This window comes from Grampus griseus (assembly GCF_964374135.1).
Source record: "Grampus griseus genome assembly, chromosome: 6".
Classification (NCBI taxonomy): Eukaryota; Metazoa; Chordata; class Mammalia; order Artiodactyla; family Delphinidae; genus Grampus; species Grampus griseus.
The window spans coordinates 91486910-91775267 of NC_139000.1; positions in this window are offsets into that span (position 1 = coordinate 91486910).

Here is a 288358-nt window from a genome sequence, read left to right on the forward strand (position 1 = left end):
TTTATCCCATTCTGAGGGTTGTCTTTTCATCTTGTTTATGGTTTCCTTTGCTGTGCAAAAGCTTTGAAGTTTCATTAGGTCCCATTTGTTTATTTTTGTTTTTATTTCCATTTCTCTAGGAGGTGGGTCAAAAAGGATCTTGCTGTGATTTATGTCAAAGAGTGTTCTGCTTATGTTTTCCTCTAACAGTTCTATAGTGTCTGACCTTAAAGATTTAGGTCTTTAATCCATTTTGAGTTTATTTTTGTGTATGGTGTTAGGGAATGTTCTAATTTCATTCTTTTACATGTAGCTGTCTGGTTTTCCCAGCACCACTTATTGAAGAGGCTCCTCTATCAAAGATAAGGTGACCATACGTGCGTGCATTTATCTCTGGGCTTTCTATCCTGTTCCATTGATCTATATTTCTGTTTTTATGCCATTACCATACCATCTTGATTACTGTAGCTTTGTAGTGTAGTCTGAAGTCAGGGAGCCTGATCCCTCCAGCTCTGTTTTTCTTTCTCAAGATTGCTTCGGCTATTCGGGGTCTTTTGTGTTTCCATACAAATTGTGAAATTTTTTGTTCTAGTTCTGTGAAAAATGCCAGTGGTAGTTTGATAGGGATTGCATTGAAGCTGTAGATTGCTTTGGGTAGTAGAGTCGTTTTCACAATGTTGAATCTTCCAATCCAAGAACATGGTATATCTCTCCACCTATTTGTATCATCTTTAATTTCTTTCATCAGTGTCTTATAATTTTCTGCCTACAGGTATTTTGTCCTCTTAGGTAGGTTTATTCCTAGATATTTTATTCTTTTTGTTGCAATGGTAAATGGGGGTGTTTTCTTAATTTCACTTTCAGATTTTTCATCATTAGTGTATAAGAATGCAAGAGATTTCTGTGCATTAATTTTGTATCCTGCTACTTTACCAAATTCATTGATTAGCTCTAGTAGTTTTCTGGTAGCATTTTTAGGATTCTCTATGTTTAGTATCATGTCATCTGCAAACAGTGACAGCTTTACTTCTTCTTTTCTGATTTGGATTCCTTTTATTTCTTTTTCTTCTCTGATTGCTGTGGCTAAATCTTCCAAAATTATGTTGAATAATAGTGGTGAGAGTGGGCAACCTTGTCTTGTTCCTGATCTTAGTGGAAATGCTTTCAGTTTTTCACCATTAAGGATGATGTTGGCTGTGGGTTTGTCATATATGGCCTTTATTATGTTGAGGAAAGTTCCCTCTATGCCTACTTTCTGCAGGGTTTTTATCATAAATGGGTGTTGAATTTTGTTGAAAGCTTTCTCTTCATCTATTGAGATGATCATATGGTTTTTCTCCTTCAACTTGTTAATATGGTGTATCACGTTGATTGATTTGCGTATATTGAGAATCCTTGCATTCCTGGGATAAACCCCACTTGATCATGGTGTATGATCCTTTTAATGTGCTGTTGGATTCTATTTGCTAATATTTTGTTGAGGATTTTTGCATCAGTTCATCAGTGATATTGGCCTGTAGTTTTCTTTCTTTGTGACATCTTTTTCTGGTTTTGGTAACAGAGTGATGGTGGCCTCTTAGAATGAGTTTGGGATTGTTCCTCCCTCTGCTATATTTTGGAAGAGTTTGAGAAGGATAAGTGTTAGCTCTTCTCTAAATGTTTGATAGAATTCGCCTGTGAAGCCATCTGGTGCTTGGCATTTTTTTTGTTGGAAGATTTTTAATCACAGTTTCAATTTCAGTGCTTGTGATTGGTCTGTTCATATTTTCTGGTTCAGTCTTGGCAGTTGTGCATTTCTAAGAATTTGTCCATTTCTTCCAGATTGTCCATTTTATTGGCATAGAGTTCCTTGTAGTAATCTCTCATGATCTTTTGTATTTCTGCAGTGTCAGTTGTTACTTCTCCTTTTTCATTTCTAATTCTATTGATTTGAGTCTTCTCCATTTTTTTCTTGATAAGTCTGGTTAATGGTTTATCAATTTTGTTTATCTTCTCAAAGAACCAGCTTTTAGTTTTATTTTTCTTTGCTCTTGTTTCCTTCATTTCTTTTTCACTTATTTCTGATCTGATATTTATGATTTCTTTCCTTCTGCTAACTTTGGGGTTCTTTTGTTCTTCTTTCTCTAATTGCTTTAGGTGTAAGACTAGGCTGTTTATTTGAGATGTTTCTTGTTTCTTAAGGTAGGCTTGTACAGCTATAAACTTCCCTCTTAGAAATGCTTTTGCTGCATCCCATAGGTTTTGGATCATCGTGTCTCCATTGTCATTTGTTTCTAGGCATTTTTTGATTTCCTCTTTGATTTCTTCAGTGATCTCTTGGTTATTTAGTAGTGTGTTCTTTAGCCTCCATGTGTTTGTATTTCTTACAGATTTTTTCCTGTAATTGATATCTAGTCTCATAGCGTTGTGGTCGGAAAAGATACTTGATACAATTTCAATTTCCTTAAATTTACCAAGGCTTGATTTGTGACCCAAGATATGATCTATCCTGGAGAATATTCCATGAGCACTTGAGAAGAATGTGTACTCTGTTGTTTTTGGATGGAGTGTCCTATAAATATCAGTTAAGTCCATCTTGTTTAATGTATCATTTAAAGCTTGTGTTTCCTTATTTATTTTCATTTTGGATGCTCTGTCCATTGGTGAAAGTGGGGTGTTAAAGTCCCCTACTATGACTGTGAAAAGTAACACAACTTTAAATGAAACAAACTGGTAATGAGCAAAGCAGTAATGAACTGTAAGACATTATTGAACACAGGACCTCTTTGTGCCAATGTGATCAACATATGGCAAAATGGAGCAGAGGAATATGAAAGGGTCTTTGCTTTCTTGTTCTTACATTTTGTCTGCCAAAGTCAACACAGGATCCATTTACTTATGAAATTAGTTTCCTAAACATGTGTCATCCTTCATCTTAACTCTTATTTTTTTGCACAGTGCAATGTGAGATATTTCTATTTAAACTATGCTTGCAGCTGACAGCAAGATTAGCACAAGGGTTTACATGATTCAGCTAGGTTAATCGAAGAAAATGTTTACTATTTTGGGAGAAGAGAAGCTAATTAAATATGTAACAAATTATATATATATATATATATATATAAGAGAAAACTAATATGATGAAACAGTAATTTTGAGTGGTATAAGTCAGTGAGATAATTAAAAGCAGGAGTCATGAATAAATAAAAATGTATTAACTACTGGAGACCACATAATTGAAGTCTTCAAAAAGTTTGTGATGGGCCTGGTTATATGTATACCCTGTGAATTTTTGTCCAGGAATCTCAAATGTTCAGTGCAAGTTATATAATTATGTTGTAAATTGTATCTATGATTTCTAGCAGTTTTCCAAATGATATGGAGAAAGCAATTATCAAGAATACACTTTTGGCGAAAAGTGTAAAGCAAATTCTACTAGAGGAAATAAAAGGCATGAGGAGAAATGTCAAATTATTTTGATACAGGCAGATTTCTGAACACTTGATTAACAAAGAGTGTCTGGACTGCACATTCTAAAGAGAGCAGGTGTGGATGGACTGTTGCCCAGCATGGGATAACAAACATTTTGCATCTTAATTCACAGGATCACATAGCACTTCTGCCTGAAAACGCAGGGGCACATGCTTCTCAAAGAAGCAGGGAGTTGAAATGGCATAGGGTGCACAGCTGACATTCACAGAATATCCTGCCTCTGAGTAGTCCCCATTGCAGGACTGCCAAAGAGATGCAGAAATATCATCACATCAGGAGGGCCTTTGTGGCAACAATTCTCACAGTGCATCCATAGACCAGCAGCATCAGCATCACCTAGAAACATGTTGGAAATGCAGATACTTGGGCCTTACCTCCACTGAATCAGGAACTCTGAACATGGGGCCTGGCAATCAGTGTTTAAACAGGCCCTCAAGGTAAGGTTGCCAGAATAGAGCAGAAGTGCCTTTGGAGGAGGGAGTTCAATATGGTGGCATAGGAAGGCCCTGAACTCACCTCCTCCAATGGACACAACAATTTTACAGCTGCACATGGAATAATTTTGCTCTGAAAAGGACCTGAGAACAAGATGAGCGCTTTCATAAAAAATGATAAAAGAGACACATTGAGACAGGTAAGAGAGGCAGAGACTCAGCTTCGCCAGGTGTGGTGTCCCACAATCTGAAAGGGATCTCCAAAATATGGAACTTTTTTCTGCGGGAGTGAAGGGACTGTGCCCCACATCAGGTGCCCAAACCCCTGGGTGTGGTACTGGAAAGATGAGCCCGCAAAACTTCTGGTTTTGAAAATCAACAGAGATTAAGTCCAGGAAAACCATAGAAACGAGGGGATGGAGAACCCACTCTTAAAGGGCTCAAGCGCAGACAGACTTGTCTTGTGATTTAGCCAAAAGCACCTGGAGAATGCTTTTTGGGAGGAAGACCCACTTACCAATCCTAAAGTGCTGCCAGAGAAGCAGAACCTGCAGTGACTCTCTCCAAGGGCTGAAATGCTGGCTGGCGTCATTTTGTCATGTCGTTCTCACTTGCTGGTGACAGAACTGGCAGACACCATTTTTGGTGCCCTCCCTCTAGCCTGCTAACACCGGTGGGTGTGCTCTGCAGCCTGACTTTCCTGAACATCATCTGAGGCCCTGTCACAGCTGGCAAGGGTGTGCAGTCCACACACAGGATACCCACACATATATGGTCAGTTAATGTAGGACAAAGGAGGCAAGAATATACAATGGAGAAAAGACAGTGTCTCCAATAAATGGTGCTGGGAAAACTGAACATGCAAAAGAATGAAACTGCACCACTTTCTTATACCATACACAAAAATAAACTCAAAATGGATTAAAGACTTAAATATAAGACCTGAAACCATAAAACTCCTATAAGAAAACAGAGGCAGTAAAATCTTTGACATTGGTCTTAGCAATGTTTTCTGGATTTGTCTTTTTAGGTAAGGTCAACAAAAGCAAAAATAAACAAATGGGACTACATCAAACTAAAACCTTTTGCACAGAGAAAGAAATCATTAACAAGATGAAAAGGCAACATATTGAATGGAAGAAGACATTTTCAAATGATATAGTTGATAAGGGATGGATATCCAAGATATATCAATATCAAAACCCCCCAAACAATCCTATTAAAAAATAGGCAGGGGCTTCCCTGGTGGCGCAGTGGTTGAGTCCGCCTGCCAATGCAAGGGACACGGGTTCGTGCCCCGGTCCGGGAAGATCCCACATGCTGCGGAGTGGCTGGGTCCGTGAGCCATGGCCGCTGAGCCTGCGCGGCCGGAGCCTGTGTTCTGCAATGGGAGAGGCCACAACAGTGAGAAGCCCGCGTACTGCAAAAAAAAAAAAGGCAGAAGACCTGAACAGACATTTTCCCAAACAAGACATACAAATGGCCAACAAGCACATAAAAAGAGCTCAACATCACTAATCATCAGGGAAATACAAATCAAAACCACAATGAGATACCACCTCATACCTTTCAGAATGGCTGTTATCAAAAAGACAAGAAATAACAAGCGTTGGTGAAGATGTGGAGAAAAGGGAACCCTGTGCACTGTTGATGGGAATGTAAATTGGTGCAGCCACTGTGGAAAACAGTATGATATTCCTTTAAAAATTAAAGAGAACTACCATATAATCCAGAAATACAATTCTGGGTATTCATGTAAAGAAATAAAACAGTAATTGGAAAAGTTATATGTGCCTCTATGTTCATTGCAGCTTTATTCACAATAGCCAAGATTCGGAAACAACTTGTGTCCCTCAATAGATGAATAAAGAAGATGTGAGATATATCTATATCTATCTATTTATATATATATATATAGTGGAATATCACTCGGCAATAAAAAAAAGAATGAAATGTTGCCATTTGTAACGTGGATGGACCTAGAGTATATTATGCTAAGTGAAATAAGTCAGGCAGAGAAAGACAAATACCATGTGATTTCACTTATTTGTGAAATCTAAAAAACAAAATGAATAAACAAAAAAAAACTGAAACAGACTCATAGGTACAGAGGACAAACTGGTGGTCTCTAGAGGGGAGGGTTTTGGAGGGGATGGGTGAGATAGGTGAAAGGAATTAAGAGGTACAAACTTCCAATTATAAAATAAAGAAGTCACAGGGATGTAATGTACAGCATAGGTAATACAGTCAATTATATTGTAATAACTTTGTATGGCAACAGATGGTAACTAGACTTGTGGTAATCCTTTTGTAATGTATACAAGTATCAAACCACTATGTTCTACACCTGAAACTAATATAATATTGTAGATCAATTTTAATTCAATTAAAAATGCAGGACACACAGTTAAATTTGAATTTTAGATGAGCAATGAATCATTTGATTATAAGTATGTCCCAGTTTTTGTATGGGACATAATTACATTAAAATGATTCACTGTTTATCTGAAAATCAGATTTAACAGGGGTTCTATATGCACGCCAGAGGATTCCAGTGCACGCCAAAGTTTGGGAAGCAGTGGCATAGAGACTAGGGTGGCATAAGGTCTAGGTCAAAAGCCCTGTTTGGGCTTTTTCAAAGCCCTTTTCTGGCTTTTTCAATGATGAACTCCAAAAGTCCTATTTCTTTAGATTCCTCTCACTTTTATCTCTCTGGTTCTTTTATAACCAGTGACTCCATGTTCTACAGACTTCTTTTCCTGAATCTGAGTGCTAGCTTATCCAATCAAACAGTTGCTTAGAATGTGGTTGTATTTTCATCTTGTACCTACTGAAGGGGATTTGTAACATAGACATTATTGGGAAGAAGGACGATGGTCTCATCAGAATTTGCAAGCTAAACTGCTCTCTCTTCCTCCTCATCTCTGTCCTTATGCAGCTCTGACAGGTTGACTTAAGATTTGTTCTGATATTTGCACTGTTACCTGAAAGTATTACTATTTGTTCCCATGGAAGCAGACTTGAGAGGGTCACTGTGGCCTCCTCTCCAGCCCCCCAAAAGTTCTCCAAAAAGAGCAGGAATGTTGGGCACACAGCCATCTCCCAGATTGCTCCTGTTATCAAAACTCAGCACAGTCCACGAAACAGCACATTTGTGGAATGACAGAAATTGAGAGATTGCAGCCAAGCATTAAACTATAATTTATTTTACTATCAAAGTGACATATCGTTATGGAGGGACAGAGGTCTCAGATGTGCTGATGTGAACCTTGGACAGCAGTCCAACGCAAGGAGTGTGCTGATCGTCCTGGCCCCTTCACAGGGGTTTAGAAGGTCCAGGAAGGGGGCTACATCGTCTATTTGTGGGATTCTTAAAGGCAAAAACAGTACAGCTATTGACCATAAAAGCTTTGATTTCTTTTTTTATGATTCCTCCTCATCTTGTGTGAAGATTATAGGAGTTAAGCTATGTTTAGTAGTTCAAAATGGAGTCACCATGGCTAATGTGACTTCCATGTTGGTTGTTTTGAAATGTCTGGTTTAGGACTGCAAGTATTTTAGAGTGAGAAGGAGCAACTGATAGAGACAAGACCCCTGTGGTGTAACCATTACACCTTACTGGCAGACTTTTTAAAAGGAGACCACTGAGCCCAGAGACTTGAAGGCTCTTTGCTAGAGGACCCGACTCCACGCTGCTGAGAACTATTCTAGATGGGCCTGCTGGAGACTCTGTTGGAGCAGAAGCGACTTCCCACTCACGCTTGTCAAGAGACCCATTGCTGGACCAGAGACTCTGCTGGTGCTGAGACACCTCCTTCCTGGACTTCTCCCTGGAGTGGTTCATTACCCCCTTGCCTGTTTTATCCCTACTTTGACTAAGCTGTGTTGTGTGCTGATTGTGTGCAATAAACCATGTGACTTGTGAATTGAATATTGGCTACATTTTGTGCATCTCTAATCTCATGTGACACCTCTGGGCCTCACCACTGTGCCCTGCGACAAAGTTTCCAAGTCCAGTTGGCAATTTGGGCAGAAGGAAGTCTTTGATCCTCCCATTCATCTCCCTGCGTACATTTTTCTCTTCCCTTCTTGTCTGAGTCTCTCTGTCTGCTCTCTCATTTACATTTCCTCTGCATTTTCACATCAGTGGCTTCTTATTTCCATCAGGGATTAAAGATGTCCTCTAAATAAAAATTTCATGGAGGTAATATATATTCATTTATTGTTTGTGGCTAACTCAGAAGGGGTGAGATTGGGCATATTCTGACCAGGACACCAGCTTGCCCAGGTTGTTCTGCATCTGGCTCCATGCCTCCACATGCACATATCAAATAGCTCTAGTCATCAAGAGCCATCCGAATCAAAGGAAAGGAGTCCTCCAGGCTTAAAAATTTTTGCAGAATGTGCTCTTGCTTTGATTCTGAGCCAGACACTGGGCTGCACAGAGCTCCTTGATGGTTAAAAGACAAAACCTTAAATACAAGGGGCACAGAACTGGTGTGTCATATTGTTTATGATAGACAATAACTAGCAAACCAAGCCTGGTTGAATTATTGATTCAAGGTATTTGTCGGCCTAAAGCCTAGGAGGGTCACATAATATTTAGCAAATATATTATACAGAGAAATGGAGGTAGATATGTTCTACTCCTTGTGGTGGCACATCTGATGATAGACAGAATGTCATAGCCCCCATTGTTGATGGAAGATTTTAAGCATTGTGTTTTCTTTTTCTTGATCAGAATCTGGTCAAAGATTCAATATAGTGAGGAAACGGTGTGTTTTATGCTTAAGAAGAAGAGTATGCAGCTATCAAGACATGCAGGTTGTTGACATATTTATATCAGGCATGTTTGAATTGAGACAGTGATGCTTGGTCTGGACAACCTCAGGCAGTGATTGCCTGTATGGCCTTGACATTGATTAGGGTAATACTCATAAAAGATCATTCCAGGATTCTGACAACCGAGTTTCAGCACGGTTGCAAAATAGGGAAAACTAGCTCACTGTCATGATATGGACACTCTAACATGCCTGCACTTGGAAACTACTTCACTTGTGTTTATAAAGACCCCTTCTTAGATAGTCAATATGCAATTGCTGTGTGTTGATTTTCATTGTGTAGACTCGGCACTTAGACAAAAACACAGATGACCCAATGTGGTTCTAGAATAGCGTGTCCGTGGGCTAACCTCAGCAATGCCAAAATCCAAGCACTGCTGGAGGGCAAGCAGTGGGCACTGAGTCTCATAGAGAGGCAAGTTAAGTCACCAAAACAGGGACAGAGGCTTAAAGACATTGTTTAAAGGTATAAAGATAAGCAATAAGAGAATCAAAATGAATTGAGAGCTTATAGTATAATAATAAGTAGAAAAGCATGGTGGAAGATTCTGAAGAAGGGTAACAGAGTTAACCATCAGAAAAGTGTTAAAATATGGGTTCCAATTGTGGGAGGAAAACTTTTCCTTTTCAGAGTAGGTCCAGGTGGCCAGAGGCCTCCTTAACAGGAGACAAGTTTATTTCACATGCATGCAAAAGCTCTCAAAAATGAGCAGCTCCTCGAAAAGATGGGGTAGGGGGTATACATCACTATAAGTAGAGGGGTGTTTGGGCCCCAGCAGAAAGTATTGAAGGTTTTCACAGGGCTCGATACCAATGAGTAATCACAGTTATTTATGATGTTCTAATGTTGTAATTATTAATGAATTAATGAGTTACTAGCTAATTGTTATTAATGAGACACTCTCTAATTCTAGTTCTTGGAGTCCCCTGTTCAAGTTTCTAAAAATAACAAAGTGGGAGTTAACTTCCAGATATTATTATACTTTAAAATTGTATTGATCCAACCCCATAATTACTTTAAAGAAGATATGCAATTAAAATGAGTAAAATACGTGCCAACCACTGTCCATTCAACAGGTGTTCTGTGCTTGCACTGAGGGCCATGCTATGAGAGCCCACCAAGACACCTGGCCTCACAGAGGCCTCTGTGCTCCTGCTCAGAGCCCTCAGGCCTTGAGCCAGCTGGGGAGAAAGTGCACAGTAACCTAGTTTGTGGAAATACCCAAGAGGGACATCAAGAAAGCCACTGTGTCAGCCTCTGTCTTTAGATGAGGTGGTTAAGAAAAGCTAGCTGAGGGCTTCCCTGGTGGCACAGTGGTTGAGAGTCCGCCTGCCAATGCAGGGGACATGGGTTCATGTCCCAGTCTGGGAGGATCCCACATGCCACAGAGCGGCTGGGCCCGTGAGCTGTGGCTGCTGGGCCTGTGCGTCCGGGGCCTGTGCTCCGCAATGGGAGAGGCCACAGCAGTGAGAGGCCTGCGTACCGCAAAAAAAAAAAAAAAAAGAAAAAAGAAAAGCTAGCTGACTGTATTAGTCAGGGTTCTCCATAGAAACAGAACTGATAGCATGTGGGTATATATATATATATATATATATATATATATATATATATATGATGGTGGGAGGCAGGGGGAGAAAGATTGACTTTGAGGAATTGGCTCATACGATTTTGGAGGCTGGCAAGTCTGAGATCTGTAGGGCAGGTTGGCAGGCTGGAGACCCAGGGAAGGTTGATGCTGCAGCTTGAGTCCAAAGGCTGTCTGGAGTGAGAATTTCCTCTCCCTTGGGAGACATCAGTCTTTTTTTGAAGACCTTCAACTGATTGGATGAGGCCCACCCACATTATGGAAGGCAATCTGCTTTACTCAAAGTCTACTGAGTTAAATGGTAATTTCATCTACTAAATACCTTCACAGAAACATCTATAATAATGTTTGGCCAAATATCTGAACACGGTGGCCCAGTCACGTCAACACATGAAATTAACCATCACACTGACCAAGTGAAAATACTGAAGCATGGTCGAGCCCTGGGTGGAACATTCCAGAAAGGAGGACAAGCAGCCCTGGCCTGGAGGGGGAGGAGGCCTGTGCAGGGCTGTGTGCACCGTAGTGTTGCAAGAAAGAGAAGTGTGAGAGACGCTGCGAACCTCAGGCTGAGGCCATACCATGCAGAGCTCTGAAGAGCAAGGCAGGGGGTTGGAATTTATTCTGAGAGCAATGGAGAGAAAAATTCCAAAGGAACAAATATGTGCAGTGATAAGTGTCAGGGCTACTTCTGAAAAGATCTTCCAGTTCCATGTGGCAAGTGGGAAACAGGGTGCCTTGCAGACAAAATATTTGCCTTGCTGAATAATGAATACCAGATACTAGCTGAAAAGGAGAAGAATGATATTAAATATGTAGAGTAGCCTTTTCCTTACACTTTCACTCTTAAAGGATACTTTAACAGTCACTGATACCCTAACTACCACTTTCCAACATTTTAATATTATATATGTATATTTCTATTTTACATTTTAAATGACATTGTATTGTATTGTATTACAGTCCCCTAAAAATGCTGAGACTAATAAAGACAAATTTTCATCTAGAACACAACTAGAGTGTATTTTTTTGGTGACTGGGAAGTCAGTTTCTCTTTCATAGCGACAATTACTGCAAACATTCCTGGGAACTTTTACAATGTTTTCTTTGGAATGCAACAGTTACCCAATTTCAAAGCAGTCACCATTTAGCACTTTGAACAGAGTGTGAAATAATTGAACTTTGGCTATCACAAAAGGCATGCAGCTTAGTAATGAGAGGCCAAATCTTAAATACTGATTGAGAATCTCCTCAAAGGGCTATAAAGCGACACTTTAAGAGCCCTTTAGAGAAACAAGCCACAGGAAGGGGGGCAGACTGTGAGAACCAGGCCCATCTGCTGGTGTATGTAGGGTTTGCAGTCAGACAGAGCCTCCTTCATCAGGACTCCAGCGGGTTTTCTAAGAGGTTTCTATTTCTAGCTCCTTTTACAGAATGCATCTCAATGCAGCTTGATTAGCAGGGAAGTACTTGAGAAAACAAAAGGAAATGGTTCAGTAAGTGGATGAGAGCCTGAGGCTAGTGCTCTCTGGTGCATCTCTCCTGACCTACAACAGTTCCTGAAGCTTAAATGCCCAACAACTCCTTGCTGTGGGGGAGGGTGGGGCCTCTTTGCCTGGAATTGCTAAGTGGCTAAAGCGGCCAGCTGGGCTGCACTGAGAGTACCAGGCACAGCGCAAGAACATCTTCCCAGAAACTCCCGGCTTCAACCTCTTCTTTCTTCTCTGCTTGTGGAGATGCGTGCCCAACTCTGGCAACGACAGGTGACCTTCAGAAAACAAAAACAAAACAGGACAAAACAGGACACCAACTTGTTTCGCAGGCGGTTTTGACAGCATTCCTGTTCATTTCACCCAAGTTCTCCTCCTCGCTGTGACTAAAGCACCTGAGGGGATTGATCTTGGAGAGGCAGCAGTGAGCAGTGGCAGGAAGACGGATCTTAGTTCCCTGCCCAGGAATGGAACCTGGGTAGCCTGGATGAAAACCAGGTATCCTAGCCACCACACCCCCTGGCTCTTGCTCCCAGTGAAAAATGCATTTCTCACGGAGGCAAAAACTGTAAAAACAGGTACAAGGTTTATTATTACAGACATAGCACAACAAGTGGGAGAGCACACAGAGAAACAGTTTGTTTAGTTACGACAGAAGCAAGGCAGAGATACACACCCAGAGAGCAAGGGTGTGGGTGTCCTCCCTAATGAGGAGGAGTGCAGTAAAGAGGATGTTAAGTCATTTATATAGGGCAGTTCTTCCGGGTCTTTGTGTACCTTTGCCCAGTTATCTGGTTTCTTCTTCTACACCTGACCTGCCCTAGAACCCTCCCCAACATGAGTGTGCAACTTTTTTCCAAGATGGATTTCAGCCCAGAGGCCTATAGGACAGCCTTAGCATCACATATTATGGGGTGGTGCCCCCATCTTTTTGACTCCCAAGGAGGCTTTCTGTGCATGTTCAATGTTTCCCTTGCCCCAAGGATGGGAAGTGTATGACCTGTTGATGCTTTACTCAAACCAGTGTTAGCCCCTCTCTGTTCCTGACATGACTGTTATCTTAAGGTGTCCACAGGAGACAAAGCCTGGCTATTTACCCTGTTTCTGTCGTTACCTCCATTTCGGAGAGCAAACAGGAGGCTGATTGTAAATGCCTAAACTGGAGCCTACCTATCTCCTGTCTCAGGAAATGCAAACAGGAGGCTAGTTTTAAGTGTCTAGCCTGAAGCCCACGTTTTTCTTGCCTCAGGCTGATTTTTCACTTTTCTGAGTCCTTCAAAAGAGGGCACATGAGAAAGATGACTCAGTCAGGGGCTAAATCAGGCCCCATTACACTTGTGGTCTCCGTGGTTTCTACAAAAGTCTGAGGATCATTTCTCAGGACTGTTCTTAAAATCGATAAAAGAAATTTTCACATATTAAGATACAGGGAAGTCATTCTGGCTTATACTTGAGTTAACTTGCACTTTATGCTAACTAAAATAACCTGTTTGTGGCCTATCAAACATACATTGTACTTCTGCTTTAATTATTAAGAAAAGGGCACACTGATCAGAAATAAAAAATGTCCATGTTAAAAATGAAGATGAAATGCCTCTCCTCCCAGGGCACCAATGTCGCAATGCTTGTACTCCTCCTTTGATTGTAAGACTCCCTTCCCGGGTGCCAAGGCCACGCTGACTTGCTGTATATGTGCTGATCTGTGTTGTTATTGTTTTTGTTTTGGGAACCTTGAAGAAATGTATCCTTGACTTGTTTAATGTTCTTTGTTCTGACAAGCTAAAAAACTATGCTGGAAACCATGCTTCTCCAGAACAGCTTCTCAGAGTAATCTGGGAAGCTGGCTTCTGGGCTAGTCCTCAGTTTGGCTCGAATAAAACTCTTATTATAGATTGTTTACTGATTATTTTCATTGACAAAATTCAGGAGCTTTTTTTTCTCTATGAGCAGACATTTTCTAGCAGAGGCTAACTGTGTAGGTGGAAAATTGAGGTACATCTCAGAATTTTCTTCTTTTTCAGGGCATAAGAAGAAAGATAATTGAAATTAAGAAATTTAGAGACAGGAGCCCACATCCTTCAACCAGATGTAATCTCATTGTGGGCTTAGTGGAGATAAAGAAATGTTTTTGTTTCTACAAGTTTACTTTCCATAGAAATTTGCTTCTGTGGAAGAGCCGAGCTCGTCTGCTACAGGTAATGGTAGCACCGGTTCTGGGTGTGAGCTTGGCGGGGGAGGCAGGAAGACAGTTCAGGGCCTTGAAGCGCGAGGGTGGGGAGCATGGCACAGGTGGGACCACTGCTTGTGTCCAGGCCAGTCTTGTATTCTCAGCCTGTCTCTGCAGTTAGGGTCTCAGTGTGTGAAAGCAGGTGAGGGACAAACCAGAGGCCAGAGTAGTCCCTGTGTAGCAGAGGCTGTGGGCACTGCCAAGCAAAAATCGCAGTGGAAGAAACCAAACAGGGAAGGACGACTTTACTCAAGGCTATTGCAGTAGGGAGAGAGCGGCCAGATTCCATCTGAACTCAACTCCTCTGACACAAATGGCAGCAGGGGATGGCTGAAGGGGAGATGCTAGGCATCTGTTTGTTAATTGGCTTTAAAAAGGAAAAGTGACCTTCTCTTGTCTTTATGGCAGGAGGTAGCTGGACAACTTGGAGACTGGGCTCCTACCCTCTCACAGTAACTGGGATATAGGGGCACCATTTCCTATGATGTTACATTTCAGAGAGATGGCTCCCAGGTCCTTGAGAAAGACATTTCTGGGTTGTAAACTGGCAAGAGTCTTCAAAAAAGATTTACATACGTCTCGAAGGGTCAGAGAAAGAATTTTACAACTATTAGTTTTCTAAAGAAAATGCTTGTATTAGTCCAAAGAAACAGAACCAATAGGTACACATATAGAAAGAGATTTATTAAAGGAATAAGCTCACACAGTTGTGGAGGCTGACAAGTTCCAACATCTGCAGTCGGCAAGCTGGAGTCCCAGGAAAGCTGATGGTGTAAGTCCCAGTCCAAAGTAAGTCCTAGCCCTGGTGCAGGTGAAGATTTGTGTCCCAGCTCAAAGACAGCCAGAAAGAGAGGGAATTCTCCCTTTCTCCAACTTTTTGTTCTATTCAGAACTCCAGTGGGTTAGATGAGGCTGGTCCACAGTGGGGAGGATGATCTGCTTTACTCAGTCCACCAATTCAAATGCTAATCTTGGGACTTCCCTGGCGGTCCAGTGGTTAAGACTTCGTGCTTCCACTGCAGGGGCACGGGTTCGATCCCTGGTCAGGGAAATAAAATCCCACGTGTGGCCAAACAAACAAGCAAACAAACAAAAACCAAATACTAACTCATCCAGACACACCCAGAATAATGTTTAATAATATTCACCAGGATACGAATGGCCCAGTCAAGTCGACACATAAAATTAACCATCACAGTGGGTCAGGGGCCGAGACACAGGAGCAGAGGCAGGTACCAGCTCCACTGCCAGCTGACAGCAGAGCTGCAGGCTCTCAGGCCTCTGGAGCCCTCCCTGCCTGGGTGCATGGCTGGCCACAGGGGCTGGCCTTCAAGCATTACCGATGAAGCCCAGTCGGGGGAAGACACTGACCCCAGTGCGGTGGAGCCCAGTTGCCCTCAGAAGTAGCCTGCTTGATGATGCACCCTGCCTGCCACCCACCAGCTCTGCTTTCTGGAATCCTCTCCCAAATAAAGTACTGCTCTGAGAGAGCTCAACTTGACATAGGATGTGTGCCCTGCCTTCAAAGCCCCTGACCTCCGTAGATGTACTGAGCCAGAAATGGAGGAAAGACCCACGTGCTAGGGGAGGGGATGCAGTCACCAAGAGGGGTGGTGGTTCCCACTCATTTTGTTCAGGAGAGAAGACAATGATTGGGCTGGTAACTGGCCTTTAGCACAGAGAGCCTAATGCTGTACAGAGCACGAAATAAATATTTTAGGTTCCAGACATAATAAGAAGATTGACTTTGAACCCAATTGCTTTTATCCAATGAATAATCCCAGAGCCATGACTACTGTGCCTGGTTGGGCTGGCACAGATCTGTGTGCCCTGGGTGGGGAAGGTGCCATTTCCCCGGCACATGGGTCCTCTGGGCTCGTGTCCTGCCTGCAGAGACTCATTGGGGGCAGATCTCCTCTTTTTTGTTTGAACTGGATTCAATAACAACCCTAATGTTAACAGCGACATCTGTAACCACAGTGCCCCTGGTGATGGTGCTCGGGTCCCAGGGCTTAGGCAGTGCAGGAGAGGTCTGGGAGTAAACGCGTCACTTTTTATGTTATACATACAAAACAAAGGTGAGTTGTCTTGGTGCTGTGCCTCCTTGAGCCTCAGTTTCCTCACCTTTAAGTGAGTGGTAGCCCAGATGAATGGGGGTCTGCTTGCTTGCTTTGATGGAGCCCACCCTCATGTCTCTGGGTTTGGTTCCAAGTGCAGAGCGCACCCCCTTCCCCCTCTTCCTCTTTCTCCTCCCCAGCTGCCAGAGAGTCACCACCACTCTGGTCTATGCTGAGCTTGAACAGAATGCAATTGGAGGGCCCCAGGTAAAGGCCATCCTATCAAATGTGTTGGCTGTCTGCAGGTAGACAGCAATGGGGCAGGAGGGTAGCCTCTGGGCAGGAAAGTCAAGAGATCCTAGATCCAGGTACATGGGGAAAAAAAAGGTGCAGGAAGGAGGAAGCCTGTCATACAAAGTCAGTAGCACATCCTAGAGCTGGGCCATGCATGTATAAAGTGAGGTTTTTGGGGAAAATGCTATAAGAAGAGAAGTAGCATAGGGCACACAATCCTGGAGATCGTCCATCTGCAGGAACATTGTACAACTTGGGACACACCAGGAGAGCATTCTTGGAGAGAGTGACTGTGTCCACATGTTTCTGACATTAAGGTTCAGGGGACCGGAAACCTCCATGGGAGACTGGCAGGGTAGTGCCAGAGAAGTAAGTGGCCTGATCCTGGGGCTTCAGTTGACTAAGTCAGTCCTCCCTGTCCAGCTTCTTGCAATCTATATTTGCACCTCCCCAGAATCCCTACTAATCTCCAAGTTTTCCCAGTATTAATCAGCTAGGGCTGCTGTAGCAAAGTACGACAGCCTGGGAAGTGTAAGAAGTAGAAATTGATTTTCTCCCAGTCTTGAAGGCTGGAAGTCCAAGATCAAGGTGTTGGCAGGGCTAGTTTCTTCTGAGATCTCTCTCTTTGGCTTGTACATGGCTGTCTTCTCATGAGGTCATGTCCTCACATGGTCTTCCCTTTGTGCATGTCTGTGTCCTAATCTCCTTTTCTTATAAGGACGTCAGTCAGATTTGATTAGGGCCCACACTAAATGACCTCATTTTACCTTAATCATCTCTTTAAAGGCCCTATCTCCAAATACAGTTACATTCTGAAGTACTGAGGGTTAAGGGTTTGGAATTTGGGGAGACAACATTCAGCCCATGGCACCCAGTACTCAAATGCATTAGGAACTTGCTGTGTGCTGGGGCTCCCACATCACTTTTCACAGCTCTCACAATCATATGATATAGGTGGTATTTACATTTTAAAATAAAGGAACTGAGGCATAGACAAAGTAACTCACCCAAGGCTGCCAAGTCAACCAGCAACGGCCAGCACCTGGATTCAGTCTGAGGCTTAGTGGATTTTCAAGCCCAGCTGTGTCCACTTCACAAGGAAGAAGAATGGGCATTGGCCAACTTCAACTCCAAGGTAAGGCGTCACCAGTGCTCAGAATTCATTGGCAGGAATATGTGGTGAAGTTCCCAGGATATATTCCCAATTTTATGACCTTCAAAGTTTCAAAATACCCCTAAAAGATCTGCTGCTGATACAGCTGAAGATGCATATGGATTTGTCTCACAGGCTGGGAGGAATGTTGACATCAGTCACATCTATGAGCCCTTCACTTAGAAATCATGAGGAATTATGACACTGAATCTTCTCTTAACAAGCTGGTATCTTGTGGCTCTTCCCCATAAACAGCTTGAGGTGAGGCCAGTTCTCCACACATGATGTCTCAGGCTGGTGTTTATACCTGAGGACACCCAGGGCTTTCCCCAGGGTTTGCCTGTGATATGTGGGCTGAACTGACATCCTTGCAATGTTAAGTTACCCCATCCATGGACATGGTCTGTCTCTCTATTAACTAACTTTTTGTCACCTTTCTAGACTTTTAAAATCATCTCCATAAATCTCACATGCTTTCTTAGGTAGGTTGATTCCTACCATGCTTTAGCTAAAATACATGCTAAAAATACTAAAAATACAACAAAAATACTACTGTGTATTTGTGAAGAGGAACACTCATGATTTTACAACTTAATACTTTGCCAGAAGCCTTTATAAACTCTTCTAATAGTTTTGATAAGCTTATAAACAGAACTTTGATAAGTTCTGTTGAGATTTATATGTAAACTATCATATCACCTGCAAGTAATGAGAGTTTTATCTTTTTTATTCCAATCTCTATTTGGATTGCAATTTTAATTTCTTTTAAATGTCTTATAACATGGATTAATACTGCAAGAATTATGTTAAACAATAGCACTAATAATAGGCATAATTGTCTATTTCTTATCTGAAGTAAATTTACTTAAAACATCCAAATTAATTACATATTTTTTGCTGTGTTTTAAAAAATTTAGTCTTTATCAAGTTAAGAATGGCCCTAGTATTTTTATTTCCTGATGTGGTGGTGCTAGGTGGCCAGCTATGGCATCACTGAAGGTCTGGTTGGTGACATTTCTGGCATGACCTTGACTGATTCCCTCTGTCTGGCCTCCCTTCTTTCCTGACCACTTGCAGAGCCTCGTTTCTCTGGCCTTCCCATTGACTTTGCTTGCTCACCAACATCCTTCAGTACATTTATTTAAGATGGCCAGGGCCATTTTCTATTACTTGCACCAAAAACTTGACTACTGCAAGGAGTGAGTTGCAGAAAACAAACTATTAAGGGAAATGAGAGGAATGTGAGATTAGCTACCTGATTTAGTAATCATGAAAGGTAATAAACATTTACTTAGTATTTAGGGAGACAACACTGATGACATTGAACAGCTTGAAGAAAGATAACAAGAAACTTAAATGCCTTACATTCCAAGATTAAGGCATAAAGTGTACCCCAGGGTCCTTCTAAAACCATGGTACAGTTTGATGCTACAGCATGCCGAGTTGCAAAGTCAGTTGAATTCACAAATCACCTTGTCACTCTGTCAAAGTGAGCATATTGTTTGGAACTCTAAGAATTAGAATGGGAATATATGAGAGAATTCAAAATATCTGGACTACTCTGAACCCTGACTTCTCCTTCCCTCTGGGCCTTCCTTACTTGCCCAAGTCCTTCCTTGTGTGAAGACCCTGAAACTCTCTTGCCTGAATGAATTCCACTGCAAGGGGAACTTCTCCTTGCACCCCAGTCCTTGCATGCTATTCTGACTGTCTGATGGCCTTTAAGTAGGCTCAGAGCTCCACATGTCCAGGAAATCAACTACAAAGAAATAAGAAAACAAACTGTTTTTTAAACAGCAAAATCATCAGAATATGAGTGTGAACAGATTCTGATGGTCTAAGACCAAGGAGAAAGAGAATATATTTTTAGGTTGGGCTGAAGTGTCTATATGAGTGAACTATTTGGAGATTGGATTCTGAGTTGCTGTGCTACCTGCAGGAGCCCTAAGACTTTGCTCAGTGTTAGGCTGAGGGTAGCGTGGATTAAAGCTTTGGTTTATATGGACTCCTTGATTTCAATGTTGGTTCTGCAGAGGTGGGAGCCACATAGCACAAGTAAATCAGGGTTGGTCACCATAATAAGCTCCAGGTCAGTTTGCTAAACCAGGTGTTTTCACTGATGAGGCCCCAGGAATGAGATCGACAAGCAGTTCATTGAGGCCCTGTTTGATTTTTAAAATGGAAATATTTCAGCTCTGGGGAATAGAGGCCTGAATTAAGCCATCATGATGAGGAGTCAAAGCCTCCCTATGTCTAGATTTGAATTGTTCCGCAGGCTATGATCTCCTGAATAAACAGGAGGTCTTCCAAGGAGGATTACATGATATTCTCACAAAATATGCTATGAGTCTGCTTCCTCATCCTCCCCTAAAGCCTATGGCCACTTACCAAAATAACCCTTCATGGGAAAACACTCAGACACAGGGAATGCTCTCTGAGGTAAGGCTAATCTCCATAGACCAACAAAGTTACTGTGGTCCATAGGCCAGTCTGGGGGTGTATGGTAGGCTTATTAATATGACAAATGGGATAGGATCCAAGTCTACTTCGTGGCAATCCAACTATCCTGTAGTTATTTCCTGTATATATCTACAATTCCTGTATTTACTTTCCCAGTTCCTGAATGGAGCATTGGTTAGATGACCTCAGCAACTGGTAAAATTCTACCACTGGTTCCCTGGTCCAGAGGGTAAAGTTGTTATGGTAGAAAGCCTCAGATAGCTTTCCTCACTGTTGACAAAAAAGCCAAAAGCAATGGCAAATATCTGAGGGAAATTCAGAGGATGTTGGCACTGTTAATGACCAAAGATTCAGGGATGTTGATTCCCATCATGGTCCCATTTAGCTCCCTAACGTAGGCAGTGCAAAAGGTAGATGAAAGCTGGATAATGACAGTGGATTTTTATTCACTTATCCAGATGATGTCTCTAATTGAAGTTGCTTTTCCAGATGTAGCCTCCTTAGGAGCAAATCAAAAGACCTCCAGTCATCAAGGGTGCAGCTAAAGATAAGGAATTTTTTCCCCTTAATTCCAAATAACAGAAAGTAATTGAGTTTTATTTGGCCAAGAAGAACATCTTCAGTGTCTTGACTCAGGGGTATTTCAATGCTCTGGCTCCTTCCCACACTTTTTCCATTTCACCACCCTGCAGGACAACATTCTGAGTCACTGCATTGATGACATCTTGATGACAGGACTCCAAGAGTGGATGGTGGGACACATGTTTTGATGAGACACATAGGATGGGAGATGAACATACTCCAGTCAATACACCAAAGTCTATCTCCTTGGTGGAGTTTCTAGAGTCCAGTGTCCTGGGATATTTGGGATTATTTTTTTCTAATATGAAAGAATGTTGCTGTGCATTGCATTCTTTACTGCCCAGAAAGATACACAATGTTTGTTGGGCTCCTTTGGGGTTTGGAGGTAACCTACAACAGAGCTGAGTATGCTGCTCTGAGTTACCTGAAAGGCCTCCAGTTTTGCATAGAGTACAATGCATGAGAAGGCAGTAGAGCTGATGATCCACATTGCCCAGAAGGAGAGCAGGCCTGAGGTGAAGATCTGTACTGATTTACGGGCAGTGCCTAATGTCAGGGACTGGGAAGGATGGGTGACAAGGAGTGAGTAAGTAGTGTGACAAGACACTGAGTGCCCAGCAAAAGTAGTATTTTTATCACTGACATTGCTTAGGACATCTAGAACATGGTGATAATAAAATGTAGACTTTCCGTTAGCTTTATTCTTATCTTGAAAGTGCACCCCCTTACTACCTTCACAATCCCCACCACCCTGCCCTTGGTATATCAGTGCAAGTAAGTTTGTGCAAGATAAATGTGGATCATCCCACAGTTTGAGAACATTCTGGGTGTAAAGAAATAAATAAAGAAATAAATAAATACGCTTGTGATGCCCCACTGTGGATGGAGCTTTTAAGAATCTTGTAGACAAGATAGCCCACATGCTGCAATGAGTCAGCCTTTCCCACTCCACCGGTGCTTGCCTACTGAACTCGCAAATAGAGTGACAAGGACGGCACTGTTCATCTGTGGGTGTTAGCTGTGATTAACCCTATAACTGGACTGGGGATCACAGAGTCTGAGGAAGAATCATAGCAAAACTAGAAGGAGAATGGACTTCAACCTGATGTCTGGATGTGGGTGCAATAACTGATGAAGCATTGGCTACTAGGTGATTGGAGTTCATGTGTATTTACCTAAATAAGGGGTAAATAGCAGCTTTTATTTTATTTCATTTCACTTTGGGGGGACAGATGTGAAGCGAGTACTGTCGTCATTGTCATCTTCCCCACCTCCCTCCGGTGCACTGCAGACACTGCCTGTCTCCCCACCCCAGCCCTGTGGGTTCCGCCTACCTCTTCTAACCCATATACCGGCATCCATCCACCTTCTATCTTCTAGCAATCTGTCAAAGTTTTCAAAGTCTGTTGGTCTCCATCCTCCACTCTGCTCCCTTTCCTTGGTTTCCACAGATTTACTCCCACTTGGATTTCCCTTGGATGATTTTAGTGAGGGAGAGGAGGAAAGCAGAGTCTCATTCTGCCATCTTGAGCCAGATGACTGGGCTTTTAAATAAGGTCTCCCTTTGGTTTAATTATCACAGACGTCTGTAGAAGTGCAGGGGAAACACCACATGCTTGTAATAGTAGTATTCCTCCTTCCCCTTGGGATGGGGAAAGCCCTGCTTTTCTACTTAGAATTAGGAGGAAATGGGCTGGAGAGTGATGAGTGGCCATAGAAGGAGGATATCAGTGTGAAATTCCACAAATAATATTTTACAAAACTCATGTAGAATGATTATTTCTGTTCATCTTGAAAACAACACCAGAGTCCTATATATGCTCCCTGGAGCATTTCCAGAATAAAACCAAGGCAGAGAATTAACCCGAGAGCATTGCATTTTCAGTATCAATCAATACAGTGAAATTATACCCCTCAGTTGCAGTCTGTTGGTCTCACAATGTGTTGTGTGATGGCCACGAGGAGATGCCAGGGGGAAAAATGTTTAGAAAGAAATGTTTGGCTAAATTCCTCTGAGAACAGCAAGGGAGAGCAGCAGCTCCCAGCCTGCAGGACCACAAATGTGCCACTTGGAGGAAAATGAAGCTCTAATCACTTACCTTCTTCTTTCTCCAGATACCATCAATGGCTCTTTAATTCAGGAGTTGTGTCACATCAAAGCAGACATCTGCTGGGTGTCTCTGCGGATTTGTTTTTGTGAAGTGGAGCTGCTTCAACAACTTGGGTTTCAGTGCTTGCAGCGAGGGACTCCGCATACCCAGAGCGGCTTCTCCATTCTCCTCCCCATGAGTGCAGCACATTCTGGGGCCGCTTCGCTTTTTCATCCTCCCTCCCAGTTCCCTCCCTCCCTGCCTTGAAGCACTGTGCATGTTGGAGGTGTGAGAAGAACCAATTGCAGTAACTAGACTCTCTCCTGTTTACTTTGCAGCTTGGTGCTTGGTGCTCATATGAGCGCCGGGGTTTTCATTTCTACCCCTGGGCCAAGCTGGAGAGAGACCTGCTCGTTTTGGCTCTGAGAATTTCTGGCCCACCCCAGCCCCTGCAGCCCCTGCAGCCCCTGCAGGCATCCTCTGAGCCTCCCAGTTATCAGCCAGCCCACGCATCCTCCTCTGGTCCTGATGAGCCTCCCCGCTGCTTCCTGGGAGGTACTGCTTGTTATCTGTCCCTTGCCCTTTTGCACCTAGAGGGTGGGGTCCTCTCCCCACCCCCAGCCCCTCAAGTGCTCCGCCTCCAGGAGCAGGTGGTTCCTGTAAACGTAGATGAGCATGTCCTGTTCTCCTCAAAACCTGCCTGCAACCTCCAGTCTAGGAATAAAAGCCAAAGTCATGGCATTGCTACGAGGACCACATGACCACGGCCTTTCTGACCACATCTCTTGCTCCCTGTGGCTCTCCCTGAAGAGCCTCAAACCTCAGGGCCTTTGCACGGGTCACTCCCAAGTCATCTTGGGCTACTATAATAAAATACAACAGGCTGGGCGGCTTAAACAACAAACATTTCTTTCGCACAGTTCTGGAGGCTGGAAGTCTGAGATCAGGGTGCCAGCATGGCCCTGGTGTGAGCCCTCTTCCTGGCTTGCAGACAGTCACCTTTTGCTGTGTTTTCACATGGCAGAGAGAGCGCTGGTGTCTCTTCCTCTTCTTCTAATGCACTAGTCCTCTCATATCAGGGCTCCATCCTTATGATCTCAGTTAACCTTAATTACCTCCTTAAAGGCTCTATCTCCAAATAGAGTCACAAGGGGATTCAGGGCTTTAATGTATGAAATTGGGTGGGACACAATTCAGTCCATAACAGTCCCTCTGCCTGGAATGCTCTCCCTTGGATATCTGCAAAGCCAAAACCTTTACTCCTTAGACCAAGTCGTGTGCTGAATTCCTCTGTGGAGTGGTCTTTTCTGGAAACACCTGGACTGATTTGGGGAAATACTCATCACCAATGCAAAATTAGGCTGCTATTTTCACAGGAATAGGTGGCAGATGCTGGGTGGTATAAAGCAAAGGTACAACAAACAACAACCTCCAAACAAAAGCCCAGACAGCCACAGTACAGTTGCCATTTATAACAGAAGGCCAACTTTGTTTCACATGCAGGTTCCCACGGAGCTGCATCCCTAAGTGAGTTTCCAATACAAATTTACAGAGAGCACTACGGTGGGATCAGTGGGGGAGAAGACGGTTGCAGAGTCTGGAGAGACAGACTACACGTGCCATGAGCCCCTCACCCTCCCGCCTCAGACCTAGTGAGGGCCAGCTCTGCTGAGCCTCTGGAGCATGGAGACACAGTGGGCTGGGGGATACTCCTACCCCTGGAAGCATGGAGGGCAGAGCAAACGGCAAGAAAACAGGAGGGAGATGTTTCTAGAGCACTGTCATGAGCCAGTGTGAGTCAGCGATCTCTCATGCCCCTTCCCATTGTCCCTCCATGTGCTCCAACCCAGAGGGCCATGGGCACAGCTGGCAGAGAAGGAGCTGGAAAGAGAAGGACCACCCCTTAGCCCGTTAGAAATTACCTTCACTGAGAATCTCTCATGTACAAGGAATGGCACCTCTTCTAAGTTTTGACAAACGTGTGCCCTCCTGTCATCAACACCACAGGCAAGATTTGGGGTGTTTCCATCATCCCAGAAAGTTCCCTGGTCCTCTGCGGTATGTGCTGTTACTAAGTCAAGCAAAATGCTATCGCTTCCTTCCAATTTCAGTGTATGCACTTTGTTTTATTTTACCAAAGGCTAAAAAAGTAGTGGGCCAAGCTAAGAGCTCTGTATCTCAACCTCTGAGCAACTGGAGGCTGGTGAGAAGCAAATTTGGGTTTTTATGATTATCCAGGTTGCAGGATGGAGAATAGATTGTGGCTGAGCAGAGCATGAGAGTGTGTGCCGGGAAATAGTGAGAGGGATATCCAGGTCATCTAGGTGAGAGATGATGGTCTGGAACAGAGTGGTGGGGAGAAGAAAAGAACTAGGGGTCCAAAAGTGTGCAGGAGGTCAAACCCAGAGCCAGCATGAGATACAAATTGCCACAAATTCTTTGTAGCTCTTTCCATCCAGCAGCGGGTTCTGTGTCCCTCTCTTTGTAGCTGTGCAGGCTTGTGACTTCTTTGACTAATACAGTTTAGTGGAAGAGACCGTGTGTGACTTCTGATTCTGGGCCATAGAAGGCCATGCATCTTCTGACTCCGTTACTAGACACTCTTGGGGCCCACATGTAAGAAGCCTGCTCCACCCGAAGCGGCTTTGCTGTGAGGAAGCCCTGCTTCACGGAGAAGCCACGTGCAGGAGCTCCAGGCTCGGGGGAGCCCAGCCTTCGAGTCATCCTAGTCCAGGTAGCTGATGAGTGAGTAAAGAAGACTTCAGGTGATGCCAGCACCTGCCTTTTGAGTCCTCTGAGCTGGTATCCCAGACTCCACAGAGCAGACAAGCCATTGTCTCAGGGCCTGTCTAAATTCCTGACCACAGAATCCAAAGGCATAATAAAGTGGATGTTTTATAGCACTGATTTTGGGGTTTGTTTTACAGTAATCTATAACTTGGACAAGGAGAGAGGGGAGGTGTTGGGATGACTCACAGAGAAGATGGTGCATGTTTACTACCTTGTTTCTTGTCAGCTAAAATTGTTTCCTGGAGGAAGTGGGATGTCAAGAATTAATGTGAGAAACCAGGACTCATTCCTGGTATATTTCATTAAACAGCAAATAATTCGAGTATTAACTGAAGCTGTGAGTGGAGTAACTTTGTCGAGCTAGTGATAAGAGAGGATGATGGCTGTGGTACAGAGGTGGGGGAGACCATCCCAGAGCAGCAGTGGGGCCTGGGGGTCTGAGGCTGCTGACAACTGTCCACACAACCCTGGGGTAGAAGTCAAGTCTGCTCCAAGAGTGTAATAATTTTGGTTTCTAGATCAGAAAGTGCTCTGAGCTCAGGACAACTTTACAGAAAACTTGATTATTTTTTCTGGAATATTTATCCTTCATTTGTCTTTCCAAATGAGTAATGAAAAATTCTAAAGAATATTTATTGGTTTTAATAATTTTGCTTTTTGGAAATTCAGTGCTGAGTTTCTAGGGGAATGAAAGTTACATGCCTGAAAGGGCTTTTCTCCTGTTAAAAAGTGTGATTAGAGGATTACCCAGAGTGCTCTGTTTTACATTTTTCTGTGGCTTTCATTACAACTGTTCCTTCCTTTCTCAGCAGGTTCCATAATTATACAAATGTCACCTTTCAAGTCTTTCATTATTCATTTGTTACTCACTCAGAGCTCCCAAGACCTGTTCAGCTGCAGAGGTAGCTTGCTCAATGTACTGGCTATGGATTAATTTTTGACTTGGGTCTTTTGTGTTTCATAGGAAAGATGAAGTGGAAGATAGCATTTTATGTTATGATTCTCTTTGCTTGCAGACCTGGCTCTTATTATTATTTTTTTGGCCATGCCACGTGGCATACGGTATCTTAGTTCCCTGACCAGGGATCGAACTTGTGCCCCCTGCACTGGAAGCGCCGAGTCTTACCCACTGGACCACCAGGGAAGTCCCCTGGCTCTTATTCTTTATTGTCTGTATGTGTGAGCCTACTGACTGTTCGATCCTTGATTCCTTAGTTGCACTTACTTGCAAATTATAGGTACCATCATTGAAAGCAATCTTGCCTACTTGAAATATTTCATTTACTGTCGTTTCTTCATTTAGGCAACAGTCTCTTTCCCAACCTCTGGGTTTCATTGCCCATGGAACCATCTACTTCTACTTAGTCATTCAATAATAAAAGGGTCAGCAAAACCATTTCAGAATCCCAATTTCTAATCATGTATTTTACTTATATATAACTTTAGAAAAGATTATATAGAACTTCAAGCTGTATATCCTCAGTGATATGTATAAGAGGGAATAATTCAGTGATATGGAATGGATAGAAATCATAAACTCTTTTGACAAACAGCAACTAATAACAACTTTTATATGGTTAATTATTTGGCCATTTAATTGTCATTTAGAAAAGTTCAGAGATTCAAAAGCTTATAGGGGTAACTAAATAGTATAAATGTTGGGGGTGGTGTGGGGCTGGGTTATGTAAAACAATAGGAATGAAGCATAACACATCTATAACTATACCATATTTTATTAAATTAACCTTTTATTTAGAAAAAAAATTTACCTTCACATGCAGTTGTAAGGAATAATACAGCAAGATTCTGAGGACCCTTCACCCAGCTTCCACCGATGGTAACATCTTACAAAACTATAGGATGATATCACAACCAGGATGTTGACATGGACACAGCCAAGATACAGAACATTTCCATCAGTGCAAGGCCCCCCTTGTGTAGCCCCATCCTCCCTACCCCAGCCCTAGCCCTGGGCAATCATTCATCTTCACTAATCTGTTCTCCATCTCTATAATTTTGCCATCTCAAGAATTATGTATAAATAGAAGCATACTGTAATGTAACCTTTGGGCACTGGCTTTTTTTCACTTAGTAAAACTCCCTTGTAACTGTTGCATAAGTTAACAATTATCTTAATTGCTGAGTAGTATTCTGTGGCATGGAGATACAAGAGTTTGTGTGACTGTTCACCCACTGAAGGGTATCTGGGTTGTTTCTAGTTTTAGCTATTATGAATAAAGCTGCTCTGAACATTTGCATACAGATTTTGTGTGAACATAAGTCTCCATTTCTCTAGGATAAATATCCAATGTTTACTTGCTTGGTTGTACACTAATTGCACATTTAGTTTTGTAAAAACTGCCAAACTTTTTCCAGTGTGAATATATGAATTTACATTCTTACCAGCACGTAAGAGTGATTCAGTTTCTCTGTATCTCCACCAGCATTTGATGTTGTCAATATTTATTATTTCAGCCATTCTGTTAGGTCTGTAGTGATACCCCATTGTGGTTTTAATTTACATTTCCCTCACAACTAATCATGTTGAGTCTCTTTTCATGTGCTTATTTGCCATCTGTATACCATCCTCAGGGAATGTCTGCTCATGTCTTTCCCATGTTCTAATTACACCCTATTTTAAAACACAGGACAGAGAAAGGCAGCACATGCTAGTTCATAGAGGGTCTGCTACATAGATGACAATCTCATAGAAACTAAAATCCACTAAATCTTTTCCCTTTTAAGAATTTTAAAAATACTAATGAATTTCCAATGCATTCAGTTTAATAATCACTGACGTAGGTCCAGAGAGAAAAGAAGTATTTGTTTGCCATCAACAAAAGGACTCTGAAATCTGGGATTGGGATCTCTCATAGCTAAGAAACAGAAAACACATCTGCCTTTACCAAGATCTCCTCATGTCCTCCTTACTATAAACAGGCAGGGAGACAGCTAGGAGCTTCAAGAGGCAGAGCGAGATGGGGTGGGTTGGAGCACATAGAACCCCAAATTCCTTCTTTTCCTCCTTGTCCTTGATACTGAAAATTTCACTTCAATCCAGAGTGATTGCTCAAGTGAGGTTCCCCTGGTTTGAGCCCCAAATCTGTATTTTCAGTAAGCATCAAGATCATTCTTATCCTTTTCTAAGTTTGGGAAACAGTGCCTTCTATTGTTTCTGTGCATCCATCACTCCTCTGTAACAAAGTAGGTTCTCAGGGTGATGGACTTTTAGGCCTTGAGAGTGTTACTTAGAGTCATTTAGTGCACACACCATGGCCTTGCAAGTCTGAGATTAATGGCAGCCACCAACGTGTTCATCAGTATCCCCATGAAAACTATCTGGCATTCACAGAAGAGGGTTTTGTGCATGTGTTCTTAAATTGCACAGGTCCTATTTGTCTCATAGAATCTAACTTCATGCTTCTTGCTTCCTTACCATGTTATGAACATTTTGTAAGCACAGATTCTTTGGGGGAGGGATATAACAGGTTTTGTTAATACTAGAAATTACAGGTTATCTAAGAAAGCATTTCTAAAATAATTTGTGTAAGACATTCCCAAATATCCTAATCAGGGATCCCTCTGCCCCATGCCTTAAGAAGTAGATTCCCAAAAGAAAAGTGAATGGTTTCTTGAAGTCCCAACTGGCCAAAAGCACCAATAAAGCCTACTTCACCTAGATTACTGCTACACTGTGGTCAATTTTAATCAGAGACAGTTTTAATTATGTCTTCCCTGGAAGGGACCCCAGAAACATCACCGATATCACACCACCTCATGTTTTCACAGAGCCTGGATAAGAGATATCACACCCTCATGTTTTCACAGAGCCTGGATAAGAGAAGCAGCCTGTCTAAGATCCCAGTTGTGGCAGGGCCAAACTGAGGACCCAGTTCTCCTAATATTAAGCCTTGAGAGATTTTGAGTTGCTTTCTCTCTCTCTTAATTGTACAAACATTCAGATAAGGATTTGCTAGAATATAGAACTCAATCAATCCATAGGGTGAAATTGTCCAAAATTTTGTGTGTGTCATGGAGGGACGTGGACCTGTGTCAACAGGACCATCTCCAAACAAATTCTTCAGTCCTTGGGAATAAAGGTCCTCCTGTCCAGGTGCATGCCCTCATGCCTCAGGAGGAAAGAAAGAAGCATTCAACAGTTTTGTTTCTGGTGATGAGACTGTGGATTTCCCCTCCATATTCCATTACACTCAGATCATACAAAATGTACATGCTTTTATAAAAGCTTCAACAACAAAAGGCACATATACAAGGACTCCAGGGCCCATCAGAACCCCTTGCCTGAGTTTCCAGTCAGTAGGCAGCATATCTGGCCTGGTGTGGGGTGGCCCATGTGAGGGCCTAGCCTGGAGGTGGCATCCACCTCTGAAGCTGGCCCCCGTCCTGCACATGTGGCTGGCTGACTTTGAGATGTGCTGTAAGAGCAAAATACAAACTGGAGTTTGATGTATTTTTATGGAAAAAAAAGTAAAGTATCTCATTAAAATGTTTTATGTCAATTACATGTCAAAATAATACTATTTTGGTATATATTGGGTTAAATAAATTAAATTTGTTTCTTTTCAGTTTCATAGTATGGTGATTAGAAAATTTAAAATCACAGATGCGTTTTTGTTCTACTTCTCTTGGACATGCTGCCGAGATAGTTGCACAACTCCCTTCGCTCCTCACTCAGCCCTCAGGAGGTCATCTCCACTGATAACTCCCCCTGATCCCTCTGTCTCCTTACCCTGCTGTATTTTGGTTCATAGCTCTCACCTTACCTGACTTCACATTTGTTATTTTTTTGTCTCTCCCACCAGAATGAAAGGCAGGGACTTTGAGGGACTTTGTATTCACAGAACTGACAATAACGTGTGGCCCCAGCAGATGCCCAATAAACATTTGTTGAATGAGTGAATTTATACACTAGTATGACTGTGTAAGGGAAAGTTGCAGTTGAATTGATGACCCAGGGCTATATTTTATTAACAATTAATTAAACATATTAATTTTGGAATTAAAATATTTTTCTTCTTTTTTTCACACTTTAGATGTTTTCACAGGCCCTAGAAAGACTTATAGCTCCTGGCACAGGCCCTTGTGACTAATGATCCACTGGAATCTATTTCCATTTTAATGATCATTTTCCTTCTTTGGTTCTTTGTGCCCAATGGATATAAGCGATCTGAACATTGGTCATGGATGGAAATTCTATATTTAAAATATATATTTAAAACCAAAAGATGGCAGGGGAGAGCTTGATGGGGACATGGGATGGTTGCCATCGAACTCTGCACCTTGGTGTCACTTAATGCATGATTAGGAGGTGAATCCACCAGTGAGTTAACAGGAGAGGTTGCCTCAACTCCTCTTCATCGCTTAGATGTGCTTGGTTAATTTGGCATCTCTACTCTCCTATCCTGGGGTTAAAATGCTAAGAAATGACAGTTTCCCAGGGAGAGACCCAGAGGCATGGGGTCCTGGGGAAGAACCAGGCTTCTACTTTAGTAGAAAGGGTTAAAGAAAAGTCGGTGGGAAGACCAGGGATCCTACAGTGCCTTTGACTTCTGTCTGCCAGCACCCTGACCTGCTGTGTGAGGCCAGGACATGAAACATCTGGACCTCAACACCCATCATGAAAATCCATTGAGTGTCATTGTTTTTTCCTTGTCTGCATTTAAAGCCCATCAATCCCCATCAAACTAGTGTTCAGGGCAACCCGTTTGCCAAGAGGAATACTCACAGTGTGATGTCAACATTCTCTTAAGCACTGTGTGTTTAAAGTTTTACTCTTCTGCATTGATTCCTCTGTTGGTTGGAGCTTTTTTTTAAAAAAAAAAAAAAAACAACTAACCCTTTAAAAAAAATCCAAGAAATAAATGAGCAGTGTGATACAAAGATGGGTCAGTAACTCTAAGTCAATCCTTCTGAGATGACACATGCCACGTACTCAGAAGGATGTCTGGGTTGCATTCAGCGTGCAGTGCATGTCAGCTGTGACAACTAAGTTTTCACATTATGAGTATGTCCACTAAAATGTCCACATTTGCCATTAGATGTTGTCACTCTGAGCCTCACACCACTCTCAGGAAAACATTGCTTAGTGGTCGGCCAAGTGGACAATCCCAACTGCATTAACGTGATATGAATTGAAACCTTTCCATTAACATTTTTTCCAGTTTTATTGAGATATAATTATATATAGCACTGTACAAGTTTGTGTACAGCATAATGACTTGAATTACATATATTGTTAAATGATTACCCACGATAAGTTAGTTAACATCCGTCTCATATAGATACAAAAAAGAAAAAGAAAAAAATGTTTTTTTCCTTGTGATGAGAACTTTTCTTAACAACTTTCCTATATAACATACAGCAGAGTTAGCTATAGTGATCATGTTGTACATTATACCCCTAGTACTTATTTATCTTATAACTGGAAGTTTTGTACCTTTTGATTATCTTCATCCAATTTCCCCCTGCTCCACCTCCCTCTGGTAACCACATATCTGATCTCTTTTTCTATAAATTTGGTGTATTTTATCTTTTCCTTTTTAGATTCCATATATAAGTGAGATCATACACTATTTGTCTATCTCTGTCTGCTTATTTCACTTAGCATAATGCCCTCAAGGTCCTTTCATGTTGTCACAAATGGTAGGATTTCCTTCTTTTTTATAGCTGAGTAATATTCCATTTTATACATATATATGGTATATATATGTGATATATATACATACATACATACACACACATGACATCTTCTTTATCCATTCATCCATCAATGGACACTTAGGTTGTTTCCATCTCTTGGCTATTGTAAATAGTGCTGCAATGAACATGGGGCACAGATATCTTTGTCATAGTGTTTTTGAAACCTTTCCATTTTAATTGCCATTTTTACTCTCCTGTCCAGTTTTTGTATTTTAAGTATAATATAAATATGAGTCCATTCTCTAAATCACAGAGCATGTCTAAAACTGGCATGTCTTTGAAGGATGTTAGATTCTAATCAGCCTTGGAAATTTGCTCTTGTTATTTATTTGACAAATACCCACTTCATGTAGTTCTGATTTCTCTCCCTTTTTCTTTCTTTCTTTCTTTCTTTCTTTTTTTTTTTTTTTACCACACTGCGTGGCATTTGGGATCTTAATTACCCAACCAGGGATTGAACCTGCACTCCCTGCATTGGAAGCGCAGCATCTTAACCACTGGACCTCTAGGGAAGTCCCCTCTCTCCCTTTTTCCAAATGTCTTTCATAAACTTAAGCATGTTTTTATAGTCAGTCATATCAAATATTATGACAATAAACAAGGGATGACTTAAAGAAAAAACAAATACTTTGTTCTCTCCATCACAGGTCAGCACACTTTTTCCATGAAAGGCCAGATGATAAATATCTTAGGCTATGCAAGCCTCTGTTGTGGCCACTCAGCTCTCCCCTTGGAGCAGGAAAGAAGCTGTAGACCATTTATAAATAAGTAAGCATGGCTGTGCTCCAATAAAACTTTATTTGGACATTTATTATGAACACTGAAATTTGAATTTTCACATCACTAAATAGTCATCTTCTTTTTTCCCCCTAACCATTTAAAAATGTAAATCTATTCTTAGCTCACAGGCCACAGGAAAAGAGGTGGAAGGCTGCAATTTGCTGCTTCCTGCTCTAAAGTGCCAATGATTATGACCAATAATTAGTGGAATAGTTTTGATGCTGTTGTTAGCCATTACCACATGTCCACAGGGGCTAAATGACAGGGAAAGGGCCTCAACTCTGAGAAAATTTCTTCTAAACAATGCTAGACAAATGGAAAATTATAAATTTTGCTTAAAAATCTATTTCTGCCTGTTCCAATTATATCTGTTTGCTCTCCTGTTTTGCTTCCACTCAGCAGCTCAGAGCGAGGTGCTGGAATGTGAACTCCCGGAAAATCAAATACCATGTTCCCCTCTGTGTCCCTTGTGTGGTGTGTGCTCCCCTCTTACTCGATAGCACCAACCCCACTTACACCTGCCCACAGTCCACCTTTGCTCAGCTGGCTGGTACCTCTGGCCCGGCCCAGGTCTCTGTCGGCTCCCACCTATGCATAGCCTTGTGTCCCCTGGTTTCCTGGCTGCCAACTTCTCCTTTCTCTCTGTCCTATTGTCCACTCCAAAGGGAGTATCTGAGGAGGAACCCGATTTACCCTTGACTCCCCTGTGGGTTGGGGACTCAATTTCCTCTTCTTGGGAGATGATGCCTGTTGTTCAGTGTCCAGGTGACTAACTTGTAGCCCATAGAAGGTGAATCCTTTTTTTTTTTTTAACATCTTTATTGGAGTATAATTGCTTTACAATGGTGCATTAATTTCTGCTTTATAACAAAGTGAATCAGCTATACATATACATATACCCCATATCTCCTCCCTCTTGCATCTCCCTCCCATCTTCCCTATCCCACCCCTCTAGGTGGTCTAAAAGCACCGAGCTGATCTCCCTGTGCTATGCAGCTGCTTCCCACTAGCTATGTATTTTACATCTGATAGTGTATATATGTCAATGCTACTTTCTCACTTCCTCCCAGCTTACACTTGCCCCTCCCCGAGTCCTCAAGTCCATTTTCTACGTCTGCATCTTTATTTCTGTCCTGCCTCTAGGTTCTTCAGAATCTTTTTTTTTTTATTCCATATATATGTGTTAGCATATGGTATTGGTTTTTTTCTTTCTGACTTACTTCACTCTGTATGACAGATGCTAGGTCCATCCACCTCACTACAAATAACTGAATGTCATTTCCTTTTGTGGCTGAGTAATGTTCCATTGTATATATGTGCCATATCTTCTTTATCCATTCATCGGTCGATGGACACTTAGGTTGCTTCCATGTCCTGGCTATTGTAAATAGAGCTGCAATGAACATTCTGGTACATGACTCTTTTTGAGTTATGGTTTTCTCAGGGTATATGCCCAGTAGTGGGAATGCTAGGTCATATGGTAGTTCTATTTTTAGTTTCTAAAGTAACCTCCAAACTGTTCTCCATAGTGGCTGTATCAATTTATATTTCCACCAACAGTACAAGGGTGTTCCTCTTCTCCACACCCTCTACAACATTTATTGTTTGTAGATTTTTATATGATAGCCATTCAGACTGGTGTGAGGTGACACCTCATTGTAATTTTGATTTGCATTTCTCTATTGAATGTTGAGCAGTCTTTCATGTGTTTGTTGGCAATCTGTATATCTTCTTTGGAGAAATGTCTATTTAGGTCTTCTGCCCATTTTTGGATTGGGTAGTTTGTTTTCTTGATATTGAGCTGCATGAGCTGCTTGTATATTTTGGAGATTAATCCTTTGTCAGTTGCTTCTTTTGCAAATATTTTCTCCCATTCTGAGGACTGTCTTCTTGTCTTGTTTATGGTTTCTTTGCAGTGCAAAAGCTTTTAAGTTTCATTAGGTCCCATTTGTTTATTTTTGTTTTTATTTCCATTTCTCTAGGAGGTGGGTCAAAAAGGATCTTGCTGTGATTTATGTCATAGAGTGTTCTGCCTATGTTTTCCTCTAAGACTTCGATAGTGTCTGACCTTACATTTAGGTCTTTAATCCATTTTGAGTTTATTTTTGTGTATGATGTTAGGGAGTGTTCTAATTTCATTCTTTTACATGTAGCTGTCCAGTTTTCAAAGCACCACTTATTGAACAGGCTGTCTTTTCTCCATTGTATATTCTTGTCTACTTTATCAAATATAAGGTGACCATACGTGTGTGGGTTTATCTCTATGCTTTCTATCCTGTTTCATTGATCTATATTTCTGTTTCTGTGCCAATACCATGCCGTCTTGATTACTGTCACTTTGTAGTATAGTCTGAAATCCAGGAGCCTGATTCCTCCAGTTCTGTTTTTCTTTCTCAAGATTGCTTTGGCTATTCAGGGTCTTTTGTGTTTCCATATATATGTGCAATTTTCTATCCTATTTCTGTGAAAAATGCCATTGGTAGTTTGATAGGGATTGCATTGAATCTGTAGTTTCCTTTGAGTAGTATAGTCATTTTCACAGTGTTGATTCTTCCAATCGAAGAACATGGTATGTCTCTTTATCTGTTTGTATCATCTTTAATCTCTTCCATCATTGTCTTATAGTTTTCTGCATACAGGTCTTTTGTCTCCTTAGGTAGGCTTATTCTAGGTATTTTATTATTTTTGTCACAATGGTAAATGGGAGTGTTTCCTTAATTTCTCTTCCTGATTTTTCATCATTAGTGTATAGGAATGCAAGAGACTTCTGTGCATTAATTTTGTATCCTGCTAATTTAGCAAATTCATTGATTAGCTCTAATAGTTTTCTGACGGCATCTTTAAGATTCTCTATGTATAGTATCATGTCATCTGCAAACACTGACAGCTTTACTTCTTCTTTTCCGATTTGGATTCTTTTTATTTCTTTTTCTTCTCTGGCTGCTATGGCTAAAACTTCCAAAACTATGTTGAATAATAGTGGTGAGAGCAGACATACTTGTCTTGTTACTGATCTTAGAGGAAATGGTTTCAGTTTTTCACCATTGAGAATGATATTGGCTGTGGGTTTGTCATATATGGCCTTTATTATGTTGAAGTAGGTTCCCTCTATGCCTACTCTGGAGAGTTTTTATCATAAATTGGTGCTGAATTTTGTCAAAAGCTTTTTCTGCATCTATTGAGATGATCATATGGTTTTTATTCCATAGTCTGTTTATGTGGTGTATCACATTGATTGATTTTCATATATTGGAGAATCCTTGCATTCCTCGGTAAATCGCACTTGATCATGGTGTATGATCCTTTAACGTGCTGTTGGATTCTGTTTGCTAGTATTTTGTTGAGGATTTTTGCATCTATGTTCATCAGCGATATTGGCCAGTAGTTTTCTTTCTTTGTGACATTTTGTCTGGTTTTGGTATTAAGGTGATGGTGGTCTCATAGAATGAGTTTGGGAGTGTTCATCCCTCTGCTATATTTTGGAAGAGTTTGAGAAGGGTAGGTGTTAGCTCTTCTCTAAATGTTTGATAGAATTTGCCTGTGAAGCCATCTGGTCCTGGGCTTTTGTTTGTTGGAAGATTTTTAGTCACAGTCTCAATTTCAGTGCTTGTGATTGTTCTGTTTATATTTTCTATTTCTTCCTGGTTCAGTCTCGGAAAGCTGTGCTTTTCTAAGAACTTGTCCATTTCTTCCAGGTTGTCCATTTTATTGGCATATATTGCTTGTAGTAATCTCTCATGATCCTTTGTATTTCTGCAGTGTCAGTTGTTACTTCTCCTTTTTCATTTCTAATTCTATTGATTTGAGTCTTCTCCCTTTTCTTCTTGATGTGTGTGGATAATAGTTTATCAATTTTGTTTATCTTCTCAAAGAACCAGATTTTAGTTTTATTTTGTCTTTGCTATTGCTTCCTTCATTTATTTCTGATCTGAATTTTTACTTCTTTCCTTCTGCCAACTTTAGGGGATTTTTTTTGTTGTTGTTGTTCTTCTTTCTCTTATTGCTTTAGGTGTAAGATAGGCTGGTTATTTGAGATGTTTCTTGTTTCTTGAGGTAGGTTTGTATTGCTATAAACTTCCCTCTTAGAACTGCTTTTGTTGCATCCCATAGGTTTTGTGTCATCATGTTTTCAGTGTCACTTGTTTCTACATTTTTTAAAATTTCCTCTTTGATTTCTTCAGTGATCTCTTGATTATTTAGTGATGTATTGTTTAGCCTCCATGTGTTTGTATATTTTACAGATTTTTTCCTGTAACTGATATGCAGTCTCATAGCATTGTGATTGGAAAAGATACTTGATATGATTTCAATATTCTTAAATTTACCCAGGCTTGATTTGTGACCCAAGATATGATCTATCCTGGGGAATGTTCCATGAACACTTGAGATGAAAGTGTATTCTGTTGTTTTGGAATAGAATGTCCTATAAATATCAGTTAAGTCCATCTTGTTTAATGTATCCTTTAGAGCTTGCATTTCCTTATTTAGTTTCATTTTGGATGACCTGTCCATTTGTGAAAGTGGGGTGTTAATGTCCCCTACTATTACTGTGTTACTGTAGATTTGCCCTCTTATGGCTATTAGCATTTGCCTTATGTATCGAGGTGCTCCTATGCTGAGTGCAGAAATATTTACAATTGTTATATCTTCTTCTTGAATTGATCCCTTGATCACTATGTAGTGTCCTTCTTTGTCGTTTCTAATCATCTTTATTTTAAAGTCTATTTTGTCTGATATGAGAATTGCTACTCCAGCTTTCTTTTGATTTCCATTTGTATGGAACATCTTTTTCCATCCTCTCACTTTTAGTCTGTATGTGTTCCTAGGTCTGAATTGAGTCCCTTGTAGACAGCTTATATACAGGTCTTGTTTTTGTATCCATTCTGCCAGTCTATGTCTTTTGGTTGGAGCATTTGTTCTATTTACATTTAAGGTAGTTATCAATATGTATGTTCCTATTACTATTTTCTTAATTGTTTTGGGCTTGTTTTTGTAGGTTTTTCCTTCTCTTTTGTTTCCTGCCTAGAGAAGTTTGTTTAGCATTTGTTGTAAAGCTGATTTGGTGGTGCTGAATTCTCTTACATTTTCCTTGTATGTAAAGGTTTTAATTTCTCCGTTGTATCTGAATGAGATCTTTTCTGGGTAGAGTAATATTGGTTGTAGGTTTTTCCCTTTCATCACTTTAAGTTTGTCCTTCCACTCCCTTCTGGCTTTCAGAGTTTCTGCTGAAAGATGAGCTGTTAGCCTTATGGGGATTCCCTTGTTTGTTATTTGTTGTTTTTCCCTTGCTGCTTTTAATATTTTTCCTTTGTATTTAATTTTTGATAGTTTTATTAACATGTGTCTTGGCATTTTTCTCCTTGGATTTATCCTGTATGGGACTCTCTGTGCTTCCTGGACTTGACTGTTTCCTTTCCCATATCAGGGAAGTTTTCAACTATAATCTCTTCAAATATCTTCTCAGTCCCTTTCTTTTTCTCTTCTTCTTCTTCTGGAACCCCTATAATTCAAATTTTATTGCATTTAATGTTGTCCCTGTGGTCTCTGAAACTGTCCTCAATTCTTTTCACTCTTTTATCTTTACTCTGTTCTGCAGTTGTTATTTCCAGTATTTAATCTTCCAGGTCACCTATCCATTCTTCTGCTTCAGTTATTCTGTTATTTATTCCTTCTAGATAATTTTTTATTTCATTTATTGTGTTGTTTATTATTGTTTGTTTGCTCTTTAGTTCTTCTAGGTCCTTGTTAAACATTTGTTGTATTTTCTCCATTCTATTTCCAAGATTTGGGGTCAACTTTACTATCATTACTCTGAATTCTTTTTCAGGTAGATTGCCTATTTCCTCTTCATTTGTTTGGTCTGGTGGATTTTTACCTTGCTCCTTCATCCGCTGTGTGTTTCCTGTCTTCTCATTTTGCTTAACTTACTGTGTTTGGGGTCTCCTTTTTACAGGCTGCAGGTTTGTAGTTCCCATTGTTTTTGGTGTCTGCCCCCAGTGGGTAAGGATATTTCAGTGGGTTGTGTAGGCTTCCTGGTGGAGTGGACTGCTGCCTGTGTTCTGGTGGATGAGGCTGGATCTTGTATTTCTGGTGGGCAAGACCACACCCAGTGGTGTGTTTTGGGGTGTCTGTGACCTTATGATGATTTTAGGCAGCCTCTCTGCTAATGGGTGGGGTTGTGTTCTTGTCTTGCTAGTTGTTTGGCTTAGGGTGTCCAGCACTGTAGCTTGCTGGTCATTGAGTGGAGTTGGGTCTTAGCATTGAGATCGAGATTTCTGGGAGATCTTTTGCTGTTTCATATCACGTGGAGCCGAGAGGTCTCTGGTGGACTAATGTCCTGAACTCAGCTCTCCCACCTCAGAGGCACAGGCCTGACACCTGGTCGGAGTACCAAGACCTTGTCAGCCACACAACTCAGAAGAAAAGGGAGAAAAAAAGAAAGAAAGAAAGAAAATAAATAAAATAAAATAAAGGTATTAAAATAAAAAAAAATTAATTATAAAAAAATTAAAAAGTAATAATATAAAAAAGATAGAAGAGAGCAACTAAACCAAATAACAAATCCATCAAAGATAAGAAGCCCTAAAAACTATATTAAAAAAAAAAAAAAAAAGGACAGAGAGAACCCTAGGACAAATGGTAAAAGCAAAGCTATATAGAAAAAAACCACACAAACACACAAAGAAGCATACATGTACACACTCACAAAAAGAGAAAAAGGAAAAATATATATGTAGATATATATAAAAAATATTTAAAAAAAGAAGAGAGCAACCAAATCAATAAACAAATGTACCAATGATAATAAGCTCTAAATACCATATTAAGATAAATATAAAACTGGAAACAAATTAGATTCAGAAAGCAAACCCCAAGTCTCCAGTTGCTCCCAAAGTCCACTGCCTCAATTTTGGGATGAATCATCGTCTATTCAGGTATTCCAGAGATGCAGGGTACATCAAGTTGATTGTGGAGATTTAATCTTTCTGCTCCTGAGGCTGCTGGGAGAGATTTCCCTTGCTCTTCCTTGCTCGCATAGCTCCTGGGGTTCAACTTTGGATTTGGCCCCCCCTCTGTGTGTAGGTCACCTGAGGGGGTCTGTTCTTTGCTCAGACAGGAAGGGGTTAAAGTAGCAGCTGATTAGGGGACTCTGGCTCACTCAGGCCAGGGGGAGGGAGCGGTATGGAATGTGGGGCGAGCCTGCGGCAGCAGAGGCCAATATGACATTGCAACAGCCTGAGGGGTGCCATGGGTTCTCCTGGGGAAGTTGTCCCTGGATCATGGGACCCTGGCAGTGGTGTCCCAGGAGGGGAATTGCTTGCACAGGGGCTTCTTAGTGGCTGAAGCAGCAGGCTTAGTATTTCATGCCCGTCTCTCACGTCCGCGCTGGTAGCCTCAGCTCGTGCCCGTCTCTGGAGCTCATTTAGGCAGTGCTCTGAATTGCCTCTCCTCGCGCAGCCCAAAACAATGGGCTCTTGCCTCTTAGGCAGATCCAGAGTTTTTCCCGGACTCCCTCCCGGCTAGCTGTGGAGCACTAGCTCCCTTCAGGCTGTGTTCACGCAGTCAACCCCAGTCCTCTCCCTGGGATCTGAACTCCGAAGCCCAAGCCTCAGCTCCCAGCCGCTACCCACCCTGGTGGGTGAGCAGACATGCCTCTTGGGCTGGTGAGTGTTGGTCGGCACCGATCCTCTGTGCAGGAATCTCTCCACTTTGCCCTCCGCACCCTGGTGGCTGCGCTCTCCTCTGTGGCTTCAGAGCCCACTCCGCCACCTGCAGTCTCCACCCGTGAAGGGGCTTCCTAGTGTGTGGAAACTTTTCCTCCTTCACAGCTCCTTCCCAGTGGTGCAGATCCTGTCCCTATTCTTTTGTCTCTGTTTTTTCTTTTTTCCTTTGCCCTGTCCAGGTACATGGGGAGTTTCTTGCCTTTTGGGAAGTCTGAGGTCTTCTGCCAGCATTCAGTAGGTGTTCTATAGTTGTTCCACATGTAGATGTATTACTCATGTATTTGTGGGGAGGAAAGTGATCTCCATATCTTACTCCTCTGCCATCTTGAAGTTGTCTCAGAAGGTGAATTCTTAATCTTTCTGTGCCTCACTTCCCATGTCTGTAAAATGGGGATAAATGTGTGTGTGTGTGTGTGTGTGTGTGTGTGTGCGAGTGGGTTTGCTGAGAAACCCTTGCAGGTACAACTGAGATGTGTAGGAATGTTAGTTCCTTTCTCCCATCTCTGTTCATTGGTTTCATCCTGAGCCTGAGAATTCCAGAAGACCATTAGCTCCCCTGTGACTAGTCCTCAAATAATCGAAAGCAAATATGTAACTCTTATTTTCTTTTTGGTCACACCTCAGACCCAGTCATGGCCCCAGGTTCCCGTGCTGTGGGTGCCCTCTGCTCAGGGTGTGCCCCTCTGTCTCTCTTAGGCAACTTATCTTCTCCCTTCATGCAACTTAATTTTCTAATAAAACTTTCAATATTACATATTTAGAATGGAGAGATCTATGGTTTGTCAGTTTGGCATGTTTTAAAAGAACTAAATGTGTAATAAAATCACTTTGAAAGAAAAATGTGTAGAAGAACTGTTTTGTAGCCAATGTTAAAAAGTCAATGAAAAAAGCTTTTTAGACAAATAAAAGGTGGGGAGATTTCCAGGAGCTGTCATCATTATTTAAGTTTTTTATTCCCTGCATTATTAATGACACTGACGTTTACATTTAAAAAGGTTTATGGGAGATGAATCCACACTTTATGTATATTCATTCACATAGAATAGTTTTCAGTATTGCCACTGGCAACTTGAAATGAATGAAATTATAATTTTGATAATTTTGAATGAAATATGTAACATCTTCTTTCAAAGGTAATGAAGGTCTTTGTGCTATAAGATACCTAATTCTTTTTGATATCTAATTTTGAAGGAGATGCTTGTGTTGGAATTTGACACCCAGGAGAGAGGCAGCATGGAGAATACAGTCTCCTCCAACCTCACATTTCCAGTGAGGAATGGACGGAGGTCAGATGCTGGGCTACGGTCTTGCTTCCCAGTGAAGTGAGTGTCCAGCAGTCCAGTGTGGTGGCTTCACAGGTGTGAACCTGTCCCTCTGTAAGGTTTTCATCCAAGGCCTACGGACCTGCCCTTTTCCTTTCAGGAGTGGGGCTGCCCTGGTTGTTGGTGGTCTGTGGAGATAAGCCTGCACAGTCTGCTGCTCTCGACACACCAACGTCAAGACTGGCTTGACCCAAATCGTACCATAACCTAGAAAATCACCACTGTGAGATCTGAGCTGAGATTTCTCATGACAAGGTGCTGGTACAACCCCAGTACAGATCCAGGTGTTGAGGAACAGAGGTGAAAAATCTGGTGAGATGCCAGCCTTCAGATGCACTGAAGGCCCAGCATTAAACACCCATCAGAACTTTTGAGTCAAGTAACTTTGGGTTAAAAGTGAAATTTTATGGCCTAAATTAAAGCACATTATTTTTCTTTTTTTTAATAGAAAGCACTGAAACTTTCATGAAATATCTGTCTAATTAGGGGAAGGTTTTAGGGAAAGGTGAGACAAAAACATTTAGGAAGTTTCCTCCTTGAAGAAAATGTTTTCCAATGGAAAATGATATATAGAGAGGGTCTTAGGTGTATTGCTTGAGGGCTGATCCCAGAATTTTCTGTCATTTTGATCAAGCGTCAGTGCTGAAGGCTTGACCCCACTGTGATGCCAAAGAGGGTCCCTGCTGACTACTCAGACAGTGTTCTCCTTGGAACTGGCTCCCTGATAGTCTTTACTCCAGGGTGGTGTCCGCAGTTATTTTCCATGTACCCATAGCTGTAAACTCTCAAGAGACTGATGTATAAATCAAAAAAGCCAATCTATTACTTTCCAATGAGTGAAGGATAAAAGCTCAGCTCTTGCTCTTCAGCACATGCTCCCCACAATATAAGAAACTGACTATCCTTAGGAGGCTGTTTAGGGTGGACAAGAGGTGTGCGTGATACACCTGAATGGCATCTTGCTTGGTGGCAGTCTTAGGAAGCAGCTGTGAATTGGCAGCTGAGTTGTGTCCTGTGGTGGCTGATGCATCCATCATTCCTATATGTGGACCTCAAGTGCCGGTTGACAGAATTGCTTCCTTCTGCACATGGTTGAAACACTGTAGGATCCTTTGGTCTACTCACAGATGGTTTCTCTTTAATTAATACTGATGCTTCAGACAAGATGCAACATACATGTGATTTCAGCTTCCCTGAGCTGAACCACATTTTAGTCCTAACCATTTGTTTCTCCTCCACAGAATTCACACCCTTTGATGATACGTGGATATTCCAAAATCTCTCTAGCTATGCAGTTATAGACAAGGTTTTACAGTAGTTAAAAACTCACATTAAGGGGGTCATCTCATTCCTAGCTTGTGTGGAAAATTGATCTAATTTAGCTGTATCTTTACATATATTTTGGATGTTGATTCTTAGAAAATTTGTTGATTTATTCTTGCTAAATTTTTGCTTTTCTTTCAGTTTTTTGTTTGTTTGTTTGTTTTGTTTTTGTTGGGGGGTATGCGGGCCTCTCACTGTTGTGGCCTCTCCTGTTGCGGAGCACAGGCTCCGGACGCGCAGGCTCAGCGGCCATGGCTCACGGGCCCAGCCACTCCGCGGCATGTGGGATCTTCTCGGACCGGGTCATGAACCCGTGTCCCCTGTATCAGCAGGCGGACTCTTAACCACTGCGCCACCAGGGAAGCCCCTTTTCTCTCAGTTTTGTTATTGGGGACATAATATCAGTTTAAAAATAAATTCTAGGAGGGAATGTTTGTATTCAGTTGGGGCTAAATTAAGGAGAGGACAAATGTGAAAGGAGGGGAGGGAAGGAAAGAGAAAGAAAAAAAAATCAGCATTGTAATCACAAACTTCTACTTGCCAGCAAACTTATTTATGTAAAGTGTATCATATACAATTGAAAACATTTCTGTTCCAACCTACAGAATATTCAGTGTACACACTTAAGCTTATGTCCTGGGGCCTAGGTTCAGTGATAGTAATGCTGTGCCAGCTCTCTGCAATTTTTGCACATTTTGGATTCCCATTAAGTGTCCATCTTGATTATCTCCAACCTACCAGTGAAGTCTCCCTTTAATACTTCTTGTATTATTCTGAGGGATAATTTTAGTACTAATTCTTTTTTTTATGTGCTATATTATTTTTTTAACATCTTTATTGGAGTATAATTGCTTTACAATGTTGTGTTAGTTTCTGCTGTATAACAAAGTGAATTAGTTATATGTAGTACTAATTCTTGATCTCATCATCTGGATAGTACAATAGGTATTATCACTATTCAGCTGTCTATTTATGATTTTGTGGCCACAGAAATTCAGTATTCTTTCAAGTATTTAAACCCTTTGCATCATCATATGTGAACCTTGCCTCTCAGTGACTTTTATAAGAAATATGCGTTACCTGGTACTTTCCATCAGCACCAGCAGGATAGATCTTACTTTCTAATACATTTATGTATTTTTATTTCAAGTATGCTTCCTGTAAGGGGTAAAGAACTGGATTAATAAAAGAACTACTGGAAATGACCTCTCTCTCTCTTTCTTTCTCTCTTTCTCTTTCTTCCTTCTTCCTTCTTCCTTCTTCCCTCTCTCTCTCTCTTCTTTCTCTTTCTCCCTTCCTTTCTTTCTTTTTTTCTTTCTCCCTCCCTACCTCCGTTTCTTTTTAAATAGAGAAGTTCTGCCTACTTGCATTTGTTGACATATGGACCGATTCCACCATTGTTGTTGGTGCATTTTTTGCTTTCTGCCACATGGCTCCTTTTGCATAGTATGAGCTGGTCACGTGGCTCTCACTGACTTGATGGTAATTTTCTTCAAATGAGTTATGAGGTAAAGAAATGCACAGGTCTGTGCCACATTCTTCAAGGATCTACGTATCTTATTGGAAAAAACTTACTGTTGGCATGCATCCCTTTATTTACACTAGTGGTTGTTAGAAAAGCATTGGTCTGGAGAAGTGCCTTTCAAACTGGTGGTGCCAATCGCTTTTGCCTTTCATTCAGCTGGTGCAGCTCCAAGAATGGGAGGGGGCCCCACCCTGAGGCCAGAATTTCTCAGGGCCCTGGGGACACAGCTTGGCAAAGGTGGGGCAGCTGTGGGGACTGAGGGATGAAAGAAAAGATACAGAAAATGCATCTTCTTCGCCAACCACTCTCAACTTGGACTCATTCCCTCATCTAGTCTTTGGATCATCAGTGATATTACTTTGAAGTAGATTCTTAATGCCACCTGGAGGACACTATCAGGTGTGGATGATGGGGAAGAGACTGTTTCTTCATCTGTCTCTCACCTCACTCCTTGCCCGCACTGCTCAGATGTGTCCAGGATGTGTTGCCTCTCAAATCAACTGAAAAGTAATGTCTTTCTTTCAATTTTTGGCTGAAAATTCTTAAAACATAGACTAATTTTGACAAGAGCAACTCAGTGTGTTTGAAGGTAAGATTTCTCTTCACTGAGGCTGTTCAAAGCACAATGGAAAGGGAAGTGATGTTACTGATAGCACACTTGAATTCTTTCTTTTTAAATTAATTAATTAATTTATTTTTGGCTGCATTGGATCTTCGTTGCTGCGTGCAGGCTTTCTTTAGTTGCAGTGAGTCAGGGCTACTCTTCACTGCAGTGCATGGACTTCTCATTGCAGTGGCTTCTCTTGTTGCAGAGCACGGGCTCTAGGCGTGTGGGCTTCAGTAGTTGTGGCTCGCGGGCTCTAGAGCGCAGGCTCAGTAGTTGTGGCTCACAGGCTTAGTTGCTCCATGGCATGTGGGATATTCCTGGACCACTGCTCAAACCCATGTCCCCTGCTTTGGCAGGTGGATTCTTAACCATTGTGCTACTAGGGAAGCCCCACATGACAATTTTTTAACTGTTGGATTATTTTGACATTTTTGCAGCACCCTTTTAAAAAATGAAGTGACAGAAGCCACTATAGTTGGGATTCCTTAGAAAACAGAGTCTGCAGGGAGTTTTGAGGTACCTTGTTGGGAACCATATGATGAAGGACTGAGGGCAGAAGGACTGGGCAGGGTGGAGCTGGGCTGTGATGTGGCTGTGACAGCAGCTTCAGTGGACCATGAGGAGTTTTGAGCTGGGATGGCATTGCTGAGCTGCCCCTCCATGAGTCAAGGGGTCCTGGTCTTGTGCTCTCTAGTGAGGGGATGTGACCTTGGGTAAGGTTGCATCCTATGCTGAGGGCAGTTCCAGAAGAGGGACTCAGCCAGGGAATGAGCTCCTTGGTCCTGAGGGGAGATCTGGGTGGCATACCAGTGTCCACCATGGCAGTTATTAAATCACTGATTTTCTCTTCTTCTTGAATATTGATCATAACAAAAGGAAAGGGAAGACTGGAAGCCTCACCAGACAAGGAGCCTCAAAGGGACAGGTCCATATGAGGTTCTGGCAGAGCCTGTCTTCCCAGTGAGGACTTGAGAAGGGTTCAGGGTAGCCACTAGATTTCTATGACCATCCCTGCCCCCTCCAGTTCCAGTGACAGAGAAACTCTTTTGTATTATAACTAATATCTACGTTGTTTCACTTGGACAGATCCTTTTCCACATTTTAAAAACAACAGTTTTATATGTAGTCTCACTGAATCCAGAATAAGAAACTATGATTTTAGCAGTTTATTACAATCTTGCTTTGATATGCTCTGGGAGAGACTTGAGTGCTTTTTTTCTCTAGGCAATATACTTCTGACATATCAAGTTATATCTCTTCAAAATAGACTCTGGAGGAGAGAAAGCAAGTGAAAAAAAATGTTGTTGATTTGGAACTTCAGCAGATAGTATTGCTACAATCTTACATAAAGGTAGGTATTTGGCAGGAACTTAATTACCTTTTGATGCTTTGTGATTTTCTGGTTCTCAGAGGGTTATTTTGAAGAAAAAAATTGATTTCAGTTTTATTGAGGTATAATTGACATTTAAAATTGTAAGATAAAGTGTGCATCATGGTGATTTGATATATGTATACATTGTGAAAGGATTCTCCCCATCTAGTTCATTAATACATCCATCACTTCACATAATTAACATTTTTTTTTTGGTAAGAACATTTAGGTTCTACTCCCATAGCAAGTTTCAGTTATACAATACAGTGTTATCAACTATAGTCACCATGTTATACATTAGATCCTCAGATCTTATAGCTGGAAGGTTGGACCATTTTACCATCCTCTCCCTATTTCCTCCACCCCCCAGCCCCTGGCAACCACCACTGTACTTTTTGTTTCTCTGAGCTTTTCTTTTTAATATTCCACATATAAATGATACCATGCAGTATTTGTCTTTCTCTGACTTATTTCACTTAGAATAAGCCCTCAAGTATCATCTCTGTTGTTGCAAATGGCAGGATTTTCTTTTCCCTCATGGCTGAATAATACTCCATTGTATATGTATACCACGTCTTTTTAACCCATTCATCCAATGAGGGACACTTAGGTTGTTTTCATATCTTGGTTATTGTGAATAATGCTGCAATAAACATGGGGGTGCAGATATCTCTTCAAAATAGTGATTTCTTTTCCTTCAGATAAATACCTGGAAGTGGGATTGCTGGATCATATGGTACTTCTATGTTTAATATTTTGAGGAATCTCCATACTGTTTTTCATAGTCGAGGTGCCAATTTACATTGCCACCAGCAGTGCACAAGGGTTTCCTTTTCTCTACATCCTTGTCAGCACTTGTTATCTCTTGTCTTTTTTATAATAGCCATCCTAACAGGTGTGAGGTGATATCTCATTGTGGATTTGATATTTGCATTTCCCTGATGATTAGTGATATTGAGGATCTTTTCTTGTACAGTTGGCCATCTGTACGTCTTTTTTGGAAAAATGTCTATTCAGGTCCTCTATCCGTTTCTAAATCAGATTTTTTTTTGCTGTTGAGTTGCATGAGTTCTTTTTGTTTTTGTTTTTGTTTTTTTGCAGTACGCGGGCCTCTCACTGCTGTGGCCTCTCCTGTTGCGGAGCACAGGCTCCGGACGCGCAGGCTCAGCGGCCATGGCTCACGGGCCCAGCTGCTCCGCGGCATGTGGCATCTTCCCAGACCAGGGCACGAACCCGTGTCCCCTGCATTGGCAGGCGGACTCTCAACCACTGCACCACCAGGGAAGCCCGCATGAGTTCTTTTATATATCTTATCAGAGCTATCATTTGCAAATATTTTCTCCCATTTGGTAGGTTGTTTTTTGATTTTGTTGATGATTTCCTGTGCTGTGCAGAAGCTTTGTAGTTTGAGGTAATCTCACTTGATAATTTTTGCTTTTGTTGCCTTTGCTTCTGGTGTAATGGAGAAAAAAAATTATTTAAGAACAAAACCGATCCAGTTTAAAAAGTGAATTGCTGGGACTTCCCTGGTGGTGCAGTGGTTAAGAATCCACCTGCCAATGCAGGGGACACAGGTTTGACCCCTGGTCCGGGAAGATCCCACACACCGTGGAGCAACTAAGCCCGTGTGCCACAACTACCGAGCCCACATGCCACAACTACTGAAGCCCGTGTGCCTGGAGCCTGTTCTCCGCAACAAGAGAAGCCACTGCAATGAGAAGCATGTGCAACATAATGAAGAGTAGCCCCTGCTTGCCACAACTAGAGAAAGCCCACGCTCAGCAACGAGGACCCAACACAGCCAAAAATAAATAAATAAATTAATTAATTAAAAAAAAATTTTTTTAAGTGAATTGCTATTAACACTTGTCTTCTCTCTTTATGTCAACAGCAAAGAACACATATTGGTCTTTCAAAACCTTTAATATGATAAATAAAACCTATAAAATATCATAATTAAATCAATTCATTTAATGCTTCTTTTAATAGTCATCATTTATATTACTTTGCACATAAAGAATAACTTTAATCCAAAATTCTCAAAATATTCAAGTAAGTTTCTCAATAAAAGAATATTTTGCAAGAAACTATACATTTCTTACTTTCCCTCATGCTTAGCTGAAATGGTGTGAGTCATTAATTTGCTCTGCATATGCATGTCCCAATCACTTATCGGAGAACTTTCTAGAAGCTGACATCTCTTACCTGAGACAGCATGAATCCAGTCTTGCTGTGTCTCGTGTACCAGGGCCCCTACCACCTCTTTTGTTGCCCTGTATCCTTGGCAGTCCGATGTCAGAACCTTGCCTGGACTTGCTTCAGGGGGAAGTTTCTACAACAACTTTGTAAATTAAAAGAATAATGAGTCAAAGGCTCTGTCCATGGACCTAGGAGAATCATGGAGGAGTGAGAGTGCATCCTCGGGCAGTACAGTGTTGCAGGTCCTCCCTGAGACTCCAGCCTTCCTCCGAGGCTGAGGATATCACCATTCCTCTAGAGCAGGGCGGCCATCCCAACTGCCTCCCAGGTCCCAGGGGCTGCAAGTGAGTGGATGGGCCTGGAAGGGCCTGGGTGAACAGAGAGCTCATGTCCATCCGGGAAGGTGTCCTTTCCTGGACCTATGTAGTCCCTGCCATGCTGGAGGCTTGGAGCTGCTGATTTTTCTGGAGAAGCCAGAATCTAGACGTTTTTAATGTGAAACCTCTCAAATTTTACATGTTGACAACTATTTACATTTTTCTCAAAAGCACAGTGTGAGCCAAAGAAAATAGGTGTGAGGGTCCATGAGCCTACAGCATGCATTCTCCTCTAACCTCCTGTTGTCACTGTAGCTGAAGTGGGACAGAAAGAAGAGTGGCCCCTGCTTGGGAAGGGTTTCCCATCAACTGTGTGTCAGTAAGCACATGGGACAGACACCCAACCTCAGCTCTGCTGGGAAACTGATGCAGAGATGAAGATTCTAGCCATCCTGCTGGCCAGACTTGTAACAGAATTAATTTTCTTTCTGTAATTTCAGATCATCAACTTAAAGTTGAGTCTCAATGAGAGTTTTTTGGAGTGGTTCATAAAATGCCTTGAAAATGTAAAGTATGGAAGGTCCTACAGTGGCCCTCAGAGAATCTACGGTCCAGATAGACTCACATTAGAATGCAGGCCAGGGCAGGCAACTCCACTGCCGGCACCAACAGCCGCTGGATTAGTGGATCCCTCCTGCATTTACCTGCTCTTTCCTTGTATTTCTACAGGCATTGGAGTTTCTTGTTATGTAGTTCCACCAGGGACAGAAGAAAATCAGGAAACATGTGGATGACCTTCTGTTCGCACGTGTAGAGAAAAGGAAAGATTTTCATCATCTTTCTGGCTCCAGCTCTGCATGCTGTTGAGGACCTTCACAAATGCACAGAGACGGTCCCAGCAGGACTCTCTCTATCTGCAACCACCCTGTTTGTTGTGGTGTAAAGTGATTGTCTCCTGTTCCCATATGACCGGTCCCTTTCCCAGTGTCACACAAGGTGCTTTTGCCATAGATCTGTCTTCCAATTATCTTCCAAGTAGAAACCAGTGAGCCAAGAGGGCCTACTAAGCAGATGTACTTTCCAAAATGACGCCTGCTGGCTGCCACGGTGTGGTGAAAATCAGAAGACGAGAAAAAAGACTAAGGAAGGCTTATTCTCATCTCCTTACATTCAGCAAAATCCATTGTTAATTTCTCAGCATTTCTATGAACTGGAAAACTCCTAATAATTCTAAGTGTAACCTATTAGAATGATGGCAAAAAGATTTGAAATGTGTCAAGGCTATCTTACATCTTTTATCCTTGATAAAAACTTTCTTACTTGTCAAACATGTGACTTAATCTTATTTCTATCTAGAAGAGTTGCCACACACCACCACCACAGAAGCTCTGATTACATCATCTTTGCAACGTTGAAATGGTGGAAGGTTTGCCTCGGTGAGAATCACATAGCCTGTCAGGAAATGAGCACATTCATACTTAACTGCCGTACAAGTGCTTTCAGCTCTTTGCTCTTGGTATAAATTGACTCCAGAGTAATAGAGCAAATACCCTCCAATAAGACTAACTCCACACCACATTGCCATGAAGACTGGCAAGTGAGGATGCCATATGTGTTTCGGAGCCTCCTGTTACAAAGGGTGTGCAACATAATTTGGCACCTGCCACTGAATCTAATATATGAATCTGTATCCCTTCAGATAAAGCTGGGTTATTTGCTGGAAGAGCCAGAAATAGGCAGAAAACTCTTACCTTCACATTACCAAGCAAACTAGGAGCAGATGAATTGTGAAGTCCTGTTAGGGAAATTTATTTTAAAAGACCATGTAAGTTTAAATAGTCAAGGCATTTTAAATAATTAAAATCCTTATTTTCTTCATCTCTTTAAAATATCTTGAGGCACTACTACTAATGATTTTCTGCTCAAGTCTATATATCAAGATTATATTTCTGTGCACAGTAAGTTAACATGGGCATTATCCAAAGGGCATTTTCATTCCTGGGCCTGGGAATTTCAAAAACCAGGCACACAGATTGTACTGGAGTGTTTTAATAAATACTCTTAATGGGTCACAATAGAACAGGAACTGTTTTCAAAACCAATGTATAGGGACTTCCCTGGTGGTCCAGTGGTTAAAGTCTCCATGCTCCCAATACAGGGGGCCTGGGTTCCATCCCTGGTCGGGGAACTAGATCCCTGAATGCCGTAACTAACAGCCCACATACCACAACTAAAAAGATCTCGCGTGCCGCAACAAAGAGCCCAAGTGCTGCAACTAAGACCAGGTACAGCCAAATAAATAAATAAATAAAAACAGAAAAACAACAACAAAAAACCCAATGTAGGGCTTCCCTGGTGGCGCAGTGGTTGAGAGTCCGCCTGCCGATGCAGGGTACATGGGTTCGTGCCTCAGTCTGGGAAGATCCCACATGCCGCGGAGCGGCTAGGCCCATGAGCCATGGCCGCTGAGCCTGCGTGTCCGGAGCCTGTGCTCCACAACGGGAGAGGCCACAACAGTGAGAGGCTCACGTACCACAAAAAAAAAAAAAAAAACAACCCAATGTATAACGTGATCCAGATGATTCTCAGAGACAGGCTTCTGAGGACAATGTACCTCCTATTGCTGTAGTGGAAAGTGTATAAATTATGCATTTTTTATTGGAATATTTGAATGTCAGTTAATAGAATCAAAGAAGAACCAACAGATGTAACAGGTGTAGACAATTTCAAGAAATCATTCAAAAGAGTACAGCCTGGTTTCTTCTGCTTCCATGAGCTCTTCAAAATAGATCCTTTGGAAGGAGATTTCCTATTATAGTAATTTCTTACTAAATTTGGCTTGTTTTTGATAAAAATATAAAAAACTTTTTTCTCTAGATTTCCTACTTGAATGCATGTACTAGTTTTCTTACTGAAATCATTGCAACCAATTTTTAACCTCCAAAAGACACATTTGGATAACTTTTACGTCACTTTTCTGTCTACAAACTTGTAAACATGTAAACTCGTATTTGGTTTTTCAAATGTCTGTATAGAGGCTGCTTGATTTTTTTAAAAGCTGGGAATATTATGAATATTAATAGTCTTTTAGAGGGGTGTGAATTTCTAGAACTACATTTCTACTTTGCCTCAATTTCAAAGGGATGCAAGGGCAGGCATGTCTGGGGCTCTGGCCACCACTCACCCTGCCTGGGAGAGCAAATGCCAGAAAGCATCATCTACTATCCTTACCTCTGGGGCCTCACCTTCCTAATGACTTGTTAGCTTCAAATTGTCTCCTACACATTGCCCAAAGGCCATTTGCATTGTAATTTACAGAATTCCAAGCAGGTGCCTCATGAAAATGTAACTAATTTCCCCCCAAGAAAATGTCCTCTTTTTTTTTTTTTTTTTTTTTTTGCGGTACTCGAGCCTCTTACTGTTGTGGCCTCTCCTGTTGCGGACCACAGGCTCCGAACACTCAGGCTCAGCGGCCACGGCTCACGGGCCCAGCCACTCCACGGCATGGGGGATCTTCCCAGACCGGGGCACGAACCCGTGTCCCCTGCATCGGCAGGTGGACTCACAACCACTGCGCCACCAGGGAAGCCCGAAAATGTCCATATTTAAATATACAATTAATAAAATATAGAGAGTCCCATTTTTGTGAATAATAGCATTTCCCTAGCTCTCATTCCATAATGAAGAGGAAGCTGGTTTTCTGAGGCTGTGAAATATCAGAGTGACAGTTCAAAGAATGTTTCATCTGACTGTAAGAATGAAATAGCAGAGAAATAAGCATGACAGATCTGCAAGTAAGGATTTGGAATTTAGGTTGTATTAAGAGACTGAAATTTTATGATGACCATCCCAAACACCTAATGATTCCAGATGTTTGCCTTTAGACTTTATTTTTCAGTTTAGTTCTAATTCATCATTGTTTTGTTGTGTGTTGTGTTTTTTTGTGGCATGAGGAGAGAAGAATCTTTCTGAACAGGGTCCATGGTAGCACCAGCAGGGTAGAAGCTGCCATGTAGAGTTGTATGTCAAGCCAATCAGAGCAGGAGTTGACCTAGTGGAACATTTTTCTGCTCTATTCTTAACGACCATTGGGAGCATCTTACTTTATTTCATATTAGCATAGGTTCTGAGAAGTCCTGCAAAAATAAATCAGTATAATCATTTTTATCCTGTTGTTTCCTAAAGTTAGTTCCCTACAGTCTCACCCCTTTTTTATAGAACACTTTTGAACATCTCTTAGGACACTCATTTAAGAAAAATTAACCAGTATTATAAAGTATAATTTACATAAATGAAATATATCCCTTTTAAGGGTACCATTCAATGCATTTTGACAAACGCACACAGTTGCGATGCATTGTCCCAGTCCAGAGAGAGAACACTGCCATCACCACCAAAGTTTCCTTGTGTCCCTAGCAGTCCATCTCCACATACCCTCCCCCAGCACCGGACAACTACTAATCTGATCTCCATCACTGTGGAGCAATTTTCCCTGTCTTAGAACATTATATAAATGGAATCACACACACATGCTTCTTTGTGTCTGGCTTCTTTCCTACTGCATAATGTTTTTGAGATCTATTCATGTTGTTGTGTATCAGTAGTTGATCATTTCTACTGCTGAGTAGCATTGCATTATATCAATATTCCACTTTTGCTTTATCCATTTTCCTGTTGGTGGACTTTTGTGGATGCTTTTTTCAATATTTCTCTGTACTCTTGTACAAGAGTGGTCTGGAACTATTTTCATTAAAAATTTTAAATTATAATAATTATTTAAAATTTTAATTATAACAATTTAAATTTAGTGATCAGTAACCTAGAGAGAGATTTTATGTGGAAGAGTAGATATTCTTATGGCAAAATCTCAAAGGTGTATAGTTTATCCATCCAATTTATTTGGTTATTTTCCCTGAAAAAGAATGAAAAATTTGTTTTCATATAGGCTTTTAAAAACACATAGCTGGTTTTATGAAAACATATGCTGGATAAGATAGTAAATTTTCAAAATATAAAATCAAAAGCCAAGTACAGGAGTATGCAAATATGCCAACAATAAAGGCCAAAGTAGTTATTGGGATTGAGCTTAAAGTTTGACTGGATTCTTCCTGGTAAGGATTCACACCAGAAACTTTATAAGCCACATGACTCTTGTTATGGTACACAAACGTTATCAATGAGCATGTATTATAAGGTTTCAGAACTGTGTGGATTTTTAATTCTTACATTTCTTTGCGAATTTTAACTAGAGCTCTGTTTGCTTTCTTGGAGACCACAAGGTTTTTACACGTGTGTGGGCAGCAAAAAATTCTGAGGTAATAAGAGACGTGGAAGTGATTTTCTTCTTGCAAAAACTGACCTATTGACAGGCCAAGAGCTTGAAGGATTGGCACGTGGCCACTCCACTCTTAATTTTTCCCCACAATTAACCAAAAAATGTTTTGTTTTGTTTTTGTTTTTTCAGGTTAAGCATTCAGAAAAAAAGACTATAGAAAAATGAGAATTTAAATTTTATTTTTTATTCGTTTTTCACTTCAGACTGGTGGAAACATCACTGAAAATGTCTTTCACCTGCAGACTCAAAGGTTTCTTTTTATTATTTCTTCTTTTTTTCCTCCTGAGGATCCTGGGGCAATTTACATGGACTGTGACATTTCATAAGTAACACCCCTTATAACTAGCTTATAAATTGTACCTTAAGTAACCAAAACATACTATGGAGTAGAATTTAATGGTCATGACAGAATATGGTCACCCTTAATGGAAAAGATACTAAATGAATAAGATCACTATTATTAAATAAACATCTCACATAATTATTGATTTTAAAAATTACGTTTAGTAATTTATCAACAAATGTAACAAATGCCCTCATGTTCTATCTTTCTTAATTAAAATGCTAATATTTTTATTAAAATATATCCGAACTCTCCTAATCACAAGTGACAGAAACTTCAGTCCTACTGGGAGTGGCAATGCCTCAAGCGGTTGAGAAGTGGTTGATTCAGCGGTAGGTGGCGCCCCCGAGTCGGGGTACCCAGCCTCCTAGCAGGTCCTTGCTTTTGCTACCAGAATACAACTCCTTTTAGGTTCCAGGTAATACGAGATTCTTCTTAGGCTCTTGCCAGATGGAGAGAGGGAGTTCTGCTTGTCCTGCAGGGCTAACCCATGTCCTCCTAGACCTCTCTCTGTGATCAAGGCAGTGGATGTACAGGGGCTTAACATAGCCAGAGCCTGGGCCTGGGGCTGGAAGCAGGGCCAGTGCCACTTGGTCACATGCCTGAGAGCAGAGGGCAGTCATCCCCCAAAGGGAGTCCTGCGGCCCTGCTCCTGGAAGGAGGAGAAAGGAGTACTGACCAGCAAATGAAAAATTCTCCTAAAATCAACCCAGAAATTTTGCGGCATTCTTAAGCTAAAATGTTCTTTGCACTGCCTTCCACAGTCCTGAGGTCATTCCAGCGGTCCTCCTGTTTCTCAGGATGACTTTGTCATGGCTGAGCTCTTACTTAATTTTTTTCTTTTTAAAATTATTTTTAAAATCAATTTAATTTAATTTTTTTTATTTTGTTTATTGTGATAAGAACACTTTACTTCGTGAGATCTACCCTCTGAACAAATTTTTAAGTGCATAATACAATATTGTTATCTATAGGCACAACATGGTACAGCAAATCTCCAGAACTTATTCACCCTGCATAACTAACTCCTTATACTTTCTGAATGGTAACTCCCCATATCCCCCTCCCCCCAGCTCCTGGCAACACTATTCCGCTCTCTGCTTCTAAAATCTGACAACTCTAGGGACCTCATATAAGTGGACTCATACAATATTTGTCTTTCTGTGACTGGCTAACTTCATGTAACATAATGTCCCCAAGATTCATCCGTGCTGTAGCATATGGACAGATTTCCTTCTTTTTAAGGCAGAATAATATTCTATTTTATAGATACACAACATCTTCTTTGTCCATTTATCTGTCAATGGACTTTAAGGTGGTTTCCACATCTTGGCTCTTGTGGCCACACTTTCTTTTCTTCTCTACAGATGGATGAGCTGTAGTCCAGGCAGGTGTAACCACTTCTTGGTTGCTTGTAGCAACAATTTAGTAAATATTTGAATGTTCGTGGATCTCAGCATTTCTGAATCCTTCCTCCCCTGCAAAGCTCTTTCCAACGAAGCTGGGCTCAGATGTGTCCCAAATATGCCCCATCCCATGTAGCACTCTGACTTGAGGCTTCGCGCAGACGTGGACACACCTCTCATTTTAGAGTCTCCAAGGCGTGGCTGAATATGCCCACCCAGACTTTCTGAACTGGGAAACCTGATAGCTTTGCAGCTTCAGAGAAATGGAATGTAAATATTTTCTCTTGCCTCCTGAGAGGATAAGAAAATAAAGCCTTCACCATTATCAAGGAAAAGAGCACTGGATTTAATAGGTCGTAAAAAGATCTTTGAGGATTAGGGACATTTACAGTTTCAGAATGTGGGGTAGAGGACGTCCCTGTGGGAGACAAGAAGAAAGAAGCATTTTCCTGAAATGGAGGAACAGTCAGAGGAGGGATGTGGACGGAGAGCGACAAGGCTTTGCTCTGGCAGTGCGGCCTCGCCCCTCCCAGACCTCAGAACCCCATGTTCCACCTGACTATCCCACATGGTACCCCACGTGGTGAATGTCCCAGGACACCCACAAACCCAAGAAAAGAGAAGTACAGGATATGCAGTGCTGTGATGGTGGGGAAACCCCATGTTTCCGGTCCCACTTAGAATAAAGCTGGGAGCCTCACTGTGGTCCACACAGTGCTCCATGAACTGGCTTCCACCTGGTCTCCCATCACCCAGACCTCACACACTTACTGATCTCTTGTACTTCTACCTCAGGACCTTTGCATTTGCTGTTCCCTTGGATCTTTCACCAGGATCTCTGCATTTGCTGTATCCACACGACCCAGTGCCTACACTATCTTCAGAAATAAACTAACAGAGAGAGGCCCTTCATAACTATCTGATATAAAAGAATACCCGCATCACTCTCTATCACTTTATTTTGCTCAATTTTTCTTTGATATCATACCCTGATATTATATATGTTATTAAATAAGAATATAGGGTTCAGAAAATAAAGGATTTTTCTGTTTAAGTTTGTTATTTCTGCAATGTCTTAAAAGGTGCCTGATGTTCAGTGGAACATCATACTTAATTAATAGTAAACTGAGGGAAGAGCTTTTTCCTCCCATCCATTACCCCAGGCCAGGTGTGAACTGAGCAAATGGGAGAGAATGCAATGGTCTGAGGCAGCAGCAGATGGCACTATAAAGACAATATGTGTGAACCTAAAACTGCTCTAAAATTTTTTTATTAAAAAATCAAAAAGAAAGGCTGAGTACTAAATTTTGGACAAAATCAAGGAGTCTGTAGGGACTACTGGTTTTGTAAAAAGAGGGTGACACTTGCTATATGACTTAACCACCATCACCCTCTTCTGCCTCTCACCACTAAAGTGCAGGAAATCCTAGTGTGAAAAGGTTAGTGCCAGTGACCAGGAAAGCTGAGCCACCTGATTTCCCACACTCGCTTCAAAGGGGGAGGATGTCTCATAACGTTGTCAGCCTCTTGCCTGGATACTCCATGAGGAAAAATCTAACACATTTGAAAGGGGTCATCTTAAAGAGATCTTGTTCTAAGAACAAGCCATTGGGAATGTGGATGGCACAGGACCTTAGTGTCCTTCTAATGACAAAGATGTTTCTATCTTGATTCAGTTTTTTAAACTTTTCTTTTTATGGCTAGTCCCCTTTGGGGATACAGTGAGGGAATGTGTGTTTGGGACTAGGCTATTTTCTTCTGTAAATTTTTTTTTTTTTTTTTTTTTACAAAAACAAAGTTTTTTACATTGTTTTATAGTATCTCGAAATAACTTTGTGTGCTTTTTTTCCAAATGGAGAATGATGCAGGTGTGTATTAGTCAGTGTTCTCCAGAGAAACAGAACCAATAGGATGTGTATATGGAGAGAAAGTGATTTATTGTAAGGAATTGGCTCATGTGATTATGGAGAATGACAAGTTCAAATCTTCAGTGGGGGCTGGCAGGCTGGAGATCTAGGAGAGCTGATGTTGCAGATGAAGTCTGAAGATCATCTTCTGGAGAATCTCCTCTTTCTTGGGGGAAGCTGGACTTTTTATTCTATTCAGGTCCTCAACTGATTGGACACGGCCCACCCACATTAGGGAGGCCAATCTGTTTTACTTAGCCTATTGATTTAAATGTTAAACTCATCCAAAAACACCCTGAGACACACATCCAGAATAATGTTCAACCAAATATTTGGGCTCCTCTTGGCCCAGCCAAGTTTACACATAAAATTAAGCATCACAAAGTGGGAGCAAGGGACACACAGACTCATCTTTTGATTAAAAAATCTCACCTCGAGTGCATCACTTCTCTGAAAGCCTCTGGATGGTTTGCTCCCAAAAAGTAAATGTGTAAAGCAACAAAAATAAATATACAGGATCTTGAAAACAAGGAACTGAAAGAGAGTCAAATCCTTTTCACCAGTAAGACAAGGTAAGTGATATCTGGAGTGGAAAAATCAAGAAATAGCAATACAGGCATATTATTTGGCAATATGGAAGTAAATACGAAAAGAATGAGCAAATAGAGCTAAAATGACCTGCCTCTGCAAGGGTGACCAGTGATACAGATTCACCCAGGGCTCTCCCAATTTTAGCACCCATTCAAGCCCATGAGACTGGCAAAATATTTTAAAGGAATTTAAAATATCAAGTGATGTTACCAAATGTAAAATAGATAGCTAGTGGGAAGCAGCTGCATAGCACAGGGAGATCAGCTCGGTGTTTTGTGACCACCTAGAGGGGTGGGATAGGGAGGTTGGGAGGGAGACTCAAGAGCGAGGAGATATGGGGATATATGTATATGTATAGCTGATTCACTTTGTTATAAAGCAGAAACTAACACACAATTGTAAAGCAATTATATTCCAATAAAGATGTAAAAAAATATATATATCAAGTGATGACTAGGCCCCAAAGAAGCAGAAATTCTTATCTTGCTAGTGGAAGAATAAATTGGCAGAGCCACACTAGAGTAGTTGGGCAATATCTGGAAGAATTAGAAATGTCCTTCCTTACGACCAAAAAACCCCCCAAAAAACCCAAAACCCCCCAAACTCTTTCACACATATGCAGCAAAGTACAAAAATATATTCACAACATAGCACTATTCATAAGGGGAAAATAAAACCCTGGAAACATCCAGAAATGTCTAGAATGAGGAATAAATGAATAAATTATACAATAGAATATTACAATGGATAAGATAAATGACCTAGAGCCATATGTATCAATGTGTATACATCTTTAAAAAATAAAATTGATAACAAATGCAGTTTCAAAGTGAAACATAAGCTGGAATACCATTTATGTAAATTTTAAAGTAAACTTTTTATTGAAGTATGTGTAACTATATGTGTAACTATTAAACCATGCAAAATAATGTTTTGCAAACAAACAAGATTAGGCTAGAAGAAAACATACCAAATGCAGGGTAATGACTACTTATTACTCTGATAATGGGACTGGGGGGGGAATGGGACTCAGGAAACCAAAAAGGGTGATTTCAACTTTATCTCCAGTGCTTTCATGTTAAAGAGAAAAAGACCTAAAATAAAATGTCTAGATTGGTTTTTCTGTGTAATGGGTACAAAGGTGTTTATGGTATTATTCTCTGTAACCCCCTGTAATTTTTAATGTCTCAAAATTTAAAAAATTGAATATGAAATATTTACTATGAGATCCCTCAAAAAGGTGAGACTATAAAAAGTTAGTAAGCTTTTTTGTTTGGACAAGTTTTCTCTCTGGAGAGAAAGGATGAGTTAATTAATCCCAAATCAAACAATGTTAAATAACTAGTCTTTAAGGGCTGAGAAAATAATATATTCTGATGCTGAGCACATTAGGCTGGATTCCCCAGAAGCAATGCCTGAGTCAATGGTGAGTAGGTAAGTTATTTTGAGAAATGATTCCAGAGAGCAGAAGTGGAGGACTGTGGAGACTGACACAGGAAAGGAAGGAAAGACAACACGAGGGTGAATTCTCAAGCCACTCGTCGCGGTGGGCGAGGACCAGGTTCCGCCACGACTTTCTGTGGAGCAGTGGGAAATGACTCCGGGAAGTGTCTCCATCAGCACCTGTTGCTCAGTGACCAAAGGCTGTCCCAAGAGATGACAGCACCCTCACATTCCATGGGTGCCAGGGGGGTGCCCACGGTGTCCAAGAGGTCCTGGTCAGAAGCTAGAGATAAACCATGAGGTGGAGCAGAGTGCTGTCAGGTGTTCCGTGCGTGGAGCTTGTTGCTGCATCAGTTACTGGAGGAAAATGCAGGCGGAGTGTATATGAGAGAGGCAGGCACGTCGAGTGCCTGATCCGGGGAGAACATTTTCATTTGCGCAAGGTAGCAACCAGCCTACACTTATATAGTAAGGATGGAAGTCAGACATTGGAAAATACTCCCAGGCTTAAAGGATATGAGCTCCAACAAGAATTAGTAAGGAAGGAAGGATGGCTGACTTCCCTGGAGACTTTATTGGAAAGGTACCAGAAGGATCTCTCCACAGTGATAGACCTGAATGGAAGAAGGAGGATGTCTGAGACAATTTCTTGACAAGCCAATCATTTTGAGACTTTTAGTTCTAATTGTAGATTCTCTTTTCCTTCTCTCCCTTCCCCTCTCTCCCTCTCTTCCTTCCTTCTTTCCTTCCTTTTCATCCCCACAAATCTCTTCAGTCCATTTATATCATAGTCATCTTTTCTAAGTTGTATTTTGAATCCTATTCAATTTAAACTCATATTTATAACAGAAAGTAGGTTGATATCTAGATATTCTTAATAAATAATTTGAGACAGGGAAGGCAGATATTTAATCTGATTCCTTCACCAAGTGGTACTAAAAAAATTGAGTTTTCCTTATTTTCAGCACTGACATGCTTTAATGGGAAATCCATTCCTTTCATAATTATAAACAATGCGATTTTGGTCCCTTTATTTACCAAAGTTAAATAAACATTTTTAATATCTATGATGTAGTGTTTTTCTTTTAAAAATAAGTTTATTTTTTAGGCATTTAAAAAAGTTATACAAATTTACATTGTAAGCTTCTCCTTTCCCTTTCCTCTGCTCTCCCTTCACTGCCCCAAGTAAAATCTGTGTCTTTGGCTTTTCTTTCTTTATCCCCACCAACATAATATAACATCATTAAAATATTTTTAATTGCAGTATAGTTAATGTACAATATTATATAAGTTACAAGTGTACAATACAGTGATTCACAATTTTTAAAGGTTATATTCCATTTACAGTTATAATATATTGGCTATATTCCCTGTGTTGTACAATATATCCTTGTAGCTTATTTATTTTGTACATAATACTTTATACCTCTTAACTACCTACCAGTATCTTGTCCCTCCCCCTTTCTTTTCCCTACTGGTAAACACTAGTTTGTTCTCTATATCTGTGAGTCTGTTTCTTTTGTGCTGTATTCACTCATTTATTTTTTAGATTCCACATATAAGTGATATCATACAGTTTTTGTCTTTCTCTGATTTATTTCACTCAGCACAATGCCCTCCAAGTCCATCTATGTTGCTGCAAATGGCAAAATTTCATTCCTTTTTTTATGGCTGGGTAATATTCCATTGTATGTACATACCACATCTTCTTTACCCATTTGTCTGTTGATGGACACAGGTTACTTCCATACCTTCATTATTGTAAATAGTGCTGCTATGAACATTGGGGTCCATGTATCTTTTCAAGTTAGTGTTTTGGTTTTTTTTGGATGAATAAGTAGAAGTGGAATTGCTGAGTCATATGGTAGTTCTATTTTTAGTTTTTTGAGAAACCTCCATACTATTTTCCATAGAGGCTACACTAATTTACATTCTCACCAACAGTGTATGAGTGTTCCCTTTTCTCCACATCTTCGCTCTCATTTGTTCTTTGTCTTCTTTTTGATGATAGCCATTCTGACAGAAGTGAGGTGTTATCTCATTGTGGTTTTCATTTGCAGTTCTCTGATGATTAATGATATTGAGCACCTTTTCATGTGCCTGTTGGCCACCTGTATGTCTTCTCTAGAAAAAATGTCTATTTAGGTCTTCTGCCTATTTTAAAAATTGGGTTGTTTGTTTTTTTGATGTTGAGTTGTATGAGCTCTTTACATATTTTTGATATTAACCCCTTCTTGGTCATATCATTTGAAAATATTTTCCCCCATTCAGTAGGTTGTCTTTTCATTTTGTCAGTAGTTTCCTTTGTTGTGCAAAAGCTTTTAAGTTTGATTAGGTCCCATTAGTTTATTTTTGCTTTTATTTCCTTTGCTTTAGGAGACTGAGTGAAAAAAATACTGCTAAATTTATGTCAAAGACTGTTCGGCCTATGTTTTTTTCCAGGAGTTTTATGGTTTCTGGTTTTACATTTAGGTCTTTAATCCATTTCGAGTTTAGTTTTGTATATGAAGTTAAAGAACATCCTAATTTCATTATTTTATATGTAGCTGTTCAGTTTTCCCTGCACCACTCATTGAAGACACTGTCTTTTCTCCACTGTATATTCTTGCCTCCTTTGTCATAGATTAATTGACCAAAGTGCGTGGGTTTATTTCTGAGGTCTCTATTCTGTTCTGTGTTTTTGTGCCAGTACCATACTGTTTTGATATTGCAGCTTTGTAGTATAGTCTGAAGACAGGGGGAAAGATTCCTTCAGCTCTGTTCTTCTTTCTCAAGATTGTTTTGGCTATTTGGGGTCCTTTGTGTTTCCATACAAATTTTAAAATTATTAGTTTTAGTTCTGTGAAAAATGCCATTGATATTTTGAGAGGGATTGCATTGAATCTGTAGATTGCCTTGGGTAGTATGGTCATTTTAACAACAATAATTTCTTCCAGTCCAAGAATACTGTATATCTTTCCATCTGTTTGTGTTGTCTTCAATTTCTTTCATCAGTGTCTTATAGTTTTCATGTCTTTTACCTCCTTAGGTAGGTTTATTCTTTTTGATGTGATGGTAAGTGGGATTGTTTCCTTGATTTCTTTGTTAGTTTGTTGTTAGTGTATAGAAATGTAACAGATTTCTGTATATTAATTTTGTATCCTACAGCTTTACTGAATTCATTTATGAGCTCTAGTAATATTCTGGTGTCATCTTTAGGATTTTCTATGTGTAGTAGCATGTCAACTGCAAACACTGACAGTTTTATTTCTTCCTTTCCAATTTGGATTCCTTTTATTTCTTTTTCTTGTCTGATTGCTATGACTAGGACTTCTGATACTATGTTGAATAAAGTTGGGTTAGTGCTGGCCTACTGGCTGGCAGAGCTGGGTCCAGGAGTCTGCTTGCAGGCCCCAGGGATCCTAGAGCTGGTGTTGGATCTTTGGCAAGGGGGAGGGGGTGTTGCTCCTGACACAGCTGGGAATGGGGTCTGGGGTGTCCTGAAGCTTGTATTGACCTGTTAACAGGTGCAGCTGGGGCCCAATCCCAGGGCAGGGTTTAGCCTGCTAGTGGACAGGCCAGGTCCTCAGGCTGTGGGATTGTGATTTTTCTTGGGTGTGGTGTCTTCCCCCTCATAAGTGAAGCTGGTCCTGAGACTAGAGCAGGATCCCTAGAGGTCAGGGCCAGAGCCCAGGAGATTGGGGCTAATACCTGGCCACTGGTGGGTGGAGCTGGGTCCTGGGCCCTCTGGTGGGCAGGGCTGTGTATAGAGGCAGCTGTGGACTCAGGGAGTCTTAAGGCAGCCTGTTTGCTGGTGGGTGGGGCTGTGTCCCCACCCAGTTAGTTGCTTGGCTTTAGACATCTCAGCTCTGATGCCTTCAGGCCAGAGTGGGAGTGGGTCCTGGGGCCAGTAAGCTAGATGGAGGATTCCAAATTGGGGCTTGCCAGCACCAGTGTCCATGTGGTAGAAGGAGCTCCCCAAATGGCTGCCACCAGTATCCATGTCCCCAGGGTGACCTCCAGTTGCCTCCTGGCTTTCACAGAGACTCTTCAAAAGTCTCTTAGCATGTAGGTCTGACCCAGGATCCTATCAAATTACTGCTTCTTTCCTGAGTACTGGAGCATGTGAAACTTTGTGTGCTCCCTTAAGAGTAAAGTCCCTCTGGGACTCCTGAAGGTAATCCCCATTGGCCTTCAAAGTCAAACACTCTGGGGGCGGCTCATCGTCCCAGTGCAATACCCCTGGGCTGGGAACCTGGACATGGGGCTCAGATCACTCACTCCTTGGGGAGAACTTCTGCAATTATAATTATTCTCTGGTTTGTGGGTTGCCCACACTGGCGTATGGGACTTGACTATATCACATCTCTGCCTGTCCTACTTGTTTCATTGTGGTTCCTTCTTTATAACTTTAGTTGTAGAAGGTCTTTTCTGGTAGGTTTCAGTCTTTTTCTTAGATGTCTGTTCTGCAAATAGTAGTGATTTTGGTGTGCCCACGAGAGGAGGTGAGCTCAGGGTCTATCTACTCTGCCATCTTCTCTCTGGTGTAGTTTTTAATCATACATGATTTCACATTTTCCACATGCTAAACTGTCTCAACTTATCTAATTTAGGTACATTTGGGAACTTGCCATATAAAATGTCACACATGAATTTTATTTATGAATATGTATATATTATTTAAATATCATCATAATCTACAGCGTTTGAAATGGTATGTGAGCGTAAGGGCTGTGGTGATAGTCTATGGTCATAAACGTATACACATTCAAACTCATTAAAAAAGCATTCTGCATAGCAAAACAAACAACAATAAAATTCCCAAACAAAACTTACACACACACACACACACACACACACACACATACACACAGAGACATCTGCTAACTTTCATACGCTATACTTGGGAATTGGCCAAGGCAGGATAGGAGACACACACTTAAATGCCTTTGTCATCCACACAAATAATCTAAATAGATTAAGCATTAATAGGTAGCTATGGAGACTGCAGTGAGCTTTAGGGTGGACACTGCACCCAAAGAAACTTATCAATTTTAACTTTCCTTCTTCAGTGGGAAGAGGTGTCAGCATAAACTGTATGAGGACAGGCCACATGTGTAAAATTGAATGTACTTTGGAGTGAGGTGATGCATAGGAGGGAATTATAAAAAGTATAAAGAATTTTAAAGACAAATGCTACCACTATTACACAAAACCAGGTGACCACTTCATTTTAAGAGGCATCTGGTTGTCTCAGAAGCTTTAGATGTTTCATAATCTAGTCAACAGCAAGTAGCAGATGAATAAAAAATATATTTGCATTAAGTTCTTAGCTAAGACATAAAGCTAGGATGTACTGATTATCTCCAGCAATGCTGGAAGGGACTGAGCTTTTCAAATCCATGACTTTGGCTTTTTGCTCTGACCAAAGGTCAACATCTTCTCCCATCATTCTGACCCACTCTCCCAGGTACAATGGGTCCTCTCTCTCAGAGCACACGTTAGCAGATATAAAATCTGTCATTCTGGCTTCCATTAATTTATTTTCAGAAAAGTCCAGACACGATTTTATCTGCAAAATGGGGAGGAGCGGAGAAAGCATCATATGTCTTATATTATTCACAGAAAACAGACAGTTTTTATTTCAGGCTGTAATTCATTTGAGAACACAAAGAGAACTTTGACCTTAGTCCATTTGGTGTGGTTTTAAAAAGGAGCATCATTTGCTTACTTTGAAGGTGTTTTTAACTTCAGGCTTGGTCAAACGTAAAGTTTTGCTCCAGAGAAAAACTCATTTTGGAAGGCAGCATGGAATAGGTTATAAAACATCTCTGGATCTCAATTCAGCCATTTACTACCTCTATAACCTTGAGTTAGTTACTTCTCACTAAGCTTAAGTTTTTCATCAACATCCCTATTCAGTTACCTTAACATTGCCTATACTTCTATTGTACTAGTAGTTATTTCATTAATATATGGTTTCTCAACTTCACCAGCCATTGGAATAGCCCAAGAAGCCTGGGTCCTATACCCAAGCATGGAGAATTTGAAAGTTCCCAGGCAATTCTAATGGGTGGCCATGGTTGAGAGCCACTGTGTTAAAGTCTCTCAGTTTGAAACATCTGACGTGAATTCTATTTTCTGCTTGGATCCTGGATACAGTTATTACTTGCATTTTACATTTATTCCTGCTAAATACTCATTGAGACTCAGATAGGCTGTAGGGATAGATTAATTTTTTTAAATTTCCTGTTTTTAAGAATGTTAACTAATGTGTAGAAGGTGCATTTAGAATTCAAATAGCATAGACCTCGGCTTAAAGGATACACATTGTTATTTTAATTATATTTGTCATCATATATTGCTGCATAGCACAGAGGGATCAGCTTGGTGCTTTGTGACCACCTAGAGGGGTGGGAGGGAGGCTCAAGAGGAAGGGGATATGGGGATATATGTATACATATAGCTGACTCACTTTGTTGTACAGCAGAGACTAACACACCATTGTAAAGCAACTATACTCCAATAAAGATAGTAAGAAGAAAAGACAGAATATTGAGGAAACTTAAATGCATATTGCTAAGTGAAAGAAGCCAATCTGAATTATACATCATACATAATATATGATTGCAACTATGTGACATTCTGGAAAAGACAGAACTATAGAGACCGTGAAAAGATTAGTTGTTGCAAAGGGTTGGGGATGGGGGAGGAAGGGATCAATAGGTGGAGCGCAGGATTTTTAAGGCATTAAAATTATTCTGTGATACTATACTGGTAGATACATGACATTATGCATTTGGCAAAACCCAAGGAACTGTACAACACGAAGAGTGAACCCTAATGTAAGCTATGGACTTTAGCTAATAATAATGTACCAATATTAGTTCACCAGTTGTAACAAATGTACCACAACAATGCAAGAGGTTAATAACAGGAAAACTGACGACCAAGGGTGAAGGGAATATGTACGAACTCTCTTTACTTTCTGCTTATTTTTTCTGTAAACCTAAAACTTCCCTAAAAAATAATGTCCATTAATTTAAAAAAATACACTACAGAAATATCACAGGCCCCACTTAATGAAATTATTTCTCATAAGCATCTAAAATTCTGGAAAAAAATTTATTAATAAAAATCTGATTGATTAGAAATAGTTGAATGTCCAAATGAAGGTGGGGTGGGGGAGCATTGGTGGTCATTTGTGTCGCTGGAGTAGGAAGCCATTACACGCTAGTGGGGAGAACATTAAGAGGCACAGCCTTACTAGGTTTGGCTGTATCTTGTCTTTCCCACTAATAACAGACATCCAGTCCAGATGCATTAATGGAAATGTTGCCCTGCATTTATTTAAAATTTATTATTTATTTATTTATTTGGCTGCATCGTGTCTTAGTTGTAGCATGTGGGATCTTTCCTTGAGGCGCACGGGCTTCTCTAGTTATGGTGCATGAGCTTCTCTAGTTGCGGTGTGTGGGCTTCTCTCTAGTTGTGGCACGCAGGCTCCAGAGCAAGTGGGCTCAGTGGTTGCGGTGCCTGGGCTCAGTAGTTTTGGTGCGTGGGCTTAGTTGCCACGTGGCATGTGGGATCTTAGTTCCCTGACCAGGGATTGAACCCACATCCCCTGCATTTGAAGGCGGATTCTTAACCACTGGACCGAAAGGGAAGTCCCTGCCCTGCATGTAGATTTTGGAGTTACTGTTAAGACTAATTCTTGCAGACTTGAAGTTGGACAAAAAATAGGTAAAGATAAAATTTGGGGGTGTGGTCTCATGGAAGTCTCCCCACATAGACTTTATTTTCCCCTGCTGCAAACAAGGGCAAGTGAATGGATGATTTGGAAGGTTCCTCTCAATTCAAATGATAGGAATCTTTGATGTTTTGGGTACAGTAGGAAAAATGATTAAAAACATGTTTAGGAGATAATGAGTCTTGGAGTCATCATTCAGGAATGGAATATAAAATTTCTCAACTAATCCCTTAAAGTCAGGGGCAGACAAACTTGTTCTATAAGAGGTTAGACTGTAGCTGCTTTTGACTTCATGGGCCATGCAGTATGTCACAACTATTCAACTCTGCTGTTATTGTAGAAAGAAATTACAGACCCCTACCATTTGCTAAGAAGAGAGAAGAAGCTTGATATTCATTGGTCAGCAGGAGAAGGATGAATTACTCTTAACTAGGGAGATCCCAGACTTTCTCAAGAGCAGTGGGCTGACATGTAAATTAGCTCAAGCCCTTTCTTTAAATATAAACATAAGCTTATCAGTTGAGATTTATTAAAATATAACAGAAAGGTGCTGCCTTAGAAAATATTTTTTTTAATTCATGGAGCTAAAATGAAGCAGAAATCCATAGTTATTTGGGTGAGGTTAAAATGAACACCTACCCTCACCTGAATGACCCATAGGGACAATTTCCAATGTGGTACCAGATGCATTAGGTTAATCACTAAACTCCCATCCCATACTCCTTTTTGCTTTAATTTTCTGTTTTTAGCTTAAATGTCTCCCTCTGAGGAGACCAATATGGCATTGGGGAGATTAAAACTGAAATGATAAATGCTTGGGATTTGAGACTTGTTCTCAGAAGAGAAATGGGCTCAAGCCAACTTGCCCAGGAAGGATACAAATTTCAGCATCTCTTTTAACACCTGCTCTTGTGTGCAATATATAAAGAAAGCTGTGCCTACCATAACATGATTCTTCGTCCATTCCCTGCCTCCTCCCAAGGGACATTAAAAGATTCTAGAAAATACAAAAGGGGGGAGGCGAACACAAACTTGGCTCCAAGCCAGGACAGAGAAGCTCACACAGAGAGGGAGAAAACCTGCAAACAAGCTAAAGTGCATCAACACCCACCACACCATCTTTAAGCCAAGTACAGAGATACAGCAATGTGCTAAAAACATTATGATAACATTAATAAGTAATCAGAAAATTATGGAAAAGATATTTCCTCTGCTTGGAATATGGGACCACGAAAAACCAAGGTGAAACTTGGGGTTGTATAAGTGCCTGGGGGCACTCATGAGTCACAGCAGATGGTTCTTGGTCCTGTAGTTAATTGCTCTACATGAATATGAGTGTTTTGTCCTTTAAATTTTTAAATTCTGTCTTGTAACCACCATATGGTCCCCTGTCATCTGCATAGTTTTCTGTCACTTAAGCAGTGACTTATTTATTATACTCCAAAAAATATTTGCAGAGTGAATAATGGATTGGTACGAGTAAAAATATTCATGAGAAACCTGTTTCTGAAAGTGATTGCTGAGTGTCTTGGAGCATCACCTCATGTCCCTGGAACTTAAAACTCACAAAATAAATATTTGCCACAGAGCAAAGCATGGAGCAAAGCTACTCTTATTTTCAACATCAGATTTATTGTGATACTCCGTGTTAACTAATTTTTCCTAATTTTGCACACATTGAAGAGAAGCTTAGCATAATTATTAAAATGTACGTGATCTCCTCACCTCCAGCACTGTTACCATGGGCAAACATTTGATTATTGTTCAGCTTATTCACCTCAGCTCACGGAGGGGTGTGGTGGCTCAGATCCAGAAAAGTATTCCTGTGCTTATCATTCCATAACCACAGGTCTACACCCTGGGCTTGTTTTTGTATTATGTTTCTTTCTCATTGTGATGGGTTTGTGAAGATCAGAGGTCTTTTTTTTTAATTTTTAAATTTTATTTACTTTTTTATACACCAGGTTCTTATTAGTCATCCATTTTATACACAACGGTGTATACATGTCAATCCCAATCTACCAATTCATCACACCACCAACTCGACCCGCCACCACTTTCCCCCCTAGGGGTCCATACGTTAGTTCTCTGCATCTGTGTCTCTATTTTTGCCCTGCAAACCGGTTCAACTGTACCATTTTTCTAGGTTCCACATATATGCATTAACATACGATATTTGATTTTCTCTTTCTGACTTACTTCACTCTGTATGACAGTCTCTAGATCCATCTATGTCTCTACAAATGACCCAGTTTTGTTCTTTTTTATGGCTGAGTAATATTCCATTGTATATATGGACCACATCTTTATCCATTCATCTGTCAATGGGCATTTAGGTTGCTTCCATGACCTGGCTATTGTAAATAGTGCTGCAATGAACATTGGTGTGCATGTGCCATTTTGATTTATGGTTTCTTCTGGGTATATGCCAGGTAGTGGGATTGCTGGGTCATATGGTAATTCTAGTTTTAGTTTTTTAAGGAACCTCCATACTGTTCTCCATAGTGGCTATATCAATTTACATTCTGACCAACAGTGCAAGAGTGTTCCCTTTTCTCCACACCCTCTCCAGCATTTGGTGTTTGTAGATTTTCTGATGATGGCCAATCTAACTGGTGTGAGGTGATACCTCACTGTAGTTTTTTTTTTTTTTTTTTTTTGTGGTACACGGGCCTCTCTCTGTTGTGGCCTCTCCTGCTGTGGAGCACAGGCTCCAGACGCGCAGGCTCAGTGTCCATGGCTCACGGGGCCTAGCCGCTCCGTGGCATGTGGGATCTTCCCACACCCGGGCACGAACTCGTGTCCCCTGCATTGGCAGGCGGACTCTCAACCACCGCGCCACCAGGGAAGCCCCCTCACTGTAGTTTTGATTTGCATTTCTCTAATACTTAGTGACGTTGAGGAGCTTTTCAAGTGCTTCTTGGCCATTTGTATGTCTTCTTTGGAGAAATGTCTATTTAGGTCTTCTGCCCATTTTTTGATTGGGTAGTTTGCTTTTTTAATATTGAGCTGCATGAGCGGTTTATATATTTTGGAGATAAATCCTTTGTTGATTCATATCCAAATATATTCTCCGATTCTGAGGGTTGTCTTTTTGTCTTGTTTGTAGTTTCCTTTGCTTTGCAAAAGATTTTAAGTTTCATTAGGTCCCATTTGTTTATTTTGTTTTAATTTCCATTACTCTAGGAAGTGGATAAGAAAAGATCTTGCTGTGATATATGTCAAAGAGTGTTCTTCCTATGTTTTCCTCTAAGACTTTTATAGTGTCTGGCCTTACATTTAGGTCTCTAATCCATTTTGAGTTTATTTTTGTGTATGGTGCTAGGGAGTGTTCTAATTTCATTCTTTTACATGTAGCTGTACAGTTTCCCAGCACCACTTATTGAGGAGACTGTCTTTTCTCCATTGTATATCCTCGCCTCCTTTGTCATACATTAGTTGACCATAGGTGCATGGGTTTAACTCTGGGCTTTCTATCCTATTCCATTGATCTCTATTTCTGTTTTTGTGAAAGAACAATACTGTCTTGATTACTGTAGCTTTGCAGTATAGTCTGAAATCAGAAAGTCTGATTTCTCCAGCTCTGCTTTTTTCCCTCAAGACTTCTTTGACTATTTGGAGTCTTTTGTGTCTCCATACAAATTTTAAGATTTTTTGTTCCAGTTCTGTAAAAAATGCCATTCATAATTTGATAGGCATTGCATTAAATCTGTAGATTGCTTTGGGTAGTATAGTAATTTTCAAAATATTAATTCTTCCAATCCAAGAACATGGTGTATCTCTCCATCTGTTTGTGTCATCTTTGATTTCTTTCACCAGTGTCTTATAGTTTTCTGCATACAGGTCTTTTGTCTCCCTAGGTAGGTTTATTCCTAGGTATTTTATTCTTTTTGTTGCAATGGTAAATGGGAGTGTTTCCTTAATTTCTCTTTCAGATTTTTCATCATTAGTGTATAGGAATGCCAGAGATTTCTGTGCATTAACTTTGTATCCTGCTAATTTACCAAATTCATTGATTAGCTGTAGTAGTTTTCTGGTAGCAACGTTAGGATTCTCCATATATATGATCATGTCATCTGCAAACAGAGAAAGTTTTACTTCTTCTTTTCCAATTCATATTCCTTTTATTTCTTTTTCTTCTCTGATTACCATGGCTAGGACTTCCAAAACTATGTTGAATAATAGTGGTGAGAGTGGGCAACCTTGTCTTGTTCCTGATCTTTGAAGAAATGCTTTCAGTTTTTCACCATTGAGAATGATGTTTGCTGTGGGTTTGTCATATATGGCCTTTATTATGTTGAGGTAGGTTCCCTTTATGCCCACTTTCTGGAGAGTTTTTTACATAAATAGGTGTGGAATTTTGTCAAAAGATTTTTCTGCATCTATTGAGATGATCATATGCTTTTTATTCTTCAATTTGTTAATATGGTGTATCACATTGATTGATTTGCATATATTGAAGAATCCCTGGATTCCTGGGATAAACCCCACTTGATCATGGTAGATGATCCTTTTAATGTGTTGTGGGGTTCTGCTTGCTAGTACTTTGTTGAGGATTTTTGCATCTATATTAATCAGTGATATTGGTCTATAATTTTCTTTTTTTGTAGTATCTTTGTCTGGTTTTGGTACCAGGGTGATGGTGGCCTCATAGCATGAGTTTGGGAGTGCTCCTTTCTCTGCGATTTTTTGGAAAAGTTTGAGAAGGATGGGTGTTAGCTCTTCTCTGAATGTTTGATAGCATTCACCTGTGAAGCCATCTGGTACTGGACTTTTGTTTGCTGGAAGATTTTTTGGAGCACAGGCTCTGGATGCACAGGTTCAGCAGCCATGGCTCACGGGCCCAGCCGCTCTGCAGCATGTGGGATTTTCCCGGACCGGGGCATGAATTCCCCTGCATTGGCAGGCGGACTCTCAACCACTGCGCCACCAGGGAAGCCCTGCTGAAAGATTTTTAATCACAGTTTCAATTTCATTACTTGTGATTGGTTTGTTCATATTTTCTGTTTCTTCCTGTTTCAGTCTTAGAAGGTTATACCTTTCTAACAAGTTGTCCATTTCTTCCAGCTTGTCCATTTTATTGACAGAGAGTTGCTTGTAATAGTCTCTTAGGTTGCTTTGTATTTCTGTGGTGTCTGCTGTAACTTCTCCTTTTTCATTTCTAATTTTATTGATTTGAGTCCTCTCCCTCTTTTTATTTATCAGTCTGGCTAATGGTTTATCAATTTTGTTTATCTTCTCAAAGAACCAGCTTTTAGTTTTATTGATTTTTCTATTGCTTTCTTTGTTTCTATTTCATTTATTTCTGCTCTGATCTTTATGATTTCCTTCCTTCTACTAACTTTGTGTTTTGTTTGTTCTTCCTTCTCTAGTTCCGTTAGGTGTAAGGTTAGATTGTTTATTTGTGAATTTTCTTGTTTTTTGAGGTAGGCTGGTATTGCTATAAACTTCCCTCTTAGAACTGCTCTTGTTGCATCCCATAGGTTTTGGATCATTGTATTTTCATTGTCAAGGTATTTTTTGATTTCCTCTTTGATTTCTTCAAGTGATATCTTGGTTATTTAGTAATGTATTGTTTAGCCAACATGTGTTTGTGTTTTTTACATTTTTTTGCCTGTAATTGATTTCTAATCTCATAGCATTGTTGTCAGAATGGATACTTGATATGATTTCAATTTTCTTAAATTTACTGAAGCTTGATTTGTGACCCAAGATATGAACTATCCTGAAGAATGTTCTGTGTGCACTTGAGAAGAAAGTTTAACCTGCTGTTTTGGGATCGAATGTCCTATAAATATCAATTAAATCTATCTGGTCTATTGTGTCATTTAAAGCTTGTGTTTCCTTATTAATTTTCTGTTTGGATGATCTGTCCATTGGTGTAAGTGAGGTGTTAACGTCCCCCACTATTATTGTGTTATGGTCAATTTCCACTTTTATAGCTGTTAGCAGTTGCCTTATATATTGAGGTGCTCCTATGTTGGGTGCATATATATTTATAATTGTTATATCTTCTTCTTGGATTGATCCCTTGACCATTATGGAGTGTCCTTCCTTGTCTCTTGTAGCAATCTTTATTTTAAAGTCTATTTTATCTGATATGAGTATTGCTACTCCAGATCTCTTTTGATTTTCATTTGCATGGAATATCTTTTTCCATCCCTTCACTCTCAGTCTGTATGTGTGCCTAGGTCTGAAGTGGGTCTCTTGTAGACAGCATATATATGGGTCTTTTTTTATTTTTTTTTTTTGCGGTACATGGGCCTCTCACTATTATGGCCTCTCCTGTTGCGGAGCACAGGCTCCAGACGTGCAGGCTCAGCGGCCATGGTTCACAGGCCCACCCGCTCCGCGGCATGTGGGGTCTTCCCAGACCGGGGCACGAACCCGTGCCCCTGCATCGACAGGCGGACTCTCAACCACTGCGCCACTGGGGAAGCCCTATATGGGTCTTTTTTTTGTATCCATTCAGCAAGCCTGTGTCTTTTGTGTGGAGCATTTAATCCATTTACATTTAAGGTAATTATCGATATGTATGTTCCTATTACCATTTTATTAATTGTTTCGGGTTTGTTTTGGCAGGTCCTTTTATTCTCTTCTGTTTCCCACTTAGAGAGTTCTTTTAACATTTCTTGTAGAGCTGGTTTGGTGATGTTGAATTCTCTTAGCTTTCGCTTGTTTGTAAAGCTTTTGATTTCTGCATCCAATCTGAGTGAGATCCTTGCCGGGTAGAGTAATCTTGGTTGTAGGTTCTTCCCTTTCATCACTTTAAATGTGTTATGCCACTCCCTTCTGGCTTATAGAGTTTCTGCTAAGAAATCAGCTGTTAACCTTATGGGAGTTTCCTTGGATGTTATTTGTCATTTTTCCCTTGTTGCTTTTAATAATTTTTCTTTATCTTTAATTTTTGCCGATTTGATTACTATGTGTCTTGGTGTGTTTCTCCTTGGGTTTATCCTGCCTGGGACTCTCTGTACTTCCTCGACTTGGGTGGGTATTTCCTTTCCCATGTTAGGGAAGTTTTCAACTATACTCTCTTCAAATATATTCTCGGGTCCTTTCTCTCTCTCTTCTCATTCTGGGACCCCTATAATGTGAATGTTGTTGCGTTTAGTGTTGTCCCAGAGTTCTCTTAGGCTGTCTTCACTTCTTTTTATTCTTTTTTCTTTATTCTGTTCTGCAGCAGTGAATTCCACCATTCTGTCTTCCAGGTCACTTATCCGTTCTTCTGCCTCAGTTTTTCTGCTATTGATTCCTTCTAGTGTATTTTTCATTTCAGTTATTGTATTGTTCATCCCTGTTTGTTTGTTCTTTAATTCTTCCAGGTGTTTGTTCTTTAATTCTTCTAGTTCTTTGTTAAACATTTCTTGCATCTTCTCAATATTTGCCTCCATTCTTTTCTGAGGTCCTGGATCATCTTCACTATCATTATTCTGAATTCTTTTTCTGGAAGGTTGCCTACCTCCACTTCATTTAGTTGTTTTTCTGGGGTTTTATCTTATTCCTTCATCTGGTGAATATCTCTCTGCCTTTTCATCTTGTCTGTCTTTTCATGAATGTGTTTTTTGTTCCACAGACTGCAGGATTGTAGTTCTTCTTGCTTCTACTGTCTGCCCTCTGGTGGATGAGTCTATCTAAGAGGCTTGTGCAAGTTTTCTGATGGGAGGGACTGGTGGTGGGTAGAGATGGGTGTTGATCTTGTGGGCAGAACTCAGTAAAACTTTAATCTGTTTGTCTGCTGATGGGTGGGGCTGGATTCCCTATTTGTTGTTTGGCCTGAGGCGACTCAACACTGGAACCTACCTGGCTCTTTAATGGGGCTAATGGTGGACTTTGGGAGGGCTCAGGCCAAGGAGTACTTCCCAAACCTTCTGCTGCCAGTGTCCTTGTCCTCATGGTGAGCCACAGCCACCCCCTGCCTCTGCAGGAAACCCTCCAACACTAGCAGGTAGGTCTGGTTCAGTCTCCTATGGGGTCACCGCTCCTTCCTCTGGGTTCCGATGCACACACTACTTTGTGTGTCCTCTCCAAGAGTGGAGTCTCTGTTTCTCCCAGTCCTGTCAAAGTCCTTCAATTAAATCTCACTAGTCTTCAATGTCTGATTCTCTAGGAATTCCTCCTCCTGTTGCCAGACCCCCAGGTCGGAAGCCTGATGTGTGGCTCAGAACCTTCACTCCAGTGGGTCGGCTTCTGTGTTATAAGTGTTCTCCAGTTTGTGAGTCACCCACCCAACAGTTATGGGATTTGACTTTATTGTGATTGCACCCCTCCTACCACCTCATTGTGGCTTCTCAATTGTCTTTGGATGTTGGGTATGTTTTTTGGTGAGTTCCAGTGTCTTCCTGTCGATGACTGTTCAGCAGTTAGTTGTGATTCCTGTGCTCTCGCAAGAGGGAGTCAGAGGTCTTTCTTTCTAAGACCCACAGCAAGGCTGTGGCTGTCCCCATGGGTCACCACATTGCAATTTGTAAAGTGAGCCCTGGGTCACCTGAAGAAGCAAATACAATCTGACCTCGTTTTGACAAGATGTGACATAGTTGTTCACAAAAGTGACCCAGGCAATTCCTTTGCTTCTTGTGTTGAGTACAGGGGCAACCACAGCTTATTTTCCTCTGGGAAGTTCTTCCCTAGGACTGTCTTTTCTCCCTGTGGTAATGTAAACTGAATTTCGCTATAGCTTCATTCTGTGTTGCGCTTACTGCATAATTGAGTTTCTCCATTTTCCTTTGAGGAAAAGGGTAAGGAAGATGGAAGAACAGAGGAAGAAGAAGAAAGCACACAAGTGCTGTATCTTTCTCAACTTGGACATGAGAAAAGTCCTTCCAAGGACACAGCTACTTTTAACTCATGCCACTACCATGTGGCTGGTACAATGAACCTCTTCCATTGGCTAGGTCGAGACCATGGCACTTCTGGAGAAGAGAATAAATAACACTTTGAAAATATTATCTAGAAAACAATATTTAGAACTTGCAGGAAAAGATGTTTGGGTCACCCCTACCAATAGTCAATGAGAAGAACATGAGAAACACAAACACAACTGATCATCAGGCAGCCAATGAGGAGAAAGGTTAATTAATAGCCACAGTAAGAAACAGAACAGCTGGCTTGGTTTGGAGAAGCTTCTGGACCTGGTTTGGAGAGTTTCTATTCTTAGAACACTCCACGAATTAAGGGAGAAGTGGGTGAAAAAATCCTGAGGATTCTCACAAATGCCCATCTTCCTATCACTTGCTACCAAGAAAAGGAGGTAAATGGGGAAAAGGTACAAAGAAGTCCCTCAGGCTGGCTGCAGGAGCAGGGTGGACTGGGACATCCAGGGCTTCCAAACTCACCGTTTGTGTTTCTTCAAGCTGGGAGGAAAGAAGAGAAAATGCAAAATTATTATACTTGCAAAGAGCTAATAATCCTCATGAATAAATAAACACCCAGGGGAAGGGGAAAAAAAGGAAAAAAACCCATCCACTCCCTGAAGAAAGAGAGATGGAGGAGGATGAAGAGATTCTAGGAGTGATGTTTCAGGCCGAGCCCAGGAGGGAGAGACCCACAGGAGCCAACAAAAACACAGGTGGAGGCTCCCCAGGTGGTGAAAGGTGGCCATTTCCCAAACCCAAGGATCAGTCCACAGCAGTCAATGGCTCTGGCAGACAGTTTAGCCAAATTACAGAAGCAGTAGGAGCTAGAGGAGTCTCAGCCAGCTGAGCTGCCCTATCCTGAAGTGGCCACTCCCTAGGAAGGCAGAGGACACAGGGGTGGCCACGATCTGTCCTAGTGCCCATTAGGAGTGGGTGCAGGCAGCTTTTGCATGGGGGACACTGGAACACATTTCAGAGATTAGAGCTGCCTCAGGTAAGCAAGACTTTAAGATGGCAAAGTAAAGACTTCACAGAACTCTCTTTTATCTTAAACCTTAAGAAACAACAAGGAAATTAAGAACAGAAACAGAAATTCCAGCTTAGATAACATAAGAGAACACCTGTAATGCCAACCCTCAGTATATTTGAAGTGGGGCAGCTGAAGGCAGTGGGAAATCATGAAAACACAGTGTAAGCATGCCTCACATGCAGCTGGGATAGCAAAAAAGAAATGGGTCAAAAAAGCTGGTGCTCCCGGCCGTGTGTCAATTGACAACTTGTGTCAAGTTTGGCAGAAAAATTTGATGAGAAAACATTAGAGGAAAAGCTCTTTGAGAATTCAAGTACTGTGATGGCTACTATGACCAACAACAGAAATGAAGAAGAGTGGGTTGCCATGGGAGCACAAGGAACAGAGAGCAATGTGGGGGGAGGGGGAGGCTGGGCTCATGTACCATTTAATTACAGTCTTCCATGTTTGCAAGATCTCCTATGTTAGTGGCTTTCAACCTATTTTGTTCTGGAACATGAGTAAGAAATACATTTTCTATTACACACACACGTTTGTATTAGTAGCAAAGTTTTCATTTAAAAATACATACTCTTACTACATATGATGCATTCTGATAATATATAATTCTATTCTATTTTTTTAAATGCAGCTGTGGTGATAAGACCTCAAGATGATCCTCAATGCTCTTCATCTCCTAGTGTTCCCACCTTTGTATAGTCTGATTATTAGTATTAAAATTTGCTAGAAAGGGGAAAAGGTAGGAAAATGCACAAAGAAAATGATTTGAGTGAACAAAGAAACAAGATTGGCTTGGGGTTCTTATATTTAGCTTTGGGGCCCAGGTGCAAGCTCCTGCATGTGGGCAGGGGCTTGTGTGGTTTGAATAACCCCCTTTTGGCCACACACAGGGGAAGGGAAAAGGGCGGGGCTTAAATGCTATCAGCAGTCAGATATCAAAGATGGGATCAAACTCTATTATATCTCTAAGGCCAAGAATTTGATTTTTCCTCAAACCTTAAAATGATCTCTCATCAGACAAGTAAGTGGATAACATGATTGGGAAGTTTAAAAAACCATATTCAAAAGCTTCCATAAAGTGTGGATACATTTCCAGAACAAAGAGCAGCCAAAGTGTAATTATTAGGAGCTCAGTCATCATTATCTCATATCAAAACAGTCAGCCTTCCTGCCTCAGTGAGTTTGTCACCTGGGATCAGATGAAGCTCAATATAGTATGTAGTAAAAAATAAGAAATCTCTTTGAATTATGGGTCTAAGTGCAATAAGAACATTCTGAATTGTCTGACAAAGCCAACAAGTTCTTACTGTTATTATTACAATTTATCTCTGAGGGTTGTTATTTTAGAATTTATAAAATAAAGGGGAGGGGCTTCCCTGGTGGTACAGTGGTTAAGAATCCACCTGCCAATGCAGGGAACATGGGTTCAAGCCCTGATCCGGGAAGATTCCACGGGCTGTGGAGCAACTAAGCCCGTGCGCCACAACTACTGAGCCTGCTCTCTAGAGCCCACAAGCCACAACTACTGAAGCCCCTGTGCCTAGAGCCCGTGCTCCACAACAAGAGAAGCTACAGCAATGAGGAGCCTGCACACCATAACAAAGAATAGCCCCCACTCGCCACAACTAGAGAAAGCCTGCCTGCAGCAATGAAGACCCAACACAGCCAAAAATAAATAAATAAATAAAATTATAAAAAATAAAGAAAATAAAGGGGAGGAAAACAGTAACCAGGCAGCCAGCTCACTTCCTTTGGAGAGCCAGGTCTAGACCCATTGTCTGTTGAATAATCATTACCAATTTCAAATGTCTTATTTCAGACCTCTGTTATGTGTATGCAGAATAAAGATGTTTCTGTCCCCTTCTCCCCTTGTTAATTGCAAAGAAGAGAATAAGAGAAAACGAAAAACAAGCAAAAATTATTTAATGAAACCAAGAGATATCTTCTGCCCAAATCACCACACATGAAAAAAGGACTTAAAACTGCTTTAGCAGAATGTGTAGAGTGACACTTAAATGCCTACTGAAGAACTGATTCATTCTGCAAAACTTGGAAATGCTCAGGAATTGAAGACATGCGTACCTTGAAGGCACAAGTCAGAAGTGGATAGCCAAACGATAGGAAAGAATGAAAGTCTGTGTAAAAAACTGCCAGGATCCCTGGACCTCCATTCACACCTGAAAGAGGCCACACAACTTCCCTTTTGTGGTAGGTTGTTTTCCAAAAGGCTATAATTATTTCCCAAGCCTGAGTTGGCTTTGAGGCTTGCTTTAACTGATAGTATGTGGTAGAAATGTCATGGTGCCAACTCTGATCTCAGGACTTGAGGCCCCCTTTAGCATCCACTCACTCTTTGAGAACCCCACTGGGCTGCCATGTAAACAAGCCTGGGATAGTCCCTTGGATGAGGGAGACAGAGGGCCCCTCCTTGCCCAACATTGAGAATAAGGTAGCCTAACCCACCAGTAACTGACCATAGGTTTATGAAAGAGCTGGATAAACCACCCAGCAGAACCTATCCTAGATTGCTAACCCACAGGATCTTAAGCTAGATAAATGGTTGCATTTCTTTAAAACACCCCATTTAGGGGCAGTATTCTTTTTTAATGCAGCAAAATATAACACATTTACCTTCGTGGAAAACTGTAAGATTCTTCTCTGAAGAAATGGAACCAGAAAGCTTCCTGACTCAGGGTCACCAGTTAAAGCAGAAGGTAGGGGTGAGGTTTGGACTTGAAAACAAGGAGATTTATGACGAGAGGTACACACCTCTACCTAGTTCTCTGGCATTTATCACCCAGGAAGATTAGAGCAGCATTCCTGGAGAAACCCAGGGAACACAGAGGGCCCTAAAATGAGGACCTCATCAACTTGCTCCCTGTGGGGTACTGCGTTATCAGACCTGAGGTGATCTTTCAGTTATAGCAAGAAAAATCATAGATTTTAGATAATCCAACTTTCTCCCTAGCCATGCCACCTCTTCACCACTCCCATCGCAGGAATGTCAAGCAACTTTTAGGTGCATTACTCACAAATATTAAGGATCAGTCAAATGTAGGAGAGGAAAATTTTTTTCCTCTACCCTCTTAGGTTCAGTGATTGTGGCTCAAAAATCAAACTGATAAAAGACATCAACAAGAGGAAGAAAAAAAACCCAGTTTATTTACACATGTCGTGTGCATACACATAGGAAAATTCGGTGATGAGTAACTCAAAGGGGTGGTTAGAACTGAGGGCTTATATGCCCTCTTAACAAAGGGTGATAAATTTATGGAGAAGTGCTAAGATTAAGGAAAAGGGATATGGGCTTCTAAAGGTGGTAAAATGTGAGATGGTAAATATACGAAGAAATTAATGAAATTAGGGAATATTTTAGTAAGTTGTGTTTGTGCAGGCCCAACGTGGTGTCAACTTTCTGTCTCCAGTGATAATGGTGGTTTGGTTGTGATAATGGTCCTCTCCTGGTATGGGAGAAGAGATGGGTAACATCTTCAAAGAAAAATTTATATCCTTCCTTTCAGCAGAAAGCAGAGGATAGAGGGCTTTTCATGAATCTGCTGCTTCTCAATTGCCTTCTGCTGAAAATAATTCTTATGCCAAAGGGCATATTTTGGGATGACGTATTCTGATCCCCTTCACAAGGATAACAAGATATTTGAAAATAGCCTATAACATAAAAAGCAAAAAAGAAAACCATTATGCAGAAAAGAGAAAGGAACACATCAGCGATGTGGACAGTAAAAGACAACTTCAGAAAACCTGCAATTAATATGTTTAGGGATATAAGAGACAATATTTAATCTATAAAACAGGAACATGATACTGTGAAAAGAAAACTTAAAGAGTAAGAAAATGCTAAGAAATTAAATATGATAGTGAAAATTAAAATTTCACAAGAAGCATTGGATAATAGTGTCAAATCAGTCATTGAGAAAGTAAAATAAATAAAATAAATAAAAACTTATGGATTCATGGAAAGAAAATAAAATGAGTGCATCAATCTGGGTTTGACTGATAGGTATTTGCCTAATAGGTATTTGAGAAAATGAGACTAGAGAAGGCAGTAGGAGAAACTTACCAAAGAATCATACACATGAATTTCCCCAGAAGGGAAGGACTTGACTTTTCAAACTGAGAGAGCCACCAAGTCCTTCCATCAAGTGAAAAAACCCAAGGCATGACTCATAAACATGGATGATAAGGAAGATTACAAAACATTCTAGAGGGATTACTGCACAAAAGAGTGGGGGATAACATATTATCAGACATCTCAACATTATTAAAAATAGAAGAAAATATGGGGTATGCCCTCAAAACACGGAAGAAAAATTATGTTCAGCATATATATATATATTTTTTAATTTATTTATTTATCTTATTTACTTATTTTTGGCTGTGTTGGGTCTTTCTTGCTGCGTGTATGCTTTCTCTAGTTGCACTGAGCGGGGGCTACTCTTCATTGAAGTGCGTGGGCTTCTCATTGCGGTGGCTTCTCTTGTTGCGGAGCACGGGCTCTAGTTATGTGGGCTTCCGTAGTTGTGGCTCGTGGGCTCGAGAGCGCAGGCTCAGTAGTTGTGGTGCATGGGCTTCGTTGCTCCGCGGCATGTGGGAACGTCCCCGACCAGGGCTCGAACCCATGTTCCCTGCATTGGCAGGTGGATTCTTAACCACTGCGCCACCAGGGAAACCCACAACTTATATTTCTATACTGAGTGAAACTATTAATCAAGCATGAGAGTAAAATAAGGTCATTGTTAGAGATCCAACAACTTAAAAATTTATCACCCAGGCACAAATTTTCAGGAAACTAGTAGAAGAGGTCTTCTGTACAACTGAGAGATAATGTTAAGAATGACACGGGATTCAAAATCAGGGACTCCAATCAGGGTTGAGAGCAGGGGTCCCCAACCCCCTGGCCTGTTATGGGCCACACTGCAGGAGGTGAGCAGTGGGCAAGCGAACAAAGTTTCATCTGTATTTACAGCTGCTCCCCATCACTCACATTACCGCCCGAATTCTGCCTCCTGTCAGATCAGTGACAGCATTAGATTCTCACAGAAGCCCAAACCCTACTGTGAACTGCGGGATCACATGTGAGGGATCTAGGTTGCATGCTCCTTATGAGAATCTAATGCCTGATGATCTGAGGTGGAGCTGAGGAGGTGATGCTAGCTCTGGGGAGCGACTATAAGTACAGATTATCATTAACAGAGAGGTTTGACTGCACAGAGCCTGTAATAAATCAATTGCTTGCAGACTCATATCAAAACCCTATCAGTGAGTGGCAAGTGACAAGCTGCATCTGGTGGCAAGCTTTATAGTGGCAAGTGAGTTGATATACTTCAATTGTACAGCTGCATCTAGTGGCAGGATTTAAGTCAGAATACTACACTTATTTTAGTCTGCGTGTGGCCTGCCCATTATTTTACTTACTACTTCCACCTGCACCTCTTTCCCCGCACTACACACTTGTCTCAGTCACAGTTTTGGTAAGACCACAAGCTAACCCTAACTAAAATGAATAAAAAAACAAATGGCTGGAGAGCTTCTTTGAAAAGGGGGAAAGACCCAATGATGAGACAGAAGAAGACTCTAAGACTGCCACCTAAAAGAAAGCTGCATTTAAAAGAAAATACCACGAGTCCTACTTAAATTACAGGTTCATTGCAACAGGTGATTCACATTCCTCAAGCCTGCTTTGTATAATATGTGGTGTCCGGCTATCCAACAAAGCCATGAAAGTTTCAAAACTGCTTCGCCACATGGAGACCAAGAACCCTGCATCAAAAGACAAGCCTTTGGAACTTTTAAAAAGAAAAAAAAATGTGAACACGAAGAACAGAAGCAATTATTGAAGGCCACAACTTCAACAAATGTGTCTGAACTGAGAGCATCATTCTTAGCGGCTAACTGCATTGCTAAAGCTAAGAAGCCCTTTACTATTGGTGAAGAGTTGATCCTGCCGGCTGCTAAGGACATTTGTCGTGAACTTTTAGGAGAGGCTACAGTTCAAAAGGTGGCACATATTCCTCTTTCGGCTAGCACCATAACAAGACAAATTGTTAAAATAGCAGAGGATACGGAAGCACAATTTTTAGAGAGGATTAATGAGTCACCATGGTATGCAATCCAGGTTGACGAGTCTACTGATGTTGACAACAATGCTTGTTTTTGTGTGATATATTTTTCAGGAAGTTGGGCATGAGGATATGTTATGTGCACTTTTGTTGCCAACCAACACCACAACTGCAGAACTATTCAAGTCTTTGAATGATTACATATCAGGAAAACTGAATTGGTCATTTTGCGTTGGTATATGTATGGACAGAGTGGCTGCCATGACTGGGCAGCTTTCTGGTTTCACTACCCAGGTCAAAGAGGTCACTTCTGAATGTGAGTCTACACACTGTGTCATCCATAGAGAAATGCTGGCTAGTCAAAAAATGTCCCCTAGAACTTAGCAACATTTTGCAAGATGTGATTAAAATTATCAACCACATTAAAGTACATTCCCTTAACTCACATCTGTTCCCGCAGCTCTGTGAAGAGATGGACGCAGAGCACACATGTCTTCCCTTATACACAGAAGTGAGACGGCTTTCTGAAGGTAGATCACTGGCCAGAGTTTCTGAGTTACAAGAGCCACTCTAGAGATTTCTTTTAGAAAAACAGTCACCATTGGCAGTGCATTTCAGTGACACAGAATTGGTCTCAAAACTTGTTTACTTGTGTGACATATTCAACCTGCTCAAAGAACTCAATCTGTCACTTCAGGGAAGAATGACAACTGTGTTCAAGTTGGCAGATAAAGTGGCTGTATTCAAAGCCAAACTGGAATTATGGGGGCAACGAGTAAACGATGGGATTTTTGACATGTTTCAAACATTAGCAGAAATTTTGAAAGAGACTGAGCCAGGGCCTTCTTTCTCCCAGATGGTGCATGATCACATATCTTAGCTTTCAAAAGAGTTTGAGCATTACTTCCCAACCACAAAAGACCCCCAAACTGGGAAGGAATGGATCCACAACCCATATGTGAATAAGCCAAGTGAATCGACTTTGTCCATGCTAGAAGGGGATCAACTGCTTGAGATCGCAAAAGATGGTCGCCTTAAAATTATGTTTGAGACAACTTTATCTCCATACATTCTGGATTAAAGTCAAGGTGGAATATCCTGAGATTGCAATAAAAGCACTGAAAAGCCTGCTTCCATTTCCAACATCCTATCTTTGTGAAGCAAGGTCTTCTGCAGTGACAGCAACCAAAACGAGATTACGGAGTATACTGGACATAAACAGCACACTTCGGGTGTCACTGTTTCCCATCACCCCCAGGTGGGAACATCTAGTTGTAGGAAAACAAGCTAAGGGCTCCCACTGATCCTGCATTATGGTGAGTGGTATAATTATTTCATTATATATTACAATGTAATAATAACAGAAATTAAGTGCACAATAAATGTAATGTGCTTGAATCATCCCCAAATAATCCCCCCTCCCCGGTCCATGGGAAAATTGTCTTCCACAAAACCAGTCCCTGGTGCCAGAAAGGTTGGGGACCACTGGTTAAGAGCATCCCCAAGATAGTCTTAAAGGCAAGTACCAGGACCACTGACGGACAGCAGTGGAGAGGAGAACAAATGCAGAATCCAGGAGAAAGAGCATGAGGAGAGAAGGGGGGAAATGGAGCTGGCATATAATCTGATAAAACAATCAGATTATACGAAGTGTAGACAATTGCACTGAAGAGGTTAGAGGGTGAGATAAAGATAAGGATAAAGAAAAGCAAAGAAATGAAAAAGATGAGGAAATTATTAACTACAAACAAAAAATTTTGTGATAATGGATGATACATAACTTGACTCATGGAGAATAGTATTTACATGGCTACAAGTATGAAAGCATCACAAACTAATTTAACCCAAAAGATGTTTAACTTATTGGGAGAGTGAGGGAGAGGAAAAGTGTGGGGGAAGAAATTGGATACCCACGTCCTCATTTCTCGTAATAGGTCAATAGATAGAGGAGATTTTGATGAGTCAAGACACAGTGGACCTGATAAGTAAGAAGAATTTACTGTTTAGAACAGGGAATTATATTCAATATCTTGTAATAACATATAATGAAATATAATCTTAAAATGTATAATGGAATCCCTTTGCTGTACACCTGAAACTAACACAATATTGTAGTCAACTATACTTAAAAAAAAAAAGACAGAGTGGACCCACTATAGAGTCTGCCAAAGTTGAGTGTTTAAAAAACCGTTCACCTCAAAATTCCTAAAGACAGAGAACTTCAAGACGGTGGAGGAGTAAGATGTGGAAATCACCTACACCCCACAAATACAACAGAAATACATCTACATGTGGAACAACTCCTACAGAACACCTACTGAATGCTGGCAGAAGATCTCAGACTTCCCAAAAGTAAAGAAACTCCCCACGTACCTGGAAAGAGCAAAGGAAAAAAGAAAAAAACAGAGACAAAAGAATAGGAACAGAACCTGCACCTCCGGGAGGGAGCTGTGAAGGAGGAAAAGTCTCCACACACTAGGAAGCCCCTTCTTTGGTGGAGACAGGGGGTGGCAGGGAGGAAGCTTTGCGGCCATGGAGGAGAGTGCAGCAACAGGGGTGCAGAAGGCAAAGCAGAGAGATTCCCGCACAGAAGATCGGTGCTGACCAGCACTCACCAGACTGAGAGGCTTGTCTGCTCACGCACCAGGGCGGGTGGGTGCTGGGAGCTGAGGCACGGGCTTCAGAGGTCAGATCCCAGGGAGAAGACTGGGGTTGGCTGCATGAACACAGCCTGAAGGGGGCTAGTGCACCACAGCTAGACAGGAGGGAGTCCAGGAAAAAGTCTGCAACTGCCTAAGAGGCAAGAGACAATTGTTTCGGGGTGCGTGAGAAGAGGGGATTCAGAGCACCGCCTAAATGAGCTCCAGAGATGGGCGCGAGCCACAGCTATCAGCACAGACATCAGAGATGGGCATGAAACACTAAGGCTGCTGCTGCTGCCACCAAGAAGCTTCTGTGCAGGCACAGGTCACTATCCATGCCTCCCCTCCCAGGAACCTGTGCAGCCCGCCACTGCCAGGGTCCAGTGATCCAGGGACAACTTCTCTGGGAGAACACATGGTGTGCCTGAGACTAGTGCAATATCATGATGGCCTCTGCCAATGCAGGCTCGCCCCACATTCCATAACCCTCCTACCCCTGGCCTGAGTAAGCCAGAGTCCCCTAATCAGCTGCTACTTTAACCTCGTCCTGTCTGAGCAAAGAACAGACGCCCTCAGGCGACCTACACGCAGAGATGGGGCCAAATCCAAAGCTGAACCCCAGGAGCTGTGCGAACAAAGAAAAGAAAGGGAAATTTCTCCTAGCATCCTCAGGAGCAGCAGATTAAATCTCCACAGTAAACCTGAAGTACTCGGCATCTATGGAATACCTGAATAGACAACAAATCATCCCAAAATTGAGGCGGTGTAGTTTGGGAGCAGCTGTAGACTTGGGGTTTGCTTTCTGCATCTAATTTGTTTATTGTTTTATGTTTATCTTAGTTCAGTATTTAGAGTTTATTATTATTGGTAGATTTTTTTATTGATTTGGTTGCTCTCTACCATTTTTTTTAATATATATATATATTTTTTTCCTTTTTCTCTTTTTGTAAGTGTGTATCTGTATGCTTCTTTCTGTGATTTTGTCTGTATATCTTTGCTTTCACCATTTGTCCTAGGGTTCTGTCTGACCACTATTTTTTTTCTTTTTTTTAATTATACTTTTTAGCACTTGATGTCATTGGTAGATTTGCTTTTTGGTTTGGTTGCTCTCTTCTTTCTTTCTTTTTTTATTTTTAATAATTTAAAAACAGTTTTTATGAAAATAATTTTCTTTTCTTTCCATCTTTCTTTCTCTCTTTCTTTCTCTCTTTATCTCTCTTTCTCTTTCTCCCTATCTTTCTTTCTCTTTCTTTCTTTCTCTCTCTTTCTTTCTCCCTTTCTTTCTTTCTTTCTTTCTTTCTTTCTTTCTTTCTTTCTTTCTTTCTTTCTTTCTTTCTTTCTTTCTTTCTTTCTTTTTCTTTTCTTCTCCCTTTTCTTCTGAGCCATGTGGCTGACAGGGTCTTGGTGCTTCGGCCAGGTGTCAGGCCTGTGTCTCTGAGATGGGAGAGCCGAATTCAGCACAGTGGTCCACCACAGACTTCCCAGCTCCATGTAATATCAAATGGTCAAGGCTCTCCCAGAGATCTCCATCTCAATGCTAAAGCCCTGCTCCACTCAACGACCAGCAAGCTACAGTGCTGGACACCCTATGCCAAACAACTAGCAAGACAGGAACACAATCCCATCCATTAGCAGAGAGCCTGCCTAAAATAATAAGGACACAGATATGCCAAAACACACCACCAGGTGCACTCCGGCCTAACAGAAAGAAAAGATCCAGCCTCATCCACCAGAACACAGGCAGCAGTCCCCTCCACCAGGAAGCCTACACAACCAACTGAACCAACCTTTCCCACTGGGGGCAGACACCAAAAACAATCGGAACTACAAACCTGCAGCCTGCAAAAAGGATACCCCAAGCACAATACATTAAGCAAAATGAAATGACAGAGAAACAAACAACAGATGAAGGAGCAAGGTAAAAACCCACCAGACCAAACAAATGAAGAAGAAATAGGCAGTCTACCTGAAAAAGAACTCAGAGTAATGACAGTAAAGATGATCCAAAATCTCGGAAGTAGAATGGAGAAAATACAAGAAACGTTTAACAAGGACCTACAATAACTAAAGAACAAACAATGATGAACAACACAATAAATACAATTAAAAGTTCTCTAGAAGGGATCAAGAGCAGAATAACTGGGGCAGAAGAATGGATAAGTGGCTTGTAAGATAAAATAGTGGAAATAACTACCACAGAGCAGAATAAAGAAGAAAGAATGAAAAAAAATTGAGGACAGTCTCAGAGACCTCTGGGACAACATTAAACACAACAAAATTCAAATTATAGGGGTCCCAGAAGAAGAAAAGAAAAATAAAGGAACTGAGAAAATATTTGAAGAGATTATAGTTGAAAAATTCTGTAATATGGGAGAGGAAATGGTTAATCAAGTCCAGGAAGTGCGGAGAGTCCCATACAGGATAAATCTGAGAAGAAACACGTCAAGACACATATTAATCAAACTATCAAAAATTAAATACAGAGAAAAAATATAGAAAACAAGAAGGGAAAAACAACAAATAACATACAAGGGAATTCCCATAAGGTTAACAGCTGATCTTTCAGCAGAAACTCTGTAAGCCAGAAGGGACTGGCAGGACATATTTAAAGTGATGAAAGGGGAAAACCTACAACTAAGATTACTCTACCCAGCAAGGATCTCATTCAGATTTGTTAGAGAAATTAAAACCTTTACAGACAAGCAAAACCTGAGAGAGTTCAGCACCACCAAACCAGCTTTACAACAAATGTTAAAGGAACTTCTCCAGGTAGTACACACAAGAGAAGGAAAAGACCTACAATACCAAACCCAAAACAACTAAGAAAATGGTAATAGGAACATACATATTGATAAGTACCTTAAATGTAAATGGATTGAATGCTCCAACCAAAAGACAAACTGGCTGAATGGATAGAAAAGCAAGACCCATATATATGCTGTCTACAGGAGATCCACTTCAGACCTAGGCACACATACAGACTGAAAGTGAAGGAATGGAAAAAGATATTCCATGCAAATGGAAATCAAAAGAAAGCTGAAGCAGCAATTCTCATATCAGACAAAATAGACTTTAAAATAAAGACCATTACAAGAGAGAAAGAAAGACACTACATAAGGATCAAGGGATCAATCCAAGAAGAAGGTATAACAATTGTAAATATTTATACACCCAACATAGGAGCACCTCAATACATAAGGCAAATAATAACAGCTATAAAAGGGGAAATCGAAAGTGACACAGTCATAGTAGGGCACTTTAGCAACCCACTTTCACCAATGGACAGATCATCCAAAATGAAAATAAATTAGGAAATACAAGCTTTAAATGATACATTAAACAAGATGGACTTAATTGATATTTATAGGACATTCCATCCAAAAACAACAGAATACACTTTCTTCTCAAGTGCTCATGGAATATTCTCCAGGATAGATCATATCTTGGGTCACAAATCAAGCCTTGGTAAATTTAAGAAAATTGAAATCACATCAGGCATCTTTTCCAAACACAACGCTATGAGACTAGATATCAATTACAGGAAAATATCTGTAAAAATACAAACAAATGGAGGCTAACAATACACTACTAAATAAGCAAGAGATCACTGAAGAAATTAAAAAGGAAATCGAAAAATACCAGAAACAAATGACGTTGAAAACACAATGACCCCAAACCTACTGGATGCAGCAAAAGCAGTTCTAAGAGGGAAGATTATAGCAATAAAATCCTACCTCAAGAAACAAGAAACATGTCAAATAAACAACCTAAACTTACACCTAAAGCAATTAGAGAAAGAAGAACAAAAACCCCTAAAATTAGCAGAAGGAAAGAAATCATAAAGAGCAGATCAGAAATAAATGAAGGAAACAATAGCAAAGATCAAAAAAACTAAAAGCTGATTCTTTAAGAAGATAAACAAAATTGATAAATGATTATCCAGACTCATCAAGAAAAAATGAAGATTCAAATCAATAGAATTAGAAATGAAAAAGAAGTAACAACTGACACTGCAGAAATACAAAGGATCAAGGGAGATTACTACATACAACTATATGCCAATAAAATGGACAACCTGGAAGAAATGGACAAATTCTTAGAAAAGCACAACCTTCTGAGACTGAACCAGGAAGAAATAGAAAATATAAACAGAACAATCACAAGCACTGAAATTGAGACTGTGATTAAAAATCCTCCAACAAACAAAAGCCCAGGACCAGATGGCTTCACAGGCGAATTCTATCAAACATTGAGAGAAGAGCTAACACCTGTCCTTCTCAAACTCTTCCAATGTATAGCAGAGGGAGGAACACTCCCAAGCTCATTCTATGAGGCCACCATCACCCTGATACCAAAACCAGAAAAATATATCACAAAGAATAAAAACTACAGGCCAATATCACTGATGAACATAGATGCAAAAATCCTCAACAAAATAGTAGCAAACAGAATCCAACAGCACATTAAAAGGATCATACACCATGATCAAGTGGGGTTTATCCCAGCAATACAAGGATTCCTCAGTATATGCAAATCCATCAATGTGATATACCATATTAATAAACTGAAAGATAAAAACCATATGATAATCTCAATAGATGCAGAAAAAGCTTTCGACAAAATTCAACACCCATTTATGATAAAAACTCTCCAGAAAGTAGGCATAGAGGGAACTTACCTCAACATAATAAAGGCCACGTATGACACACCAACAGCCAACATGGTTCTCAATGGTGAAAAATTGAAACCATTTCCTCTAAGATCAGGCAGAAGACAAGGTTGTCCACTCTCACCACTATTATTCAACATAGTTTTGGAAGTTTTAGTCACAGCAATCAGAGAAGAAAAAGACTTAAAAGGAATCCAAATCAGAAAACAAGAAATAAAGCTGTCACATTTTGCAGAGTACATGATACTATACATAGAAAATCCTAAAGATGCTAGCAGAAAACTACTAGAGCTAATCAATTAATTTTGTAAAGTAGCAGGATACAAGATTAATGCACAGAAATCTCTTGCATTCCTATACACTAATGGTGAAAAATCTGAAAGAGAAATTAAGGAAACACTTCCATTTACCATTGCAACAAAAAGAATAGAATACCTAGGAATAAACCTATCTAAGGAGACAAAAGACCTTTATGCAGAAAATTATAAGACACTGATGAAAGAAATTAAAGATGATACAAACAGATGGAGAGATATGCCATGTTCTTGGATTGGAAGAATCAACATTGTGAAGATGACTATACTACCCAAAGCAATCTGCAGATTCAATGCAATCCTTATCAAACTACCAGTGACATTTTTTACAGAGGAAAACATAGGCAGAACACTCTATGACATAAATCACAGCAAGATTCTTTTTTCACCCACCTCCTAGAGTAATGGAAATAAAAACAAAAATAAACGAATGGGACCTAATGAAACTTAAAAGCTTTTGCACAGCAAAGGAAACCATAAACAAGACAAAAAGACAACCCTCAGAATCGGAGAAAATATTTGCAAATGAAGCAATTGACAAAGGATTAACCTCCAAAATTTACAAGCAGCCTATACAGCTCAATATCAAAAAACCAAGCAACCCAATCCAAAAATGGGCAGAAGACCTAAATAGACATTTCTCCAAAGAAGATATACAGAGTGCCAACAAACACATGAAACGATGCTCAGCATCACTAATCATTAGAGAAATGCAAATCAAAACTACAATGAGGTATCTCTTCACACTAGTTACCCCTCATACACTCACACCCTAGCCCCTGGAATCCACTAATCAACTTTGTCTTTACCGATTTTCCTTTTCTGGTCATGTTATGTGAATAGAATCATACAATATGTGTCTTTTGTAGGCTTCTTAGCATATTATTTTCAAGATTCATCCATGTAGTAGTATGTACCAGTACTTCATTGCTTTTTAAGGCTCAATAATATTCTCTTATATGAATATGTCACATTTTGTTTATCCAATCATCATTTCATGAACATTTGAATTGTTATCACTTTCATGGCAATTAGAGATAATGTGTTATAAACATTTGTGTACAAGTTTTTGTATGGACATATGGTTTTAGGTCTCTTGGGTGTTTAGCTAAGAGTGGAATTGATGGGTGAAGTTAGAGACTGTTAATCCTTTGACTTTGTCTTTCTTTCATACAATCAACCCTTGGTATCTGTAGGGAATTGATTCCAGGACTCCTGTGGATACCAAAATCTGAGGACACTCAAGTCCCTTATATACAATGGCATAGTACACTGGGCTTCCCTATCCAGGGGTTTTGCATCAGAGGATTCAACCAACTGCAGATCAAATTAGATCCAACTATGGATATGAAAGGTTGACTGTATACTGTTGGCTTTCCTGGGTCTTTTCCTTCCCATATAATTTACTTGTGTATGTTGAGCCAACCTTACTTTCCCGGGATAAATCCCATTTGATCATGACACATAATCCTTTTTACGTATTGCTAGATTCAGGTTGCTAGTATTTCATTGAGGATTGCTGCATCTATATTCTTAAGGGATATTAAAATACAGCTCTCTTTCCTTGTGATGTCTTTATCTAGCTTTGGGATCACCTTGGTACTGGGTCATAGGGTGAATTAGGAAGTATTCTGCACTGTTCCATTTTTTTTGAAAAGTTTGTGAAGGAGTAGTATTAATTCTTTAGATCTCTGATAGAATTCACCAGTAAAGCCCTCTAGGCCTGGGCTTTTCTTTTGTGGGAAGGTTTTTAGTACTAGATTAATCTCTTTACATTTTATGGATCTATTCAGATTTTCTATTTCTTATTGAGTCAGTTTTGGTAGTTGGTGTCTTTCGAGGCATTTGTCCATTTCATCTAGGTTATCTAATTTATTAGTGTATTAGTTTTCCATTTTTGCCAAAACAAATTAATGCCAATTTATGACTTAAAACAACAGAAATATATTAAATTTATTATTTTACAGTGTTGTAGATTAGAAGTCTGACATAGGTCTCATTGGGCTGTAATCAATGTGTTGACAGTGCTATATTTCTTTCTGGAGACTGGAGGGGAGAATCTAATAACTTTCTCTTATAGCTTGCTATGGACTCCTGCACTTCTTGACTCAAATCCCTCTTCCTTCATCTTCAAAGCCTGTAACGGTTAGCCATTTCCTTCTCATTTTGCCATATCTCTGGTTCTGTTTCCAGCCTTGGAAAGGTCCACCACATTTAAAGACTTATGTGATTAGATTGGCCCACATGCATCATCCAGGATAATCTCCCCATCTTAAAGTTCTTAACCTTAGTCACATTTAAAAATTCCCTTTTGCCATGTAATATTACATATTTATGGATCCCTGTGATTAAGGAAAAACATCTTTGGGGAGAAAGGGAGTCATTATTCTGCCTGACATAACTGGCATACAATTGTTCATAGAATTCCTTTATAATCCTTTTTATTTCTGTATTATCAGTAATGTCACCTCATTCTTTCCTGATTTTAGTAATTTTAATTCTACTCTCTTTTTTCTTTTGTATATCTAGCTAAAGTTTGTCCATTTTATTAAATTTTTCAAAAGAGCCAATTTTAGTTTTCTAATTTTTTTCTATTGTTTTTCTAGTCTTTCATTTATTTCTGCTCTAGTCTTTATTATTTCCTTCTTTGTGCTTGCTTTGGGTTTAGTTTGTTGTTCTTTTGGTAGTATCTTAAGGTGAAATTTTATGTTACTGATTTGAAATCTTTCTTCTTTTTCAGTATATGCTTTTATGGCTATAAGTTTAATTCTCAGAACAGCTTTAGTGGCCTGTCATAAATTTTTGTATGTTGCAATATTTAAATTCATCTTAAAGTATTTTTTAAGTGTGATTTCTTCTTCAACTAATTGGTTATTTAAGAGTATATTGTTTAATTTGTACCTGTTGTAAACAATTCAAATTTCCTTCTATTACTGATTTCTAATTTCATTTTATTGTGCTCAGAGACCATACTTTATGTGATTTTCATCCTTTTAAATTTCTTTAGACTTGTTTTATGGCCTAACATATCCTGGAAAATTTTCCATGTTACATAAGAAAGCATGTGTATTCTTTCATTATTGGGAGGAGTATTCTATAGAAATCTGTTAGGTCTTGTTGATTTATAGTGTTAAGTCTTCCATTTCCTGGTTGACCATCTGTGTAGTTGTTCTGTCCATTATAGGGTATTGAATTCTCCAACTGTTATTATTGAACTGTTTCTCCCTTCAATTCTGTAAGCTTTTGTTTGTGTAGTTTAGGGCTCTGTTACCAGGTGCATATATACTTATAATTGTTATATATTTTTCATGGACTAACCCCTTTATTATTATATGTCCTTCTTCATCTTTAGTAACAATTTTTGCCTTAAAGTTTATTTTATCCCATATTGCAGTATAATCACATTAACTCTCCTTTGGTTATTATTTGCATGAAAAGATGACTTTTTTCATCCTTTTGCTTTCAACCTATTTGTGTCTTTGAATCTAAATTGTGTCTCTTGTAGATTGTATATAGCTGAATCATTTTTTAAAAATTCATTCTGCTCATCTCTGTCCTCTGTTGGATTTTTTAATCCATTTACAATTAATGTAATAACAGATAAGATAGGATTTACATCTGCCATTTTACTGTTAGTTTTCTATATATCTTATGTCTTCTTTTGTTCCTGTATTCCTCCATTACTGCCTTCTTTTGTGTTAAATAGATATTTTCTAGTGTGCCATTTTACTTCCTGTTTCCTTTATTATATTTTTTGAGTTGTTTTTAAAGTGTTTTTTCTGGGGATTACAGTTAGCATTTTAATTTATGACAATCTAGTGTTTGTTAATACCAACTTAATCTAAATAGTGCACAAAAACTTTGCTCCTATATGTCTATTTCCTGGCTTAGTTTTTTGTGTGTGTGCTGTTACTGTCATACAAATTACATATTTATACATTATATGCCTTCCAACACAGTGTAATTGTTGCTTTATGTAGCTGTCTCTTAAATAATATAGGAGGAAAAAATAATTACAACCCCCTCAAATACATTTACACTCTCTTTTATATTCACATATGTCATTATCTTTACTAGTGCTGTTTATTTCTTTATATGGATGTGAGTTACTGTCTAGTTCTTTCATTTCAGTCTGATGGATTTACTTTAGCATTTCTTGTGGAGCAGATCTGCTAGCAATGAATTCTCTGTTTAATGGGTTTGTTCTAATTGATCTTTCATTTTTTTTTAAGGATAGTTTTGTTGGATATATAATTTTTGGTTGGCAATCTTTCTTTAAGCATTGTGAATATGCCATCCTGCTACCTTCAAATATCCATGGTTTCTGTTGAGAAATCAGTTCATCTTTTTGAAGATCACTTGTACATGATGAGTTGCTTCTCTCTAGATGCTTTGAAGATTCTCTCTTTGTCTTTTGACAGTTTGATTATGATGTTTCTAGATGTGGATCTCTTTAAGTTTATCTTACTTGAAGTTTTTTAGTTTCCTGGATATGTTGATTAATACACTTTCCACCCAATTTGAGAAGCTTTGGTTATTTTTCTTCAAATATTCTTTCTTCCCCTTTCCTCTCCCCCCTCTTCTTCTTCTGGAACTCCCATTATGTGCATGTTGATACATCTAATGCTGTCCCACAGGTTTCTGAGGTTCTATTCATTTTTTTTCCTATTTCTCAGACAGGATAATCTCAATTGACCTGTCTCCAAGTTTGCTGATTCTTTCTTCTGGCTGTTCAAATTATTTGTTGGGATCCTATAAATAATTTTTCACTTCAGTTATTATAATTTCAGCTCCAGAAATTTTATTTGTTCTTTTTCTTAGCATTAAATTTTTTAAAATTTATGTTCTATATTTGGTGACAGATTGTTCTCAATCTCCTTTAGTTCTTCAGATATGGTTTCCTTTAGTCTTTGAACATGTTTATAATAGGTAACAAAGTTTTTGTCCAGTAAGCCCAACATCTGGAATTTCTCATGGATAGGTTCTACTGGCTGCTTTATTTCCAATGTATGGGCTATATTCACCTAGCTCTTTGCATGTCACCTAATATTTGTTGAAAACTTGACATTTTAATAATATAACATGGTAAGTCTGGTAATCAGACACCCTTCCCTTTGTTTTTGTTGTTTTCGTCAGACTTTATTATTGTTGCTATTTCTTTAGTGACTTACTTGAAATAATTCTCTAAAGTGTGTATTCTTTGGCATGTGTGGTCATAGAATTCTCTGCTCAGTTAGCCTAATGGTCAGCTAACAACTGGACAAAGAGTTTCTTAAATGTCTTGAACCAATTAATCTCCCAGCCTTTTCTGAGAGGCCCTGTGTGCATTGGGGCATCCCTTAAATGCCCCAGCTGGGAGTTTAAAACTCTGCTTTGGCTTTCACTTCTTGTTTACACAGTGTCTTGAAGTCAGTCAGAGGTGAGAGATTAGGGCCTTTCCAGGTCTTTCCTGGGCTTGTGAATGACCCTGGGCATGTGTGTGACCTTCTATAATTCCTGGAATGTGTTGGAGTTTCTCAAATCTCCCTATGGACATCTCATTAATCAGCTTTTCCTTTTAAGTTTTTTGGCCAGCTTCTTGTTTGCTTCAACTTTTATTGCCACTTCAGGAAGCGACGATGTTAAATATTTGTTGTTGATTGTTTCCGACAAATTTCCCGGAAAAGAAAGGTGTTTGCAGTGAGCAAGTTCTGTTTCAGATCAAATAAAGTCAAATCCTATGAGTGGGGGTTTCCATGGAATTGACAGGCCAAATAATGTCAGTTATCTGGGGATGGGGCATTTGGAGGAATGCCAAACCACTTCTACCTCTTCCGATGTCTGTTAGTGTGCTGGTTTTCACAGCTACAAGGCTATAACAGTTTTACAGTTTTTGCAAGGCTGTTTTTTTTTTTTTAACATCTTTATTAGAGTATAATTGCTTTACAATGGTGTGCTAGTTTCTGCTTTATAACAAAATGAATCAGTTATACATATACATATGTCACTATATCTCTTCCCTCTTGCATCTCCCTCCCTCCCACCGTCCCTATCCCACCCCTCTAGGTGGTCACAAAGCACTGAGCTGATCTCCCTGTGCTATGCGGCTGCTTCCCACTAGCTACCTATTTTACGTTTGGTAATGTATATATGTCCATGCCACTCTCTCACTTTGTCCCAGCTTACCCTTCCCCTCCCCATATCCTCAAGTCCATTCTCTAGTAGGTCTGCATCTTTATTCCCGTCTTGCCCCTAGGTTCTTCTGACCATTTTCTTTCTTTCTTTTATTTTTAGATTCCATATATATATGTTAATATATGTATTTTTTTTTCTCTTTCTGACTTACTTTACTTTGTATGACAGTCTCTAGGTCCATCCACCTCACTACAAATAACTCAGTTTCGTTCTTTTTCATGGCTGAGTAATATTCCATTGTATATATGTGTCACATCTTCTTTATCCATTCATCTGTTGAGGGACACTTTGGTTGCTTCCATTTCCTGGCTATTGTAAATAGAGCTGCAATGAACATTGTGGTATATGACTCTTTTTGAATTATGGTTTTCTCAGGGTATATGCCCAGTAGTGGGATAGCTGCGTCATACGGTAGTTCTATTTTTAGTTTTTTAAGGAACCTCCATACTGTTCTCCAGAGTGGCTGTATCAATTTACATTCCCACCAGCAGTGCAAGAGTGTTCCCTTTTCTCCACACCCTCTCCAGCATTTATTGTTTGTAGATTTTTTGATGATGGCCATTCTGACCAGTGTGAGATGATACCTCATTGTAGTTTCAATTTTCATTTCTCTAATGATTAATGATGTTGAGCATTCTTTCATGTGTTTGTTGACCATCTGTCTGTCTTCTTTGGAGAATTGTCTATTTAGGTCTTCTGCCCATTTTTGGATTGGGTTGTTTGTTTTTTTGATATTGAGCTGCATGTGTTGCTTGTATGTGTTGGAGATTAATCCTTTGTCAGTTGCTTCATTTGCAAATATTTTCTCCCATTCTGAGGGTTGTCTTTTCACCTTGTTTATAGTTTTCTTTGTTGTGCAAAAGCTTTGAAGTTTCATTAGGTCCCATTTGTTTATTTTTGTTTTTATTTCCATTTCTCTAGGAGGTGGGTCAAAAAGGATCTTACTGTGATTTATGTCAAAAAGTGTTCTGCCTATGTTTTCCTCTAAGAGTTCTATAGTGTCTGATCTTACATTTAGGTATTTAATCCATTTTGAGTTTATTTTTGTGTATGGTGTTAGGGAGTGTTCTAATTTCATTCTTTTACATGTACCTGTCCAGTTTTCCCAGCACCACTTATTGAAGAGGCTGTCTTTTCTCCACTGTATATTCTTGCCTCCTTTATCAAAGATAAGGTGACCATATATGCATGGGTTTATCTCTGGGCTTTCTCTCCTGTTCCATTGATCTATATATCTGTTTTTGTGCCAGTACCATACTGTCTTGATTACTGTAGCTTTGTAGTATAGTCTGAAGTCAGGGATGGGCTGTTGTTTTTTACAGCTACTGCAGAGTTGCAGAGAGGATGACGGGGATGGGAGAAGTTAAAATGCCCCAAAGCTCACTATTCTTATTGTGATTCAGTCATTTTTTTCTTGAATAAAAGGTCCTCAAATTGTTGAATGTCCTTGGTTAATTCCAAGAGTTATGGAAAATGTTTATTTTGACCAGTTTTGCCAATGTTCTCATTGCTTTCATAGAGAAACAGAGTTTTCAAGGTCTTTACTCTGCCATTTTGGAAGTGCTGTCAGTCTCAATTTTTACAAGCACCAAGTTGTTATAATAGTACTTATCTTGCAGAGTAGTTGTAAGCATTAAATACGATGATGGACATAAAGCATCCAGTGCAATGTCTGGATTATTGGCGATAATGAAGAAATGTATTCATGTATGTATGTTAGTGTATGTATACATAGGAATAAAATTTTACATTTAATCAACTAGTAGTCAAACTTTTTTTTTTTTTTTTTTTTTTTTTTGCGGTACATGGGTCTCTCACTGCTGTGGCCTCTCCCGTTGTGGAGCACAGGCTCCGGATGCGCAGGCTCAGCGGCCATGGCTCACGGACCCAGCCGCTCCGCCGCATGTGGGATCTTCCTGGATTGGGGCACGAACCTGTGTCCCCTGCACCGGCAGGCGGACTCTCAACCATTGTGCCACCAGGGAAGCCCATAGTCAAACTATTTTTACCTGTGACAATTTTTGTTAACAAAATCTGTCATTGGAATGCTTGGATTCTTTTTTATGGAAGTTTCATTCTGGAGTTTCTTAAAATAAAGTACATAGAGAATCAGGACATTCATTTATACACTGAAAGTGAATGCAACATTATGTGTGTGTGTGTGAGTGTGTGTGTGTGAATTTTTCCAAAGAGAATGTCCATAGCCTTCATCAGATTCTCAGCAAGTCTGTGACCAAAGATTAAGACCTTTCAGCAGTGATATATTTAAGTGTTTTTTCCACTGAAAAATGACTTGGATATTCAAACTTTCTTAGAGGGAGTTTTTTAAGCTTCCTTCTTAGATGATGTCCTGCCTCTAGTCAGAGCAGGAACTTGACTATGATAATGTTATTGGACAAATGCTCATGTCAAGTTCCTCTCCTCCCACTATGACAGGCTGCATTACTTTCAAAAATTGCCTTTTACTGCTTTCCTGCCGTTTAAAAATCATTACTTTATAGTAAACACATACTTTCATGGTACTCTTCTTCTTTGATAAATAACTTGACTTCATTATGTACATGGAGCAGTTAATGTCCCTAAATTGTTATCAACAGAGCAGTGCAGAGAAGGTGGAGTCATCTTAGGTAAAAGTTTGTCCCCTCATAACAACTGCTTCCCTGACAGTGTCCTTCAGTCATAATTTCTGTGGGGCAAGGCCAGTGAGGAAGAGAAGGGCCTCTGGCCCCTGACCTACTGGGTATGGATTCCCAACACTGCCACTCACTAGCTGAAAAAAAGGTTGCAGAATTACCAAATATAAAAGTAGGTATGAAAGTGACAATTAATTTAGAATTAGAAAACAAATTACACATAACAACAAATAACACAAACATCAAAAAATCCAAAGAAAGTCAATAGTTTTATTAATTAGTTTTCTGACATGAAACACTAATATTATAATTTATATTATAAAATGTTAAATTTACAATATTATTTTTCCTTCAAATTTGGCTGCACACTCTTTGTTCACGTCTTTACTGGACAATGATTTTCTATAGAGAGAGTGTTTTCCTCTAGCGTGTTTCTCCTCTAGTTTCACTGAACCTGGTCTGCAGGACAAACTCATCTTGCAATATGACCTCTGGCCCTGAACCTTCACATTAAAAGGGACTGGTGGCTCATTACAGTGAGAAGTAGAATTATTTTTCAAGTCATTTGTATACCCAGAATGACAAGCAGCAATTTCAACACACACAGAAATGACAGTGAACAACATAAGTATATTATTATATCCCTAAAGTAATATCTTCAACTCAACAGCTCACTAAGTGGCTCCCCAAAATGCCCACAGACTCTCCAACCTCACACAACACAAGGGGAAGTGTGATAGCTTCTTGAACAGGTGGAGATTAAAATATCATATTGTTGTGAATTTTATAAGGACACATGACCTAGTGAACACATTGTTAGGGCACTGTGTAGAGGCGAGTGCATAGAGTTTAAAAAATGCAGTTGACTGGCTCTATATCCACTTTGGTTTTTTGATCAGTGGTAGAAAGAATAGAAGGAGTCGTCTTTTATGAGTTGAGGCCATAGAGTATGGCAAAAGAGCAGGAAGACAAGGATGGAAAGGATGAGAAGATGAGAAGGACCTGGTCCCATGAAACTCACTGAGCGTGAAGCAATTTGTAGGGATTGATGTTCTGTGCCTTAGATGTTTGTTTTTGAGTTAAACAAACTTTGCCTTTAATTCCAGCTAGCTAATTCCAAACAATGCTTCTTTACTCAGTCGTCACTTTCTTTGCCTTACATTTCAGGCAGAATATGGAAGATTGCCCATAGTGCCTCTGTTTCTCTGTTTGTGTAGGCAACAAAGAGCAGTCATCATCTTCTCCCTCTTTATTATTTTAGTTGATTGATGAGAGAGTCGTCATTGGAAGAGAATATGAAGGAGTGATAAGAGAGCGGAGTCATGGATACACTTCACTATTCTTGTAGATTCCATACAATTTTCTACATAGATGGACATATCATCTGGAAATAAAGACAGTTTCTTCCTTGCTGCTCTTATCTTCTTGCACTGACTGGAAACATCAGAGTAATGGTAAGTAGAAGGATGAGAACAGACGTCCTTATCTTGTCCCTGATCTCAGGGGAGAGCATTCAGTCTTTCAGTGCTAAGTGAGAGGTTAGCAGTAGGTATTTATAGACGCTCATTATCAGGTTCAATTTTCCTTCTATTCCTAGTTTGAGGTTTTCTTTTTTTTGTTTTTATTTTTTTTTATCAGCAATGGATTTGCATTCTTTTGAACACTTTTTCTGCATCTGTTGACATAATCATATGATGTATCATTTTAGTATTAAAACAGTGTGTTAAATAAATTGATTTTTGAATGTTAACCAACCTGGCATTCCTAGGATAAACCTTACTCGGTCACATTGCATTATCCTTCTTATATATGTTGGAATCTATCTGTTACCGTTTTATTAAGAATTTTTGCATCTGTGTTCATGAGGGATATTGGGCTGTAGTTTTCTTTTGTTTGTAATATCTTTGTCTGTTTTTTGTAATAGAGGAAAGCTGGCCTCATAGGATGAGTTAGAAGATTACCACCTCTTGTATTTTCTGAAAGAGATTGTGTAGAAGTGATATTACTTTCTCCATAAATGTTCTGTAGAATTCATGAGTGAAGCCATCTGTGCCTCAAGTTTTCATTGTGGAAAAATTATTAACATGAAATTTAAATTCTTTTATAGTCTTTTATAGACATAGGTCTACTCGGATCATCTGTTTCTTCTTAAGTGAGCTTTGATAGTTTGTGTCTTTCCAAGATTTTGTTCATTTCATCTAAATTGTCAAAATTATTGGCAAAAAGTGATCAAAATGTTCTCCAATTATCATTTGTAGAATCTGGTATGATGTCATCTCTCTCATTCCTGATATTAGTAATTTTTGTTTTCTCTCTTTTTTTTCCATTCAGTCTCCCAGCAGTTTAGAAGTTTTACTGATTTTCTTAAAGAACAAACTTTTGAATATATAATTTTTACTCTTCTTTTTTAAATTTTCTATTTCAAAAATAATCTTCATTATCTTTTCTTCTGCTTACTTGGACTTCATTTCCTCTTTTTTTTTAATTTCTTAAGGTAATTTATTGTAGCAGCATTAGGAAACTAATATAAATTTTGGAATCTGGAATTAGGTTCTGCTACAATCAATCAGCACAAACAGTGGATTAAAACAATGCAAATTTATTATCTTATACTTCTGGAGCTAGAGGTCCAAAATACATCCACAGGGCTGCATTCCTCCTGGAAACTCTAGAGAAAAATTCTGTTTCCTTGCTTGGAAAAGCTTCTAGACACCACTTACTTTAATAACGACATTTTCTAATTTCTGTATTTGATCCTCTGATATCTTAAGGCCTTGCTGACCCTGGTGGGATGACTTCCCAGAGCTAGTCAACTCCTGGAGATATTATAGGTCTCCTCTCCAAGCACTCCTTTCATATGCAAGCCAAACAATCCAGAGTCCACACCCCAACCACCTACTTGATCAGCTTTCACAATCAGATCCATTATCCCCTTGCCCGAACCACCCCAGGGTCAGGTGCCAGAAAACCAAGACAACCCCTATACTTCAGAGCCTGCTGAAATTATTCAGACTAGCCAATCTTAAACCTGCTGTCCCTCATTCATTCCCATGGAAACCACATAAATGCTCTTGCCCACATTTTCCCCTCATTATTTGATTATAATGTGCTTTCATGTGGGTTTCATATTTCTTGCTCTTGGGGTTCAGTGAGATTCTTGGATCTAGGTATTTATAATATTCATCAAATCAGGAAAAATTTTAGCCATTTATATATTTTTTAATTTACAGAAAAATTTTATTTGTAAGTTTATTTGAAGATTTTCTTGGCTAGATGCTGTTTTAAAAAGACTATTGTTTTTGAAGCAGTTTTAGGTTCACAGCAAAATGGTGGGGCAAGTACAGAAATTTCCCAGATATCCCCTGCCCCTACATACACAGTCTTCCCCATTACAAACATCCCCTAGCAGAGTGGTACATCTGTTACCATTGAAGACCCTACATTGACACATCATTGTCACCTAAGACCATAGTTCACTCTTGACATTGCCATTATTTTTTCAAATATTTTTCAGTTTCTCACCTCGCCTCTTCTTTGGGGACTCCAATTACCTATGTCTGGTCACTCTGTTATTTTTTTTAATCTTTGTTTTTCTTGTGTTTTATTTTGGACAGCTTCTAATGCTATGTCTTTCAGCTCACTAATATTTTCTTCTGAAATGTCTAATCTGCTGCAATGGTCATCTGGTATATTTTTCAACTCAGTTATTGTAATTTTTGTCTCTAGAAATTTGATTTGGGTCTTCTATGTCTCTACTTAGCATTTTCAATCTGTTCTGTAGCTTCTTGAACATATGGACTATAGTCAAAATAACTGTTTTAAAGTCCTTGTTATTCATTCTATCATCTGTGTCATTTTGGCGTCAGTTTTGATACATTGATTTGTCTCATCATTATGGGTTGCATTTTCCTGCTTCTATGCTTATCTGGTAATTTTTTACTGGATGCTAGATTTGTGAATTTACCTCATAGGTTATTGAATATTTTTGTATTCCTATAAATATTTTTGAGCTTTGTTCTGTGATGTGGTTAATCTACCTGCAAACAGTCTGATCATTTCTGGGCTTCATTTTAAGATTTGTTCAGCAGAACCATATCTGAGTTTAGTCTAGGATTAATTCCTTCCTACAGGAGCAAGGCCCTTCTTAGTACACTAACAAATGTCCTTTGAATTATAAGGTTTTTCCCTCTGACTTTGGGGAACGGGCACTGTTTGGGGACTGTGTGCTCTGTGAGGCACTGTTCTCTTTAATATTTTGAGTCACTCTTTCCCAGTCCTTGGATAGTTTCCTCACACTTATATCCTAGGCATTACTTTGCTGAATATTCAAGGGACCCTCTGCAAATCTCCAAGGTTCTTCCTGTGCATCTATCTCTTCTCCAAAACCCTTGTTATGTTGACTTTCCCAGGTTCTCAGCTCTAATTCAGAGAGACCACCAGCATCCCCGTTGCCCCTACTGGCACCATGGCTTAGAACCTCTCTAAGGGCCAAAAACTGAGTAATCATGGGGCTCCCCTCATTCTTTCCTGCTTCTTGGGGATCATTGTCTTTTGTTGTCTGATGTTCAATGTCTTAAATGCTTTTGTTTCATGTATTTTGTCCATTTTTTTATTCAGTCCATAGAGTAAATCTGGCCACTGTTATTCCATTTCAAACAGATCTAAGTAAGACCTACCTATCTTTAAATACCTGGAAGATTACTTTAGAGTTATTATAGTAGAAACTCATTTTCATATGTCAATATCAAGCTTTCTTTTTTCTTTTTTTTTTTTTTTTTGCGGTACGCGGGCCTCTCACTGTTGTGGCCTCTCCCATTGCGGAGCAACAGGCTCCGGATGAGCAGGCTCAGCGGCCATGGCTCACGGGCACAGCCGCTCTGCAGCATGTGGGATCTTCCCGGACCGGGGCACGAACCCGTGTCCCCTGCATTGGCAGGCGGACTCTCAACCACTGCGCCACCAGGGAAGCCCAAGCTTTCTTTTTAATAACAATATTTTCTACCTTAAACTTATTCATATTTCAGTTTTTCTCAAAATGTGCTATGAAGCTACTCTTAAAGATGAATCATGGAACTACCTTGCAAGGGCCGAGAACTAGGACTATGGCTTTGTTTTAGTAAGAGAGTATCACTCTCATACTTCTTTATAAAGCAAAAGTGTTGTTATCAATATTGTGACTGAATTTTCCATGTTAGTGTTTTCAAAAAGTGCAGTAATGAGTACTCTAGTATTTTTAAAATTTGCACAATAACATATCAAAAAAATGTATGTATATTGTTCTCCAGGATTCTTGAAGACCAAACCAATATAACAACATTTCCCATTATTTGAATTGTATAGACATATTCCATTGTTCTCCTCCACTATAGAACTGGTATATCCTTCGTCTTTTTGGTAAAGTTTGGGTTTTTGCATTAATAAGGTACATTTAAGGATTTCCATGACTGAGCCACTACTGACTATCCCACGCTTTCTGATCCACCCAAGTGGAGAATTCCAAGACCCCCTCACAGCTACACTTGACGGCCCCCACCTCTGTGTTCTCTGCTTCTCCTAGATGAGCTTCTGCCCCCTCCCAAAGGTGCACCACTCATCTTGCCCTTCCTTAGAAAGCCTGTCGCAATACCAAATCCAGGAAACCTTTCCAAAATTTCTCTTGGCCTCAACTCAGTTTTCCCTCTGGAAATTCCACTGTATTTTTTTTTTGACAGTTTTTTGTTGTACCTTTACTCACCTTAGATCTTTAAAAATGTACTTGTTTTAAAGATCCTATGGCGTGATCACCCACTAATGTGGGATGTAAGTAAGTCACCCCTCTCAACATAGTATTTTTGTCTTTAAAAAGTGGAGTTTCTTATAGGAATCTTATTGACCACACAGTAGTTACAAGAATGTCAGATATAATGCTGTATACAATCTAAACAAGACAGGCTAATTAAGAATTTACATAATGTAAAAATATACACATTAAAAGTTAGCCATGTGGACAGATGCATGCAGTGGGAAGAGTCGTTGACTGGAGTTGAGGGCCCATATGCACTAGTAGAGCAATGTAAATTGGTGCAGCCACTATGGACAACTGTATAGAGATTCCTCAAAGAATTAAAAATAGAACTGCCATATGATCCATCAATTCCACTTCTGTGTACGTATCCAAAGAAAATGAAAACAGGATCTCAAAGAGATATCTGTACCCCCATGTTCATTGTAACATCATTCACAATAACCAAGATATGGAAACAACCTAAGTGACCTCAATGGATAAATGAATAAAGAAAATGTGGTATCTAGATACAATGGAATATTATACATCCATAAAAAGCAAGGAAATCCTGCCATTTGCAACAACACAAATTGGCATTGAGGGCGTTATGCTAAGTGAAATAAGTCAGACAGAGAAAGAAAAATACTGTAAGATCTCACCTTTATATAGAATCTAAAACAACAGCAACAAAACAAAACAAAAACCAAATTCTTAGAAACAGAGAAATGGGGGTGGGTGAAATGGTGATGGAGTCAAAAGGTTCAAAACTTCCAGTTATAAAATAAATAAGTCCTGGGGGTGTAATGTACAGCATCATGACTATAGTTAATAATACTCAATTGTATATTTGAAAGTTGCTAAGACAGTAGTTTTCCAAAGCTCTCATTAAAAAATAATAGTAAAAAAATAAACTAGTATGGAATCTTCTCAGGTTAGTCTATGCCTTCAGTGATCACATTTTCTCAGGTTAGTCTATGCCTTCAGTGATCACATTGATCACAAATTTAGAATAGGAGTGATAAATGCTCACGTCACTACTGGGAATAAAAGTCTTTCAAAAAATTCTGTGATTCTCCAAACAGTTCTAGAGGATATAAAAGCCACAGGCAGTGTATTGTATAGAAAGAAAGTTCTGGACACCCCAGGTTGTCTGGTGTTCATATCTGTGTATTCCCAGCCCCTCTCTTCCATTTCTCCCAAATATCCTGAGTCTCCAGGAAAGGAGAGTGAGAACAGGCAAGGCAAAACTCATGTCTTTATCAGCTTTTTTAGTCATGATGTGGATAGATTGCTGTGGAATGGAAGTAATTTCATGGTAATGATCTTCACTGGAACCCAGGAGAGAGTCTACATCTTATATCTGAAGTTTTAGGGTGGTGGCTAGTGTATATAAACAGAATAACCAACGGAAACCCAACCAACACACAGGCAATCTCTCAGCAATGTTCTTCCTCTTATAGCATGTTAATGTTTCCACTGAGAGCCCTGGAATTTTCTGTAAGTTTTGCCTTTGCTTCTTATAGCAATAGAGGGAGGAACTTAACAAGTAAGGGACTCATAAAGTGCAAAAATCACTCAGAGATGGTGTTTATCCAGCTGGACTTCTACAGTGAGAAACACACCTCAATAACACAACTAAAGGCAAGGAGCCAGTCCCAAATTATTGATGCAAAGATTGGACAAAAGCATCAGAAAGGGAAAAGATCATGTGTTAGACTTCTAGCCTTCCTGCTACTTTTCACATTTTCAGTGTTATTTCCACCCATTCTGGCGTGGAGAAGGCAGCCTGCCCTCACAAGAAGCTCTAGAAACTTCCTGTACCATCCCTTCTTCTTCATGCTCAGGCACATGCTCTATCCTTCCTTCCTTCCTCCCTTTATCTCTTCCTTCCCTCCTTCTTTCCTTCCTTCTTTCCACTGAGCAGGTCAAATTCAATCATGTGTTCTTTCTTCAGACTTTCTTTTATAGAGATTTCCAAACATACACAAAAGTAACAAGAAGCACATAATGAACCCCCAGGTAGCTATCACCTGCTTCAGATATATCAACACTGTGCCAGCCTTGCTCTCCCAGCTCTCCACCCCAACTCCCCCTGCCACCCAGTGTTTTCCTGCAGCATTTTAAAGCAAATCCCAAAATGTCACTCTTAAATATGTCATTATGTCTCTCTAAAAGAATTTTTTAAAAACCTAACCAAAATACATTATCATACTTTTCAAAATTAGCAGTAACTCCTTGACATCATCTAATACCCAGTTTGTTTTTAAATTTCTCAAAAAATATTTTTACAGTCATTTTATTCAAATAGGCTCCAATCAAAGTCTACATGGTGCATTTGGCTGAGAACTTTCTCAAGCTCTTTCATCGTGTAATACTTCCCTTCTTTCTGTTTTCATGACTCATGTGAGGCCTGCTCAATTTCCCACAGTTTAGGTTTTGCTGCATTGCATCCTCACAAAAGTTGTCAAAAGTTCAGGAAAAAAAAAAAAAGAAGTAAAAACAATGACTCACTGAAGTAGTAATTAGTAAAAGTTTATTGTGCAAAGACCAGAAAGACAGTTTGCAAACTGGGAGCATTCAGATCAAAACATGAATGAGGCTCAGAGGTAAATTGTTGTAAAGCAGTATAGTGTGAAGGCAGCTCTCTTTATTTTTCAGAGTAATTGATTAGAATTTTAATTTTCTTGAATGAAAAGCTATTGGTTAGTGGTTACCTCATATCAATTTGGGGGAAAAATTTAAGTTTTGTTTATGATTTTCAGAGGCATAAGCAACAAGTGACCCAGGTCAAGTTAGCTTTACTTGTCCTACAAAATCCGCTAAATTAAGCTTTGATTAAACTGGTTTTGTCTGCTCAGGGAATTTTCAAGTCTGGTCCCTGTGTTTGATTTGAGCACAATGTAACTAACACATTCCTTTCCTCCCATAGTTCCTGTAAGCTAGTGTTTGGATTTACAGGCTTGTTTAGACAGGGATTTGAAATTCTTAGCATGAATACTCCATAAGTGGTGCTGGTAGTTCCTTTTGTACACCTAATGTCTCACCCCAGGTTTAGTGGATTTGAGATTAATCAGTAGCATATTAGGGTGTTGTCATCCTGATTCACTTATCAAATGTTTCTTATCAGCCTCATGTTATTAACATTCATTTATTGCCCAGATCTGTTTTTTCATTAGCAGTTGCAAAATGGTGGTTTTCTATTTTGATTTTTTTCTTCTGCATTTATTAGCTAGAATTTTTCTGTAACTATTTGGTTAACCTGAGATACGGTCTGTTGAAGAAAGGTGGAATAAATACTTGATGCTTTCTCTTTATGAATTTTCAGAATAATTGGGAACCTACAAGGAAACCAATGAGACTTTCTTTTTTATTATTATTATAATAGCATAGAACTTTATGTGTCCATTTTATTTCAATACATTTTAGTCATTTATTGTCATTGGTGCATCAATTGTCCTATCTTTTTCCTGTAGGGGTTCCTCCAGGTTGGCTCCTGGACACAGCTCCCTTGGCAACTTCCCTATTTTTGGCCACAATACGATGTCTCAGGATCATCTTGTACTGTATCTGCCCCAGAACAGCCATTTCTCCAGGAGCCCTGCTTCCCTTTAGTGAAAAATAGCATTTGGAGACCATAGTCTGGGAACTTGGAGTGGGGAGTGTGTGTGTGTGCTCATTGAAACTGTCTTGTCCTTGAATCTAGGCTTCTTCTGTGTTGTTGTTTTTAAGATCACATTATGAGCTTATATTCACCTTTCCAAATCAAAGTAAGTTTATAGGGTTTTACTTAAGTCTGATTATAAGGATGTATTTCTTTTCTTACATTGAAAATCTTAGTTTCTAAGGAATTTTATGTAATTATTTATTTGCTCAATCTCGATCTCTCTCTAAGTATGTGTGTGTGTGTGTGCACATGTGCATATATATTTGTCTATGTGGATAGGTCAAATAGTAATGTCAATGTTACCATTAAAGGTAAGAATCTATGATGAAAGAAAAATTTGTGAACTGAATGGCAAGAAGCCATAGTGATAACTCACTTTAAGTGCATGAAGAGTTTTCGGAAGGAGTTTCAATGACAATGACAATGACAAAATCAAGAAGAATTAGTTTAAAGAGGGTTTAGGTGTATGTACTTACCTGACTGTGAGATTGCTCTGAAACTAAAACTCTGAAACCATGCTCTTAGAGGAGTCTCATCACGAAGGATGTTTAACAATAGATAGTTATTGGCATCCAGGGTCTTGGGTAAGAAGTGATGGAAAGATCTTTTCATCTACTTTATGCTTCTAGGAGGATTTACAGAGAATATGTTGGCTGTCTTGATTTTAACTCCTACATGTAGGTCCATAACTCCTTCTTTTTGACTTGGACTTAGGGGTGGCACAAAAGAAGTAAAAGTGAAAAGATGATTGTAACTTTTCCAATTTCCCTCACTTTTCTCTAAGCTTCTTCACTTCTGTCAAACTCAACATGAATTATCTTTAGAGATTATCAGCCTAATAATCATGGTAAAAAGTCAAGCCAACTTATACTCTTGCTTTTTAAGACCTTCCCCAGAAGGCTCTATTATTCTTCCTGACAGCTATGTTTCATCTTATGCTGATGTTGTTCACAATATGCCCAGGGTCTCATGTCCAGGAAAAGGGAATTCATGCTGGCATACCTAGTTATATTTAAAGTGAATAATCCTTGACTTGTTTAGTAATTAAGTTGATAATGATATATTTTATTAAGTCTGTTACTTAATAAATAGAATGATTTAGCACTTAATTATAAGCATTGCCAACTACTCTTAGAAAATATTAATTCATTATTTTAAAAAGCTGTTTTGGAGTATTGACTATGGCATTAATCCTGAATTTTCCAAAGGATGATGGTGCAGTCACCTGTTTGCAGCTCACTTGAAGCGGCCTCAGTTCTCAGTGTTTGTTTGGGTCTATGCTACTCGTTTTGGGGAAACATGGAGAAAACCGAGCAGGGTAAGTTCATTTTTCAGATTTACTAATACGCCCGCCCACACCCTTCTTTCATTTAATTTCCCACAACACCACAGTCCCAGGGGTAAAATTGTATCCTAAAGTGGGGAATTGAAAAAAGTGAAATGATTTGCTCAAGGTCACAGCTAATAGGTGACAAGCGAGTTTTAATCCTGCTTTTACCTTGCACATGAACCCCAGCTGCATTTCCTTAAAACTGGCAGTAGAAACCAATCTGAGTTGGACCTTAGAGTAAGAGGCGCCAATTAAGGAGTGGTTGCGTGAGATCAGGGGATGCATGGCAGGCGTTTATGTCCCCCATTGCCAACACAGCATCTCACGCAGAGTCAGGCTCAAAACGTGCTTATTGAATCAAAGCAGCTGATGAAAGCCAGATTCTCAGGACTTCAGATACAAATCTATTATTCTCAACTGAGAGGCCCCAGATTTTATTAATACAAACTGTATGTTGTAAAAGTTTTATCTTATGACCTTTGCCAATTTTGATCAGCTCAACCTAGCTCTAGCCCTTTCTGTTTCATCTTTTTCTCATAAACAGAAATTAAAGCAAGAAAAATTTTTTTAAGATCTTAACATTTCTTAAACTGTGAGAATTTTAAACTACATATATTAAGAAGTTAGTAGTTTACTCAAACAATGTAGACACTTATTTGGAAACTGACATCTTCAATGTCTGTGCTTGTCATTTTCTGTGACAAATGCTCTCTGTTCACTCTCAAAACTTACCAACTGCCAGAGATTTATTTGCTGGGAAGTTAGTATGTCTGGGAGAGTTGCACATTCTTTTTAATTTAGTCATGTATACAATTTTTTTAAGTGGGATACATATTTTTTTAAGAAAATCTCTTTAGCAAACCAGGGATTGAAATCTATGGGTTCATTTCCCCCTTTATTTTTCCTATAACTTAAAAAAATTCCCCTTTGGAAGTTGAAGCAGGAGAAAAGGTAGGACCCAGCATCACACAGAAACAGCAGGTGAGAAAAGATTCATGTATTCAGGGTCCCAAATAGGTTCATGGCTGCCTGCTAGAAGGAGCTGGAATCCCTCTGCACCAGAGTCCTGGATGGAAATCATCAGCATGCATGTGAGCTTCACCAGTGGGTGCCCAGAGCCAGGACATTAACCCATGGTCTGGTTGGGAGCCATGTACCTGTGAATCAATGTGAAATTTTTTCACAGGGAGACAGCCTTTTTGTCTTGGGACACCCAAGAAGTAAAATTCCCACAGAAGATAAGCTCACACACAAGAATTACAAATCATATGAGAAAGTCCAGTGTTACGAAAAATAGCCAGAAGACCCAGATCTGCTGCATACAGCTTACACAATTATAGATAGTGCACCACACAATTACAGGAGTGTCATTCATATTGACCACAATCACACACAAACACACACATGATGTAAAACCTTAGAATAAGTATTCTAGGGCAATCTGAGAAAGATATTAAATCCTCAGACTGATAAAAGAGGTCATTGCATCCATGGAACAAGAACATTCAAAATAAAAGCATGCCATTATGGCAAAAGAACAGGTGATTATGAGAAAAAATCAGATATCTTGATAATTAAAAGTCTCAGACTATAGATTTAATAGAGGATATATCCAGAAAGCAAGAGACTTAGTAAATTGAAAAGGAAAACTAATCCAGAGGGAGCATGGCCCTGCCAACACCTTGATTTTGATCTAGTGAAACTGACTTTGCACTTCTGGCCTCCAAAACAGTGAAACAATAAATTTTAATTGTTTAAGCCACCAAGTTTGTGATAATTTGGTACGGAAACCATAGGAAAATAAATTACTAGACAAAGATGGAGCATTTTGAGCATGATCAAAATAATAATTATAGTGAATCACAGCATATAAATTGTGTTTTTAAATAATTCATGTGTTCAAAATGGTACCAACACCCTCCTATATACATAACCTCGTTTGTCACTAGGTAACAAATTCATTGTCCTGAAAACCAAAATAAAGGGAAATAACTGTACTTCAGAGTAACAATACAGTTGATGAGGATAAACTTTGCTTGATGGAAAAATTTAAATAAAGAAGGATTTGTAGAATTAAGATATCACCATTTTGTAATTTGTTATGAAACAATAGACCTAAGCAATGATCATGAATGGTTTCTAAAACCACCAGGTGAAAAGGTTATGAGAAATTTGTAATCAGGCTGGCAACTTCCAAATGCCACAGTTCAGTTTCAACATTAAAAACAAAAGAACAAACAGACATATGTACCTCTTGATATGATGCAATAGGAAAGAAAAATAACAACTATGAAGTTTTCTTGAAAAAAATGCAAACCTGAATCTGATCAAACTTCTAGATCTAACTACCAGTTTATAAGAAATATTGGGGACAGGGAAGTATGATAAATAATACTGCTGGGATGCTACCAGCAGAATCCAAAATACAGGAAACTATAGAGGAAAAAGACCTAGTCTGTTCAACAAAAATAAATTGCAAAAACAAAAAGATAGAAGAAAGAATCTATAATTAAAAGTAATTTAAGAGATTTATCAACCAATGGGTCCTGATTAGAATAACCCAACTATAAAACATAATTATGGAGATTGGTTCAAGATGGCAGAATAGAAGGACATGCTCTCACTCCCTCTTGTGAGAACACTGGAATCACAACTAACTGCTGAACAACCATCGACAGAAAGACATTGGAACTCACCAAAAAAGATACCCAACATCCAAAGGCAAATGAGAAGCCACAGTGAGATGGTAGGAGGGGTACAATCACAATAAAATCAAATCCCATAACTGCTGGTGGGTGACCCACAAATTGGAGAACACTTATACCACAGAAGCCCACCCACTGGAGTGAAGGTTCTGAGCCCCATGTTAGGCTTCTGAACCTGGGGGTCCAGCAAAGGGAGGAGGAATTCCTAGAAAATCACACTTTTAAGGCCAGCAGGATTTGATTGCAGGACTTTGACAGGACTGAGGGAAACAGAGACTCTACACTTGGATGGCACACACAAAGCAGTGTGTGCATCGGGACGCAGGTGAAGGAGCAGTGACCCCATAGAGACCGAACCAGACCTACCTGCTAGTATTCGGAGGTCTCCTGCAGAGGCGGGGGGGGGGGGGGGGTGGCTCTGTCTCACCGTGAGGACAAGGACACTGACAGCAGAAGTTCTGGGAAGTACTCCTTGGTGTGAGCCCTGCCAGAGTCTGCCATTATCCCACCAAAGAGCTCAGGTAGGCACCAGTGTTGGGTCCCCTCAGGCCAAATAACCAACAGTGAGGGCCCCATGCCTCACCCATCAGCAGGCAAGTGGATTAAAGTTTTACTGAGCTCTGCCCACCAGAGCAACAGCCAGCTCTACCCACCACCAGTCCCTCCCATCAGGAAACTTGCACAAGCCTCTTAGATAGCCTTATCCAGCAGAGGGCAGACAGCAGAAGCAAGAAGAACTACAATCCTGCAGCCTGTGGAACAAAAACCACATTCATAGAAAAATAGACAAAATGAAAAGGCAGAGGGCTATGTACCAGATGAAGGAACAAGATAAAACCCCAGAAAAACAACTAAATGAAGTGGAGATAGGCAACCTTCCAGAAAAAGAATTCAGAAAAATGATAGTGAAGATGATCCAGGACCTTGGTAAAAGAATGGAGGTAAAGGTCGAGAAGCTGCAAGAAATGTTTAACAAAGACCTAGAAAAATTAAAAAACAAACAAACAGATATGAACAATACAATAATTGAAATGAAAAATACACTAGAAGGAATCAATAGCAGAATAACAGAGGCAGAAGAACAGATAAGTGACCTGGAAGACAGAATGGTGGAATTCACTGCTGTGGAACAGAATAAAGAAAAAAGAATGAAAAGAAATGAAGACAGCCTAAGAGACCTCTGGGACATTAAACACAACAACATTTGCATTAGAGTGGTCCCAGAAAGAGAAGAGAGAGAGAAAGGACGTGAGAAAATTTTTGAAGAGATTATAGCCGAAAAATTACCTAACATGGGAATGGAAATAGCCACCAAAGTCCAGAAAGCACAGAGTCCCACACAGGATAAACCCAAGGAGAAACATGCCGGGACACATAGTAATCAAACTGGCAAAAATTAAAGACAAAGAAAAATTAGTGAAAGCAGCAAGGTAAAAATGACAAATAACATCCAAGAAACTCCCATAAGGTTAACAGCTGATTTCTCAGCAGAAACTCTGCAAGCTAGAAGGGAGTGGCATGATATATTTAAAGTGATGAAAGGGAAAAAAACTACAACCAAGATTCCTATATCCATCAAGGATCTCATTCAGATTCGATGGAGAAATCAAAAGCTTTACAGACAAGCAAAAGCTAAGAGAATTCAGCACTACCAAACCAGCTTTACAACAAATGCTAAAGAAACTTCTCTAAGTGGGAAACACAAGAGAAGAAAAGGACCTTCAAAAACAAACTCAAAATGGTAGGAAAATGGTAATAGGAACATACATTGAATTGAACATACATTATCAATAATTACCTTAAACATGAATGGATTAAATACTCTAACCAAAAGACACAGACTTGCTGAATGGATACAATAACAAGACCCATATATATGCTGTCTACAAGAGACCCACTCAGACCTAGGGACACATACACACTGAAAGTGAGGGGATGGAAAAAGATATTCCATGCAAATGGAAATCAAAAGAAAGCTGGAGTAGCAATACTCATATCAGATAAAATACACTTTAAAATAAAGAATGTTACAAGAGACAGGAAGAACACTACATAATGATCAAGGGATCAACCCAAGAAGAAGATATAACAATTATAAATATATATGCACCCAACATAGGAGCACATCAATACATAAGGCAACTGCTAACAGCTATAAAAGAGGATCTCGACAGTGACACAATAATAGTGGAGGACTTTAAGACCTCACTTACAGCAATGGACAGACCATCCCAAAAGAAAATTAATAAGGAAACACAAGCTTTAAATGACACAAAGGACCCAATAGATTTAATTGATATTTATAGGACATTCCATCCCAAAACAGGAGATTACACTTTCTTCTCAAGTGCACACAGAACATTCTCCAGGATAGATCACATATTGGGTCACAAATCAAGCCTCAGTAAATTTAAGAAAATTGAAATCATAACAAGCATCTTTTCTGACCACAGTGCTATGAGATTAGAAACCAATTACAGGGGGAAAAACGTAAAAAACACAAACACATGGAGGCTAAACAATACGTTACTAAATAGCCAAGTGATCACTGAAGAAATCAAAGAGGAAATCAAGAAATACCTAGAGACAAATGACAATGAAAACACGATGATCCAAAACCTATGGGATGCAGCAAAAGCAGTTCTAAGGGGGAAGTTTATAGCTATACAAGCCTACCTCAAGAAAACAGAAAAATCTCCAATAAACAATCTAACATTATACCTAAAGGAAATAGAGAAAGAAGAACAAACAAAACCCAAAGTTAGCAGAAGGAAAGAAATCATAAATATCAGAGCAGAAATAAATGAAAGAGAAAAAAAAACAATAGCAAAGATCAATAAAATTAAAAGCTGGTCCTTTGAGAAGATAAACAAAATTGACAAACTATTAGCCAGACTCATCAAGAAAGAGAGGGAGAGGACTCAGATCAATAAAATTAGAAATGAAAAAGGAGAAGTTACAACAGACACAGCAGAAATATGAAGCATCCTAAGAGACTACTACAAACACCTCTATGCCAAAAAGTGCCCAACCTGGAAGAAATGGGCAAATTCTTCGAAAGGTATAAACTTCCAAGACTGAAACAGGAAGATATAGAAAATATGAACAGACCAATCACAAGCAATGAAATTGAAACTGTGATTTAAATTCTTCCAACACACAAAATCCAGTACCAAATGGCTTCACAGCCTCACAGGTGAATTCTATCAAACATTTAGAGAAGAGCTAACACCCATCCTTCTCAAACCCCTCGAAAAAATTGCAGAGGAAGGAACAATCCCAAACTCATTCTATGAGGCCACTATCACCCTGATACCAAAACCAGACAAAGATATTACAAAAAGAGACAATTACAAACCAATATCACTGATGAATATAGATGCAAAAATCCTCAACAAAATACTAGCAAACAGAATCCAACAAGACATTAAAAGGGTCATACACCATGATCAAGTGGGATTTATCCCAGGGATGCAAGGATTCTTCAATATATGTAAATCAATCAATGTGACACACCGTATTAACAAATTGAAGAATAAAAACCATATGATCATCTCAATAGATGCAGAAAATCTTTTTACAGAATTCCACACCCAGTTATGATAAAAACTCTCCAAAAAGTGGGCATAGAGGGAACCTACCTCAACATAATAAAGGCCATATATGACAAACCCACAGCAAACATCATTCTCAATGGTGTAAAACTGAAAGAATTTCCTCTAAAATCAGGAACAAGACAAGGTTGTCCACTCTCACCACTATTATTCAACATAGTTTTGGAAGTTTTAGTCACAGCAATCAGAGAAGAAAAAGAAATAAAAGGAATACAAATTGGAAAAGAAGAAGTAAAACTGTCACTGTTTGCGGATGACATGATACTATACATAGAGAATCCTAAAGATGCCACCAGAAAATTATTAGAGCTAATCAATGAATTTGGTAAAGTTGCAGCATACAAAATTAATGCACAGAAATCTCTTGCATTCCTATACACTAATGATGAAAAATCTGAAAGAGAAATTAAGGAAACACTGCCATTTACCATTGTAACAAAAAAAATAAAATACCTAGGAATCAACCTACTTAGGGAGACAAAATACCTGTATGCAGAAAATTATAAGACACTGATGAAAGAAATTAAAGATGATACTAACAGATGGAGAGATATATCATGGCCTTGGATTGGAAGAATCAATATTGTGAAAATGACTATACTACCCAAAGCAATCTACAGATTCAATGCAATCCCTGTCAAATTACCAATGGAAGTTTTTATGGAGCTAGAACAAAAACTCTTAAAATTTGTATGGAGACACAAGAGACCCCGAATAGCCAAAGCAGTCTTGAGGGAAAAAAATGGAGCTGGAGGAATGAGACTCCCTGACTTCAGGCTATACTACAAAGCTGCAGTAATCAAGACAATATGGTACTGGCACAAAAACAGCAACATAGATCAATGGAGCAAGGTAGAAAGCCCAGAGATAAACCAATGTACCTATGGTCAACTAATCTATGACAAAGGAGGCAAGGATATACAATGGAGAAAAGACAGCCTCTTCAATAAGTGGTGCTGGGAAAACTGGACAGCTACATGTAAAAGAATGAAATTAGAACAGTCCATAATACCATACACAGAAATAAACTCAAAATGGATTAGACACCTAAATGTAAGACTGGACACTATAAAACTCTTAGAGGAAAACATAGGAAGAACACTCTCTGACATAAATCACAGCAAGATCTTTTTTGATCCTCCTCTTAGAGTAATGGAAATAAAAACAGAAATAAACAAATGGGACCTAATGAAACTTAAAAGCTTTTGCACAGCAAAGGAAACCGTAAACAAGATGAAAAGGCAACCCTCAAAATGGGAGAAAATATTTGCAAACGAATCAACAAAGGATTAATCTCCAAAATATATAAACAGCTAATGCACCTCAATATTAAAGAAAGAAACAGCCCAATCCAAAAATGGGCAGAAGACCTAAATAGACATTTCTCCAAAGAAGACATACAGATGGCCAAGAAGCACATGAAAAGCTGGTCAACATCACTAATTATTAGAGAAATGCAAATCAAAACTACAATGAGGTACTACCTCATACCAGTTAGAATGGGCATCATCAGAAAATCTACAAACAGCAAATGCTGGAGAGGGTGTGGAGAAAAGGGAAACCTCTTGCACTGTTGGTGGGAATGTAAATTGATACAGCAACTATGGAGAACAGTATGGAGGTTCCTTAAAAAACTAAAAATAGAATTACCATATGATCCAGCAATCCCACTCCTGGGCATATACCCAGAGAAAACCATAATTCAAAAAGACACATGTACTCCAGTGTTCACTGCAGCACTCTTTACAATAGCCAGGTCATGGAAGTAACCTAAATGCCCATCGAGAGACGAATGGATAGAGAAGATGTGGTACATATATACAATGGAATATTACTCAGCCATAAAAAGGAACGAAATTGGGTCATTTGTAGAGATGTGGATGGATCTAGAGACTGTCATACAGAGTGAAGTAAGTCAGAAAGAGAAGAACAAGTATCGTATATTAACACATATACATGGAACCTAGAAAAATGGTACAGATGAACTGGTTCGCAGGACAGAAATTGAGACACAGATATACAGAACAAACGTATGGACAGCAAGCGGGGAAAGTGGCAGGGGGCTGGTGGTGGTGGTGTGATGAATTGGGCGATTGGGATTGACATGTATACACTGATGTGTATAAAATGGATGACTAATAAGAACCTGCTGTATGAAAAGATAAATAAAATAAAAAAAAATAAAATAAAATAAAACCACATAGGGGCTTCCCTGGTGGCGCAGTGGTTGAGTCTGCCTGTCGATGCAGGGGACACGGGTTCGTGCCCCAGTCCAGGAAGGTCCCACATGCCACGGAGCCGGTAGGCCCGTGAGCCATGGCCGCTGAGCCTGCGCGTCCGGAGTCTGTGCTCTGCGACGGGAGAGGCCACAACAGTGAGAGGCCCGCATACCGCAAAAAACAAAAACAAAAAACCCCACATAATTATGACACAGTGGCAGAAATTAAAAATGGATTTTGTATTTCATTAAATTAAGGAATTATTCTTACTATTTTAGGCAGGATATGTTTTAGAAATGATACCTATTACCTATCCTAATTCAGAGATACATACTGAAGAATAAATAAATGAAATAATATGATATTTGGAATTTATTTCCAAACAGCCCAGTTGGGGTTGGAAAGTTAATGAGAGTGAAAATAAAATGAGATTTGTCAGTTGATAATTGTTGGAGTTGGGTGATGGGTATATGGGAGTTTCATTATGCAATTTTCTCTACTTTTGTATATGTTTGAAGATTTCAAACATATACAAAAGTAGATGTTTTGTATATGTTTGAATATATATATATATATATTTAAAGAAGTGTCTGAATGAAAGAATAAAGCTGTATTAGTCACGGTTCTCCAGAGAAATAGAAACAGTAGGAGACAGATAGATGGTAGTTAGATATAGATATAAAGGAGATTTATTATGAGGAATTGGCTCCCCCGATTATGTAGGCTGTGAAGTCCCAAGATCTGCTGTCTACAAACTGGAGACTCAGGAAAGACAGTGGTGTAATTCAGTCAGAGTCTGAGGACTTGAGAACCGGGGAGCTGATGGTGTAAATCCCAGTAGGAGGGCAGGAAAAGATGAGATGAGGTATTCCAGCTCAACAGTGAGGCAGGAAAAAGGGCAAATTCCTCCTTCCACCACCTTTTGTTCCATTCAGGCTGCCAGTGGATTGGAAAGTGCCCGCCCATGCTGGGGAGGGCAGTCTACGAAGCCAAATGCTAATCTCCCCCAGGAACACCCTCACAGGCACACCTAGAAATACTGTTTAATCTGGGCACCGCATTGCCAGCCAAGCTTACACATAATTAACCATCACAAAAGTGAAAGTTGGAGAGGTGATAATTGAAGAGATGAAAGCTGAGATTTTCCAAAATTGAAGGACATGAGTCCTTACATTGAAAATTCTACGTAGTGTTGAATAAATAGTAATAGTAATAGTAAATTCGTAACCAGACCCATCATAGTAAAACTCCAGAGCTTTAAAGATAAAGAAAAATCCTGAAAGATAACCAGAGGGGGAAAAATTCACGCATAAATAAAAAGAAAGCAGATCATTTGTTACCTAGGGAAAGGGAGGTAGGGAAAATGCCAAATACAGTGACAGAATGGAAAATGGTACAGCCATGCTGAAAACAAGTTTGGCAGTTTCTTGTGAAGGTAAACATACAGTTACCATCAATCCCAGTTCTTGGTAATTACCCACGAGAAAAGAAAATGTGTGTTCACACAAAAACTTTTACCGAAATGATAATAGGAGCTTTATTTATAACCATCAAGAACTGGAAACAACCCAAATGCTCTTCAACAGGGAAGCAGATAAACTGTTTTATATGCATAAGATGGCAAAACACTCAGAAATAAATAAGAATGAACTATCAATACAGGTAATAACACCAATGAATCTCTAAAGGCATTTTGCCAAGTGAAAGAAGCCAGTCTCAAAAGGTTACATTCTACATGATCAATTTTATGTGACATTCTGGGAAGGCGCAATCACAAGGAGTGGAGAAGGGAGCAGAGTTCCTAGGGGCCCAGGAAGGGGAGGGTGTGACTTCAAAGGATCAACACTTGGGAGTTTATTCCCTAGATGATGGAACTATTCTATATCCTGATTGTGGTGGTGCTTATACAAGTCTATGCATGAGTTAAAATTCACAGAACAATAGACCCAAAAACAGATCACTAAGTAAATTCAAAATGTAATTAATTAAAAAAATTGATGCAATGAAAGGACAGTATTGGATAATGAGACTTAAAATCAGTAATTGATTGTCTTTTCCTTAATGACCTAGAGGTCACAGACCAACTGATTGGTCACAGACCAATTCCAAAGCATTGTTTTCTGAAAATTGTATTTTCTTAAATATTCTCCACACGAAGTACATGGTATAGATAGAAATACTTTTTTGTGTCCTCTAAAGCTCTCAAGCAGATGTGGTGCAGTGGTTGAGTCTGCCTGCTGAGGCAGGGGATGCGGGTTCGTGCCCCGGTCTGAAAAACAGGTAACTTTTTAAATTAAAAGTTATTATTAAATGATAACAAGGAAATGACAACATTCCCAGCAAGGTTCTTAAAATGAGATTATCGAGGAAGGTTCAATTAAGTGAAATGAAAATATATGGAAGCATATTAAAAGCTATGGAAATACGTTTAAACATGAAAACCAAGGGTTTGAAAGATATACTTTGAGCCTGAAACTGCATCTGTGGGAAAACAAAATTTGCATAATACTTCAGGGCAAACTGAGTTTGCCATAGTTCATGGCATTATTATTACAGCTTCGATTTGGAAAAGGTTAACAAAATTTTGTTACACTAACAGATGTTTATAAGATGATATCTTTTATTTGTCTGTTTTTCACCAGCAAAGGCCTAGCTGAAGGCATTTATCACCCAGCCCCCTCTACAAGCAGATTGAGGCCCAGGGCCTAATAAAATCAAGGTCGGTGCTGCCTTCTCCTCCCAGGCTTCATGTCCTGGGATAGATGGGGCTGGCTGGTTTGGAACCAAAACTCCTGGGCCTGTAACTGAATAATCACAGTTTTCTTTCTGTTTGGGATCAATATGTTTATTACACAAAATCACTGAATTGCTGTGTCTGTTAGGTTTAGAAAATGAAGTCTGTTTCTTTATAAGAGACAGTTTGTTCCTGTCTATCACATGCTGTCCTGCAACATTTAACTCAATTCCAGGAGAGCTGCCCAAGAAGCGACGTTCAGACCCAGGGGATAAGCAGTGGCCACCCTGCTCTCACTTTACCTGCTGACGAGACACTCACAGAGTCTGGGAGGAGAAAGCTGCTTGAGAAGAAATTGTCTGCAGTGAGCCAATTGACTCATTCAACTAATACAATTGCCAAGGTGGGTTGGGGGTGAGGGTGGGTGACTCATACCAAAAAAACAAGTGGAAAATAACTGTGGCATAGCCGGTGGCGGTTCCACCCTAGCAAACCTCTCCTCAGAAGAAAAAGAAGTCAGTTTCCTCAGTTACAGGTGAGCAGCTCAGGACTTGAGAGGTGACCTGATTTACCAAGTCAAAGAGCTGGTGGGAGCAGAGCCGTGACCTGCACTTGGGTTCCAGACACAGGGTTGACCATGCTGACCCAAGAGTGGGCACAGGTGGGTGTCCCAGGGCAGCTGCGGGGGTGCTAGCTCAGTGGTCACCCTCTGGGCCCCTGTTGGCTTGCACTGGGTCCTTCCCAGGGTTGAAATCAAGATGGGTCTGTTCCCATTTACACATGAGCTGCAAGTACTGAAGCCTGCAGAGGGAGACCAGAGCTGGGAAGGAACAGAGGTGTGTCAGATGCACTCAGCTGGGAACGGTGCCAGGTGGGGGTTGGGGGAGGGGGATGGAACAGGGCTTTCTCTGTCCCAGACACAGCGTGAAACAGGAGGGAAGGGGGCAGGGCACAACCTTTAAAAGAATGACATAGCCCGAGGACATGACATAAACTGATTACAATCAAATAGGTCCAAGATGGTGGACAAGTCGACTGGACGAATGGACTTCCACTAGACCTTGAGCCTCAGTCTACACTCATTGTAACACATTAGCAACGTGTTACAACACATTGTAACACACCCACAGGTGCCATGACAGTTCCAAAGCCAGCCATCAAAGACCAAAAGGTGGGCGGTGGCCAAATTTCTGGAAATCCCCACAGCAGCTGGAATACTCCTCCCACTCATTAGCCTATGAAATTAACCACTCCTATAAAAACTGACAACCTCAAACCCTGGGGTTGCTCTCGCCTTCTGAGATGGCCCACACTCTGTCTGTGGAGTGTGTTTCTCTCTAAATAAATCCACTTCTTACCTATCACTTTGTCTCTCACTGAATTCTTTCTGCGATGAGACATCAAGAACCTAAGCTTCGTTAAGTCCTGAGACCAGGTGTGTGATCTCAGTTAAAAGAGCATGGGTTCAAGTCCCAATCTGAGTTACATGGTTTTAGCTGTGCAACCCAAACTTTCTACCAACTGCAATAGTGGCTCTCTGACTGTTAGCGACCAGAAGCAGTCACTGACCACTTTGTCAGAGTAGCTCCTAGGAAGACCAAATCAAGAAAAAAGTCACAATTCCTCTGTATCATTTTCTCCAGGGAAGTGTTTCCCCAATCTGTCTCCTGTCACATCCCCAGTGCCTGAGCCAGGATGTGTCTAGGGTACAGTCCCTGCCCATCAAAGGCAGCAACTTTGTGAGATCCTTGCGTTGGGCTGGCTGTTTACACAGAAAGCATCAAGCAGGTGGCATGAAGTACGACTCAAGAGGCAGAGATACCACCAGTGCCTCTCAAGTCTCTTCAGTAGCAGGTTCAGATTGGAGGACACTGCAAAGGCCTGTCAGGCACCACATGTGGCCTGCTTTCTCCCTCTGTGTGGTGATAGCCACAGGTCTGCTTAAAGAAGATTTTTACTGGAAAGGAATGCACTAGAGACTTGTTCCTGACATGGGTTCTGAGCCCACACCTCCTGCACATCTGCTCTTTGTAACAAAGGTCTCTGGGAAGGTTCACCAGATTTCATTAAACATGACCCATTAAAAAGGACATTTGACTTCTCTTTGGCCTTTCCTCTGTTTCTAGAGAGTTGACACGAGGTGGAGCACTGGGCTGGGCTGTGCTGAATGGGCTTCCTGGATCAATAAGAGGGAGAATGTCTACCTGGTAGATGGTCAGGTGCCCGGGAGAACACAGGTTGTGCCCAGCATCCCACATACCTGTGGGCACAGTGCATGTGCTTCCTTTACAAGCACAGGAATCACTGCCCACTGAGTTAGGAATAAGGGACCAATTTGGAGCATTTCAGAGCCTCCAGAGAAGGCTGGAAAACCAGGATCAGAAAGAACCAGGGCACCAAGAGTGACTCCCTTTTGGAATGCTTGGGCCCCAACCCCTATTCCTGTATTCAGAATTAGTCCACTGAAGGCAGAATCCCAGGGGAAGATCTGATGGGCCACCATAAGGCACATGCTTCCATTTGACTGTTTGGCCATAAGAGTCCATTGGCTTCTGCAGAGGGAGAGCAGAGCACTTTGATTTCCAGTCCCACCAAGACTTATCCAGAGGAGAAAAAGAATTCCCCAAATGGAAAGAAGGATGCCGATAGGGAAGGAGAGAGAGTTACTGTGCAGGCAAAGCAAAAGCAAAACTGTCCACTGCACTATTTTAACATGGTAGTCGATGGAGCTGCCGGTTCCTCAGGGGACATCTGTACCAGCAACCACGCTCTCTCCACTTTCCAGCCCTTCCTCAGTTTGCTGGGCTGGATGGGTACAGAGAAAGGTTATTGAGTGCTCAGATTCATCCCAGTCTCAGAGCTGGAGAAGTCCTTAGGTATTTCTGGTCCAAGTTCTTCTTGGATTGCCACCCAGTGAGGTGGTGGCCGGATTGTAGAGACCACTGAGGTGGTAGAAGTGTGGGACCCAGGAGGAATGAAACACTCTGACTCAGGCATTGGAAGGACCACTGTAGACCAGACTGTGGGGACCCTAGTGGGGAAGCTCATGGCCTCCTGGGAGAGATGAGGCAACTGGGACTGGGGTGGTAGCCAGACATGAGAGGGAAGATCTGAGTCCGGAGAAACCCTGAAGGAGAGGCAATGAGACTTACGACAGGGTGGGTGAGGGTGTGCAGGCTGGTGAGGACTCAGGGACTACCCTTGAGGGGACAGACACTAAAAGGATGTCCACGCTGAGCATCCTGGGACTTGGGGTGCCTTGAGAGCCATTTACACAGGCTGGTGTCTCTTCAACTGTTTTCAACACAAGTTTGAGAATTTGTTCGCTTATTCCTTATCATATTTACATTTAATATTCCTCCTTTCTTTTGCAAGTTTTATTAAGACCTAAATTAAATATGCAGCCAAGTAAAACTGTGCCCACTAAGAACTTAACCACAAATTTTTTAAGTTTAGTAAACAAATAAATGTACTCTTATTAGAAGGAAAACATGAGAACTGAGGAAAAATGAGAAAAAAAATCAGAGGGAGGAATAATTTTTTTAAGAAAAAGGGGGAATTTCTATGTATTGTAATGCTAAAATATTAACAACAATTGGGGTAAATAACTGATTATTGTTTTTTTTGAAAATAGACTTTAGTTTTCAGAGTTTTAGGTTTAGGTTCACAGCAAAATTGAGGGGAAGATACAGAGATTTCCACAGCTTCCTTCATAATAAACATTCCCAAGAGAGGTACATTAGTTACAACTGATGAACCTACACTGACACATCATAATCATCCAAGTCCATAGTTTACATTCAGGCTCACAGTTCATGGGTTCATGTGTTCACACTCGGTGTTGTACATTCTATGGGTTTGGACAAATGTATAATGACATATACCCAACATCGTAGTTTCATACAGAGTACTTCACTGCCCTAAAAATCCTCTGTGCTCTATTTATACCTATCTTCCCTCTCAAGCCCCTGGAAACCTCTGATCTTTACTGTCTCCATAGTCTCGTTTCTTCCAGAAAGTCATAGAGTTGGAATCATATATTATGTATCCTTCTCAGATCTGTTTCTTTCACTTATAATATGCATTTAAGATTCTTCCATGTCTTTTCATGGCTTGATAGCTCATTTCTTTTTAGCACTGAGTAATATTACACTATCTGGATATGCTACAGTTTGTTTATCCATTCACCTGCTGAAAGACATCTAGGTGGCTTCCAGCTTTTGGCATTTATGAATAAAGCTGCTATAAACATCCACATGCAGGTGTTTGTGTGGACATAAGTTTTTAACTCCTTTGGGTAAACACTAAGGATCATGATTGCTGAGACCTATGCTAAGAGTATGTTTAGTTTAATAAGAAACTGTCAAAAACGGTCTTCTAAAGTGGGTGTAGCATTTTGCATTCCTACCAGCAATGAATGAGGGTTCCTTTTGCTCGACATCCTCATAAATATTTGGTATCGTCAGTGTTCTGGATTTTGGCCATTCTAATAGGTGTGAAGAGTTAGATTCTTTTTAGCAATAGGACTGGCACATCCCAAATGTGAGCATGATAGTGGTTGTTTTAATTTCTAATATAGTCTTTATGGCTAAATATCCAGAAACATCTTTTAGTTTAGTGGAATCACTTGTCATCATGAAGCCTTGATAGACTCATGCAAATCTGAGAGATACTATCATCTTTTAACTATGAAACAATCAGCAGTCTTTATTACATGGAAACAAAACATTATAACAAAGATTTTTTTAAAAAAAATTCAAAGTAAGTCCAATTTTAAGTTTCTTCTTAGCACCATCTGCATGCATCACCATATCCTATAAAGCAGTAGAAAAAGAAATCAGATTTAAACTGATGAGAACAGCAGATACTATATTTGATCAAAAGACTGAGAAACAACAGCACATACAGTTGAGTAATGATTTTCAATGACCTTTTAGGGAGTTAAAAATGTAGGAAAAGAAGGGTGTGATAAAGTCATCAAGCGGTGATGGGGCACTAAGAAGAGATTCCTTTGATTCAGGGAGAAAGAGAAAGTACCAGTTATCCTACAATCCATGGAAGAAGTCTTCACTGATCCCCTCAAGGAGACTAGACAGGGAACATCTTGGGAAGGACCCTTGGGCAGAAAACCTCTGCAGACCTCTGGGCCTTAGTTTCCTCCTCTGGTGGGGGAAAAAATAGGGAACTAAACAAAAAGAGGGAACTAAAGTTGATGATGGTACACATTAATTTTGCTGCTCTGTTATACAAATATTTAATAATTTCTTATCTAAAATTAGGTCTGACAATCTTAAGGTACTTGAGAAAATGAGAGATGGCCTCAGGCACTTGTGGAGAACATGCTAGCACTGGTCATGGGAAGGGTCAGCAGCCCTGAGGTCACCCACACACGCACGGCCAGAGGATGGAAACTAGAGGTCCCTCCAGACACCCTCTCAGTCTCCTGATGCACTGGCTCCAGTCTGTGGGCTTGCTTCTCAGCCCAGTGTTTCTGCCATTCAGGCAGCTCCTAAAAAGTATTCCAGTATTTTGACATGGCTATTTCAGAGATAGTCTGGATGCTAACAATTTCTTTGAGAAATGTTTACTTCCACATAACCAGAACTCCAACCTGATATTATCAATCAACTTTGGAGAAATAGTGGCAAATTTGGTGTTTTTCTTAGAAATCCAGGCAAGCTATGTGGAAATCTTCATTCCATCAGGATCTACTCAGAGGGTGCTTATAAGGTCATTTCAATACAAAGAATGTAAAAACAATTTTTTTTAATGAATCATGTTATAGTCCTTCATAAACCCCAGCCCCTATTAAAAATAATTGGTTTTATTTTGAAATGTTTCCACTCCTACATAATGAACTTTAAAAAAAATAAATTTATTTATTTTATTTATTTATTTTTGGTTGCGTTGGGACTTCCTTGCTTCGAGCGCAGGCTTTCTCTACTTGTGTCAAGCAGGGACTACTTTTTTTTGCAGTGCGCGGGCTTCTCATTGCAGTGGTTTCTGTCATTGTGGAGCACGGGCTCTAGGCACGTGGGCTTCAGTAGTTGCAGCATGCAGGCTCAGTAGTTGTGGCTCACAGGCTCTAGAGCACAGGCTCAGTGATTGTGGGGCATGGGCTCAGCTGCTCAACAGCATGTGGGATCTTCCCAGACTAGGGCTCGAACCCATGTACCCTGCATTGGCAGGTGGATTCTCAACAACTGTGCCACCAGGGAAGTCCAATAATGAACTTTTAACAAAGTAATTTTATGGTACTTGAACTAGATCAATTAATTCTGATCAATACCAAAGAAAGTGAGTTTGCCCAATATGGCAGCAACATAACAGGATGCCCATTGCTGCTGGAATCAGTGAAGGCTGAACATAGTTCACCTTTGTGATTACAATCAATTTCTCAGATAACCAATCAAGATAAAATCATTTACTTTCTTTCTTATCTCTAGTAGTTTTCTGATACTGAAGCTTCAATTTCTCAAAATGTTCATTTTGCCTGTTAAAAACACCTATAAATTTTAAAACTTAAGGTAAAAAGGAAAATCGAACACAACAACATGTAACTGGATCTAATTTTATTACTTTTTTTTTGCTTATGGGAAAAGCCAGGAGATTTAAGAAATCTACCTAAGAGATTAACCAGACATCCCCTCTTTAGTCTCTGATACATCAGAGAGATCTATAACTCCCATCTGGTTATAATAAGAATAAAAAGTTAAAAACCTAGAGTTTTATTGTTACTTTAAAGAATCAAATTCTTAATTTGAAAATAGAAAACTGAAAGCCAATTTAGGGAGGAAGTCTAAGATCCCCTGAAGCAAATGTGAGTTTCTTTCAGTTTGGAAATGATAATAAGCCATGTTAACTGAAAGGCAGAAACACTTTTTTCCTTTATAGAAACCGAGACCATGACCAAGCATCTCTCAGCTCAGGCCTGCCATCCTGCCCCATAGTCTGGAATTTACCTCTCATGTGGCCACTCTGGTTTTCTTCAAACTTCAACATCTGAAATTGGCTTGGAAGACTACATATGAGGACATCTGTATTTTGCTTTTTTAAGAGAAATTCCCCACATTGCCCAGGGAACAATTATCTACTCTTTAAGTTTTGCTGATTATATCTGAGGTCGATGCTTTTGCAGGAGCCTGTGTACTTGGCCAAATTTCCATTTTGTAGATTGCTTATGCTGAAATACTTAGTCTATTATCACTAATTTATTCATCTTAGAATATAAGTGACCAAAATCAAGTTAAATTATTACCTCTCTAAGAGGTTTACAAATTGAGAAGGGAACAATCATTCATTCTTTTCTTTTCTTTTTTTTTGGGGGGGGGATGCAACAAATGCAGTCTTTTTTTTTTTTTTTTTACATCTTTATTGGGGTATAATTGCTTTACAATGGTGTGTAGGTTTCTGCTTTATAACAAAGTAAATCAGTTATACATATACATATGTTCCCATATCTCCTCCCTCTTGCGTATCCCTCCCTCCCACCCTCCCTATCTCACCCCTCCAGGCGGTCACAAAGCACCGAGCTGATCTCCCTGTGCTATGCGGCTGCTTCCCACTAGCTATCTACCTTACATATGGTAGTGTATATTTGTCCATGTCTCTCTCTCGCTTTGTCACAGCTCACCCTTCCCCCTCCCCATATCCTCAAGTCCGTCCTCTAGTAGGTTTGTGTCTTTATTCCTGTCTTACCCCAAGGCTTTTCATGACATTTTTTCCCTTAAATTCCATATATATGTGTTAGCATACGGTATTTGTCTTTCTCTTTCTGACTTACTTCACTCTGTATGACAGACTCTAGGTCTATCCACCTCATTACAAATAGCTCAATTTCGTTTCTTTTTATGGCTGAGTAATATTCCATTGTATATATGTGCCACATCTTCTTTTTTTTTTTTTTTACCATCTTATTTGGGGTATAATTGCTTTACAATGGTGTGTTAGTTTTTCTGCTTTATAACAAAGTGAATCAGTTATACATATACATATTTTCCCATATCTCTTCCCTCTTGCATCTCCCTCCCTCCCACCCTCCCTATTCCACCCCTCCAGGCGGTCACAAAACACCGAGCTGATATCCCTGTGCTATACGGCTGCTTCCCACTAGCTATCTACCTTGCATTTGGTAGTGTATATATGTCCATGCCTCTCTCTCGCTTTGTCACAGCTCACTCTTCCCCCTCCCCATATCCTCAAGTTCATTCTCCAGGAGGTCTGTGTCTTTATTCCTCTCTTACCCCAAGGCTTTTCATGACTTTTTTTTCCCTTAAATTCCATATATATGTGTTAGCATACGGTATATGTCTTTAGCTTTCTGAGTTACTTCACTCTGTATGACAGACTCTAGGTCTATCCACCTCATTACAAATAGCTCAAATTTGTTTCCTTTTATGGTTGAGTAATATTCCATTGTATATATGTGCCACATCTTCTTTACCAATTCATCCGATGATGGGCACTTAGGTTGTTTCCATCTCTGGGCTATTGTAAATAGAGCTGCAATGAACATTTTGGTACATGACTCTTTCTGAATTATGGTTTTCTCAGGGTATATGCCCAGTAGTGGGATTGCTGGGTCATATGGTAGTTCTATGTGTAGTTTTTTATGGAACCTCCATACTGTTCTCCATAGTGGCTGTACCAATTCACATTCCCACCAGCAGTGCAAGAGTGTTCCCTTTTCTCCACACCCTCTCCAGCATTTATTGTTTGTAGATTTTTTGATGATGGCCATTCTGACTGGTGTGAGATGATATCTCATTGTAGTTTTGATTTGCACTTCTCTAATGATTAATGATGTTGAGCATTCTTTCATGTGTTTGTTGGCAGTCTGTATATCTTCTTTGGAGAAATGTCTATTTAGATCTTCTGCCCATTTGCAGATTGGGTTGTTTGTTTTTTGTTACTGAGCTGCACGAGCTGCTTGTAAATTCTGGAGATTAATCCTTTGTCATTTGCTTCATTTGCAAATATTTTCTCCCATTCTGAGGGTTGTCTTTTGGTCTTGTTTATGGTTTCCTTTGCTGTGCAAAAGCATTGAAGTTTCATTAGGTCCCATTTGTTTCTTTTTGTTTTTATTTCCTTTTCTCTAGGAAGTGGTTCAAAAAGAATCTTGCTGTGATTTATGTCATAGGGTGTTCTGTCTACGTTTTCCTCTAAGAGTTTGATAGTTTCTGGCCTTACATTTAGGTCTTTAATCCATTTTGAGCTTATTTTTGTGTATGGTGTTAGGGAGTGATCTAATCTCATACTTTTACATGTACCTGTCCAGTTTTCTCAGCACCACTTATTGAAGAGGCTGTCTTTTCTCCACTGTACATTCCTGCCTCCTTTATCAAAGATAAGGTGACCATATGTGCATGGGTTTATCTCTGGGCTTTCTATCCTGTTCCATTGATCTATCTTCCTGTTTTTGTGCCAGTACCATACTGCCTTGATTACTGTAGCTTTGTAGTATAGTCTGAAGTCAGGGAGCCTGATTCCTCCGGCTCCGTTTTTCGTTCTCAAGATCGCTTTGGCAATTTGGGGTCTTTTGTGTTTCCATACAAATTGTGAAATTTTTTGTTCTAGTTCTGTGAAATATGCCACTGGTAGTTTGATAGGGATTGCATTGAATCTGTAGATTGCTTTGGGTAGTAGAGTCATTTTCACAATGTTGATTCTTCCAATCCAAGAACATGGTATATCTCTCCATCCTTTTGTATCATCTTTAATTTCTTTCATCAGTGTCTTATAATTTTCTGCATACAGGTCTTTTGTCTCCTTAGGTAGGTTTATTCCTAGATATTTTATTCTTTTTGTTGCAATGGTAAATGGGAGTCTTTTCTTGATTTCACTTTCAGATTTTTCATCATAGTGTATAGGAATGCCAGAGATTTCTGTGCATTAATTTTGTATGCTGCGCCTTTACCAAATTCATTGATTATCTCTAGTAGTTTTCTGGTAGCATCTTTAGCATTCTCTATGCATAGTATCATGTCATCTGCAAACAGTGCCAGCTTTACTTCTTCTTTCCAATTAGAATTCCTTTTATTTCTTTTTCTTCTCTGATTGCTGTGGCTAAAACTTCCAAAACTATGTTGAATAAGAGTGGTGAGAGTGGGCAACCTTGTCTTGTTCCTGATCTTAGTGGAAATGCTTTCAGTTTTTCACCATTGAGGATGATATTGGCTGTGAGTTTGTCATATATGGCCTTTATTATATTGAGGAAAGTTCCCTCTATGCCTACTTTCTGCAGGGTTTTTATCATAAATGGTGTTGAATTTTGTCAAAAGCTTTCTCTGCATCGATTGAAACGATCATATTGTTTTTATTCTTCAATTTGTTAATATGGTTTATCACACTGATTGATTTGCATATATTGAAGAATCCTTGCATTCCTGGAATAAACCCCACTTGATCATGGTGTATGATCATTTTAATGTGCTGTTGAATTCTGTTTGCTAGTATTTTGTTGAGGATTTTTGCATCTATGTTCATCAGTGATATTGGCCTGTAATTTTCTTTCTTTGCGACATCCTTGTCTGGTTTTGGTATCAAGGTGATGGTGGCCTTGTAGAATGAGTTTGGAAGTGTTCCTCCCTCTGCTATATTTTGGAAGAGTTTGAGAAGGATAGGTGTTAGCTCTTCTCTTAATGTTTGATAGAATTCGCCTGTGAAGCCATCTGGTCCTGGGCTTTTGTTTGTTGGAATATTTTTAATCACAGTTTCAATTTCAGTGCTTGTGATTGGTCTGTTCATAGTTTCTATTTCTTCCTGATTCAGTCTTGGCAGGTTGTGTATTTCTAAGAAGTAGTCCATTTCTTCCAGGTTGTCCATTTTATTGGCATAGAGTTCCTTGTAGTAATCTCTCATGATCTTTTGTATTTCTACAGTGTCAGTTGTTACTTCTCCTTTTTCATTTCTAAATCTATTGATTTGAGTCTTCTCCCTTTTGTTCTTGATGAGTCTGGCTAATGGTTTATCTATTTTGTTTATCTTTTCAAAGAACCAGCTTTTAGTTTTATTGATCTTTGCTATTGTTTCCTTCATGTCTTTTTCATATATTTCTGATCTGATTTTTATGATTTCTTTCCTTCTGCTAACTTTGGGTTTTTTTGTTCTTCGTTCTCTAATTGCTTTAGGTGCAAGGTTAGGTTGTTTATTCGAGATGTTTCCTGTTTCTTAAGGTGGGCTTGTATTGCTATAACCTTCCCTCTTAGAACTGCTTTTGCTGCATCCCATAGGTTTTGGGTCATCGTGTCTCCATTGTCATTTGTTTCTAGGCATTTTTTGATTTCCTCTTTGATTTCTTCAGTGATCACTTCGTTATTAAGTAATGTATTGTTTATCTTCCATGTGTTTGTATTTTTTACAGATCTTTTCCTGTAATTGATATCTAGTTTCATAGCGTTGTGGTCGGAAAAGATACTTGATATGATTTCAATTTTCTTAAATTTACCAAGACTTGATTAGTGACCCAAGATATGATGTATCCTGGCGAATGTTCCATGAGCACTTGAGAAGAATATGTTTTCTGTTGTTTTTGGATGGAGTGTCCTATAAATATCAATTAAGTCCATCTTGTTTAATGTATCATTTAAAGCCTGTGTTTCCTTATTTATCTTCATTTTGGATGATCTGTCCATTGGTGAAAGTGGGGTGTTAAAGTCCCCTACTATGAATGTGTTACTGTCGATTTCCCCTTTTATGGCTGTTAGTATTTGCCTTATGTATTGAGGTGCTCCTATGTTGGGTGCATAAATATTTACAATTGTTTTATCTTCTTCTTGTATCGATCCCTTGATCATTAGGTAGTGTCCTTCTTTGTCTCTTGTACTAGTCTTTATTTTAAAGTCTATTTTGTCTGATATGAGAATTGCTACTCCAGCTTTCTTTTGGCTTCCATTTGCATGGACTATCTTTTTCCATCCCCTTACTTTTAGTCTGTATGTGTCTCTAGGTCTGAAGTGGGTCTCTCTTAGACAGTATATATATGGGTCTTGTTTTTGTATCCATTCAGCCTATCTGTGTCTTTTGGTGGGAGCATTTAGTCCATTTACATTTAAGGTAATTATTGATATGTATGTTCCCATTCCCATTTTCTAAATTGTTTTGGGTTCGTTATTGTAGGTCTTTACCTTCTCTTATGTTTCTTGCCTAGAGAAGTTCCTTTAGCATTTGTTGTAAAGCTGTTTTGGTGGTGCTAAACTCTCTCAACTTTTGCTTGTCTGTAAAGGTTTTAATTTCTCCATCAAATCTGAATGAAATCCTTGCTGGGTAGAGTAATCTTGGTTGCAGGTTTTTCTCCTTCATCACTTTAAATATGTCCTGTCACTCCCTTCTGACTTGCAGAGTTTCTGCTGAAAGATCAGCTGTTAACCTTATGGGGATTCCCTTGTGTGTTATTTGTTGTTTTTCCCTTGCTGCTTTTAATATACTTTCTTTGTGTTTAATTTTTGATAGTGTGATTAATATGTGTCTTGGTGTATTTCTCCTTGGATTTATCCTGTATGGGACTCTCTGTGCTTCCTGGACTTGATTAACTATTTCCTTTCCCATATTAGGGAAGTTTTCAACTATAATCTCTTTAACTATTTTCTCAGTCTCTTTCTTTTTCTCTTCTTCTTCTGGAACCCCTATAATTCGAATGTTGGTGCATTTAATGTTGTCCCAGAGGTCTCTGAGACTGTCTTCAGTTCTGTTCATTCTTTTTTCTTTATTCTTCTCTGCAGTAGTTATTTCCACTATTTTATCTTCCAGGTCACTTATCCGTTCTTCTGCCTCAGTTATTCTACTATTGATCCCCTCTAGAGTATGTTTCATTTCATTTATTGTGTTGTTCATCGCTGTTTGTTTTATCTTTATTTTTCTAGGTCCTTATTAAATGTTTCTTGCATTTTGTCTATTCTATTTCCAAGATTTTGGATCATCTTTACTATCATTATTCTGAATTCTTTTTCAGGTAGACTGCCTATTTCCTCTTCATTTGTTAGGTCTGGTGGGTTTTTATCTTGCTCCTTCATCTACGGTGTGTTTTCCTGTCTTCTCATTTTGCTTATCTTACTGTGTTTCAGGTCTCCTTTTTGCAGGCTGCAGGTTCATACTTCCCGTTGTTTTTGGTGTCTGTCCCCAGTGGCTAAGGTTGGTTCAGTGGTTTGTGTAGGGTTCCTGGTGGAGGGGACTAGTGCCTGTGTTCTGCTGGGTGAGGCTGGATCTTGTCTCTCTGGTGGGCAGGTCCACGTCTAGTGGTGTGTTTTGGGGTGTCTGTGGACTTATTATGATTTTAGACAGCCTCTCTGCTAATGGGTGGGGTTGTGTTCCTCTTTTGCTAGTTGTTTGGCATAGGGTATCCAGCACTGTAGCTTGCTGGCCGTTGAGTGAAGTTGGGTGCTTCTGTTGAGATGGAGATCTCTGGGAGATCTTCGCCGTTTGATATTATGTGCAGCTGGGAGGTCTGTTGTTGACCAGTGTCCTGAAGTTGGCTCTCCCACCTCAGAGGCACAGCACTGACTCCTGGCTGCAGCACCAAGAGCCTTTCATCCACATGGCTCAGAATAAAAGGGAGAAAAAGTAGAGAGAAAGAATTAGTAGAAGTAGGAAGAAAGAAAGGAAGGAAGGAAGGAAGGAAGGAAGAAGGAAGGAAGGAAGGAAGGAAGGAAGAAAGAAAGAAAGAAAGAACGAAAGAACAAAAGAAAGGAAGGAGGGAGGGAGGGAGGGAAGGACAGTGGGAGGAAGGAAGGAAGGAAGGAAGGAGGGAAGGAAGGAAAAAAGAAAGAAAGAAAGAAGATAAAGTAAAATAAAATAAAGTTATTAAATTAAAAAATAAATATTAAGAAAAAAAAACGGACGGATAGGACCTTAGGACAAATGGTGGAAGCAAAGCTATACAGACAAAATCTCACACAGAAGCATACACATACACACTCACAAAAAGAGGAAAAGGGGAAAAAATCATAAATCTTGCTCTCAAAGTCCACCTCCTCAATTTGGGATGATTCGTTGTCTATTCATGTATTCCACAGATGCAGGGTACATCAAATTGATTGTGGAGCTTTAATCCGCTTCTTCTGAGGTTGCTGGGAGAGATTTCCCTTTCTCTTCTTGTTCTCACAGCTCCCAGGGGCTCAGCTTTGGATTTGGCCCCACCTCTGCGTTTAGGTCGCCGAAGGGCGTCTGTTTTTCGCTCATACAGGATGGGGTTAAAGGAGCCGCTGATTCGGGGGCTCTGGCTTACTCAGGCCGTGGGGAGGGAGAGGCACGGAGTGCGAGGCAGGCCTGCAGCGGCAGAGGCCGGTGTGACGTTGCCCCAGCCTGAGGCTAGCCGTGCGTTCTCCTGGGGAAGTTGTCCCTGGATCCCGGGAACCCGGCAGTGGCGGGCTGCACAGGCTCCCCGGAAAGGAGGTGTGGATAATGACCTGTGCTCGCACACAGGCTTCTTGGCCGTGGCAGCAGCAGCTTTAGCGTCTCCTGCCCGTCTCTGGGGTCCGCGCCCGTCTCTGGAGCTCCTCTAAGCAGCGCTCTTAATCCCCTCTCCTCGCTCACCAGATAACAAAGAGGGAAGAAAAAGTCTCTTGCCTCTTCGGCAGCTCCAGACCTTTTCCCGGACTCCCTCCCGACCCGGCTATCCGTGGTGCACTAACCCCTTCAGGCTGTGTTCACGCAGTCAACCCCAGTCCTCTCCCTGCGCTCCGACCAAAGCCCGAGCCTCAGCTCGCAGCCCCGCCTGCCCCGGCGGGTGAGCAGACAAGCCTCTTGGGCTGGTGAGTGCCGGTCGGCACCGATCCTCTGTGCGGGAATCTCCCTGCTTTGCCCTCCGCACCCCTGTTGCTGTGCTCTCCTCCGAGGCTCTGAAGCTCCCCCGCTTCGCCACCCGCAGTCTCCTCCCGAGAAGGGGCTTCCTAGTGTAGGGAAACCTTTCCTCCTTCACAGCTCCCTCCCACTGGTGCAGGTCCCGTCCCTATTCTTTTGTCTCTGTTTTTTCTTTTGACCTACCCAGGTACGTGGGGAGTTTCTTGACTTTTGGGAGTTCTGAGGTCTTCTGCCAGCGTTCAGTAGGTGTTCTGTAGCAGTTGTTCCACGTGTAGATGCATTTCTGGTGTATCTGTGGGGAGGAAGGTGATCTCCGTGTCTTACTCTTCCGCCATCTTCCCCTTGTCCCCTGCAGTATTAATTTTGATAGACATTGTTAAATGCTTTCCAAGGGCATAACAGTTGTGGAGAATATCTGTTTTTCCAGGTCTCCTCTGTTTACGTTTACTATCAACTTAAAAAAAAAAACTCTTTGCTAATTCTAATAAAGTATAAATGACTTCATTGTGATTTTAATGTTATTTATTACATGGGTTAGGATGATCGTGGCATAATTATAACAAAAAATTGGAAACATCCTAAACATACATTAATATGTGAATGAGGTAAATAAATTGTGTTATTTCCATAAAGTGGAACACATATGGAGGAAAGGTAACATAGATCTGGGTGGGCAGATAAGGAATATTCTTCAAAATATGTTAAATTGGAAAAAACAAGGTATAAAACACTATTTATAGTATATGCCCAATTATGTGACTATATATCTATATTTTGTATGTATGTGTGTGTTAGATGTATAAATAGATTAGAAATATACACACACACACACACACACACACAAGCACACACACTTGGAATATTTCTAGGAAACAAAGATTTTTACAAAGTGGTTGCCACTGGAAAGGGGGACTAGAGTAATGGGGACAATTACTTTTTTTTTACCCTTTGGTACTTTTAAAATTGGGTTAATAAATAATTAACTGAAATGTATCATAATATAAAAATTCTACCTAAATATTAGCTGATTGAAAAAATGTCCAATAATAGGTAAGAATAATAATAGGCACAGATATTTTGAAAAAGAGGCAATGAATGGCAATTTGCTCTGTTAGTATTAAACTGAACTACAAAACTATTGAAAATAACATGGAGTAGAACTGGTGTTGGAATAAATAAATAAATAAATAAATGGAACAAAATAGAGAGTACAGAAACAGAGCCATGTTTGTTTGAAAATGTAGTATATTTATTAATTCATTCTGCATATGTTTGTTGAATGATAGGTATCTTGCATAAGATAACAACCAAAACATTCAAAATCCTTGAGTTCACAGAGGTCGTAGTCTACAGAGAGAGAAAATTAGCCAAAATAGAAAAGTAAATGTTTCAAAATTTAGTGAGGCACAGTCAGGCCAACAGATCAGGAGATGACAGCCATTGAAAAGATTATTTGTTACTCACAGATCCCAAAAGGAGGGGGGCATGCCACACTATGCAGGGCTACATGGGAAAGCACCAGTGTTGGTCAGAAGGCAGGAGTGAGGGTCCAGAACTGTGGGCAAGAGGCTTTATTGCAGTTTGCACAGAAGGAATGGGTAAGGCAGGGCAGGCAGGTTTAGGATGGCTAGTCTGAATAATTTCAGTGGGTTCTGGGACAGAGGGTCTGTCCCTAGTTGTCTGGCACCTGGCCCTGTGGTGATTAGGGCAGGTAGACAGCAGCCTGGAGTATGAGAGTTGGATAGAGGAGGTGGGCGGGGTGAGGTCTCTGCATTGGCTGGTGTATTTGAAAAGCATGGTCACGGGTGAATTGTTTACTATCTCTAGTATTTGGTTAACCTTAGGAGCGTCAGCAAGGTTCCAGATGTCAGGGCAACAGGATACAAAAAATAAAAGACAAGGCTAAACATAATACATAAGAGTGTGGGAAGTACTATAAAAAATTGGGAGGAGAAAGGAAACAACAGGGGTGGGTGTGCATTTTTAATAGGGTGGTGTGCATGGCCTTCCCTGGTCAGAAAATGTTATACAAAAACAAGAAGGAGGAGAGAGAGTACACTGAGCAGGTGTTTGGGAGCAGAGCATTCCAGGACATGGGAGAGAGAATGAATTATTCAGTAAGTGGTTTTGGAACAAATGCATATCTCTTTGGAATATATACATAACCTTAAATTTCTAGTGCACACAAAATACACACACAAAAATAAATTCCGACTGGATTAAGGAACTAAATGTAGTGAGTTCCAGTTAAAGATAGTAAACTGAGTACCTCCATTTACATTTGCTCCTCCCCGCAATCTTAATAAAATCTTGGGAAGGGATTTTTGAAGACATAAACCTACAAAGGGAACAGGAAAAGAGGCAACGACAAATGTATGGAAGCTAGAAAGCAGAGTGATGACTAGAAATGGGCTTAGCAGAACTTGGAAAGCTGAATTATAAGCCAGCAGTAGGAAAATCCTGATTTACAGTACAAAATCCCCAAAGCCTCAGAAACTGGAAGCATCCTGGATCTCAAGAGGAAAGGAGAGGAGTGAGCTATAAATTAGATGATTGCTTTCAAACCTGTTTAATAAGCTGTTGGACACTCAGATCCTATCCACTGCTCCTCACACATGGAAACTTCTTCCCCTCTCTAACAGAACGCTGGAGGTTTGTTCTCTGGAGAGGGTAAAGCAAAATGTATCCACTTTGGTAGACTCCAGCTGCTTTGACTGGAGACTCTTGCCATTCTTCGCCAGTGTAGCCTCAGGATTCTGGAGCCAGGGTTTAATCCTCAAGGAAGAAGACTGAAGGTGTATTTTTTGGTGAGTTTGAGCCAACCCAACAGGAGTGACCTAACTTCATTAGAAACAGGGACTCCCCCCACAAGAGAGCTCACCCCACAGTGAAGCCCACTGAGCACAAGGGACTCACACATCAGCAAACAGCCAAGAGTCACAGACACTTGAAGAAACCCACCCGGTAAATGACAGGGATGGAAGCAGACAATTTGGGAGGATTCAGAGGCTGTCCAGGAAACAGAAAGCTTTTAAAAAGCATCAATATTCTCAGATGGTTGAGAGAAAATATTCTATCGTGGTAACAAGCAATAACAAAGAAACAGCTAGAGAACCATAAATTTAAAATGGGATATCAGAAAAATCACACTGGATTGATGTATTTGAAAACATTAAAATTATGAATTTCTGTTTATCAAAGCACACCATCACAGGTGTGAAAAGGCAAGCCACAGAATAACAGAAAATCTTTGCAATTTTATCAAAAACAAAACACCTGTATCCAGAATATATAGAGAACCTCTACAAATAAATAAGAAAAAAGTTAGAAAACCAATAGAAAATTGGGCAAATGGTCTGAACAATCACTTTGCAAAAGAGAGTACTCAAATGGGTATGAAAAGATGCATAACTTAAGGGAAAAAAATAAAACAAATTAAAACCACAATGATGTGCCATCCACCAGAATGGCTAAAATGAATTACACACATTCCAAGTATCAGTGACAATGTAAAGCAACTGGAGCTCTCAGACGCTGCTGAAGGGAATGTCAATTGGTAAAACCCCTTTGGAAAACTGGTTAGCAACATCTACTAATGCTGAAAATATGAATGCCCTATGACCCGATAATTCTACTCCTAGGCATGTATCCAACAGAAATACATACATATGTTCACCAAAAGACATGTACGAGAATGATCACAGCAGCACTATCCATAAAAACTGGAAACAATTGTCTATCAGCAGTGTAAAATGGGCAAATAAATTGTAGCACATTCTTACAATGGAATACCATGCAGAAATGAGAATGTACACAAGATAAATGAATTGCATAAACATAGTGGTGAGTGAAAGAAGCCAGACACAAAATAATATGATCCTGTGTGCTTTCGTTTATGTGAAGTACATAACAGGCAAAACTAATCTGTAATGTTTGAAGTAAAGGATAGTCGTTTCCCTTAGGAAGGGGAGTGAGTGAGCAAGGCACAAGGGAGGCATCTGCAGTGATGGTAATGCTATTTCCAGAGCTAAGTGCTGGCTACACAAGTGTTTCCACTTGGTGAAAAGTTATAGAGTTGGATACTTTTGATATTTGCACTGTTCTATTGGGATAAAAAACTTCAATAAAAAGTGACTTCATAAAACTTACTGGAAAGTTTGTAAGATGAAGATATAGCACTCTCTCAGAAAGTAAAACACAATAACCATAAATTAAAAACAGGGAGAAAAATTATTACCAAAAAGGCAAGAAACAACAAGTGTTGGTGAGGATGTGGAGAAAGAGGAACTCCTGTGCACTGTTGGTGGGAATGTAAATTGATGCAGCCACTATGAAAAACAGTATGAAGCTTCCTCAAAAAATTAACAGTGGAACTACCATATGATCCAGCAATTCCATTTATGGGTGTTTATCGAAAAACAAACAAACAAAAAATACTAACTCAAAAAGATATATGCACCTCCAGGTTCATTGCAGCATTATTTACAGTCATCAAGATATGAAACAACCTAACTGTCCACCAACTGATGAATGGAGACACAAACACACACCCACACACTGGAATATTATTCAGCTATAAAAAAGAATGAAATCTTGCCATTTGTGATAACATAGATGGACCTCAAAGGTATTATGCCAAATGAAATAAGTCAGACAAAGACAAATACTGTATGATGTCACTTATATGTGGAATCTAAAAAGCAAACAAAAAACTGAACTCACAGAAAACATATTGGTTGTTGCCAGAGTTGGGGACTAGAAGTTGGGTGAAACGGGTGAAGAAGGTCAAAAGGTACAAATTTTCAATTATAAAATAAGGAAGCTCTGGGGATGTAATGTACAGCATGGTTTTTATAGTTAATAATACTGGACTCTAACAAACAGTCTAACTTTACACCTAAAGGAGCTAGAAACAGAACAAACAGAACCCAAAGTTAGTAGAAAGAAGGAAATAATAAAGTTCAGAGTGGAAATAAATGAAATAGTGACTAAGAACTGGCTCTTTGAGGACTTCCCTGGTGGCACAGTGGTTAAGAATCCACCTGCCGGGGCTTCTCTGGTGATGCAGTGGTTGAGAGTCCGCCTGCCGATGCAAGGGACACGGGTTCGTGCTCCGGTCCGGGAAGATCCCACATGCCATGGAGCGGCTGGGCCCGTGAGCCATGGCCGCTGAGCCTGCGCGTCCGGAACCTGTGCTCCTCAACGGGAGAGGCCACAGCAATGAGAGGCCCGTGTACCGCAAAAAAAAAAAAAAAAGAAAAGAATCCACCTGCCAATGCAGGGGACACGGGTTCGATCCCTGGTCCGGGAAGATCCCACATGCCGCAGAGCAACTAAGCCCATGCACCACAACTACTGAGCCTGCATCCCACAACTACTGAAGCCCACACACCTAGAGCCCATGCTCCGCAGCAAGAGAAGCCACCACAATGAGAAGCCCGTGCACTGCAGCTAGAGAAAGCTCACATGCAGCAACGAAGACCCAAAGCAGCCAAAAATAAATAAATAAAAATATATAAAAAAAAGAACTAGTTCTTTGAAAAGATAAACAATTGACAAATCTTCAGTTAGACTAACAAAGGAAAAAATGGAAAGGGGCAAACAAAATCAGAAATGAAAGAGGAGAAGTTTCAACTGATACCACAAGAATACAAAGAATCATAAGACAATACTAAAAACAATTATATGTCAACAAATTGGACAACCTAGAAGAAATGGACAAATTCCTAGAAACATACAAGTTTCCAAGACTGAATCATGAGGAAATAGAAAACTTGAAAAGACCAATTACTAGTAAGGAAGTTGAATCAATAACCAAAAACCTCTCAATAAACAAAAATCAGAACCAGACTTCACTGGTAACTTTTACCAAACATTTAAAAAAATATTTAATACCTCTTCTTCTCAAACTCTTCCCAGAAAATGAAGAGAGAATGCTTCCAAATTCATTTTATGAAGCCAGCATTACCCTGATACCAAACCAGACAAGGACACCACAAAAGCGAAAATTACAGGTCTATATCCTTGATGAACATAGATGCAAAAATCCTAAACAAATGTTAGTAAACCAAATCCAGCGATACGTTAACAGGATCATACATCATGATCAAGTGAAATTTATCCCAGAGATGCAAGGATGGTTCAAAATCCACAAACTAATCAATGTGATACACCACATTAATAAAATGAAGGATAAAAACCATATGATTATCTCAACAAATGCAGAAAAAGCATTTGATAAAATTCAACACCTATTTATGATAAGGAAAAAACTCTCAACAAAGTGGGTATAGAGGATATATACCTCAACCTTAACTCAAAATGGCTTAGGTACTTGAATGCAAGACCTGAAACTATAAAAATCCTAGAAGAAAGCATAGGCAGTACATAACCTCCTTGAAATTGGTCTTGGTAACGTTTTTGTGGATCTGACTCCAAAGGCAAGGGAAACAAAAGCAAAAATAAACAAATGGGACTACATCAAACAAAAAGGTTTCTGCACAGTGAAGGAAACCATAATCAAAATGAAAAGGCAAGATACTAAATGAGAGAAGATATTTGCAAACCATATATCTGATAAAGGGTTAACATCTAAAATATATAAAGAAGTCATACAACTCAACAACACAAAAACACAGAACCCAATTAAAAAAATGGACAGAGGACCTGAATAGACATTTTCCCAAGAAGACAAACAAATGGCCAATAGACACTTGAGGAGATGTTCAGCATCACTAATTATTAGGGAAATGAAAATCAAAACCACAGTGAGATATCACCTCACAATTGTTAGAATGGCTGTTATCAAAAAGATGAGAAATAACAAGTGTTGTAAAGGATGTGGAGAAGAAACACTCATACCTTGTTTGTGGGAATGTAAATTGGTGCAGTATGGAGATTCCTCAAAAAATTAAGAGTAGGGGCTTCCCTGGTGGTGCAGTGGTTAAGAATCCACCTGCCAATGCAGGGGACATGGGTTTGAGCCCTGGTCCAGGAAGATCTCACATGCCGTGGAACAACTAAGCCCATGCGCCACAACTACTGAGCCTGCGCTCTAGAGCCCATGAGCCACAACTACTGAAGCCCCTGTGCCTAGAGCCCATGTTCCACAACAAGAGAAGCCACCACAATGAGAAGCCCGCACACTGCAACAAAGAGTAGTCCCTGCTCGCCGCAATTAGAGAAAGCCCACGTGCAGCAACAAAGACCCAAAACAGCCAATAAATAAATAAATAAATAAATTACAAATTCTTTTAAAAAAATTAAGAGTAGTACTACCATATAACCTAGTTGTTCCACTTCTGGCTGTTTATCCAAAGAATACGAAAACACTCATTTAAAAGATATATGCACCCCTGTGTTCACTGCAGCATTATTCACAATAGCTAAGATATGGAACTAGCCTAAATGTCCATCAATGGATGAATGGATAAAGGAGATATGGTGTCTGTGTGTGTATATATATATATATATATATATATATATATATATATATATATATATATATATAATATTTTTAATTTTTAAAAATATGTTTTGATTTTAAAAATTAAAACTAAGTTTTTCTTCAAAAAAAACCTCCAGTCTCTTCCACTGAAGAATGCTATCAACTGTTTAAAGAAGAATCAACACCAACAATACACAATCTCTTCCTGAAAACATAAGGAGGGAGAATATTTTCCCATCTCACTTTATAAGACCAGAATTACAGTGACACCAAAACCAGACAAAATACAAAAAAGGGAAACTAGAGACCAATAGCCCTCATGAACAGAGACATAAAAATCCTCTAACAATATTAGCAAATAGAATTCAGCAATATAGGAAAGGAATTATACACCATGACCAAATGGGGTTTATTCTAGGGACTAAAAGCTAGTTCAATATGCAAAAATCTATCAGTATCATCCACCATATTAACATAATGAAGAATAAATTTCACATGATTGTATCAATTGATGCAGAAAAACAGCATCCATTCATGATTTTTAAAATTCTCAGAAAACTAGGAACTGAGAGGAACTTCCTCAACTTGATAAAGAACACCTGCCAAAAGCTTACAGCTAATATCTACATAATGGTGAAGACAGAATGTTTTTCCCCTACCACTGGGAATAAGACAAGGGTGCCCACTCTCACCACTACTATCCCACATAGTGCTGGGAGTTCTAGCCAGAGCAAAAGGCAAGAAAAGGAAATAAATGGCATACAGTTACAGACGAGTCTCATTTTGCAGTAGTTATGTTCTATAAAGTTGCCATGAGCACTGAGTTAGCAAATACTGATACATAGCTCCTTGGGGAAATACAGAGTTAGGTTCCTGTGAGCCTCTGGTCACTCCATTTTCATTAACCCAAACACCATTTTCATAATATAGGTTTGTTTGCCATTGTCCTTGTAAATCAAGACTGTCTCATCAGCGTTGAAAACATGTTCTTCCACATAACCTTTTTCCTGTACAATTAACAGGTATTTTTAAAATTCTTTCCCAGAAGAATTTATCCTCAGAAGCTGCCTCACCTGCAAATTTAACATTTTCACACTGTCTCACTTTTTCATATGTGTGAGCTGGCCAGTGCATCTGAGAAGGGTTTATGTTTTCCTGACATGGGGCAATGTGACCATCAATTGGCTTCGGCTTTCCTCACAACCAGTCTGTCACTATGCATTCCTTTGTCAGTTGTCATCTCATGAATCCACAAATTTAAGTGCTTTTCCATAGTTTCTTCATGCACTAGAGATGTTACTTTGCACTTTCCACAGCAGCCTCACCTACAGTTTGGCAAATTTCTTCTTCCTTTTTCTGTATGTACCATGTTGTTCATTCATTGACATTGAACTCATGGCCAACAGCACCATAATTCACACCTGGATGAAGCTTATCTTACGCACATGTTTTCTTCTAATGCACATCACAGCATTCTTGTGCTTAGGAACACTAGATAGCATTTCAGCACTACATTTGGGGCTATTTTAAACAGTGAAACAGCCAACAAAAAGCACAAAGATGTGAAAAATGTGACACTACACAGACCATGAAAAGGACACTTGTTTATAAGAAGGCAGAGCATCGCTTTGTTCAACCTCAGCTGGGAATGTGTGCACCACGGAGCTGACATTTTTCACGGTCTTGTGAGTGTTCACAAATGACCACAAAAGCACCATGTGTATTGTTTTGGGGCTTAAAAATAAATTTTAGTGAGTAGGTAAATTTGCAAATATAGAACACATGAATAGTGAAGATCAACTGTATTTGCAAAACACAAATGTGACAAAGGATTCATATCTAGAATATATAAAGAACTCTCAAAACTCAACATTAAAAGTATAAATAATCCAATTAGAAAATGATCAAAAGACACGAAGAAACAGTCACTGAAGAGGATATAGAGGTGACAAATTAAGTATATGAAAAGACGTTCAACATCACTAACCATCAGGAAAATTAAAACCACGAGGAGCTATCACAAGACACCTATCAGAACAGCTAACATAATAAGTAATGAAAGACCACAGGCTGGTGAGAATGAGGATGGATCTCTCACACACAGCTGGTGGAATGTACAGGGTTATCACCACTTTGGAAAATAGTACAGCAGTTTCCTAAAAAACTAAACATACACTTACCATATGACCCAGCACTTGTAGTCCCAAGCATTTATCCTAGAGAAATGAAAACTTACGTCTACGCAAAACCTGTCCATGAATGTCACAGCAGCTTCACTTGTAATAGTTTAAAATTAGAAACAACCAAAATGTCCCTGAAAGGGTGAATGGTTAAACAAACTATGGTCCATCTGTACCATGGACTACTACCCAGCAATAAAAAGGCAGGAACTATCAATGCACATATCCACTTGGATGGATCTCAAGGGCATTATGCTGAGTAAAAAACTAATCTCAAAAGGTCAGACACTGTATGACCCTACTATAGAACATTCTCAAAATGAGAAATTATAGAGCTAGAGAATACATTAGTGTGCCAGGGTCAAGGTTCATGGGGTAAAGGGTGTAGGTGGGACTACAAAAAGGCAGCAGGAGGGAGATCTTTGTTGTGATGCCACAATTCTGTATCTTGGTTGTGATGGTGGTTATAGGAATCGGCATACGTGATAGAGCAACACAGAACTGCGCACACAAACTCTAGCAATGTCAAGTTCCTGATTTTGATAATTGTATTATAGTTTTGTAAAACGTCACCTTGGAGAAAACTGGGTAAAGATATAATGGGGTCTCTCTGTACTAATTTTGCAACTTCCTGTGAATCTATAATTATTTCACAGTAAAAAGTGAAAAAAAATTTAAAGACATGCAACAGCTTGGAAAAAAGTGTTTTTAACCACAATGAAAAACAAAGGGTTAATAACAGTGAGTATAAAAATAACTTCTACAAATCAAAAAGTAAAAGACAGACTAAGATAAATGGGCAAAACATGGGAATAAGGAAATTCACAGTAGAGGACATATGACGACTAATCAACTGAAGGGTCACCATGCTTTAGATGGAGAGTGTGTGGTGGCGATCAGAATGAAAGGGGAGCCCTCGCTGGCCAGCCACCCATATCTTGCTATCTATCCTGGAGGGAAAAAGTCACATAGATGAACAAAGCAGTGAACACAGATGTTCACGTGGGCTCTGAGTCAAGCTGCGTCTGCTATGATCTACCTGGAAGTTTTGGCTCCATGAGCCAGTAAGTCCCCTTCTTTGTTGGTTAGGCCTTTCGTCCCTACCCATGAAGGGATTTATTCTTTGTTGCTTGGTATATCTCTGCAACTGGAACAAGGCCCGCTGCGGCCAGAGTGAGGTCCTACTCATCTTTTCAATTCCACTCCTGGCAAAATAGGACATGTGGAGGCTCAGAAAATACCTGCTGGCTGACTCGATTCACTACTCCAGGATGGCATTGGTAAATACGTAGCTGCTCTCAGCTATCAGATAATGAATTTGTCTTCTTATCGGCTTCAAGGTAACTGCACCATGACCCACTGGATCACCGAAAGGTCACTGTGTCTAATGAAATTCTTTTCTTGGCTTCTACAAAACATTAAAAAAATAAACAAACAGCACCAAGTTTAAGGCATGCTGTTTCCTCTTGAATCTGTGTATTTTTAGTGTGGGCAACAACCGCAGGATTAGTGTTTGCCTTTTCAATCTGCAGGAGCGCCTGTAGGCTTCGCTAAACCCACTGGAATACATTATGACCTTTGGAGTCAATGTGCGTTGGCAGGGTCAAGAACACAAAAGCAGAGCTGCGAATGGGGTCCGCCTGAGGGTGGGGCCAATTGCTGGCCCTGTGACCAGTGTAGGGAATGGGTCCACAGCCACCAGGGAAGGGCAGGGAGCTGGCCAGCATGGATGTTCACCTTACAGAGGTGCTCTGGTCACCTACTGCCGTGCAACAAACCACCCTAAAACTTAGAGGTTTAAAAAAAATCATCGGTTTATTAAACTGCAATTTTGTGGGTCAGGCTTTGGGGTGTGTCTCAGTGGAGCCATTTGCCTTGCAGCCTTGACAGAGTCTGTGCAGTGGAGTCCAATTGCTGGATGGGCTGGTCCAGAGGGTGTGAAATGGCCTCCCTCACATGCCTCATGCTAGAAGGTGGGGTTCAGCAGATCCTTCTCCCTGAGGTCACGTGGTCCCCAGCAGGGTGGTGTAGCTCCCCACCGTGTAATTCAGGACTCCTGGAGCCCAAGGTGGCCCTGCCAACCCTCTCACCTGCCACAGCTTTAATTCACTCACCCTTTATTGGCCAAAGCACTCACAGGCCGGCCCAGGTTCCAGGAAACAAATCCACCTCTCCATGGGATAGTGTTACAGTATCTACAGCCACCATGAGTTCACCATATGGAGGGTATCATTAAATAGTCAAGGTTGGGCAGACACTAATAGGAAGCCCCTAAATGGCTAAGTGAGTTTATTCTACTGCGTACTTCTTGAACACTCCTACCAAGATACTCCTACTGACAGCAAGCCCACCTGTAGATGGGAATAAACCAGAAGCCATAAGTGAGAAATGCATTTGAAAATTCACATGGTAATTGTTTTCCACAACAATTAAGATTTTGGGGACTTCCCTGGTGGTCCAGTGGGTAAGACTCCACACTCTCAATGCAGGGGGCCCGGATTCGATCCCTGGTCAGGGAACTAGATCCCCGCATGCCACAACTAAAAAGATCCCGCATGCTGCAATGAAGATCCCGCACATAGCAATGAAGATCCTGTGTGCAGCAACTCAGACCCGGTGCAACCAAAATTAATTAATTAATATTTTTTTAAAAACCAATAAAGATGTTTGTTTTAGAAGAGAAGCAATGTTTTAAGAGCTTGCCACTGCATAGATTCAGTGTCTCAGGGGCTCGTGCTCACCATGCCCCCAGTCAGCCCAGGGCTTTCATGCACTTCTGCCTCAGGTGGGAGCACAGTGGGAGATGCACATGGAGTCCTCGCAGTGCTGGCTGCAAGATTTTAGGGATGTTACTCGGACAATGACGTGCCAAGTAGATGGACCAGACAGCCAGGAGGCTACTTGCAGACATGTTACAGTGTATTCATAAGGTGTCACTTTTTTATCTTTATTTTTTTCTGATTATACAAATGATATATGCACATTAAGCATTTCCAAACAACTTTTAAAAGCATAAGAAAAAACCCTGAAACCCTACCAAACTGAAATAATCACATGACGTGTTGGTTTCCCTCTCTGTGTGTAGATCTCTATACATGTGCACACACATATTTCATTTTTCAAAAATGGAATCATATCTTAGTTGCATAGACAGCTTTTCTTTTACTAGCCATTTTTGGGGTCCCCTGCAGGTCTCATGTACACACAGGTTTGGGGTGACATGGGGAGTGTAGCTGCTGCAGCCACCCGCCAGATGTTAACTACCCTCCCTGCCTTTCCTACCATCTCCCTCCACACTGCAGTCTCAGGGTTCTACCGGGTGGATTCTCCCCATGCAGCCCCTGGACTTGCATTTTGGCCTATAGCTGTCAGCTGCTTCTCCTCCAAAAAAACCTGTGATTTATACTCCAGCTTCAAAGAATAAATAGAAATTTCTGGATCTACTGTTAACGTTCCCTTCCATTCTCTTCTCTTTCAGTAGACTTTTTTTTCTTACAACATCATTTTTTCAAGGATTGCTATGCTCTGAATCATTTCAGTAACAAGGTCTAAGTGTGGTGTGTAGGACAGTGGTTCCCAAACATCGTACCATGATGGGCCAAGAACCAAGGAAAGAGGCCTCAGAAGGAACCAACCAGACCGGCACCTTGATCTCTGACTTCCAGCTTCAGAACTGTGAGAAAATGAACCTCTGTTGTTTGAGCCACCCATAATGTGGGCAACCCTAGCAAACTGACACACCACTCTACTCAAGTGTATTTTACAGAGCCCTCAGAACTTTGGGGTTGGAGTCTCAACCCTGAGACATTTAAGCCTCTGATAGGGAGATCAGCCTTCCTGATGACAGTTACTTAATAGGTGGGCAAAGCCCCAGCTAACCAGTGCTTGTCTTTGCTTGTATTATAGGTATAAACCTTTTGCATAAATAATACTTGAAAACACTTATTACTGATAGGACAAAGTAGATTGTATATAGATGTATATAGATGGATACAGTTCATTATTTTAACCTTGAAATAAACCATGTTCTGAATTAGCAGCTTTGCAGGACTTCTGCTCTTTAGGGGATCTTGTTATGGGTTGTTTCTCAGATTCCCACTAACCTTAGCTACACAGATCCACAAGTGGATGTTGGGCTCTGCAAGTGTTTTTTCTTTTTTTTTAATTGGGGTATAGTTGCTTTACAATGTTGTGTTAGTTTCTGCTGTACAGAGAAGTAAATCAGCTATATGTATACATATACCTCCTTTTCTTTGGATTTCCTTCCCATTTAGGTCACCGCAGAGCACTGAGTAGAGTTCCCTGTGCTATACAGCAGGTTCTCATTAGTTATCTATTTTATACATAGTAGTGTATATATGTCAATCCCAATGAATAAAGAAGCTGTGGTACATATATACAATGGACTATTTACTCAGCCATAAAGAGGAATGAAATTGGGTCATTTGTAGAGACATGGATGGACCTAGAGACCATCATACAGAGTGAAGTAAGTCAGAAAGAGAAAAACAAATATCGTATATTAACGCATATATGTGGTATCTAGAAAAATGATACAGGTGAACCTATTTGCAAAGCAGAAATAGAGACAGATATAGAGAACAAACGTATGGACGCCAAGGGGGGAAAGGCAGGGTGAGTTGGATTGGGATATTGGGAGTTTTTTTTAAGTCCCTCAGCTTGGCACTAAAACAATTTAAGTGAATCTATGTCACCCCTGGCCAGTTGGCACATAATCAGTGCCAAGAAGCTGGTGGAATGAACCATAGGAATTGCAAGAGCTTCAGTTGGGGGAAGACCATATAGAAGCCATGACAGAGACAGAAGGGCAGCACCGGTGGGACTGCTGAGTGTACAAGCATCTGGCATTGGTGAGCCCATGAGGTGTGGTCGAGGACTGCCCAGAGGCAGGCAAGTTGAAAGATGGCAGTAATCCTGATAACATGAAGGAATGAGGAAAGGATGGCACCGAGATGTACCCTTAACTCCTTGAGGCCCTGAAGCACACTCCACCCAAAACCCCAGTGAAGGACAGCAGAGATGGAGTGCTTTACACGGTGTTGGTATCAACAAGCACTCTGATAAAGAGAAGCTCTACCTGGCTGGAAGGCAGCCTGACTGCACTGCTGTGTCAAAGGATCCCACAGTAGAAGCAAGAGGGTCTCACCACTTGTTACAGAGTACTGGGCTGGCTGAAAACACCTGAAGTTCACATTGTTGAACCAGAGAGGCTGCTGCACTGCTGGAAACTGATGCTGTGTGGCTGACAGGGTCTTGGTGCTCTGGCCAGGTGTCAGGCCTGAGTCTTTAAGGTGGGAGAGCCGAGTTCAGGACATTGGACCACCAAAGACACCCAGGCCCCATGTAAAAAAAAAGAGCTCTCCCAGAGATCTCCATCTCAACACTAAGAGCCAGCTCCACTCAATGACCAGCAAGCTCCAGTGCTGGACACCCCATGCCAAACAACTAGTAAGACAGGAACACAACCCCACCCATTAGCAAAAAGGCTGCTTAAAATCATAATAAGTTCACAGACACCCCAAAACACACCACCAGATGCGGTCCTGCCAATCAGAAAGACAAGATCCACCCTTAGCCACCAGAAAACAGGCACCAGTCTGCTCCACCAGGAAGTCCACACAACCCATTGAACCAACCTTACCCACTGGGGGAAGACACCAAAAACAATGGGAATGAAGAACTTGCAGCCTGTGAAAAGGAGACCCCAAACACAGTAAGTTAAGCAAAATATGAAGACAGAGAAATATGCATCAGATGAAGGAGCAAAGTAAAATCTCACCAGACCAAACAAATGAAGAAATAGGCAGTCTACCTGAAAAAGAACTCAGAGCAATGATACTAAAGATGATCCAAAATTTTGGGAACAGAATGGAAAAAATACAAGAAACTTTTAACAAGAACCCAGAAGAACTAAAGAGCAAACAAACAATGATGAACAACACAATAAATGAAATTAAAAATTCTCTAGAGAGAATCAATAGTACAATAACTGAGGCAGAAGAACAGATAAGTGACCTGGAAGATAAAAGAGTGGAAATAACTACTGCAGAGCAGAATAAAGAATGAAAAGAATTGAGGAAAGTCTCAGAGACGTCTGGATCAACATTAAATGCACCAACATTCGAATTATAGGGGTTCCAGAAGAAGAAGAGAAAAAAAAGGGACTGAAAAAATACTTGAAGAGATTATAGATGAAAACTTCCATAATATGGGAAAGGAAATAGTTAATCAAGTCCAGGAAGTGCAGAGAGTCCCATACAGGATAAATCCAAGGAGAAACATGCCAAGACACATATTAATCAAACTATCAAAAATTAAATACAAAGAAAACATATTAAAAGCAACAAGGGAAAAACAACAAATAGCATACAAGGGAATCGCCATAAGGTTAACAGCTAATTTGTCAGCAGAAACTCTGCAAGCTAGAAGGGAGTGGCAGGAAATATTTAAAGTGATGAAAGGGAAAAACCTACAATCAAGATTACTCTACCCAGCAAGGATCTCACTCAGATTTGATGGAGAAATTAAAACCTTTACAGACAAGCAAAAGCTAAGAGAATTCAACACCAACAAACCAGTTTTACAACAAATGTTAAAGGAACTTCTCCAAGTAGGAAACACAAGAGAAGGAAAAGACCTACAATAACAAACCCAGAACAACTAAGAAAATGGTAAAAACCATATACATATGGATAATTACTTTAAATGTAAATGGATTAAATGCTGCAACCAAAAGACATAGACTGGTTAAATGGATGCAAAAACAAGACCCATATATATGCTGTCTAAAAGAGACCCACTTCAGACCTAGGGACACATACACACTGAAAATGAGGAGATGGAAAAAGATATTCCATGCAAATGGAAACCAAAAGAAAGCTGGAGTAGCAATTCTCATATCAGACAAAATAGACTTTAAAAAAAAGACTATTACAAGAGACAAAGAAGGACACTACATAATGATCAAGGGATCAATCCAAGAGGAAGATATACAAGTTGTAAATATTTATGCACCCAACATAGGAGCACCTCAATACATAAGGCAAATGCTAACAGCCATAAAAGGGGAAAGCGACAGTAACACAATCATTGTAGGGGACTTTAACACCCCACTTACAGCAGTGGACAGAACAACCAAAATGAAAATAAATAAGGAAACACAAGCTTTAAATGATACATTAAACAAGATGGACTTAATTGATGTTTATAGGGCATTCTATCCAAAACAACAGAGTACACTTTCTTCTCAAGTGTCCATGGAACATTCTCCAGGATAGATCATAACTTAGGTAACAAATCAAACCTTGGTAAATTTAAGAACATTAAAATTGTATCAAGTATATTTTCTGACCACAATGCTATAAGATTAGATATCAATTACAGGAAAAAAAAACTGTAAAATATACAAACACATGGAGAATAAACAATACACTACTAAATAATCAAGAGATCACTGAAGAAATCAAAGAGGGAACAAAAATACCTAAAAACAAATGACAATGAAAACATGATGACAGAAAACCTATGGGATGCAGCAAAAGCAATTCTAAGAAGGAAGTTCATAGCAATACAATCCTCCCTCAAGAAACAAGAAACATCTCAACTAAACAACCTAACCTTACACCTAAAGCAATGAGAGAAAGAAGAACAAAAAAAAAAATACCCAAAGTTAACAGAAGGAAAGAAATCATAAAGATCAGATTAGAAATAAATGAAAAAGATGAAGGACACAGTAACAAAGATCAATAACACTAAAAGCTGGTTCTTTGAGAAGATAAACAAAATTGATAAACCATTAGCCTGACTCATCAAGAAAAAAAGGAAAAAGACTCAAATCAACAGAATTAGAAATGAAGGGCTTCCCTGATGGAGCAGTGGTTGAGAGTCCACCTGCCAATGCAGGTGACACGAGTTCGTGCCCCAGTCCGGGAAGATCCCACATGCTGCAGAGCAGCTAGGCCTGTGAGCCATGGCCACTGAGCCTGCATGTCTGGAGCCTGTGCTCCGCAACGGGAGAGGCCCACATACAGCAAAAAAAGAAAAAGAAAAAGAAATGAAAAAGGAGAAGTAACAGCTGACACTGCAGAAATACAAAGGAACATGAGAGATAAATACAAGCAACTATATGGCAATAAAATGGACAACCTGGAAGAAATGGACAAATTCTTTGAAAAGCACAACCTTCTGAGACTGATCCAGGAAGAAATAAAAAATATGAACAGATCAAGCACAAGAGCTGCAATTGAAACTGTGATTAAAAATCTTCCAACAAACAAAAGCCCAGGACCAGATGACTTCACAGGTGAATTCTATCAAACATTTAGAGAAGAGCTAACACCTATCCTTCTCAAACTCTGCCAAAATATAGCAGGGAGAGGAACACTCCTAAACTCATTTTATGAAGTACCTCATTCTATGAGGTACCATCACCCTGATACCAAAACCAGACAAAGCTGTCACAAGAAAAGAAAACTACTGGCCAATATCACTGATGAACATAGATGCAAAAATCCTCAACAAAATACTAGCAAACAGAATCCAACAGCACATTAAAAGGATCATACACCATGATCAAGTGGGGTTTATCCCAGGAATGCAAGGATTCTTCAATATACATAAATCAATCAATGTGACACACCATAATAACAAATTGGAGGTTAAAAACCATATGATTATCTCAATAGATGCAGAAAAAGCTTTCACAAAATACAACACCAATTTATGAAAAAACCCTCCAGAACGTAGACATAGAGGGAACTTACCTCAAAACAATAAAGGCCATATATGACAAACCCACAGCCAACATCATTCTCAGTGGTGAAAACTGAAACCATTTCCACTAAGATCAGGCATAAGACAAGTTTGTCCACTCTCACCACTATTATTCAACATAGTTTTGGAAGTTTTAGCCACAGCAATCAGAGAAGAAAAAGAAATAAAAGAAATCCAAATCTGAAAAGAAGAAGTAAAAGTGTCCCTGTTTGCAGATGACATGATACTATACATAGAGAATCCTAAAGATGTTACCAGAAAACTACTAGAGCTAATCAATGAATTTGGTAAAGTAGCAGGATACAAAATTAATGCACAGAAATCTATTGCATTTCTATATACTAACGATGAAAAATCTAAAGAGAAATTAAGGAACCACTCCCATTTACCATTGCAACAAAAAGAAAAAAATACCTAGGAATAAACCTACCTAAGGAGACAAAAGACCTGTATACAGGAAACTATAAGACACTGATGAAAGATATTAAAAGTGATACAAATAGATGGAGAGATATACCATGTTCTTGGATTGGAGGAATTAACATTGTGAAAATGACTATACTACCCAAAGCAATCTACAGATTCAATGCAATCCCTATCAAACTACCAATGGCATTTTTCACAGAAGTAAAACAAAAAATTTCACAATTTGCATGAAAACACAAAAGACCCTGAATAGCCAAAGCAATCTTGAGAAAGAAAAACGGAGATGGAGGAATCAGGCTCCTGGACTTCAGACTATACTATAAAGCTACAGTAATGAAGACAATATGGTACTGGCACAAAAACAGAAACATAGATCAATGGAACAAGATAGAAAACCCAGAGATAAACCCACACACATTTGGTCACCTAATTTTTGATAAAGGAGGCAAGAATATACAATGGGAAGTAGACAGCCTATTCAATAAGTGGTGCTGGGAAAACTAGAGAGCTACGTGTAAAAGAATGATATTAGAATACTCTCTAACACCATACACAAAAATAAACTCAAAATGGATTAAAGACCTAAATGTAAGACCAGACACTATAAAACTCTTAGAGGAAAATATAGGTAGAACACTCTATGACATAAATCACAGCAAGATCCTTTTTGACCCACCTCCTAGAGAAATGGAAATAAAAACAAAAATAAACAAATGGGACCTAATGAAACCTAAAAGCTTTTGCACAGTGAAGGAAACCCTAAACAAGATGAAAAGACAACTCTTAGAATGGCAGAAAATATTTGCAAATGAAGCAACTGACAAAGGATTAATCTCCAAAACATACAATCAGCTCATGCAGCTCAATATCAAGAAAACAAACAACCCAATCCAAAAATGGACAGAAGACCTAAATAGACATTTCTCCAAAGAAGATATACAGATTGTCAACAAACACATGAAAGGATGCTCAACATCACTAATCATTAGAGAAACAGAAATCAAAACTACAGGGAGGTGTCATCTCACCCCAGTCAGAATTGCCATCATCAAAAAATCTACAAACAATAAATGCTGGAGAGGGTGTGGAGAAAAGGGAACCCTCTTGCCCTGTTGGTGGGAACGTAAATTGATACAGCCACTATGGAGAACAGTATGGAGGTTCCAAAAAAAAACTAAAAATAGAACTACCATACAACCCAGCAATCCCACTACTGGACATATACCCTGAGTAAACCATAATTCAAAAAGAGTCATGTACCACAATGTTTATTTCAGTACTATTTACAATAAGCAGGATATGGAAACAACCTAAGTGTCCGTCGACAGATGAATAGATAAAGAAGATGTGGCACATATGTACAATGGGCTATTACTCAGCCATTAAAAGAAACGAAATTGAGTTACTTGCAGTGAGGTGGATGGACCTAGAGTCTGTAATACAGAGTGAAGTAAGTCAGAAAGAGCAAAACAAATATCGTATGCTAACACATATATATGGAATCTAAAAAAAAAAAATGGTTCTGAAGAACCAAGGGCAGGACAGGGAAAAAGACATAGAGAATGGACTTGAGGACGTGGGGAGGGGGAAGGGTAAGCTGGGACGAAGTGAAAGAGTGGCATGGACATATATACACTACCAAATGTAAAATAGATAGCTAGTGGGAAGCAGCCTCATGGCACAGGTAGACCAGCTCAGTGCTTTGTGACGACCTACAAGGGTGGGATAGGGCAGGTGGGAGGGATACGCAAAAGGGAGGGGATATGGGGATATATGTATATGTATAGTTGATTCACTTTGTTATAAAGCAGAAACTAACGCAACACTGTAAAGCAATTATAATCCTATAAAGATGTTAAAAAAAAAAGAGAAGCTCTTCTTCCAATTGATAGCATATATGCCTGATAAACACATGCTGACAAACTGAGATCAATAGCTTGAAATATCAAAGAAATGAGTATTAGTTATCTGTCTTTCTATGGGAACAGCTCGTCTCCACCATGCTGATGGGTGAGTTTAGATAATGGCCAATTACATGTCCTCAACCTCTGGCCATATGTTGTTACATAACCAGGCTGTATACCCCACTTCCCTGGCCACAGTGCCTGGTTCAGCAGTATGTGACCCAAAGCACTGGGATTTTTCAATGTGGTGACCTACAAAAAGACCTTTACCTTGCATCTCAGATCAAAGTTGGAAGGATGTGATGCTGGATCTGCTTGTAGCCTCATCCCTACCACTGTGTGAAGTCAGGAAATCAAACCAAGAAGAGCCAAGCAGAGATGGGAGAGAGCATCCCAAGATCTCCTCTGTCCCTGGGCCTCCCCACCCACCCTTGGATGTTCCCAGCTCTATGAGCAAATGAATCCCTTGTTTGTGTAAGCTGCTTTGAGCTGGGGATACTCACAAGTAAGTGTTATAACTCACACAGTGTTTGGTACCTGGAGTGGGCTGAGGCTCAAGACTGACCCTAAGATAAAGAAGGTCTGGATCCATGTGGGAAAGGGCAGGGGTGCCCCATAAGACACCAGTCCTTTATGGGGCAAGGTGCTGCAGAGCCTTAAAGTGCTCTGGTATTGAACCACTTATCTCCTGAGGCTTTATCCACAGGGCTAGATGGAACATGCCAGAATATCAGGAGGGCATTGACCCTGGCAGCGTTAGCAGATGCCCTGCCCTGCCACTGGGCCTTGGTCAGGAGGAAACCAGTATAGAACCTACTAGATTTCCCAGCTCAGAATCTTTGGAAAAGGGGGTAGGCAGTGCTGTCTTTGCGGTAGTCAGGTCCCCTGAGGTGCTGTACTGGGTGTTTTCCAGGGGTCTCCCCACCTTTCCCCATCTTGCTCTGCTCATCAGGAGTTCATTTACAATCTCCTTGCATTTTGGCCCAGTTGGTATATTAGTATTCTGTTGCTGTGTAACAAATCACCATAAACTTAGCAGCTTAAAACAACATACATTCATTACCTCACAGCTTCCCTGGGTCAGGAGTCTGGTCACAGTGTGGCCTGGCCCTCTTACTCTTAGGTCTGCAATCTAGGCATAACCGGGCTACATGCCTTTCTGAAGTTTGGTGTCCTTTTCCAAGCTCACTGGTTGTTGCCAGACTTCAGCTCCTTGGCGTTGTAGGACCAAGGTTCCCATTTCCTTGCTGGCTGTTGACTGGGGACCATCCTCAGCATTCTCAGCTCCAGTTCTGGCCCTGTGGACCCTTCAAGAGTCTTCCTCACAGCATGGCAGCAAGAGAAACTCTCTGATGTCAGGGAGGGCTCAATTCTTTTAAAGGGCTTACCTGATTAAGTCAGTCCCACCCATAAGAAACTCCTTTGATTAGTTCAAAATCAACTGATTAGAGACCTTAATTACATATACAAAATCCCTTCACCTTTGCCATGTAATGTACCATGCTCATTGGAGTGAGGTCCTCAAAAAACTAGAAATAGAGTTGCCATATCATCCAGCAATTCCACTTCTGGTCATTTATCTGGACAAAACTATAATTCAAAAAGATACATACACCCCTATGTTCTATATAGCAGCACTATTTACAATAGCCAAGACAAGGAAACAACCTAAATGCCCATCAACAGAGGAATGGATAAAGAAGATGTGGTACATATATACAATGGGACAGTCCTCAGCCATAAAAAAGAATGAAATAATGCCATTTGCAGCAACATGGATGGACCTAGAGATTACCATACTAAATGAAGTACTTCAAAATGAGGAAGACAAATACCATATGATATCACTTATATGTGAAATCTAAAATATAACACCAATGAACTTACTACAAAACAGAAAAAAATTCACAGACAAAGAGAACAGACTTGTGGTTGCCAAGGGGGAGGAGGAGTGGGGGAGGGATGGATTACGAGTTTGGGATTAGCAGAAACAGACTATTATATATAAAATGGATAAACAACAAGGTCCTACTGTATAGCACAGGGAACTATATTCAATATCCTGTAATAAATCATAATGGAAAAGAATATGAAAAAGAATATATACATACATACACACATATATATATATATATATAGGAATCACTTTTCTGTACACCAGAAACTAACAACTACAAACTGTAAATCAACTATACTTCAATAAAAAATAAATTAAAAACAATTTTTTTTACCCATTCTAAAATTCCAGATTTCTGTGCCCAGGGATAAAATAACTTTGCTTAGGCAGCTAGGGAAGCAAAAGTATATTTTTCACCATTTTCCCAGTGTTTGTCTGAAGGCCACAGGCATGATCAAGATTTGCTGAAAGATGGGCTATGCCAAGAAGGGGAAACATATAATTTCTGGTAAGGTAAAGAAAACTGTTTATCACATTACACTGTGATATGGGAAAGGAAGGAAGCCCACATCAACTGAGCACCTAAATTCTGTTCAATCCTTAGCTATGCTCCTTGTCTACATTATCCCATTTAATCCTCTCAACAGCAGTTTCTGCTTTGTTTTCCTTCCTAGCACTTATCGATATTGACCGTCTATACAGAAATTAAATAATGTCCCCTCCTCATCACCTCGAAATGTGAGCTCAGTGATGATGGAGAATCTGTTCTGCTCATTGCTATATCTCAAGCACCTAGAACTTCCTGGAACACAAAATATATGGGAAAAATATTTGTTTAAAAAATGTTATAACTTAGGTATTATCAACATCATTTGATGCTTGAGAAACAGGCTTGGAGAAGCTACAAAACTGTGATGATTAATTTTGTGTGTCAACTTGACAAGGCTACAGTGCCCAGTTTTTTGGTCAAACACCAGTCAAGATGTCACTGTGACGGTATCTTAAAGGTGCGATTAACATTAAAATCAGTAGACGTTGAGTAAAGCAGATGACTTTCCACATTACGGGTGGGCCCCATCCAATCAGTAGAAAATCTTAAGAGCGAAGACTGAGGATTTCCCCCAAAAGAAGAAATTATGCCTCAGACTGTAAAATAGAAAAACCCTGCTTGAGTTTCCAGCCTGCTGCCCTAATGAATTTGGACTGAAGACTGCAAGCTCCACTCTTCCCTGAGTTTCCAGACTGCCATCCTGTCCTACAGATGTCAGACTTGCCAGCCCCCGCAACTGCATGGACCAATTCCTTAAATAAATCTCTTTATGTCTCTCTTCCCCTTTTGATAGATAGATGATAGATTGATAGATAGGTGGATAGATAGATAGATAGGCAGACAGATTAGGATAGGATAGGATATAGATAGGTATAGATATATAGACAGAGGTATAGGTATCTTATTGGTTCTGCTTCACTGCAGAGTCCTAACACACTGTCTTAGCTCATACACCTGTTCAGTAGAAGGGTAGACTAACGGCTGATAGTTATTATGCGATTTGATCCATACAACCATCGTTCATTGTATTTTACAGGTGAGGAAACTAAGGCTCAAAGGATAAGGACTTGGCCCAGTTCGCACAGCTAGAAAGAGTCAGGCTTTGCACATATAAGGTGTATACAATACTTGAGCCTGACATTCTTCACTGCTTGATGGTTCAGTCCCCTGAGAACAGGTGTGAGCCAATGGACCCATCACTGTGACACTCCCAACAACATCCTCATGAGTTTCTTGAGAAGGGAAATTCACAGTAACAATAACAATAACCATTAACAGCTAAATCCAGCACTTGCCATGCTCTGTTACCTTCCAGGACTTTCCTTCCCGCCCTGGCACCGTGAAGCAGGCACTGCTTTTATCAGAAGAGGAGACAGTGGATACACAGAGACTGTGTCACTTGCCCAGGTTCACAAAAGTCGAAGTTATATCCAGTGATATATTGGATTATCACTAAGTGCTTGCTATAACCACAATAGACTGTTCTGTGGTGATGTTTTCACCAACCACTCAAACTTGGTGGGACGGACCCAGTAGGCAGGAACTTCAGCTGCCATCAGTTGTTTAGGGTCCAGGTCACCAGACTGTCCCTGAAGCCCTTGGCCCCTCACCCCCTTCCCTGACATCTGTTGAGTTGCCTGGAGTGAGTGGTGCTGAGGGAGTGATGCAGGGGGCCCCTGTTCATGGGAATCACTATCAGTGGCCGTGATCCCCGGAGCATGGCTGTCACCTCATCCCTCTGTCAAGGCACTTTGGTTGGGCCAGCTTTGGGCCCAGAGCTCACCTCACTGCTTGTGCTCACGACATGAGCCCTGGAGCCCTCAGGGCTTTCTGAGGGACTTCCGAGAGATTTACAAAGGCGTGGACTTCATGCCTCTCTCCACAAACATCCACAGGGTGTCTACTAATTGTCCCACACAGCAACAGGAACATCATGGCAGGGAAAGTATGCTTTCTGCTGCGGAGGGCAGCCATCTATCTGGGGAAGCCCAGATTCAATGATCAGCACACTCTGCACCGTGTGGAAGATGGGGCTTGCTGAGGATGACTCCTGGGACAGCCAGTGGGCACAAAATATGCATGGTGACAAGATCAGCTTCAGGTGGGGGATGGTGAGGAACTTTTGTTTTCTTAGAGTTTTCAATATTTTCTCAAGTATTTCATAGTGAGTGAATCACTTTCAAAAAAAAACATTTAAGGATATTTTCCCACTTGTCCTCCAAAAACTCATTATTAGTGTTCTTTTTAAGTTTGTTCATCCAATAGGCCAAGAGAGACAAGAGATAGAGAGAACAGAGAGAGAGAGACAGAGAACAAGGAAGAAAGAGACAGAGAGGTAGAGAGAGACAAAGACAGAGAGAGAGAGAAGAGAGAGAGATACAGAGACAGAGACCGAGGGAGAATTCCTCTGAACTTGCGTATCTCTGATTACTAGTGAGGCTGATCTTTTTTGCAGATATTATCACTTTGCATTTCTTCTTTTGTGACTTCAGTATTCCTGGGTTACATTATCTTCTTCCTTGTGTTGTTTCGCTTTTCAAGACCTACTTATATTAAAGTTTTTAATCCTTTGTTTATCACATATGTTGCAAATGTGTCTTTGTCTTCAACCTTTGTTTACTATTTTATCACAGGCAGACATCTCTATGGGGACAAATCTAATGATTCTGTTTGTGCGTTTTGCCTTTGTTGTCAGGCCCAGCAAGTTTGTCGGCATCCTAAAAGATCAAATGGATGTTGACTTTTAGGCTATTCTCATAGTTTTTATTTTTGCCATTTAATTATTTAAACGATTTGGGATTCATTTTGATGTAACACATGAGAGGGGGATCTAACTTTTTTCCACCTGAAGTTTGGCTGATTGTAACAATCACAATTTGGTAACTCCTTTCCCACTGATGTGAAATTCTCCTTGATTGTTTAAGAAAGTGTAGTAAAGTTATGTATGTTTCTGTGTGATTCTGGACTTCCTTATTTTTTCCACTAATTAATTGGCCCTAATAGCAGTACCATACTAATCATTATAATTTTTACAATATCTATTAAAAATTTGCTAGGAAAGTTACCTTCATTGTTTTCTCTTTTAGAATTTCCAAGCTTTTTTTTCTGAATAAACTTTAGAACATTTTGTCAAGTTTCCCCTAAGGAAATTTTGATTTGAATTTTTTTTTATTTTTAAATCTACAAAACAATAGTTAGGGTTCGCATCCAAAAAGAAGGCATGAATTTCCATTTCAGTGAAAAAAATAATGGCTAAGAGTATGAACTTTTCACCTACATGGTCTGGGTTCAAATCCCACCTCAGAAAGTTTCTTACTGTGTGACCCTCAGTGAGATATTAAACCTCTCTGTGCCTCAGATTTTATGTATATAAAATGTGGATAATAAGAGCAGCACTTCATAAGATGGTTGTGAAAATTAAACAAATAAATGTTTCTCAGTGGTTAGAATAATGCCTGGCACATTTTTAATAGATGTTAACTTTTCTCACGAATATTTTGTTACTTTCCTCACTAATATCTTGTAGTGTGTTCCACGTGGGTTCCAAACAAGAACACAGGAAAGAATAAATGAGTTGATATTCAGAAAATACAGAACAGTGCATTCCACACAATAAGCACTTCAATTACACTGTCTTTTTAACATCAAATGGCAGAGTCACCTCTTTCTACCCTCACCCTTCAGGGTCATCCCACCTTCAATATCCTGGGAACAAAATGCAGGAGAAACCCTCATTTGGGGCAATAGTCCATATTTTCTGTACACTAAAATTCTTCCTTTTTTGTACTTTCACGTAATTCAAGCCAGAGATCAAGTATCTCTGAGAATATATAGCCCTGGTGGGTGAGGAAGGGAGACAAGGCCTTTAGCTATTGTGTTTTGTTTTAAATTTCATTTCCAAGTTAAGACTGTGTTTTAAGAGTTTCAGCTGGGCTTCCGGGAAGATGGCGGAAGAGTAAGACGCGGAGATCACGTTCCTCCCCACAGATACACCAGAAATACATCTACGCGTGGAACAACTCCTACAGAGCATCTACTGAACGCTGGCAGAAGACCTCAGACCTCCCAAAAGGCAAGAAACCCCCCACGTACCTGGGTAGGGCAAAAGAAAAAACTAAACAGAGACAAAAGGATAGGGACGGGTCCGGCACCAGCGGGAGAGAGCTGTGAAGGAGGAAAAGTGTCCACACACTAGGAAGCCCCTTCGCGGGTGGAGACTTCGGGAGGCGGAGTGGGGGAGCTTGGGAGCCGCGGAGGAGAGCACAGCAACAGGGGTGCGGAGGGCAAAGCGGACATATTCCAGCGCAGAGGATCGGGCCGACCGGAACTCGCCAGCCGAGAGGCTTGTCTGCTCGCCCGCCGGGGCGGGCGGGACTGGGAGCTGAGGCTCCGGCTTTTGTCGGAGCGCCGGGAGAGGACTGAGGTTGGCGGCGTGAACACAGCCTGCAGGGCGTTAGTGCACCGCGGCTGGCCGGGAGAGAGTCCGGGGAGAAGTCTGGAACTGCCGAAGAGGCAAGAGACTTTTACGTCCCTCTTTGTTTCCTGGTGCACGAGGAGAGGGGATTAAGAGCGCCGCTTAAAGGAGCTCCAGAGACGGGCGCAAGCCGCGGCTAAAAGTGCGGAGCCCAGAGACAGACATGAGACGCTAGGGCCGCTGCTGCCGCCACCGGGAGGCCTGTGTGCGAACACAGGTCACTAGCCACACGCCCTTCCGGGGAGCCTGTGCAGCCCGCCACTGCCAGGGTCCCGGGATCCAGGGACAACTCCCCCGGGAGAACGCACAGGCGTGCCTCAGGCTGCAACGTCTTGCCGGCCTCTGCCGCCGCAGGCCCGCCCCACACTCCGTGCCCCTCCCTACCCCCGGGCCTGAGTGAGCCAGAGCCTCCGAATCAGCGGCTCCTTTAACCCCGTCCTGTCTGAGCAAAGAACAGACGCCCTCCGGCGACCTACACGCACAGGCGGGGCTAAATCCAAAGCTGAGCCCCTGGGAACTGTGAGAACAAAGAAGAGAAAGGGAAATCTCTCCCAGCAGCCTCAGAAGCAGCGGATTAAAGCTCCACAATCAACTTGATATACCCTGCATCTGTGGAATACCTGAATAGACAACGAATCATCCCAAATTAAGGAGCCCTGTGGATGAAAGGCTCTTGGTGCTGCAGCCAGGAGTCAGTGCTGTGCCTCTGAGGTGGGAGAGCCAACTTCAGGACACTGATCCACAAGAGACCTCCCAGCTGCACATAATATCAAACAGCAAAAATCTCTGAGAGATCTCCATCTCAACGCCAGCACCCAGCTTCACTCAACGACCAGCAAGCTACAGTGCTGGACATCCTATGCCAAACAACTAGCAAGACAGGAACACAACCCCACCCATTAGCAGAGAGGCGGCGCAAAATCATAATAAGTCTACAGACACCCCAAAACACACCACCAGACGTGGACCTGCCCACCAGAAAGACAAGATCTAGCCTCATCCACCAGAACACAGGCACTAGTACCCTCCACCAGGAAGCCTACACAACCCACTGAACCAACCTTAGCCACTGGGGACAGACACAAAAAACAACAGGAACTACGAACCTTCAGCCTGCAAAAAAGGAGACCCCAAACACAGTAAGATAAGCAAAATGAAAAGACAGAAAAACACACCGCAGATGAAGGAGCAAGATAAAAACCCATCAGACCTAACAAATGAAGAGGAAATAGGCAGTCTACCTGAAAAAGAATTCAGAATAATGATAGTAAGGTTGATCCGAAATCTTGGAGATAGAATGGACAATAGAATGGACAAAATGCAAGAATCAGTTAACAAGGACCTAGAAGAACTAAAGATGAAACAAGCAACGATGAACAACACAATAAATGAAATTAAAAGTACTCTAGATGGGATCAATAGCAGAATAACTGAGGCAGAAGAACGGATAAGTGACCTGGAAGATAAAATAGTGGAAATAACTACTGCAGAGCAGAATAAAGAAAAAAGAATGAAAAGAACTGAGGACAGTCTCAGAGACCTCTGGGACAACATTAAACGTACCAACATTCGAATTATAGGGGTTCCAGAAGAAGAAGAGAAAAAGAAAGGGACTGAGAAAATATTTGAAGAGATTATAGTTGAAAACTTCCCTAATATGGGAAAGGAAATAGTTAATCAAGGCCAGGAAGCACAGAGAGTCCCATACAGGATAAATCCAAGGAGAAATACGCCAAGACACATATTAATCAAACTGTCAAAAATTAAATACAAAGAAAGCATATTAAAAGCAGCAAGGGAAAAACAACAAATAACACACAAGGGAATCCCCATAAGGTTAACAGCTGATCTTTCAGCAGAAACTCTGCAAGCCAGAAGGGAGTGGCAGGACATATTTAAAGTGATGAAGGAGAAAAACCTGCAACCAAGATTACTCTACCCAGCAAGGATCTCATTCAGATTTGATGGAGAAATTAAAACCTTTAGAGACAAGCAAAAGCTGAGAGAGTTCAGCACCACCAAACCAGCTCTACAACAACTGCTAAAGGAACTTCTCTAGGCAAGAAACACAAAAGAAGGAAAAGACCTACAATAACAAACCCAAAACAATTAAGAAAATGGGAATGGGAACATACATATCGATAATTACCTTAAATGTAAATGGACTAAATGCTCCCACCAAAAGACACAGATTGGCTGAATGGATACAAAAACAAGACCCATATATTTGCTGTCTACAAGAGACCCACTTCAGACCTAGAGACACATACAGACTGAAAGTAAGGGGATGGAAAAAGGTATTTCATGCAAATGGAAACCAAAAGAAAGCTGGAGTAGCAATTCTCATATCAGACAAAATAGATTTTAAAACAAAGACTATTAGAAGAGACAAAGAAGGACACTACATAATGATCAAGGGATCGATCCAAGAGGAAGATATAACAATTGTAAATATTTATGCACCCAACATAGGTGCACCTCAATACATAAGGCAAATACTGACAACCATAAAAGGGGAAATCAACAGTAACACATTCATAGTAGGGGACTTTAACACCCCACTTTCACCAATGGACAGATCATCCAAAATGAAAATAAATAAGGAAACACAAGCTTTAAATGATACATTAAATGAGATGGAGTTAATTGATATTTATAGGACATTCCATCCAAAAACAACAGAATACACATTTTTCTCAAGTGCTCATGGAACATTCTCCAGGATAGATCATATCTTGGGTCACAAATCAAGCCTTGGTAAATTTAAGAAAATTGAAATTGTATCAAGTATCTTTTCCGACCACAACGCTATGAGACTCGATATCAATCACAGGAGAAGATCTGTAAAAAATACAACCACATGGAGGCTAAACAATACACTACTTAATAACGAAGTGATCACTGAAGAAATCAAAGGGGAAATCAAAAAATACCTAGAAACAAATGACAATGGAGACACGACGACTCAAAATCTATGGGATGCAGCAAAAGCAGTTCTAAGAGGGAAGTTTATAGCAATACAATCTTACCTTAAGAAACAGGAAACATCTCGAATAAACAACCTAACCTTGCACCTAAAGCAATTAGAGAAAGAAGAACAAAAAAACCCCAAAGTTAGCAGGAGGAAAGAAATCATAAAAATCAGATCAGAAATAAATGAAAAAGAAATGAAGGAAACGATAGCAAAGATCAATAAAACTAAAAGTTGGTTCTTTGAAAGGATAAACAAAATTGATAAACCATTAGCCAGACTCATCAAGAAAAAAAGGGAGAAGACTCAAATCAATAGAATTAGAAATGGAAAAGGAGAAGTAACGACTGACACTGCAGAAATACAAAAGATCATGAGAGATTACTACAAGCAACTCTATGCCAATAAAATGGACAACCTGGAAGAAATGGACAAATTCTTAGAAAGGCACAACCTGCCAAGACTGAATCAGGAAGAAATAGAAAATATGAACAGACCAATCACAAGCACTGAAATTGAAACTGTGATTAAAAATATTCCAACAAGCAAAAGCCCAGGACCAGATGGCTTCACAGGCGAATTCTATCAAACATTTAGAGAAGAGCTATCACCTATCCTTCTCAGACTCTTCCAAAATATAGCAGAGGGAGGAACAGTCCCCAACTCATTCTACGAGGCCACCATCACCCTGATACCAAAACCAGACAAGGATGTTACAAAGAAAGAAAACTACAGGCCAATATCACTGATGAACATAGATGCAAAGATCCTCAACAAAATACTAGCAAACAGAATCCAACAGCACATTAAACGGATCATACACCATGATCAAGTGGGGTTTATCCCAGGAATGCAAGGATTCTTCAATATACGCAAATCAATCAACGTGATACACCATATTAACAAATTGAAGGAGAAAAACCATATGATCATCTCAATAGATGCAGAGAAAGCTTTTGACAAAATTCAACACCCATTTATGATAAAAACCCTGCAGAAAGTAGGCATAGAGGGAACTTTCCTCAACATAATAAAGGCCATATATGACAAACCCACAGCCAACATCGTCCTCAATGGTGAAAAACTGAAAGCATTTCCACTAAGATCAGGAACAAGACAAGGTTGCCCACTCTCACCACTCTTATTCAACATAGTTTTGGAAGTTTTAGCCACAGCAATCAGAGAAGAAAAGGAAATAAAAGGAATCCAAATCGGAAAAGAAGAAGTAAAGCTGTCACTGTTTGCAGATGACATGATACTATACATACAGAATCCTAAAGATGCTACCAGAAAACTACTAGAGCTAATCAATGAATTTGGTAAAGTAGCAGGATACAAAATTAATGCACAGAAATCTCTGGCATTCCTATACACTAAGGATGAAAAATCTGAAAGTGAAATCAAGAAAACACTCCCATTTACCATTGCAACAAAAAGAATAAAATACCTGGGAATAAACCTACCTAAGGAGACAAAAGACCTGTATGCAGAAAATTATAAGACACTGATGAAAGAAATTAAAAATGATACAAATAGATGGAGAGATATACCATGTTCTTGGATTGGAAGAATCAACATTGTGAAAATGACTCTACTACCCAAAGCAATCTACAGATTCAATGCAATCCCTATGAAACTACCACTGGCATTTTTCACAGAACTAGAACAAAAAATTTCACAATTTGTATGGAAACACAAAAGACCCCGAATAGCCAAAGCAATCTTGAGAACGAAAAATGGAGCTGGAGGAATCAGGCTTCCTGACTTCAGACTATACTACAAAGCTACAGTAATCAAGACAGTATGGTACTGGCACAAAAACAGAAATATAGATCAATGGAACAGGATAGAAAGCCCAGAGATAAACCCACGCACATATGGTCACCTTATCTTTGACAAAGGAGGCAGAAATGTACAGTGGAGAAAGGACAGCCTCTTTAATAAGTGGTGCTGGGAAAACTGGACAGCTACATGTAAAAGTATGAGATTAGATCACTCCCTAACACCATACACAAAAATAAGCTCAAAATGGATTAAAGACCTAAATGTAAGGCCAGAAACTATCAAACTCTTAGAGGAAAACATAGGCAGAACACTCTATGACATAAATCACAGCAAGATCCTTTTTGACCCACCTCCTAGAGAAATGGAAATAAAAACAAAAGTAAACAAATGGGACCTAATGAAACTTAAAAGCTTTTGCGCAGCAAAGGAAACCATAAAGAAGACCAAAAGACAACCCTCAGAATGGGAGAAAATATTTGCAAATGAAGCAACTGACAAAGGATTAATCTCCAAAATTTATAAGCAGCTCATGCAGCTTAATAACAAAAGAACAAACAACCCAATCCAAAAATGGGCAGAAGACCTAAATAGACATTTCTCCAAAGAAGATATACAGAGTGCCAACAAACACATGAAAGAATGCTCAACATCACTAATCATTAGAGAAATGCAAATCAAAACTACAATGAGATATCATCTCACACCAGTCAGAATGGCCATCATCAAAAAATCTAGAAACAATAAATGCTGGAGAGGGTGTGGAGAAAAGTGAACCCTCTTACACTGTTGGTGGGAATGTAAATTGATACAGCCACTGTGGAGAACAGTATGGAGGTTCCTTAAAAAGCTACAAATAGAACTACCATATGACCCAGCAATCCCACTACTGGGCATATACCCTGAGAAAACCATAATTCAAAAAGAGTCATGTACCAAAATGTTCATTGCAGCTCTATTTACAATAGCCCAGAGATGGAAACAACCTAAGTGTCCATCATCGGATGAATGGATAAAGAAGATGTGGCACATATATACAATGGAATATTACTCAGCCATAAAAAGAGACGAAATTGAGCTATTTGTAATGAGGTGGATAGACCTAGAGTCTGTCATACAGAGTGAAGTAAGTCAGAAAGAGAGAGACAAATACCGTATGCTAACACATATATATGGAATTTAAGAAAAAAAAAATGTCATGAAAAACCTAGGGGTGAAACAGGAATAAAGACACAGACTTACTAGAGAATGGACTTGAGGCTATGGGGAGGGGGAAGGGTAAACGGTGACAAAGCAATAAAGAGGCATGGACATGTATACACTACCAAACGTAAGGTAGATAGCTAGTGGGAAGCAGCCGCATAGCACAGGGAGATCAGCTTGGTGCTTTGTGACCGCCTGGAGGGGTGGGATAGGGAGGGTGGGAGGGAGGGTGACGCAAGCGGGAAGAGATATGGGAACATACGTATATATATAACTGATTCATTTTGTTGTGAATCTGAAACTAACATACTATTGTAAAGCAATTATGCTCCAATAAAGATGTTTAAAAAAGAAAAAAAAAAGAGTTTCAGCTGGAATGAGGTTTCCCATCTCACTATGAACCCGTATGAGCATTATAATAGAAATGATGAGAACTTCATGTACAATTGTAGCTATATATCTTTTCACTGCATGAAAAATGCAGCATTAATGTGAATTCCTTGTAGTTCACCTTGTCAGTCCCCCATAATCGCACGAGCCAGAGCACTCCCTGGTCTCCACACCACAGATATTTCCTGCTCCATAGTTCTCTCCACTCATCCCCATTTATGGCTTTTAAGAAGGTGTTGAAATATAGTTTAATGAGCAATATCAGCCAGGCACACACACTTGGAATGCCATGAGACTTTAAGAAAGACATTTTCTTCTCATTTACTTCAAACAAAAATGAACAGAAATTCACAAAGAGGTTCCACTGGTGCTAAAACTTGAAGTTTTAATTTCTAATGGCAGCTGGCTCACAGATCAATGGGATCTTAGTTAAGTCAATCTCCTTGAACCTAATTTTCACTTTCTGAAAAGCGTCGTAATAATCACACAGTACTTTGATACTTCATGAATGTAAATAATTATTTGAAGTTCTGAAAATTTTCATAAGAACTGTTTTAGTTAACTATGGCTACATAACAAATTACTCCAAGACTCACACAGTCTCTGAGGTTGGGAAATCAGGAGTGGCTTATTTGGGTGTTTCTGGCTCAGGCCCTCCCACAGGCTGCAGCCCAGCTGTCTGCCAGGCCTCAGTCTCCTCTGACAGCGTGAGTGCGGCTGGAGAGTTGGAGTCTAAACTGCTGTTCCCATGCCTCAGCTCTTCACTATTTGACTGAAGCTTCAGTTCCTCCCCACGCAGGCCAGTCTATAGAGTTGCTCACAAAATGATCGCTGGCTTCCCCCAGTGCAAGTGATGAGAGAAGATGGCTAGCCCCAAGACCAAAGTCATGGTTTCTCCTCTGACCTCATCACGTCAGTGACATGCCATTACTTACACTGTATGCAATGGTCACACAGACCTACCTGGCACGCTGTTAGAGGGGACTCCACAAGGGCGTGAAAGCCAGGAGGTGGGGTTTCCTGGGGGCCATCGTAGTAGCTGGCTACCACAAGTACCATAGAAATGCTCAGCTGGGAGAGATAGGTAGAGTACACCGGCTAGTGGTAAAGGAAAATCAGAATTTGTTCCTTTTTGCAAATCAGACATCAGTCACAATTCACCCTGGTGGCTCCTTCATCAGCAGCCCAAACTCTCTGGTGGTGGCCTGCAGCCTGCCCAGCCTGGAGAATTTGCCAGTTATTTCCAGAGCTGTGTTCCCAACAGTGTAGAAATAAGGGAAGTATACCCACATTCCCCGACCCAGAGAATCCCTCAGGGTCCCAGAGCCTTCTGGTCAGCCCACCCGAAGCTTTGGCTGCCCCACACCAACCTCAGTGAGTGCTGATGAGCGGTCACCTCCAGGAAAGGGCATCTGGTCCCTCAAGCGTGGAAACCAGGGTTCTGACCACAGGAGCAAGCCTTCAGACTAGCTTGGCAATGACTGTTGAGAGCAAAGCCCGGTGTCATCTGGCTTGAATCTCACCTTTTTCTGTCTTGCTCTGCAGGCATGCTAAGAGGGGTGGAGGGGAAGGTCTTGGGCTAATTAATACAGGACACCTAAAAGCAATTTTAAGGTCTTATGCCTCCAGGTTTTCTGGTCCTTTTTCAAAGAAGGAATGTCCAGTGGCCATGTCTGTTGGGGGGACAATTAGTAAAGTGATAGTTGTACAACACAGAAGGTTGTCTCTGAACCTAAAATTTGCCTTTCCCTTGTCATTGGTTTTTCTGTTGATCTTTTATAAAATGAAGATTTAAAACAAGGATTTTCTATGACAGGATGGGCACTTATATTCAACTTTTTGAGGTTTCAGAAAATCCTTGTTTCTGAAACAGCTGAAGGCTGAGAGACAATGTTATAACAAATACTTTAGCAGAAAACAAATGATGTACTAGTCTCATGTTTTCTTAACAAATTCTGATGTGAGCAAGTGAAGGCAATTGAAAGTCAAGCCAGGTAGGCTGCATATCTCCAGCACCATAATGAACTGTTGTGCAGGGATGCATGAGAAATCCCGTTCAGAACCGATCCTGATCCCGCGCTGAGCAGACCGGCTGCATCAGATCCCATGTAGGGCCCTGTACAGGTTACAAAGATGGACCACAGGTACCGTCTGCCCTCAAATAACCTCCACTCTGCAGAGGCAGGTAAAAATTGCATGCAAATAACTATCACGCAGGCCTGATGAAATCAAGATAAAGTAATCTGGGAATTCCAGAGGGAAAAGTATTAATATTTATTGGGAAGATTCATTTCTCCTACATGTGTTTATTGAGGCCTGCTGTGTGGCCAGCAGTGTGTTGGAACGCAAAGAGAAAACATACAGTCCTAGTGGAAAGGAGCAGGATTGCAGTGCCGTGACCTGCACAATAACAGAACTGTGTTGATGATGCTGAAGCCGTATCAGGGAGAAGCTGGTTCTCTTCAGGCGGTTGATCAAAGCTGTGCAGAGGGAGTCATACATGGAGGGGACATTGAAGGATGAAGGAGAGGGTGCCAGCTGGCAAGAGCAAGCAGGCTGTATGGGGAGAACATTCCAGAAGGTGCCACAGGTACAGTAATATGAAACCATTAAATACCCCAGCACATTCAAAGAATTACAAGTGCTTCACGGTTGTTGGATTTATAGAATACAAGGGAGAAACTCAGACAGCAGGAGGTCCAAATTGTGGATGGGCTAATGTACATGTGAAGGAATGTGGATGCTTTTCTGTAGGCAGTGCACCTCATTTGGAGGTCTGGGAACAAACCTCTTTGAGAATCCAAACAAAGCTATGGCCACATTCCTTGAAATGCTGCCCACAAATACAATTGTGTCTATAATTTCAGAGGGTCTACAGGGGACTGGGGTGTGAAGAAAAGAGCCCCTGAGGTGGAACCCTGTGGACCCATTGCTGGAATTCATGCCAGAGTCAGAGGATCAGATGCTCACTTCAGAGTCACGTTCCAGGTGGCAGAGTGGAGGGCGTATCTCTGGGAGAGAAAGCAGGAACCATCAGGAAGCTGTGGAATGCATCTCAAAATGTGTAGTCCAGAACTGTGACATTTCCTTGCTTCTAACAAGTCATCAACTTGTTAGAACATCATCAACTTAATAACAGCTATTTGGGAAAAAGAAAACTCCATATTAAATGTACATTATTTTGTAATCTAGTATTTTTCATTGAGGATTTTTTTGGTGGGGGCCGTGAAAACCAACTCTGATTAGTTGAGTCTAAAGTTTTGCTATCTTTTTATCTGAATTACCTATTTCTGGAAATCATCTGGAGGTTTCTTTTTTTAAATTCTATTTATTTAATTACTTGTTTTTTGGATGTGTTGGGTCTTTGTTGCTGCACGCGGGCTTTCTCTAGTTGCAGTGAGCAGGGGCTACTCTTCGTTGCCATGCGAGGGCTTTTCATTGCGGTGGCTTCTCTTGTTGCAGAGCACGGGCTCTAGGTGCGTGGGCTTCAGTAGTTGTGGCATGCAGGCTCAGTAGTTGTGGCTTGCGGGCTCTAGAGCACAGACTCAGTAGTTGTGGCGCATGGGCTTAGTTGCTCCGCGGCATGTGGGATCCTCCCAGACCAGGGTTCGAACCCATGTCCCTTGCATTGGCAGGTGGATTCTTAATCACTGTGCCACCAGGAAAGTCCCTGGAGGTTTCTTAAGAGGGTGTTTCCACCCTTAGGTAGCGCATAAGAGTCAGGCATAAGAGATTAGCCTCTGTCTTATATCTTCAATTGCATTATTGCGTGGTGTACACCTTAGGCAAACTTATATGCTAAAAACAACATTTGCTTTCAAAGTTCATGGTGATGTGACTTCAGTAAAAACCAGAGACACCCAAATTTAATTTAAACTTTAGCTATTAGTGTCATCACCAACACCAGTGACAGAGCTATTGCTCCTGCAGTGATACCACAATTCACCTCCTGGCTGGTGGCAGTGTTTGGGTTTCAGAAATGTCAGATTGTGAAAAATTATGTGTCTTAGAGTGGACAATATGGTCCAATCAGTAGTTAGCCAGGAGAATGTATCAGGAACAGGCTGACTGAACAGGGCAGCCTTTCCCAGGTCTTTATTAAGCAGCTATGTGAACGAAGTCATAGACAGATATGTCACATTGGGCTTCTGCCCTTTTGGCCAAAGTCAGACCCGTGGAATTCCATGTTCCCAGGTTTACAGAGCTGCAGACATCGCAGGGAAGGGATGTGAGCCATCTGCCCAGCTGTGACAACTCTCTCAGGCTCACCCGCACCCTGTGACAGTCAGATGTACCATGGACAAATGTGTGCTCATCCCCCGTCCTCCTCCTGAGCTCACTGAGCCCTTAGCTGAGTGTCCAGACCCCATGTCCCCTCCCCCAAAGCCTAGTGACCCCCAGCTCTGAGCACAGACTGAGGCTCAGAGGTGGTGGGAGGTGTGAGCAGCCTAACCCGGGGAAGCAGACAGTCTGGGTTTCATTGCAGCTTCCTTTGGGAAATTCGGGGTTCCTGAGAGCTAGGGTGAACCGCAGGGCAATCTGGGGCCGGCAGGGAGACTGGTATGCAGGAACATTCCTCCTCGGGCTCCCATGACGGGCTCTACAGTGCTGGAGGAGATCCACAAATATTTGTCTGGTTGCATAGTTCAGGCATGTGAAAATTAGAACCAAGAAACACGCTCTTTATTCTCTTTCCAGAAATGCTGCCTGAACTCTGACCCCTGGCACTCCCACTCGTCTTGGGCCGGTTTTTAATCTGTTCCCCATTATTTCACTTCACATGCTTTTGCAGACTTTGCTAGAAATGTGAGTCCTGTCTTGAGCCCTAGTCAAGCAGGGGTCAATGTGTTCTTCTGAATTTCACTGAGTAATTTCCCATCATTTTGCAGGATTGATCCTGGGTACCGCTTCTCCCCACACTCCTCCTCCGCCCTGCAGGCCCTGCCTGCGCAACTGTGCTGTGTGCAGGGAAGGCCCCTCAGCCGGCCCTCTGCCCCCAGGCCATGTGGGCTTCTGCTGCTTCCTGAAGAGGGAGTGTTTCCCACAGTTCTGAAATTCTTGATTATGCATGCATCTGTGCGTGTGAGGCCAACCATGGCACCCTGGTACTTGTCACACTGTTCCAACCAGCTGTTTTCAATCTGTCCGGGTTTCAGCCAGGTGAGTTGTTCCTTCCATCCTGCAGTATGTAACGCAGCCTGGACCCTGCAGACCCAGGCATCTGTGTGTTTGATCAAAGCTGGAGACCTGCAGGAAATGCAGGGATGACCCCGGTCCAGGGGTTAGATGGAAAGGGCTCCAGTAGGACCTCAGGAAGAAACTGTGTCTTTTGGGGAAACATCAAGGGTGTACCTGCCCTGGGGGAGGCCTTCCTCAGCCAGGGAAGTGTGTTGGGAAGCTGTCACTTGTAAGCTGTGTCTTGCATTTTATGGTCACTTCTGCGTGGGCAGAAGCTGTACCATGGGGCCCATGGACAAAATTCAGGGGACCAAGAATGTGGATGGAAAAAAATTACTAGCTAACTGACTAGCTAACTAACTAACTTACCCATTTTCACTAGCTTCTAACTACAACTTAGCATTTCCTTCTACTATGAATGCAGGTAGCAAACCACAGCAGCAACAGCACAACTTGGTGCCTTTGTCAATAATAGAAATCTCAGTCATCTCATCTCACCCTGAATTACTGTTTGTGCTCATCACTATTCAAAATTACAGTGACCATTAGACCCGCTTCTAGGGCTTATTACATTGTTAATAAAGAAGCATCCATATTACTATATCACAAATTTATTTCTTACATTCTATCGAGGATTTTCAATAAAATGGATTTTTTTCATAATCCTGTTTGCTTTAATCATTATTCTGAGACAGATCCTGAACTGGCCACCATCAGTGTGCCTCCACCCTGTATTCCTGGACCTCACCGTCCCAGCTTCACCCTTCAAGCATGCCTTGGAACCAAGAAAGGCCACTTGCCTGTGAGGACAGAAGGACATAGGGCTTTAAAGTCCTTACCTCCAAATACAGTAACTTTCTGGGGCACTGGGGGTGGGGGTTAGGACTTCAACATATGGATTTGAGCAGACATAATTCAGCCCCTAACAGAAGGTTCCCAGAGAAGGTGATATTAAAATGAAGTATTGACAGTATTGGTGATTGCATGTACCCAGAATGAGAGAGGATGCCAAGTCTAGGGCTGGACCCTCAGCTTTGCAGAGTCAGAAATTCAGTTCTGTAAATGCCCAGTCTCCTGGGGGAGCCTTGTACAACTAAACTGACAGAGGCCGTGAGCTCACAGCCAGGCAGAAGCCCAGTTTGATCTTCTATGGTGGGAAATAGATCCCAAACAAGCAGAAATACTCACACTGATTGTTGGTTCATTTTCTTCCTAGCTATGTAAGAAAATCTTATGAGACACAATATTTTACTCAGGGGATTGGACAGTAAGCAGAGACGAGATGATCAAAGCAGTATTTTCCAATCTACAGGGAACAACCATTCATAGATCCTAAAATTAATTTAGTAGGTTAACAACCACCTTTTCTAACAGAATCTAATAGAGAGTACATTGAAGAGAAGGGAAGGGAGATGAGATGTATCACATACAGTAAAGATAAATATTGCCTTATCAAACTTTCATTACAGTGTTTCATATGTCCATGAGGCATGTATGTGTACAAAATGGGCCCCAGTGTATTTTTTTTTTCTTTTCTGTGGCTTCTGTTAAAAGATAAAAGTTTGAAACACCCTATATTAGATGAACTTGAAAGCCAGACCTTCCATCCTGATACTACAGGGTTAGATGTATCCAATGAATGGGATATTTTGCCTTATTAAAATATGGCATGCTTAGACTCTTGGTCATGAGGGAAAAAGTGGAAATAGCAAAGGGAAAGGGCCAAGTCACTGTAAAGATGCAGAAGAGGTGGACCACCCATTGGAGCGCAGGGCAGAAACCTCATCTAGGAGCCCCGAAGCCTCTGCTTCTCTCTGCAGGGCTGCTTCATTTGTCTTTGGAATCTGGTTGTCTTGCTTTCCCAAACCTCGAGACAGAACACAGCCAGTGCCAATTTGTTAGCTTCCCTTTAACAGAAAAGTCCTGACCCCTGCATCCAGGGTGGGGGCAGCAGTGGGCTCAGCATGGCCAGCTGTTCTGATGACTCCAAGCAGTTGGTCCACCCCTGGGATGTCCCTATAACTTGGATTTAAGTACCTGCATCTCTCTTGACTGCTTCAATTCTGGCTCCTTCTTTCCTTGAGCCATGTCTAAAACTTCTCCAGGGCAGATCCACCTCCTAGCTGTGCCAGTGGCTCAGTAAATTCTCTGTGAATGAACGAGATGGTACATATTCCTAGGGATGGGGTGTTAGAGTATGGATTGTTTGGACCTATTTGGTTTAAGATAGCATATTAGTTAGAGAGCTGTGAAATCATCAGAAAAGTAGATCTCAGTAACTATTTGTATTTATCAAAAAGAAAATTAAAATAAGTCATAAAGGTGGATAAAGAAATGGTTTTTAATACATGTAGAGGAACATCTTAATTTTTATCAAATTACAAATTTAAGTTTATGAATAAGACATGAAAGGCAAGGAAGAAAACAGAGGAAGGAAGGAGGGAAGGAGAGAGGAAGAAGGAGAAAGGAAGAAAGGGAGGGAGGGAGGAAGGGAAAGAAGGGGAGAGGGAGGGAGCCTACCCATTTTATTGGTGTTGTTATAGGTGGTTCCTTTTTATTGCTAAGTAATATTCCATTGCATGAAAATATCACCATTCATTTATCCATCCTACTGTTGATGGGCATTTGGGTAGTTTCCAGTTTGAGGCTATGTTTATTCTAATACCTTCTGATTATTTCTGCTCCTGAAACAGTAGATGAAACAGCCTTTGATTTGGTAGGTAATATCTTTGAAACAAGTGTGTAATGGTGCAACAAAATTAAGTGATTGTCATAGGAGCTATGTCCTTCCTTAGATGCTTATCAAACCCCAATACTTTTTCCTACTATAGCAAAGGCAGCACCAGTGCTAACTGACTCACAGTTATCAGAGATCATCTCTGGATCTCTGTGTGGGTGACAGCAGAGATTGCCAACAAGATCCACCCTACTTTGTCCACACACAGATCCAACTGATGGTCCTGAATGGCAGTTACCTCGTTAGCTGCACTCCCCTGAAAGCCAGGTTTTACTATATTACAGGGCCTTCCACTACACAGTTCATCTTATCTCTATATTCTAGGAAGCAACACCTAAGTGAGGTAAGGGAGCCTGCTGAAACTGGTACTCACAAAACTGTTGCCTTTTCCAACCCCAGGGTTCAGGTGTCTTTCAGCTCTTCCTCAGTGTACGAACCTGGAGCCTTTGTAGTAAGGGCTTCTCATCAAGGGACACACAAAAACCTTCTCAAGTTTCCATTGTGACAAAACTATATTCTTACAGATTTCAAAATGCCAAGGTCAGGTGTGAGTGCCCTAATACACTGCTTCCTACAAGGTGCACATGGCATTTGTGGGCTCCCACCTCTCTCTGTTGGAGGGCTGACCCGAGGAGCACAGCATTCACCTTACAGTGTTTCTTTGGTGGGTGGGGGCTGGGGTGTCTGTAGATAAAAGCAAGAGGCCCTCCACTGCCCTGGGGAAAGGCGGGGACCTGGTGGAAGGAACTGCAGCAGCCCTGCTGGATGGGGTGACTCTAGCCTTGTTGAAAGTCTTCGGCCAAGTCCTGGGTATCACCCCTTCCCATGGTACCTGAGGACAGGACATCAGGGTGTGAATGGGTTTTGGTGCTCCACACAAACCAGAACATTGCAGGTCCTTAAAAGTTTTGCTTTCCCTATGCCCAAAATGTCACCTTCTCCTTTCCCACCTCTACCTGGTCAACTCACCTCCCCAGCTCTGTCTTCATGGTCCTCTGCTCTCCTCCATCATGGTGCTTATCACTGCTGGCTCCCTGCCTGCCCCCTCTAGACTGGCGACTCCTTGAGACAAGCACCATTTGTCCTCAAGGAGTCCAGAGATATTTGATGAATGCGTGAATCAAAGTGGGGATGCAAGAAAAAGCATGGACAACAGGCATTGATGAAGTGCGGTCTGGGGATGCTTGCAGGTTTCTGAGCCCCTTTCAGGAATCCAGGAAGTCAAAACTCTTTTCATAATAATCTAAAACAGGGACCAGCAAACTTTTTCTGAAAAAGGCCAGATAAATATTTTAGGCTTGGCAGGTCTCTGGTCTCTGTCATAACCATTTAACTTTACTTTTACAGGGTGAGAGCAACCATAGACAACAGGTAAATAATAATGGGCTCGTCTGTGTTCCAATACAACTTTATTTACAAAGCAGGCAGTGGGCCACATTAGGCCCCAGGGCCATATTTTGCCAACACCTGCTCTAACACATTATTGCCTTTTTCACACTCATTTTCTCACAAATATATAGGGGAGTTTTCCAGAAGCTACATGATATGTGATACCACAACAGGCTGAATGTGGAAACATACGTAACAATACAGTTGTCTTCTATTAAGCCAGACATTAAAAAGAACTGCAAAAATTCAAAATAGCACTTCTCAACTAAATTCTTTTCTCTTTTACAAAATATATTATTTTAAATAAATATGTGTTTTATATTAGCATTGAATGAAAACACTGTTATTGCTATTTTTCAATGAATTAATATTAAATAGTTTGACATTACTTGGTCTTAATTCTAGTATGGTAAGCATCTGTAATATAACCCACATAAACAAAAGTTCTTTGGGATCTTCAATGATTTTAAGAATTAAACTATAAGTTAATATAATAGAGGCTGTAGAAATACACAGAAACCTGCCTCTCCTTGGCTTTCTCTTTATTCCATTTTAATCTTCACCTTCCTCTTGGATATCTTTCCCTGTTGGCCCCGGAATGCCTGCTACACACCAGAATAAACCAGCTACTGGTAATTAGTGCCCAATGTGGACAATTCAGGGTGACGTCTTAGCAGGGATTTTTAAAATTGCCTTTGCTGGTGCACTTCCTGCAAGTCTGACCCTGACCTGGGTGCTGTTTTGGTTTTAGCTGCGTGAACCTGCACAGCAGTCTTCTGAGGGGGATGGCTCCTGATTCACAAGGGAGCTTACATACTTGCAGCTGGGAGGGTAAGTCTTGGTCCTTAATGGATCCCCATTCCTTCTCTGCACTGCCCGCCATGCATCCTGAGTTCTAGGTATCTTCACCCTCAGCATCGTTGCCATAGCATCTTCAGCGCAGGCATTTTTGCCACAAACATTTTCAGTGCCTAACTGGCTGTAGGCAACTTTGCCATAAAAGATAAAATAACAGATAATAAAATAGGGACATTAAAAAGGAAATAATGCAACATGAGAAATGAATAACAAAATTAAAAAGACTTTATCACATACAAAATATGTGAATTCATTTAAAATGTGTGTAGATTCATGGCAATACTGCACAAAGAACTGGTTTTATTTTGAGTTACACCTAAGCATTTGTCTTCCAAGACTTTCGTTCATAATATTATATATTGTTTTGCTTATTGATTCATTTCTTCATTTGACATCACACTTTTTTTCTTTCGTGCTAAAATTTCTTCTTTCATTAAAAGAGGTATCAATTTCCAATCACTAGGATGCATATTTATATCTGAGCTTCATACTGTGCAGTGAAAGCCTCTACACTGTCGTTGATTCTTGGCAACTTGTCACATGTTCATTGATGTGAACTTTGAACTTGTTCAAAGTTCTATGGGAAATGTGGGTTCAACTCTGCGCCTTCGAGGCCCTCAGCTTTTTTCTCCACCAATGTAGTGCATTTCAAAATAAGAAACCACTCTTGGGACAAATCGTCGTCATCTGTCAGCTCAATAAAGCCATCAATAACATTACTAGCTGGATGAAATTCTAATTCATTTCAACCAGTTGAAACCAAACTGTCTAACTCAAAACCATCAAACAGTTATTTTACCTTTTACTGCAAAATTACCTTACAGCCAATTAGTTATGCAGTGTATATGTTTGCAACAAAAATGCTTGTGGCAGAGATGCTTACAGTGAAAATACTGGACACACTTCCCAGTCATGGACCTCACACCTTCCCCTCTGCCTCCTAAGAACCCCTGCATCTGAACTTATTTGGGGGCAGCCAGGGGTCCCTGATGGCTTCATGGGCAGCAAGGGGGGTTTTCCTGAGAGCAGACTGCAGGAAATCAAATACTTATACTATTCAGACAAGGATACTTTTCCATGAAAAGCAAATAAGCAAACAAATAATAAAACACAACTCTTTTTGAAAACCTGGATAGGGTTTCACTTCAGCAGGTCAGACTGGGTGTCATCCTTTGTCTTTTCTGCCCCCAGGACTACAGCATTGAAGGAATCAGCTCATTCAAGTGAAAGGAATGAGAAGGGGATCTTAGGGGATATAAATGTCAGGACAATTCTGGGAGATAGAAGCCAGCTGTCAGCAGATAAGGCACTTCCCAGAATATGTAGAGGGGCCTGGAAGGAAGGGGCAGTGGCTAGAAGAGGAAGCTGCAGGCAGAGCCCAGGTCAGGAATGAGTAGGGAGCAAGGAGCGCCTTTGGAGGTGTGTCTTATGAATAAGTCTGCCAACGGCTGCCTGCTTCCACCGCTGCTTCCCACCATGGCCCAGCATTTTACCTGCAGGAAGCAATGGGAATTCTCCCTTTAGAAAGTGGATAAAACAGCCTGAGGAAAAAGTCAGAATGGGAGAGCTGAGGCTGGTGCACCCCAATTCTGAATTTGACCTCAGTTACCACCCTTCATCACAACGTGGACAGATCAATAGGCAAGCTGTACCCCAAACACAGAACTCCTACTACTTCCCCATGGTGGGCTGGGAGAGCTGGAAGGAAACAGTGGTAGGGGAAACCTACCTCAAAAAAATTATCCCAGAAAATAAATAAAATAATAGAGGCTTCCTTGGGTGAGGGGGGGATTGACTGGGTGAGGCACGTCTTCGGGAGTGAAAGGGGACCAGAACATGCCACCCCAAAATATGCCATTTTGACATAAGGATTATTTTGAGCAGAAGGCAGTTGAGAAACAACAGATGTAGGAAGAGCTCTCTACCCTCCGCATCTGCTTAAAAGCAGGGCATAAATTCCCCTTTAAGAAGCTGTTTCCCCCACCCCACCCCCACCATGCTTCTGCACCAGGAGGAAAAAAACAGTCATCATTGGAGTCAGAAAGTCAGCACTGACTTGGGTCTGCACAACAAACCTTACTAAGTAACCCTCATCTTCCATTAGTTTCCCCATATGTTTACCTTCCCACAACTTATCACCCCAGGAGCCCACACCCCTTTTCCTTTGTCTTGTCACTGCTCTACGATTTCTCATCCAGCCCCAAATTCTAACCAATTCTTTGAGTTCTCCCACATGTATGAACGCTGCACAAATAAATAAATTCTGTTTTTTTCCTCTCCTGTTAATCTGTTTTTGTCAATTTAATTTGCATTCCTTATTCCCTGAACATAAGAGGGTAGAAGAAAAAGTGACTTTTTCCTCCTCTGCAGGGATGAAGGGATGAAGATCCTATATCTTGATCTGGGTGGTGGTTAAACCAGCATATACGTATGTAGACATTCACCAAGCTCTACATTTAAGATTCATGCACTTTACTGTGTGTACATTATACAACTTAAAAAAGGGTAAAGACAGGTTGACAGGCCATCCATTTCCCTCTGACCATACTATGATCTCCTGTAGGCTTGCACTCTGTGAGGGAACTTTCTCCTACCCACTGCTGTGGGTATGTCAGAGGCCCTGGCTGTGACACCTCACAATAGGCCTATGCAGGGTTCCTATTTTGCAGGAAAGGAAAATGAGGCGCAAAGAAAGGATACCTCCTAGCGGTTGTGAAGATAAATTTCTCTTGACTCCACGTCTGAATTAACTGCTTCGCATTCCTTCTGTTAAATGAGAATCTGTGCACTTGCCAGTCTCGAACCACTGTCACTTGAATACAGTGATTGATCTGGAAATGCCATTCATGACTTAAAGTACTAAACAAGTGTCCAATTTATATTTTCTCAGAGCAGCGTGGGCTGCTAAGGTGAGAAAACACAGAAACAAGAGGAAATTCTGCTGTCCATGGGGTGTGCGGAGGCCACTGTAGCTGCCCTGGATGACCGGTTCCAACCAGAGTGCCTCACTCAGCTCCTCCAATATGGCGGAGTTCTTGGGGTGCCTGTGGGTTCTCCAGGAACCACTGTGATTCTAACCCAAAGACTCCCAAGCATCTTAATGTCTTAGAATTAGGAAGACACTCCTCACTGGGCAGGTGGGAAAGTGAGTCCAGAGGGCGGGCGCTTTCTCCTGGTCAGTCGGCAGTAGTAGAACCCTCCAGCATTTCCCATCATGATACTGCCTGGGACCCATCAGGGGAGGAAGCGGAGCTGGTGGGTGACAGAGACCCAGAGAGAGGATATGGGTGGGGGTGGAGGGGCAGCCTATCACCTGCAGCCAGGTCTCCCCAGGGGGACTCCAGCCAAGCAAGAAGAGGACCATGGACAGCGAGGGGAGGCCCCACATCCCTGACACTGTGGGTGACTGCTGTACAGGCTTTGGTGCCCCCAAATGTTTCTGTGTGCCTGTGTTCTCCCTTCAGTGTGTAAAAGATTACAGTTCAAGATCGTGAGACGTCAAGGTTAGATGTTTTTAACCGAGGTGTCCACATAACACGATCAAGGAGTGATTGGTTGTAAGGATCACACTAGAAAGGAGCTCTGTCCACGTTACCCTCGGCACACACGCATTTACTTTTGCTGCTTAAGTGACCAGAATCACCTTGTACCTGCTCAGCTTTTGGCAACACAAACCACACCGACTGGAGAATGGGCTTTTCTACTGCCTAACTGCCTGCTTGCTTTCTATCCAAAGGCTACTGCATTACTGTACACTTTTGAAACTCACTCCTAGGTTGGGATTCGGGAAACATTTGCTTTCTTAATGCTGATTCTTCATTTCCTGCCAAAATTGAGCTCTCAGCTTTGAGCAGTCCGACTGAAACCAGAGTCAGCCAGTGGATTCCTGCGACAGGAAACGAGTGTCAGATGAGGCTGCGTTAAGCTGTAGATGCTGGAGTCGGCTTCCTTTCCCAGGCAGATGAAAGAGTGAAGTCATTGCACATGGGTTAGTGGTGCAGAACTCAGCCTTCCAGAAACTAAGACCAAGCATGTGTCTCACAAGGAAACATTTTGGAAGCCAGCTTTTAATCAACAACATTAAATACATCATGGATTTTTAGAAATTGGTGAATTCCAACGGCAGCCTGTCTAAATTTGTTTTAAAGCTTAAAACATGTTTTGCTTGTGAAATGAGAATACCCTAAAATGCCAGCATGAAAGAGAAGGAAAACCCAATCTCAGAAATAGTTACCACAAAAAGTTTTTAAAAATTAAGTAAATAAAATATTTTATGTTTATCTTTGGCAAAAATGCATTAAAAAACAAAAACAAAAAACCTCTACAACTCTACAACTGTTCAGCATTCTGCACGTGGAAGACATGTCTTCAGCCTCCCGGACCATCACTGGTACATTGTTTGTTTTTTAATAGATCTTATTTTTTAGAACAGTTTTAGGTTTACAGAAAAACTGAGAGGAAGGTACAGAGATTTCCAATACATGTACAGCCTCCCCCGTTATCAACACCCCTATCAGCACGGTACATTTGTTATAATCAATGAAACTACATTGACACATCAGCAGCAGCCAGAGTATAGCTTACATTAGGGTCACTCTGGGTGTTGTACATTCTATAGGTTTAGATGTATGCATCATTACTATATCATACATAGTAGTTTCACTGCCCTAAAAATCCTGTGTGCTCCACCTGTTCATCCCTCTCTCCCCACTAATCTATGGCAACCACTGATATTTTTACTGTCTCCATAATTTTGCCTTTTCCAGAATGTCGTTTAGTTGAAATCATACAGTATGTAGTCTTTTCACACCAGCTACTTTCACCTAGTAATAGGTTCATTGCTTTTTTGAGGACATTTTTCTAGCTCCTGGTTAAAGAGCAGGACCAGCTATATAATTTGTGTGGCCCAGTGCAAAGTGAAAATGCGGGATTGATTGCTCAAAATTATTAAGGATTCCAAGATGGCCATGCAGAAGCATGGGGCCCTGGGAACGTGTTCCCGTGAAGTCGGTTCTGGTGAAGAAAGCCCGTAAAGCATGTGCCCAGTGCCTGAGTGGGTCCTTGGTCTTACCCAGATTCCAAAAGCAGGGATATGTAAACAAAAGAATTTATTATTTTGGGTTTTCACAATGTTCCATAGTCACCAGCATCCTCCATACTCAAGTGCTTTCTCCAGCTACACAGCTCAAAGGATGAGAGGGACAGAGGCAGGGTCTGCTGTTTCTCTTCTCAACCTCTTCAAATGACTCAGCCATCAACAACCGGCTCATCAGCATGGACTCCACATGGTGGTGCTGGGTTCTGCAGTGTGAAGCCCTGCAATGTCCATTAACTGGCAATGGACTATTTTTACTGGTAAGAAGAAAACAGACACCCCATTTGACAACATCTTGAATTATCTGATTGATGACTGGGCAGGCTTATGTATTTCCAAGCAGAATTATATTAATTTAGAGATGCTACAGCTGAGTGGGTGACAGGTATGATAAGCCAGTTTCCTGCCTGTACAAATGAAGCATGCCAGATAATAGGAAAACAAGGGCTGAGGTGAGGCATCCTGCAGCATGTGTATTAATCGCTCCATCTAGGAGTGCACAAACAATGAGCATTACAGCTGTCACTCCTCCTTGCTGCCCCTGAAATGCTGGAACTTTAGAATTTGTGCAGCAGTACAGAAAACTGAGGCAGAAGGTTCCGTCTCAACAGTGCTGGCCAGAACTGGTGGGTGGGACAAAGGCAGGTTAGGGCCGTAAAGAGGATGAGGAGACTAAACAAACTACCCTCAGGTGGCTCTGCACATCACCAAGGTACATGGATGCAAAGTGTATCAGTCAGCTCGAACTGCATAACAAACACCACTGACTGGGTGACTTAAACAATAGGAATTTATTTCTCACAGTTCCAGAGTCTGGAAGTCCAAGGTCAAGGTACAGCCAGGGCTGGTTTCTCTTGAGGTCTCTCTCCTTGGAGTGTAGATGGCCATCTTCTCCCTGTGTCCTCACATGGCCTTCCCTGGGTGCATGTCTGTGTCCTAATAGCCTCTTTTTATGAGAACACAGTCAGATTGGATTAGGGCCCACTCTAACGACCTCATTTTACATTAATTACCTTCTAAAGGGCCTTATCTCCAAAGACAGTCACATTCTGAAGTACTGTGGGTTAGGACTTCAACATATGAATTTTGGTGGGGCGGGGGGACACAATTCAGCCCATTACACAAGGTAATTTAAATTTTTCCCAGAGAGTGTGAACAACAGTGCCCAGTGGAGGCATTACTGATTATATTTAGTGTTTCTGTAATTGTGAGATTCATAAAATGTGTCCTTTATTTATTCTGTATTATTGTCTTCCTGTCCCATCTATACTTCCAAGTAGAACTAAACTGTTTTAAACTACCCTTAGGAAATCTTCTCTTCTTTTTCATCACTTTATGTTTTATTTCTCTTTTATACTAATATTTGCTGGTTCTCTAAACTGGTTCTCTAAATGGTCAAACCACTACAATTTTTTTCTTTTGTCTGTTGTACTATTTAGTGGTTCAGAATACAGATTAAATATACTTAGCTGAGTAAAAGGATGACAGTCTCCAAATTCTTCCTGCCTGGGTTCAATCTTTGCTCCACCCTCTCTTGCTGTGTAGTCCTGGGCTTATAACTTAACCTCTCTTAGTTTTGTATGTGAAGTGAGAGATAAGGGTACTCATCTCATAGTATCATTGTGAAAATTAGGTAAAAACATACATGTAAAAATGCTTATCTTAGAGAAGGACGCAATGATTATTATGTGCTATTATACTCAGATGTTATATTACAGAGAATACATAAAAGCTTGTCAAAAGCTGTTATACAACAACAGTTTGTATTTTTGTCAAATGTACCATGTCAACATATCAACATAGGGTATTATTTTTTGCAAATAATAAGTGAATTGAAATAATATGGAATAGTATCTTTATGTACTTGCTAAATTTTAAAGTTAATTTTATTTTTCTTTATGTAGTTTTAAATTTATATTATTTTGTTTTCAAGTGAAGTTATAATTTTTTTCCATATTTTCTGGGAAACTTTACTAATTTTATTTCTATTCCTGTCCATTGTTTTTTCCTACTTATTCCTTCCTTCCTCATAAAAGGACATATTTTAAAACCTTTTTACTCTATCAAAAGCAGTATTTAAATCCTGTGATGTCACTCCTTTATAAAACAGAATAACTGCTTCTGTGACTGATCAATCGATTATGTGGTAAAGGACACCGAGACTTGGGAGTTGACGGCTCTAACTAGAACACAGGAGGTCTGGAAATTGCCCTTTGGAATTACAGAACGTTGGAGTTAGAAGTGTGGTGTAGCCCCATTCCTGGGGGGACCACTGAGGCTGGAGCCATGTCCCCTTGGCTGTGTGGCCAGGGCTGGGCTGAGGCTTGCCCAGTCGATGCATGTCCCCATGCTGCCTCTTCGTCCAACTTTCCTGACTACAGAGGAATTACATCATGTACACACTTTACTTACAAAAATCTGATGACATGAGCTGAGAATAAAAATCAAGTCAATGGTAGTGGAACACCTTGCCTTATTATTCCTAGCTTCTATGCTGCAAGGATCATAGCCTTGGTGACTTGAGCCTGCTACCAGGGGTTTTTGGTAGTAATTTTATTCTACATATGTTCTAATTACAATACATACTCACTTTAGACACAGCTCTGAGAAGATGCAACCCTGCTGGATTCTCAATTTTCATTCTTCAAGAAAAAATTGGAATTATCTCGTCAATTTCTAAAAAACAAAAATCTCCCAATGACGTGCTACAGAAACTGCAGTAATTAAGCCTGTGGCTCTAGTGCTGGGCTCTGTGACCTTGGGCAAGTATCTAAGGCCCTGTTTTTCCTCTGTAGCATGAAGACAACAAAGGTGAGGTAAAGACCTGCAATTACTTAGATACCAAGTTGCAGCAGGGATTCATCTGGCCCTTCCTCCCCATAGATTCCAACTCTCTGTGTCAAGAAGCGCCACAATGTGGAACTTTACTTCAGCTGGAACTGTGGGACAAACTGGAGTTCCCTCCATCAACCCAACTGGGGCACTCCCACTGCCTGCCTCAGCCCAAGCTCTGTGCACGCCCAGACCTGCAGCTGCACCTCAGCCTTGCAGGAGCCAGGGGTGGCAAGGTCAAGACAGCAGCACTGGCATCTCCAGACCCAGCCAAGAAATATTGTAGTTAAGAACTGCTCTTGCCTTGGACCACTTTGATGAAGCCCATGGGCCCTGTTTCAGGTGTCCATGCTGCATCACAGAAAGGGTTGTGGACACCAACCATTGTTTAGTTATGCTCACGGGGTGTGCGTCAGCAGTTGGGACAGGACACTCGGCTGGGAGAACTCCAATGCTGGGAGCATTCCAAGAGAACCAGGAGAATACCGAATGGGTTTTTCTGGCCTCCTCTCCCACGTCAGGCACATTGCTGCTCCCACATTCCACTGGTGATGAGAGGTCACTAGAGCTGTCTCTAGACAGCTAGATCACTAGACACACATGGGGAAGTTAAATGCCACCCTGAGGGGTGATAAAAGAAATTTTCACATACTGAGATACAGAGAAGCCATTCTGGCTTATGCATGAGTTAACTTGAATTTTATGCTAACTAAAATATCCTGTTTATGGCCTATCAAACATACATTGTACATCTGCTTTAATTATTAGAGAAAAGGGCACGTTGACCAAAAGTAAAGAATGTCCATGTTAAAAATAAAGTTTAAATTCCTCACTTCCCAGGACACCAGTGCTAGTACTCCTCCTTTGATGATAAGACTCCCTTCCCAGATGCCAAGGCCATGCTGACTTGCTATATAAATGCTTATCTGTGTGATTTTTGTTGTTGGTGGTGGTTTTTTTTGTTTTTCTTTGTTTTGTTTTGTTTTTTGAAGCCTTGAAGAAATGTATCCTTGACTTGTTTAATGTTCTTTGTTCTGACAAGATATAAAACTGTGCTGGAAACCATGCTTCTCTGGAGCAGCTTCTCAGAGTAATACGGGAAGCTGGCTTCTGGGCTAGTCCTTAGTTTGGCTCAAATAAAACTCTTTTCTTATTATAGACTGTTTATTGATTATTTTTGTTGACAGGGGTCTTGACACCATCACTTGCAGAAGAGCTGGTGGGTGGAAGATATTGCTGTGGCCGACTTTGGAAAATACAATCTGCCACAGTCCCATCTCAAAACAATGTTTTTAATGAATAAATAAAATATTTATAATTATAAAGGAAACCAATTATATTGGAATACAAGTTAAAAACATAATTTGTGGAATAGTAATATATGTGCCTCTTTATTAACACATTGGAAACAAGATCTAGTGGTGGGTCTAACTGCCACTAATTACCGGTTTTAAGGTTGTGATGAGCTTGAATGATATTTTGAGAAATCCACCACAATTGTAATGTGCACAGATCTGTGACTTTCTATTGATGATGAAGTCAGAGGTCCAGCAAAGCCCAGTGACTTGTGGCTTTATATTCACATTTGAATTTTTTTTTCTCTGTAAAATTTTTATTGGGATTATACTATAAGTATAGATTAATTTAAGGAGAATTACATTTTTCATTTTCTATATTTTGACTCCAGGACAAAATATATCATCCCATGTATTCAAATTCAAACCTTGTTTTATCATCATGTGTTTCTTCATATGTATTTTTATACACTTCTTGTTAATAGTATTTCTAAATATTGTTTTATGGTTATTATACATGAGATTTTTTCTTCCACTGTATTTTCTAACTAGGTATTATTTCTATGTAGAATAACTATATATTGATTTTCTTATATAAACTTGTTTGCAGTTTGTTTTCTTGCACCTACCATGTGTTCTGTCATGTTATCTGCTAACAACGGTAACTTAGCCTGTTCCTAACCAAGTTTCATACCTTCAATTTCATCCTGGTTAACTGGATGAGCCTCCAGGACAATATTAAATAAAGAAGTCACACTGAGTTCACTTTCTTGTTCAGTGTCAGAAGCCAGCCTGCCATCAAACAACCCCCTAACAATCAGCTCCAAATGGCCAGAACTTGATCAATAACCGACAGCTTCCCTAATTTTTGTTCCCATTTCCAACTCAGGGCCAACCACAGAAAGTCGGATATGCTCCCCTAACCAGTCACACAAGATGCCCCCTTCTAGCTAGGCCCCCATAGCCTCCACAAGTGCTCACCTGAACCTGCTCTTTTCCCACTGATATTCCACCCTTTTCCTTCCCTTCAAGGATCTTCCAAATGCAATGATGGTAGCTGACTCCCTTGTAAGCTCTGAATATATAGCCTTTGCTTCTTCTCATTTGGATGGCCTTGGTTCATTTCCACAATAGATAAACATTTTATGTTAAGGAAGTATCCTCTATTTGGGTTTTATTGGTCTAAAAGCAGGTCTTACCAAGGGCTGCCTTCCCATGCTGCTAGGGGTTGAATTGTAGCCCCCTCCCCCCAGGGAAACACACAAATTCATATGTTTGAGTCCTAACCCCCAGTACCTCAGAATGTGAGTATATTAAGACATAAGGTCTTTACAGAAGTAGTTAAGGTTAAATGTAGTCACTAGGGTGATCCCTAATCCAGTATGACTTGTGTCCTTATAAGAAGAGAAGATTGAGACACAGACATGCACAGAGGGAAGACCATGAAGGACACAGGAAGAAGGCACAGCCATCTACAAGCCAAGTAGAGTTCTCAGAAGAAACCAACCCTGCTGATACCTGGATCTCAGATTTCTAGTCTACAGAACTGTGGGACAGTACATTTCTGTTGTTTAAGCTGCCCAGTCTGTGGTATTTTTTAACGACATCCCAAGCTGACTAATACACACGTACTGGTGAATCCTCAGTGCTTTAACCTACGTGTTTCTTGGTTATTCCCTGACAGATCATCTGAAGCCCATCCTGCAGTGTCTAATCCCTCAATTAGTTTGTTTCCTGCCCAACTAGGAATTCACCTTGAGTCAGAGTGTATATTTTTCTCTTGTCACCATTGACCCCAAGATCTCCAAGCAACTCCTGTAAACATCTGTCACCCCGTTTGCACTTACCCTGTAAGAAGGAAACCCCACAGGGGGAGGCTATGCTCTAGAACAACCATCTACATTCAGCAGATGCCTGGGTGACCTCTTGATGAGATGGTGGAGACCAGGGGATCCTGTGCATCACCAGCCTGTGTTTCCCTTCCAACAGGAAGCCTCGACCCTACACAGCCCCATGATGATGGAGGGTTTATCAAACTCCCTTGTCAGACAGGCATCAGCCCTGAAGGGGCACCTGGCACAGTAGATGGCCCTTAGCTACTGAGGGGAGATTTTTGACAGTTATGATGAATGTTGAATCTCATCACATGTATTTGGTTTGACTTAATGAAGTAGTGTGCCATGTGAAGAGATTTCTTCATTTTATGCCATTCCCGGCACAAATTCTGTTTGGTTATGTCGGACTATTTTTTTACTGTAACATAAATTTGATTTACTGGTCTTGTAGTCAGAATTTAGCCAGTTTGTGGACAGCAGCCTTCAGGATACCCCGATGATCACACTCTGTATTCACACCCTTGTGTCATTCTTCCCACACCATGCGGACTGAATCTAGGGCTCATGCTCTTAAGGAACAAATAGGCAGAAGCGATGGCATTGTCTCTGTTGGTTGCATATAAAAAGACTCTGGCTTCCCTCTTGGGTGTCCTCCTGACTTTCTCCCTCCCTCTCTGCAGGAAGCCCACAGCTATGTTTGAGCTGCCCTTGGGAGAGGCCAATGGCTGCTGTCTCTTTTGTCTGCCAGAGAGGACCTGAGGCTGACAGCCACGTGAGTGAGTATGAAGCAGACCGAACCCCTGTCAAGCCATCAGATGACCCCAGCCCCAACCAGCAAGGTGAGTGCAGCCCTGCAGAGGACACAGCTGAGCTGAGCCAGATTCCTCACCCACAGAGACAGTGGGATAAAAAATATGTGTTGTTTTAAGCCACCAAGTTTTGGGATAATTTTTTAGGCAGCAATAGATAATTAATACGATAATCTTAACTAAAATTATCTTTAGGTTTTGGAGTTGGGAAACTATCTTATGATATTTAATGAATTAGGGTAAGTTTTTAAAATCTTTTTCTATGATGAAATTATTTATTCCTTTTAACTTTCAAATGAGCACTTGTAAAATAATTTAGGAATCAAAACTTTTGTTTTTAGAAGAACTCTTTATTAATTCCTTCAATCTTTTCCACTGTTCTTAATATACTCAGATATTTCCTTTCTTGAGTCAGTTTGGGTCATTATGTATTTCCAGAAAATCATTTGTTTTATTAAGATTTTTCAAATTTATTCATGGATATGTATATGATATTCTCTTATTAATCTGCCCTCTTATTAATCTGGTTATAACCCCTTTTGCATTTCTAACTTTGTTGATTTCATATTCTTTTTCACTACATTTTTTCTAGGCTATCCGTGTATTATTTGTATATGGTTGGGAGACTCTGAAAGTAGCAGCTCTTGAATTTATGTATCAATTTAGTATTTACTAATATCTTCTAGTAGTTGCTATTCTGTTTTCTTCTATTCATAAGGGTGATTTGCTTATTGTTGATGGTGTTTTGTAAACTTTGCTTAGATTATTCTTGTTTACTATTATTGTTTATAATGTAATAATTGAAGGTTATTAGTACTGTTCTGCAGGTTCTCATTGTGAGGTTTTCTAAAGTGATTTACTTTCCTCATTGACACATTTTTTTCCACTGGAGTGTTTTATAAATTCCCATATCTTCAGATATGGGGATATATGTATATGTATACTTGATTCACTTTGTTATAAAGCAGAAACTAACATACCATTGTAAGGCAATTATACTCCAATAAAGATGTTAAAAAAAATTCCCATATCTTCAGTGTGTGTGTGTGTGTGTGTGTGTGTGTGTATGCATGTGCACACATATGTGTAGTTAATTTCTAGCCTTATTACTTTGTACCCTGTGACAGATAGGATGGCCATGTGTCCCAGTTTTCCCAGGACACTCTCAGCTTACACTGTGTGGGGAAATAAAACTTCCCCGGTTTTCTCAGTGCTCCTGTAAAAGACCTGCTTCCTGATATTCCTCACATGCCATGAGAATTCCATCTGGAGGATGGAATAGTAGTTACTATTTCTACTAATAGTAGTTACTAATTAATACTAACTACTAATAGTAGTTACTAATTCTCATTCTTTTGTCTAGTTAATTTCTTAGATCCATAAGAATAATAAAACTTCTTTTGTCTCCCCAAGAAGGCCAAACAATACAGACCAACCTCCCCAAGGTGGCAAAAAGGGAAGCAACTCTCTCCCTAGTTATAGACATTTCAAGGAAGAGTGAACCTCAGAACTTGGAAAACTCTCTAAGTCTAAAAAGCCAAGACACACACACACACACACACACACACAAACACAGGACTGTCTGGCCCCTGGAGACTTTATTTATATATCAAAAGGTTGAATTAAGGACTCAGGCCCATTATATTTCCAAAGAGACCCTTTCAGAAGGAGCAAGAACAGCTGCCTCCTTTCCTTTATGTACAGAGAAGAATCCTTTTCCCTCAAACCTTCACTTCATCCTGCCACCCATATCAGAAACATTCCCCTCGAGCTTGCCTCCTGTCTCTCCAGGGTTAAAGACCTGGACCAAAGGGGTGCCAGCACACTTGATCATCTTGTATGGTCTGTGAGGTTTCATTAAGAACTTGGTCTCTGATGCTGTTTGTTTCCCATAACTGCCATAACAAGGTTGAACAAACTGGGTGATTTAAATAACAGAAATGTATTCTTTCACAGTTCTGAAGGTCAGAAGTCTGAAATCGAGGTGTTATTGAAGCCAAGCTGCCTCCAAGGGCTCTAGGGGGAAATCCTCCCTCCGCTTCCAGCTTTTGGTGGTGGCTGGAAATTCATGGTGATCCTTGGTTTATGGCAGAATAATTCCATTTTCTATCTCCATCTTCACAGGGCAGTCTTTCTGCTGTGTCTGTCTGAGTCCAAATTTCCCTCTTCTTACAAGGATGCCAGTCATTGGATTAGGGTTCACCCTACTCCAGTATGACCTTGTCTTAACATGATTACATCTGCAAACAAACATTCTATTTCCAAATATGGTCATATTCACACATCCCACGTGGACATGAATTTGGGGGGGAAACTATTCATCCCAGTACATACACATTCAGGAGAAAATTAACAAAGATGAATATTAAAAGCCCAACATACTTTTCACCTCAGCATAATTATTAATAGCTCCCCCTTTCACTCTCAAAAGTGTTCCAGGGACTTCCTTGGTGGTCCAGTAGTAAAGAATCCGTCTTTCAATTCAGGGGACGCAAGTTCAATCCCTGGTCAGAAAACTAAGATCCCACATGCCACGGGGCAACTAAGCCCATGTGCCACAACTGCTGAGCCTGCATGCCTCAATTAGAGAGCCCACGCACTCTGGAGCCCGTACGCCACAACTAGAGAGAGAAAACTTGCACGCCACAACTAGAGAGAAGCCCTCATGCCGCAACAAAGAGCCTGCACGCTACAAGGAAAGATCCTGCATGCCGCAACTAAGACCTGACGCAGCAAAAAAAAAAGTGTTCCAGTTTGGTTGATAAATGGTAAGGTCCCCAATGGCAGACTTTCATACTGTTCAATAATAACAAGTTCTCTATTTCTGCTCTCTTGACATTAGGTGTGGCCGTGAGAATAGTTCTGGTCAATAAAATGTGAGAAGTGACATTTGTGAAGCCTTTAACTGTCAGTGCTCAACTCTGCAGCCCTCACAATATTATCAAATCAAATCCAGCCTGTACTAAAATAAAATATCACCAAAAAGTAGAGTGTATCTTAAGAATGCAAGGCTATTTTAACATTAGGAAATCCATTAAGGTAATAAACCAAAGGACTAATGGTGGGGGAAGGGTGACCCTCTTAGTGATAATAAAATAAAATTCAACACATATCTGAGATTTGGGGGGAAAAAGAATCAATAAACTTGGATTAGATAAAACCTTATTTATTGATAAAAATGTATCTGGCAAATTACACCCTTAAGTTGAAATATCAGAATTCCTATTAAATTCTGGAAGACAGGAACACTTACTGTCATTACTTCCATTCCACAAGATATTTCAGGTCCTGGCCAGTGGAAGAAGAAAATCAGAGGATCTGAGTTAGGAAGAAAGAGGGAAAGAATCACCTATTTACTGATGTGTGATCATTTAACTAGAAAGCCCAAGAGAATCCATTGAAAAAGTGTTAGAAATAGCAACAGAACTCAGCAAGATGATCAAAATAATATATATGTATAAAAGTTAATATCTGTATATACATTTTTAAATGTACTGAATTTAAAAAGTGATCCATTAACAATAATGACAAAAATTATACAATCCTAGGAGCCTAACAAGAAATGTGCAAGATCCTTATGAAAAAATTTACATTTTACTGAAAATACAAAAGGCCTATATAAATGAATAAATAATGCCACATAGTAAGACTCAAAGTTGTAGAAATAGAATCCCCCAAATTTAGACTCAGTTTTGTTTAAAATTATTGAAACCATTAAGTCATAAGTAAGAGGAGTATTTAGTGAGAAACCTTGAGAGATAGATTGTTGTCATTCTTGTGCATCTAGCTAAAGGGCAATATTTAGCGAGTAACTGAGATGAGGAAGATTAAAGAATGCTTTTATTTGGTGATCTCAAAAGACTGACAAATAATTATGGACCAACGAGACAAGATTCTTCATTTTAAACTTATACATAACTACGTTTCTTCTTAAATGTTTAGAAAGTAAGAGTAGGATGCCCCTGTCATAGTCAATTTATAACTATGAAGGTTGCTAATCAAAAAACTCAAGGATGATCTATAAACTGCATTTGTTGGAATGTTAGAATGTTTGTTACAGAAAATTGTATTTATTCATTGAAATTTAGAAAGAATGTTTGCCATAAAATTTCGAATTTGTTCACCTACATTATCATAACTACCCACCAACTCTGACCTCTCTGATCTTATAAACATTAACTCTGTCAATATACAAACATTATGTACTATCTTAATAATTAGGAAGAGTACATCTAGATATTTCTCCCTCCTGAGTTTTAAAACTACAATAAAAAATCCTGTTCTTGAACAACTTCAAATCTGTGTAACTTAATCTATAAATTTAATACAACCTCACAGAATATTTTATGAAACTCAACAAGATAATTCTAAACTTCATTAGGAAAAGAAAACACATGGAAGAAGCCAAGAAATTTTTCAAAAGAAGAAATGAAAGAGAAAACGTTCCTGCCAGATATAAAAGCATGAATACCATACGTATATTACATGATACATTACACACATTCTAGCAATTCAAATACTGGCAAGGAGTTGGACACATGAAACAATGGGATGAAATAGAGATTCCTGGAGCAGTTACAATGGAAAGTTAGATCCTTTTCTCATGTTGTACAAAAATAAATTCATAATTAAGGCATAAACATACAGAAAATACTTTAGAAGTATAGAGGGACTTCCCTGGTGGCACAGTGGTTAAGACTCCATGCTCCCAATGCAGAGAGCCTGGGTTTGATCCCTGGTCAGGGAAGTAGATCCCACATGCATGTTGCAACTAAGAGTTAGAATGACACAACTAAGGATCCTGTGTGCCGCAACTAAGGCACTCGTGTGCCTCAACTAAGGAGCCCGCCTGCTACAGCTAAGACCGGGTGCAACCAAATAAATAAATAATAAAAATATTAAAAAATAAAAGTATAGAAGCATAATTTACAAAACCATGTAGAAAAGACCTTCTTAAGAAAGACACACAGCATGGAAATGATAAGCGTGTGATAACTTGACTACATAAAAATTTAAAACTTCTATACAAAAAAAGATTATAAACAAAGTAAAAAGATGAGAGAACCCAGCTTCCCTGGTGGTACAGTGGTTAAGAATCCGCCTGCCAATGCAGGGCACACAGGTTCGAGCCCTCACCCGGGAAGATCCCACATGCCATGGAGCAACTAAGTCCGTGCACCACAACTACTGAGCTTGCTCTCTAGAGTCCACGAGCCACAACTACTGAAGCCCACGTGCCTAGAGCCCGTGCTCTGCAACAAGAGAAGCCACCACAATGAGAAGACCGTGCACAGCAATGAAGAGTAGCCCCTGCCTGTGGCAATTACAGAAAGCCTGCGCACAGCAACAAAGACCCAACACAGCCAAAAAAAAAATTAAATTAAATTAATTAATTAAAAAAAAGATGAGAGAACAAATATATGCACTATGTCTATAAAGGGTTTATATTTAGAGTATACATTTATTTTAACTTTTATAAATCAATTTTTAAAAATAGACAAACAACCCAATAGGTAGTTAGACAAAGGATATAGACAGTCATACAAATGGCCTATAGACATATAGAAATATTTTCACCTTTATAATGATTGCGGAAATTAGTTTAAAAATCTATTATGTATTATGTTATCTTTCTCAGAATGACATTCTCTCTTTGGTAATACACTATAGAAAAGAGAATAAATTGGTACAGCCTTTTTTGAAGGGCATTTTGGCAAGAATGTATTGTTATTTTTAACGTGCATACTTGGAGTAGAATGAGTGTCACTTGTCAGCATTCACCCCCACTTTGCTGTAAGAAGAGTTTTCATGTCTGTCCACTGCCATGAGACTCCCAGGGCCCACCCCTAGGCCAAGAGTACATCCTGTATTGTAAGACCTAAACTTTTAAGAGCTGCCTTGACATCTTTGAGCCTCACAGGGCTCCAAAGTTCTAAGTGAGTTCCCCTGCTCTCAACAAGTGTGACCCCCAACCAGCAGGAAATATTCCCCTTCCACCCAGTCCTCAACTTAATGGGTTTCACCTCCCTGTCAGCCTGTGGAAGTATTTAAACAAGCCAATCACATCCTCCTGTGGGAATGAGGGGGAACCCCTTGTTATGCCAAAGCCTGCCTCCCACAGCCCTGCTGTTTCACTCTACTCCCAAGTGCACCCCTGTGTGACCCTGCACAGTGTGTGGAGTCCTCCTTCCTGAGGCTGGAAGAACTTGTGACTAATAAACTGCTGTCCATCTCATCTGTCCAGCATCAGCACTGTGTGTTTGGCCACTTCGTACTACTCAGTGTAGGGATCCCACCTTCAGCAACAGGGACCTGGGATGAGAAGAATATAGACCTGAGCCTCATCCAGGAGCAGAGGACCTGGTGCTGTGCAGCCCTTATGTGAGAAAAAATGTGCATCACTGGCAGTGTGGGCTTGTTTGTTACTGTAGCAAACCTGAATGCTACAAATATCCTCTTACCCAGCAGTTCCTCCTACATGTGTGTGTGCTGGAAAATACTTATAGTCCGGAGGGACACAGAGAAGCACATAGCAGAATTTCCAGTGCAGCATTGTGTGTACTCCTGAAAAATTGGAAGCAATTTAACTTCCCATCAATAAGGAACATTCAAAACAATGTCAATCTACACTATGTAAAACCACACAACAATGAAAAAGAATGGGTTAGAACTGCTGCCTTAACAAGCTTTACTCCTGAATAGCAACACGCATTGTGATTCCACTTATAAAATAAGTAAATAAAACACTATTTACAATTGGAAATGTTTATAGGTCCATATAGAGCTATGCATATGCATAGAACAGAGGTTTGGAAGTTTATTCACTGAAAAATGAAAAACTTACTTTTTTTTTAACATTACTAATAGCCTTTTTTTCAGTTTTTTTTTTAATATGGACCATTTTTAAAGTCTTTATTGAATTTGTTACAATATTGCTTCTGTTTATGTTTTGGATTTTTGGCCATGAGGCATGTGGGATCTCAGCTCCCTGAGCAGGGATCAAACCCGCACCCCCGGCATTGGGAGGTGAAGTCTTAACCACTGGACCACCAGGGAAACCCCTGAAAGGCTGGCTTCTGACAAGGGAAAGTGGTGGTCAAAAGAAACCTTTAACTAACATCTGAGTAATTAAAATAAATGAGATGAGAAGCACTTCTGGACTGTCTGTGTGGATAGACATGGACCCTCTCCCCAGCAAATGAGTCAAAACTAGTAAAAATTATATTTTTTAAAAAAACCCAATTATTTAAACTCTCAATAAGTTGTCCTATGAGCAAATGGAGAAATATTTACTCAAGAAAGCTACTGTCTCAGTAATAACAGAAAGTCTATGCCTTTTGAGCATTGACACACTTCTATCCTTACCTCAGGGTGACTGAAGCTGTACTCTGCCCAGATGTGGCCAAGAAGATGGGACTCCCTCTTCCCTACCTCCCAGTCAAGAGCTACAATACCTTCTTGGAAGGGGAGACCACCAGCACTTGCATCCCTCAGCTCTGTGTTGCAGAAACTCTATTCCAGGCAAGCATGGCCAAGAATCTGAGTCTTCCTTCCTCTACTCAGTTCCTACTCTAGGGCAGAAGCTTCACTGCAAGTAGGGCAGGCTGAGAATTCTAGACCCCCATCACCTCCACCCAGTACCCTGATAAAGCAGAGGTTCTATACTAGGAGGAAAAAACCAAGAAATGCAGGCGCTACTGCTCCAACCCTATGCCTGATCCAGAGCAGGGTGTTGGTCTGAGAGAAGCGGGCTACTGTTCCAGCTACAAGTTCCAGAACAAAGACACAGAGGGTCTTTCTGGAGCAAAGCCATGCCAGGGGAATGAAGGACTCTGTATCTGTCTCTAATGGGACAGATTTTATTTAGAAAAGTACTTGGGGAAGTTCAAGCATAAGAGTACTCCAAGGATATTTTGGTGGTGAACAATCTTGGAGACTTCTATGATAGCAATGAGTGAAATAATACACAAACTGAAGTTTAACAAAGAGAACCAAGCAAAGAGACAGCTAAGAACTGTCCAGGTTCTGAACAAGCTTTAAAGATTGGCCCCAAAGTCTATGCGCATTAAGAAGTTCAGCTTTAATTGGATCAGACTGGGGAGCAATTTATGCCCCAGGGTGTCATTCAAAACAATACAGCAGTCAGCTAATTAACAAAGGCAAATAGCTGGTATCTATTGATACCAATAGAGGCAGACAAGCCAGAAGCTTAAAAGTGATATCACAGGAAGAGACAGAGAAAGGCTAGCTATAAAACCACTGGCACCTGGGGGCGGGAGGTTGACTGTGAGCATGTATCTTTTCGATGTCTCCAAATAAAGTTTTTAAGTGTATAAAATTACAAAGGAAAGCAATTATACTGAAATATAATTATCTGAATATTTTACATTGTGAGAGAACAATGTGAGTCTTGTCCTTAAGGGATTTATAGTCTACTTGGCTATGCATTAACCTTATCTGGCTTAACGTGCCACGGAGCGACTAAGCCCATGCGCAATAACTATTGAAGCCTGCACACCTAGAGCCCGTGCTCTGCAGCAAGAGAAGCCACTGAAATGAGAAGCTCATGCATCGCAATGAAGAGTAACCCCCACTCGCTGCAGTTAGAGAAAGCCCGCACGTAGCAACAAAGACCCAACGCAGCTGAAAATAAATAAATAAATAAATAAATATTTTTAAAAAGCCGTTCTCTGAACTTCATGTAGCAGCAACACCAGCTACATCAGGAAGCATGTTCCAAGCTCTGCTCTAGTGCTGGTCAGCTGCAGAGCCCTGAATAATTTACTTAAACTGTTAGAGTCTGGTTTTCTCATTTGTCATAAAGGATCATAGCACGTTCAGAGCAACTGTGAGGAAATAGAGAACAGAGAACTTTTTATAAACTGTAAAGCAAGATACAAATGCTAATTATTTTAAACACTGTCAAAGAAAAAAAAGTGTCCCACAATGAGAACAGACAAACCGTGTTCTAGGTCTTCCTCACTGGCCTGAGATATTCACAAGTGGCACCTATTTAAGAGCAGACTGTGTGGTGAGGTCCTGGCCTCTGTCTAACATCCCTGAGGCTTCTGTGTGAATCCATCCTATGGCCTTAGGCCCCCTATCAGTCCCTTGCTTCTGAGATTCGGTGATTTCTGATCAATAGTTGCCTTGCTTGGTTCCTCCCATCATCCAGTTGATAGGGATAGAATAAGATAGTTACACAGCTAGAAATCCCACTAGGGGAAGCTAGATAGAGAGAGACTTTAGGAGATCACCATAAGCTAGACACCAACCAGAAAATGCCCAGAACATCTGGCAGCTAAGCAATAATCAGAACATTTTGAAACTAAACAGACTTAGGCCACTACCATAGAAAAATGGATACAAGACCTGAATTTGGCCTTGGGAGGTCAATAAGATAATGGAACCTGGAAAAACTGCATTCCTGCATGTAGCCAAGGCAGAAACATAGGTGAAAGGGGAAAGAAACTAGGTGAAAGGGGACATTATAGCGAAACCTGAGATGAATTACCGTATTTTAGTATATGTTACCACCCTTTTGTTAATATACATATGATTTTAAAAGCTCCATGACAGTCCCAGTTAGACTGTATAGGGTCAAAGGAGGAAATGATGATGTAAGCCTTTATGTCTACCCAAGAATGAGGAAGAAGGTAGTCTTCTTCCCGCTCTAATTCTTCTCTGATTATAAAAACATAGCCGCCTTTGTTCTCAGGGCTGCACTCCCTTGCCTGCCAGCTTGTATCTCTCACAAGCGTCCTATGCTAATAAACTCACTCTTTGCCTGTCACTTTGCCTTTCACTGAATTCTTTCTTCAGTAAGTCCTGAGGCCAAGTGTGCAGCTTCAATCAAATGACTGTGGATTCGAGTCCCCTCCTGAGTCAGAGACTGTGGGTTCGAGTCCCATCTGAGGAGTACAGTTTCAGTGTGGGGCTTCCTCTGTAAAGAGTGATGGGAACACCTGTTCATGACTTCATGAAACAAAACTGAAATCATTACCTAGTTAGCTGCTCACAGATTAAAATCTGCAAACTTGATTTCCCGAGTACAAACCCCCAAGATTTGCAAACACACTCTGCTGCAGGTCACCTCTTCATCACCTTGCTGGTTCCCTGATGATAATCTGGTTGATAAACAATGACATATGATCAATTTGTCTAAGATGTTTTGTCTTTATCACCACTGTTATTAATATTAAAAGTAGTGAGCGTCGATACGCCCCCAAACTGCCTTTCATGGTCTCTAGCAGATATAATTCCTTTCTCATCCTCTAGGTTTCTGAATGTTTGAATTCAGTGTGAATTCACTCGCCATGAAACTGCAACTAAACCATCAAACACAATGGACAGGCTAAGCTCAGTATACACTGGGGGTTCTGAGTGCTGCCCCCAGACAAGCCCCTGCAGCCTTGTGAACCAGTTAGAGATGCAAAATTCTCAGACTCACCCCCAGTCCTGTGAAATCACAGCCCTGTCTCCCCAAGTCTGTCTCCCCAAGCCTGCTGGTAGCTCTGATGCTCACTAGAGTTTGAGAAGCCCCAGGTTAGAATAGCAGGAATGGTTTCTTTCTTTGCCCATCTGTAGCTGTGATTAAACAAGTGTTTGGGGTTCTCTCTCTACACTCAGTTTATTTGAAAAGCAGATTTCCAACCAGGGTTCATCCCACCATTAGGTAAGAAACTACTGTTTTTAAGTACAGGAAAAAGATAGAACTGTATCAACTGGGGACAGATAGAACTGAGGAATCCACCCCCACTGGCTGGGAATGTGGTTGAAAAAATGTGCTTAGAATTGAACCAAAGATGAGAAACCAGGAGACTAACGTTGTTCTCACCTTCACAGCAAAGGAAGACCTGACAGGCCCTAAATGTCCTGCTTCACACTGTGGAGAAGAGGAAAAACTTTTTGACATTACATTTTTTTTCATTTTTAAAAATTGAGGTATAGTTGATTTACAATATTATATGTTTCAGGTGTACAGCATAGGGATTCACAATTTTTAAAGCTTATACTCCAGGGACTTCCCTGGTGGTCCAGTGGTTAAGACTTCACCTTCCAATGCAGGGGGTGAAGGTTCGATCCTTGGTCGGGGAGCTAAGATCCCAAATGCCTCGTGGCCAAAAACACCAAAACATAGACCAGAAGCAATGTTGTAACAAATTCAATAAAGACTTTAAAAATGGTCCATATCAAAAAAAGCTTTAAAAAAAAGATTATACTCCACTTATATTTATTATAAAATATTGACTATATTCCCTGTGCTGTATAATATATCCCTGTAGCTTATTCATTTTTTACACAGTGTTTGGTACCTCTTAATCTCCTACCCCTATTTTGTCCCTCCCCCTTACTTTTTATTCTTATTAAAAGCCACTATCTTTTTGATGTTAGGGTCATTTTATTCATAGCAGTTATGTCTGTTTCAAGTTATCATTTTAAAATGTATTTACTGATCTCTTTCTGTCCCCTCCCCACAATGAAGGCAACCTTTTTATCTGGAGCTTCTGGGTCTCCTCAACTCCTGGGACAGAGCCTGAGGCATCCCAGCCCTCTAAACATATTTCCTAAGTAAGTCAAATGAAGGCTTTACACCCTTTGGAAATGAATTACATTCTTGCTCACAAAAAAGACCACTAAGGAAAAAATGTGGTATATTTGTCAGCTCCAGCTACCATAACAAAATACCACAGACCAGGTGGCTTGAACTACAGATACTTTCTCACATTTCTGGAACCTGGGAGTCTGAGATCAGGGTGCCAGCATGGCTTGGTTCTGGTGAGGGCTCTCTTCCTGGTTTGCAGACAGCCGGCTGCCTTCTCACTGTCCTCACATGGCAGAGAGAGGGCTCTGGTGTCTCTTCCTCTTCTTTTAAAGGCACTAATCCTATCTTGGGGCTCCACCCTCATGAACTCATCTAAGCCTAATCACCTCCCAAAGACCCCACCTCCAAATACCATCCCACTGGGGGTGGAGGCTTCAACATGTGAATCCTGGGGGGACACAATTCCGTTAGTAGCAAGTGGGTTGTTCTGAGAATTTGAATTTCATCCAGGGTTTAGTCAGTGATGAGTAAGAGAGCCACTGTTTGTATTAGGAGATTGTAAATTATAATCGTTGTGGGGGTGGGAAGGGACTGAGGGTAGGAATCCAGGATCTCACAAAGCCACAGACAAGTCTCCCATGTGAACCAGATGCTTAGGGATGGGGCAGGGTTGAGTTCTATGGATGTGACAACATCTTCCACTCTTCCAAGAAGAGGTCAGGGCTGCATTGACAGCATGCTCCTTCCACTCCTCAGTGTATCTTCCAGCATCAGGTTCAGGAGATCTAGAGCTTTGAGGGGTTCTTTTGAATTTCCCCAAAATGATATGCAAATTTTTCTGGGGAGTGAGTCTGTAGCTTTCATCAGAATCTCAAAGGAATCTAAGACCAACAGAAGACTAGGACTCCTGGGTCTGACTGCATCCTGCTGAGGTGGAATAATTTTGTAAGGTAGGTATGCCCTCAACTTGGTTGAATTTTCTTTCTGTAGCTTCCCTGGAGGGAGTCCATAGAATGCCCAACTCAGCATGAGGTCAGGGGTCTCTCTGTAGCCAAGAAGGGTGGGGTGGAAAAGGGATTACACAGACGCACACACGAGATGCAAACTTCCTCCTCTTCCACTCACAGCTGATGAGCCACCTCACACTCAGTGGGAAAACAGAATCCACCAGAGGAAACGCCTCCTCCCTCCTTCCGATCCACACTGGCATGGAACAGGCACAATCTGACTATGGCCAAGCACATGCAGCCGTTCCCTTTGGCATCCTAACCTGTTCTGGCCTCTCCTGTCACTTAACAGCTTTCCCTGAACCCACCCTACTTCCGGCACACATTGCTTGTGTCTTCACTCCTTCCATGAACTCCAGCCTCTTCAATTAGACTTCCAGCTCAACCACTCCACTGAGATTACTTTTCTCCTGGCCACCAATGGTCTGCCTCTTGGCAAATCCAGTGAACGCCCAGTGTGTTCATCTCATTCAACCCAGAAGGCCAGTCCCCCATTTTGAAATCTCCTCCTAATTGAACTTCCCTCTCATTCCCTCTCCTGGCTTTGCCATAGCCCTGGAAGTCCCAGCTTCACCACTTTGCTGGCTTATACTTCTCTCTTCCAGCACCCTGGGGTTGGCATGTGGAATGAAGATCTGACTCTACTTTTTGATGTCTGATGACTGCCTCTAAATCCCCTCACCTCCCTTCCCTGCTGGTGCACATGTGGACACACTGGTAAGAAATTTGGTGCTCCTTCCTTTGGCACCATCAGGAGACTCAAACTGAATGAGCCCCTGCCTGTGCGGCAACCTACAGCTTGGCCCACCCGCTAACCATGATGAAACCCGGAGCCAGTCTCCCTTCATTGTGCTCTCAAGCCTTTTGCACCTGCTTGCAAAGGCTGCCCTGCTCTCCCAGAGACCTCATTTATGTAAGTGAAGGGGATCAAATATGCCACCCCAAGTATGCTCCTTTGGCATAGAGATTATTTTAAGCTAAAGGCAATTGAGATACAACAGATGCCCTTCCCTATCTACCTGAAAGCAGGGCACCAATTTCACTTGAGAATGGTGATCCCTCCCTCATATCAGGAAGAGAAGAGCACTCTTATCACCTGAGACAAGGAGTCAACACAGACTTGCACTTACATAAACACACCTTACTAAAATTACCCTTATCTCCCGTTAGTTCTACTATGTATTTCCTCATCACTTACCCACAATTTATTGTCCCTTGAAGCCCAATTCCCCTTCCCTTTGTTAAAATAGTATATAAGTCTCTGAGTCTAACCACTTCTTTGAGTTTTCTTTTCCGTGAACTCTCATGCACATAAATATTAATAAAAATTGTGTGCATTTTCTCCTGTTAATCTGCCTTTTGTTAGCTTAATTCACAGTCCCTCTTTACAGAATATAAGAGCGTAGAGGAGAAGTTTTTCGTCCCTGATGTTAAGCAATAAACCTCTTCATATCATTTTGCTGTGTATGTGGCTTTATCAGTCTTGACATCAGAACCTAAATTAGGTGGGGCGAGGGGGTCTCTCCAGTTATGCAGGAACAGTCACTGACTCCTCTTTTCTAGTTATACTCACACCTTTGCTAACGTTATCCAGTCCCATGGCTTTAAATAACATCTAGATGATCCCCAAATAATAGAGAGCCCAGAATCCTCCCCTGAACTCCAGACTCAAATTTCTACTCCTTAGTTACTACTTCAATATCTCCAAGTTTAAATTTAACAGAATTCTTCAACAACAACACATTAAAAGCATCATACATCATGATCAAGTGGGATTTATCCTAGGGATGCAAGGATTCTTCAACATCCGCAAATCAATCAATGTGATATAATACATTTATGAACTGAAGAATAAAACCCATTTCAATAGATGCAGAAAAAGCTTTTGACAAAATTCAACACCTATTTATGAAAAAAACTCTCCAGAAAGTGGGTATAGAGGGAGGTTACTTCAACATAATAAGGACCATATATGACAAACACATAGGAAACATCCTTCTCACTGGTGAAAAACTGAAACCATTTCCTCTAAGATCAGGAACAAGACAAGGATGTCCACTCTCACCACTACTATTCAACTATTCAACTTCCACTATTATTTGGAAGTCCTAGCCAAGGCAATCAGAGAAGAAAAAGAAAAGGAATACAAATTGGAAAAGAAGAACTAAAACTGTAACTGTTTGCAGAAGTCAGGATACTATACATAGAAAACCCTAAATATGCCACCAGAAAACTACTAGAGCTAATCAATGAATTTGGCAAAGTTGCAGGATACAGAATTAACACACAGAAATCTCTTGCATTCCTATACACTAACAACGAAAGATCAGAAAGAGAAATTAAGGAAACAATTCCATTCACCATCACATTAAAAAGAATAAAATACTTAGGAATAAATCTACTAAAGGGGGCAAAAGACCTGTACTCAGAAAACTACAAGGTACTGATGAAAGAAATCAAAGATGACACAGATGAAGAGGTATACCATGTTCTTGAATTAGAAGAATGAATACTGTCAAAATGACTATACTATCCAAAGCAATCTACAAATTTATTGCAATCCCTATCAAATTACCAATGGCATTTTTCACAGAATGAGAACAAAAAAATCTTATAATTTGTATGGAAACACAAAAACCCTGAAGAGCTAAAGCAATCCTGAGAAAGAAAAACAGAGCTGGAGGAATCAGGCTCCCTGACTTCAGACTATGGCACAAAAACAGAACTATAGATCAGTGGAACAGGACAGAAATTTCAGAGATAAACTCATGCACCTATGGTCACCTAATCTATGACAAAGGAATCAAGAATATACAATGGAGAAAAGACAGTCTCTTCAATAAGTGGTGCTGTGAAAACTGTACAGATACATGTAAAAGAATGAAATTAGAACAACTCCCTAACACCATACACAAAAATAAACTCAAAATGGATTAAATCCCTAAATGTAAGGCCAGATCCTATAAAACTCTTAGAGGAAAACATAGGCAGAACACTCTCTGACATAAATTGCAGCAAGATCTTTTTTGATCCACCTCCTAAAGTAATGAAAATGAAAACAAAAATAAACAAATCGGACCTAATTAAACTTAAAAGCTTTTGCACAACAAAGGAAACCATAAACAAAATGAAAAGATAACCCTCAGAATGGGAGAAAATATTTGCAAATGAAGCAACCAACAAGGGATTAATCTCCAAAATATACAAACAGCTCATGCAGCTCAATATCAAAAAATCAAACAACCCAATCCAAAAATGGGCAGAAGATCTAAGTAGACATTTCTCCAAAAAAGATATACAGATGGCCAAAAGCACATGAAAAGATGCTCAACATTGGTAATTATTAGAGAAATGCAAATCAAAACTACAATGAGGTATCACCTTACACCAGTCTACAAACAATAAATGTTGGAGAGGATGTGGAGAAAAGGGAACCCTCCTACACTGTCAGTGGGAATGTAAATTGGTACAGCCACTATGGAGAACAGTATGGAGTTCCCTTAAAAAACGAAAAATACAGCTACCATATGATCCAGCAATCCCACTCCTGGGCATGTATCTGGAGAAAACTATAATTCGAAAAGATATATGCACCCCAATGTTCAGTGCAGCACTATTTACAATAGCCAGGACATGGAAGGAACCTAACTGTTCATCGACGGATGAGTGGATAAAGAAGATGTGGTACATATATACAATGGAATACTACTCAGCCATAAAAAAGAATGAAATAATGCTATTTGCAGCAACATGGATGGACCTAAAAATTTTGAGTGAAGTAAGTCAGAGAAAGACAAAATCATATATTACTTATATGTGGAATTTTAAAAAATGGTACAAATGAACTTATTTACAAAACAGAAATAGAGTCACAGATGTAGAAAATAAACTTATGGTTACCAGTGTGGAAAGTGGGGAGAGGGATAAATTAGGAGATTGGGATCAACATATACACACTATTATATATAAAATAGATAACTAATAAGGACCTACTGTATAGCACAGGGAACTCTACTCAATATTCTGTAATGGCCTATATGGGAAAAGAATCTAAAAAAGAGTGGATATATGTATATGTATAACTGATTCCCTTTGCTGTACACCTGAAACTAACACATTGTAAATCAAATATATTCCAGTAAAAATTTTTTTAAAAAACAGAATTCTTCACTTGTTCTTTCCCTCCATCCCAAATAAACAGCACATTTACCCAGTTTCAAGCCAAAGCCCTAGAATTTATCCTTAACTCCTCCTTCCATTCATGTGCCACATCCAATTTGTATATGCCCTTCAAGGTATCTCCAAGTAGCCGCTGAATCCTCCTTTCCATATAGTGCCCACTGCCCGTCCAGCCACCATCACTTCTTATCTGATGGCCACATGTGTCCTTCTCTCCACTTTTGCCCCTTGGCAGTGTTCAGACCAGGATGCTGAACAAGCGTTTGTAATACGAAGACTCATCTCTCTCCCCTGCTTACAGCTCTGCCCACTGGAATAAAATCCATCCTTGATTTCAGGAGTCTGCTTGTCTCTTCCACTTTTCTCTCTCTCTGAGCTCCAGTCAGACTGTGGACAATCTGTCACTTCATCACATTCGGCCATCCTACCTGGAGGCATTTGCCTGGGCAGCTTCCTTCTCCTCTGATCTTAGCATCCTTAAAACCCAGCTTCCATGCCCCCTCCACGAGACCTTCCCGACCATCCTTAAAACTACAAGCAGGTATGAAAACTTGAATTACCCTGTTTACCTGAGTGCTAATTGTTTTATTTCTTCCTGCAAGTATCTCCTTCAACTTGACAATTTTCCTCTCTCTGCCATGGCAGAACTTCTTGAACCTGGCATCTTGCTTCTCAACACTGTATGCTTTCATGAGAGTAAATGCTATTTTTCCAATCCCAAGCACAGAGCCTTACAATAATACACACACAATAATCATTTCTGTATAATAATAGATGACCGCATGTACAAATAAATGAGTAAATCACATGTCCTGGAACAGGGCTCTGTTAACCATCAGCTCAGGATATGTGAATTAAAAAATAAAGTATTTGAATATAAATTTACAAAGAGCAGAAGAAAGTAAAGGTAAACATTTATCCATTTTCTGTATGGGAAGATATGTGTACACTTAATATAAATGGAAGAAATTACAAAGTAAAAAACTGATGTCATGGATTGCATTGAAAATGTAAAAAATATAAAATGTAAAACAATTTTTACATTTAAAATTACATACCACAAAGAGAGAAAGAGTGTGTAACAAACATGATGAGCTTAGTACTCTTTAATATTCCTGATTTGTACATAGTGATTAGAGAAAACATGACCCCCAGAGTTTAGTGAGGGCAGAGAACATAAGTAAACTATTTATTAAAGAGGATTAAAAGAAGAGAAAGTATATTCCACCTTACTAGAAATCAAAAATGCAAATTAAAACAATAAGATATCCATTTTTGTCTCTCAAATTAGCAAAAGGTTTCAATGGCAAAACTGTAATGAAACAGCTGATGGGAAAATAATTTGGTATAATTTTGTGATTTTTAAAAAATGCCTTAAAATGATTTTATGAACACTAACCCAGTAATCCCACTTCTCTGAATTTATCTGTAAAGAAATAACCAGAAAAGGCAGAAAAGATTTATGCACAAAATTTTATGTTACTTAATTAAAAATGTATCTTTGAAACAATTTAGGATATTATTATTTGAGTAAAAGTTAAGTAAAATGTAGCTCATTTATGTGAAAGACTATAATAAGGCCACTAAAATGTTTACAAAACCTGTGTAATGGCTTGAGAAAATTCCTGTGACATAATGTAAAGGAAAAAAGAAATGATATGAGAGGATACATTCATGTAGGCGTACATAGAAATGTACTAAAAAGAAACAGAAAGATGTATAAACAACCAGAAAGAAACATAGAGTTTCTTCCTTCTCTAAGTATCAAATATTTATAATTCCTGGTAACTCTACAGGTCACAAATGAGGTTTTAATATTTTAGCATCATAAATATTTGTTATTGGCCACATTCAAACCCAGTCCATTCAGCATCCTTCCGTCTGAAACCTGTTGTTTTACCCCAGGCCACACCCATCTAGTCAACCCATCTCTCACTGGTCCACATGGTGTTAGGCGTCCAAGGACACAAGGTAAATATAATGTGCACTAACTAAGTTAAAATTTGAAATCTTGAAAATAATGCAGAGCTTCATGAGGTTGATGAAAATCTCAGGGAAACACTGCTCAGATCAGGCTAAATCTGCTGCGAAAAGATTTGTCCCCCTAAAAAGGATTATGTAATGGTTAAAGAGAAGAAAATAAAGATCAATGCTCTCAATGAGAATGATTTGAGTATCAATTTGAGAAGCCCTAAGAAAAGTTTTTTTTCTTTTTTGTCAATTAAATCCTTGATGGTTAGGCTGTCAAATTCAAAAGTCAAGTGAAGAAAACATCCCAGACCAAGTTGGTGGTGTGCGCATGGGCAGGGAACCAGAGAAGTCTGGAAGGGCGGTGGGACCACACTCTAGGGATCCTGGAGCTCCAATTGCCTTAGGTCTTCAGTTCCCCAAGTCTCTGCCCAATTTTCAAATCCCATCTGGGGCTGATGTGAGAAAGGGTTGGGCCATGTACAAGGCCAGAGTGCCCCCTCTGAAATAATCCAGCCTGGGGACTAACCTAAGTATTTATTACAGGAAGAAGGTGCTGTACAGATGAAAAAGGAAATGTGCAATTTTAAGGAAGAGAAATCAGTGGGCATCTAGAAGACCTAAACTACATTTCAGCATTTCCAGATCCTGGGCTAATTAATTCCAACCTCACAGAGCCTAGCATTGGAGACTCTTAGTAAGTGTCAGCCTCCTTCCTGCCTTCATTCAAGTTCTGAAAAATTCTCGTCCACCTGCACACCTTCCAGGCTTCATGGTTATGACATATTTTCATAATTAGTTTGAAGACAGATTCACTGCTTTATTCGAGAGTCTTGTCACTTAAAATATTAACTGCCATTAGATTTTGCAGTAGGTGTATCCAGAGGTTATCACCATAGCAGTAATTTCTAAGCTAAGACTCTACAAAAGTGGCCTAGAAACTCCGATTTGCCCTTTGTTTCTCCCTGACATTTCTGTTTGTTTCTCATGTACTTATGTGATTAATAGAATATCACTTGGTAAACTAAATTCCCAAAACATGAATAGTTACAGTAATATAGCAGCTGTGACAAATTACTCAGTCCTGTCTTGCCAGACAAATATTTTTTTTCAGACTTCACATTCATAAAATAAAACTGTGTAAACATTCTAGCTAGGAGTATAGAATTTTAGCTTTTCCTAACCAAAGTGGATCACGTCACTCTAATACAGTGTATTCAGATCATACAAATCTACACTTTCTGACTTGTGCTGTACATCAGGGGTCCCCAACCCCCAGGCCGTGGACCGGTACTGGTTCTCGGTGTGTTAGGAACTGGATTGCACAGCAGGAGGCAAGCAGCAAGGGAGCAGAACTTCATCTACCTCTCCCCATCGCTCGCATCACCGCCTAAACCATTCCCCCCCTCCTCCCGCATCCCGGCCGTTGGCCCATAGAAAAATTGTTTTCCACAAAACTGGCTGCTGGTGCCAAGAAGCTTGTGGACTGCTGCTCTACATTATGAATATCTGCAGTGGTAAATAAAACGCCTGAAAAACAGTGACCGTCATGAACAAGGAAAAGTGTCGTTAATAAACGCTCTGAAATATTATACAACAGAGAAACTTTTTGCTGAAGATCTGTGGGTCAAGCATGATTTCTCTTTGGTTTCGAAGCATGTTTATTTTGTGGAGAGATGTAAGAATAAAACAAAATGAACCAAAAAGACATTTCAATGATGGGAAGTAGAATTGCTTGATGACGCTGTCTATGCAATTCACAAAAATATACAGGTTGTTAACGTATTTAGCTGTTCAGCCTCTGCTGGGTATGCCCTTTTTCATCAAGCGTTCCACTTTGCTCCCCAGGCAACCTCTCCATCCCACCTCAGCTGATCACCCTTTCCTGAGCAAGATTCAAGCCTCCACCTCCCTAGGAGGGACTTTCTCAGCTGACAAAGGTCCACAGTCCTCACCAGCAATTCCAAAATACAGACATTTTCAAAGCCAAATCTTTGCCTGAGTTCAAGGCACCAAAGCCCAACCTGTGGTTTCTTATATTCTTCATTTATTTCACTTAATATGAATAATCATATGATTCATTGCACAAAATATTAATATGTTTGATTTGGGGCTGCTGCCCAGCCCTGACAGAGGTGTTTTATATTAGAGAATGTGCTCCCTATCACTTTTCTAAAATCTGAAAGCTCTCAGTCAGTGAGATGTTTCTAACCCCTACCGGTCTCAGTGAAGGGATCTTGCATCTGTGTATGTTGGGTAAGAGGATCCTACGCCTTCGTTTACTCTTGAGTTATTCCCTGGCAGGTGCCTTCATGGTGCTGACCCCTCCCCACCCCTGGGTATGGCCCTCTGATTCTCCAACACCAGCTGGTGTCCAATTCAATTCAATTCCACCATCTATTCAGAGATGGAGTTAAATCCCACAAGTTGAAAGGCTCAGTCCCAGAAGACCACCCCCCACCTCAAGTGCCAGTCCCAACGGCCATTCATACCAGCCCCATCCTGAGGCTACTGAGGGGCCCCACTCTGAGTCACTTCATTAGCACGAACTCAGATCTGGTAGAATGGGGCTCCTTATGAAGAGCAAGACCCTTCTATCCTCAGGAAGCCCCAAGGATTTTAGGAGCTCTGTGCCAGGAACCAGGGACAAAGACTAGATATTTTTTTTTTGCACCACAGTCCCAAGCACAGTACTGTTGGCCGTCCATGCGGTGGAGACCCAGAGCAGGGCTGGCCACCCTTCCCTCCTCTGCTCCTGACCCTGTGTCCCCAGGGCCTCAGTTAGTTCACACAGAACCTTTGCGTGAACTAGGAAGGCAAACTGAAGAAGCCTTTGCTTGCCCTGGCTCCCATCCCAGGGCCCACAGCATGGCAAGCCGAGCAGGCTGCATTTCAGCCCACCCGCCCGCATCAGCCCTGCAACAGCCCATGCCCTGCATTCATTCTGCATATCCCATAGACCCCAAGGCTGCACAGCCTGACCACACTGACAGGCTGCATGGGTTTTAGAAAGTGATTCTCTGTTCTGCTGACAACCAGCCTGAAATTTTCCCAGCACAAGAAACACCATGTTTACAGTGGAATATAGACAATACCAACAGAATGTAGACAATTCTTCTAATAGAGCACAAACAAGGTAGCTGCCAAAATGACCAGCAGCCCATTACCCAGTGACAACTCTGTGCTTATCAATGACCTCCCAAGGCCGTTCACCTCACTCCTCCACAATGCGTTTGAGAGCTCCATTGGAGGATCCTGCTTCCTGGTGGGCAACGTCCAGCCCAGAGCTGGTGGTAACCTCCCTTGTCACCCAGAGCAGGCTCTGCCCCATAAAAGCCCACCCAAGGGACTTCCCTGGAAGTCCAGTGGTTAGAACTCTGCGCTTCCAAGTCTCCCCCTTGCTGAGCCTCTCTCTCGCTCCTCTGGGGCATTTCCTCCCCTTGCAGTAAAAAGCTAATAAATCTAGAGGGTGCCCTTGGCAAGTTCTCTAAAGGAAAATTTAACATGGAAGAGGGAAATGTTTAAACGATGGGCCAAACGTGATCTCCCCCTTAGTTTAGTGAAAAACACCCAAGGAATTACACACATGCCCTCAGTCTGTGCATATCCACAAAAGAACTTCCTGCTTCCACCCCTCCACTCACATTTCAAAAAAACCCACCTCCACCCGTAGGAGTTTCTACTCCCTGGACCCCCTCGCTCCCCCAGGTGGAGGTGCAGGAAGGAGCTGGCCTGGGACACTCCACCTCACAGAACCCTCCCAGGAGGCATGGGCCCTTTAGAATCTCCAAACTCGGTTTAGTTGCCACATACTCGCTTTATCCACTTGATTGTCCAGTGGGCCACGTTTAAGTAGTGCACACACACATTTACATAGCCACATACATACTAAAGACAAATGTTAATTCTTAAGGGGAAAAAGTATAGAGATTTTGATTGACATATATGCACTACTCTATATAAAATAGATAACTAATAAGGACCTACTGTATAGCACAGGGAACTCTACTCAATACTCTGTAATGGCCTATATGGGAAAAGAATCTAAAAAAAGAGTGGCGATATGTATAACTGATTCACTTTGCAGTACAGCTGAAACTAACACAACGTTGTAAATCAACTATACTCCAATAAAAATTTTTAAAAAAGAAAGAAAATATATAGTAAACATTATTTTGCCAGGGCCACCTCTGACGGTGACACAAACTCTAGTGAAATCTTTAAAATGATTGTGTGTTAGGAGTTGATTAATTCTCAGCCAAGGATTGCCTCATCCCCAGCTGTGTCTTGGATGTACAGGGTAGGATGAAGATCGTGTTTCATTTTCCAGATATGCGAGCAGTCAGGTGAGCTGAGTGCCTCTGTCCTCTGCAGACTGGTCGTCATTCTAATTGGAGCTACTCACGGGATTTCAGATTGCTGGAGGCTCCAGTCCTTGGCATGGGCAGCATTCTGAGCCCCAGTGCCAATGACAAGTAAGACAAATTAGCCAGTTCACAGGAAGGAATTTTTCCTTGTGGCACCTGACCTGTATTCTAACTCCTACAGAACAGCACACAGGAGGGGCCTAACAATGAGCGTGTGTTTCATCTTGTTCTTTTCATGCTTACAGGAATAAGGCACAGGGATCTGAGCTGAGCACCAGAAGAGCCGTTTGCTAAGCATGGGGGTGAGATCAGGAAATATTGTAATCAAAAGAAAAACAAAATGTGTAACATGAAGGACTACTCTTAATTTGAATTTTTATAAAAAATAGGTATTATTTTTGAAATCTGAAAAATAGTTATAAGATAGCAACAATCTACACAGATGTAAAAGGGGAACAATATTTATAAATATTTTATTTATATAGTTATAAAAATAAAATAGCAGTTTACTCTGAAAGCAACAAGGTCTTAAAAAACATAGAAGTTCATTTCTCTCATGTGATGATACAAGTGCAACCAACTCAGGACTGTTGAAAAATGTAGATTTTATTATTATCCAGGTATGGTGAGGACAACAGATCAGATGGTTGTCATTGAAAAGACAGTTTGTTACCCACAGTTTCCAAGAGGTGGGAGCATGCCATGCAGGGCCACTCAGGGAAGCACCAGGATCAGCCAGGAGGCAGAAGAAAAGGAGGAAATGTGGACAAAAGCCTTTTTTTGTGGTTTCTGCAGGAAGGAACAAGCAATACAGGATAAGTAGGTTTAGAATTATCTAGTTAATAATTTCAGCAGGCTCTGAGGCACAGGGGCTGTCCTTGGTTGTCTGGTATCTGGCCCTGGGCTGATCAGGCCAGGGGGACAGTGACTCAGAGTGTGAAAGCCCAGTAGAGGAGGTGGTTGAGGTGTGAGCTCTGCTGGGTTGGTTTGTGTATGAAAAGCATGCTCCTTGTGACTTCTTAGCTATTTAGGAATTGGCTAGCCCTGGGAGGAGCAGTGTCTCCAGGATCGGCAAGACCTCAGATGTCAAAACATCAGAAATACAGAAAATAAAAGGGTCTGATTAATACAATGACAGATAAGGTGCTTTCCTCAAACAGAAAATGTGAAGGATGTGATCATCCCTTCCTTCTTCCCTCCCTCCCCCTCTAAAACCTGCAGATCATGAGACTGCCATCCTCAGGGTCTTGCCCCAACTGCATGGTCAAATGTGGTTCACAACCTCACCTATGTTCCAGGTAACAGGAGGAGGAAGAGGAAATGAAGGGCACACCCTGCCCTTGGGGAGGAACTAATTGTTCATACACATAGCCTATTGTGTAGAATGAGATCACATGACCCCCATGCAGCTGCAAGGGCATCTGGAAAATGTAGTCTTCCTTCAGGGCTGGATGTGTCCACCTGGATCAGGGGTTCTATATCACTAATGGAGAATGGAATGATAGAGGACAGCTAGAACCTCTCCCACAAATTATGAGATGAGGAAAGAATGGGAGAATGAAGCTTATAAAAACAACTTGAAATAAACATAGACTATGCAAGAAGAAGAACATTTCAAAAAACAAAAATGGTAACTAATATCCTCAGAAAGATAAGAAAATCCATAATAAGATGCTATTAAAAATAAATGTTTAGAGATTTTTTAATAATTGTAGAAATAAACTCAGCATGTTGCTTAGATGAAATATTTAAGAAAATCGCCTAGAAAGTAAAACAAAAAGACAGAAGTAAAAAAGGAATGAAAAGAAGAGAAGGTCACAGGGTGAGGCCTAGATCTGAATAACTAGTTTCTGAAAAAGAAGAGAAAAATCAAAGAAATAATTTAAGAAAATTTCTCCCACTGAAGGACCTGAGTTTCCAGATGGAAAGCATACCTGGCACAATGGATGGAAATAGTCCCACATCAAGGCATCGCATTCTGAAATTTCACAACCCAGGAAGAAGGATTCTACAAAGATTTCAGGGAAAAAATGTCACTTACACAAGACATGAATCAGAATAGCACCAGACTTGTCAGCTGTTAGAAGACAGTAAGGCCATGCCTTCAAAACTGTATGAAAATGACATCCTGGATTTCTATATCCAGCCAAACTATCAACCAAATATAAGGACAGAATAATGATATTTTCAGACATCCAAGGTGCCATGCACACTTCCTCCAGAAGCTGCTGAAGAATATGCTCAACCAAAATGAGAATATCAACCAGGAAAAAAAGACATGGGACGCAGGAAACAAGAGATGCAACAATGGACAAGGGGACCCCCAAGATGATGGAAAGGGATGCCCAAGGACAGCAGCAGAGCACCAAACAGAAAGCAACCAGTCCACATTGGACCAGCATGATCCAGAGGAAAGAGAGTTATCATCACCAAAATCCCTGCTGCTATTTTATTATCTTGTTAACCTGAAAATTCCCTCAGGTGAACTTGGTGCAGATTCTTATTTACATTTGATTTGCTGGACCCAGAGATATGATACTTCTGACAGTCCCACCATGTCTGTCTAGGTACTTTCATTTCACCCCACAAAGTGTTTTGTTTGATATGTGCCTAAGAGTTGGACATCAGCCATGGTAAGCTTAGAAAAACAAAATTCAGAGCAGCCCACTTCCTCTGCCCATATTCTTGCCAGGTATCCAGGTCTTGACCCATATCTTAGCCCTGCAGATGCCCCAAATGTGGTAAGGCCCCTATTTCCCAAGGTTCTCTCATGACCTTACCCAAAAGTAAAGCCAGGTTACTTCCCAGGAATTCTCTATGGCTTGTCTTCTCCTGAAAACTTTTATCCACCCTGGCAATATTGACCTTCCCTTATTCAAGTTAGTCTTGTGCTTGCTATTTAGATTTCAAACCATAGCAATTGTTTTTTTCACACTATATATGCTGATGACAGAAAAATGTTGGTATAGTTGTTATTTCTGGAGGGGTTCCATTAAGGGTGAGCCAATAGGGTTTCTAGATGACTGGTAATGTTTTAATTCTTTTTTTTTTAACATCTTTATTGGAGTATAATAGCCTTACAATGATGTGTTAGTTTCTGCTTTATAACAAAGTGAATCAGCTATACATATATATATATCCTCCCTCTTGCGTCTCCCTCCCACCCTCCCTATCCCACCCCCCTAGGTGGTCACAAAGCACTGAGCTGATCTCCCTGTGCAATGTGGCTTCTTCCCACTAGCTATCTATTTTACATTTGATAGTTTATATATGTCCATGCCACTCTCTTACTTCGTCTGGGCTTACCCTTCCTGCTCCCAGCATCCTCAAGCCCTTTCTCTATGTCTGCATCTTTATTCCTGCCCTGCCCCTAGGTTCTGCAGAACCATTTATTACTATTATTATTTTTAAGATTCCATATATATGTGTTAGTATACGGTATTTGTTTTTCTCTTTCTGACTTACTTCATTCTGTATGACAGACTCTAGGTCCATTCACCTCACTACAAATAACTCAATTTCATTTCTTTTTATGGCCGAGTAACATTCCATTATATATATTTGCCACATCTTCTTTATCCATTCATCTGTCAATGGACACTTAGGTTGCTTCCATGTCCTGGGTATTATAAATAGAGCTGCAATGAATATTGGGGTATATGACTCTTTTTGAATTGTGGTTTTCTCAGGGTATATGCCCAGTAGTGGGATGCTGGGTTGTATGGTAGTTTTATTTTTAGTTTTTTAAGGACGCTCCATACTGTTCTCCATAATGGCTGTATCAATTTAAATTCCCACCAACAGTGTATGAGGGTTTCCTTTTCTCCACACCTTCTCCAGCATTTATTGTTTGTAGATTTTTTTATGATGGCAATTCTGACTGGTGTGAGGTGATACCTCAATGTACTTTTGATTTGCATTTCTCTAATGATTAGTGATGTTGAGCATCCTTTCATGTGTTTGTTGGCAATCTGTATATCTTCTTTGGAGAAATGTCTGTTTAGGTCTTCTGCCCATTTCTGAATTGGGTTGTTTGTATTTTTCATATTGAGCTCCATGAGCTGCTTGTAAATTTTAAAGATTAATCCTTTGTCAGTTGCTTCATTTGCAAATATTTTCTCCCATTCCAAGGGTTGTCTTTTCATCTTGTTTATGTTTTCCTTTGCTGTGAAAAAGCTTTTACATTTCATTGAGTCCCATTTGTTTATTTTTGTTTTTATTTCCATTTCTCTGGGAGATGGGTCAAAAAGGATCTTGCTGTGATTTATGTCAAAGAGTGTTCTGCCTATGTTTTCCTCTAAGAGTTTTATACTGTCTGGCCTTACATTTAGGGCTTTAATCCATTTTGAATTTATTTTTGCGTTTGGTGTTAGGGAGTGTTCTAATTTCATTCTTTTACATGTAGCTGTCCAGTTTTCCCAGCACCACTTATTGAAGAGGCAATCTTTTCTCCATTGTATATTCTTGCCTCCTTTATCAAAGATAAGGTGACCATAAGTGTGTGGGTTTATCTCTGAGCTTTCTATCCTGCTCCATTGATCTGTATTTCTATTTTTGTGCCAACACCATACTGTCTTGATTACTGTAGCTTTGTTGTATAGTCTGAAGTCCGGGAGCCTGATTCCACCAGCTCTGTTTTTCTTTCTCAAGATTGCTTTGGCTATTCAGTGTCCTTTATATTTCCATACAAATTGTGAAATTTTTTGTTCTAGTTCTGTGAAAAACGCCATTGGTAGTTTGCTAGAGGTTGCATTGAATCTGTAGATTGCTTTGGGTAGTATAGTCATTTTCACAATGTTGATACTTCCAGTCCAAGAACACGATATATCTCCCCATCTGTTTGTATCATCTTTAATTTCTTTCATCAGTGTCTTATAGTTTTCTGCATACAGATCTTTTGCCTCCCTAGGTAGGTTTATTCCTAAGAATTTTATTCTTTTTGTTGCAGTGGTAAATGGGAGTGTTTCCTTAATTTCTCTTTCATATTTTTCATCATTAGTGTATAGGAATACAAGAGATTTCTGTGCATTAATTTTGTATCCTGCAACTTTACCAGATTCATTGATTAGATCTAGTAGTTTTCTGGTAGCATCTTTAGGATTCTCTATGTATAGTAACATGTCATCTGCAAACAGTGACAGCTTTACTTCTTCTTTTCTAATTTGGATTCCTTTTATTTCTTTTTCTTCTCTGATTGCTGTGGCTAAAATTTCCAAAACTATGTTGAATAATAGTGGTGAGAGTGGACAACCTTGCCTTGTTCCTGATTTTTGAGGAAAATTGTTTCAGCTTTTCACCATTCAGAACAATGTTGGCTGTGGGTTTGTCATATATGGCCTTTATTATGTTGAGGTAAGTTCCCTCCAAGCTTACTTTCTGGAGGATTTTTATCATGAATGGGTGTTGTATTTTGTGAAAGCTTTTTCTGCAGCTATTGAGATGATCATATGGTTTTTCTCCTTCAGTTTGTTAACATGGTGTTTCACATTGATTGATTTGCCTATATTGAAGACTCCTTGCATCCCTAGGATAAACCCCACTTGATCATGGTGTATTCTATGCTGTTGGATTCTGTTTACTAGTATTTTGTTGAGGATGTTTGCATCTCTGTTCATCAGTGATATTGGCCTGTAGTTTTCTTTCTTTTTGACATCTTTGTCTGGTTTTGGTATCAGGGTGATGGTGGCCTTGTAAAATGAGTTTGGGAGTGTTCCTCCATCTGATATACTTCAGAAGAGTTTGAGAAGGATAAGTGTTAGCTCTTCTCTAAATGTTTGATAGAATTTGCCTGTGAAGCCGTCTGGTCCTGGGCTTTTGTTTGTTGGAAGATTTTTAATCACAGTCTCAATTTCAGTGCTTGTGATTTTTCTGTTTATATTTTCTATTTCTTCCTGGTTCAGTCTCAGAAGGTTGTGCTTTTCTAAGAATTTGTCCATTTCTTACAGGTTGCCATTTTATTGGCATATAGTTCCTTGTAGTAATCTCTCATGATCCTTTGGATTTCTGCAGTGTCAGTTGTTACTTCTTCTTTTTCATTTCTAATTCTATTGATTTGAGTCTTTTCCCTTTTTTTCGTGATGAGTCTGGCTAATGGTTAATCAATTTTGTTTATCTTCTCAAAGAACCAGCTTTTAGTTTTATTGATCTTTGCTATTGTTTCCTTCATTTCTTTTTCATTTATTTCTGATTTGATCTCTATGATTTCTTTCCTTCTGCTAACTTCGGAGTTTTTTTGTTCTTCTTTCTCTAATTGCTTTAGGTGTAAGGTTAGGTTGTTTATTTGAGATGTTTCTTGTTTCCTGAGGTAGGATTGTATTGTTATAAACTTCCTTCTTAGAACTGCTTTTGCTGCATCCCACAGGTTTTCTGTCATCATGCTTTCATTGTCATTTGTTTCTAGATATTTTTGATTTCCTCTTTGATTTCTTCAGTGATCTCTTGGTTATTTAGTAGTGCATTGTTTAGCCTCCATGTGTTTGTACATTTTACAGATTTTTTCATGTAATTGATATCTAGTCTAATAGCATGTGGTTGGAAAAGATACTTGATATAATTTCAATTTTCTTAAATTTACCAGGGCTTGATTTGTGACCCAAGGTATGATTTATCCTGGGTAATGTTCCATGAGCACTTGGGAAGAATGTGTTTTCTGTTGTTTTTGAATGGAGTGTCCTAATAAATATCAATTAAGTCCATTTTGTTTAATGTATCATTTAAAGCTTGTGTTCCCTTATTATTTTCATTATGGATGGTCTGTCCATTGGTGAAAGTGGTGTGTTAAAGTCCCCTATTATGATTGTGTTACTGTCAATTTCCCCTTTTATGGCTGTTAGCCTTTGCCTTATGTATTGAGGTGCTCCTATGTTGAGTGTGTAAATACTTACAATTGTTATATCTTCTTCTTTGATAGATTCCCTGATCATTATGTAGTGTCCTTCTTTGTCTCTTGTAATAGTCTTTATTTTAAAATCTATTTTGTCTGATATGAGAATTGCTACTCCAGCTTTGTTTCTATTTCCATTTGCGTGAAATATCTTATTCCATCCCCTCACTTTCAGTCTTCATGTGTCCCTGGGTCTGAAGTGGGTCTCTTGTAGACAGCATATATATGGGTCTTGTTTTTGTATCCATTCAGCCAGTCTATGTCTTTTTGTTGGAGCATTTAATCCACTTATATTTATGGTAATTATCAATATGTATGCTCCTATTACCATTTTCTTAATTGTTTTGGGTTTGTTACTGTAGGTCTTTTCCTTCTCTCATGTTTCCTGCCTAGAGAAATTCCTTTACCATTTGTTGTAAAGTTGGTTTGGTGGTGCTGAATTCTCTTAGTTTTTGCTTGTCTGTAAAGGTTTTAATTTCTCTGTCGAATCTGAATGAAATCCTTGCTGGGTTGAGTAATCTTGGCTGTAGGTTTTTCCCTTTCATCACTTTAAATATGTCCTGCCACTCCCTTCTACCTTGCAGAGTTTCTGCTGAAAGATCAGCTGTTAACCTTATGGGAATTCCCGTGTATGTTATTTGTTGTTTTTCCCTTGATGCTTTTAATATTTTCTCTTTGCATTTAATTTTTGATAGTTTGATTAATACGTGTCTTGGCATGTTTGTCCCTGGATTTATCCTGTATGGGACTCTCTGTGCTTCCTGGACTTGGTTGACTATTTCCTTTCCCATATTAGGGAAGTTTTCAAGTATAATCTCTTCAAACATTTTCTCAGTCCCTTTTTTTTCTCTTCTTCTGGGACCCCTATAAATCAAATGTTGGTGCATTTAATGTTGTCCCAGAGGTCTCTGAGACTCCTCAATTCTTTTCATTCTTTTTTCCTTATTCTGCTCTGTGGTAGTTATTTCCACTATTTTATCTTCCAGGTAACTTATCCGTCCTTCTGCCTCAGTATTTCTGCTATTGATTCTTTCTAGAGAATTTTTAATTTCATTTATTGTGTTTCTCATCACTGTTTGTTTGCTCTTTAGTTTTTGTAGGTCCTTGTTAAACGTTTCTTGTATTTTCTCCATTCTATTTCCAAGATTTTGGATCATCTTTTCTATCATTACTCTGAATTCTTTTTCAGGTAGACTGCCTATTTCCTCTTCATTTGTTTTGTCTGGTGGGTTTTTACCTTACTCCTTCATCTGCTGTGTGTTTCTCTGTCTTCTCATTTTGCTTAACTTACTGTGTTTGGGGTCTCCTTTACACAGGCTGCAGGTTTATAGTTCCCTTTGTTTTTGGTGTCTGCCCCCAGTGGCTAAGGTTGGTTCAGTGGGTTGTGTAGGCTTCCTGATGGAGGGGACTGGTGCCTGTGTTCTGGGGGATGAGGATGGATCTTGTCTTTCTTGTGGGCAGGACTGCTTCTGGTGGTTTGTTTTGGGGTGTCTGTGAACTTATTTTGATTTTAGGCAGCCTCTCTGCTCATGTGTGGGGTTGTGTTCCTGTCTTGCTAGTTGTTTGGCATAGGGTGTCCAGCACCGTAGCTTGCTAGTCATTGAGTGGAGCTGGGTCTTAGCATTGAGATGGAGATCTTTGGGAGAGCTTTCGCCATTTGATATTACATGGAGCTGGGAGGTCTCTGGTGGACCAATGTCCTGAACTCAGGTCTCCCACCTCTGAGACACGGGCCTGACAGCCGGCCAGAGCACCAAGACCCTGTCAGCCACACAGCTAGAAGAAAAGGGAGAATAAAAGAAAGAAATAAAGAAAGAAAAAAATAAAGTTATTAAAAAATTATTAAGAATAAAGATAATTAAAAAGTAATTTTAAAAAAAAGAAAGAAAGAAGAGAGCAATCAAACCAAAAAACAAATCTGCCAATGATAACAAGGGCTAAAACTATCCAAAAAAAATAATTATAATGGACAGACAGAACCCTAGGACAAATGGTAAAAGCAAAACTATACAGACAAAATCACACAAAGTCCACCATCTCCATTTTGGGATGATTTGTTGTCTATTCAGGTATTCCAGAGATTGTGGAGATTTAATCCGCTGCTCCTGAGGCAGCTGGGAGAGACTTCCCTTTCTCTTCTTTGTTCACACAGCTCCTGGGGTTTTCTTTGGATTTGGCCTCGCTTCTGTGTGTAGGTCGCCTGAGGGCATCTGTTCTTCGCTCAGACAGGATGGGGTAAAGTAGCAGCTGATTAGGGGACTCTGGCTCACTCAGGCCTGTGGGAGGGAGGTGTACGGAATGCGGGGTGAGCCTGCAGCAACAGAGACCAGAGTGACGTTGCAACAGCCTGAGGCGAGCTGTGTGTTCTCCCAGTGAAGTTGTCCCTGGATCATGGGACCCTGGCAGTGGCGGGCTGCACAGCCTCCCGGGAGGGGAGGTGTGGACAAGTGCCCTGTGCTTGCTCACAGGCTTCTTGGTGGCGGCAGCAGCAGCCTTAGTGTCTCATGCCGGTCTCTGGTGTCCACGCTGATATCCGCGGCTTGCGCCTGTCTCTGGAGCTTGTTTTGGCGGTGTTTTGAATCTCCTCTCTTGGCACACCCCGAAACAATGGTCTCTTGCCTCTTCGGCAGTTCCAGACTTTTTCCCGGACTCCCACCCGGCAGGTGCACTAGCCCCCTTCAGGCTGTGTTCACGCACCAACCCCAGTCCTCTCCCTGGGATCTGACCTCGGAAGCCCGAGCCTCAGCTCTCAGCCCCCGCCCGTCCTGGCGGGTGAGCAGACAAGCCTCTCGGGCTGGTGAGTGCTGGTCAGCACTGATCCTCTGTGCAGGAATCTCTCCGCTTTGCCCTCCGCACCCCTATTGCTACACTCTCCTCCGTGGCTCCATAGCTTCCCCACTGCCACCCGCCATCTCCGCCAGTGAAGGGCCTTCCTAGTGTGCGGAAACTTTTCCTCCTTCACAGCTCCCTCCCACTGGTGCAGGTCCCATCCCTATTCTTTTGTCTCTGTTTTTTCTTTTTCTTTTGCCCTACCTAGGTACATGGGTAGTTTCTTGCCTTTTGGGAAGTCTGAGGTCTTCTGCCAGCATTCAGTAGGTGTTCTGTAGGAGTTGTTCCACATGTAGATGTATTTCTGATGTATTTGTGGGGAGGAAGTTGATCTCCACGTCTTACTCCTCCTCCATCTTGAAGGTCCCCTCGGTAATGTTTTAATTCTTAGCTTGAGTGGTAAACAGAGGAACTTGGTTGTTTATTATTATCATCATCATCATTAGAAGTATTATTACTTAAACTCTATGACTTTCATAAATTCTACTGTATAAATCTGTATTAGTTAGCTAGGACAGCCATAACAAAGTTCCACACACTGGGCAGCTTAAGCAACAGAAATTTATTTCTCCCAGTCCTAGAGGTTGGAAGTCTGAGATCAAGTTGTGGGCAGGGTTGGTTTCTCCTGAGGCCTCTCTCCTTGGCTTATAGACAACAGTGTTTTCCCTGTATCTTCACATGGTGTTCCCACTCTTCTTGTCTGCACATCTTTTCCCTAAGGACACCAATCATATTGGATTAGAGCCCACCCTAATGACCTCAGTTTAACTTAATTACCTCCTTAAAGACCCTACCTCCAAATATAGCCTCACTGTGAGGTACTGAGGGTTAGGACTCCAAGGTATAAATTTTGGAGGGACACAATTCAGCCCATAACATTATCATACTTTTCAATGTTTATAATAAATTATTAAATGAAAAAATAAAAAGCCATAAAAAATTTAAAAGGCAAAAAAAAAAGGAAAATATATATTACGATTAAAGTTTTAAAGTGGTAAGAATTTCCTAAGAACAAGAACATTCTCTTACATAACCACAACACAATCATCAAAACCAAGAAATTTAACTTTGGCACAATGCTATTATCTAATCCACAGAACACTGTCTACTGTTGTCAGTTGTCCCAATAATGTTCTTTTTGTGGCTCTTTTTTTTTTTCTGGTCTTTGATCAAATCCATAATTATACAATACATTTTGTTTCATATCCCTTTAATCTCTATTAATCTGGAACAGTTCCTCAGCTTTTGTCTTTTATGACCTTGTAATATTTAAATTACAATTCATTTTCATTACACTAGTTTTGTAGAATGTCCCTCAATTCTGGTTTGTCTGATGTTGTCTCATAGTTAGGTTTTAGAAGGAATACTATCAAAGTATACTTTCACAACGCCTTATATCAAGAAGCACATGGTATCAGTTTGTCCCAATACTGGCAATGTTAACTTTGGTTGTTTGGTTAAGGTGGATTCTGCCAGATTTCTTTTCTCTAAAATACCAGTTTATTTCTTAGTAGTCATTCCACTGCATCAGTAAGTTGTAATCTGTTTTTGTTGTTAATTATTCTGATGCTCAATCATTCAAGATTTGGTGTTGATGCCATTTTTGGTATGTCTCCATCACTCTTTAAAAACACAGAAGTATTTAGGAGTGAAGTAACATGCTGTCTTCAACTTACTCTGAAATGGCTCTGATGGAATAAAAGTTATGTTTTAAGGCAGGACAAGAAAATTTAAGCATAACATATTCCCTGCACGTATTGGGCCCTCCCTAATGTGCAGTGTGCATCTGTGTTACATAGAAACCAGACCTTCTCAAAGGTGGGAATGCCTGCTCAACCATAAAGATGAATGTTGTTGTTGTTGTTGTTGATTTTTCATTCTTCTAATGCCAGCAACATAACCCTTTAGATTAATTTTTCTTTTCCTAATTCTGTAAGGGGTCATGGCATCTTGCTGCTCACTTCGTATGTACAGATCTGGACTAAGTACCTTTGGTGAACTTTATGTAAAATGTCAGTGTGTCAGTGTGTCATTTTGATTTATGATCCTTTGTCTTGAAAATGTATATGACTGTGCTTTCAACTTCTAAAAAGTGGAACAGTCCTCAGAGATTGCTGAAAAACTGTCACCCAGGTTATAATTCTCAGGTTGGCTTGAATGACATTCTCTACTTCTCTTTTTGATTGACTATTGATTAATTTTTCATTGACATCTCCAAATATATACATTGAAAGTATACAAACACAAACATGCACACATATATAGATAGAGATAAAGAAAGACAGAGAAAGAGAGAGAGAGAGAGAAAGAGAGAGATTACAAACCAGGTGGTTAAAACAACAGAAATTAATTCTCTCACAGTTCTGGCGGCCAGAAGTCTGAAACATGCTATCAGAAGGGCAATGCTCCCTCAAAAACTCCATGGAAGGATCCTTTCTTGCCTCTTCCGGCTTCTCATAGCTCCAGGAGTTCCTTGGATTGTGGCGGAATCATTTCGAATAGCTGTCTCCATCCTGACATGACTATTTCTTCTGTGTCTCTCTGTGTCCTCTTCCTATAAGGACACCACTCATTGGATTTAGGGCCCACCCTAAATTCAGGATGATTTCATCCTAAGATCCTTAACTAATTATATCTGCAAAGACTCTATTTCCAAATAATATCACATTCTTAGATTCTGAGTGAACATGAATTTTGAGGAGTCACTACAGAGGCTTTCACAGATAAGAAAGCTGAACCACAAATTTAGCTCCCGGCAGTAAAAGTGAAAAGAAGAATACAGTTGCATAGTTCCCATTATTAGTAAGGAGGAAGCAAGACAGACCTGTGAGGGCAGCAAAGTTTTTTCAACTCTAAAAAACTCTGAAACATCTTGCATGAGATCCCCTGACCAACAGCATCAGCATCACATGGGAACTTCTTGGAAAGGCAAACTCACCTGACATCTGAATCAGAAATTCTTGTGGGGACCAGCAGTGTGTGTTTAAAAACCCTCCAAGTGATTCTTAGCCTCTCTCAAGTTTAAGAAACCCTGTAATAGATAACATCCTCACAATGTGAAAGTACCTGGGGTTCCACACAACTCTTTCTCGTAGCATCCTTTAATAGAAGTAAAATTATGACAACAGCACACACAACTCTCTAGGTGGGAGCTGGGGAAGCAAAATTCAGATGGTCAAATTCAAAATTCAATTTGGAGCAAAATTCAAATTCAAATGGTCAAAATTCAAATTCAGTTATGCCCCTTTTACAATAATGCCACCTATTCCCACCATAAAACCTAAGATTTCTATCAAATCACATATTTGATACACATTTTTCCATACATTCTGCATCTCTTATGCAAACTTTCAACAAGAACTGGGCAGGTACAAGAAGGGGAGGTTGGTTATTGACCAATCATCCATTAATTGAAGTGGACCCAAGAGTGTCCTTATCAAAACTATCCCACCTTCCTGCGTAATTTCCTTAGCTCTAGGTCATCTCCCCAGACACTGGTCTCCATCAGGCATTTCCATGTTCATCTTTTGATCTCTGAAAAACATAGATCCAACGTCCAAGTTAGCAGGGTTATACTATAGAGTAGATTTATTTTATATTGTAGCCCACAGATTCTCCAAATAAGAATCAGCTTATTCAAAAAGTGGGCTATTGAGCATCACCACAAACCTGCTGTGTCCAAATGAATTCTGAGAATCAGGCTTTTATACACACTGTGATGACCACCACACATTATAGTTTGCATGCTGGCCACTGTATTGAATATGTGGTTGAAATCTTCTTGACTCACAAGACTTGGATGTGCTGAGTGCTGGTGGAGCTGCACAGGCTGGTTTTGGATGCCCCGCTAACTGTGTTACCTTGTTACTTAACATTTCAGTACTTCAGTTTCTTCATCTGTAACCTGGGAATGTCAACAGTACCACTTCAGGGGGTTGCTATGACATTCAATAAGCTAATGTAGGAAAAAGTACTTAGGATAGTGCCCCAAATCTAGTAAGTGCCATATTAATTGTCAGCCATTGTAATCGGTATCATTTTCAAGGCAGCTGTTATCACACATCTTTCAAGTCACACACAAAAATAGCATTTGAGCTTCCCTGGTGGTGCAGTTGTTATGAATCAGCCTGCCAATGCAAGGGACACGGGTTCAAGCCCTGGTCCGGAAAGATCCCACATGCCGCGGAGGAACTAAGCCCATGCACCACAAGTACCGAGTCCTCGTACCACAACTGCTGAAGCCCACATGCCTAGAGCCCGTGCTCTGCAACAAAGAGAAGCCACCGCAATGAGAAGCCCGTGCACCGCAACGAAGAGTAGCCCCCACCCGCCGCAACTAGAGAAAGCCCACACACAGCAATGAAGACCCAATGCAGCCAAAAATAAATAAATAAAATTTTAAAACTCAGCATTTATTTTTGAGAAATATAGCTTCTTGTTGAAACGATCAGGATCATTTTGTCGAAAGTATAGATTTCTAAATCAGTAAATTAATTTATCTACTCTATAGAAGTGTTAGATATAAACAAATTCTGGAAGGCTTGCACCAAACAGAATTATTTTAATTTTATGATAGTTGAGATTATGCGTGTTTTAAATTATTAGTTTATTTTTGATAGGCAACACCTATACAAAGTACAAAATTTAAATGGAACAAAGAATAAAAAGTACCTCATAGTCCCCTTTGGCCAGGCACCCACTTCCTTTCCAGATAAGAAATCACTATTACCATTTTCTCTTTTCTCTTTAGTCACTAATAGTAATGACATTTAATAATAGAACTAACTGGTCATTCCTCCTTCATCAGAGTAAAAACACAAAAGCGTATAAACCACTAAATGATATTGAATTCTAACTTTCGGTCGAAGCGGGTCAAACCATACCTTGATGAGTGAAAAAGGCAGAATGATTAAACCTCAGTTCATGTGGGTGTGAGTTCACATGGTCCGCACCTGTTGTCCCAGACAGAGATTGCTTTCCCCAGATGCTCACTGCAGTGTCAAAATGCAAGTTTGCATAGGTACCTCAACTGAAAGTCTCTGTCTGGCTCAAGTAGCTTAATCTACAGCCAGTTCTGACTACAGAGTCTAAAATAGTAAAATCAATAAAAGCAGCAAACAATTTTACATTTTTTCTAGACAGTTTTCTTCCAAGATACCTGAAAGTGGCAACAGTCAGAAGTTCCACATGTCTGGCATTCATTTGTTTCTTGGGCAAAATTTTGACTGGAAATCCTGACCTGGAGACTGTCAGGGAGATAACCTCTGATTGGGATGACCATTTAATACAGCATCCCAGCTTGGTACCCTGGGAGGGAAAGGGCACCAAGGAGGGAAGATGCTGGGACAAGATGCAAGCTGTTCATCTTGGGTCTAGTGCACCTGTATGTGGGGGAAAAGAGAGGAAACATTGGGAAGATGGGATAATATCTGTGAGGGGCGTTCACATTCATGGAGTTTGTATTAGTTGTCTATTGCCATGTAACAAATTACCATAAATTTGTGACTTAGAACAACACCCATTTATCAGTTCACAGTTCTGTAGGTCATGGTCCAGCACAGCATGACTGGGTTATCTGCTCAGGGTCCCACAAGACTAACATCAATGTGTCGGCAGCTGCAGCACTCTCATCTGGAGCTCAGAGTCCCCTTCCAAGTTCACATAGTTGTGGCAGATTTCAATTCCTTGTGGTTGTAGAACTGAGGTCACCATTTCCTCACTGTTGTCAGCCAGAGCCACTCAGCCAGCAATGGAGAATCTGTCTTTCTTTACTTTTTTAATTTGCAAAGACCTTTTATTATGTGATTGGTTGCTTCTAATGCTTGCAACATGTTATTTAGATAAATTACAATATCTGTGAAATTTAATGATGGTTCAAAATTTATATCAGTTCAGATAAATGGGGCACCTGTGAGCTTACTAAGCTTTTCCCAAAGGTGCATTATATTGAGAATCTACCTCACATTGAATCCTTTTTCAATCTAGTCCTTTTCAAGGGCTTGCCTGACTAGGTCAGGCCCGCCAAGGATGATCTTTTTAAGATCAACTGATGGGGACCTTAATTACAACTGCAAAATTCCTTCTTACAAAGACTTAGGTTAGTGTTCGACTGAATAACTGAGAGGAGGTGGTGTCCACCAGGGGCCAGGAATCTTGAAGCCCATCTCAATTCTCCCTACAACAAAGTTAAATAGGGTAAAAATTGATTTTTAAGAATTTGGTAAAAATTAGAGCTCATTAGAAGATCAGGCTTTGAAGAATTTTACTATAAGAAATTCTTTTCTGGTATTCATTTGAAGTAAGTTTTTCATTCGAACTAGATGTTATTCATTACTTAGGGACTTTATTATTATGAGGCTCTCATGGTTGCTATCTCAAAAACTCCCTTTTTTTCAAAACCTAAGCAAATTTCAAGCCTGACCTCAGGAACATCTCCCTGACTATTTGAGCCCTGAACCAGCAGTGCAGTGGAGGCAGGAAGGCTGCATTCTTGGTTAGCTCCCAGCCTCACTCTCAGCTTTGTTCATCCAGGGAAGTTGACCCCAAATACGGCATCACCTGGGCTCCTTCACCTCCTGGTTTCCAGCTGGGCTCAGCCAATGAGAGGCTGGGGATGGGAAGAGAGAGAAGTCAGTTCTTGTTCTTGCCTTTTTCTGCCTCCCTCCAGTCAGAAACCGGATGTGCTCTGTGTAGCCCCTTGACACAATCCCAAGTCCTCACCAGGCTCTGACATCAGCGGCACATTCTTTCTGCCTTTCAGGCCTTGGGGGCTAACTCTCACTAGTCCCCTGTGCCTCACACCCCTTGTTGGATTTTTACCCAACTCTGCAAAGAGTCTCTTCATCTCAGAGATCATGTATCTCCCCTTTTCAGACAAATGATCTCAAGTGTGTCCTGCCAACACCCTGACGGATACAGATAGATGAGGAGACTTGACTGGTCTCCCTCTCTTTCGATGCCTGGATGTCATTTATATTTTCATGCATTAGGGAACAAGCAAACAAACATATATACAAAGAGCCTTAAAAATATAACAACAAAATGACCGAAGCCCTAGGGACCTGCTAAGGAATTCTAGAGGGTTGTGGAAACCAGACACACTGAGGTCAATGATGGGGATGAATGGGAGGGAGTACCTTCTCTTTAGCTCCAATTTCTGGCCTATAAAATATCCTGAAATGAGAGTGTCTGAGAAGATCCATAGAGATGCTTCCGGTTCCCTGTAGCTGTATATCAAACCTCCTCAAAACTCAGAGACTTAAAAGAACACCAGCATTTATTTAGCTCACAAACCTGCAGTGTAGACAGGCTCACTGGGGACTGTGCATCTTTGCTCCACAGCCGCGCCAGTGGAACAAGATCCCCCACAACAGTGGCCCAAGGCAGGGGTCCTGAGAGAGGCCCAGGAAGAAGCCATGTCACCTCTTCTAACACAGCCTCATCAACCACCCAGGCCATTCCCGCAGCAATTGCAGAGCTCCCCAGGTCCAAGGGGAGAGTTCAGAGATGCAGCCTCTTTGTGTGCAGTGACAAATATTCCGAAGAGCCCATGGGGCCAGAATGCAGTTGTAGCCAGCATGGGCAAACAGAATCTGTCACTGAGACATGAAGGAAATCAATAAAGTGTGAACATCAACATTCCCCACTCTGGATTGCCTTGTTATGATCCTGATAGAGCATCCCTCCATCCCAACCCCACACAAGCATCTTGAACTTGACCTCACACCCAGGCTGCCTTTGAGGCCTCATCACCTTTGGACTGTTACATGAGGGCACTTCTTCATTATCCTGAGGTAAACCAGGTGTCACCTAAATCAGTGTTGACCATCAGTTAAATTGCTTCTCGAAGAATGCTACTTGGAGCTTCATTGTTTTCCTTTGTTGGCTGCAAATAATTTTTCTTTGAATCATGATCTAAAATATGGCAGAATGGGAGCTCTTCATTTTCAGAAGCTTGCAAGAGTAATAAAACAATAAATGAACAAAGCTGGGATTCCCAGCATCCACATACTGAAAGCTGAGATCTGCATCCAATTTAATAGTTTCCAGAATTTAAATGTGCTTATGAATACACATGACATTCCATCCTAATGTCACTCTAAGGGCAAATCTTTCTCCCCCTGCTTCAGTGAGTCTTCACAAAACAGGCATTTCTGGAGTAACTCACTCTTCTTTCGTTCAAGAGCAACCCCGGAGTGTGTGCCAGTTCTGCAGATGCAGCAGTGAGCAAGGTACAGAGGGAGCTGAGAGCCACCACCTGAGCCAAATCTAACCTCAGCTGGACTTGAAGGCTTTCTATTCTACAAACCCCTTTATTCACATCCAAACTCCCCTCCAGAGTTGCTACCCTCCATTCAAGACCTCCTCTGTGATTCCAGGTTCCTCGACTCATGATGGACACATGGCTGTAGGTAATCTGTCCTCTGCATGGATCCTATTCTTTCCTGTGCCCTCCACTGCCATCTCCCTACTGATCTATTAATGAATAACTAAATCACCTTTGTTCTCATGGGGAAAGAAAAACGTTTCCCAAGTCCTTCCATAGGGAAGGAAAACATTTTTTCCTCTACCCATCTTAGGTTCCTTGGCTGGAGCACTACAAATTAGACTGGCAAAAAACAAATCAACAAGAAGAAAACAAGCAGAGTTTATACTTGCATGCAGCCTGTCTTCATGCGGGAAAAACTCAGAGATGAGTTACTCAAAGAGGTAGTTACAACTTGGGGGCTTATATAGCATCTTAACAGAAGAACAATAGATTTGTAGAGAAGTGACAAGACAAAGGAAAAGAGGTTGAACTGTGGGAAGGTCAATATATGGGGGCCATTCGTGGAGTAAGATTTGTCTGTGAAGGCCCATCTTGGTGCCAGCTTCCCATCTTCTTCACGGTCATAAAACTTTCCCAGGAGAAGGGATTTATGGCACTCCCATTTCTCAGAACTTTCTGCTTTTAGTCAGATAAAGGAAGCTCTGGGAAGGCATCTTTCTGTATCTGTTGATTCTTTTTTGCCTCCAACTCAAAACAATCTTTATGCCAAATGGCACGTTTGGGCTGGCATGTTCCCATCCCCTAAACTTCCATGATGTAGCTCGGTTTTACTCGACAACGTCCCAAACCTGGAAACCATCTCTAAGAGATGGCTGCTTCCTCTACCTTCATTCATTCATGGGCCAGGAAGGGTGATCACATCCTTCTGTGCACTATCATCTCTGCTCAGACACTCTTGTCTCCTCTTGGTAGTCCTGTGTCGTTACTGATGCCACCTCCTCGCCATGTCCCTTCTGCTTCCTCCAAGGTCTCCACCTCCCTTTGGACTCACCCCTGACATTGGTACTTTCAGCATTTTCAATGATAATCCTTTAACAACTTTCATCACAAAAGCCCTTTCCTTCATTTGGATGCCCTTCCAAGCCTACTGGGCAGGGATCAGCAGCCACCCTTGACCAAGGAAAAATCGAGGCTTGCAGAGGTTCCAGGCAACTTCTCCAGCCTCACAGCCCATGTGACAGAGCAGCCTCTGCACCAATGCTGCACGCCTATTCTCTATGAAGCTTTTTATGGCTGGACCAGAGTAAGGAGACTGTGACTGATTCTAGGTTGGGGGACACGTCTGAAGTTTGGGAGAATCCCTCCTGCCCTGCTCCCAAGCCACCACATTTGCAATGCCTCCATCTCTGCTCCACGATGCCATGGAAATCCTGTCCATGCTCAGCACTGCTGTGCACAAAACCTGCACTGTCCCCACACTTTTATTCGTACATATGCTGAAGTGTGTTCTCACTGATGAAAATAAATTCTGGTGCATGGCTTTTACACCCAGCATCGTTTTGCCTCTGTGAGATGGTAGCAGAGAAGGACAGGAGCTGAAAGTGTTCTGCCTAAACTGGGGACTGGGAAGGAAGCGAGAGGCATCAGCAGCTGAGATTCGACATCAGAAACATCTGTGAGGACAGAGGGGCCCAGGGCCTTAACACTTGAAGTGGCATCACCTGGGAACTGGCTGGCAAGGCAGAGTTTCAGGACTGAGCCCTGACCTGCAGTCAAAACCTCCATTTTAACAAGATCCCCAGGTGATCTGTGCACACATGACAGTTTGAGGGACCCTGGGCTGGGTAATAGAGAAGGTGAATGGTGGGCCCACGGAAGAGGGGAGGGTCTGACAGCGGAGGTCATGCCTACACTCAAATTTTTTGAGGAGCCCTGCCTGTCCACTCACTCACCTCCAGGCTGAGGAAGGCTGTGGGACTCGAGCGAGCATTTCCCTCACAATGCTTCTGGCACCAAATGAACAGGGTCTTTTCCAACACCGATTCTCCAATACTCTGACACAAGCCGGGTGTCCTGGAGATAGCACAGACCCCATAGGTTAAGGGCTCAATCTGGCAAGACTGCCCTCACTTCCGACACCACGTTGTCTCCTGTACTTCTGATCACCCTGCTGTAAATTCATGGGGTTCCCATGACCCCCTCCTCTGGTTTGATAATTTACCAGAATGACCCACAGAACTCAGGAAACTGTTTAGTTACCTATTACTAGCTTATTGTAAAGGATATAATTCAGGAAGAGCCAGATGGAAGAGATGCACAGAGCAGTGAGAGAGAATGGGAAGTGGGAACTTCCATGTCCTCTCTGGGTGCACCACCCTCCCAGCACCTCCCTTCACCACCTCAGAAGCTCCCCAAACCCCATCAGTGAGAGGTTTCTATGGACATTCAACTATGTAAGCATCGTTGATTAAATCATAGGTTTTGGTGCTTGAGCTCAATCTATAACCCCTCTCCCCTCCCTGGAAGTTGAGGGATGGGGCTGAACGTTCCACCTCGGTCTTTCTGGAGACCAGCCCCTACGCTGAGGCCACCCAGGAAGGAACCCCAGCCCCAAAAGTTATCTCATTAGCAATAAGAGACACTCTTGCCACTCCCGAGATTCCAAGGATTTCAGGAACTGTATGCTAGGAACCAGGGACAGAGACCAAATATGTACCCTTTATTACATCACAGGACCTGTCTCTACCCTGTTTTCACTGGGTATGCTTCAGCTGTGTATGAAGTCTGAAGCATGTAGATTGAATTAGGGTGAGGGATGTGACATCCTGGGATACGAGCGCCCAGAAGGGCGCCCTCATATAAGATGTCCAAGTGTGCAAGAATGCGTGCTGGAGAGACCATATGCACAGTGGTGACAGTGCTGCCAGATCCCAGCCTCCGCCATCTCCATTGAGGCACAGACATGTGAGGGAAGGGATTTTGGATCCTCCAGACCAGCCAACCTACCAGCCAAGGTACCACTGAATAATCCTGTTGATACCACGCAAAGCACAGGAAGTGCTAGGCTAGCCCAGAGTGAATCCTGCCCCGTAGGACCTGTGAGCGGCATCATGGCCCTGCATGACGCATGCACTTTGGGGCAGCTTGCCACAAGTGATAGAGACTGGAGCAATGTGCAGTGTGGGGATTTGGCGAAGCAAAGCTGTGCTTTCTTAGGGACTGGCTGTTCTTCCTGCACTGTGATCATAGGGATGGGAAATGGAAGGGGAAAGTGCCTGTCCCACCACCCTGCAGCCAGAACAGCTGTGACTTTCAGCCTTTTAGTGATTTGTCTTCCAAGAACAATTTTCCTATGAGCAAAGAGATTTTCTGGGTTCTGAGTGTTCTTAGGCTTAGCAAAGCTGGGACACCCCTCAATTTACAGATGAGTAAACTGAGGCCCAGAGAGGGGAGGTCCCAAGGTAACACAGTAGTTGGAGACCAGAACACCCTGCTAACTAACCTCCACTTGCAATTCTGGTTGTTTCATATCCAGGTGGCCTGTTCTATCCCATGGATCAAGAGAAGGAACAAGCTTCCTTTAACATGTGTGCTTTGTTCCCGCATCTAAATTTAGCCCCTTAGGTTGGCAACTAGATGTGTTAGGCAGTCTCTAAGCAATACACCTATGTTTCTCATTACATCTTTCATCTCCATGGTTTCAACACTTCCCAACTTCTAGAACCAATTTCATTATCACGTCTCAATGACTTTAGTGGTGAGCTAAACATCAAGCAGGATATTCACACTTAAATACGTAGCATTCAGAATCTTATTTACTTATTCCTACTGGATGCTCTCTTCCCTAGACGAGAGAGGGCCTAATTAAAATGGACTCATACAGATTGATTAATCTGTAGTAACAAGCAGTGACTGAGATAAGACATCACATTCAAAGCATGTCATAGAATTGCTAACGTAGCTGTCGATGTGGGGGATACTCAAAAAATATTCAAAAATATAAAATTGTTCAGATAACTGAAGCACACCCATTCAGAAACTTTAACAACAACTCTTGTTGAAAGTGTGTATGTTCTGAGCAGAGAATGTAAGAAGATGAAAACACCTAGTGAGTTTGGCACAGAAATATTCATGAAATAAGTGAATATGAAATCTAACCTAAGCTTTTTGCTAAGACTCTGGGTCACCCTTTTGAACAGTTTTGTTGTCACACAGTAATGTTCTCAGAGACCATGGAGATGTGTTTACCACCTTAACTCATGGTGGGAGATTTGAGGTTAGCTGGGAAGAGTATACTTGGCAATTAGAAAACAGAGGTGGTCCCTAGACTGAAACAAAAAGAGACAGTGCTTGGATAGTGTGGAACAGTCATGTGCCCTGAGGGGGATAAACAAGTCAAAGGTGCCACTTCCCTGCCCATCACTCTGGAGCCTCCATAAAGCACTTGATCTCACACGAGGCTAGGAGTCTTTTTTTTTTTAATTAATTTTATTTATTATTATTTTTGGCTGCGTTGGGTCTTCATTGCTGCGCGCGGGCTTTCTCTAGTTGCGGCAAGCAGGCGCGGGCTTCTCATTGCAGTGGTTTCTCTTGCTGCGGAGCACGGGCTCTAGGCAAGCGGGCTTCCGTAGTTGCGGCTCGCGGGCTTCAGTAGTTGTGGTGCACGGGCTTAGTTGCTCCGTGGCATGTGGGATCTTCCCCAACCAGGGCTCGAACCCATGTCCCCTGCATTGGCAGGCAGATTCTTAACCACGCGCCACCAGGGAAGCCCTAGAAGTCTTAAAATAAATTTAGTAACTAGAATTTGTATGGGGACAGGGTCCTGTACCCCTGAAGCAGCCCTGGTTGCTGGTCAGGCAGCCACCAGGAGGAGAAAGCAGGCTTGAGGCACTGGGTGTAGGAGGGCATCTCTGGACGCCTGCAGTCCCTGCACTAGTTTCCTCACAGCCTCCACCTGAGCCATGGCCCACAAAGCACCCTTAAATATCTCATCCTTATTTTAAGAATTGTGCAGTTTCACACCTCTGTAGAGTGGCCATTTGAACTGCAACCTGGAAATGACTTTAGTTTTACATTTTAGCTTGTTCTTTTTGAGTCTTTGGATTTCATGGGAAAAGTCAGAATTTGGTCTTACTAACTCTGCCTCTAGAAGTTGAAATTTCTTATGACTCTGCAGGCTTACTTAGTAGACTGAGATCCTTTTTCTTTTTCTTTTTTCCCTTTTTTGGGGTATCTCTCAGCACTAGCATTTCAAAGAGTCAAGGAACACGTTTTGGGAAACATTGGTTTAGATTAAAGGCCTCCAATCACATCTGAGTCCTACGACTTCTCAGAATCTTCCCAGTTCTCTTCTTTCTCTCAGCTTTAACCCCTGCTTTCCCTACCTCCCCAGATCCAACTCTTCCAAATGGGCATACTTACCCTTAATTAAATTCTTCCTGAGAAGTCCTCCAGCTCTAGTGGGTGTGGGACTTATCAGCTCAGCAATACCCTTACTTCGATTAAAGCAGGCATCCCTTTGTCCTGCATTCCGATCCTCAATAAATAGCTGATTGATCCTATGAGGTCTGTGCTCATAGAAAGTGTAAAATGAACAAAACTTGGTTAACATATCCACAAAATCATCATCCCTTACTTCTCTAGTTGTTTCTAAGTTTTTTACTGGGCTGAGTCCAATTTCATCATCGTCTGACTGAAGCAATGAACATGGCCTCTGATCTGATTTCTGGAGGCAATTTTAATGTTGCAACCAGAGGTCAGCTAGCCCTTGGATGCTTGCTTGAAACCACCACAGCGCCATCATTGCATAATGGAAAGTATGATGCCTCTGTTCACCGCTCTTTCGGGGATTTCACCTTACACTGCCCTACCTTACCCTGACATGTGATTTATCTCCCCTATGTCATTGCCACATCTCCCATTGTCTGTCTCCTCTCCTTAATTAAATGATAGATGTCTCAAGGCAGCATCATATACCTAGCACAATGCCTGGCACAAAGTAGGTCTTCACTAAAGAGCGGTGGATAGAGAGACGGCTCACAAGTATTAGATTTTAAAACATGGAGCTGAACCAAAATTTTTTCATCCAAGCAGCAGGCATGCAGAGTCAGTGAGGTTTATTTCTGTCGAAAGCCTCAGATTTTAAAAGGAAAAACTAAACCAAAATTTCCCCTCAACACACCAGGCATCCACAACCGTGAAGTTTATTTCTGTGTTAAAAGCCTCCAGCTCATGCCTGGCACCCCATGCACCCCAAGCTGCGATTGGAAAGATGTAGGTCACTGCTCACAATAGAGGTAAAAAATGAGTTAATGAGTTGGCTTAATCAAGAAATATGACCTTAACCAGCCACTAATAAGACGTGCTCTGAGAATCACTATCTGGAAAAATAATAAACAAAACATTTTATGCTGCAGTTACTCAGGAAAAGGAGCGTAATCTCCAAGAGAACATTGGCCTTGATTTCTGAAAAGATCACGTTCCCAAAATCTGCTCCTGTCAGGTTGCACCTCAGAACAGCATGGGTGTCAGTCGGCATGGGTAAGGCTGGTGGTGGAGTTCTGGAGGGTTAAATGCGGATGATTTATAACACAATGGGGATTGATGGTTGGCCCATCAGAGAATGGCAACCTGACTTGACATATCAAGTGAAAAGGGGTGAAAAGGGGATTGATTTGCAAGGCAGGGTTTTGCAGACTTTCCAGGGGATGTCCTGACAAGAGGACTGGGGACACCCATTCTGACTTGGACACTCACCCCAGCCCAGCCCCCTGAACTCCTCGATCTGAGTGGAAAGTGTGACTCTAGTCTTAAACCCTTGTTTAAACCAAACAGACCAGGAAATAAAAGTTTAAGATCAAAATCTTAACCAAATAGTAGCACTTGGAAATTACTCTTAAAATATATTTCTCTGTATTTTAAGAGTTTGACAAAAATCCACTCTGTATTTAATCTGACCAATTTTTAGATTATAGTTCATATATCTAAGTAGTGGGTTGAACGATGTTTCCCCCAAAACATATGCCCAGATCCTACCCCCCAAAAAGTGTGAATGTGAGTTATTTGGGAAAAGGATCTTTTCAGGTGTGATTAAGTTAAAGATCTTAAGATAGGATCATCCTGGATTCGGGCAGGATTAAATCCAATGACTGGTATCCTTGTAAGGGATGGAAGAGAGTCACAGACACAGAGAAGGCTATGAGAGAACAGAGGCAGAGATTGGAGTGGTGCAGCCACAAACTAAGGGATGCCTGGGAACGCCAGGAGCTGGAAGAGGGAGGAAGGATGCTCCCCTAGAGCCTCTGGAGAGAGGGTGGCACTTCCCATACCTTGATTTCAGACCTCCGGACTCCAGAACTGAGAGCATAAATTTCTATTTTTTACGTCACCTGCTTTGCTAGTTTTTCTTAAGGCAGCTCCAAGAAACTAAAACAACCTGTAAGAAATTTTATTTGTTGGAAAGGAAAGGAAGAGGTTGAAAATTAAAGTTAGCCCCAGAGTTTTATGGCTTTGGGTCTTGTTTTTGTTTTCCAAGTCTGTATTTTAAAGACCTCCATGGACGTTTGAAGAGATAATTTGTAGTGTTTTTTCTCCAGGCGTCCACACCCACTGCTGGGAGCAGGGGAGGAAGGGAGTCGTCCGTGAACTTGTTCTTGAAATCCCCTGTGGGTTGTTTTGGGGTCTTTTTTATTTTATTTTATTGGCCTTGTGGCTTGCAGGATCCTAGTTTCCCGACAAGGGATCGAATCCATGGCCCCTGCAGTGGAAGCTTGGAGTCTTTACCACTGGACGGCCAGGGAAGTCACTGTTTTGGGGTCTTGATGCATCTTGATATTCCCACTAGGGACTGTGTCCTCTCCTTATACAGTACTCATCTTCACTCCTCTTTTCTTTCTTTTTTTTCTTGCTTTCTTTTTTTTGTTTTCCTCTGTGGGCGACCCTCCAATTATTATTGAAGTTGACTCTGAGTCACCATTCTGTGCCTAGCTGGGGCAAATCAGGCCTATGAGTCCAGCAATTTTCCTCCTTTGGAGGGAAGGAGGGATTTCTACTCCAGAGGATGCTCTGCGCCAAGGTATAAATGGGGTGGGAGGTGGGAGCGGGCATGAGTGAGGATTTTCAGAGTTTATCCAAGATTCTTCTTTTCCCCAGTTGCCCTTAGCAGGGTAAGAACTATGTTTGTCTGTCTCTCTCTGGGCAGGACTTCTCTAATTTCAGATGAATAAACGATGTGCTCTACAATGTGGTGGAGGGAGAGCAGACAGGGGCAAGGGGAGAAAACCAGGTCCCTGGGCCCAAATCTTAGCTCCAGCACTACCTGAACCACATGTGAACAGGTGAGTGGACAAGCCCAAGTTTGGGGCTCACTGTCTGTGCACTGGACCCTGAGGGTCTTGAGTTTGGACTTTATCTGCATGTTCACATCCCTGTCATCTGTGACTGTGGAGCCCTCAGAGCTTGGCTCTGAAGAGTGACCCCCAAAAAGGCTCTTCCCCTCTGCTTCCGCTCTGCCTCTCCTTTCCCATTAACATGCTTCTGTAGCCCATTTTCACCAGAGACAACAGAGAAAGAAGGATCAAGAGAGGGAGAGAGACCAAAAATGACCACATTGGCACTCAAATTGCAAATTTTTTAAAATAATTTTTTAAAAAATATTTATTTATTTGGCTGTGCCAGGTCTTAGTCGCAGCACACACGGGATTTTTGATTTTCATTATGTCACACAGGATCTTTAGTTGCGACATGCAAACTCTTAGTTACAGCATGTGGGATCTAGTTCCCTGACCAGGGATAGAACCCAGGCCCCCTGCATTGAGAGCATAAAGGCTTAGCCTGTGGACCACAAGGGAAGTCCCTCAAATTGCAAATTTTTATGCAGAATAAAGTTATTTCTTCAATAGAAGGTAGAACTCTTATAGATATGGAAATTTAACCTAATTAAAACGTTTTTTTCAATTTTTATTTAAGGATTTTTTTTTTATGATGACTGAGGTTTGACAAGAATGTGCTTGGATATTTATAATGCAGTCACATGTGTTTGCTGGAAGAGAGGCCACTGATCCACAGAATCCCACTTAAACCCTCTCACAGTATAATCCACACCCTCTACAGGAAAAACAACCAGCAGCCTCTGGGTGTGTCTATATTAATCTAAGAGGCCTGACTCATGGCTGGTGCCCAACTCTCCTTGAATTATGGTGGATTTGGGTTTGTATCCAAGTCTCTGGATGAGCCGCTTGGCCTATCCCCAACCTACCAGTCAGTACCCATCCAGCTGCATTTGTAAACCTAATATGTAAAGCCCTTTCTGCTGTCTCTAGGTCTGGCCACGGAGAATTCAATGACTACAGCATTTTCAGTTTGTTGTTCCTTAAGCTTAATTCATTGGCACAAGAAGAAATACATCAGATCATAAGTTATCTGTAGACTTTATGCCTTTTCTGTAAGGCTAGAATGTTCCCAGATGCCAACAATTCTTTAGATGGTTTACTCAGATTGATACACAAGAGAATTATCCTTCTTTGTAGAAAATCCATCTAAACCATTTACCAAAGGATTTGTCATTTGTTGTTACCTCTTTGGTAAAGAAAGCTGTATTCTGTCAATAACTAAAGTAGTGGAGCAGGGACATGGGTGTGTTTGCCTAGTACCCCATCCAAGGGGACAGACCCCCTCTCCAAGGCCTTGCCACCTCACTGATGGGGAATCTTTCCTCCATCCTGCTGGCTTGCAGAGCTATCATCCTTGCCTCTCGTCACTTTATACGGAAAATAAAAGGATTTATTTCTGTACATCTTTGAGCTTTCTTGAGGGGAGAGGGGGTTGGTTAGAAGTGACTAGCTGTTATAAGTCGTTTTATTTCTTGTGTGCCCATCTCTATCTTAAAGTCCCCTGAAACCTCCAGTCTGGGAGAATCGATGCCTAATTGCATAATTTTTATTTCACATAACATTTGAACATGTTCCGTGGAGATTTCACTGAACTCCTATTAGGGAGGAGTAAGCAACAGTAAAATTGCCAATAAATTTTGGAACACAATCCTAGGCAAAAATGTTTACCAAGACAAAAATCATTGCAAAAATCATTTTTCTTTATGAGAAAAAAATGTTAGACAAGCACAACATGGTCCAAACATTTATTCGATGATTCCAAAGGCATTTCTACTCTGCTCAGGACTTGGTGAGATGCTGCCACATTCCTTATCCTGGATTTTTATTAGTTAGAGGCCATCCCCGGGGAGAGTCAATGTGGGGTCCTGGTGGTAGACTGTGTTTCCAAAGAAGCCTGCAGCAATGTCTCGCATCCCCTTTGCCCTTCCACAGTGTGACTGTGCACCCTTCCCTCAAGGGGTACAGTCCAGTCCTTCCCTTTGCAACTCAGCAGGCTCTGGACAGACTTTGACCACGAGAATGTAGAAGTGTAACTGCCAAGACTGATCTCAGAGAGACAGCAGTGAGTGGTGGTGTGAAGCAAGATCTTAATTCCCTGCCCAGGAATGGAACCTGGATAGCCTGGATGAAAACCAGCAATCCTAGCCACCATACTCCCTGGGCTCTTGCCCCCAGTGGAAAATGCATTTCTCACTGAGGCAAAACTGTAGAAACAGATACAAAGTTTATTATTAGAGACACAGCACAACAACAAGTGGGAGACCACACAGAGAAACAGTTTGTATAGTTAAGATAGAAGCAAGGCAGAGATGCACACCCAGAGAGAAAGGGTGTGGGCGTCCTCCCTAATGAGGAGGAGTGTAGTAAAAATGGATTATAGAGGCCTTAGCATCACATATTACGGGGTGGTGCCCCCTCCTCTTTGACCCCCAAGGAGCCTTTCTGCACATGTACAATGTCTCCCTTGCCCCAAGGATGGGAAATATATGACCTCTTGATCTTTTAACAGGGTTTAGCCCCTTTCTGTCCCTGCCATAAAAGTGTCCAATGTCCTATTATCTACCCTATTCCTGTTGTTGTTTCTTATATCGAAGTGCCAATCTCTAAATATAGACAGGAGTCCGGTCATAAATATGTAGTCTGGAGCCTGTTTGTCTCTTGCCTCAGGAAATGTAAACAGGGGGCTGGTAATGAATGTCCGGCCTGGAGCCCATCTTCTCACCCCAGGAACAGGAGGCCAGTTCTAAATGCCTAGCCTGGAGCCCGTCTATCTCCTGCCTCAAGGTGGGACCATGGGAAAGCTGGGTTCCTCTGCCTCCCTCCCTGAGCACCATATAAAGAACAACCTGGAGAGAGAGATCCAGCCAGGCCCCAGGCTTCAGCCACCACAGGGCCAGGTTCTCAAGTGCCAGCTGCAGGGGTCCCAGCCCCTCAACGATTTGCTCACCAACACAGCGTGGAGCAGGACTACCCACCTGAACCCTGCCCTGGCCCCTGACGCTGCAGAATTCTGCACAAATAAAATGGTGGTTGTTATTTGAAGCCACCAAGTCTCTGGGTTTGTCACCCAGTGAAACAGCCAGCAACCAGGAGGTGAATAGTGTCGGGAATACAGGCAGAGCAGGAGGTGAAGCATGAGCAGTTGGATCAAAGACATCTTTTGCTATCACAGGCCCACACCCCAGAGGGGCCTGGAAGCAGTTACTGCACAGAAGGCAGCCGGGAGTTCACCTAAGACCCCAGCCATAGAAGCTGGCTTCTAAAATAGGCAGAGACACTGTGAACAGAACTGAGGCCTAAAGTCAGAGATGCCAGCAGACACAGATTCAACCCCACAGTGATGGAAGAAAGGGACTTGAAAGACCCTACCTAGGATCAGAATATGTCTTAGCAACTGAGTCATGGATCTGTCTGCAGATGGGAGAGAAAAGGCCCACCTCCTATCCATCAATGAAATACATTGAGGGCCTGGAAATAAACCCTCACATTATGGTCAAATGATTCTGGTAAAAGTTCCAAGAGCATTCAATGGGGAAAGAATAGCCTCTTTGACAAACAGTACTGGGACAACTGGACATTCACATGCAATAAAATAAATTGGACCTAAACACTGCATGCAAAAATTAACTCAAAATGATTCATAGACCTAAATATAAGAGCTGAAACTATTAAACTCTTAGAAGAAAATATAGGAAGAATTCTTCATGACTTTGTTTTAGGCAATAGTTTCTTAGATATGACACCACAAAAGAAACAAGAGAAAAAATAGATGAATTAGACCACATCAAAATTAAAAACTTTTGTGCTATACATAATATCATCAAACAAGGGAAAAGACAACTCAGAAAATTTACTCAAATTATATATCTGTTAACAAACTTGTATCTAGAACAGACAATGAACTCCTACAACTCAATAAGAAAAAGACAAGTAACCTAATTTAAAACTAGCCGAATTCTCACTAGGAACTCTGGTCTGAAGTGCCTGGTGCAAGGCCTCTGCACATGGCCCTCTATGAGCAAGTGAAACTGGAGGAAGCACAAAGGAAAAAAGACAAATAAAGCTGAGAGAATTCCTTACCAGCAGATCTGCACTCAAGAAATTTTATAAGTAGTTCTTTAGTCCAGGGAAAATACTACCGGATGGAAATTTGGATCTACATAATGGAATGAAGAGCACAGCAAATGCTTCTCTCACAAACAGCATTATTATCCTTACCCTGTGACCTGCAGAAACCAAGGAGGCAATGAGAGGTGGTCACCTCAACCCCTTCAAATACTGATGCATCACCCATGGTGAATGAGCATTGCCTCCAACTCTTAAGACTGATTGAATAACTTCAAAGATTGATTTGCCTTGCTTCGCTTGAAGTTTCAGGAGGAAGGCGGAAGATGGAGGAAGAGTAAGACGCGGAGATCACCTTCCTCCCCACAGATACACCAGAAATACATCTACACGTGGAACAACTCCTACAGAACACCTACTGAAGGCTGGCAGAAGACCTCAGACCTCCCAAAAGGCAAGAAACTCCCCACGTACCTGGGTAGGGCAAAAGAAAAAAAGAAAAAACAGAGACAAAAGAATAGGGACGGCACCTGCACCAGTGGGAGGGAGCTGTGAAGGAGGAAAAGTTTCCACGCACTAGGAAGCCCCTTCGCGGGCGGAGACTGCGGGAGGCGGAGGGGGGAGCTTCGAAGCCACGGAGGAGTGCACAGCAACGGGTGCGGAGGGCAAAGCGGGGAGATTCCCGCACAGAGGATCGGTGCCGACCGGCACTCACCAGCCCGAGAGGCTTGTCTGCTCACCCGCTGGGGCGGGCGGGGCTGCGAGCTGAGGCTCTGAGGCTTGGGCTTCGGTCGGAGCGCAGGGAGAGGACTGGGGTTGGCGGCTTGAACATAGCCTGAAGGGGTTAGTGCACCACAGCTAGCCGGGAGGGAGTCCGGGGAAAAGTCTGCACCTGCCGAAGAGGCAGGAGACTTTTCCTTCCCTTTTTGTTTCCTGGGGCGTGAGGAGAGGGGTTTAAGAACGCTGCTTAAAGGAACTCCAGAGACGGGCGCGAGCCGCGGCTAAAAGCGCGAACCCCAGAGACGGGCGCGAGCCGCGGCTGAAAGCGCGGACCCCAGAGACGGGCGCGAGCCGCGGCTGAAAGCGCGGACCCCAGAGACGGGCGCGAGCCGCGGCTGAAAGCGCGGAATCCAGAGACGGGCGCGAGCCGCGGCTAAAAGCGCGGAATCCAGAGACGGGCGCGAGCCGCGGCTGAAAGCGCGGAATCCACAGACGGGCGCAAACCGCGGCTAAAAGCGCGGACCCCAGAGGCGGGCGGGAGACGTTAAGGCTGCTGCTGCCGCCACCAAGGGGCCTGTGTGCGAGCACAGGTCACGCTCCACACCCCTCTTCCGCAGAGCCTGTGCAGCCCGCCACTGCCAGGTTCCCGGGATCCAGGGACAACTTCCCCGGGAGAACGCACAGCGCGCCTCAGGCTGGTGCAAAGTCACGCAGGCCTTTGCCACCGCAGGCCCGCCCCGCACTCCGTGCCCCACCCTCCCCGCCGGCCTGAGTGCGCCAGAGCCCCCGAATCAGCGGCTCTTTTAACCCCATCCTGTCTGAGCAAAAAACAGACGCCCTCCAGCGACCTACACGCAGTGGCAGGGCCAAATCCAAAGCTGAGCCCTGGGAGCTGTGAGAACAAAGAGAAAGGGAAATCTTTCCCAGCAGCCTCAGAAGCAGCGGATTAAAGCTCCACAATCAACTTGATATACCCTGCATCTGTGGAATACCTGAATAGACAACCAATCATCCCAAATTAAGGAAGTGGACTTTAGGAGCAAGATCTATGATTTTTTCCCTTTTCCTCTTTTTGTGAATGTGTATGTGTATGCTTCTGTGTGAGATCTTGTCTGTATAGTCTTGCTTCCACCATTTGTCCTAGGGTTCTATCCATCCATGTTTTTTTTTTGTTTTTTTTTTTAAATTTTTTTCTTAATAATTAATTTTAATAACGTTATTATACTTTACCTTCGTTCTTTCTTTCTTTCTTTCTTTCCTTCCTTCTTTCCCTCCTTTAGACAACGAATCATCCCAAATTGAGGAGGTGGTCTCTGACAGCAAGATTTATGATTTTTCCCCATTTACCTCTTTTAGTGAGGGTGTATGTGTATGCTTCTCTGTAAGATTTTGTCTGTATAGCTTTGCTTCCAACATTTGTCCTAAGGTTCTATCCGTCCCTTTTTTTTTTTTCTAAATAAGAATTTTTTAATTCAATAACTTTATTATACTTTATTTTATTTTTACTGTATCTTCTTTCTTTCTGTCTTTTTTCCTTCTTTCCCTCCTTCCTTCCTTCCTCCCTCCCTCCCTCCTTTCTTTCCTTCTTGCCTTCTTTCCTTCTTTGCTTCTTTCTTTCTTCCTTCCTTCCTACCCTCCTTTCCTTCTTTCTTTCCTCATACTTCTACTAATTCCCTCTACTTTTTCTCCCTTTTATCCTGAGCCGTGTGGATGAAAAACTCTTGGTGCTCCAGCCAGGAGGCAGGGCTCTGCCTCTGAGGTAGGAGAGCCAACTTCAGGACACTGGTCAACAAGAGACCTCCCAGCTCCACATAATATCAAATGGCGAAAATCTCCCAGAGACCTCCATCTTAACACCAGCACCTAGCTTCACTCAACGACCAGCAAGACACAGTGCTGGAAAATCTATGCCAAACAACTAGCAAAACAGGAACACAACCCCGCCCATTAGCAGAGAGGCTGCCTAAAATCATAATAAGGCCACAGACACCCCAAAACACACCACCAGACATGAACCTGCCCACTAGAGAGACAAGATCCAGCCTCATCCACCACAACACAGGCACTAGTCCCCTCCACCAGGAAGCCTACACAACCCACTGAACCAACCTTAGCCACTGGAGACAGACATCAAAAACAGGAGGAACTACAAACCTGCAGCCTGCAAAAAGGAGACCCCAAACACAGTAAGATAAGCAAAATGAGAAGACAGAAAAACACACAGCAGATAAAGGAGCAAGATAAAAATGCACCAGACCTAACAAATGAAGAGGAAATAGGCAGTCTACCTGAAAAAGAATTCAGAATAATGATAGTAAGGTTGATCCGAAATCATGGAGATAGAATGGACAATAGAATGGACAAAATGCAAGGAACATTTAACAAGGACCTAGAAGAACTAAAGATGAAACAAGCAACGATGAACAACACAATAAATGAAATTAAAAGTACTCTAGATGGGATCAATAGCAGAATAACTGAGGCAGAAGAACGGATAAGTGACCTGGAAGATAAAATAGTGGAAATAACTACTGCAGAGCAGAATAAAGAAAAAAAAATGAAAAGAACTGAGGACAGTCTCAGAGACCTCTGGGACAACATTAAACGCACCAACATTCGAATTATAGGGGTTCCAGAAGAAGAAGAGAAAAAGAAAGGGACTGAGAAAATATTTGAAGAGATTATAGTTGAAAACTTCCCTAATATGGGAAAGGAAATAGTTAATCAAATCCAGGAAGCACAGAGAGTCCCATACAGGATAAATACAAGTAGAAATACACCAAGACACATATTAATCAAACTGTCAAAAATTAAATACAAAGAAAGCATATTAAAAGCAGCAAGGGAAAAACAACAAATAACACATAAGGGAATCCCCATAAGGTTAACAGCTGATCTCTCAGCAGAAACACTACAAGCCAGAAGGGAGTGGCAGGACATACTGAAAGTGATGAAGGAGAAAAACCTGCAGCCAAGACTACTCTACCCAGCAAGGATCGCATTCAGATTTGATGGAGAAATTAAAACCTTTAGAGACAAGCAAAAGCTGAGAGAGTTCAGCACCACCAAACCAGCTTTACAACAAATGCTAAAGGAACTTCTCTAGGCAAGAAACACAAGAGAAGGAAAAGACCTATAATAACGAACCCAAAACAATTTAGAAAATGGGAATAGGAACATACATATCGATAATTACCTTAAATGTAAATGGACTAAATGCTCCCACCAAAAGACACAGATTAGCTGAATGGATACAAAAGCAAGACCCTTATATATGCTGTCTACAAGAGACCCACTTCAGACCTAGAGACACATACAGACTGAAAGTAAGGGGATGGAAAAAGATATTCCATGCAAATGGAAACCAAAAGAAAGCTGGAGTAGCAATTCTCATATCAGACAAAATAGACTTTAAAATAAGGACTATTAAAAGAGAAAAAGAAGGACACTACATAATGATCAAGGGATCGATCCAAGAAGAACATATAACAATTGTAAATATTTATGCACCCAACATAAGAGTACCTCAATACATAAGGCAAATACTAACAGCCATAAAAGGGGAAATTGACAGTAACACATTCATAGTAGGGGACTTAAACACCCCACTTTCACCCATGGACAGATCATCCAAAATGAAAATAAATAAGGAAACACAAGCTTTAAACGATACATTAAACAAGATGGACTTAATTGATATTTATAGGACACTCCATCCAAAAACAACAGAATACACATTTTTCTCAAGTGCTCATGGAACATTCTCCAGGATAGATCATATCTTAGGTCACAAAACAAGCCTTGGTAAATTTAAAAAAATTGAAATTGTATCAAGAATCTTTTCTGACCACAACGCCATGAGACTAGATATCAATTACAGGAAAAGATCTGTAAAAAATACAAACACATGGAGGCTAAACAATACACTACTTAATAATGAAGTGATCACTGAAGAAATCAAAGAGGAAATCAAAAAATACCTAGAAACAAATGACAATGGAGACACAATGACCCAAAACCTGTGGGATGCAGCAAAAGCAGTTCTAAGGGGGAAGTTTATAGCAATACAAGCCCACCTTAAGAAGCAGGAAACATCTCAAATAAACAACCTAACGTTACACCTCAAGCAATTAGAGAAAGAAGAACAAAAAAAACCCAAAGCTAGCAGAAGGAAAGAAATCATAAAAATCAGATCAGAAATAAATGAAAAAGAAATGAAGGAAACAATAGCAAAGATCAATAAAACTAAAAGCTGGTTCTTTGAGAAGATAAACAAAATAGATAAACCACTAGCCAGACTCATCAAGAAAAAAAGGGAGAAGACCCAAATCAATAGAATTAGAAATGAAAAAGGAGAGGTAACAACTGACACTGCAGAAATAAAAGAGATCATGAGAGATTACTACAAGCAACTCTATGCCAATAAAATGGACAATCTGGAAGAAATGGACAAATTCTTAGAAATGCACAACCTGCCAAGACTGAATCAGGAAGAAATAGAAAATATGAACAGACCAATCACAAGCACTGAAATTGAAACTGTGATTAAAAATATTCCAACAAACAAAAGCCCAGGACCAGATGGCTTCACAGGCGAATTCTATCAAACATTTAGAGAAGAGCTAACACCTATCCTTCTCAAACTCTTCCAAAATATAGCAGAGGGAGGAACACTCCCAAACTCCTTCTACGAGGCCACCATCACCTTGATACCAAAACCAGACAAGGATGTCGCAAAGAAAGAAAACTACAGGCCAATATCACTGATGAACATAGATGCAAAAATCCTCAACAAAATACTAGCAAACAGAATCCAACAGCACATTAAAAGGATCATACACCATGATCAAGTGGGGTTTATTCCAGGAATGCAAGAATTCTTCAATATACACAAATCTATCAATGTGATAAACCATATTAACAAATTGAAGGAGAAAAACCATATGATCATCTCAATAGATGCAGAGAAAGCTTTTGACAAAATTCAACACCAATTTATGATAAAAACCCTGCAGAAAGTAGGCATAGAGGGAACTTTCCTCAACATAATAAAGGCCATATATGACAAGCCCACAGCAAACATCATCCTCAATGGTGAAAAACTGAAAGCATTTCCACTAAGATCAGGAACAAGACAAGGTTGCCCACTCTCACCACTCTTATTCAACATAGTTTTGGAAGTTTTAGCCACAGCAATCAGAGAAGAAAAGGAAATAAAAGGAATCCAAATCGGAAAAGAAGAAGTAAAGCTGTCACTGTTTGCAGATGACATGATCCTATACATAGAGAACCCTAAAGATGCTACCAGAAAACTACTAGAGCTAATCAATGAATTTGGTAAAGTGGCAGGATACAAAATTAATGCACAGAAATCTCTTGCATTCCTATATACTAATGATGAAAAATCTGAAAGTGAAATCAAGAAAACACTCCCATTTACTATTGCAACAAAAAGAATAAAATACCTAGGAATAAACCTACCTAAGGAGACAAAAGACCTGTATGAAGAAAATTATAAGACACTGATGAAAGAAATTAAAGATGATACAAATAGATGGAGAGATATACCATGTTCTGGGATTGGAAGAATCAACATTGTGAAAATGACTCTACTACCCAAAGCAATCTACAGATTCAATGCAATCCCTATCAAACTACCACTGGCATTTTTCACAGAACTAGAACAAAAAATTTTGCAATTTGTATGGAAACACAAAAGACCCCGAATAGCCAAAGCAATCTTGAGAACGAAAGAAGGAACTGGAGAAATCAGGCTCCCTGACTTCAGACTATACTACAAAGCTACAGTTATCAAGACGGTATGGTACTGGCACAAAAACAGAAAGATAGATCAATGGAACAGGATAGAAAGACCAGAGATAAACCCATGCACATATGGACACCTTATCTTTGATAAAGGTGGCAGTAATGTACAGTGGAGAAAGGACAGCCTCTTCAATAAGTGGTGCTGGGAAAACTGGACAGGTACATGTAAAAGTATGAGATTAGATCACTCCCTAACACCATACACAAAAATAAGCTCAAAATGGATTAAAGACCTAAATGTAAGGCCAGAAACTATAAAACTCTTAGAGGAAAACATAGGCAGAACACTCTATGACATAAATCACAGCAAGATCCTTTCTGACCCACCTCCTAGAGTAATGGAAATAAAAACAAAAATAAACAAATGGGACCTAATGAAACTTCAAAGCTTTTGCACAGCAAAGGAAACCATAAACAAGACCAAAAGACAACCCTCAGAATGGGAGAAAATATTTGCAAATGAAGCAAGCGACAAAGGATTAATCTCCAAAATTTACAAGCAGCTCATGCAGCTCAATAACAAGAAAACAAACAACCCAATCCAAAAATGGGCAGAAGACCTAAAGAGACATTTCTCCAAAGAAGATATACAGACTGCCAACAAACACATGAAAGAATGCTCAACATCATTAATCATTAGAGAAATGCAAATCAAAACTACAATGAGATATCATCTCACACCAGTCAGAATGGCCATCATCAAAAAATCTAGAAACAATAAATGCTGGAGAGGGTGTGGAGAAAAGGGAACACTCTTGCACTGCTGGTGGGAATGTGAATTGGTTCAGCCACTATGGAGAACAGTATGGAGGTTCCTTAAAAAACTACAAATAGAACTACCATATGACCCAGCAATCCCACTACTGGGCATATACCCTGAGAAAACCAAAATTCAAAAAGAGTCATGTACCAAAATGTTCATTGCAGCTCTATTTACAATAGCCCGGAGATGGAAACAACCTAAGTGCCCATCATCGGATGAATGGATAAAGAAGATGTGGCACATATATACAATGCAATATTACTCAGCCATAAAAAGAAACGAAATTGAGCTATTTGTAATGAGGTGGATAGACCTAGAGTCTGTCATACAGAGTGAAGTAAGTCAGAAAGAAAAAGACAAATACCGTATGCTAACACATATATATGGAATTTAAGAAAAAAAAATGTCATGAAGAACTTAGGGGTAAAGCAGGAATAAAGACGCAGACCTCCTAGAGAACGGACTTGAGGTTATGGGGAGGGGGAAGGGTGAGCTGTGACAGGGCGAGAGAGAGTCATGGGCATATACACACTAACAAACGTAGTAAGGTAGATAGCTAGTGGGAAGCAGCCGCATGGCACAGGGATATTGGCTCGGTGCTTTGTGACAGCCTGGAGGGGTGGGATAGGGAGGGTGGGAGGGAGGGAGACGCAAGAGGGAAGACATATGGGAACATATGTTTATGTATGACTGATTCACTTTGTTATAAAGCAGAAACTAACACACCATTGTAAAGCAATTATACCCCAATAAAGATGTTAAAAAAAAAAAAAAACTAGCCACAGGATTTGACTAGGCATTTCTCCAAAGACATAGTCAACAAGCTCATGCAAAGATGTTCAACATCATTAGTCATTAGGGAACTGCCAATCAAAACCACAGTGAGAACACTTCACTCACACTCACTAGAGTGTATACAATGAAAAGGACAGAACAAATGCTAGCAAGAATATAGAGAAATTGGTAATCTCATATGGTGCTTGTGGAAATGTAAAATAGTGCCTAAGGCTGGGTCGGGGGGATTAGGTGGGAGAATGGGGATTGAATGCTGATAGGTATGAAGTTTCTTTCGGGGGTGCTGGGGAACTAAAAATGTTCTAAAATTAGATTGCAGTCATGGTTGAACAACTCTACGACTATACTAGAAACATTGGATTATATACTTTAAATGGATGAATTGTATGGTAAAGGGTAGGAGAACATGCCACCCAAAAGATGCCACTTTGACATAGGGATTCTTTTAAGCTGAAGGCAATTGAGAAACAGCAGATGTAAGAAAAGCTCTCTGCCCTCCCATTTGCCTAAAAAGACATCAATTTGTAAAGGCGTCCCCCTCTTCCTTTCTCTACCAGGAAGGACGGACCGCACTAGACCCAGATCAGCCCTGAGACACAGCAGAGGAATCTGCATTGCAAGTAGCTCTTATCTTCCATCAATTTCCCCATGTATTTACCTTCCCACAAGTTGTGGTCCCTAGAAACTCAAAGTCGTTTCCTTCATCTTGTCACTTCAATAAATATTTATTGTTCTGTAGAGATGCAACATAAGTCCAGGTTACACCCTGGAGTTACTCATTTCTGAGTGTTCCTGCCTGTATGAACTTCTCTCTTTCTCTTGTTAATCTATCTTTTGTTAGTCTAATTTACAGAGTCCCAGTCAATCAACATAAAATTAGTTTTTCCTCTTCTAAAGGTATGTGAAGTTTATTGTCAGGGAGGGGAAAATTTCCCTCTACCCATCTTGAGTTCTTGTGCCTGGATTCATAATGAAACTGAGACAAGACAGAATAACAGGAGAAAAACAAATAAATTTTAATTTGTGCACACAGAGTCTCATAGAAATGGAATCTAAGAAGTGACCAAAGCAGGCAGCTTATATACTTTTTAGACAAAGAAACAATAAATTTGCGAGGAATTGTCAGGACAAAGAAATTTAGGCTATGAGTACTTAATTAGTCAAGAATCTGGAGTTTGGGCTTGGGGTAGTAAAGTAAATAAGGTTTGTTTATACAGGCTTCTTGGCCTGAATTTCATATCTCTAGTGATAAGGGTGTCCTTCTACCTCCAGATGCAGGGAGTGTATCTTTCATATGAGAGATTAATTTCCTGCTTTCAGGGAGACAGAAAGGAGGGTCAGTGTGTCCCTCTTGCATAGGCTGTTTCTTAAGTAACTTTAATTCAAAATAATCAATTTGCCATTGACACATATTTGGACAGCCTAAATATCTCAGTAAAGCTGTTACAAAACCAAATAACCAGGCCCGTCTCTGAGAGAGGAGATGAAAGAAGCTGGCAACTGAAATCAATTCAGATCTCTCCCTGCCTCTTAGTTAACAAGGGCCAGCATCGTACCGCAAAGGTAAGACATGTCAGTTACCTGGTATAGTTAGTAGATAAAATGCAGGACCTAAGAAAATGGTTTTAATATAGTAAAGGAAATGAAGGATTTACATTAAATTGTTTAATAACATGCTTTTTTTGTTAAGTATTTTAATCTATTAAATGCTTCAATAAATTGACCGCACAATAATGAAAGGGAAGACATGTAGGTATAATCATAGGTTGCCCGAGGGTCAAGGAATTTAGTAAATGTGTGGCAGAGAAAAACATATCTAAATTCAAATTGGAAAAGTCAGTGTGAACTCACAGAAACATTTCCCCTGTTAAAAAAAATTGTCTCAACAACCACCACAGTGTCTCTGCCCACCATCATTTCTCATGTGCACCCCAAACATCCACCCTTTGGTTTCCAATTCTATTCTCCCCTAAAAGACATCTTGGAGAATAGCTGAGAACTGTCTCAAGGCTGAGAAAACTCACAGTGGGCCTGGAATACCTGTCGTTGCCAGGAAGCTAAGAAGCTTTCAAGGATGTCAATAGGATGCTAAGGGGACAAAGGACTAGCGTTTAGGGACTCCCAGTGACTACCTTGTGATGATTTGAATATCAAAAATCTTTTCCCTTTAATTGAGAGAAATTAAATTATAAAAAGCTGTATACAAGCAAACCAGAAGCTTGTAAGCATACTGTACTATCAAACTTTTTGGTTTTTTCAATCAGCTAGGTCTAGAAATGAAAGCCGGCCAACTTTCCTCCCCTGCTTATGACTTAAAGAAGAAAAAGTTCAAAGAAATCTATTTTAACTCCTCTGCTACCTCTGTGAATGTAGCTGCAGCGTCAGAGGGCTGGCCCACCTTGGGAAGTACAGACAGGCTGTTCCCTTCACATAAACAAACATGTGGTCTAGACCTACCTACAAGTGTAAGCCCTTGCTGAAGCTAAACTGTGTCAGTGGTGTTATCTTTGTAGAACAAAGGACAGTCTCTTGTTGTCATTCATTAGATGCCTCTGTGACCTTTAGCAAACTCAGAATGGTCATCGTTATAAAAAGAACTGTTGGTCATGTACCAAAATGTTCATTGCAGCTCTATTTACAATAGCCTGGAGATGGAAACAACCTAAGTGCCCATCATTGGATGAATGGATAAAGAAGATGTGGCACATATATACAATGGAATATTACTCAGCCATAAAAAGAAACGAAATTGAGCTATTTGTAATGAGGTGGATGGACCTAGAGTCTGTCATACAGAGTGAAGTAAGTCAGAAAGAGAAAGACAAATACCATATGCTAACACATATATATGGAATTTAAGGAAAAAAAATGTCATGAAGAACCTATGGGTAAGACAGGAATAAAGACACAGACCTACTAGAGAATGGACTTGAGGATATGGGGAGGGGGAAGGGTAAGCTGTGACAAAGCGAGAGAGTGGCATGGACATATATACACTACCAAACATAAAATAGATAGCTAGTGGGAAGCAGCCGCATAGCACAGGGAGATCAGCTCGGTGCTCTGTGACCACCTAGAGGGGTGGGATAGGGAGAGTGGGAGGGAGGGAGATGCAAGAGGGAAGAGATATGGGAACATACGTATAACTGATTCACTTTGTTATAAAGCAGAAACTAACAAACCATTGTAAAGGAATTATACTCCAATGAAGATGTAAAAAAAAAAAGAAAAAATAAAGGACTGTTGGGACTTCCCTGGTGACGCAGTGGTTAAGAACCCGCCTGCCAATGCAGGGGACACGGGTTCGAGTGTGGTCCAGGAAGATCCCACATGCCGTGGAGAAACTAAGCCCGTGTGCCACAACTGCTGAGCCCGTGTGCCACAACTACTGAGCCTGTGCTCTAGAGCCTGTGCTCCGCAACAAGAGAAGTCACCACAATGAGAAGCCTGCACAACACAATGAAGAGTAGCCCCCGCTCGCCACAACTAGAGAAAGCCGCACACAGCAACCAAAAATAAATGAAAAATTCCAAAAAAAAAAAAAAAGGACTGTTGGCCAATATTAGTATTGGCTCAACTTGGATTGGATTCAATTCCTGTGGCCAGGAGACAGCCCTTGCTTTTGTTCCTCCACTGCCAGCAGCATCTGGAACTCCCCTTGCTTCCAGGAACAAATGAAAGAGGCAGAGTGTGCAGTGAAGGGCCGTGTCTTGTCCACTTCTCTCTCTGAGCCACTATTTCTCCTCCCAGGAAACTGTCCTGCAGTTGCACAGTGTAGAATATGGGTGTGTGTGCCTAAACTTTTTTCCGGCTGGATGAGACCACTTCCTAGAGCACAGGCTTTCTTTACAACTCTGGTGAAAGGATAAACATTTCTGAAGTCAGTCACTCATCTCATCCTTCCCTTCTCTACCTCTTGCCATGAATGTCATCCCTCCTGGCCCCTGATACTCTGTTCCAATGTTAGATAGTATGATTGTAAATTATTGTAGTATCAGGTTGCATTATTTAATTAGTTCATTTTTGTTGTACATATTTTGCAGGGTAATGTCATGGGTCTACTGTTTCAAAATACGCTCAAACGACCAGACTGTAGAAAGAAAAAAGGAAAAGCACCAGCTTCTGCTTACTCATCTAGGTTCCCAGTGATTGCCAGGACAGTGTTACCAGCTCACAGAAGCAACATAAGTAGGTGAGACGGTTGGGTGTGGGCAAGGCTCTCTCTGATATAACCACCCCAGTGCCAGACATCCTGTGTGTACCCACCTTCTAATACAAGCCAACGATGCACCTGCCTGTGTCTAATTGTGGTGGAGATTGACCAAGGGCATTTGTTAGAATGTGAGGTGAAATAAAAATGGAAATTTCTCATATTAGTTCACCTTGAAAACAATTGATTGAAGGAAAACTATGAAAACAAGGAAGCTTTATTAGACAGCTTGGGGAATTCTGTACATAAGGAATACCCTTTTAAAGTGTTCTTTGGGGTATGGTTTTCACACTTTCTCGAGACGTTTTCCTGTGGCCTATTATAATTCATCCACATTGAGGTAAGGGGTGGGGGGCTGTGGAAAGCTGTGCTCAAAAAGCCCTTGCTAGTCCTTACTTTTCAAATTCTGTGGGCTGCCTGAGATGTGTTGGGTGGAACCTGCCTCCCTCTGATCAGTGGGGCTCCCTGCCAGCCTTGCAGTCAGGTCACAGGGAGGCGGAAGCCCACCCCCAGACCCCTTAGCATCCAACACTTGATAAGAGGTGATGCACCTCCCGCTTCCAAGAACGGCTCACAGAGCCAGGCTGGAGACCATGGTGTGGCTGTGAAGTCAGCAGTGTAATGCTGGCCTCAGGGAAGAGTCGCCAGCGTGTCCTAAGGCAAGACCATCAAGCATGTTTTGGTGCCCCCAAACTGTGTCCTGTATGGACTTCAGAATTTGACCCTCAGATCAATCAAGGAGTTGATTACCAGTTGAGTATTGGTTGAGTAGTCAACGTTCTTTGAGTACTAATTAAGTGTTTACTCTGCTTTAATCTTCTCCAGAGCTCTTTTCTCCACCCACGGTGCAGTCACTTGATTATCTGTTTATTGGTAAATTGTCCCCCCTGCAACTTGTTTTCCCCCACTTCTAAGCACTATGTTTCCCAGCATCTAGAATAGTACCTGGTGCATAGTAGGACCCCAGTTAATTTTTTTGAATGAATGAATGAATGAGGCACACTGCAATGCCCCTGTTCTCACAGGAGCTGAGGAGATAAAATCCATATCCACAAATATGGAGCTGGATGTACAGCATGCATATAACATCTTTAGGCCACATGTGAACAGATCAAGGGGGAATTATAAGGATAAGGGCTGTAAGGACTTGTAAAGATGGAGGTTTCATTGTGGGCAGTGGAGTGGGAGGGGTAACTATTCTCAAAATGTAAACTCTGGGATAAAATAATTTTACTGCCAGAGAAAGCAAAAGAATCATTGTTTCTAGAGCAGAGGTCTGTCTTGGCTCTTCCATGAATTACCTATGGGCCTTAGCATGTCTCTAAAACTTCTGGGACTTCAAACATAGAGCAGAGTCTAGATGGTCCAGCAGCTCTTTCAATGCCAACTTTTCCTGATGATTATCGATGCCCAATTTTTATGGCTTGAGCATGTGTTATAAAAATGAAGGAAAGGCAACTTCCCTGAGTCTGTCTTACTTGCTTCAAAGGCCATCTGAACCAAATTTCTAGTGTTGATGCAGAGCTGATTCCCCCTGGTCCTGTCTCCCCTCACTGCAGCTTGTCTTCCCACTGCTAACCTTTCACTTAAAACTTTGCCTCCTGGAAACCCCCCTCCAGTGTGAGCAGGCCATGCTCCCCCACCTCTGATTCTTCCTGAGGCCTTGCCTCCTTGTAGGATCTTCGTGTCCTGGCTGCCATTCTCCCACACTCTCCCAGGGAGGCAGGCGATCTCCTTTCCTCTCTGCCATTGTAGAAAGAGCATCCTCCTTTGCCAGCTTTGTCCCCTAGCAATAGTAGCTTCTCCTGTCCCTGACTGCACTCTTCTACATGATGATGATAGTAGCTCGTGGACAGTGTGGCAGGCACTGTTCCAAGTGCATTTCATGTACTAAGTCATTCCACTCTCCAACACAATTATGTACAAGATAAGGATTAATACCATGATGCCCATTTTACAAATGAGGACACTGAGGCCCAGAACAATCAAGTAACTTGTCTAAGGGGACCCTATTAATAACTGATAGAGCCAGGATTAAAATTTAAGCCATCTGGATCCAGAGTCCATGGATGCTGTGCAATCTAGCAGTTGGGCGATGAAATTAGTGTAGGGAGTTGTGACCAGCATTTATTTTTAGATAAAATAGAACAGAACAGAAAGAATAGAATAGAAATTAGTAAATAGAATTATTTTTGCAATACTCTTGTTTTATTTCAGTCATGCACATGTATTTGAGTGCACACTGTATTTCTTTTTTTTTTTTTAAGTTTGAAAATCATTGCAGGGCTTCCCTGGTGGCGCAGTGGTTGAGAGTCTGCCTGCCGATGCAGGGGACACGGGTTCGTGCCCCGATCCGGGAGGATCCCACATGCCGCGGAGCTGCTGGGCCCGTGAGCCATGGCCGCTGGGCCTGCGCGTCCAGAGCCTGTGCTCTGCAGCAGGAGAGGCCACAACAGTGAGAGGCCCGTGTACCGCAAAAAAAAAAAAAAAAAAAAAAAAAAAAAAAAAAAATCGTTGCAATGTTCTGTGGCTTCTTCCTGACCTCATTAAAACTGTGACATGTGACTCTAAGTACCTCTCTCCACTTTGACTTCTGCCAACATCTTGATGATTTCATGGTTCATGGGTCCATCCAGTAGCTAGTTCTTATAGTTCCTTAACTCCAGATATATTCACCTCCATTTCAATTCATTTAGCTGGTTCCATAGCTAAATCCTGGGAATGATCAGTTCTTAGCAATTGCTGCACTTATGAAACTGTGAACCCTCAAGTTTACTCTTCAGACAGACCCCTAGCCTTTCATATTCTTTGCACTGTGTCTTAGTCCATGCAGGTTGCTATAATGGAATACCATAGACTGGACAGCTTATTAAAAACAGGAATTTCTCACGGTTCTGGAAACTGGAAGTCCAAGATCAAGATGCTGGTAGATTTGGTGTCTGATGAGGGCCCACTTCCTGGTTCCTAGACAGACATCTTCACACAGAATCCTCACATGGTGGAAGGGGAGAGGGAGCTCTCTGACGTCTCATTTATAAGAGCACCAATCCCATTCATGAGGGATCCATCCTCATGACCTAATCACCTCCCAAAGGTCCTACTTCCTAATATCATCATGCTGGGATTAGGATTTCAACATACGAATTTTGGGGGGAGGACACAGACACTCAGTCCATAATACCCTGCCATGTCCCCAGGCCTGATTTGGAGCTCATATGTCTCTTGACTCTTCCTCTTTGTCCTTCCATGCTGTCTGTGTCCTCTTGTCCCTGTCTTTTGTTCCTTTCCTTACCTCACTGATCACCCAAGATCCTATGATTGATGACATCAACTTCTTTTCCATCTGTATTCACCACGCCCTTACCTCCTTATCCTTCTATGTTCTCCTAACACTGAATCAGTCTGCAGCTGACCCTTCACTCAGATGCAAAAACCGAGGAGTATAACCAAGCAAATGGTGGCACTCAAATGAGGGTCACCATTTTTACTGGTCTATTAGTGCCCCTCAGCATCTTACATTTGACCTGGGTCCTACCTGACAGAGAAAATAAGCCCCATCAGCTCTCCATCCCACCCTTGCAGACACATTGACATTCTCTTTCTTTTTAAAATGACCTCAGATCCAAGACTCATCCTCCATCTGTGCTCTCAGCCTCCCCGCTTCATCCTTGCTCCATCTTCCTTTCCTTATATTTTTAACCTCCTGCTCTCTACTAGTTTTCTCTCAGCCTATGAACATTTTCACATCTTTTTCATTAAAACAGCCCCCACCCAATTCTGCAGCTGCTGTCCAATGCCCAACCCCTCTCCATCACATTGCAATGAACACACAAACACACACACACAATTCATTCAGTCTCCATTTCCTTTTCTCCCATTCATTCCTCAGCCCCCTGATACTGGGCCTTTGCCCCTACAACTCCATGGAAACTGTTCTTGTCAAGGCTACCAATGATTTCTGTCAAGGAGAAATAAATTTTTGCCTACACTTCTAGGTTCTTCTGTCTGGTCTAAGAATTAAATTGACATGAGACAGATTAACAGGAGAAAATCAAACAAAAGTTTAATAATATGTATCCATAGGAGAGACCCAGGAAAATTGAGTAACTTGCCAAAGTGGCTGAAGCCCTCACCTAATTACCATCTTCAGCTAGAGACAAAAGAGAATGTTGGGGTAGTAGTTTGGGACTTCAAAGGGGAGGAAGGCAACTCAGAAATAGAAAAGCAAATGTTTGGTAAACAAATGTTTGCTGGGCCCTGCAAAGACAGTGGAACACAGAGTGAATTCTGACCTCTAGGCCCTGCCTAGAGTTCCTTTCACCACACCTGGCCCATATTCTGTGCAGGTATATCTGGTGACAGCTCTATTCTGGGGACTGGCCCTCTATCTAAATTCTTTTAGGCAGTTAGGAGGAAGGTCAAAGTTTCTTCCTGAGTCTTTTGGGCCTTGATTGTTTTTAGCTCAAAATAATCAGCATGCTAAAGAGACATTTTGGGATGGCAAGTTTTGCTGCCCTACACTTCCTTGTAGTCAAGTCCATAAAAACTTTTCTGTCCATATATCTTTCATTCTATCTGAGTATTTGGTTTTGTCTATCACTGCCATTGTCTTGGATCTTTCTTCCTCTCTGACTTCTGTGACTCTACTCTTCCTGTTTTCTGCCTCACATTTTGGTCATCTTTCTTCATCATTAGTTTCTTGCTGTTGAGAGTTAGTTTTAGAATAAAGGGAAGAGCCCATGTGAATTGAATTGACCAAAAGTTAACTCTTCTCCATAAAAATATCATCAAAAAAATTTTTTTGGACTAGACAAGCTGATTCTAAAATTTATATGAAAAAATGAACAAACAAGAATAGCCAATGGAAGAAAATCTTAAAAAGAGGGAGGACAATTAGGTGAAAATAATGGTGCAACCAGATATTAAAACATATTATGAAGCCTCAGTAATGACCACAGCATGGTATCAGCACATGAACAGACAGATCAGTGGATCAGAATAGGAAATCTGGAGCCAAATACAAATATACATGGGAATTCTATTTATGATAAGGAGAGAGTTAACCAATGGGGTAAGGACAGACTACTCTCAAATTTTTAACATCCCTTTTTCTGTATTTTCTGTCTCATCCTGTATTTCTGTCTCCTTTCTTCGGTCTATAAATACACTTGTGTCTCTCATTAAACATCAGAAAACAAACAACCCTCACTCCCTTCCTGTATCATCTTAGTTAACCACTATTTCCCTTATACTTTGCAGCCAAGTTCTCTTTAAAGAATAGTTCTTTACACACTGTCTCCGCTTCTTCCCTTTGAAAAAATATTTTTAAATCTTATATTTGTTTATTTTTAGTTATGAAGTAAGATAATACATAAGACTATGTATCTTAATAACTTGAAATATGAAAAGAAAATGGTTGTAATTAATATTTATTATCTCAAGAGTGGAATTACAAGGATTTTTTATGGTCTAAATCTGCACTATCCAGTACAATAGTCACTAGCCACATGTGGCAATTGATCCTTTGAATGTGGCTACTCTGAGTTGAGATGTGCTATAAGATACACATTGGATTTTGAAGTTTTACTGAAAAAAGAGAATGTAAAATAACTCTTTAGTAATCTTTTCTACTGATTATTTATTTAATCAATAACATTTTGATATATTATTTTTTTGGATTTTATTTATTTTTTCATACAGCAGGGTCTTATTAGTTATCCATTTTATACATATTAGTGTATATATGTCAATCCCAATCTCCCAATTCATACCACCCCCACCCCCACCCCTGCCACTTTCCCCACTTGGTGTTGATATGTTTGTTCTCTACATCTGTGTCTCTATTTCTGCCCTACAAACCGGTTCATCTGTACCATTTTTCTAAGTTCCACATATATGCGTTAATATACAATATTTGTTTTTCTCCTTCTGACTTACTTCACTCTGTATGACAGTCTCTAGATCCATCCACGTCTCTACAAATGACCAAATTTCATTCTTTTTAATGGCTGAGTAATATTCCATTGCATATATGTACCACATGTTCTTTATCCATTCGTCTGTCAATGGGCATTTAGGTTGATTCCATGACCTGGCTATTGTAAGTAGTGCTGCAATGAACATTGGGGTGCATGTGTCTTTTTGAGTAATGGATTTCTCTGGGTATATGCCCAGTAGTGGGATTCCTGGGTCATATGGTAATTCTATTTTTAGTTTTTTAAGGAAACTCCATACTGTTCTCCATAGTGGCTGTATCAATTTACATTCCCACTAACAGTGCAAGAGGGTTCCCTTTTCTCCATACCCTCTCCAGCATTTGTTGTTTGTAGATTTTCTGATGATGCCCATTCTAACTGGTGTGATGTGATACCTCATTGTAGTTTTGATTTACATTTCTCTAATAATTAGTGAAGCTGAGCAGCTTTTCATGTGCTTTTTGGCCATCTGTATGTCTTCTTTGGAGAAATGTCTATTTAGATCTTCTGCCCACTTTTTGATTGGTTTCTTTGTTTTATTAATATTGAGCTGCATGAGTTGTTTGTATATTTTGGAGATTAATCCTTTGTCCATTGATTCGTTTGCAAATATTTTCTCCCATTCTAAGGGTTGTCTTTTCATCTTCTTTGTAGTTTCCTTTGTTTTGCAAAAGCTTTTAAGTTTCATTAGGTCCCATTTGTTTATTTTTGTTTTCATTTCCATTACTCTAGGAGGTGGATCAAAACAGGTCTTGCTGTGATTTATGTCAAAGAGTGTTCTTCCTATGTTTTTTCTCTAAGAGTTTTATAGTATACGGTCTTACATTTAGGTGTCTAATCCATTTTGAGTTTATTTTTGTGTATGGTGTTAGGGAGTGTTCTAATTTCATTCTTTTACATGTAGCTGTCCAGTTTTCCAAGCACCACTTATTGAAGAGACTGTCTTTTTCTCCATTGTATATCCTTGCCTCCTTTGTCATAGATTAGTTGACTATAGGTGTGTGGGTTTATCTCTGGGCTTTCTATCCTGTTCCATTGATCTGTATTTCTCTTTTTGTGCCAGTACCATACTATCTTGATTACTGTAGCTTCGTAGTACAGTCTGAAGTCAGGGAGTCTGATTCCTCGAGCTCCGTTTTTTTCATTCAAGACTGCTTTGGCTATTCGGGTTCTTTTGTGTTTCATTACAAATAATAAGATTTTTTGTTCTAGTTCTGTAAAAAATGCCATTGGTAATTTGATAGGGATTGCATTGAATCTGTAGATTGCTTTGGGTAGTATAATCATTTTCACATTGTTGATTCTTCCAATCCAAGAATATGGTATATCTCTTCATCTGTTTGTAACATCTTCAATTTCTTTCATCAGTGTCTTACAGTTTTCTGCATAGAGGTCTTTTGTCTCCCTAGGTAGGTTTACTCCTAAGTATTTTATTCTTTTTGTTGCAAAGGTAAGTGGGAGTGTTTCCATAATTTCTCTTTCAGATTTTTCATCATTAATGTATAGGAATGCAAGAGATTTCTGTGCATTAATTTGTATGCTGTAACTTTACCAAATTCACTGATTAGCTCTAGTAGTTTTCTGGTGGCATCTTTAAGATTCTCTATGTATAGTATCATGTCATCTGCAAACAGTGACAGTTTTACTCTTCTTTTCCAATTTGTATTCCTTTTATTTCTTTTTCTCCTCTGATTGCCATGGCTAGGACTTCCAAAACTATGTTGAATAATAGTGGTGAGAGTGGACATCCTTGTCTTGTTCCTGATCTTAGAGGAAATGCTTTCAGTTTTTCACCATTGATAATGATGTTTGCTGTGGGTTTGTCATATATGGCCTTTATTATGTTGAGATAGGTTCCCTCTATGCCCACCTTCTGGAGTTTTTTTCATAAATGGTGTTGAATTTTGTCAAAAGCTTTTTCTGCATCTATTGAGATGATCATATGGTTTTTATTCTTCAATTTGTTAATATGGTGTATCACACTGATTGATTTGCATATATTGAAGAATTCTTGCATCCGTGGGATAAATCCCACTTGATCATGATGCATGATCCTTTTAATGTGTTGTTGGATTCTGTTTGCTAGTACTTTGTTGAGGATTTTTGCATCTATGGTCATCAGTGATATTGGTCTGTAATTTTCTTTTTTGTAGTATCTTTGTCTGGTTTTGGTATCAGGGTAATGGTGGCCTCATAGAATGAGTTTGGGAGTGTTCCTTCCTCTACAATTTTTTGGAAAATTTGAGAAGGATAGGTGTTAGCTCTTCTCTAAATGTTTGATAGAATTCACCTGTGAAGCCATCTGGTCCTGGACTTTCGTTTGTTGGAAGATTTTTAATCACAGTTTCAATCTCATTACTTGTGATTGGTCTGTTCATATTTTCTGTTTCTTCCTGGTTCAGTCTTGGAAGGTTGTACCTTTCTAAGAATTTGTCCATTTCTTCCAGGCTGTCCATTTTATTGGCATAGAGTTGCTTGTAGTAGTCTCTTAGGATGCTTTGTATTTCTGTGGTGTCTGTTTTAACTTCTCTTTTTTCATTTCTAATTTTATTGATTTCAGTCCTCTCTCTCTTTTTTTTTGATGAGTCTGGCTAATGGTTTATCCATTTTGTTTATCTTCTCAGAGAACCAGCTTTTAGTTTTATTGATCTTTGCTACTGTTTTCTTTGTTCCTATTTCATTTATTTCTGCTCTGATCTTTACAGTTTCTTTCCTTCTACTAACTCTGGGTTTTGTTTGTTCTTCTTTCTCTAGTTCCTTTAGGTGTAAGGTTAGATTGTTTATTTGAGATTTTTCTTGTTTTTTGAGGAAAGCTTGTATTGCTATAAACTTCCCTCTTAGAACTGCTTTTGCTGCATCCCATAGGTTTTGTGTCATCATGTTTTCGTTGTCATTGGTCTCTAGGTATTTTTTGATTTCCTCTTTGATTTCTTCAGTGATCCCTTGGTTATTTAGTAATGTATTGTTTAGCCTCCATGTTTGTGTTTTTTACTATTTTTTTCCCTGTAATTGATTTCTAATCTCATAGTGCTGTGGTCAGAAAAGATGCTTGGTATGATTTCAATTTTCTTAAATTTACTGAGGCTTGATTTGTGACCCAAGATGTGATCTATCCTGGAGAATGTTCTGTGTTCACTTGAGAAGAAAGTGTAATCTGCAGTTTTGGGATGGAATGACCTATAAATATCAATTAAATCTCTCTGGTCTATTGTATTATTTAAAGCTTGTATTTCCTTATTAATTTTCTGTTTGGATGATGTGTCCATTGGTGTAAGTGAGGTGTTAAAGTCCCCCACTATTATTGTGTTACAGTTGATTTCCTCTTTTATAGCTGTTAGCAGTTGCCTTATGTCTTGAGGTGGTCCTATGTTGGGTGCATACATATTTATAATTGTTATATCTTCTTCTTGGATTGATCCCTTGATCATTATGTAGTTCCTTCCTTGTCTCTTGTAACATTCTTTATTTTAAAGTCTATTTTATCTGATATGAGTATTGCTACTCCAGCTTTCTTTTGATTTCCATTTGCATGGAATATCTTTTTCCATCCTGTCACTTTCAGTCTGTATGTGTCCCTAGGTCTGAAATGCGTCTCGTGTAGATAACATATATATGGGTTTTGTTTTTGTGTCCATTCAGCGAGCCTGTGTCGTTTGGTTAGAGCATTTAATCCATTCATTTTCAAGGTAATTATTGATATGTATGTTCCTATGACCATTTTCTTAATTATTTTGGGTTTGTTTTTGTAGGTCCTTTTCTTCTCTTGTGTTTCCCACTTAGAGAAGTTCCTTTAGCATTTTTTGTAGAACTGGTTTGGTGGTGCTGAATTCTCTAGCTTTTTCTTGTCTGTAAAGCTTTTGATTTCTCCCTCGAATCTGAATGAGATCCTTGCTAGGTAGAGTAATCTTGGTTGTAGGTTCTTCCCTTTCATCACTTTAAATATATCATGCCACTCCTTTCTGGCTTGTAGAGTTTAACTTTATGGGAGTTCCCTTGTATGTTATTTTCCCCCTGTTGCTTTTAATAATTTTTCTTTATCTTTAATTTTTGTCAATTTGATTACTATATGTGTTGGCATGTTTCTCCTTGGGTTTACCCTGCCTGGACTCTCTGTGCTTCCTGGACTTGGGTGACTATTTCCTTTCCCATGTTAGGGAAGTTTTCAACTATAATCTCTTCAAATATCTTCTCGGGTCCTTTCTCTCTCTCTTTTCCTTCTGGGACCCCCATAATGCGAATGTTGTTGCATTTAATGTTGCCCCAGAGGTCTCTTAGGCTATCTTCATTTCTTTTCATTCTTTTTTCTTTATTCTGTTCTATGGCAGTGAATTTCACCATTCTGTCTTCCAGGTCACTTATCTGTTCTTATGCCACCATTATTCTGCTATTGATTCCTTCTAGTGTATTTTTCATTTCAGTTATTGTATTGTTCATCTCTGTTTGTTTGTTCTTTAATTCTTCTAAGTCTTTGTTAAACATTTCTTGCATCTTCTTAATCTTTGCCTCCATTCTTTTTCAGAGGTCCTGGATCATCTTCACTATCATTATTCTGAATTCTTTTTCTGGAAGATTTCCTATCTCCACTTCATTTAGTTGTTTCTCTGGGGTTTTATCTTGTTCGTTCGTCTGATACATAGCCCTCTGACTTTTCATCTTGTCTGTCTTTCTGTGAATGTGGTTTTTGTTCCACAGGCTGCAGGATTGTGGTTCTTCTTGCTTCTGCTTTCTGTTCTCTGGTGCTGATATATTAATTTAAATGAAAACTTATTAAAATAATTTCATATGTTTCTTTTTCTCTTTTTAAAGTGGCTGAAGGACTTCCCTGGTGGTCCAATGGGTAAGACTCCATGCTCCCAATGCAGGGGATCTGGGTTCGATCCGTGGTTGGGGAATTAGATCCTGCATGCATGCTGAAGCTAAAGATCCCACATGCCACAACTAAGACCCAGTGCAGCCAAAATAAATAATAAATAAATAAATAATAAAGTGGCTGCGAGAAATTTTTAAATTACATCTGTGGCTTGCATTTTACTTACTTACAGTGCACTATTTATGGTTTAAATAGTTTGTGTGTGGTTTGAATTTTGCAACAGTGAGTGTATAGTATTTTCACATTCAAACTAACTGTTTTCATTTCTTACTGTTTTAGTGTGTTAAAAATACATATATATATAACATAAAATTTACCATCTTAGTCATTTTTGTTTTTGGCTGCGCCACCTGGCATGTAGGATCTTAGTTCCCCGACTAGGGATCAAACTTGCACTCCCTTCATTGGAATCGCAGAGTCTTAACCACTGGACTGCTAGGGAAGTCCCCCATCTTAGCCATTTTTAAGTGTACAGTAGAGTAGTAACTATATGCACCTTGTTGTGCAACAGATCTCTAGAACTTTTCATCTTGCAAAACTGGAACTCTATACTCATTAAAAAACAACTCCCCACTCCCCCCTGCCCCCATTTGCTAGTAAGCACATTCTACGTTGTGTTTCTGTGTCTTTGACTATTTTAGATACCTCATATAAGTGGAATCACACAGTATTTGTCTTTTTGTGACTGGCTCATTTCATTCAGTATAATGTCCTCAAGATCAATCCATGTTCTAGCATGTGTCAGAATTTCCTTCTTTTTAAGGCTGAATAGTATTCCATTGTATGTATACACCACATTTGCTTTATCCATTCACCTGTCAATGGACATTTAGGTTGCTTCCACTTCCTGGCTATTGTGAATAATGCTGCAGTGAACATTCATGTGCAGATACCTCTTTGAGATTCTGTTTCCCATTCTTTTGGATATATACACAGAAGTGTGAGGGATGTTTCCATTTCGTAAAAGATTTTCTTCCCTTTCATTTCCTCTGTGACCCTCCATGCTCAGTGTCTGCCCTTTATAATCATCTGAAACTGTCCTGACAAAGATCTCCCACATCTTTGGAAATGTTGCCAATTCCAGTGGTCATGTTTCCACCTTATGTTACCTGACCTCTCTGTGGCATTTAGCACTGTTTACTACTTCCTTCAGGAAACTCCATGTTTCTTGGCCTTGCATCTAGTTCCCCATCCATCATCTTCCTAGCCTCTTTTACTGGCTCCCACACCTCTGCCTGCCCTTAAAACTGGTACAGCACAGGACTTTTTTCAAGCAAGCTTTTCAGCTCACACTTGGTGTCGCCCATTCCCCCACCACCACCTCATCCAGTCTTTTCTCAGAGGCTTCAAATCTATTTGCTCCTCAGACACCTAGAATTCCGCATGTTCAACTCTGCCTGTCCTATCCCCCACCCCCTGCTAAGTCCACCGCCCTCACCTGCTCATTTCTGTGTGCTTTCTTTCCCTGACACATAGTGCCTCTATCATGGTACTGATAATACCCAACAAGTTTCTGGGAGTGAACCAAGAAACCTCTTTCTCATGTTCACCTCTATTTTTTCCCTAGATGTTAACTCTACTTAAATATCTCTCAAGTTAGTCCATTTTCTTTATCTCTACAGCCAGTGGTCTAATTCAGACCTCCATTCTCTTACCTGTTAAGAATTCTCTTAACTGTCATCTGAGGGTGTTCTTTACACCTAATATCATTATGTGAATAAGATACAGGAAGCATAAAAAATCTCCCATGTAATTTTTAAGTTAACAACCTGAGCAGGGCTTTCTAGAATTCTCATGTAAATGCAATTCAGTAAGTATTTTCCCAGCACCTACTTTATGCCTTGCATCAGGCTGGACCCAGGGAATGCCAAGATTTAAAAAGTGCTGAGTTTCTTTCCTCAAGGACATCACAAACTGATGGAACTGATGTCACAAACTGGCATATAAACACTTATAAAAACAAATGCTTTTTTTTTTTTTTTTTTTTTTTTGCGGTACGTGGGCTCACTGCTGTGGCCTCTCCCGTTGTGGAGCACAGGCTCCGGACGCGCAGGCTCAGTGGCCATGGCTCACGGGCCCAGCCGCTCCACAGCATGTGGGATCTTCCCGGACCAGGGCATGAACCCATGTCCCCTGCATCGGCAGGCGGACTCTCAACCACTGCGCCACCAGAGAAGCCCAACAAATGCATTTTATTGCATTTCATACCAAGTGTAATGGGACAATGCAGGAAGTAGTAAATACCCAATTCTCTCAAATTCATCCTCTATACTGGTGCCAGAAGATCTTTCTAGATCCCATCTCCTATATTATAAAGGCTAAAATCCCTAACCTCACTAGCCAAGTCCCCCATGACCTGGATTTTCATCCCCTACTTTGTCCCTATTGCCCCTATTCTTCAGCCATACTAAATACTTGTGAACATTCCAGGCTTTGTCATGTTTCCAGGCCTTTGTATTTGCTTTTCTGCCAAAAAAGCCTTTCTCTTTTTTGTGGGTGTGTCTGGTGAATCACCTCCTCTATGAAATCTCTCCTGCCCTCTAAGTTTGGATGGTCACACTCCTTCTTTTGTTGTCACATAATACTTGCAACCAGCTTCTACTAGGGCACCTGCCACAACCAAATGTGTTGATTCATTTATTTTATAACAGCTTTATTGAGAGTATTCACATACTATACAATTCACCCATTTAAAGTGTACAACTGAATTGACTTTTATTATATTCACAGAATTGTACATCTATCACCACAATCAATTTTAAAACACTTTTATTATCTCAAAGAGAAACCACACATTTCTCAGCCATCACCCTTCAACCTCCCCTTTCCTCAATCTCCCTAGCCCCAGGCAACCTCCAATCTCTACTCTGTCTCTATAGATTTGCCTCTTCTAGACATTTTGTATAGGTGAAACCATATAACACATGGTCTTTTGTGACTGAGTTATTTCTCTTAGCATAATGTCTCCAAAGTTCATCCATGTTGTAGCATGTGTCAGAACTTCATTCCTCTTTATGGCTAAATACTATTCTATTGTAAGAATAGCCCACATTTTGTTTATCCATTCATCAGGTGATGGACATTTGGGTTGGTTCCACTCTTTGGCTGCTGCTACGAACATTTGTGTACAAGTTTTTGTGTAGACATATATTTTCATTTCTCGCGGGTATATACCTAGAAGTGGAGTGCTGGATCATATGGTAACTCTATGTTTAGCTGTTTGAGGAACTGCAAGACTGTTTTCCACAGCAGCTGCATCATTTTATAATTCTACCAGCAGTTTATGAGGTTTCAAATTTCTCCACATCCTTGACAACACATTATTATCTGTTTTTTTACTATAGCTATCCTAATAGGTGTAAAGTGATAGCTCATTGTGGTTTTGATTACATTTCCCTGATAGATGATATTGAACATCTTGTCATGTGTTATTGGTCACCTATATAACTTCTCTGGAGAAATGTCTATTCAAATTCTTTCTCCATTTCCTAATTGGGTTGTTTGTTTTATTGTCATTGAGTCATTGGAGTTCTTTATATATTCTGGGTATTAATCTCTTATCAGATATGTGATTTGCAAATATCTTCCCACATTCTGTGGGTTGCCTTTGTACTCTGTTGATATTGTTCTTTGATGGGCAAAATTCTTAATTTTGACGGAGTCAATTAATCTATTTTTTCTTTTGTTGGCTCTACTTGTGACGTCACATCAAAGAAACCAAAATCATGAAGATGTTCTGCTATGTTTTCTTCTAAGAGTTTTATAGTTTCAGCTCTTATGTTTAGATCTTCAATCCACTTTGAGTTAATTTTTTGTGTGGTAAGCCCTTTGACTATTTTTAATTGAGTTATTTTTCTTTTTTATTATAAAGTTGTAAAACCATTTATTTTTATGCATTTATATATGCTAGTCTCCTTTAGTTTGTGATTTCCTTGAGGCAGAAATGGTCTTCCCGATTTTGGCATCCTCAGGGCCCAACTTAATGTAAGGCATAAAATAGATGTTGAAAAATTATTTATTGAACTGAGTTTATACAATATTTCTGAATAGAACTACTCATGTTGTTACCTAGGAAAGTATATATGGGGGATTTTGCATTCCAAGTACTATTCATGGTTTGAAATCACATACCATGTCTGCTCTTATTGCATTTTCTTGATGTTGTGCAGTATCTTTTGCTGAGTGAGTTTCTGTTGCTGTTTCAGTTCAAGACTAAATACTGCTGGTTTCTTCCTGTTTCCTTAGAAGCCATTAATAGTCAATCCCCTTTTCTTTGCAATCTTCCTAAACCAGGACAAAGTGAGTAAAAGAGAATCCAAAGCAGGTGAGGCCAACCCCAAGTGTACAGACAGAGGTGACAGGCCCCATGACAACCTGGAATACATCTTATTTAATGGATAGCCTCTCCTGTGCTCACACATACTCAATGCTGCCTGGTCTTATAAATTTGGATGTTTATGAGAAGTTGTCCAACTTTTAAGTGTTGGTAACTAACTTTTTTAAAAAAACATGATTTTTAAACATGTTTTAAACAGGAGGACAGCAGTTTGTATCTTTGATCTATATATATTTACTCAACTCGTGTTAAATTACTCACTGTAGCTTGGATTCCAGTCTTTAAAGTCTATTAAATTGCTTCTGCCAAACAAAATACTAATTCTGAAGCTTGCCTTAGCTTGTCATTACTTATTATTTATACCATGCTGAGCTAATCCCTGAATTTGACCAAACATAAATCATTGGATGCCTACCCTGAGGAATTTCTGTCTTCCCCTGCACTTCAGAGAATTACTAGATTAGACAAAGAAATCTCAGATGGGTTATTGAATGCAGAAAAAACAAACCTGCCCAAAGAAGCACTTTAAACAGATAGTCATGCCTTATACCATATGCCCTACTCCGAGGAAAATCATAACCTTTGACCTACTTCTCTCTGAACAAATATTCAATTACATGATTAATGAAATCAATGTTTACAATTAAGTTGCTACATTTCTTTGAATGATTTCTAAAGCTGTTTAACATTTTGCTGGTGGATAAATACCGCTTGTAGTAAATGTAAAAGTTGTCCTTGTTCGAGGAGTTCTGGTTCTCAGCTGAAAGTGCTCTGAACCACGGTAAGCCAGGAAGGAACTTAAAGCAACTGCCAAACAATTGTTTGTATTGTAGGGGAGGAAAGCTCTTCCCTTTTTCCCTTCCAGTGGCTAGTCTAGTAATTAAATTGACATAAGACAGATTAACAGGAGAAAAACAAATTTAATTTTGTATGTTCGGGAGTCCATAAGAATATGGGACTCAAAGAAGTGACCAAAGCAGACTGCTTTTATACCTTTTAGATAAGGAAACAATAAATGTGTGAAGAATTGACAAGATGAAGAAGTTTGGGTTTGGAGTAGTAAATTAGTTAGGAAGTAACAGGTTTGCTTATACAGGTTTCTCAGCCCTAAATTCCCTATCTTTGGTGATATGGGTGCCTTCTACCCTTCTAGTACAGGGAGGGGACTTTTCACAGGAGAGATTTATCTCCTGCTTTCAGGGAGAAAAAGGAAGTTCGGAGTGTCCTTCTTGCAACAGCTGTTTCTCAAGTTCTTTCAATTCAAAATCATCAATATTCCAAAGTGGCATATCTTGGAATGACATATTCTGAACCCCTGCAATGATTAGAGGCTTCCCAAATATAATATACTGAGAAGCATACCCCTGAGTGTGCCCTTATTCTTGCCTCTCTCCTCTCCTCCATCTTAGTAAATGGCCATGCCATTCACCAGGTAATCAAACTAAAACCTTTCTCTCCTTGCCTCAAACTTATACCTATCCATCAATATTCAAATGTCCCAAACATTTTGATGTGCTAAATGTGTACATTTGGAGCTAGCATTTGCCTCAGAGCCTTCAGGCTTCACCTGGGCTCACTGATCATCCTTGGGGCTTGGCTTTGGTGTGAGCTGGGGGCCACTTCTAGGCACTAGTAAGTTTAGAAGTGAAGGCAAAAGGATAGGTGTAAATAAACACCAGACAGCAAACCCTGATAGAATGAATGATGCTGACGGATGGGTGCGCACAAAGGAGAGCTCACAGCCCATTTCTGGAACACTGAACGAAGACGGAAGAGCGTTGATGGAGGAAATAGCAAAGGAAACCACAGCCCAGAGGAAACCACAGCTAGACTAGGAGATGCATTTTGCAGGGAGGTTGGTGGGGAGGGGAACAGACTGCTCTGCCTGTAGAATGTGGGATGGGCCCAGGGCTTGACACTTAGGGGCAGGAGAGAAGAATGGGGCTGAAAACCAAGCACTGTCTGAAGATCTGTGTACAGGAGGGTCAACATCCCCCTACCCCTCCGCAGTCTGTGCACAGAGCTGCTGGGAACATCAGCCAGGAACTTACCTGAGCCCAGAGGAATGTGCCCAGTCAGGGAAGGACTTGGGCAGCTGGTGTGCAGACCCAGAGTGAAGACCACCTCCTGCTGGAATGCAGCTGTTGAGGGGAGAGGGGCAGAGCCTTATCTTAGCCTCAGGTGCTTCTCTGCCCACTCCTGCTGAGGAGTCCAAGGCAGCAGTCCCTGCTCTAGTCCCAGAGTTTTTGTCTGCCTTTAGGGGCTCACTAGAGATTAGACAAAACTTGTAGCATGAAAGAAAGCAACCAGGATTCTAAAGAGAGAGAGAAAGGCAGAGACAGAAACTTATCTCAGAGGAAGCAGAGAGAATTCAGAGAACAAGAGAGTATAAAACAAAGAACATAACAGAATAAAACCTCTTTGATCAGCATCCTCAGAGAGATTTTAGAAAACATTGCATCCATAGAACAAGAGCATGGCACTATGAAAAATGAGCCATGTGAAAATACCCACAACAAAAGCCTCTGGAAATTAAAATTGTTTCACAAAACATAAAATAACAAATATGGATGGACAATAACGTTTGGGACATTTCAGAAGCTACAGAGAGAAAGAGGAGACAGAAAATAGGACAGAAATAATAAGAGATATAGATGATTAAACCAGGATTAATCCAGATACAATGCCTAACTAGTAGGAAATCGAGAGAGACAGAGACAGAGAGGAAGAGAAACAGAGGGGAAGAGAAGAAGGAGGAGGAAGAGGAGGAAAAGAAGAGGGGGAGGGAGAGAGAAAGAGTGGGAGAGAAGGAAAGAAAGAGAACATAAAATGTAGAGTAGAAAATTATCAAATAAATAGAGAAATTTTTCCAAGAGCTGAGGAAAGACACAATCTTGAGATTGAAAGAGGCTTTGAGAGTATAAATTAATATGCCACTTTGAAGAGTGACCTGACAGTAATTCCTGGGGCTGACTGTTCACACACCAAGTAATTTCCCTTTTGAGTCTGTCCTCTAGGACAGAGCTTCCCGACCAGGTGTCCCAAGTTGAATGCAGATGTGTTGAGTTTGTATGTGTTCTCAGGTGTCCCCTGGTGGCTGAGCAGGGCCAGGGGCATTTAGGGCTGCTGGTATCAGCACCTCCTGAAGGAGCAGCGCCATCCTGTGCTGACCCCAATCTGCCACACCAGTAGTGCTGTGTCTGGTGTGTGATGTGATGTGGGAAGGTTGGGAAGCATTTGTCTCAACACAGAACATATAAGCAGCTTACGCGGTGATGTTCGTGGAAGCAAAATAAATGGGAATAGCCTAAATATCTACCAATGGATTAAAAAGTAGTGCATTTGCTGTGCAAACTATTATATATAGGATGGATAAACAAGGTCCTACTGTATAGCACAGGGAACTATATTCAATATCCTGTGATACACCATGACTGAAAAGAATGTGTGTGTGTGTGTGTGTGTGTGTGTATGTGTATGAATGATATCTGAATCACTTTGCTATACACCAGAAACTAACACATTGTAAATCAACTATACTTCAATAAAATAATTTTTTTATAAAAAGTAATGCATTGATCATACAATGAACATCACACAAAATAAAAACATGAACTGGACTACACATATCATCAAGGATAAAGTCTGAAAACAAAATGTTGAATGAGAAAACAAGTTGCAAATCATTTATATAATGTCTACAATACCATTTATGTAAAATTAAAAAAAATAACAGTGGACTGTATGTTAAAAACAAGCTTTCTGAAACTGGAATCTATGAAAAGAATGTGCAATGTCAAAATTTAGAAGATCGCCTGAGATGAAAGGAAAAGAATACATTTAAAGATTTATGATTTGGAAGCAAACATTTGATGTGTCCCTTCAAGAAAAAAAGAAAAGCAATGACTATAAAATACTAGATAAAATACACAATGATAAGATAATAGCAAAGGGGAGGGGGGGAAATGGTTGTGAAACAGGTAGAAATGAAAAAGAAGCAGGATGAAACAAGGAAAGAATGTGATATGAAGGACCAGCTTGAGTCACAAGGCTAGAATGCAGCAAAAAACATTGAACTCTATGACTGAATCAATATCACACTTTTTAGAACTACCATATGACCCAGCAATCCCACTTCTAGGCATATACCTGGAGAAAACAATAATTCAAAAAGATACATCACCCCAATGTTCATTGCAGCACTATTTACAATAGCCAGGACTTGGAAGCAACGTAAATGTCCATCAACAGAGGAATGGGTAAAGAAGACGTGGTACATATATACAATGCAGTATAACTCAGCCATAAAAAGGAACAAAATAATGCCATTTGCAGTGACATGGGTGGACATAGAGATTGTCATACGGAGTGAAGTAAGTCAGAGAGGCAAAGACAAATATATGATACCGCTTATATGTGGAATCTAAAACAAGGGTACAAATGAACTTATTTATAAAACAGAAGTAGAGTCACAGATGTAGAAAACAAACTTACGGTTACCAGGAGATAAGTGGGGGGAGGAGGGGTAAACTGGGAGGTTGTGATTGACATATACACACTACTATATATAAATAGATAACTAATAAGAAACTACTGTATAGCACAGGCAACTCTACTCAGTACTCTGTATATGCCTATATGGGAAAAGAATCTAAAAAAAAGAGTGCGTATATGTATATGTATAACTGATTCACTTTGCTGTACACCTCAAACTAACACAACATTGTAAATCAACTAGACTCCAATAAATTTTTTTTTAAAAATCACACTTTTAATTAATATAACTTAAAAAACATTTTTTAATTTATTTATTTAGGCTGCACTGGGTCTTAGTTGCGGCACACAGGATCTTTAGTTGTGGCATGTGGGATCTTTTAGTTGTGGCATGCATACTTCTTAGTTGCAGCATGCAGACTTCCTTAGTTGCAGCATGCAAACTCTTAGTTGCGGCATGCATGTGGAATCTAGTTTCCCGATAGGGATAGAACCCAGTCCTCCTGCACTGGCAGTGCGGAGACTTACCCACTGGACTACCAGGGAAGTCCCTAATTTATTATAACTTTAGAATAAGCTTTAATATCTGATTACGTTGCTCAACTTTCAATATCTTTCTTTTAACACTTAAAAATATATTCATATTTTCTTCCTTTTGAAGAAAAACTTTTTAAGATATGACAAATAAAGACACTACCATAATTTTATAAAAACAAAATATTAATTATTAAATTTGAAGAGAATTTTTTTTAAGTTTTCTGGACTTTAGTTATTGATTATTTTTTAAAAACTACCAATGAGACTTGAGAAAGTATATTTGTTGTGATGTTTGGTGATGCTGTACTCCACGACCAGGGGATGTGAGTCTCCATTATTTTATGTTTTCGAGGCCTGACTTTATTCACAAAGTTATAAGCACCTTAGATGTAGGAAAGAAAATGCATTTACTATAAAAAGTAAATAAGGTAATTGACATATTACATATTAATAAAAAAGTAGAACAGGATTCTGTCAAAACAAAAATTCTGGGACTTCCCTGGTGGTACAGTGGTTAAGAATCCAACTGCCAATGCAGGAGACACGGGTTTGATTCATGTTCCGGGAAGATCCCACATGCCGTGGAGCAACTAAGTCCATGTGCCACAACTACTGAGCCTGCACTCTAGAGCCCACGAGCCACAACTACTGAGCCTGCATGCCACAGTTATTGAAGGCCGGATGCCCTAGAGCCCACACGCTGCAACTACTGACCCCGCGCTCTGCAACTACTGAGCCCACGTGCCACAACTACTTAGCCCATGTGCTGCAACTACTAAGCCCATGTGCCTAAGGCCCATTCTCCTCAACAAGAGAAGCCACCACAATGAGAAGCCCGTGCACCACAACAAAGAGTAGCCCCTGCTCACTGCAACTAGAGAAAGCCCACGCACAGCAATGCAGCCAAAAAAATAATAATAAATTAATTAGTTTTAAAAAAATGCTTAAGAAACTCAAGAATGAAATTATCCATTCATTCACTCCACAAATCTGGATAAGTGTGGACTAAGGAGCTGGGGACACATGTGGTCCATGCCCAATGGAGCTCCTATTCTGGTAGAAGGGCCAGGTAGAGTTGTGACCAACATCAAATAATAATCAGTATCATGACTGAAAAGAACAGAGTTTTGTCTGAAGCCTTAGGAATTGCAATTCAGGAGACACAGATGCAGGTAAAACCAAGAGTGTTCTGGGGAAGAGAAACAGGAGGTTATAAAGGCAAAAGCTACAAGGTTATTACAGTTGTCTTGCAAGACTTATAATTGGCTCTGATGCAAAAGAGAAATATTTGTTCCTTTATTTTTTTCTTTTGCATTATGGTTTAGTACAGGATATTAAATATAGTTCCCTGTGCTATACAGTAGGACCTTTTTGTTTACCTATTTTATATATAGTAGTTTGTATCTGCTAATCCCAAATTTCTAATTTATCCCTCTCCCCCACCTTTCCCCTTTGGTTAACCATAAGTTTGTTTTCTACGTCTGTGAGTCTATTTCTGTTTTGTAAATAAGTTCATTTGTATCATTTTTTTTTTTTTTAGATTTCGCATATAAGTGATATTGTATGGTTTTTGCGTTTCTTTTTCTGACTTACTTTATTTAGTATGATAATCTCTAGGTCTATTCATGTTGCTGCAAATGGCATTATTTCATTCTTTTTTATGGCTGAGTAGTATCCCATTGTGTATATATACCACATCTTCTTTACCCATTCATCTGTTGAGGGACATTTAGGTTGCTTCCATATCTTGGCTATTATGGGAAATACTTGTTTTGAAGAGATAGGCTGAAAGGGCTTCCCTGGTGGCGCAGTGGATAAGAATCTGCCTGCCAATGCAGGGAACACAGGTTCGATCCCTGGTCTGGGAAGATACCACATGCGGTGGAACAACTAAGCCTGTGAGTCACAACTACTGAGCCTGTGCTCTAGAGCCCATGAGCCACAACTACTGAAGCCCACATGCTTAGAGCCCGTGCTCTGCAACAAGAGAAGCCACCGCAATAAGAAGCCCGTGCACCACAATGAAGAGTACCCCGGCTTGCCACAACTAGAGAAAGCCCGCCCACAGCAACAAAAACCCAAAGCAGCCAAAAATTAATTTAATTAAATTTTTTTTAAAAAAAGAGAGAGAGAGGCTGTCACAAGTTATTTAGGGTAAGGGTCCCATAAGTATCTTGGGTTTCTGGAACACTGTGCAGATGATCTGGATGCCTGTGTTAAGGCAATAAGTGGTCAAAAGTTAAGATTCCATCCAAGCTGAGACATGCATAAGTCCCACCTCATCAGTGGCCTCCTGGCTCCATTTTAGAGAGCTCTCTCAGCAATACTGACTCCATTCTGATTTTTCTTTTACACCAGAAACTGGAATGTAAAGTAGAGAAAGCTGCAGGTTCCCCAGGGGAGATGTGATCCAGCCTAGGCATCAGGAAGAGTTGCCTTGAAATGTGATGAGTAAGCTAAGAGCTGAAGGACCAAAGGAGCTAGCAAGGCAAAGAACAAAAGAACATTCCAGGTGAAGGGGGCTCAGGTATGGAGCCAGGTGAGAAATTATTGACTAAAATGAGAAATCTGTGATTACGGACTTCCCTGGTGGTCCAGTGGTTAAGGTTCCATGCTTCTACTGCAGAGGAGTATGGGTTTGATCCTTGGTCAGGGAAGTTCCACATGCCATGCAGTGTGGCCAAAAAAAACAAAATCTGTGATTACAAATAGTGACATTGTCACTCAAGAATTACCAATGCCATTTCTATTCATAAAAGGGATTTGCTCATAGGGTCCTCAGAACAAGATGTGGATTGAGTTTCATCTTCACAGTAAGCAATCTGGTAGATTACACAGCTCTACTATTCTGAAGTAGAAACATATTCTACTATGTTCCATCTAAGACTGATATTCTTTCTGCAGTTGCAAAACACAATATTCAACTGCTTTTGTATAGCTTTGTAGCTTCATACAAGATAAATGTCCTATATCCCAATATATTGACTGATTTTTGTATTTTACAAAAATATTTTGCCCAGGGCTTTCCTGGTGGCGCAGTGGTTGAGAGTCCGCCTGCCGATGCAGGGTACGCGGGTTCGTGCCCCAGTCTGGGAGGATCCCACGTGCCGCGGAACAACTGGGCCCATGAGCCATGGCCGGAGCCATGCGCGTCCGGAGCCTGTGCTCCGCAACGGGAGAGGCCACAACAGTGAGAGGCCCGTGTACCGCAAAAAAAAAAAAAAAATTGCCCAGAGAATGCTTTGGATTCTTTTTTTCAGAATTTAGAATGTTGCACATGGTGGGGGGGAGGGGTACAGTTGGAAGCCTTTAACTACCAAGTAGAAATTTCATGATGTTCTATATTTGAATGTGTAATTTCATTAGTGATGTGTTCTTTTTCTTTCTTTTTTTGCTGTTTGCAGTGACTATTTCAGAGTTCAAATTACAAGTTTTACTTCGAAGATTTTATAAAGATACAATTGCCTACATTAATTTACAATATTGAATTTTCAAATAAAACAAGGATGCACAGTGATTAAGGTCCTAGCCAATGTAATAAAGAGACAAAAACTAGGAAGTTAAATAATGGAATGATGCTTGTCTTACAAAATTCAAAATGATCAACATAAAATCTAGTGGAAGTAGTAAGAGAGTTCCATTAGGTGGGCAGATATGGTTCCAACAAACAATAACCATTCACCCTGAAACCAAGCCAGACCCTAAGGAGCCCTCCTGGGTACAAGTCCCTTCATGTCCTGACTTCTGATTTGTAAAAAATGCTTTAGTCTCCTAGGCCTTCTCCAAGTTCCAAAGATCAGACTCAAGCAGTTAAGTATTACAGAAGTGAGAAAACGCAGAAACAAAGGAAAAGCAGTCAAACAAGAAAAGTACTAAGCCTGAACAATAGAGTCACAGGACTCCTAGTTCCTTCTGAAGGGATATAGATAACAATCTGATGCATATCCTTGAGTTTTTTACAGAAACTAGGACCGCCCCACCCCCCACCCCAGGTTGGAAACTGCTAACCACAAGCACACAGACATCAGACTGGTTGGAATCAGAAGGTTGAGGATTGAGATTCCTGAAATATCACCTTGTTACTGCACCACCAACCAAAAAGAAGAATGTCCACAAGCTGATCATGCACCCTATGACCCTCACCCCTAATGTTGCCTTTAAAATCTCTGAAAGCCATGAGGAAGTTTGGGTCTTTTAAACATTGGCTACCCATTCTCCTTGCTTAGTGCCCTGCAAATAAACACTGTACTTTCCTTCACCACAACCTGGTGTCAGTAGATTGGCTTTATTACATGGCAGGTGAGCAAATGTAAGTTTGGTTTGGTAATAGTTTTTCACATAGGAGAACAACCTTACAAGGAACATCCAGTTAGAAATATAATGCAAAATAATCCCAACAAAAACTATAAAAAAATTACTCAGTAAATTCAACCAATCTTAAACCTAATGGAACTTGAAACGTGAATTCTAAAATTTTTCTAAAAGATAAATAATATCTGCCAAGATTTTTTGAAGAAGAGGAATGATGAGAGCACACTGTCCTATCACAGGTAAAATACTGATGGCTGTGAAATGAAAATAGTGTGGCTTTGCACTGCTGCAGGCTACTTGACCAATGGGAATTTAGCACATGACAAAGTCAAAGTTCAAAAATGTAGAGAAAGAATGCATTATTTTTTAAATGGTATTGAGACAACTGTCTGTTCATACAGGAAAATCTGAGATGTCTTTCCAGTGTATGGGAGCGAAATTTGCCACCCCAAATTGTGTCTCTTTGTCATGAGGATTAAAACAGGCTGATTATTTTTAAGAAACAAGAGATTCAGGAAGTCTTTTCTCTCCCTTCCCCTTAGCTGCCTAAAGAAGTTAAATAAAGGGCTTATTTACAGAATAAAGCTGTCCAGAATTATCTGCAAAGAATATAGATTAGGTGTGGTGGGGGAAACTCAGCAGGACCCAGAGACCAGAGTTTGCTTTGTGTCCCCTCACCTCTGCCTGGCCCAGCAAACATTTATTTACCAAACATTTGCTTTTTCAACTTCCTGTGAATTGCCTTTCTCCCCTTTGAAGTTCCAAACTACTATCCCCAACATCTCTTTTCTCTTTAGCTGAAGATGGTATTTAAGGTCAGGGTTTTGGCCATTTGGGTGAGTTACTTAGTTTTCCTGGGTCTCTCCCATGTACAGGTTATTACAATTTTGTTTGATTTTCCCCTGTTAATCTGTCTCATGTTAATTTAATTCTTAGACCAGCCAGAAGAACCTAGAAAGGTAGAGGAAAATTTCTTCTTCCCCAACATCAGTTTAAGAATCACACAGCCTTGGGACTTCCCTGGTGGTCCAGTGGTTAAGACAATGCACTTCCAATGCAGAGGGTGCATGTTCGATCCCTGCTCAGGGAACTAAGATCCCACATGCCACGTGGTGTGGCAAAAAAAAAAAAAAAAATCACACAGCCTTAAAATGTTTTGTATTGATTAAGGATGTAAATGTTAAAAAGTGAAATTATAAAAGTACTAGAAGAAACCAAGGGGGAATATTTTCGATTGTTAGGTGGGAAAGTGAAACCAAACAGAACCCTGTGGGTCTCCCAAGTACAAATCCTTTCTGTGTTCCCTGTTTCTTGTTTGCAGAAAATAAGCTTAATTCAGCTTCCATGACCTTCCCTGAGTCCCAAAAGGCAGGTTCAAACAGTTGCTAATCAGGGAAGGGAGGGAATGCAGAAATAAGGGAGAAGTCAAGAAACAATAGTACAGCCTTGGGGCTGGGTCCTGGTTCTTCCTGAAGGAATATATATAATAATACCTTTGAATTCTTCTGCAGGAGCTAAGGTCCCCACCCAGGTAGAAGATGGTAACTTCAAGCTGAGCACAAGATTCCTGGAGCACCACCCTTTTACCTCACCACCAGCCAATCAGAAGAAAGTCACACACCCTGCAGCCCTTACCCTAAATTTACCTTTAAATACTTCTCGCTGAAAACCATCAGAGAGTTCAGGTTTTTTAGCACAAACCACCCATTTTCCTTGCTTGACCTGGCAATAAACCTTTCTTTACTCCAGACTCCCACATTTCAGTTTGTTTGGCCTCACTGTGCATCGGGCACACGATCTTGTGTTTAGTAACAAAAGTACTGTTAGGGACTGAATGTTTATGTCTCCCCCAAATTCATATGCTGAAATCCTAACCCCCAGGGTGATGGAGTCTGGAGGTGGGGCCTTTGACAGGTAATTATGAATGGGATTTGTGCCCTTATAAAAGAGGCATCAAAGATCTCCCTCATTCCTGCCAGGTGGGGACACGGTGAGAAGACAGCTGTCTAGGAACCAGATAGTGGTTCCTCTCTAGACACTGTACCAGATGGTGACTTGGTCCTGGACTTTTAGCTCATAGAAGGTGAGAAATAAATTTCTGTTGTTTGTAAGCCATGTATGGTATTTTGTTATAGCAGTCCAAACAGACTAAGAAAATGACTTACTAATGAGGATATGAAATGCAAAAGCCATAAAGAAAATAAATAGGTTGGACTTGGCTGCATTAAAATTTAAACTTCTATATGGCAAGACACCAAAAAAAAGTTAAGCAAATAATGCACAAAATTTTTTTAACATAAGAAGAAAATTACAACAACCCAGCAGGAGGGAAAATGCATAAAGGATGTGAGTAGACTGTTTAGATAAAGAAAACTACAAATGGTTAACAAAAACACTCTCTCGTAATAGTTATCAGAGAAATGAAAATTAAAATAGTGAGATATCATTTAAGCTAATTAGATTAGCATAAATATTAAAGATTAATAATATCCAGTGTAGGGACTTCACTGGTGGAGAAGTGGTTAAGAATCTGCCTGCCAATGCAGGGGATACAGGTTTGAGCCATGGTCCAGGAAGATCCCACATGCTGTGGAGCAACTAAGACCGTGAGCCTGCGCTATAGAGCCCACAAGACACAACTACTGAAGCCCACATGCCTAGAACCCGTGCTCCGCAACAAGAGAAGCCACGGCAATGAGAAGCCCTTGCACCACAACAAAGAGCAGCCCCTGCTTGCCACAACTAGAGAAAAAGAACCCGTGCTCAGCAACGAAGACCCAATGCAACAAAAACTAAATAAATAAATAAATTTATTTTAAAAAATAATAATATCTAATGTAAGCAAATGAATCTGTATGTTTCTGGCATGGGAAGGAAAACTTATTCTTATACATTTTCGGTAGGAAATTGGTATAGGACTTTACGAAGAACTATTTGTAAGCATCTATCAATCAGATTTTAAAGTGTACATATACTTTATGATAGCAATAACATTTATAAAAAGCCCTTCTACAGAAATAATCATGAATGTTAAGTGGATGATTATAGAAGTATTGTTTATCATAATGAAAAACAGAAACACCCTAGATGTTCATCAGAAGGGGAATTTAATTAAACTGTGTCACCTTAATATTATAGAAAACTATGCAGTGGTTTAAAAGGATATAAGAAAGTCCAGTTCAGGACAGCAGACCAATGAGACATCCCACCTTCCACTTGTCTGAGACCTCCTGCTTATAGCAGTGCCTTCTTCATCCCAAAGCTCCCTGACGACACACACTGAATGAAGTCTGCTGGTCAGTGAGTGGTCCCCTGAGTTCCCAGTCAAACTCACTAGAAAGATCCCTGGGGTGACATGACTTCCATCCAAAACAACAGCATAAATTTCCATTGGCCACTGAGCTCTCCTGTAACAAACATCCACCAATCACCATGCAGAAAAAAGAGAACCAATAATTTACAAGAGAAATACACAAACAAATGGCCAGGCATGGAACAATAATTTGTGAACAACATATAAGATGAAAAGTCTCTAACATACTTGGAGAAATGTAAGAAGATTTTCGCCAACATAAAACCCAGATAAATGTGGAGTTACTGTGTACCGGGTACAGAGTTCAAGTCTGGGAAGATGAAAAGAGTTCTGGAGGTGGAGGGTGGTGATTGTTGCACAACAGTGTGAATGCACTTGATGCCACTGTACTGCACACTTAAAAGTGGTTACAGGCCTTCCCTGGTGGCTCAGTGGTTGAGAATCTGCCTGCCAATGCAGGGCACATGGGTTCGAGCCCTGGTCTGGGAAGATCCCACATGCTGCGGAGCAACTAGGCCCGTGAGCCACAACTACTGAGCCTGCACGTCTGGAGCCTGTGCTCCACAACAAGAGAGGCCACGATAGTGAGAGGCCCATGCACCGCAATCAAGAGTGGCCCCTGCTTGCCACAACTAGAGAAAGCCCTCGCACAGAAACGAAGACCCAACACAGCCAAAAATAAAATAAATAAATAAATAAAAACTAAAAAAAAAAAAGTGGTTACGATTATGTTATCTCTATTAGACTACAATTATAAAAAAAAAAAAAAACAGAATATAATGAAAAATAAGACAGAGGACCAGTTACTCGGCATGGTTCTTCTTGCAGCTTTGGTACCAAAGGAGATGTTAACGGAAGTTCTTCGATTTGACATCTGGGAAAGTGCCTGGAAAGCGGCACACATCCTGGGATGTGTCTGCCTCCGACATACAGCTGTCTTGGGACAAGAGGGAAGGCAGCCTCACCAAAGGCATCACTACCCTGAAGACCTAACAAAGGAAAACAGACGCCTTCCCCAGGGAAGAGGTGAGGAATAACCACCCTGCACTGCGAAGGCACCTTCCACTGGTCTCCTCTGTGGAGGCGGTGTATGGATGATGCCCCAGCAGATGAGGTAATAAGACAAAACCCCCATTGTGAACGTATGTGTTTCAGCCCCTTGGGAAGTCAGCTGTCTGAAGCCAATCAACTTGTGGGCATTAGTGTCAGGGAGCAGGTGACAAATCACATCTTGCTTGTTACAGCTAAAGCCAGAATGCCTCAGCTGTTGAGGAGAGACGCGTTAACCCCTCAACATCCGTTCCCATGACGCGCCTGTCATGAAGACTAGAAGAGAAATGCTTC